Below are 245,005 nucleotides of genomic sequence, written 5' to 3'. Positions count from 1 at the left end.
GTTCGTGACAAAGTTTGCTACACAAACAAATTAGGTATCTTTGGAAAGAAGACACTCTATGCTTTACTATCCATCGTCCAGAGTTGATAATGCTCAAAAAGATCAAAAGTTATACACACTGACGTGCCTTGAAAAATATTTTTCCACACTGAATGTTTTTTTATTTCATATACAAACATAGGCGTAATTTACGGGTGGGACGGGTGGGACATGTCCCCACCACTTTTTACCAGGCTCGATATTGTCCCCACCACTTTTAAAAAGTAACTGAAAAATAGATTGCGTAAGGTATATATTAAAGGAAAAGCACCATCTACAAATCGTCACTCTTCATAATCTAATTCATTTAACACATTTTTCCGCCGGTCAGACGCTTTTCAACGTCCTCAAAGATGAATGTTAAGTCTCGTTGTGAAACTATCGCGAGATACGCGATATGCGTCATGGGATATGTAGTTTCCTTTCCCTATTAGTCTACAGATCCTGTACCTTTCTTTTTACGATGTTCGTATTGTTTGGATACTGTTTCAAGGTTGAAATATTTTATTTGAGATTTTTGAGAAGATTAATTGGACAATATATCTGGTCCACAAGTCAAATCATCACTCACTGTAGTCATCAAGTGATCAAGTGATGACTAGAAGGTGGACCACGGTTCTTCTTCAACCACGCAGCGAGGGGAGTTCACTTGAGGCATTGTTAAAAACTCACAAGTCACGGTTATTATTACATGTCATGATTAAGTGTTATAGGAAAAATTAAGTTATGTAAGAAGTAAATAATTCATTTTGGGATCTAAATGTTTACATTTGCAATCATAAGCAATATATTGGCATTTGTCCATCATTGAAGGCTGAATAATAGTAAAAGCACTTTTAGGCAACAGGACAATTCTATGTTATGACTGGGATTTTCACAATTAAAACAAAAAGTATACAACTACAAGTCTTTAGTTCATAGTCCTTTAATTCAGTTTTGTATTAAATCACAGCGCGCTCCAGTGGCCGCCAGAAAACCTGATTAGCGACAGTATGTCTATATTCACGTAAGTTAAATATAATATGTTTTCGTGTTAAGCAAAGTAACTTACTGTGCGTGGCTGCTTCACTAAAAAGCTTCTTATATCACTTCCGCACTTTCTTTTGGACATTTTGTTGATGTTTTAACATTTATGCTATAGGTAGCAACATTTACCGTTAACTAGCCTTTACATGTGATGTGGGGTGGGGGAGGAAAAAATAGAGCTTTTATAAAAACGTCATAAAAAAAAAGATTCGTTAAAACAATTTCATTTATTTAATTATTTAATTAATAAAGGTAGTTTAACCATTTTAAACACAAATAAACTTTCACTCATGTTTTAAACAAGGTTTTGCGTAGTTCAGGATTGGTTAAATTATTTGATTGGATGAGGAAAATTTTGTGGGCTTGTCTTGACTCTTGACGTAATGTTGATTAGAAAATATGCAAGTAATTCAAAGTAGAATGAATCGTAATACACACACACAATTGTGCAATTAATGAATACGCTGCAGTTGAGCTGACCATGAAATGGTAAGTTCACCATATTTATCTTGCGTATTTTGATTGATATTAGCTACCCTGGATGTGTTGTGATAAGCAAAACGTAACATTCACATTGTGAATGTTACGTTTTGCTTATTCGTATGTTTATAGACATATTTGTGAATGTGATGCATGTGTACATCAAAGTGAAAATTAAGTGCATTTCCAACTCTGAACTCAGTCCCCAAGTAAATTCGGTTATTAAATAAACAAATAGCAAAACGAGTTGTGCGGTGTCCCCACCACTTTTCAAACCAAAGTTACGCCGCTGTATACAAATACATGAAATAAGTCCTGGAGCAATCCAGAAAAGTAATGGGTTGAAAGCCATGTGTCTCATGAGTTTATATTTCAAATTTTAAGAAGATATCATGAAAAATGAGATTCCTGCAATATTTTTTCTGAAACTATTTATAGTCCCCCCACCCCCCTGTTTGAGGAAAAATAACCACCAAATGGATTGCAGAATTATACAAGCTATTTTAGTCAATATACATGTTCCTGCATAGTTTTTCAACTATAAAATAATAGACAGATTTATTTGAGCACTAAAAAATACAAAAATAATTATTTGAGTAATAAAAAAGGAAAAAAAAAATAGAAAAAGAATGCTTTGTATATAGTATGCATTCTGAAGTATTCTGATCGCCAGACATGAAGTGATATTGGCAGACATGGTCATAGAGTCAGTAATCACAAGCTGATGTGCTTCCATTCAGATGATAATCATACAGATGGGCCATATAATCAATAATAGCTGATGAATCACAATGATAGCCGTCATAGAGTCGCTAATAAACACGCTGATGTCCGTCCATACATATTATAATCATGCAGACACGGCCACATTCCCCACACAATACACACACACACACATATAAAAAATGTAGAAGAAGAAAAAAACTGTTTTTTATGGATAAAGCAGATCGCTAAGTTACGCCCCGCTCAGATGACAGCGTCATAGCCCGCGTCAGAGCTGGCAGGAGGGAGCGCCAAATTCAAATAATCTATATTCCGCTTTTCTGAGACTTTTTTTTCCGTGGACGGTCTCATTCTGTTTGTAAAACTGTATGCTACAACACCGTGTTGTTTTTTTTACTACCAAGACGCTGTTTTTGAGTGTAATTTACTCCATAACGGACGCGAATAGTAGCTCCCGAAGAAATTAAACGTAAACAAAGGAATATTCATCCTTATTACAACGTTATTGTTTCGCTGGACTAAAAGTGCTCGCTGGATGTTGTTCTGTGGACCCTTACCTCTCTAACTAAACTGGGATTTCAGCAGTGGACGCGTTTGTGACTCGTTATTACAATGATAAAGGTACGTACGGCTTTTTTACTCTGCGTGTTTGGATGTGTAGCTACTGCTTACAGGAATGTAGCAAATACATTCCTTATAAGCTTTCCATCGAAAAACAGCGATCTGTCGTCGATGCTTGAGGCTTAGACCCTCAGAATGATAGTTTGTCAAGATTAACTTTGTCCCGTTTCATTTATTCTATTAGAAAACAATGACACGTGCAAACAAAGAGCGTTCAGTGCGACGTCGCTCTGGTGAACGGTAACAGAAAATCACGGATAATTGGAAAAGTCATGACCAGCAGAGGGCGCTACTCGCTATTGCAGCTTCGAGTCCCTTGTTAAGCGTCTTCCTCTAATTTTAAACGTGCTCGCTCTAGTTTTGTCACCGAGAACGACCACAAGAGTGTCATCATCATGGCATCAGCTTCAAAGTAAGACACAAAATAACACAAAGTCCCAATGCACCTAAATTTACACAAACTGCGACACAGGCTGATTATCGTCGCTTTTCATGCAGGCGAACAATGAACACGCGCGCGGGTTTGTACGTCTCTGTGCGTAAGCATTTTACAAGCTCAAAATTGCAGCGATAACATAAGAATGTGTCTGTCAGTGTTCAAACCAAACCCCTTCTTTTTGTTCCCTGCCGTTTTTGATCCGTTATGAACGCCTTGATGTGAAATGAAGCCATGCGCGGTGTGAATAGTCAGCCTTTGTAACCTTCCTTCCGTGAAGTCGCTTAATAAATGGTTCATGGATTAATGTTTATGTATAGATAAACATGTCCTCGTGATAGTAAAACGTCTTTAATCACCAAGCTGCTTAAACATATTTCTTTTAATCTTTAAGCCTACTCAGTGAAAGTCAACAAACAATATTAATGAGAAAAGCCTTCACCCCACCCAAGACCTTTCATAAATTACAGTACAGTCCTGAGTCATAAGTATGAGGTGCCATAATACATGTTGTTTTTGGGGTTATTTTTAACAATGAGTTGCAATAGTCGTGTTATGAATATGTATAATGTAAATATGGAGGGGAATATTGTTAATAATTACAGATAATAACACTGGACATTGATGCACTAGCTATTTGTTGTCATTACGGTGATACATTTATGTCAAAATATGTAGACCATTTGGATTGATGGTTTGACATACACAACAAATTTAATGTCTGAGGGTCGACTAACCAACTGCCAGCCTGTGAGTGTGTGTATGAAGTGTTGTCACTAATGTAGTCAAACAAATGTGTGTGTGTGTGTGTGTGTGTGAGTGAAGCTGGGAAATGGTGGTCATGGGCATGATGTGAGTAAACATGTACAGATGATAGCAATCTGGTTATTAAGTCTTACGTCACGCATCTCCAGGTCCAAATGCTCCTTTAGATACCAAAAGCAAACAACAAAGTCACACTGTGCTGCAAGTACTGCCTAAAAACCATGATCCTAGCCTTTATCTTCATTACCAATATTTCAGTTGGCCAGATTGATTCATCTTTTTTAAAACTTAAAACATTGTTATCTTGGATACTGTGTGTGCCCAAAGACTGTAGTGTACACCGTGAGCTTTTAAAAGCTTAGCTTTGAAGTGTGCTAGACATGAATATAAACAGCTGTTTATGATAGTATTGCGATAGTATTCTCAACTGAAAAGGAGTGGAGGCTTGGACCCAGAAACAGTATTTGATCCATCACGACTGTGATCACTGCTCCGTTGGTCATTCCTCTTCAAATCAGTGGCAGTAGGACACTTCTTAGTACACTGATTGATACCTGCATGCGCAGAGAAAATGCCTTCATAAAGTAGTGAAATAAAAGTTAGCAGAGAACTGTGGGGAAGCTGTGTCACCACCTTCATGCATGGTTTCGGTCACTTTCACCATATACTCTATATTGCCAAAAGTATTGGGTCACCCCCTTCTAATGAACATGTTTGACTACTTTAGTAATTTCTATGAGTACAAATCTTAATGTTAAAGTATATAATGATATTCTAGGGAATTGCGTGCTTCTAATTTTATAGCAACAGTTTGGACAGGACCCTTTTCTATTTTAACATGACAGTGTCTCTGTGTATAAGGCATGGTTCAAAAAGACATGATTGATTCAGTCAGTGTGGAAGAACTTGACTGGTCTGCAGAAAGCCAAGTCCTGATCCCAGCTGAACTCCTCTGGTGTGACTTTATATGCAGACCTTGAGCCAAAAACTCATCACCAAACACCAATGACTTGTATAGACACTATAAGGGCAAAAGTGTTGGGACACCCCCTTCTTTAGAACAGAAAAAGGCACTAACAAAACTGTGGAAACAAAGATGGAAACATAATTCATGTATTATGAATTATGTACTCTGTTGCAACAGTTTTGGACGTGTCTAAAATGACAGTACCCTTATGTACACGTCATTGGTGTTTGGTGATGAGTTTTTGGCTCAAGGTCTGCATTTAAAGTCACACCAGAGGAGTTCAGCTGGGATCAGGACTTGGCTTTCTGCAGACCAGTCAAGTTCTTCCACACTGACTCAATCAATCATGTCTTTTTTAACCGTGCCTTATACACAGAGACACTGTCATGTTAAAATAGAAAAGGGTCCTGTCCAAACTGTTGCTATAAAATTAGAAGCACGCAATTCCCTAGAATATCATTATATACTTTAACATTAAGATTTGTACTCATAGAAATTACTAAAGTAGTCAAACGTTCATTAGAAGGGGGTGACCCAATACTTTTGGCAATATAGTGTGTGTGACCCTGGACCACAAAACCAGTCATAAGGGTCAATTTTTTGAAATTGAGATTTATGCATGGAATAAATAAGCTTTCCAATGATGTATGGTTTGTTAGGATAGGACAATATTGGACAGAGATACAACTATTAGAAAATCTGGAATGTAAGGGTGCAAAAAAATCTAAATATTGAAAAAAATTGCCTTTAAAGTTGTCAAATTAAGTTCTTAGTAATGCATATTTCTAATCAAAAATTAAGTTTTGATATATTTACGGTAGGAAATTTACAAAATATCTTCATGGAACACGATCTTTACTTAATTTACTTATGATTTTTGCCATAAAAGAAAAATCAATAATTTTGACCCATGCAATGTATTGTTGGCTATTGCTACAAATATATCTGTGCTACTTATGGCTGGTTTTGTGGTCCAGGGTCACATATGTAAAGGCCCATCGTATGTAGCTGCCTATGTTTGCGAGAAGCATAACAGAAATATGCGTTTTAATTTTTTCCCCTTATTTTTTCATAAGAAACATTTTATAGCAAATGTATCCTGTAGTATACATATAAATATCATTTTTGTTGTACATGCAGTGTAAATGTAAACATACTGTAGCTGTAGGGTAAAGTGTGCCAGTGATGCAAAATTGACAGGAAATGCTACTATAAATATGATTAGAAAAGTTTCTTTAGAATTAAACCATTTTCAATATAAACCAACAAGTGATTAATCTTAAGGAAGAGAAGTGCTAGCAATACAAAGTTTCATCATTGAGAATAGCATAACTGGAAGGGACACAAGTAATAGGCAAAGGATAGCAAAAGTGTTTTGTTGTTGTGGTGGTGCTTTTCCAGCAGGATACAGTTAAGTCAGATTAGTTTTCAGATGTTTCTTGACAATTGTCAGGGATTCAGCTGTCTGGATAGGGTTAGGATGATCATTCCAACAACAAAGAACAGTGAATGAAAATGTTCTGCAAAGTGAAAATGAAAAGGGAAATAAGGAATGGGATTATGCCTTGGTTTGGCTTCTCATCAGTGTAGTTTGTTTGTATCACTGTGCTGGTCTGTGTGTTCCAGACTGACTGTCAATCTGTGCTTTAGTGCTGGGGATTTTTCAGTGACTCTTTCTGCAGGTTACATCATAACCAAACGTATATGCTGTTATACAGTACGGGATGTGCAATATGACAATATTATATTAGGAACAATTAAAATGTCACCATGATCAGCCTTTAAAAAAAGTTTATTTTTAATAACAATAATAATATACAGTGCCCTTCAAAAGTATTGGAACAGTAAAGACAAAATTGCTCTGTTGGCTGTGGTGTCAAGACATTTACAAATATGACTAAAAGATGAATATGAGACAAAACTACAGAATGTCACGTTTTATTATTGGGTGATTCAACACATAGATGTTTTACCAGCTAAGAAGTTCAGCACTTTTAGAGTTTCATCCCTCTATCTGATGTGAGCATAAGTATTGGAACAGTTGCCTCACAGGTCTTTCAGCTGTGTCCTGTTGTATTAATTCTTCAGATATTAAAAGCAGGGAATGTGTCGTATCAGTTATATCCTTTACTTCTGCATTCTGAATCCTGCAATTGATGATGACACACAAACCAGGATGAAGATGAGGGAGCTGACTTTGAGAGAAAAGCAAGCAATTTGGATGCTAAAAGAAAAGAGGAAGTCAGTTAGAGCTATAGCAAAAACAAAGGTCATGGAGAAATCAAGAGTTTGGACACCACCAGCAAACCAACAACTACCTGATCTGCTGAGAAAACAACAGTAGTTGATGACGGACAAATCAAAAAAGCTGTGAAAATTAACCCTAAAAGACGTGTCTGTAAAATCACCAACAACTTCCAGAAAGCTGGGGTGATGCTCTGATAATCTACTGTCCTCAGGAGACTTTGACACAGAATTACAGATGCTACACAGCTAGATGCAAACCTCTGACCTGCACCAAAAATAGAAAGGCAAGATTAGAGTTTGCAAAAAAGCACAAAGGTGAGCCAGAAGAGTTTTGGAACTGTGTTTATGGACCGATGAGACAAAGATGAACCTTTATCTAAGTGATGGGAAAGCAAAAATGTGGAGGAAAAAAGGGAACTGCAAATGATCCCAAGCATACAGCCTCATCTGTAAAGCATGGTGGAGGTGGTGTCATGGCATGGGCATACATGGCTGTCTCTGGAACAGCTTTACTGATGACTTAATGTATGATGACAGTAGCAGAATGAATTTGGAAGGGTACAAAACCATCTTGCCTACCAATATTCAAGAACATACCACCAGATTCATTGGGAAGTGCTTCATATTGCATCAGGACAATGACCCAAAACACCCTGCCAGTTCAGTCAAGGAATTTATAAGGGCAAAGAAATGGAAAGTCTTAGATTGCCCAAGTCAATCTCCAGATTTAAATCTGATTGAACATGAATTTCACCAGCTGGAGAGGAGAGTAAAGGCAGAAACTCCCCAAAACAAGCAACAATTGGAATTGGCTGCATTAAAGTCTGGGAAAAGTATTTTAAAGGATGAGACCAAGAGTCTGGTGATGTCTATGGGTCACAGACTCATTGCTGTGATTGTGTGCAAGGGATCTGCAACTAGTGTTGTCACGATACTGGAATTTCTAACTTCGATACGATACCTTGAAAAATATCGATACTCGATACCATTTTCGATACCACGGTGAAAAAAACTGGCACAATATTAAGGGGGTAATTTTTTTAATTTAAAGATAAATGTAACAAGTCGAGAACATGCGGTATATTTTACATGAACAAAAAAATGTCTTGAGGTACTGCATTTGTTGATTTATTTATTAATCTTTTATTAATCTTAGTTAAATGTTAATTGAAACTAACGTTTACTAATACATGTACTAATTAAAATCCAAAGTTCTATTTGTTGATATTCTCATTTGCTTCATAACCAAAATATTTCCAGATATAGGGCCCTATGAAATCCGTTTTATTTTTCCCCAAATTCCGTTTTATTTTTTTCTACATTCAATTTTTTCCATTTTAATTTTTCTGGATTCCGTTTTTTTACGTTTGAATTTTTCTGGACTCTTTTTTTTTTAATGGTCAAATTAAATGCTATTAATCTAAAAACATGTCTAATTCATTAAAATCATGAAAATTATACAATTTAACATTTAATTCATTAAAAGTGTAACAAAAATGACACGTTTAGGGCCGTATGAAATGTTTTATTTTTTTCTCACCTTATGTTTTATTGTTACCAAATTCTGTGTTTTAGCATGTCTATTAGGCTATTTGAATGCATACAAACAATTTTTATTTATTCTTACAGTAGCCTTATGAAATGTGTTTTCCTCCTCAGAAATTCTGTGTTGTGTATTTAAATTTTACTGGATATCAGATGAAGGCATAAAACAATTTTAATTAATTTATATTTGAATTAATGAAAATTAAACATTTACATTTTTGGCAAATGAAGGGGATTTACTATTAAAATTAAAATCTTTTGTGATTATTTCTTTAAAAAAATTAACAGTAGTAGTAAGTAGTAGTATTATGTACATTCTACTAAATAATAGTAATATAGCCTATTTCTGGCACACGGTCTTTAATAGGCTAAGTTAAACCGAACTTTTATTTTGACGGGTTGCCGTGAATACTTTTAAAGTTCTGTGTGTGTGATATGACGCTAGTTTTACTCAAATTAAATGGTAAAATGCTCGTAAAGTGCCTTTCAGATCAGTTCTGGAGATATTGTTGATGTATTTATGTCCTCATTGAGACGGCAGACGCTGAAATCACCGCGAGCGCCACATTAGTAAACACAACCGCACGTGCAGCACATTCACACAGAGACGCGCAGAACATGCAGGATTCATATTTAAATCGACTTTTGCAGCTTAATATTTACAGATACTAGTCCATATCGCGATTTGATTTAAGTGTAATGACCTACTTTTGATTAATTCATCCAAACTTTGACAAATTCTGTGACATTCCGCGTTAAACTGTAAATTCCGTGTTTATGACTGGATTCCGTGCGCGTTCTCTGCATCGCGGAGATCATAGATCCCTACAGATAGCACTACTTCTGTGTTCTTTAACAACCAGAGCAGTCATCTTTCTATTCACTTCACTTTTGCTATTTAACCAGAGCGAAGGAGACGAGTGCGGTCACGTGTGGTGCTTGTCCACGCGCCTTTGGAGAGAAATGAAAGTGACAGCTCGGCTAGTATCGGTGTATCGATACTTCCGGAAATTAATATTGGTACCCTTCAGATATTTCAGTATCGATATTTATCGAAATATCGATATTTTTGACAACACTATCTGCAACTAAATAATAGCTTTTAATTGTTTATATCTGCCTTATGTTCAACTGTCACATGCTCACATGAATGAGTGGGATGAACTCTAAAAGTGCTGTTCTTTTTATTTGGTAAAACATGTATGCGTTGAAATCACCCAATAATAAAATGTGGCATTCTGTATTTTTGTCTCATATTCATCTTTTAATCATATTTGTAAATGTCTTAAGTCCACAGCCATCAGAGCAATTTTGTCTTTACTGTTCCAATACTTATGGAGGGCACTGTATATACAAGTGAAAAAAGTCATACGGCCCACCCTCCTCTTTAGCCGAAATGGCCTGTCTGTCATTTTTTTTCCTTACAGTATTTTGTTACCTTCTAGGTAGAGCTGCATGGTTATTTGTTAAAAGACTGCGATCTCGATTCAAACACTTACGCATTTCTAAATAACAACGATTCGCCAAAGATTTTTAAATCTTTGAAAAAATCATACTGGAACATTCAAAAGTGCGTTTGCGTTGCCGCTAACACAGACAGCAGATATGTTTAGGAAAACAGCTTCACAAACAGTCTTTCAACTTGCACAGCATTATTTCTGTCTTACAGTCATGATCACAGAAATACTGGAATAAAAGTGTATAGTTCAGAGATAAACATTGATATCCATGATAGCGATCAAAATAGAGCAAATTTAATGTTAAGTCTATTATTTGGTCTATTGTTATTATAATAATAATAATTATTATTATTTAATTAAAACAGTTTTTGTATCTTATGTATATGGGAAGATCTTGGGCTCTGTTGTAAATAGTTATAAATCTAAAATGTTAAATAAATAGAGCAAATTACCTTCTGAAAGTAACTAGCACTTCACATAACATTTGTGACGATTATGTTTGTGTCGATTACATCATGTCAAGTGACGGTTAATAAATGTATTTGTCATTGAATCATGCATTCAAGAGATTCATTCAAAAATGCTGATTCATCCAGTGATGAAACAAGTGAAGTATTTATGAGTGAGTCATTGAACCATTCATTTAAACCACTTTTTCCAAATATACATATAAAAGCACTATAAAAAATCAACACTTTTAAATAGACTGCAGCAATTAGTCTTCAGAATCATGGCAGAATCGTTATCTCTTTTATCCAGAATCATGCAGCTCTACTTCTAGGGCTGTATTTTGTAATTATGGAAATTAGTTTGGCTGTATTGCTCAGTAACTTCCAAAATAGTTTTAAAACCAACATAAAAATAATTGTGATAAGATTGTGGATTGTAATCCTGCTTGAAAAAAATTGTACTTTGATATTTTGCCATATCGCCAACCCCTAATTATATAGGACAGGACCCTTTTCTATTCTAACATGACAATGCCTCTGTGTATAAGACACGGTTCAAAAAGACATGATTGATTGAGTCAGTGTGGAAGAACTTGACTGGTCTGCAGAAAGCCAAGTCCTGATCCCAGCTGAACTCCTCTGGTGTGACTTTATATGCAGACCTTGAGCCAAAAACTCGTCACCAAACACCAATGACTTGTATAGACACTATAAGGACAAAAGTGTTTGGACACCCCCTTCTTTAGAACAGAAAAAGGCACTAACAAAACTGTGGCAACAAAGATGGAAACATCATGTATTTAAAAATTGTATTTCCATCTCTGTTGCAACAGTTTTGGACGTTTCTAAACTGACAGTACCCTTATGTACAAGTCATTGGTGTTTGGTGATGAGTTTTTGGCTCAAGGTCTGCATATAAAGTCAAAGTTTCTGCAGACCAGTCAAGTTCTTCCACACTGACTGAATCAATCATGTCTTTTTTAACCATGCCTTATACACAGAGACACTGTCATGTTAGAATAGAAAAGGGTCCTGTCCAAACTGTTGCTATAAAATTAGAAGCACGCAATTCCCTAGAATATCATTATATGCGTAAACATCATTAAGATTTGTACTCATAGAAATTACTAAAGTAGTAAAACATGTTCATTAGAAGGGGGTGACCCAATACTTTTGGCAATATAGTGTATGTGACCCTGGACCACAATTTTTTGAAATTGAGATTTATGCATGGAATAAATAAGCTTTCCAATGATGTATGGTTTGTTAGGATAGGACAATATTGGACAGAGATACAACTATTAGAAAATCTGGAATCTAAGGGTGCAAAAAAATCTAAATATTGAAAAGAATTGCCTTTAACCTCTGATGGTTTTAATTTCTGTCCCCTATTGTTTTTTGGGGGGTCTCCAGAGACCCCAGACAATAACATTTAATTTTGTAACAAAATAATAGGTTTTTTTTTTACGAATGTAATTTTAGTTTATGTTTTTACTCAACATTTGTGCAGTTTTTGGAGGATTTATGATATCTTTTACATTTCTATAAATAAATATTTATTTAAATTACAAATTTACAAAAAATTCACTTTATAAAAGGCCCAGATTTTTAACTTTCATTCATGGGGATAACATGGATCATTTTAAATTATTTAATGTAACATTTATACCCATTTTTTGGAAAATGCAGTTTTAAAATAAAAACAAATCACTTTAACCTTTAGATGGCCATAGAGCTCCACTATATGCTATTTGAGAGACCTGAAAGATGACTTTTGACAAGTTGGATTCAGTTGGATTCATATCTAAATATTATAAAATCACAATTATAACAAAAATAAAATATTTTTTTGTCAAAGTTTAGTATTTTTTGTACTGAAAAACCCCCAGTTTTTCAATAATGTTACATTATGATTAGAATCAAACCTGAACAAAATGTTACAAAGAGAAATGTTGGAGTCTTAAGATTTTATCGTTTATTTAAATTATCTATTTTTAATATAATTCTACAATTTTAATCAATATTTCAGTTACTAACTGTAACAGAACAAAAATGAACAGAAATGAACAGTTATATTACATATGAACACATGAACTGAACAGCAATAACAAGTGAGCAAATAAAGCAGTAAAAAGATCAAATTTAGTAAAAGAAATCAAACAACGAGGAACAATAAGTGTGTGTGTGTGTACACGTTGTCGGTGTCAGTGTCACCACTTTATATTTGTGTTGGTTCTGCATTTTGGATGATTTTATTTGACAAATTATAGCCTTACAAATGTGTGTGTGTGTGTGTGTGAGTGTGCACATTTTCAATGTGTCAGTGTCACCAATTTATTTTTGTGGTGGTACTGCATTTTGGATGATTTTATTTTACAAATGATAAGAGAACAGTTTTTATAGTCTCAAAAATGTGTTCCTCTATATGTGTGTGTGTGTGTGTGTGTGTGTGTGCATATTTCTAATCAAAAATTAAGTTTTGTTATATTTACGGTAGGAAATTTACAAAATATCTTCATGGAACACGATCTTTACTTAATTTACTTATGATTTTTGCCATAAAAGAAAAATCAATAATTTTGACCCATGCAATGTATTGTTGGCTATTGCTACAAATATATCTGTGCTACTTATGGCTGGTTTTGTGGTCCAGGGTCACATATGTAAAGGCCCATCGTATGTAGCTGCCTATGTTTGCGAGAAGCATAACAGAAATATGCGTTTTAATTTTTTCCCCTTATTTTTTCATAAGAAACATTTTATAGCAAATGTATCCTGTAGTATACATATAAATATCATTTTTGTTGTACATGCAGTGTAAATGTAAACATACTGTAGCTGTAGGGTAAAGTGTGCCAGTGATGCAAAATTGACAGGAAATGCTACTATAAATATGATTAGAAAAGTTTCTTTAGAATTAAACCATTTTCAATATAAACCAACAAGTGATTAATCTTAAGGAAGAGAAGTGCTAGCAATACAAAGTTTCATCATTGAGAATAGCATAACTGGAAGGGACACAAGTAATAGGCAAAGGATAGCAAAAGTGTTTTGTTGTTGTGGTGGTGCTTTTCCAGCAGGATACAGTTAAGTCAGATTAGTTTTCAGATGTTTCTTGACAATTGTCAGGGATTCAGCTGTCTGGATAGGGTTAGGATGATCATTCCAACAACAAAGAACAGTGAATGAAAATGTTCTGCAAAGTGAAAATGAAAAGGGAAATAAGGAATGGGATTATGCCTTGGTTTGGCTTCTCATCAGTGTAGTTTGTTTGTATCACTGTGCTGGTCTGTGTGTTCCAGACTGACTGTCAATCTGTGCTTTAGTGCTGGGGATTTTTCAGTGACTCTTTCTGCAGGTTACATCATAACCAAACGTATATGCTGTTATACAGTACGGGATGTGCAATATGACAATATTATATTAGGAACAATTAAAATGTCACCATGATCAGCCTTTAAAAAAGTTTATTTTTAATAACAATAATAATATACAGTGCCCTCCAAAAGTATTGGAACAGTAAAGACAAAATTGCTCTGTTGGCTGTGGTGTCAAGACATTTACAAATATGATTAAAAGATGAATATGAGACAAAAATACAGAATGTCACGTTTTATTATTAGCCGTTTCAACACATACATGTTTTACCAGCTAAGAAGTTCAGCACTTTTAGAGTTTCATCCCTCTATCTGATGTGAGCATAAGTATTGGAACAGTTGCCTCACAGGTCTTTCAGCTGTGTCCTGTTGTATTAATTCTTCAGATATTAAAAGCAGGGAATGTGTCGTATCAGTTATATCCTTTACTTCTGCATTCTGAATCCTGCAATTGATGATGACACACAAACCAGGATGAAGATGAGGGAGCTGATTTCAGAGAAAAGCAAGCAATTTGGATGCTAAAAGAAAAGAGGAAGTCAGTTAGAGCTATAGCAAAAACAAAGGTCATGGAGAAATCAAGAGTTTGGACACCACCAGCAACCAACAACTACCTGATAGGCTGAGAAAACAACAGTAGTTGATGACGGACAAATCATAAAAGCTGTGAAAATGAACCCTAAAAGACATGTCTGTAAAATCACCAACAACTTCCAGAAAGCTGGGGTGATGCTCTGACAATCTACTGTCCTCAGGAGACTTTGACACAGAATTACAGATGCTACACAGCTAGATAGGCCTACAAAATAATAAGAAAAAAATCTGTTGCATATTTAAATCTTGTACTGTTTTTAATTTGTCTCACGGGCTGTTCTCCTCTGGTTCCCAGTTTTTTTGGGGTTTTTTTTCAGATTTGTTATGTCTTAAGATAAAGATGAGAGAAGTGATGTTTGTCATATGGCATAGTTATGATTACAGAGTGAAGAGTGAATCCACAACTATTGTGTCAAACCTGAAGCATGAAGTGTCCTCAGAACGGTGAGATCTTGTCAGGTTTGTTCAATTAGCAGTTATTAGCGGACTCCATTAGCCAGCGTAGCTCTAATGAGTCAGTATGGGTTTTTTGTCAATTCTCTGCTGTTTGTCTCTGTATATCTTGTGCAATCGCTCCGTGACACTTCTTTATTGCTGTTGAAGATCATACTTTACTGTGAGCCAAAAGGAATAGCTAATAGCTCGGCGTTCAATACTTACTCCCGATACTAATAATCCTGGGTTCAAATCAGAATCAGAATCAGAATGAGCTTTATTGACCAAGTATGTTTACACATACGAGGAATTTGTTGTATTGACAGAAGCTCCACAGTGCAACAGAAAGACCGTAACAGGACAGGCCACAGATAATAAAGGAATAATATACAAATATCCAAATAGGCAATGAACAAAGCAGCAAAAATACAATATAATATAGACAACTATGTATGTACGGGTCAAGTATGTGCAAATTAGAAATGAGAAAATAAAAATAAAATTAGTGAGTGTGGTGAATGGATAATGTTTTATAGTTGTGTGTTCCACATTTATTGTTGAGTGTTCATGAGATGATTGCCTGAGGGAAGAAACTGTTTCTATGTCTGGTCGTTCTGGTTCTCAGAGCTCTGTAGCGTCGACCAGACGGTAACAGTTCAAAGAGGGAGTGTGCTGGATGTGAGGGGTCCAGAGTGATTTTACCAGCCCTTTTGCTCACTCTGGATAAGTACAGTTCTTGGAGAGTGGGGAGGGTTGTACCAATGATTCGCTCAGCAGTCCGGACTACCCTCCGTAGTCTTCTGAGGTCAGATTTGGTAGCTGAGCTGAACCAGACAGTTATAGATGTGTGTATGAATTATACACACTTCTATAAATACATTTGTAGAAATACATATAAATTTTCTGTTTCAGTATCTTGTACTTTGAGCTCAAAGCAACAGCGAATAACTTTTTTTGTGCCAACTTAGACCTAATCATACACCAACTACTGCATTACTTTTAATTGAATTGATTGAAACTTGAAGACCTCTTAAGGAGTGCCTAAGTGTCTCCAGTTAGTTTGAATGAATACATTTTTCCTAACATAGGGTCACGCTGCAAGGTTATCGTCTGAGCTTCCATCATTTTTGCACAGAAAGAGAAATGTGAGCGGGGTCAGTACAGTCAGGGAACGTCAGCATCCAGCACGGTTACTTAAGCAACAAATATTTTCAAATGTACAGGAATGTTAAAGTTCACTAATGGATGCGTTCGCATCTCCACTCTTCCCAGAAGAGTCTGCATGGCTCTTTCTCCATAAAAATGCTAATCCAAATGCACGTCTGTCCTGGTGCGGCGGAGAGGGGGAGACGAAGCAATTACTAAAGCATTAGCGTGATAGCAGGCGTTCCTCTCTCGGGGTGAGGGCTCTAATGACCACAGAGGCGTCGCTTTATTAATATGCAGGCGAGCCATAGTGGAGTCCCTGCATCCTCTAGATAGCAAAGCCTTCTATCCGCTAGCCTCTGATTGGTTTTATGAACGCCTCACGATTTCCTGCTGTGGCAATCTGGGTCCTGTTCTATTCACAGAGGACTTAAATCACACAGCGGGAAACACTGGGTAAATGCTGTAAAGAAGATGCCAGGATCAAAGTTCACCCCCAAGAAAAATTGTATTTTGCATAAAGTAGGTAAACACGACTTATTGTGCCTCAGATTGTGGTCATATATACTTTATAAGTTAAAGGGACAGTCCACCCAAAAATGAATTTACTGTCCCTCAGTAAAAGTCGACTCTCTAACCATTAGGCCATGTTGTTCCAGTTGTGACTAAGACCTACTTCTGTGGGACATAAAAGAAGATCATTTGGATTATAAATTGGATTATTTTCATTCAATTTATTATTATTATCTTATTTATTTTTTTGTCCGTGCAATGTGAAGTAAATGATGACAGAATTAATTTCCTAATTTCTAAATAAAAATAAAGTCTAAATGGATGATTCAAAAACAACAACAATCTTTATATAGGCCATTATTTCAATATTTTAATAATAATAATAATAATAAATAACACTTAATGTTTAACTCTTTCCCCACCAGCGTTTTTGCTGATTTTCACTAAAATTTCATGGCCCCCAGAATATTTTGTTGTATGATTATCTGAACAAAAAAATGTTTTATTCTAGCTTCAAATATTGTTATTTTATTTTATTTTAACACTTGAATGTAGGTAGGTTAAATAAAAAAGCAACATTTTGAGCAAAATGGCATTTTTTTATCAAATACTACAGCTGGATCATATTCAGAAATATCAAAGCAAAGGTGCAGTAGATGGATTCCATCTATTCCCAAAGCTTGCACAGGCCTTTACCACTTTCTGGATTGACATTTCACTCTGTAGCATTAGGCAATTTTCATTTATATGCGGTTTGTGTTGATGATCGCATTATTTTTCATATGTTTACGTATAAGATTGCATGTTTCTGCATCTTCCTGGGGGCTGTTCCATAAACCAAGATTAGAGTATAAGCCAGGCTTATTTTGGTTAGTCAGGCTTATTTTTGGTAGATTCGGTTTCATGAATCAAACTTAAAAAAGTTCAAACTCAGTTACCCCGGCAACTTATGCTGGCAAACTAACCTGGTCCGGAGCAGGCTAACTGTCAGGCTAAGCTGAGCTCCTCTAACTCTGACCAATAGGAACGCATCCATATTACCACTGACTCTCTCACATACAGTCAGTTTAATTTATTATCGGTCCAAAAATAAAAGTATACAGAAAATACACCTTAAATAATCAAATAAATAACAAATAGGCTACAACCAACTGTATTTAATGTATTGTGCCCAAAATGTAGGCGAATGACATTTTAACATAGTTGCTACTTGTGCAGTTGATCAGAAGTTTCTAGCCATGCAGCATTTCTCTCTGAATTTATGACAGCTGTACCTTTTATGGTTATTAGAACATTAAAACATTACAATCTAAAATGTCTCTTTAAAGCATAAAAACACAATCAAAAGTTAAAATCACTGAATTAAAAATGTAAATTTATAATAGAAATCAGAGTACATTTTAACTGATAAGAGGAACACACATTTAACTCTACAAATTGTATTAAACACATTTAATACAACATTTGAGCTAGTGATTAACAGTTGCTGCTATCATAAAAATACACTTATATGTAGGAAATTAAAATTCTATGTGTCACATTTAATGTCCAACAACAAATATTTTAGCAGAATGTATATTTTATTCAGAATTCTTGCGCTAGTATTCTATTCCGCTCTGTCTGTGTAGCGCGCATGCGCGCCGCAGCGCTCGTTCTCTCGCATAAGCCTCGCCCACTCCTGACAGCTAAATGGATATATTTGCATGGCTTTCTGACATTTACAGATGTAAAAAATATACCTGTGACGTATCAGTTATGCACTGAGGAAAACACAATGTTTCAAATGCGTTAAACAGCACAAATATTCGCTGTTTGCTATGGTGGATCGATTTGATCCATGATCGACATTAAGGGCTGCTTCAGAATAAGCGTGCACGTCACATTATCCTGACTCACTGAACCTGGATAGCATTAGTCAGATTGCGTGAACTTGAACTGTCGTTTATGGAACCGCTTTAGTCCCGATTGATTTGTTAGGTTATTTCAAGTCAGGTTTTGGACTTTAATCCCCGCTTTTCTTAGCGTCTTTTATGGAACAGCCCCTAGGTCTGTGTTTTTGAGCAGCACTTTCTAGACTCATTCAGGAGATGCATAATAGCACCCTCTAGTGTATAACAGTGAAAACATACTTGTTGGGGAAAGAGTTAACTGTTATGCAATAGAATTACAAGCATACATATAGTAAGTAATTATACATTTAAAAAACATACATTTTCTTTAGTTACTGAAGAAAAACAAATGTCATGAAATATTTTTATTGACTTTTATTCAATCGTCTGTACATGCATTATGTAAAGCGGTGGGATACAGATATCTCCCACCCCTATACACACACAAAAAAAGAAAAGATAACCCCTCAAATGACTTTACACAATACATTTCATTAGCATTGTAGATTAGCATCAATGTACATATTAACCCCTAAAGTGGTGACCTTGCAATAGCAATTTAACGTAAAGTAATAAATGTCATATCGCCGTCTTTATCGGCTACGAGAGACCATGTGAACGGGCTTAACGTCTCCAAATTGATTTGGTTATTTTGAAAACGCACAGCAGCGGCCTAGGATATACGTCGCGTTAACCGTACACGATGAATAGCTACATCTATTGATACCAAGAGTTTAAACAACTTGTAAACATTTGTACAGCGTGTAAAATGTAGAAATCAGACAATATTCATTACAGCATTTGCAAGCTCCAAGCCAGAGGCACGTTCATTGCGCGATGCTCTTGGAGGCCAAAACACGGAATCGGTCCTAGTACCGCCAACTGCCAGGGAGGATCGGTTACCCAGTTTAAAATGAGTCCACGGTCCAACAGGCACTTTTTAGACTCATGGGTAATGATGTGTGTTACAGAGCCAGATTTTAAATGTAAAAGCAATTGTGGCCACTTTTAACTGATAGAAGCTGAAATATCCTAAAGTGTGATTCGAACAATTTGAGATTTGAATGTAAAAAAAACCTCTGAACTAGTAAAATAAAAAGAAAGGAAAGAAAAAAAATTTGGTACCGCACCACGTACATTCAAAGGCATTTTCTCTTTTCGTTGTCCTGTGTAAGCCTTAAAAGAACAGTCAGCGCAGCCTATGAACACATTTACATTAAATAGAAGGCGAGTTCCTTTTGACAACCTCCGTAAAAGCGGGAGGCCTCGAGTAACACCGCATCGGGCGGCTCGGTTTGACAGCCAGAGGTCCGGGTTCTCGAAGCCTCCCCAAGGCGCGCATGCATCCTCTTCCAGAGAGCGACGACAAGACAGACAGACACGTAAGACCAGAGCAGAGCACGTAAAGAACAGAGGTTAGCGGCGGTGGCGTCGTTCAGCAAATCCCTCCGGCCGCCACAGCGAGACGCAGACTCCATTTTAGCCATCCTTGGGTTGCCGGGTTCTACCTGGTGAGTTGGCCGACCACTTTGAGCAAGGTCTTATTTTCCTGTTTGAGCTGCTCGTTCTCATCTTCAATATCATCCAGATCCTGAAAAACACATCAAATATACAGACAACGTGATTATCAACTGATTCCAATAGAGGTTGACATTAAAGCATAGCAAAGCTAATATAATATCTGTAGCACAAAAATGTATTAAACAGAAATGTGTGGGATTCCGTGTCAAATCAACCAAGTTTCAGAAACCTCCCTGGCTCAAATATTTGAATTTTTTGATGAAAGCCAAAATATGAAATGTCATTTGAGTAATCCACTATTCTGTAGAGGGGGGTCAAAATGACTTCAGAAAGATCACAGTATTATGTTATTTTTACATTGGTAGGTCTATAGGCAGTTTCAATGACAACAACATAAATGCTACTGCCCACTTTTGCGGCCCAAACTTTCGGTAGTCTTCCACAAAGAATCAGTAACAACAGCCCAAGAACCATAGAAGAGAGTTATGGAAGGCCATTTCTGCCACTTAATTTTTTTTAAGGTAATTGCAGCTTTTTATCTCACAATTCTGACTTTTTTTTTCTCACTACTTTTTGTCACTTTTTTTTACTAACCGACCAAGCAATCTCTGTGTCAAAAAGTCATTTTGACCCCCCTTGACAAAATAGTGGATTACTCCTATACATTGATGTCTGATTCAGTTGATAATGAATGACCCATATGTGTTGAAATAGCCAATTTTGAAGATTCTCCTATTCCTATACTACGTTCTTTAGTATTGTTTGGTTTTGGAGCTGGTGTTAGGATGCCAGTGCTAGTTGCGCAAGTCAGCGTGCTTAAAATAAGTGGTATACTGTAAATTGAGCGAGGTAAAAGCATCTGTTTGGCTTTTACCCCTTGTAGCGTACACTTTTAAAAGTGTACTTATTTGTCGGTGTTGTGCGCTTTGCTATCGTTGAAAGTTAAAACACAGCATCTCTGTCGGGTCTCCTGTTTTCTGGAGCAGGATTAATAATAACAAATGAAGCATTAGCAGGTTCAATTAGCGGCAAACCAGCTGTGGACTCATCAAAAGCTCTGGCAGTAAAGTGTCAAGTTTCATTTACAGTTTCCTCAGTCACTAACGATGACGGACAGTCGGTGGGATTACTCGCAGCATGTCGAAATGAGCTCCAAAACAAAGGTTGAGAAGTTGTTTAAATGGAGGCTGTGTGTACAACTATGAAAAGTAGCACTTGATTTTCCAGGAAAGGAAAAAATGTGATTATTATAGAATTCCGGTGCAGTTTTACGAGAAAAGAGCTTTGTATACTACACTTGCAAACAAACTAATTAATAATGTTGCACGAAGACGGCGATTGAAGTATTTTTTGTGTTGTTGTGTGCTGTTATTGCTACTAGATTTCATGATGCTGCGCTCTAAAGCAGAGTTCATCAGGCAAGTCAACGGTAGGCTGTGTAACAGCTGGAAAGAGGCTGCGTTTGCTGATAGCATACGGCAGTAGCACTGCGGGTCTAAACTCATGGCAGCATTCTTTGTACTAAGGTTGTGTTTATACAGTAGCATTTTCAACTAACAACAGAAAAGTTTAGATGCGTTATGGCGGGGTGGTTTGTCAAGTTTTTTCTTAATAGTTTTTGTATGAGCTCATCTGGAAAATAGCGGCGAGCAAAGAGCAAGCTGCTGCAGGGAAAGCGCGTAATCCAATTCGTCCCAAACATGAGACATGCTTTATAGGCTATTAAGGGCTTTAAGATAACCTGTAAGATCAAGTTAATACCAGTGTTGGGGTAAGATATTTTTAAAAGTAATCATATTGCATTACTCTATAAAAAGTAATGAATTGCATTACTTAGTTACTGTTTATGGAAAGTAATGCATTGTGTTGTTTTTGTCACCTGCTTATTTTTTAAAGGGGACATCAGATGCAAAATGCACTTTTACATGGTGTTTGCATATTACTGCAGGGCTTGACGCTTACCTATTCCCCAAGGAGCACATGTGCTCCTAAGTCAAAAACTTTAGGAGCGCATTAAAAAAATTTAGGGGCGCAATGCAAATTTTTCTAATTAGGTGTTTTAGCTTAATAAGGGGATACAAAGAGACATTTACAAGCACCATTATTTAATTTATCAGAATACAGAAAGTACACAAGGTTTTTAAATAATTTTACTTCAGACACTATTTAATAGGCTAATTATGTAACTAGTTATAATCCTATTAAACTGTGTCGGTATAAAATTTTCACAATAATCATTGAAGCTTGTGTCACGGTATATGTTTTTGTTTTTAAATCACAATATATAATTTCTAAGTGAAAAAAAGTGTCATCCTAACAGGTTAAATAACTTTATTAAAGATAATTTACTAAAAGACTTTTATAAAAAATACATAAAAATATAAAGTAAACAAGTGTTTCAAGATTAGAGTGCAAAAGATTGTTCAAATGAACGAAAGAACAATAGGTAAGTAAGGTCCCATTTGTTAACATTAGTTAAAGCAGGTTAACATTAACTAAAAATGTGCAATGTTGATTTAATAAAAAAATACAACTATGTTAGTTAATGTTAGCTCCATTGAATTATATTAAGACAACTTTTGATTTTATAATGTATTATTAAAAGTTGAAATTAAGATAGCGTTATTAATAAATGCAGTCATTGTTTTTTTCCATGTTAACTAATGGAACTTGTGTTACTGAACAATAATAACGAATCAGTCGTTGATATATAGATAGGCCCACTGTTCTCTATTATAGATCAGTGGATGGGCCATGTTTTAGCTTAGAAAAAATGTTTGAAAATAAATAGCTCATTAAGTCTTTAAGTAAGAATTATTTGAGGCTATTGTGAAGATTAAAGCGAATATAAATATCTAAATGACTGAGTGTGAAACATTTACACAGTTTTAGGAAAATAGCGCAGCTGATTTGTTTACTGGGTTACCGGGGTAACGGCAGCGCCCTCTAGTGGCGAATGTGCGTCATTCAGCGCGTCTTCACTTTAACTCGCTCCGCTTTTCTTCTCATCTGTGCTCATTTAAATTAAAACGTTGCCTTTTTAAAGTTCTAAAGTAATCATATGAGGCTGCATCGCAATTTTTCCATAAATAAACAGAATAAATTAATACGTTTGTTATAGGCTACTGTATAAGTTAGGCTGTTTTGTATTTTGTTTTGTATTCGCACTTGCGCTCCTAAATACATTTTCCAGTTCGCACACATCTATTTTTAGTCGCAAATGCGAGTGAAATGCTCTCACTGTCGAGCCCTGTTACTGTCTTAGCAGTGTGTAGACACAACCACTGTAAAATAATAAAAATGCACCCCCCCAATCCCCAAAAACGTTGATGTCATATACTGCTCAGGCCCCGTCCACGTCCACTGGCTGACGGTGCCGTATCAGAATTATTGGCAATTGTGAGGGTCCTTTCACACCAAAAGTGAAATGAATAGGCCGAAGGAAGTGCCTCTACCCTTACTCCTGATTTGGCTGAACATGGGGACAGGAGAGCGGTCAGTGAACAAAAGGGAAAACAAAGTAGCTTGCTTTTAGGGCTGCCACTAACGACTAATGTTTCGATTAATCTAAACAATTAATTTCCCACAAAAAAAACGGGGAAAGCCGATTAGTCACCAGAAGAGACGGACGGCAGCTCGCGTAAGTGTTTTGAATAACTTGGTCGCAGTTCTGTTGTTTAAATTATTTACTTGCTACTAGGAAGGAATAGTTTGTTTCCTACCTATTTGTCGTTGGGGTTTTTCTGTTTGATTGCACTCACTGGTAATTAGAATAATTTGCGCCTCAGCTGCAGTGTTAATTTCGTAGACGAAGACGAAAAATATTCGTCAACGAACCTTTTTTCTGTGACTAAGACGAGACGTTGACGAGCTAAAACTAATATCTGATGATAAAAACTATGACAAAATTTATGTCGCGTCTCATTAACAAGACGAGACTAAAATGTTATTTGAGGACTACCGGACATTCAAAATACATCCTATAGGCTAAGTTAACTGTCTTGTCTTTCAAAATGTGCGTCTCTGTCATTGGATAAGGTGCGTTTGCATATCTAGTCTCAGTATGGCAGCCGCAGTGGACCGATAGGCTACCAAAACGCGAACTAGCGATCTGAAACAATGGCCTCAGCAACCGAAGGGTTAGTGAGTGGGTGACCAGACGTCCCGTTTTTCCCGGGAGTCACAATTCATTGTCGATTAACTTAAAGTCAGTGAAGGTGCGATAGGCAGAAACGCGCTGATAGAAGTGCTCTCTCTCGCGCACGCTCCACTTCTTCAGTTCTCAGTGCTCCAATACACACACAGCAGTCCAAATGTCTATCATGTACAGTATCCTACGGAAATACAGTCTGTTATGGTTTAAGTGAGCTTAAACAGGTGGATGAAAACTGAATGTAGCTTATGTCTGTAGGCTATTAGCCTACTTGCATACCTTCCATATTAAATGGACAGCATTCCTAATTATCTGTCATAAATGTTAACCAACAAAAGATGTTAAATGTATACTTAAGTAAACCTACTGTATCTGAAAAATTAGTTTAATTTATATCTCTACCAAAACATGAAAATTTATTCCAGTTTTTCCAAATTCAATCCTTGATTCAAATTTCTCATAACCAAGCTTAATTGATTTGGTCTAAAGAGAGAAGTATTGGTGACTATTTTTGTTAGAATACTACATATAAAATAGCTACCAAAATAAATGTTGGTAACTGCAGTTGGTAACTAAAATTTGACAAAAATGCAATGTTTTTTCGTCAACTAAAACTATGAAAGACTCAAATGACTAAAATGTGACTAAGACTATTAAGTATTTTCGTCTCAAGATAAAGACTAAGACTAAATCAAAAATGCCTGCCAAAATTAACACTGCTCAGCTGAGAACGAGCCTGTGTGATTGTGCAAAGTGTTAGTTTCGTCTTGAGCTATTAGCAGTCCTACCTTATTGGCTGGGCTGATCAGAAGCTGGCCACAGCTGTTTTCACTCTAGTTTTTTAGACTGTTTTAATTTGATGTCAGAGCGCTGACGCGTCAGCGGAAGCGTTCAGCCTCCTCGTGTGAAGACCAACGAGTGTAAAGACAGACGACTTTTTCCTGCGCGACTTTGACCGAGCAACGACACAGAGCACACACTTCAGTATCGTTTTTATCTTCCCTCACACTTTCCTATCATCTATCTTTCCGCGTCTATCATGCGTTTCCAAATCATTCCGGTTCTCTCTCAACCTCGCTCTAAAAACACACGCAGAAGGTTACGTAACCCTGCTAACCTGCACCCTATCTCTACATCTTCCACTGCACCTCTTTCTTTCGCTGTAGATCTTTGGAATTGCCAGTCAGCTGTCAACAAAGCAGACTTCATTTCTGCATTTTCCTTACATTCCACACTCAGCATCCTGGGCTTGACTGAGACCTGGATTCGTCCAGAAGACTCGGCAACCCCAGCTGCCCTCTCTCACAATTTCTCTTTCTCTCACACCCCTAGGCAAGTTGGCCGGGGTGGGGGCACTGGTTTGCTCATTTCTAACAATTGGAAATACTCTACCCACTCTCCCCTAGGCAATCTCAACTCATTTGAATCTCATGCCGTTACTGTAACAGCTCCTATAAGACTCCAGATTGTGGTAATCTACCGTCCCCCTGGCCAAATTCTACCAACCTTCCTAGATGAGCTGGACGGACTGCTGTCCTCTTTCATGGAGGATGGCACTCCACTCTTAGTCTTCTGCGATTTCAACATTCACCTAGACAGGCCTTATGCTACAGACTTCCAGTCACTCCTAGCTTCATTTGATCTCAAACGCCTTACCACTACTAGCACACACAAATCGGGTAACCAACTCAACTTAATTTACACACGCAATTGTTCTACAGATAACATTCTGGTACAACCACTACATATCTCTGACCATTTCTTCATTACATTTACTTTACATTTTGCTACACAGGTGCCACCATCTCCCTTACCGGTTACTTTCAGACGCAACCTACGCTCCCTGTCCCCCTCCCTTCTTTCCTCTGTAGTATCCTCCTCTCTTCCCTCGCCTACCCATTTCTCTTCTCTGGATGTAAATGCAGCCACTGACACTTTATGCTCTACCTTAACCTCTTGTCTAGACGACATCTGTCCTCTCTCCTCCAGGCCAGCACGGGCTGCCCCTTCTAACCCCTGGTTATCCTTTGTTCTTCGTGAGAATCGGACCAAACTCAGAGTGGCAGAGATAAAATGATGCAAATCAAACGATCCGTCGGACCCGAGTAGGTATCAGTCTTTGCTTTCATCTTTCTCTACTGAAGTCCACACTGCCAAATCCTCACATTTCCACAACAAGATCAACAGCGCTCCAGACATGCGTAATCTCTTCAGAACATTTAATTCTCTCCTCTGTCCCCCTCCTCTACCTCCCACTACTTTGATAACCACTGACGACTTTGATAACCTCTTTTTTCACAGACAAAACTAGAACAATCAGTAACCAGTTCTCAACTCCACAGGACCTCCAATCAACCACATCCACTGCTCTAACTCCCATCTTCTCCTTCTGTCCCCTCACCGAGGCAGAAGTATCCAAACTTCTCCTCTCCAGCCATCCTACAACATGTCCTCTCGACCCAATCCCCTCACACCTTCTCCAAACAATCTCTCCCACACACTTACCGGCACTCACACACATTATCAACATCTCTCCTCACAGGCATCTTCCCCACAGCATTCAAGCAGGCTCAGGTAACCCCACTGATCAAAAAACCTACATTAAATACTTCTCTTTTAGATAACTACAGACCTGTCTCTTTCCTTCCATTCGTAGGGAAAACACTGAAACGAGTATTTACCAGAATTTATTTTGGTGAAAAATGTAAATGTGCAGTATTTCTGACAAAAAAAAAAGTTTTATATATATATATATATATATATATATATATATATATATATATATATATATATAAAAATAAAATCAATTAATTGGAGATGCTTTTTATTATTAAAATTTAATGGAACCATTAAAATGGAATCCAGAAAATAATGGACAACAGAATTTGGTACAGATAAAACTGTAAAACTCAATTAATTAGACAGGCATTTTGATTAATACAATTTTAAAAACTGAATTTGGAAATACAACGGATTTCATAGGGCCCTATAATTATATTATTTTATTTTTGTGGTAATAACAATAGCTTTTAAAATGACTTAAAATACATATATAATAGCAATGATGCAATAATAATTAGTTCAAATAAATTATCAAAAGCAAGAAATCATATGGATTACGCATAACAACAAAGGCCTGCAGGGGCGCCGACGGCGGGATGATTGTTTTTACACATTACTGTGTGATTTAATCCTTGTTTAATATTGACCATGCACCATTTAATTCACACGTACACTTAATCTTTATTAATTTGGCCATTCCTTTAGGACAGAAATGCTATAGCCGCTGTAATTAAATTAATATGAGGACATCAAAACGTGTAAACTCCGAGTGAGGGTTTGAGCTTTTATTTTGAAATCGTGATGTATTCTCCTGTGTTTGTATAGATTTATAAATGATTTACCTCACAAATCTGATTAAATGGCGCACGTTGCGTTCCCAGATGAAGGTTATAATAAACCCAAACTCACAACAACATGCAGAGATGGAGTTTGAGACGCTCCACATGTAAATAATTAAAGCGCATATAAATTAAATCATAGAGTTTGTGAATTCACAATTATGCTTAATTATGATTTTTAAATGGGTTTAATATATCATGCAGCCTTGGAAAATAGCCTAAAAATGTGTTTTATGGATTCTCGCCCTTGAAATGCGCCACATGCGGTATTTTGCCGGTTAGTCAACGCAAAAAAAATGAAGTCAACGATTTAAAAAAATCAACTAGGCGACTAAAATCGACGAATCGCGACAGCCCTACTTGCGTTACTTGAAAAAGTAACGCAGATAATTTCTTGTAAAAGTAGTTACTTGCCAAAAAAAGTAATCCGATTAAGTTATTTGCATTACTAATGTGCTACCACAAGCCACACGACGAAAAGGTTTGAGGGGTCCGTGTGAGTCTCTGAAGCTGTGCTTGTGTTGGAAGGAAGTGAGAGCATAGCCTGGAATCTCAGACAAAGACAACAGGCGACTCCAGCCAGCAGATGCCACTCCTGATTGTGCCCATCAGCTCGTTACTACACACTTCAAACCATCCAATAGGCTGTGGCAGATAACAGACGCATGCAACAGCCGCAACACAACTACAGTTAGGAACAATCAATTAAGCTAGTACTATAAACACTACATAAATAGCACACCTTACCATCAACCTTACACATCTAGGGCACAAGTATCAGGACATCAGGTCTTTCAAACATGCTTCAAGTCACTTACACATACTGACATATCAACACCTACCATATACCTAATTTATAACACAGCCACTCCAAAAGGCCATGGTGCCAAAGGCATGCTTGGAACACACTCTAAAAGGTACACTACCTCAGGACATTACATCATGTCTAATGCCTACAGATGGCATCTCGGCAAACCGCACGCATATAAGTACAAAAAAACCAAAGCATTATTACCAAGCTGCACAACAGTCATTACATAAAAAACAACTCCACACTGTAAACTCCACTACATAAATAGTAACCTCCTGTACTAAAACAGCACACAGACACTTCGCAGCTATGCTTGCTGGAACTGACCACACACCACAAAACTTCAACTTACACATTGAAAACCAATAAAGACTGTTCCACAAGCAAAGAATGGTGCTACTACTTTCTTCCGTGGGGACTCGATATTAATTTGACAAGGCAAAGCATCATTTACTTCAGCTGCTTTTAAGGAACTCTAGACTTTGCCTTCTAACAACTTTACAACACATTAACATGCCGTTATCTCACATTTCATTTTACGTATTACATAACACAACAAAAACACATTACGTGTATTACCAGTGTAAACCTACATGCAATGACTACCATATGGATCATCTGCAGTACAACCACACTTTACAACATCCTATCATTTCACAATCACTCACCCCATGTCTTAACTGACTAATTACAATGCTTTCCCAGTGTGGTGCTGTCAGCTTCATAAAGACACTGTCACTGACACCAAACTGTCAAAGCGTGAACAAGTTACTAGTACAGCTCCACATGACTACATGCAACAAACTACTGAGAAAAAAAAACAAACACATTTGCTTACAAGCAAGCTTCTACAGTTGGACTGCATCAACTTTTAAAGATCATAAGCATTACGCGCTTTGTCTATCCTTCGTACCCTGCATGGGCCAAGTGCATGTTCAAAGAGTCCAGCCTCTTTCGTGCTCCGCAATGACTGGCCTGCAGCTTCAAACACTCATACGTTCTAGCTCTGGTTCACAATAACACAAACACAAAAAACAAGGAGAGTCAGTCCCTTTGGATCTACACCTAAAGGACACAGTGTCTCTATAATGTTGATCAAAGTTCCAATCGGGCCCAATTGAGAAGCAGTCCTCTCACATAAACACTTACTGCTCGAAATGCACTGAGACCTGAAAACATTTGTTACCCTAAAGCAGAGGATAATTGTAATCTTCCACTAAGCTGCTGAGCGCCTTTACAATATGGAGCTGATTGCTGCGAGATGTGACGTGGTCGTTTGATAATCGTTTCTGTTTAGTTGCCGCCTACATGAGACGTGGCTGTTTGGGGAAGGCCAAAAGAAGGGGCAAAAAAGCTTTCCAGAAACCAAAACACCTGCAAACTCCACAGAAGACATAACCGCGGTCTGCGAGATGCCTTAGTAAATAGCGTGAGAGGTTAGAGGATGAGTAATGTCCATTAGCTGTGTAAACAAGTGTAAATATAACAGTGTGCTCACGTCCAACTCAGATGCTTTTAATTAAGACTCTGCTTAATGGGATGCTCTGTGTGACAAACATGCCAACACTGCTGAAATACGAGTACTAAAGCACCTCAGGTCTGTGAGGAGGATAAACTTTGGGAACGTGCAAGATCCGCATAATTTTTTAGGCTTTATTTTATTGCATTTTTATTGCTTTAGCCAGAACGTTTCGGTCATCACCAGCTCACTTCATTTAAAGCACTGTCTGCTAATTCAAGCCCCCCCAAAAAAAACATTTTACATAATGCTACGTTTTTGCCTCTTTGGATACTACGCTGTTTAGCACCTTCTGTCCCAATCTGCTGCTATAAAGGCCTACTTTTACCAGGTTTACTGGTTTCACTTAACTGCAGTATTTTAATAACTACTCCTTAACTGATACCCTTGTAAAGGTCATATACAGTCAGGTCCATATATATTTGGGCACAAGCACAATTTTGATTATTTTAGCTGCCAAAACATGTTACAGTTCAATGATGACAATGCACCATAAGATGGGCTTAAAGTGCACACTCTGAGCTTTCATTTGAAGGTATTATCATCAAAATTGGAGGAAAGGTTAAGGAATTGGACAATTTAGTCAAAGGCTGTTTCATGGACAGGTGTGGCCTATTCTTTCCTTATTTCTACATCAATTAAACAGGTAAAAGTTCTGGAGTTGATTCTAAGGGTGTCATTTGCATTTGGAAGCTGTTGCTGTGAACCCACATCGTGCGGTCAAACAAGCTCTCCGTACAAGTGAAACAGACAGTTGTTAGGCTTCAAAAACAAAACAAAACCATCAGAGAGGTAGCAGGAACATTAGAAGTGGCCAAATCAACAGTTTGGTACATTCAGAGAAAAAAAAGAACACGCTGGTGAGCTCACCAACATAAAAAGGCCTGGATATCCACTGAGGACAACAGTTGTGGATGATCAGAGAATCCTATCCATGGTAAAGAAAAACCCTTTCACAACATCCAGCCAAGTGAAAAACACTCTCCAGGAGGTCTGCGTGTCACTGTCAAAGTCTACAATCAAGCAAATACTTCACGAGAGCAAATACAGGGGGTTCACCACAAGGTGCAAACAAGGCCAGATTAGACTTTCCCAAAAAACATAAAAAAGCCAGACCACTTGTGGAAAAGCATTCTTTGGACGGCTGAAATTAAGATCAGCCTGTACCAGAATGACGGGAAGAAAAAGTATGAAGAAGCCTCGGCTCATGATCCAAAGCGCACAACATCCTCTGTGAAACATGGTGGAGCAGTGTGATGGCATGAGCGTGCATGGCTTTCAGTGGCACTGGATCACTGGTTTTTAGTGATGATGTGACAGAGGACAGAAGCGGACAGAAGCAGCCAGAAGTATTCTGAAGTGTATCACTTTCTGCCCAGATTCAGTCAAAACCCAAAACATGAGCCTCTTTCACACAGAAATTCCAGAAAATACATTAATAATGTATCCCGTGATCGTCTGATTGTGGTTCATTCACACTGCCAGTGATTTTTCCAGAATCTCTGTGTTCACACACATCCCACAAAGATCCCGTAAAGACACGTGACATTACGATGTGACGTATAATGTGACATTCAGTTTCACTAAGCTGGTGAACAATCTTAGCCTCAGCATGGATAGTGAGGAGCTCCCTGATCAGTTTGCACATATTTTTTCATTGTGAACGTTAATTTTCCTGGACCAACGTGCAGTGTGAAAGGGGTACAGTTTTTGTAGGTAAAAAAAAAAAAGGAATATTCTGCGATGGTCAAGTCAATCTCTTGATCTCGACCCGATTTAGCATGCATTCCATTTGCTGAAAACAAAACTAAAAAAGGTAGAAAGTCCTATAAACAAACGACAACTGAAGTCAGCTGCAGTAAAGGTCTGGCAAAGCATCACAAAGGAGGAAACCCAGTCTCTGGTGGTGTCCGCGAGTTCCAGACTTGAGGCAGTCATTGCCTGCAAAGGATTCTCAACAAAATATTACAAATGAACATTATGTATGATTATTTATTTGTCCAATTACATTTGAGCTTCTGATATTGGGGGGCTGTGTATGAAAATGGTTGTCATTCCTAAGCATTTTAGGCTATATTTTTGTTCAACCCCTTCAATTAAAGCTTAAAGTCTGCACATCAATTTCATCTTGATTGTTTTGTTTCTCATTCTGTTCTGGTGGCATACAGAACCAAAATTATGAAAATTGTGTCAGTGTCCAAATATATATCATGCAAGTGTACTGACTGTGACCGCTGGCCTATATTAAAACCATGTTAAATATTCACTGCTAAATATACAGCCAATTCTGGAATAATATGGAATTTGGAAAAGGAAAACATATAGAAACCCTGATTTGAGGTAAGCCCAAGTAAAATGCTCTAAGAGTGTGTGCGAGCTGCCTATAAATTGTAACTTCTAATTAATCGTCAAGTTAATAGCAGTTATATTGACATTTCCGTCTCCGTACGCAAATTAAGGTAGTTATCAAAGGGGAAAAATAAGTATGACAAATAATGCTTCTGGACACGTGGGCATGTAAAGTCGCTCGTTCAGGTGCTACGAGACCGCTGTCTGCTTCTCACCCGGTTTAGCAGGTCGATCTCCTCCTTCAGCTTAACGATCAGCTCGTCCTTGTCCTGGTGGGCTTTCAACAGGTGACTGTTCTCCTGCCTCTCTGCGGCCAGCTCCTGTGAAAGTGCAATTCCATCAGATACAAAGCCTTAAACGCAATTACAGTAGTACAAAGTGTGTGCTGCTTTGCCTACTTTCGTACTTCTGTATGCAAATAAGCACTGTTAGGATTAACTAAACTCTTAGCATGTCAGATTAATGCCATGCTTGGCAGGTTTCTGAATACTTGATAGACACTGATGGAAATGTGGGTGATTGTGAATATCATGGTCTTTTGCAAATGATTTTGCACCTTAGTTCACATTAACGCTCTAGAAATGAACAAATGACAGCACCTTGTAAGTTGCTTGGTTATGTTTCTGCAGCGCTGTGTATGATAGTGACATTTCTTTGCTCTAAAATACTGTTCCACATTATAGCATTCAACATACATTATCAAGTAGCAACCTCATTTTTGGTATGGGCAGAAAAATAGTTTATTACAAACTTGGCACGTCGAGTGTGGTTAGGATGTGCTGTTTGTTTTATTCAAAACAGGACATAAAAGTCTGCTGTCCGTGTTCCCCACGGCTTTTCCTTTCGCTTAGGAGGTAAATGCTCAATTCTCCCTCTTACAAATGTTTATCATCCATCACACCTACACGTGAGCATGTGAACATATGTTCCTACATCCTCAGAGACGCATTAATATTTATGACTATAATACAGGGCTATAAAGCAGCACCTCGATTGACCGTTGCTACAGACGTTACAATAATTATCGTGTCTTAATGCGTCATGTGCCTTTAAGATTGCTGTTCAGCTGATCTTGAGGTTTAAGAAATATTCATCTTGCTATAAAGCGTTCGCTGCTTGTCAGTTTGTTGCATGGAAAATCTTAAGCCAATTAAGTTGAAGGTTATTACAGTGCTGTCTGAGTCACGCTGAGATATATAAGTGAAACCTTACGAAACCACTGCAAGATAAGGTGCTAAAAAAAACTCTAGGCTTACTGGGTTTGGATATGGACCCCATGCTGAAATGAAATTTAATATCAGTATATGAAAATGAGTCCATGTGGGTTCCGGGTTTGAAAGTATGCTGACATTTGAGAGTAAGAGGCACGGGGTTTGGTCTTGTGGCGTTTCGTAAAAGTGCTGCGGACGGAGAGGTCTTCCAGAGAAAGGTCAGGATTCCGAAAGTCGGAAACGGCACCGGTCATTTGGTGTCGACCTAAAGATAGCAGAAAGCCATCAGAAACAGGATGAAATGTTGACATTTCTGCCTCGAGCGAAAGGCAATGCTGATCGAGTATGTGTACAGATTGAGGCAAAAATGGACTCGAAGGATACGAGGAAAGTCTACGAGATCAAAAAGTTCAGGTCAAATGTGTTGTTTGGGACAGGACCTGTGTGAAAAGCTGTAGGTAGGACAGGCTGTTCTATGTTGATGGTAAATGCACAGGAACGTACCCTTTCTAGCTCCTCTATCCTTTTCTCCGGGGCTGTGGGCGCATCGCCATGTCGATGGCGATATCTGTTTCCGTCTTCGTCGCTGCACACAGACAAAAAAAAAAAAACACCACATTTTGAGTGAAAATCCATTTCTAATGGCAAACAACTTATATATATTTTAGCTGGAGCATCTAAATGAATAGGCCTACATATTACCTTCCCTTTGAACATCTCAAATACAGCACACAACAAACCAAAAGTTGTCATGCTTATTAACATTTTCTAACAGTGTGCCTAGTTCGTGACTCACAGCTGGTGGTGCCACGCACCTCTAATGGAGACGTCTCCTTAAAAGCATAAATAAAAAAACAGGTGCATGCTTTTTCACTGTGTTCTGTTACAAAAGATGCCTTGCTAAAACATCTTTTCACACATTTTTCTCCCTTCAAATGAGACCTCAACCTTTTTCTAACATAATGGCTTGGAAAGTGCGTCTTTTATTTCGTAGGGGCAGAAATAAGAAAACAAGTAGTAAATTATCAGAGTATGAAAAGCCTTTTTATGGCACAGTAGAAGGCATTAGAGCAATGTGCTGTCATTAGCAAGGAGAACAAACCTGCTTCTTACAGAACTGTGCCTTGTGACACCGCTGTGCAGCTAGCCAAAAAAGGGGGGAGTAGGGTTGGGGAAGAATATCTGTCTTTTTCCATTTGTTTCACACTCTCCCCATCTTTCTCGCTCTTTGCTTAGGCCAGACGCTCCGGGAATATTCATGTGGAACTTATTTTAACCAGCTTCATTTCAGTAATTACATATGTGGAAGATTTGGAGAGGATTCCTTCATAATATTTCACTCATTCGGCTGATAAACCTTTCCCGGGAATCAAATTATTGGGCCTTCTTTTCACTTTAGAGTGTTGTTCTGAGCTAGGCCTGTCTGTACATTCCACAAAAGCGGGAAGAAAAGAACTGGCAACGAATTAGAGAAAGGCTTGTGTGTGTGGTCTTTTTTTTCACCTGCATGAGGATTTGCAGATTTATGAACTCCCTGCATTTTCCATGCTCCCTGAAATTGTATGTAATGTTAAAGATTTCATGTATCAAAAGTTAGATGCGATATTCCTTATATAGAATATCTAAAATTCTGTTTAAAAAAGTGAATATAGAAAGCTAGTCTCATCCAGAGAATCATCAGGATACATCTCTTAAACGAGACCATGTAATCAAATCAGAGTCTATTTATTTTCTTAATAAATGTTCCTGATCTTATAGTGACTTCACTTTCTTCAGGGAAATTCCTACAGTACTTGAGAGTTATTGAAGTCAAGTAAAGTCAGGTTTATTAGTATAGCGCTTTTCACATTACACATTGTTTCACAGCAGCTTTACAGACTGTTGTGACATATCAATTTCTTGTTTTAGGATATAATTCATTTCTTTAGTCAGAATTACGTGTGGAATAAATAGACAATGCGCATCATGCATAAGTAATGCTTCATATGTATGTAATGTTACACTGCCTCACCTCAAATCAACATGGTTAAAACCATATCTGTCCAACATTATTATGTCATATATATATATATATACACATACATACACACACACATATATATTCATTAAGTTGAAAAGACAAAACCGATGCTAAATGCTGTTTTGAAGCATGCGATCAGATCTGCAGAATGCATTTGTGGCCACTCTCAAATTAAAAGAGGACACAGCCCTAGTCAAAACAACTTGTTATTTTACATTTTAAACATTTACATTTCACAGCTACCAAAAAACAGAATTCAGAAATGTTCTTGAAATTGCTGTGAAATCAGCTGTGAAAGTGACAAACGCGACACTGGCACCGCAAAAATATCCTGCTCTGGCTGGAACTAGCTTCAAATCGCCTCTCTCTTCTAAAGGTTTTAACACTCTCTAACCACAGATGCACTGAAAGGAGCTCTAGCCAACATAACATTATCATCCACGGAGGTCTGGTTGGGCGACGATCGCTCGGGCGCTGAAAAACCATTTGCCAGCTCAAATGTTCTCCGCGGTTATTCCCAGAGTGTCTCTCTTTTGACAGACGGCCGTTCTAATCCTCCAGCTAATGAGGAGGTACGGTGAAGTGCTTCATCTAATGAGGAGATTCAGGTCAAACGTACAGAATGGAGCCGATGTGCAACCGACCGGCCTAATGCTCATGGACCCAAACTATTTAGTATTTCGCCATGGCTCTATCAGTATAGTGTAGTCTGAATCTGATCGATTTGGAGAATGGAGCAGATGTCCAATCTGAATGTTCATGTCCTGGGAATGTAACAAGCCACTCTGTTGCATTAGTCCCCTGTGGAGAGGAAACAGGAGGAGGCAGATGTAATGATCTGCTCCTGGAAACCCGGCAGGGGGCTTTGTGTGTATGAGAGAGAGAGGGCCGGAAGTCAACTCTAAATATGTTGGCCGTACTAGCTGGCCGCAGATTTAATTCATTGTGTGTTAATTCCTCAAGAATAAACTTTTGGTTAGGCCTCAAATAACCTCAGCAGACATATTTTACTTGTCTCCGAAACATTAATTGTCTGCAACAGAACGTCATTACTTCATGGCTAGCTCCTCTTTTTGTTCTGATGCATTGTGAGCATGTTCATTGCAGTTTCTACTGCCGGTTCTGTCATCCACCTGTCGTGCCAGCTGCGGCAGAGCCCTGGGTGTTGAAGTGCGAGTATCGGTGCAGAAAGATGGGCGACTAATCAAACGGCCAGACTGAGCTTTAGATGGGCTTTTGTCTGCATCACCCTGGATCCACAATGCACTGGCACTTTCTGTGCAAATTGAGTCCAAGCGATTGTAAACGGTGAGGTCTGATTCATTTTAGTGAACCGGTTTGTTCATTTAAATTAACTAGTTTAAATGTTTGGATGGATTTTTACACTTCTATGTGACATCCAGCTGCCAGGATGCTGAGGTGTTCTGAGTGGTTAGCATCTTGCTATGCCATTGCTAGCATGTTATGGGTGGGTGGTTGTTATGCCCACTATAATATTCTGGTCACTAGATGTGGTTAGGGTTCCCACATAAAAGAAATACCTGTCCTTTGATCATCTGCCATGCGAAAAATCAAACCTCCAGTTACTCTTCAATGAGATGCACCATTTGAGAAACCATTCATGTGTGTTGCACAAGCGCTGCAGGACGAAAAAATATTCTCGTAGCGTCATAAAATTAAGGTTGAACCACTGATGTCACATGGACTATTTTAACGAGGTCCTTACTACGTTTTTGGGCCTTGAACGTTATTTCCCTTGTGGTTTATGCAGGGTCAGAAAACTCTGAGATTTTATAAAAATGTCTTAATTTGTGTTCCGAAGATAAACGAAGGCCTTACGGTTTGGAACGACATGAGGGTGAGTAATTAATGACAGAATTTTCACTTTTGGGTGAACTATCCGTTTAAATACTGATAATACCACTATTTACCTCAGATTTACTTTGAAATTTCTCCTTTACAGTTGAATTAATTACTTGTGCATTTTAAGAATCAGGGTCATGCTGGATATTTCTTTGTCAAAGTCACTCAGTGTTTGGTTTTGGAGTGAGTTTTAAGTTTCAACTTCCTAGAACTTTTTTCTTAATTTTGTCTGCTCAGCTTGATACAAACAGTCCTCTTGTATCATTCAAGTGGAAACAAATTCAGGCTTGACTTTGCTGCCAACTGAGAGAATGAAAGCAACTGGCGTTCTTGCAGTGGCTCTGAAAATGAGTCCAGTTAAGCCATGCTGTCGTTTCACAGGCTTTGCATCCCTTTCTTCTGACAAGACGCTTCTTTTTCAGCAGTTTTGCTAAGGCAAATTTTCAAACCAGGAGAATACTTTTTACATCTGACAGAAGCCACCAGATGAGCGAATGATCCAGAGTTACGGTCAACAGCTAAAACGGTTTAATCCCTCCAATCTCACTCTACGCAGTGCAGAGAAGACAAAATTTACCCTTTGACAGATATTAGATTCAGTCAGACTCACCTCTTATGACTTCTGGATCTCGGAGTGTCCTGAAAAATAAAACAGAGGCATACAAATGAGAATAACCTCTTGGTTTAATGGACAAACAGACAGACCTATATACAGACACACGCAACAGCCTCCCAATAGTTTCTGTTGGCCTTTGAACGGTATGACTCACTCCATTCATACGCCCCTTTCTGAGGTACCAAAGCTAAACCAGACAAAAAAAATTAAAAAACAATAAATCCAGGCACTATAACTCAAACAGAACTGAACCTTACAGTTGTGTTTGCTTCAAAGAAACAAGTTCCATCACTGTGACGGCCTACAGGTTATGGTTATCATTCTCAAACTCTCACTAAAGGCTGATATCTATCCAACTGTCATACAAAACACGTTCAGACCCATATGTTCCAGGAACACAAAGTTTGGCTATTCATAATGTTTAGGTTCATGTTTTTCTTCTTTTTTTATTGCCTCAAAGCCTCTCAAAATATTGGCAATCTAATTCCACACCACCACCACAATATCATCATCTCTTTATACACAAAGCTCTAGGGGAGCGTATAAAGTTTCAACCATCATAAAAACATATTTCAGAGGCAAAATCCTTTTTTAATGTCCTTGCATTTATCTGGTAGTTCTTGGTCTGATTTTGAGAAATTAAATGTTCAAGCAAAATAACCTGTGCAGGTTTCAACATATCACATTACAAAAAATCTTTGAACAATGCTATACTGTACCCTGAGAATCTATCCAAAAATGTGTTCTTACAATCTGTTTCTGGTCTTATTGTGAAGGATTTATCACTGCATGTTAAACCTATACAAAATTGTGTTTGTCTTCATTATCTTTCATTAAATAAAAACTTCCCTGCCTTTGTTTCTATCCCCTGGTTTTAATAATCTGCAATATAATTAACATGTTTCATGAGCTAATCATCAATATCAAGTCCCATCCTACATCTTTCCTCATTATACTTTCACTCAGAAATTACAGAAGCAAAATGGCTTGTGAATGCTTGAATGCTTATGTGTCCTTATGAACATGCAGAACCCAATGGAAATTTGGTGATACAGAGTGCTAAATTACTCAGTATAACAATTGTTTGTATAGCTGGAACCCTTAACCTTAAAAAAATTAGGCATTTTTGTTATCACAGATGACAAGAGAGAGCAAAGAAACGGAGCAAAAAGTGTATGAGAGAAAGAGATATGAGGGAGGCAGGGAAACTGAAATGGAGAAAGCAAATATATTCATTGTATTCAGCCCAGTTCTCTCCTGATAAATTGCACATTGCTTAAAAAGGAATTCATAGCTGTTTGCAATGACGGGCTTTGTGATTTTGACAGCCAATTTAAAAAGGTAGGGTCTCAGGATCTCAGAAAGCCAGTCTAATAAAGTCCAGCACAGGCCTGCTCTGGCATTCTGAAGCTGTGCTCATGTGCCCTAAATCTTTCCTGCTTTATGCGATAAACATTCAAATCCTTCCAGAGACTAGCGACGCAGCCTGTGCCCGTACACAATTCATATTTACCCACATAGGCCTCGTAAGGTTAAACACGAACGCTGAAATCCTCGAGCTTACCCAGCAAAAAAACGTTCCACGGCGTTTTAAAGGAAACTGCATCTAATTGCACTATGCAAATTCTGCTTTGCTCCATAACATTTCTAACAGGCGCCTTTGTCAGGTGAAAATTACACTGCCACCATCTCATCGCTCTTATAGCGTGGTGACGCATGGGAAATCCCTCCCAGCGCATCTAACGTCTTCACACGAGAAGTGCTAATAAAAAAATGCAAATGAGCATGAACACTTTGGTTCAGAATTAACCCAATATTGTCACGCAAAGGCTGTCTCTCAAACCCTAGTGCAGATGTTCGGACCAAAATGTTATAAATAAATACACCCTACTGACAAGCAAGACCTATGTCTCAAACCTTACTGAGCTTCGCACCAAGACACCTTTTTGCAATTTCTTTTGCATGTTTAAATGCACCTACGATACCTAGGAAGCAGTGTCCATTGATTTCTGATGTCTAGTTAGGCAGCTCAATAGGTTTTTGAGGCACTGCACAGAGCACAGATGGAGTTGAATTTTCCAGGGATGCACTGCTGCATTGGCACCACACTGGAGCGAGATGATCCCATGGAATGTTCTGTATGGTTCTGTGAGTTCTTGCAGTTCTCCGGTATCAGAGTGTGTTTTCCTTGTATGGCAGAAGAGAAGAAAGGTAAAGCGCAGCTTAAGCAGAAGCAGATGGAGGCCTTGAGCTGATCAGGACTTCATTAAAGAGAGAAGCAGCAAAACAACACACACACACACACACAGCACCAGAAGGGAAATGCTTTTCCAAGCATAAAAATATCTAGGAATAATACTCATAAAGCTATGATCTTTTAATTTACTGCATCCCTAAATTACCAGCAGCCTTGAACAGACTTTATGGTGAATATCCTGAGACACATCATGTGCATCCAACCCTGTAATCAGTGAACCTGAGCGCTGTCAGGTATCATATTAATATTGTAGAAAGCTCGTAGATTATGACCACGTCTAGTGGGAGGTCAGAGAAATATGGCGTGGAATTCCACAAAAGCCATTCCAAGTAATTGATAAATGCAGTAGCAAATTTTTGAGGCACTCTACGCTCACGTGTCTGACAAGAATGCGTAAATCTGCCACCTGCTTCAAACGTGATATCTAGAAAAAATGGGGACATAATGTTACATTTGTGATTTGTCATCTCTTGTAATATGAGGGACCACTCTGAAACCAGTGTAATGTACTTGATTTTTGAATAAGATACATGCAAGAAACAGAAAGTGCAAGTTTTTGTATTAGGTTTTTATGTTCAGTTACTAAATATAATGGGAGATGACGACAAAATGAGGAAATTTACACAAAAGTTGTGAAGACTTGACAATTGACAGTCAAAAGGGTTTTTTGAATGGGTTTGAAATGCCGGAAATAAGGTCTGTGGTTAACATACCTTTTTTTGTCATTTTTTTTACTTCTCTTGAAAAAGTTAGTTGCTAACAAACAGCTAAATGGGACTACAGAGATTGTCTGGGACATTAATCATCATCATGCCAAACAGGTAAACTCGTCTATTCACTAATCCACTTTTACAGCCCCATTGTGTTCATAATCATGCTCTTGCAAAGGATTCTAACTCAAACTTTCAGGGAAAAGGTTTTTAAAAAAGGCTAAATATCGAAAGAGCTGTCAGAAGCTTAATGGTGGTGAAGTTCAAGTCATTTGACTGGTGTAGTTTGTTTAAAGCCTATGTTTAGCTTTAGGCCTACTTCTAGTTATTGCATTTAGGCTTCAAAATTCATAAAAGTTCTGTTCAGTTGTGAAAATTATCGTGATGAGCCAAACGTAACATTCATAACATTTTGTGGGTCACAGCTTTTTGTCAGAAAAAAACAAGGTGATGCTAACTTCTGGTTTGGCAAACAAAACTACATAATCACTGCAGCACAATATGTTGACATTAACGAAAAGGAATAATGTGTAATGGATGTTTTCTAGTATCTGAATCACATGTACCCTAACACCATGTTACCATATTGTAAAAAAATTGGTCAAAATAAAGGGAGAACAACGGTTTGCAGATCCTTTTTGCATGATTTGTTGTGTTCTTTGATCTTGCACCTGACTAAGAATCTTTGGATGTGCGTACTTTGACTTTTTATTTAAAAAAAATTTCTTTGCCATCAGTTTGATAAATAAATCAAGGCTTGTCAGTGCAGCGATTTGATTTGTGTTAGAGTCAGAGTATATATTGTATACAGAGCTGGGTAGATTACTTACAAATTGTAGTTCATTACTTGATACATGATGAAAACTGTAGTTTTAGGTAATGTATTCTGACTACTTTTTAGATTACTTGCATCTAACTTGTTTTAAACTTACCATATTGATGTATAAAAAAGCAAAAAGATAGAAAATATATTCCTTTTTCTTATAAGAAACCTTTATTCCTTTTCTTTTTCTTATTTTCTTGATATATCAATATCATAAAATGCATTAAACATTACATTAGAGCAGGGTTTCCCAAACTGGTCTTAATGTAAGAACCAACAGTTACTGAAGGTCACTGGATGTGATGAACACAGAGTTTTACAGCTATACATCAACAGTGTTTAGTAACTTGCATAAATATTTGTTTCACACATGGTCTAATCGCTTAAAAGGTTTTTTCCCCACACAAATTCAGAAGCATGTAGCTACATTACCATTCAATATTATAGTCAAAGCTAAATGTTAAGACACAAATTTAAATTAAATTAGAAGAGAAAGAGTAAAAAAAAAATGCATTATGAATTATTCATTATGAGTGATATCATGTAATCCATAAAAAGTAACTGTAATCTGATTATGAGAACTATAAAATTAATATACTCTAATTTTGAGCACATGATTTTTGGAATCTGATTACATGTAATCAGATACTACCCAGCTCTGATTATTGCATATACTGTACATCCCTCTTGGCCAATGAAAGGACCAGAACCAAACGTTGTGTAATATCCTACATACAATGTGAACAGAGTCCGATACAACAGAGGCCAACATCTGGAGTACTGTGGGTTGGCATAGACTGCTGAACATGACCAGGATCAACAGAAACACATGTAACCACTCACATTCTCAAGGCTCAGCCAGTAATAGGTTTCTCTATTTAAACATAATTATCAATCTTACTGAAGCACATTTCAATAGCTTTTCAGAGAAGCACTTTTCACCATGCCTTTAGTTGCAAACAATTGCTCACTAAAAGTCCTTTCATATTTTGCAATAATAGGTTTGAAATTCTCACAGAATAATACAGTAGCGATCCATTCCAGGGAAAAGTAATACAAGATGACATGCAGTCACACAATGTCAATGTGATTACACTGTCGGATATCGCATCCTTTATGCATTCGGCATCCTGAGGCTACATGGAATCAACCACCCAACAGGAGGAAATTAGATATAACAAAACGATGCATCATTCAAAAAAATACGTAATCATGTTCCCAGAGCTCTACTCATGGCACATTGACATTTAGCCATCCTCATCCTTCAGTGAGCCCCTAAAGATGACAAATGCAGGCAAGATTTTTAGTGAATAATTAAGTTTGGCCTGTTCCTCATTCAAAGCTATCATTCGACATCAGAAGATTTGGAAGTTCTACTTGCTTGACTTTGATCAGCCCCTTATCGCTATATAGATGCATTGTATAAAAAAAGAGAGGCGTGAACATTCTTCAAAACCTCTAATTTTGTGTTTAGCCATACAGATTTGGAACAATATGAGGGTGAGTATATGCCTGAAAAATAATAAACTATTCATAAAAAGCTGTCATACATTTTGTCTACAGAATCAAAATATAAGCACTACAGTTCTAAAGTAGTCTGGAGTTATCACTTATGCTCACCAATACAGCATTTATTTGATCAAAAATACATAAAACAGTAATGTGAAATATTATAATTTAAAAATTATTTCCTATTTTAATGTATTTTAAAACTAATAATTATTGTGGTGGCAAAGCTGAATTTTTCACATGATCATTCAGAAATCATTCTAAAATGCTGATTTGGTGCTCAATAAATAATTATTATCATCATCAATGCTGAAAACATTTGTGCTGCTTAATTTTGTTTTGGGGAAACCATGATACAATTTTTTTCAGGTTTCTTTGATTAATAGAAAGTCTTTCCTGACACTTAATTTATTGCAACCTTTCTGAATAAAAGTATTCTCTCTAAAAGTATTAACTTCTTTATTAAAAAAAAAAAAAAACTATTTCTGACCCCAATATATATATATATATATATATATATATATATATATATATATATATATATATATATATATATATATATATATATATATATATATATATATATCAAAATTTAAGAAAAAAAAAGTATATATATATATATATATATATATGTGTATGTATGTATGTATGTATACACTTTTTTCTTAAATTTTGATATTTATATATTGGGGTCAGAAATAGTTTTTTTTATATATATATATATATATATATATATATATATATATATATATATATATATATATATATATATATATATATATATATATATATATATATATAAATTTAACACTTGAAAAGCAATAAGGGAAGTATTTTACACAATTACTATGGTCTTTTATTTCTCTTTTCTTATTTCCTCTCTAGACAGGTGATAACACAAGGTAAATAAAAGACAAAACATCATGTCTAGTGTCAAGAGTTCTTATCGTAGTATGTTTTGTGGCTTGATGCAGTATGAACGTCGACTGCCCTGCTTTCTGTTTGTCACTTGATTGTGTTTGTTTCTTTGGTCAACACTGCCTCTGTAAGGCCGACCAGTGACTGCACTCTACACCCTCTAGAGGCAGGATTATCCTTGAAATGACTATAACAAACACTCTCTCACCTGTATCGAGTAGGCTGCTCCGGGGTCAGGGGTCATTGCCTCGTTCTGAACCGTGTTGTGCTGCGTAACACTTTCTTCCATCTTCTTCTCCTTCTCTTCTCCATCATCGTCATCAAGCTCATCCAAGCTCTGCAGAGAAATTTCAGGCTCGGTCAGTTTAGTTTGTTCAGATTGTTTGGGATTTGTGGATTATTTTCACATGACGAGAGAGTCTAATTGTGTTCTCTACACACACACACACACAGACACAAACAGACACAGGAAGTGTGCTACCGAACAACCTCTGTGGTATGAGTCTAGGGGATTTTTGGGAAGTGGAATGTCCCAGTACACACTGGGAACAGATCTTTTTACATGTCTTAAAACAGATAACATTAAACACAGTCCAATACACATGACAATTTGGAGAATACCAACAGTTTGAGTTAATTATGAATGATAACGCCCATCACCCTATCTGATGAAATTTCCAAAGAGAAACCGGTTTTCTGGCTGCACGTAAACCAGTCTTTCCTGTTCAGTGAAGGTGGAGTTCAGAACAGGGCTGGGAAGGTAAAAATAGCCTTACAAGGCTAAACTGGAATGTAATAATTTACACAAGCTTTCCAGCCAACCGGTTTTATCAACACTTCCTGGGGACGGGCCAAATTCTAAACCCTCTCATAGGCATCAGCATACCCAAATGAATGTATAAACTACGACTTAGACACACATACACACTTTCCCCCTCCCCAGGGATCAGTAAACATGCTTCATCAGCCCCCGCTGCAGCCTTAAAGAGGTCACTTCTGCACTCCGCTGCCCGTTAGCCAAAATCAGACATTCCCCTGCCTAATGACAATCATTTATGTCAATTAAGACAGCTTATAAACTTGAGGGCAAATTATTGTCACACCAGTAAATGACTATTAAGACACTTTCAAAGGAAGCCATTATTGTACAAATATATAGAGAGAGACATGCTCGCACTAAGTGACCTTTTAAAAAACAGTTAAAAACAGACCCATTAATATTGAATGTGGTTAAACATAATCTGCTTAGAGACTGGCTTGAAACTTCTATGCCAGTTTATGGAGTTTTATCATCACACAGGTGTGGAAAGACACATTTAAAGGGGTCATATCAGGAGAAATAAAACAACAAAAACCAATGTGTCTGATGATTACAAAAAGTCTATCTAGATATTTGCATACAGACATTGCAGCAAACAATTTACTTCTTAACTCTAAGGGTCAGAAAAAGGTAATTAAGATTAATACAAAAAAGTAAAAAAAAATCTAAATGAGGTAATTTAAAATGAAATTACATAAATATATTAAATATGGAAAAAATATATAAATTAAAACAAGAAACATCGGAAAAATAAAGAAAAGACAAGTTAGATGATCACACCTTTAACTTCTTTGTGTTTGCAGTGAGGGAAAGGGGCTTTATTTTAAAAAATAAAAAAATTCAGCTTTATTAGGAATGCATGTGCGGGTGGAAATTTTGTGTCCGGCCAGTGGAGAAATAAATATTCACGATATATCATGTTAATACCCCTTTCCTGGAAGAGGGAATGTGCAACATGTCTGCCTCAAAACTGCAGTCTATCCGACCGTCTTAACTTTTAACTCTGTTTTTGTTGTTGTTTTCCAACAGTCAAAGCTGAACTACCTGAAGCTTTATGCATATGGCATATTCCCTCAAATTTATCTTTTACATTCATAGTTTCTCAAGAGATGAAAGCATACGAGAATGTGCTTTACTTATAAAAATATTTCTTCACTTTTTTTATGTTTTATACTACAGATTTGCAGCCTATATTTATTAATTAATTAATAATTTTCTGAAATATTTATTAATTAAAAAAAATATGATTAAGCTTTGGAAACTATACATATGTAAAATGTACAATATCTTTCTACTGGGAAAACTATCTAAAAATAATGATGACTCAATCTTGTGTATTTTATCTTGGCTGGAACACAGTATTGGCTATCAGTATTCAGTATCCAGAAACAGAGCTATTTTTATAACTTGCCTATTTATTTATTATTATTTCATCCATTTTTAATAATTATTTCATTTTTGAATGCTAGTAAAAGTATGGGAACAAATTTCCAAAGCTCTTGGTGTTTTGACCGGTGTTGTACTCAGGCCAGTTATGCAGTAGATTAATGGAGACTTTGAGTTGAGGGGCTCTGGATGCTCTTCCCTCCTGATGTCCTCAGCAGACTGGATTTAATGACTGTGGATTAATCAAGTACTGCATGCCCTGGCTACACAGGTTCATTAGGATGATGCATTACACTCATGGAAGGTGAAAAGTGTGTGTGCGAGTGTGCGTGTGATGCAGTCAACTGTCCTTTAATCATCACAAACCCACAGTCTCCTGGAGTGACTTAATGACTTAACCCAGAATCCCAAGATTATTCTGGGCACAGCTAAAAGCCATTTTATTTCATAAGCGCACACATTAGAATCAAATTTGGAGGACTGTGGAGACACTTTTGGTTCATGTGTCAAACACGGTTCTGAGTATTAATATTTCCTTTTGCATTAATACAACGCAAACATGTGTGACATGATATTGGTATTTCCTTGAAAGCGCCATATGACTACATTCCAACCTGAGCTGCCGCACTATGAACTCTTCGTTTCGACTCACAGCTGATTGCAATACAGCTAAGCTAACAATGCAATAGTCTAATAAACAAAGATGCAATATTGTTAAATACTGTAACAATTTAAAAAGGCTGTTTTCTGTTTTAATATTTTTAAATGTAATTTATGCAAAGCTGAACTGTCATAAACCATTGGTCCAGTTTTCAGTGTCACATGATCCTTCAGAAATCATTCTAACATGATGATTTGGTGCTCAAGAAAATGTATGATGTTGCTTTTCAGGATTCTTTGAGGAATAAAAGTTGCATTTATTTGAAATAAATTAAATCTTTTGTAACATTCAAAATGTTTTTACTGTCACTTTTGATCAGTTTAATACTTGCTGAAAAAAATGATTAATTTGTTATAAAAGATTATAAAAATTTTAAGCATGCCCACAATGCCTTAAAACGCTGCCTATTGAGGCAGAAAGAAATGTTGTGCAAGTATTTGAATGAGATTTATGATGGCAGCCTTGCGTATCTCTATCCTACACTGGACAAGAGATTAACCTCACCTGGTGAACACATTTACAGCCACCTTGAGTGCTCAAAGTTTTGTACGCACACACAACCGGCTGGCAGGATCGGAGGAAGGCATTCTCTGGTTATTAAATTTAATCATAAACCATTTTCTGAAAGCCCAGCGGTCATGGTCAGCTCAGCTCTCCAAATTTTTACCCTTATACACACAAAAAACATGTCATTGCCCGTTTTCTGTTCCCCAAAGAAATTAGTCGTATTTTTTCATTTCATTTCAAAACAGAGAAAGGGGGTGAAGATTTAGACTGGGGACTTTTGCTACAGTTTGCAGTGCACTATATAGGTGAGACTTTAACATATTAATTCAGGATGCTCCCAAAAACTGAAAAATGCTGCCACTGGCAGGGAGGATATGGAGGTAGGAAGGCAACAATGCACATCTGAATCCAATGATCGTGTCACATCCTGTCTACCGAGATACCATCATAAGATTGTTTTTGAAGGCAGCACAGATGCATATTCCACTGCCTATGAATCCCACTTCCACAGGCAATTCTGTGAGAGTTGAGATGAAGGTCAATGGAGTCTGAAAGTTGCACCTGCCACTCAGTTTGTGTATAAATGTAGGGTTTTTTTTTGCTATTTTTCCCTTAATCTCAAGTAAGAAATTAATATGGTGAATAAATATTTGCTTGGTTATCAACAAAGTTCTCTCCCTTTTGTTGTACATTATTAGACTGTTATGCTGTTAGAGGAGTCCAAAATCAGTTTTGGAGCTGCCAGATAAGTCTGTTTATACAGCAACAAGGCAACTAAATGCAGATAAACATTTAAATTTAATTTAACTTTCCCCACCAATTTTCCGTCATTTATGAGACAATATTTTCCCGCCACTGACAGAAACTTCCAGCTTTCTGTGTTTTCACTGGTGTACGATCATCAAACATTAATCATTATATAAATCAAAACTGCCTAAGGTTACAGAATGAAATGACAATCCAGGAAGTGTTTTAGGACCGTGCAAGCTTTGGGAGTGTTGATGGAAGTGATCAACTCCATCTAGGTTTTGATCATCGATCTTACTCTGATATGGACATAGACTTTGACAAAAACGCAATTTTCGTTTTTTTTTTTGTTTTGTTTTTTAAATGAAACCTACCCATACTTAAGTGTTGATAAAAATAGAATGCATGAAGCTATAATAAAATATGTTTTGTTTGTTTGTTTAAAAGCAGAGGCTCTGCTCTTTCTTTTGGCTTATTCAGATATTCATACAACAAAATGTTTATTTTATGGGGGCCATGAAAATGATCAAAAATGCTGGCGGTCGCTAGCAACTTTAAAAAAAATAAAACACTGGCGAGCAAAGAAATACACTTTGGGACATACTTTCAAGAAAAAATATTTTTTTATACTATTTATACTCTGTAATTGCTAGTAAATTTAAACAAGTGTGGTCCATCCAATAATAAAGATTATGTCATCATTTGTTCTCCAATCCCTCTCTTTTTGGCCTGTTTCTCACACAAATGTATTTGAATGGCTTCAGAGAAGAAAAAACCTGATAAGCCATATGGACTTTTCTGGTAGCTTTATCATCCTTTTGAGAGATTTACAGTGTCCAATTGCCTTATCAATGAAACGAACAGAACAAATCGTACGCAAACACTTCACACATATTTTTGCATTACATTCACTTGGACAATTGATGTATGAACTGAATTATGAATTTATGCTTTACATAGAAATCGCTTGTTTCATGAATGAGTTTCAAAAAGAGCAGCGTAAACATACAAACTGAAGTCACACAGAGTCATATTGGCAGAACTATTCCTTTAAGGTTCTCAGAGTGAACAGTTTCTATTAGAGGTAGTTTGGTAAGAATATTTTAAAAGCTGCCAAAGTCCTCGTTCTCCATCAGTTTCTGCAAAGACATTTTGTTTAAAAAAGTCACCACAAAGACAAACCTTCACCTCATGACTTGCGTGTGGCCAAACCACAGTATAATCTCAGAGAGAGTAAACACTGTCAATCTACATATCCCCAACAGCGATTCAAGCATGCATAACCCAGACCCACATTTGATAACAGACACAGCAGGATCGACTCCATCAGTCAGACATAAAAATAATAAAAACAACAGGAGGAGGACAAAGTCAGGACATCAGACTTAATCCACTGCTTGGTCCGTGCCAGGTCTGAGAGAGCCGGCGGGCTGTTTTCAAACGTTCCAAGAGAGTTGCTTTTAGTGTAACCACGACGGTCCACAGGGTGTATTATGAGGTTTTGAAGGAATGTTTGTGAGAGCTTAGAAAGCATTCACAGCTTTGCACCGTCTCTCCTAAAATGGTAGCCTTCTTTCTGAAACAACATACTTCCAGCAAACCACTGAGGCCTTTCCTGGTTGTTCTATAAATCTTGCTTATGAGAGAATTGTGTGCAGATTTGCAGCCATAAAGTTATTTCCGAATTCAGCTCGGTCCAGCCACCTCTACGTTTACTATATGTCATTAAATCACACATTTCGTATACAGTTCCAGTACGTTAACTCTATGAACATTAATGAACCCATGAATTTGACCAAAAATGTTGTTTCAAACCTGTATGATTTTTTTATGCCCATACCATGAAAATCAAAAGGGGTTCAAATCAAGTGTTGTTTTTGATCCCATTAAATTCAAAACATTTATAAAATATCTTTTTATGTTCCAAAGAAGAAAGGAGTACATGAGGACAATTTAAATTCTTGGGTGAACTAACCCTTTAAACAATTAAGGAAAAATTAGTAGATACAGGTGGCATCTCATAATCAGGACTTCCAAATATTAAAATTTGAAGTCTGTTGACTATAGAAAGCTCTGACAGTAGTTGATATATAGGAATATTTTTGCCATAAAAGTAGTGGTGATTTATTTCAAAAGTATTGTTGTTATTAGTCTTGGCATTAGGCATTCATTGAGGTGATATTGGCTGCATAAAAACAACAACAAAAAAATCATTATCTCAAGGTTACATTTCTCTCTGCTGCCCGTGTGGTTGGTCAAAGAGTGGGCATTTTATTCAACAGCCATCCACAGACTGATGCAATTATTTGAAAGCCTGAATTGAATTTCAAGACTCTCTAGCTCCAGAACTTTGCATGGCTGTGGTAGGCTAAATTCTACTAAGTCCCTCAAAAGCAGACAATAAGTAATCTGATTTTATCACTACGGCTCAACTTTTTAATGAAAAACATCTAGCATGTTAAACTCACTGGAGAAACATCCCATCATTTGTACAATCTGATACAGAGCATGGTGTGACTCACACAAAAGCTTATTTTTAAGTTTCCTTTGATTTATAAACACAATATTCTTTTAAGAATTAGTTCATCCAAAAATGATCCTGCTATAGGAAAACAAAGCTGCTCTTTTGCACAAAATGAAAGCCAATGGTGACCACAATTGTCCCTGGTCTCTATCCACTTTTATTATACGGAAAACAGCAGCTTAAGTCAATGATGACTTTAGTTCTTGTCTTTAACATCTTTTTAACATCAGCACTTGACGTCTTATATTCTTTGTGACTCTACAGAGACGATTGACAAGTCAAAACTGCTTTGCAGCACTCAATAAAAATAGTGCAAAATATTATGAATGCATGAAATTTGCTGATCACAAGCTCCACTCTGTAATTTTCCAGTCATATGGAGAATTGGCTAATTACATGCCTCCAATTCCTCACGCCTAATGGCTGCTTGATGTTTTCCTATATTTGTCATGTAGAAGATGCACATTATATGGATGAAGAAACAACCAGGGCTCTGAAGTGAACTTGAGACAAGTAACAGAATATGCCACGGTGGGCTATGAACTGCTGTGACAGTGTTAACAACTACATATCACATTTGTTTACGATCAAGGATAAACAGCTGCTTGAACAAACACAGCCTAAATGCTTGGTATTATGAAGCAGGAGTCTTCACGACCACAGGAAGCCATAAATATCCTTGAAAATTCCCTACAGCATCCTTCTACAACAGGTTTAAGGGTTATAGTCAAGCAGAGTTCATTCTTAATCAGCCGGTTCTTCGTTCCTCCTCGAGGACTAAAAGGGGGCATTTGGTGTTAAATAACCCTTGAAGGGGCTACTGACCAGATGAGGCTGGTTATCTCTCAACATTCATCCAGACACAAGTTATTCTGATGCATTGGTAAACACAGTGAGACTGTTTCCCATTACCGACTTCACTGTTTATTCTCACCTATATTTGACTAGGGAGGTAAGTGTTCAGTCACTAAAAAAACAGAAAAATGGCGTCAACAGCGTCCAGTCTCCCAAATATGTGACTTAAAGCAGTATGAGAGGCCCCCTCAAAAGCTAGGACAAAAGGTAGAATGGTGCTAAAGACAACCCGATTTCATGAGAAAATGTAACAATTTTATGAGGTGGCGATTTTGTATGAGTTCAGATATTTTGATCTGTACAAGAATGTATTATTTTTAGAAAAAAAAAAAAAAAAGTAAACAAGAAGGTCCACCCCAAACACTACCACTAAACCTAACCATTCAGTGGGGATTGTATGAAAGCGTACTAATTCGTATGAATTTGAATTGGCGCCGATAGCCTCGTGGAAATTAATTTTGGGAATGCTACAGTTGTGCTTTGAGTGTCCCGAGTTGGACCTTTCCCGATCCCATCCCCCTGTCTCTCTACCACTCAATTTCTTCATATCTCCACTGTCCTTTCAAGAAAAATGCAAAAAAGACGCCATAAAATTTTTATGAATTAGCCACAAATTTGTCAATATGTAAAATAGTTAAAAACTGCAATGAGAGTGTTGATAGGGGTTTTACAATAGGGTTGTGCTGATGGACGACAGTATCATGTATCGACGATAGTCAGATATCGCCTGTGGCTGATGCCTCTGACGATAGCAAGACAATTGTTATTATAAGGGGTTCAAGCACGAAGTGCTGAAACCCTATTGTAACTTAGGATTTTTATTATTATTATTCTTCCCTAAAACTGATCGTGCAGAACAAACCTTAAGGCCTAGAGAGTCCCAATCGGCCTATGGGGGGCGCTACAGCGAACAAAAATGCGAAATCGCTCATAGCCCCTTGTCGTAGACTCAAAACATTTTTTGGAATCCTTGGGTCAAGGCGGTCAAAAGTCTAAAAAAAATCAGATTTGCGCTGCGAGGTACGGTTTTTGTGTCCAAAACCTACTTTTGAGAACTAGTCCTAGGTTTTTTGCCCAATCTGAACCAAACCAGTTCAGAAAAATTCTCTGGACAAGTGAATATCAATAATTATAAAAAAAAAAAAACCAAGTAAATAAATTATTAAATACATTTGCGAGATAATATTGTGTATCGGCGATCTCACAGGCTGGCAATAGGATGATATGACAATAAAGCATATTGCCCAATACTATTTTACTATAATCTTTTATTTTACCACTATCAGCATAATGACCTGTTCACTCCAAGAACAATAACTATAAAGATAAATATACGGGCGTCCTCACCAACACGCCGCAGTTTAGTCGCCTGCCGCTTCACATGCTCGCACTTTTTAAAGTTGGGTGGATTCTGATTGGCTGTCAATGTTTTATCCATCATCGACTGAAAACAATCATTCTGAAATAATTCCAAAGATATAGTAATAATTCTTAGTGTAGAATATGAACAAACGAACATGAATGCTAATCGTGGACAAGCTGTGCAGGGTTTATGCTAGCAGCAGGAAGCACAACTGCTGTTTAGTCAATCACCAAGATCTATCATCATCTTTTAACCACTTAGATGTCAAATACTGCTTTGTCACTGTGCTATGGTTTCAAGCTCTTCATTTGTGGTTCTTTAGTTCTGAACAGGCATGCTCTTCTGGTTTCAGTAGCTGCCAGAAGTTCTGCTTCACACTGAGCACAGCGGCATGTTCTTCCTCCATAAGCACACACTTCAGTCATGCTCAGAGACCAGACCACACTGCGGCGAGAGGGCAGAGCGCACACTAGCAGCGAGTCATCTACCCCCCTCTTGTCCTCCACATTCTTTCACTTATTTTCCCTCCCCTCCCTTTTTTGGAAATCTTTTCCTATTTCTTCACTTGGTTTGTTCTTTTCTTTTTTGTTGGAGTCTAATGAGCCTGACACTCAGCAGGTTTAGAGAACTGCTGACTCATTGTCCAACTGTGACCTGGTAAGTGGATGGGTGGGTGGATCGGATGGGTGAACATATAACACTAAGATTTAATGGGCTACTGAGAGCTAGAAGAGCTTCCTCTGTGAAGCAACTAGCACTTCTCTCTCTTTGCATTTATGTGGGTTTCATATGGTTTTGAAAAACATTGATACAATTTTAAATGTTTTTTTTGTATGTTTATTTCTTTTGTTTTTAAAGACCTTAAAAATGTCATGCGGTGTAACCAAATATATTGCCTATACATTTTGAATACATACAGTACACGAGTGTTTATAAATTATAACTATAAAGATAACTATATTAGCGTCCACACCAGCAAGCGATATCGTCCATTTATTCTCAGCGCACGCTCATCTGCCACTTTAAATTCTCGAGCTCGTTATAGCAGGATGGATTCTGATTGGGTGTCAATGTTTTTCTTGTTCATCAGCTGAAAAAATCGTTCTGAAAGGGGTTCCAACAAAATTGTTTCTCCGTGCCTTTATCATTATAGCTGTGGTGTGGACTCTGCTAAATTATTTAATACTGACAACGATTTTTAGAACTATATCTTTATTGTCCTTGGTGTGAACGGCTGATTTGTTGCTCAAGAAGCATTTTTTTTTACTATCATGATAAAGATAAAAATAAATAAAAACTTTTTTCTGATTCTTTGATTAAAGTTCATAAGAGCAGAAACGTTTTGTATCATCATATATGTACAGTCACATTTGATCAATTTAATGCATAACTGCAGAAAAAAGTATTTTTTGATTATTTAAAATGATTATGTGTTAATTATTTAAAACTTTTGAACAGTAGTGCCCAAAGCTCATTTAAACTTGTTTCAAATCAAAGTCCCTTACAAACCAAAGTCTAAAACCTCCTTAGCAGGTACCGTCATACATAAAACACTGCCCACTTAGTCACTGACTGACTGCCCAGCAAGGCAGCAAGTTTTCAGACACTTCCTAAATGGGATCTAATGTCAACCTGACCCACCCTGCTAAATGCACATCAAGCTACACAATAACACTGATGGCAAACACACGTGTGTCTCATTGAGCCTGCCGAGTTGCTTGCTGTGTTCTTAGTCTTGGCTTTACCGCTCTCCCGAAATCCAGAGAAAATCCCAACCCATCAAGCAGAACAGTAGGTCATTGTGGCAGTAGTGGCTCCCGATGACAAAGGCCCAACAATGAGGTAGAGATGTCTTGGCAGGGACACCCAAGCCAGTAATACCTTACGACGCTTAAGGAAGAGAACACCATCTGTTCACGCTTTCTTTGATTGGGTTTATCTCACCGAAAGAGCCATCCATTCCTGGAGCCAATCGCATTCAGGCCCGGTTCCTTTGTCAAGCGCTCGCAGGTTTCTTGGCCTCTGATGCTGGGTTTCTTGGCTCTGGAACGCGGGTGTATTCAGAGAAGCTCAGTGCTGGGACTATTCGGGTTTCATAGAGCTATCAAAAGAGTCACAGAAACCCTGCGATGCTGTGGTCGGTTACTCCGTGAGAATGAATGGATACCTCGCACTGAGAGCAGCCGTAATGTTGAGTTAGAGTGTCCGGCTTTCAGCCTTACAATGCCCATTTTACCACTACACAACTCACATCTGACACCAAAAAATGCTGCACATATACAACACTCTCACGCTTACAAAGGATTCATGGGATATTTGACAAATTCTATATAGATTGTCTCAAAAATGTTGTAGTGAGAGGTTTGAAAAGAAAAAAAAAGAAAAAAATTTTTTGTAGCGGCACCATTTTAAAGTAGATTAATTTTGATGCACCGAGAATTGGAGGCACCTCTTTGGTCACCCTTCCTTCTATGTCCTGGGGAGGGCTGTACAATTCAAAAGCATATTTCAGAGCATAAACCACCTTCTAACTGGGCAGACTAGGTGTTAAAGCAGCAGACACATTCCTCTGGCAACAAACTGAGACATCCTGCTCTGAAGTATGACGTTAATCTATTCCAGTACAGAGCATTTCATTACTCCTGATCAACAGAAGGCTGCAATCAAATTTTGTTATGTAACTCAAAACCCCAGGATAAATGATTTCCAGTGTTCTTGGTTTTTTCTTAAGATCAAAAACATTAAATTAAACTTTGATTTACCTCAAGTGCCTTTTACGTTTCTGAACTGAAAGACACAGATTCCACTTTTGATTTTCAAAAAAAACCTATTCAGAATGAGCCAATAAACAGAAACCTTATTCTTCTTTAATCAAGGTCATTGGAACAATTTCCTGTTCTATAGTCCTTATAATAAATCACAGATGACAAATTCTACTATTCTGAAATACTTGATTAGCATCTCAGGAGGAGCAAACATCTGCGACATATGGACCTGTCTGTGGAATCAAACGCAAGCAGTTAACGATGTGTGAGATAGACGAATGCTGGACGCAAGTAAAATGAAGTAAGCAAAAGTTATTTAAAAGTTATAGCTGGGTGGTATGATGATAAGTGTCAAATTGACAGAGATTTATATCTAGATATGTGGCCTATATCCACACAGCTTACTGTGGGCAGTAGTTTAAAGATATTAACATGTTAGAACGATTAACGATATTATCTATTAGATTAAGAAACATGGATTAATGACAAAATAAAATGCATGACATGCTTGATAGCAATAAAAAGAGTTATTAAACCACAAAAGACAACTCAATTCAGTCCCCTCTCCCCCAAACGGTTTGTTCACTTGTGCCAGTATTGAATCCATGCATCTACTGTAGTATCATCAATATTAATATAATCCATAGCAGCAGCAAAAATAAAAAGCACTGTTTGAATCTATATCTTTGTTGTAGTTATTTGTCCTATAGTCATTTGTTTCTTAACACGTCACTCACTTTTCAAAATAAACAAACTTAAGCATTTTGTTTGTTCTTTGTCATGTATGACTATTGTGCATCTAACATAATACATAATATTATTAAAAAATATATTAAAATTGTAAATTAAATAATTATTAATAATCAATATTATTACATTTTATTAAAAAAAAAAAAACTGCGCAAATTTCTGGAAATTATCACAAAATCAATCATTTTGATCGCAAAATCATGAAAAAAGAGGAAACCTGGATATTATCTATTAGTATTTATAAATACAGTCAAGTAATATCACAAAAGCATGAATATTATTCAACAGAGCAAAAACAGACAATGTTGACAACTGTCCATTAATATCAACTTCTTGTTTGTTAAACTGCTTTGAATATAAAATAATCCAAACAAATCCAGAGCCGTTTACTTGGGGTTCTAGTCTCATATTCAAAATATCACTTTTTTAATATTATGTTATTTTAAAAAACATTAATATGACCAACTGGCAAGCAAAATATTCTCTAATTATTGTTATAGACAATTTATTTATTTATTATTAGATATTGCTGAGCTGTACTGTTGTTAATATATTTTTCAAAAGTATTTATTTCTTTGAGTGCAATTATTTAGATGTGCTTTTGGTCATGTATCTTCAAAAAAGCTCAAAAATCTGTCTGTGCACAGTACTGCCATTGTTGAGACCCTGTCACTGTGATTGACAGTCCCTACAATAACAAAGCCCACTTACACATCCAGCTCACCATTTCTCCTTTCATTTCCTCTGTACTTCCAGAATCTGAAGAATAACAGAAGCTGAGAATCCAGGAACATAAAGCAGAGAGACAACAAAGACCTTTCAAACCAAAAGGCCAGATTAGCTTCTTAAACTCAAAGATGTGTTTATTTATTTAAGAAGTGACCCAAAGCCTCAAATTCCTTCCAGCTAGCTAATGAAAGGAGAATATCGCAGAACTCAGTCCCACTTTGGGATTTGATGGATTACAGGCCCAAGGGCAGCACGGTGACATAAAGCTCCTTCGGGAAGCAGAGGGTCACATGTAACATCACCAACACTGAGAGCTTCCCATTCTGAGGGAACCACTCTCTTTATGTGCTTGTTGTGGACTGGTTAGGAAAGAGAAGCAGCAGACGCTACAAAAATATATCACGTTTCCTCCCCTAGCCACCAGAAATTATAGTTTGCTGGAGAGATTACATGTGTGTGGTGAGGAGACAACCACTTTCTGGGACGACGATGGGCTGAGGAGAGCAGCCAAACTGCGTAGTCCACGACCGCTCTGCCGATGAGAACACAGTATCGCTGCAGACATCAGCCTATGGCGGTGGGGCTGGGGGAACGCCAATGTGAGCATTTGTGTTTTGGGGTTTTGAGGCCTGTTATTGCAGAACCGCTGGCAAGTCGCTCCGAAATGGTCCATGCGGCTATGAAACGTCACTGACCTCTCACAGAGCTCAAAACTGAAACGCAGAAATGAGAAATACAGCAAAAACCACCCTCAGACCTCACAGGAACACAATATCCAGACAATTTATCTCTGGGAAGCAAATTAGCGTTGCTGATTTCTACAAGACATTTGTGTAATGTGATGGAGAGATGATAATCAGAGGGTTTCCAAACTGAGCCAGAACCGCTGAGCAAAAAAAAACATTCTGCAGTAATAGCCAAACACCTACTGACAAAAGCAAAAAGCAGAGAGGATATTTTAGTTTTCTAGTACATTGTGAATGTGTCCTACTTTCTCAGTGCAATGAAACATTCATGAATCTAGCTCTCAGTAGGGTGACTAACTAACGATTTTGTAAACTGAAGATGTCAAATTGCAATTGACAGAAAAAGAAACTTTGTTTCAAGAGTTTGACATGCTTTTTCTGCATTAGATGCAGCTGTAACTTTGCCCAACTGTCCTGTTAACACTCAAATCAATCTTAATCTTGGACACATGGGAAATACGGTTGAGAAAACCACTGTGCGCTATAGATGTGTTGCTTCCAGACATGTAGCACAACAGAAGTATGGATCTGTGTAGGTAGAGATTACGTAACCTTCACGGGGCAACTGAAGAAAAAAAAAAACACAATCAGAGAAAGATGTTCAACCTGAGGTCCAAACACAACAAACATAAAAACAGATGCAACTAGAATCTTTAAACTGGCTGTGAACTTGTTTTGTCCGTTTACTAGTACTCCAGTACTTGTTACCTACTAAGTGGGCTTGGTATAATAGTTAAGTTGGAAATCAAAACAAACGAGAGGGGACTCAGAATGCTGTTCCAAGGCAGCTGGGTCCTCGGCGGACCTTACATGGTAGCCCCACTGAGAGACGTAATGAGCCAAAAGAGCTCTCCTTCAATCCACAGGCGCACAATATAACAGCCTCAAAGAGATGAAATGATAAGTGGCAAATCAAGAGGCAGAGAGTGCTTTGATTTACGCCATGCAGCCTCTCTTCATTGCCCGAATACATGTGTAAAACAGGGTTCAATACTGGAGGCAGACGAGCAGGTAGCTAAGAAACCGATTAGCGTTTAAAAGGGAAACAATGTTCAAAACTGGTTAATCTCTTCAGCTTGTTAGAGAATAACAGAGCCTAATTAAATTCACATTACTCTGCAGATATTAAAAACCATTTGATGGCTTTAAACCTATTTGCTTACAGCTAGAGAATTCAGTGCGGCAGAATCCTCTTGCAGTGACGCTTTAAAGCACAGATCAAAGCTTTAAACGGTCCCTTCACTCACTCTGTGAGGTTTGCACACATGTGCAGACATAAATAGTCGGAATGGGGCGAATAAATAGGCATAATTAATAACAGAATCCCAAATAATTTCAGTGACAAAGTAAATTGGATGCCCGTCTTTATTGAAATCACCAGTCTCTGGCGGGCTGATGAGTGCAACAGTTTTTCTCTTTCTGCAAAACTGTCTGTAAATCACAAGACATCCTAACCCTGTTTAAACTTGTACTGTGTCTTCAAAGTACAATATTAGAGAATGCAAATCCAATAAGTTGCATATCTGGTTATGAAAAACAAGAATTAAACTGTTAATTCCTGGGAAATACAATATTGAAAGCTTTTGAAACCAGGTGTGGGTTGTCTCGTGAAACATAAGCACGCTGTCAGCCGTGATACGGCTCTGAAAAAACACAGTCTGTGAGTCACCACCCATCGAGTGGGGCGGCAGAAGAAGAGGAGGATGATGGGTAAACACAGTGCGGGGTGAAGTGAGGAGACCGTGACCTCGCAGCAAGGCTGTCGCCACCACAAACGTTTATGAATATTGCGTAACTTTCTTTCACTGGTTTGGCTGCTCGACTTCTGCTGGGAGAGCGATGTGACTCTCTGAGCATATGTTTGGAATCAAAACAAAGACAATATTCCGACATGAGGTGCGGTGCATAAGTGAGGCATGAAAAATCCTTGATGTGCTCAATGGTGAATCTCTTTTAATTATACCAGTGGAGATTTCTAAAATGCTTCAATCTGGCGCCATGAGCGCGGTCTAAACACAAGAGCCAACAACAGATGAGTTTCTCTGTACCACCGAGATTCGTTGTTCCATTTGTCTTTTTGATAAAGCTTCTCTCTTTTGTCTATAAGAATCAACATTAGATTGAACGATTTTTCAAAGAGAGGACCAAAAACAAATTTATTTTCAGAGCAAAGCAAATCAATGAGCAGAATATAAGCCTTCAAATTCATTCAGCACGACTGCAATTCTGTCCTATTGTGTGATCCTTCTTTTTCATCCATTAAAAGAAAAGAAAAAAAATTCGAAATACTGTTTTGCGCAATTAAATGGCCACTTGTAGCCTCAGGTCAAACATATCCTCAAAAAAAGCAGTAAACAAACCTAGACAAACTGAAACAATTACTGAATTACACCATCCTCTTACTCACTGCAGTAAACAAACCAAAAAATGCAAGATGACTAAAGGATTATTTGTTCTATATGTCTGTGGTAATCACTTTGACCTTTTGTTCATTGTGAATTTTTAGAAAGATGTCATTTCAAAAACATACAAACTACATTGCCTAAATCATGTTTAACAGCAATTTGCTGCCGTTTGCTAGAATGTTTACTTATACTCATTCTTGGGGTTAGTGTTATGAACACTTCTAGTTCAACACTAATTCACTTTAAGCTTTTAACTTGTCTCACTCATCTGTGCTACAGATACGAATGACAAATCATTTGGTGTGTTGAGAAGAGTTGTGCCATTACTTTTTTTAAACAACTGGGCTTACAATTTTCATCTGTCAGATGAAAAACAAGAAAAAAAGAGAGGTTGAGAAGATAATAGAGATTTGGGGATTTGATTTTTTGGCTTGAATCAGAAACTAACCACCTAGCAAGTAGTGATGCACCAAATATAATTCTTTCAATTAAACACCAAAACCTTAAAGTTTCCTTTCAGCCAAAAAACTAAATTACCAAATTTAAGGTACTAGGTAACTGAACTCAGTATGTTTAGGGCTTATTAAACCAGTTGTACATGTTGTAGTTTGTGTACGTTGTGTGGACGAAATAGACACTGGCACATTCAAAACACGAGAAGCACTAATTAAATGTTTCACTCAATAATTTCAGCCCTCCAAAACTAAATTTGCTTAAACACATCTTGACAGTCCAAAAGCATTCACTGCATGATGAAGCCTATTATAATACCCCTATAATTAAAACTGAAAAAAAAAAATCTAAATAAAAAAAAGAAAATAACCCTGTATGAGTTATATATGGGTATAAAATATGATACTGTTGAGCATAGGGATGGGCGATATATCGCATGCGATATATTAGCGCTAAATCTCCATCACCTGTTTTCAAATGGAGCGGCATTTAATACACGGAGCCGTAGTTCACTGACAAGCTACGCAATTTGCGTTCATTGTCGAAGGCGATATATCTGCAATAATGAAAGCGATATTGCGTAGCTTGTCACTGAACTACGGCTCCGTGTATTAAATGCCGCTCCATTTGAAAACAGGTGATGGAGATTTAGTACTAATCAAGGAACCGGCTTTACTGACGAGATGCGCATGCAACCAGATGCGATATATCGGCCATCCCTAGTTGAGCAATATCAAACAAACAAGACTAATGATTTCCCAAATTTCAAGTACGAATGTGATACTGATTAACAAACAAGTAAATATTGAGTGGGTTACATTTTAGACACAATAGTGTGTTTTTTTTTTTTTGTTTCGTTGTCGTAAAAAAAAAAATCTGAACATTTGTGCATCTCAGAGCAACACTGCAGTGTTCAGTTGAACAAATCTTGAGTCAATGATTCAACAATCCATTCATAAAGACAGTCACTTGCTTCCTTTCTAAATGAATCAGCCGTTTTGAAAAAATAATTTGAGCGAATGATTAAATGAATCTCATTAAGACAGGTACATTTTGCCACCTACTGTTGGTTTTAGTGTCACATGATATGCTTTAACCACTACCCGAACAAAAACTCACTTGACAAAATGTTGTTTAACTGCCATTATCGAAAAATCCAAAAAAAAGAGTTAGATATAATTTTTTGTTAATGTCACACCCCTACCACATAGCAATGCCGCTAGAACAGCAGCAATGTGATGGCGAGTTTTTCACATGCAAGCAGCACCACCCACAATGTCTTCACAATGTCAAAATATAGTTATATTTTGCTGTTTGAACAGAAACTGTTCAAATCGTAACTTAATTGTCTTTTCAATCTCATCTATGTAATATACATCTAGGGGGGAAACCATTATTGCAGCTCAATCTTTGGAACAAGTACATGTCAAACCAGTCGTTCAAACAACAAATGTGTGTCTCCTTATACAAGGACATAAATAATTGAAATTGCTTCACTAGCAAACATATCACCAGAAACAACTGCCAAAAGAATTCAATGACAACTTTCAGAGCTTCCAATTCCAAGTGACAATCAAATATATATTAAGTATCATCAATATTCATTCAATTCTTCCAGCAAAAGACAAAGACTACCGAGAACGGTCTATGAAAGACAAACAAAAAAGACAAATTGAAGTGTCTTTTTTTGTTCTTAAACGGACAGCACAGAAAACAATGACTTTAATAAGCACTTGAGCATAAGGGTTTTGTCCAAATAAAGGCGAAAAATGTGTGTTTGAAAGATAAGTGACAAACCAACAGAAAAACAGAGTGTGTTTTCTCCTCTGTAGTCTGTATTATAATTAAGATGTCCGTAAACGCTTTTACAAAGGAAGCCTCTCCTATTTTGTATATACACAATGCATAATCTTTGTGACAGACAGACTCCTGGTATGAGGAAGGACATTTTTTATAAAATATTCTTTTGAAATAAGGGATGGTTTGGTTGATATTAAAATCAATAATTAATTAATTGAATAGAGCAAATTTAAAATACAGCAAAACGCAAGATTCAAATCATGTGGAGGTTGCATATTGTTAACAATAATTGAAGTATACGTATTTCGAAAAAGCAAGTACTTCTATTTCCTTTTAATAAATCCAGCCAACTGTATTTTAATGTATTTAGGCTGTTTAGTATCTTTACCAATGGTAAAAATACTACACATACCCTAAATCAGGGGTGCCCAACCCTGTTCCTGGAGATCGACGGTCCTGCAAAGTTTAGCTCCAACTCTAATCAAACACACCTGAAGCAACTAATTAAGGTCTTCAGAATCACGTGAAAATTAAAAGGCAGATGTGTTTGATTCGAGTTAGAGCTAAACTTTGCAGGACAGTCGATCGCCAGGAACAGGGTTTGTCACCCCTGCTCTAAATGAATTATTTGTACATTTTAACACTAGCGTTCTCTAGCGTTCCTTCTTTTGCTATTATTATTTTTTCTATTATTTTTATTTATTATAAAAAAACCTTGCTATGCTATGAGTACTGCATTCGACTAACTGAGACGCATCACAGCATTTCCACATTATTGCTCCTTTGTTCGTTTTTGATTGCTTCTATTGTCCTCATTTGTAAGTCGTTTGGATAAAAGCATGACTAAATGTAGTTATAACGGATACATGAAAATTAAAAAAAATATTATTTCTACTTTGAAATCAAATTACACCAAAAACAGTAGCAGGTAGTGTATACACTTACATTTAAAAGATTGGGGATGGGCAGGATTTTTTTAAATATTTTTAAAGAAGTCTCTTAAGGTTACTAGGGCTCCATTTATTAGTGTATTTGGGTCATTTACATTTGGGTCCCACTTTATATTAAGTGGCCTTAACTACTATGTACTTACATCATAAAATAAGTACAATGTACTTATTGTGGATATATTGTATTGCAAAACATTTTTGCTGCTATTGAAGTGGGATATGGGTAAGGTTAGGGTCAGGTTTGGTGGTATTTGTACCCTAAGGTGGTTAAGGGTGGGTAAAGGTGTAAGGGATGAGTCAACAGTGTAATTATAAATGTAATAACAGAAATTAATTACAGATGTAACTACATGCAGGTATTTTTTAGAATACAAGTACAATGTAAAAACATGTGTACACAATATGTACACAATAAGTGCACTGTACCAAATGATTAATTTAAATGTAAATACATAGTAGTTAAGGCCACTTAATATAAAGTGGGACCAACATTGGTAACAAATGTCTTCACTGTCAGTTTTAATAAATTTAATGTGCACTTACTGCACACACAGTCACAGAGAGAGGTCAGTGTACCTGCACGTTTCCCCGGCGAGCACAGACATGATTGCCGCCTGTGATGAGAAAGAGACTGACAGAAAAATCACAGTGCTTGCCATTTACTTTACCACACTAGCACTGTGTCTGCAGGCATGCAACTGTTAATTATAAAGAAATGCTCTAACACCTCAATATGCAAAGACAAAAAATGAAATTAAGGGTGTGCCTATGTTGCCACAGCTTGTGTGATTGTATAATATGAACAAGTGTGCTGATTCTTCTTAAACTGACAAGCTTTCACAATTAAAAACTGATTAATCATTAGCATCCCTATTTAAAATGACCAAAAATGGTCTTGTATAATTCAGATGCGATTTCCCCAAGTGTGTGTGTGTTAAAGAGTGGAACGCCCATCTTGATTAGAGTGTAATTCAATACAAATAACACCTATTGTTGGATCACAGAGTAAAAGATGTACCGGGATTAAAGAGTGTCACAATATTCCTCTCTTCTGTGTGTTTAACACCGCCACATTTTCCACACAAACCCTCACTCTCTACAGGCAGTCAAACAGCCTAAACAGTCCGGGTCAGGTTGGAGCACATTGCTTTAGACAGAGAGACAAAGAGAGGGAGAGAGAGAATTAGACGTCAGTGATTAATGCATTCCACAGCACTGCTCTCCCGCAGCATGAAAGAATGTTACAGACAGCAAAAAGGCTTAAGAAGACCTTACAATAATAACCGAAACATGCCCACAAACTTACAGATTCGTTCATCATAACTTTACCTTCTAAAACAACCATTCACACATTTATATATTTTTTTTTAAATCACACAAGAACATTCACAAAAGGCAGTGGGCTAATGACGTCAGTCCTCATTTGCGTATAAATGAGGGAGTGGAATGCTGATCCCTATCTGCAGCCTGGCAGTGGTCTGTTAGAGTGGACTGGAGAGATTTCCTCATAAACCCATCAGACTTGCTGACACACACACACACAGAGGGCTTGCTCTGTAAATTAGCAAAGCAGCTGTACTCACTCATCAGCATTACTGAGACCCTTAACCTCTCTGTGGCACCAGCACAAGTTTTAAAGTGGCAGGGTTGAGCTCCAATGGACTGTTTGTGATGTTATTACATGGAAATGTCTTATCTCATAAATATGAATTAGGGAAATGTGACAGATTCCTGAAACAATATATGAAATAATGTCCTTATTAGACATTTCATACTTACTTTACTAATAAAAGTCAATTATGCATAATTGCATGCAAAACAAAACCTAATCCTAACCCGAACCCTATAGTAAATTACATATTCTTAATTAAAATTACTCAGTACTTAAATGTATAATTACACTAACAAGGAGACCTTAAAAAAAAAAAAAAAAAGTGTAACCAAAATGTTATTTGTGATACCATTAATGAGATTTACTTTCTTCTACTGGTAAATGTTAGTATTTGATTTATTTGTTTATTTATTGTTTTTAATTAATGTATTAATTCATGTATTTATTTTTATATATTTTTTCATCATTAATTTATTTTTCTTGTTTGTGGATTTTTCCTTTGTGTAGAAGTTCTTTAATGTTCTCCTTAAAGTGTTTGCACAGAACCATTTCGGTTTCTTTAATAAAAATATTAAAAAGCCCATGATAAAATTGCCATTGTATTACCACCTTGACAATAAGATGCCTAAAGCTACAATAAAGAATCAATAAAGCATGAATGTGCAATAAAAATGGCAAAGTTACAAAAAGAGAGAGAAGAAAACAAAAATAGAGACAGAAAGAAAAATAGAGAAAAAGAGGCAGAATGCCTTTGGGCCAAGTAATGTTTGTTTTTCAAGAGAAAACCACCAATGTGGCTGGTCAATTCTCCCTTAGGCCACGGGAACCCAGCTTTCTGAAATAATAACCCTGGTGGAGTGACTGCAGGATGGCTGTTGGCATTCCCACGTCCACAGCCTGCCACCCAGATACACCTCATCCAGCATCATGGAATGAGAAGTTGCGACCTCTATTTAGAGGTTAGGGGAAATATTCTGACAGTTCTGAAGGAGATGTTCTGCTCCAGAGGACATGGATGAAAGCTATAAAATGTGGGATCTTGTGGGTTTAGCAGAGCCGCTTCTAGGTCAGCTCTGACTTAGCTACTAATAATAAGAATTTAACGTTGAATGGAGAAAACCAGTTGAAGACTAGGGCTGTGAGGTAACCAAAAACTAGGACACTGTACTTTTATAACCTGTTGCATCTTACATATGCTTAAAAGGACCACAACATCATTCAGCTTTTATCAAAGAATGTCTGTTTTTAAAGGAATAGTTCACCCAAAAACTAAAATTCTTTCATCATTTACTTACCCTTATGCCATTCCAAACCTATATGACTTTCATCAGTGGAACACAAACACATCCAGGGGCACACCTAATATACCTTTTAGCTTTTGTACCTTTGGGAAACGCCCCAGTGTCAGCTTTGTACCTTTTTTCTAAGAGTGGACAAAAAACACTAATAGATTTATCAAAATGTCGTCTTATGTGTTTCACAGATGGCAGAAAGTCATATAGATTTAAAGTGAAATGAGGGTGAGCAAATGATAGCAGCAGTTTCATTTATTGTCCGCAGGTTCATTTCCGAAAATAGCACTAATGAGCATTTGAGCATATGAACTGAAGCAATAAGAAACTCTGTTGCACAAAGCTCACTGTATCACGTTACGCCGCCACTCTACAAGTTACAGTTGAATGACAACAACATTAACATTTAATGGGAAATCAATCTGGGTATTTTTGTCATAGCTGCACTTGAGGAAATGAGAGCAGGAGAAAGTAGGCAAGCAAGACAGAGTTAAAGGTTTAGTGAGAGGGGCCACTCACCTGGACACCTGTATGTCAGATTATCATGACTAAGGCAATGTATGCAGACAGCCGGATTTAATTAAGATAAGACCAGAGTGTTAAGAGTTAAAACAATGCTAGCAAATGGAATGCAGGATATCGGCGTGCTCCTGAAATAAAAAGCATAAATATTTATACAACCATGACCTTGTCTATGTGGCCACCCACATATCAAACATCACTTTGATGTCTGATTAAATGCAGGAAATCAAATCTAAATAAAAAAAAAAGCTAAATTTGTAGCATTTAAATTGGTAAATGGTATTTAAAGAGTCTGTGGAAGGATGTAGAAGAGCCCACCTTAAATATACATTATATAATATATATAAATAACATTCTAATTCAGGCTAAATGATTTGGGTACCACGATAAATAAATCAATAAAAATAAATAAAATGTATATATATATTTTTTTAATTGCTTTTATTTTGTAGGGCTTGACAATTTGGTAAAAAGAAAATCCTATTATGAGATTATATATACACTACCGCTCAAAAGTTTGGGATCAGTAAGACTTGTGTTTTTAAAGAAGTCTCTTATGCTCATCAAGACTGCAGTTATTTGATCAAAAATACAGAAAAAACACTAATACCGCAAAATGTTATTACAATATAAAATAATGTTTTTTATTTTAATATACTTCAAAATATAATTTATTCCTGTGATGCAAAGCTGAATTTTCATTAGATATTACTCCAGTCTTAAGTGTCACATGATCCTTCAGAAATCATTCCTATATAACCAAATCTCAATAGGACTATAAAATAACAATAATAATAATAATAAAAGTTCAAATCTTAATACAAGGAATAGATTATATTGTAATAAATGTGATGCTATGCTATCATAACACTTTCACTGTAAAATAAACCAATCAAATATTTCATTTAAAAAAATTATATTTATTTTTACAGAACTGCAAAATATATATATTTTTACAGAACAACTGCAAATTTACAATACTATAATATTAACAACCTTTATTTTGACTGCTCTAACACTTTCATCATGAGTGTAACAGTGCAGTCACTCTGAAACATGCAGTGTATGTATTTTGTTTGATGATCACACTATATCACCATATAGATTTTATTTTGATAAATTGTCCAGGCCTAATTCTAGTCTCTAGATATGGCTGGAGTTCAATATAAGTGGGATTTTTTTTTTTCATTTCTCATTCAGTTCCATTGCACCACAGGTATAGGACAAACAATGCATAAGCCTAAGGTTAGGGGTTTGCTCAAATAACATTACGCATGACCAATAATAATAATCATATTTGCCTTGGCAAACACCACTAATTAAGAAAACACAATGCTTACAACCCATTTGGAAAGCATTTCTTTAAGCTCTCCGCAGGGAGCAGAGTCGTCTTTACCAGTACTACAAAATTAAATGTGATTCCAGAGTAACGTTAGCGCGCTTTGAGACATTCGTGTTTCCACTTCACCAACTCGTGCAGAACACATGCACAGACATGCTACGAAACAGAAAATTAAGGGCAACTCCCAACATGCAGGTCAATGCCTAAACCGTAATTACGAGAAAGAAAGTAGGAGGGAAAGAGAGGGGCGTCAACATAGATTGAAGAGAGAGAGTATGAGCAATAGAGAGAGACACTGGGAGTGGGGTGTGATGGGAACTGACCTTTGCTCGAGGCATAAAGCAGACTCATCATTATCCAAAGAATTTTTACTAGCTTTTCTTACTCTGTGCTAAAAACACAGACTGAGCTTGGATTTTTCACAGACAGAGGCTGCATTATGTGACAGCAAGTCACATTTAATTCGACAAAATAGAGTCGTGTGAAGGACAGACATTCAGTATGTCAATGTCCAAAATCTAAAAGGCCTGTTGAGATTTTCGTCAACTTGAATTTTTTGAAGAGAGGTATTTTTTCATTTTTTTCAATGGAATAATCTACATAAGTACACAGTTGTCTAGCATTTACAAAGTGTCATCATATGAAAAAAAAAAAACAAACAAAAAAAAAAAAAGTATAGCATGTCAAATGGAACACCACAGTACATTGTATTTTCAACATTTCATGAAATTAATTATTGACCCAGGTAGAAAATAGTTCAAATGTATTTTCAATTAACTGAAATCTTTCGAGAAAATTTCCGTCGGACTAAAGCATCTAAGTGATTTGATTTGTTCCAGCTGAAATCAGACTTTTAAAATGCAGTATCTGAACAGTTGTTCTTTTCAATCTTCTACTACAGTATTAAAAGCAGGGTAGGTGATTTGTTTTTTTTGTTTTTTTAAAAACACTTTTTGATATGCTGGTTGATAATCTCTTCACATCCCGATAAGTTATACAAACATAAACATACAACACTAGGCGTAAGAAACCATTTTTTAAACCTATACATAGCTAACTTACTATAGTTAGATTACCACTTTCAGTAAGTTAGCCATGTATAATTTTTAAAATTGTTTCTTACTTCTAGTGTTGTATGCATATATTTATATTCAACTATGTAGCACCGTGGTCCTGCAAAACATGGCATTTCGTTCCACTGTATGTCCACACTATTAGCGGAATGATAATAAAGCTCAACTTGACTTGACCTGACTTCAGTGATCCCATTGTATTTATATTGTCTGTGGAAGGCTTGGGACTATAAAATGTTCATCCAAGCATATCCCTTGGTCCAAGGGCTACAATAGGCTGTCCTACCTGCCTGTCAACATATTTACTTGCATACCTCATGATACGTCATCGGCGTGTTCCATTTTTATGCAATTGCAGACTGAGCGAGAATGGAAGGCGTTAGTACTGTATTATTATTATTTGCTTTGTACTATAATGTTTTTGTATGATGAATGAGACATGAGATAATCTGACAGCATTGCATTGAATCCTCCACCAACAGCATCTCTCAACGCGTCGCTGGTTAGCCTCTGGTCTGCCTGTGCGTGCTCATGCGTTTTGTAGGAGGCATGGCTTTGGAGAGTGATTTGCAGGGAGGGTGAGATCTTATACTTTCAAAGCTAGCTTGCTATTTCTAGCCTCTCTAAAATCCCCTACCCTTCCATTAAAGCAGACAGGGGTTAAAGTCCTCTGATCAACTGGTTAAACCTAGTTTAGGATCCTGATGCACCATGCATAAAGATAGAACTCCTTGAAAGTGCTTTTCCTCTAAGAAATCTAGCATGTGTCGAACAGGTTGCGCTACACTCAAAGCTCTCATTTCAAAGATTTATCTTGCTGAAAAGGACAATAATGCATTATTCAAACTGAGGACAATGTTGTACAAATCCTCTCCACGTCTGTCAGTAGAGCAAGAGGGACAATGCACCTGCATACCAGGCAAGCCAAAGAGCATTCCATGCGTTTTAAGACTCAGGCCGCTGTTAATCAGCGGTTTGGGCTGGGACCGTTGGAGCATGCTTGGCCCTCCCCATCGGGGGCCTCGGTGTATGGAGCCCATTGTGTTCCAACATTAACAGACACCGAAGCATGAGTCACCTTCAAATCGCGTCTGGGTATTACCTACCTCATCTAAACAGAATGCTGGGAGAGGTGAAGCCCAAGCACCTGTATGGTAATGTATGCAATGCAACTCCTCGTCAGCATGGTAATGCTTGAAGGGGCATAGCCTAACTGCAGTCTCATGGTTGGGATTTCTGACGTTTACCCAAAATAAATAAAAAAAACACTTCATAATCTGTATCTAACAAAAACGCAGCTGGTCTTTCTTTGGTTGGTGTGGGTAATTAACGCCCACTAGTTATATTAGTGTTAAGTACATACTCCCTAGCTATCAATTGCCAACAACTTCGTCGAGCTTACCAAACCCTAAAAAAGATGACAGAAAACAGTCAAAACATTTGATTATGAGTGAATCACATGCAAGGCACATAATTATCATCCAGTCAGATTGTTAGCAATAGCTAGAAGAATGCTAAAACAAAGGTATTAGTAAATCTCTGATACGACATTAGCCACTGCCATTATAATAAACAGAGACTGGTAATGTGAATAGGCTGAAGTCATTTCTCCACTAATAAAATATCTCGTTTTTCCATTAGCATATTTTCCATTAGAGGAAGTATATAAGGTCATCTGGCTAGCATCTGACACAGAGGTAAATGGGGAGAGTCAAATGTAATAATATTGCTGTTGTCTGTTGCATACCCCGAGTCTGGTGCTTTAATTGTCAATGGCTCTATCCTAATTGAGGGAATAAATGTTTAGATCTCTCAAACTCTGTCTTCCTCTCTCATTTAGACAAACCACATAGTCTGTGTTTACTAGACAGTGTCATTTATTTCTCTGTTCCATAACAGTGAATTGCCTTCTGCATACAGGCAGCTGCCTTCAAAGGTAGTACTCTAACCATCATGAAACCTTATAATTGACGAATTTGGAGCGTTTGACATTACAGACGACATGACTTAATTTATTTCAATAGAGTCTGGCTTAAAAGGGTGAAACTACACTGTCCTCAAATTTTGGAAACACCCCAACCTTCCTAAACCTTCCAACAAGACAATGACCCCAAGCACACTTCCAAGCTGTGCAAATCCTATTTGGAGAGGAAACAGTCAGCTGGCATCATGTCTGTCATGGAAAGGCCTCCCCAATCACCCGACCTCAACCCAATTGAGCTACTATGGGAGGAACTGGACTGTGATGTCCGTAAGAAGTATCCAACCAGTGTGAATCATCTTTGGGCAATCCTTCAGGAGGCTTGGAGTAATATACAGTATCAAGTCAATGTTTGAATAAACTGACAGCTCGGATGCCCAGATTATGCAGAGCTGTAATAGCTGCTAATGGTGGATATTTTGATGAATCGAAAAATTTAGTTTTTGCCATGTATAAATTTTTTCTATGTATAAACTGTTTATGTAATAAAATATGTTTTCGTAGTTTGTGTTGTCCCTTATCAGTGCAAAATTATTACAAATTAAAAAGGATTCATGCCAATATTGTCCAAAACTCCACTTTTCTAGGGAGTTTCCAAACTTTTGGAGGGCAGTGTACACAAAAAATAAAAAATTAGAACGTAAAAATCATCATTCATAGAGAGATCATTTGGATTTTAATAAAATTATGAATAGAGGTTACGATTTCAAATGTAACAGAAGTAGCAACAGATCTTTTTTGTCATATGGTAACATACATCTGAATAAAGCAGATTAACAAAAATGAAATCAAATGTATGGCCGATAGACTTGGGTCTATGAATCGGTTGTTGAATGGATGGAGGCAGATTTGAATGCGAGATTGCAGTCGAATGCAAGAAAGGGATTGGATTTAAGGACTATGATTATGGAAATCCAGCATAGGTTACCAAAGAGAACTGTTTCACCATGAAGATCGATTTCTGGTGAAATTTTTATTAAACATTACCAGGTCAAGAAAATAAAAAAAGGACCGATAACATGCATTTCAAATATATTAGTCACTAACTGGTCTGCAGATTACCAGATGAAGGTAAGTTTGTTTTTCATTGGGGGTGAAACAAGAACAGTGAAACAGACTTTGAAAAAATCAGAAAGATAAAATTGGACATTTAAGATGAGCAAGAGCAGACAAGAATAAACAGTTTGTCTGAAAGTCCAAAATCCAACCGCAGTATCAACAGAGAGAGGTCGAGGAGGGGAGGATGGGGAGAAAAAAATGAAAAGCTGAAAGGAGAATGCAGAAGGAAGCCTTTAGGATCAATACGTACATGATGAAAATCCAAGATGAATATCCAGGGCTGTGTGATGGTTATGCATAATTTAAGGCCTAACTCTCACTGAAGAAAGGACAGAAAGGGCCAGCTTACAAATACTTGACAAAAAAAAAAAAAAATGAGCTAGGAAAACTAATTAACTGTGAATAAAAGCTGGAAACTCTAAACAACTGAAGGTGTATTATCCAAGATGAAGTTCAGACAAAGATCAATAGGTTTAAAGAGAAGTTTAACGAGAGTTTTGAGTTACAGTAGGAAAGGAAAGTAAATGGGAGGAAAAAGGGGAATTCCTAAACTTTAATCTTAATGTCAATCCTTTACTTGAAGTAGGATACAACCCTTTCTCTCTCTCTCTCTCAGGGCAACAGCAACCGATCTGGAATATCAACCCTGTCAATCAACAGAGCAACATGCCAATCAAAGATAGATCACTCACTGCATGGCTGACCTTGTGATCCCAATCTTTGCTAGTTCATTTAAATAAAAGGAGCCAACCGGTCTTAAACGAAAAAAATATATAGTCATTATGGTTATTTAGTGAAACAATTTTTAATAAAATAATTCACAAAATAGCCTTGCCCTTAATCAAACAGACCAAACCTAGAGCCTGCAATAATTACTTTGAACAGACTGCTGAACAAAAAAAGTTGGCATTTTGTTGCCATGATTTTTCCGGCAATACCCCGAGTATCTCACAGGCTAGAGTTTGGGCGAGTTCAGTGGGTCCATAAAGAGCAGGATTAAGTTGTTCATACTGAATACCGCTCAATGGAGCAGGAAGTGCAAGTGAGCAGTTGCATCGTTAACAGACGATCACATGTCACTTTTAAATGGGTTTAGAAAGGAACAAGTTAGTGTCAACTTGATAAGGAATTAATATGACAAATTTCAGAGAGATAAAGGCCCCATCCACACGAAGCCAGAGCTTTCCCTTTACAATATTTTTTTTTCCTCGTCTCAGGAAATATCTGCATACACACGAAACCGTATGTGGCGCTGTAATTCTGACTTGGAGCATGCACATAAACCTTGCGCGCTGTATACAAAACCCAATACAACAACAGGAAAACTAACATTGAAACAATATATTTGTTAATGTTTGTTAATAAAAGGCAATCATTCAGTGTTTGTTCATGTTGTTCTTGCTGTTACGTGACGTAGCGGTGTCTGACTAGGGGAGAGACATGGGGTGATATCATCGTTTCACAAAATATACGTATTGGCTATACACACAAAAACACAAGGGTGTCGTTTTTAGATTCATCCACTCTGGGACCCGGTTTAAAAAAATAGCAGATTCACACACTCAAAACGCCGGAACCGTCTGGACAAAACGCCTATACGATACAAAATTTTTATATATACGGCTAAATGCGTCTCCGTGTGGACAGGGCCCAAGATGTAGGGCATTGGAAATTGATTAGAACATAAAAGTCATATATCAGAACTTCACAAGGTGGTTATAAATTAACTCTTATTTTTGATGATGCACTGTCATTTATGTATAGCGTAGAGTAGAACTCCATCGCACTGTCAACACGATCCTTTACGCACAAAGTTACCTGTCACTTATTCAGTGCTCAGCCCTGGGCGTGTGAACATTATCAACATTCCTGCACCTGACCATGATGCCACCTGATGTTTGGTTGATAACGTTGTTGCTAAAACATCTGCAGCATAATTGTAATGAGTGATATTCTAGGCAATGAGGTAGAGCTGCCACATCACCCTAAACGCATCCCCTGCTACAAAGTAAAAACACTGGTTGGGAACAATGACTCTACTCCTGTTTGCTATCTTTAGAGCCTCTTCTGACTCATGCTTCTGGAAGCCTGAAGATTAGCAGGTGTTGACTAGGGAGTTGACCCAATAACCTCTCGTGTCATTTGTGGTCTAGAGGTTAACAGGCATGGCCCGTACAAATGCACGAAAACAAGACCTTGTGCCCCATCAAGGTGAAAGGCATATTTAAGCATTTGCCAAAGACACAGCGAAGGCTGATAAAGGTGAATACCACCAGCACAGAAACTTGCACAACAACTGAAGGACAGTTCAAATGAATGGGTTGAGAAATAGCCAAGCAAGCAAAACTTTAAGACGACATTGATACTGTCCTTACTTCTTATTGTAAATGTTTGAATGATACTTTCCTAGTCGTACAGAAAAGCCCCTTAAGTCGTATTTACGAGTGGAAAACGTCGAGATAATTTTGAGTTCTGAGTTTTCATGTTGGCTGAAGAGACACGTTGGAGAAGAGAAACATTGCTGTAATGACTGTCAAGATTTATTTGTTTTTCCCACATCTACATTGCTTTCTCTTGTTGTTACAGTCGTGAATATTTCTGAATATAAATAACCATTTGAGGTATATTGTACATATCTTCCAAAGGAAAAAAAGCATTTATTTGCCCAAAATTTAGGAATCGCCAGCATGCTACCTGACTCTTTAGATAGCGAGGTGAATGTATAAATCATGCAAGTGATGTTTGTATGATTGCCATTGAATGGGATGCTTCATTTTATTCAAACTTCATTGGATACTGACTAAATAGCTTCCATGTGTTTTGTTTTTAAAAAGGTTTAGCCAAGAAATAGGCAAGAATGATCTTCCTGTCATACTCTGATTCCTATTACTTCCAACAGCAAAGCATCTGAATGCAACAAACTTATAATTCCAACATCAGAAGTGGGAAGCAGGACATTTCTGATAGCACATGAAGGCAACATGAGAACGGGGCAGTGATGCGAGAAGGTCAACCCAACAGATAGGACTACTTCCAAGGAAACTAGAAGTATATCCTGCAAAGGATAACCCTGTGGCAACATGTTGTTCTTTTAGATAATTTTTGATCAAGCTCTCATGTCCATGTTCTTTTCGTGGCACATTTTCACTAAATGCTCTGAGTTTGCCAGTCACATTCCAAAGCATCTCTGCTCTTCATTTGTCTTTTGATGTGTCCACAGATACTCTTCCTCAAAGCAGATCCCTGGGGATTGTATTTGGCTTCCTCAAACACTGAGGTATGTGGTATGGAAGAAGTTGTGGACCTTAGAAATGATTCACATTCTTTAAGGTCTTTGGTCAAACAAATCATAACAGTTAACAAGCAGAGTCAAGACACAAATGCGACTTTAATGAAGGAAAGTCAACTTAAATCCTTAAATCAAGCTAAGGAATGCATACAGTGATGAAAGGGCATGTGTCTTGATTGTTCTGCACATACATTCTTCAAGGCTGTTACTCAGTAATGTGACTCGAAACAGGGAGAAGAGGACAAATGGCGTGTTTTATTTCAATGCCCCACTGGCACTTGGTGTCATAGCTTGGCAACAACGCAAACATTTATTTGAGATCAAAGTCTGAGGTGTAACCATGGAGATGTGGCACGAGGCGGCATACCGGAGATGACAAAGCCTTGGATGTACTGACAAAAATATGAAAGCAACTTGGAGCTGTGCTTGTCTTTGTAAAACTTGCCACGTCAGTGCTACAAAGTTGTATTGGAGGAGACCACAATTGCTATGCAACTGCTAAGGTGTTGTGAGTGGATTTTAGTGTGCAGTTGCTAGTTTTTTGGGTGTTTCTAGGGCATTACTAGGTAGAGGCCAGGGTTTTGTGAGTGGTTGTTTAAAATAAAAGTGTCCACATCAAAATAGTCAACATCAAAGTCTCTAGTCTGCTCTCTAGATCTGGTTCAGGATCCTCCTTCAATGCAAGTACTTTCAATGTACCTCAATTTTTCACCCGTTTTATCATACAGCAAACAAAAGCCAGATTATTTAGAAAAATAATAGCACTTTTAATCGGTTTAATTTACGTTTCTTCTCTAAATATAGCACCAAACTAAATATTACCAATGTCCGTTCAACAGGAAACACTGGTATCTGCAGTGCAAATTATCTTAATTTTATTTACATTTTAAAAGCAATATTCACAAAATGTATTAACTTTTTTTTGTGTTGAAATAGTTGAAGCATATCATTGTACACTAAATTAACATTATAAAAATATTTTTGAAGCAGTTGTTGTTGTAGCCTAATAATTATTTTGTCATCACTTCATCACTGTGCCAGAAATACAACAACAATTCAAAATTGTCTCTGCGTGTGGTTAAAGGAAACTTAATATTATTGGTCATAAAAATTCTTCACTCTTAAAAGCACACCTTCCTCAACATTACCGATTGGACACAATACATGTCCAAATAAACAAACAGTGTGGGACGAGACAAGTTACATACATAAGTTTAACACTCATTGGGCCTCATTCATGAAACACGAGCAGAACGAATTCGTGTAAATCGTTCGTAAAGCCGCTCTGACGTAACCTTTCGAATTCATGAAAATGTTTGCATTTTCAAAACGTTAGTTGGTACGAAAGAAATTTACACCACTGCTCCCTACCACATATAAATGGTGCGTAAAACTTTATTTCTGTGTTCTTTTTGGCAAACTGATGACTGAATTTTGATGCACTGCCATTGTAATATTTTATAAATTTGTTTGCTTGTTTGTTTGTTTGTTTGTTGTAGCTGAGAGTTGATAAACTGTTTAGCTTTAAGTAGAATGCAGCGCTTGTCACTGTAACTTTTTAACCCAGCCATCCAATCAGTGGAGGAGGGGCGGGACAAATACCACACCGACCAATCATCCTACTTGTACAACAACCAAACAACAATATAGAAGTTAAGATTACTGGTTACTAGGGGTGGGCGATATGGGAAAAATATCATATCACGATTTTTTATAGAAATATCACGATTCACGATTTTTATCACGATTCTTTGTTAGTTTTACTATTTTGGTTTTACAAGTTGTCTGAGCATTACAGCCAAACTAGAAAGACAAAGATGCATGGCAGATATTTAGGCCAAAGTGGGCGAAGATAAAAAATCTTTGTCATTATTTTATTTTTCTTATTAAAAAATAAGAACAAAGATACACATTACAAATACACATAATATACAAATAAAACAAACAGTGCTTTATCTCCAGGTACAATAGGTGTATTTAGCAGAGCATTCAATGAAATTGAATGAACAAATATAAAAATAAAACACTAGATATACTGATTCCTAAAGCAACTGTATTAAAGTTTTTCAGTCAAGAATAGTGAGTGATTTTTCTCTTTTGCGTTTTGTTGTTTTGTTAACGTTAAATGAATAGTTCCCCCACAAATTAATATTCTGTCATCTGTCTGTCAACTCTGTCATAATGTTGTATTTTTATATCATCATTTACTCAAAAGTTGTTTTAAACCGGAATGAGTTTCTTTCTTCTGCTGAACATAAATGCTATTTTGAAGAAGGTGGAAAACCAAACAGTTGCTGGTCCTCAGTGACTTCCATAGGATTTTTCTTTCCTACTATCAAAGTCAATGTAGACCAGCAACTGTTTGGTTTTCCACTGAGTAAATAATGACAGAAATTAAATTTTAGGGTGAACTATCCCTTTAATGACAGTCGACAGCACGTTTAGTGTCCTGTCCCTTTAAGAGCTGCACGCATCTAATATACAGTACAGGCACGCATCCGTTTCTCTCTTAACTATTTACTTTCATTTTAGAGATAACCAACTCAGTCTGTATGTAAACATTGTGTGTTTTGACAGTATTAGCGCAAAATATAACTTAGTTGAGTAATCAGGCGCTGTTAGACAGGCGTTTTAGTGCGCGTGCTTCAGGTGTATGCGCTCAGAACAAGCGCACGTCAGACCAGCGCGCGAATTAAACATTTAACCAGCAAGGCTTGTATGCAAATAATGTACTTTTGCGATCGCGAATAAGTGCAGTGTCCTGTCTGAGTAACTCTACTGCTGTATGTCGTGTTGCACAGTATATAGAGACGGCGGCGCCAGAACTGTAATTGACAATGTGCGCGGTAGCGCGATACTACGATATTTCTTCAAAAGCAGATCGTGGAGACATTTTTATCGTCCACGATCAAAAATCGTCATATCGCACACCCCTACTGGTTACTGCATTTTTATATTCAGTAATATTCTTCAAAATGAGATACTAGTAAAATTAGATACTAGGGGATTATGCTGATTGTGTACGAGTGTGTACGAGCACCCTATTTACAAATGATTGGAATTTATTAACATACGCATGTTTAACTATCAAATGGGATGTTTAAAAAAGCGTTTGTGAATCCAGAGGAGAGCTTTTGGGAAGGTCCATTTTACGCGCAAATTACTCATAATTTACTTCTATATTTATGAATGTTTCAAGAATGAGGCCCACTAAGTTTATTGGTTCATTCACATTACATTGACATGAATACTGCATGAATACTAAAACCAACAGTAACAAAAACAACTGTAACAATGACTCAACTATACATAATTTTCTGTTTCTGCTCTTTGCTCCTATAATAAACAAGTATCTTGTATCAGGTGAAACGGATTTGAAATCCTGAAATACCAACCAATCAGCACGCTTTACACCACATGACAGAAAGAGAAAACAGACACAGTGAGAGATGACAGATGGAGGGGGAAAAGATCCAAGGATGATAGTAAGAAAAGAAAAATAGAAAGCAAAAAGCGAGCTGGTTTGTCTTGTTGTGCAGTGGTGAATGCAAGCAGACAAGCTAATGCCTAATCACGCAGAGTGGCCTGGTTTTACCACTGACTCATACCAAGCGCCCTGCTGAAAGGAATGTTCAAAAACAACTACTGGCCAAATCCACTCCGTTTTATAATCATTGTTTCTGCTCGCACACAATCAAAGCTAACAGGCAGCCATGTAAATAATCACTGTGAGACAAAGTGTTAGCCGATATCATTAAAAACATGCTGGCATCTCTCTCCAAGTGTTCTGCGCTTGCTTCAAGAATACACACTGAATACAATTTTTTCACACTGCCCACTGGCCAATGTGTTTGTGCTCCCTGTTGAATACGGATTGACAAAGTGAAAGTGTTGCAGTTACTATAACAGCTACACAAACCTAACTAGTTTTTTAGTAGCCTGACATTAGCTCAGCTTTTTCCAGAAACAGCTTTTTTCAAAGAATTTCAGTGTAATGTGCCAAATTGCTGTCACTGTTTTTGTTTTTGTTACATTGTAATCAAATGCACTCTCTGAAACCCTTTTATATTAATATTAATATTTTGTATTTTTGTCATTATATATTTATATATCTAACAACAAAAATACACTACCGATCCAAAATTTGAGCTTAATGTTTTTAAAGATGCCTTTTATGCACACCAAGGCTGCATTTATAAGATCAAAGACAGTAAAAACTGTAATATAAAATATTATTACAACTTAAAATATTCTGTGTGTGTGCACACTATATAGCACATCATAGATTCCAACTAGGTTCGAAATGAAAGGTTTGAACATGTAAATGCTGACACTTATCCACAAAACACAATCAAAAGAAACTTGTGTGGGCAATATACAGAACTCACATTGCACAATTAGTCTCTTCCATCTACAATGAGTCTCTATCTACAGCTGATGATTAATATGCATGAGGACCAGTACTTCAGTCCAATGACATTTCATGCAGAACAACCCAGTGCAATGCTGAAGAAAAAGAAATCAAGCAACCACCAAAATGCAGTGCCACTCATCTGCGGTTTATGACAAAAAAAAAAAATATATATATATTAAAATACCTTTTATTGCTAACCGGTTTATCATGTCATGTCTGGTTAAAACATATTTAAAGGCAAAAAAAATGCACTGTAGGCTAAGTTTAGTTTAATTATGAGTTGCTTGGGAAGCTACAATTTCACAGTAGCTTCCCCTACACATGGTTCAGCTTATACAACTTATTCGTTCCTCTTTTGAACTCTGCCCACTGATACTAAAGGCTTCAAAGATTGAACCAAGAAGCAACCACTTTTGAACACAGACAAATATACTTGAGCAACAGGTCATATAGTTCATTCTCTATGTGGTGTCTGGTGCACGTTAATAAGTGACAACTCAATCTGCAGCAATGCGTCACTGAGACGCTGACAAAGCACTGAGATATTTCTCAAGCAAACAAAAAAAGCGAGTCCAAACTCACAAGCCTGGAAAGGGGCTATTTATAGAGTTCATACCTACACACTGTCTACACCAATGAGAAAGAGTGATGAACGCACAACTGTCACAATCAACCAGCTAGCTAATTCATGTGCACACACCGTGACCATTGTGTTCCTTAGTGAGACCAATCCAAACGCAAAAGGCAGTGCTATCATCATATATGCATCATTATCGTGGCTCGCAGAGAAAATGGCAATGCCTGTCATGCATCATAAACAAGGAAGAGCATAAATTCTGAACTGAACGTGAGACAGTCTGCGTCACGCTTGAAAAGACCGGACAGCTAGGTAAGACGGAGCGAAATGTAATCTGAAGAGAAGGGTGACCACTCAGAGGGCCAGCACAGGGAGTCTTAGTCTCTTTGCATTCCAGCTCTTCGATTATGTGTGCTGATTTGGTCCAACAGTTAAATGGATGTAGTACATCATGCTTTGACTGTTGAGCGGTACATTAACAAGGCCAGACATCCAAGGGACCTTCCCAGAGCCTCGTAGCGGGACCCTGAGTATAAAGTGAGGCGCTACCTGTTTATCAAGCCCTCAGTTTTAAAACTTTCAAGTTGCTCATAATCTCCATTTAATGGCATTACACTTGTGGTGGAGAACATGAATGCAGTGTAGCCTCTAGTACAAATATCAGTGGTAACAAATAAATGCAGGAATTTCCCTTGTTGAAAAGATTACCAAAAATAGTCAACTATGCTTGGTACATAGCGTGGAATGTCCTAAAAACAAAAGGAGAAAGTGTTAATGGTTGGTTTCTTACCCATGACTGAATCTCAGGTATTTGTAGTGTTGATGTGACCTTCCATGCAGTAGACCGTTGCCAACAACGGCAAATGTACAATGTCATAAAATTTAAAAAACAAATTTTTATGTTTGACATTATACAACAGCAGTTAACCAAGGTGTCAATGTTTTGACATTTAACAACAGGCCACCGACCGCTAACAATAAGTTGATCAACAACTGCATGTTTAAAACACAGCAGTCCACAAGAAAATAGTGCTTCAACAGAAGCATTTCAACTTCCTCTAGTCGTGATTTTCTTGTACGAGGAGCTTGTTTGGTTAACCAGACCCTACAGGTCACCAGAAGCAGAAGATAAGGAATTGTTAAGGACTGTTCTTCATCCACATGACTGCTCCCAATGCCAAACATCTGCCAGTTAGTTCAAGATTCCTGTTCAAATGTCACAAATGTACAGCAAATTCCCAAGGGCTTCAAAACGTAAACCGTAACTTATGATCTCTTTCAGCGCTGCAGTATGTAGACCTACTCAAGCTTGGTGTGTGTTCACGGTGTGTGTGTGTGTTCACTGCTGTGTGTGTGCACATTGGATGGGTTAAATGCAGAGCACGAATTCCGAGTATGGGTCACCATACTTGGCAGTATGTCACTTCACTCATTTGCCAAACTTCCTCTCAGATAGTAAAAAAAAAAACACCTGGCTTTTTGCCACTAGCAACTCCTTCAGCAAGAAGCAATCATAAATATTTATTTCTCAGGGTTGTGAATTCCATCCAGATATGAAATGATCGCCCTGCTGATGGACAGACGTATCCAGGTTCATCTCCAGTTCTCCTGTGCAAACACCAGCTCAAGGTTTTCACACCACATAAAGTTGAGAATGTCGTTGTTTATGCTGGATTTGGAATTTGAAATGGAAAACCGCCAACCAGACAGGACATGGAGGCTTTTATCTCCAAACGGGTCGTGAGGAGTTTGAGACTCAGCCAGATGTCAAACAATAGCATTTGCGTTTATTAGAGCAGCGCTGGTCCAAACACTCAGAAATTAAAACAAACTTCTCAGTCACCCTAGCTAAACATACGTAGCAAGGGAACATTTATCAAACATTCTGGTTGGTGATATGAACTTTCAGATCTGTAATACTAAACAAACACGTTACGGATTAAAGTTACAGTGGGACATACACATATACAGAAGGTCCACTTAAGGTGTTTGCATGCTCATTTGCAAAGTCGGCAGCAATGAATTACTAACTAATTACTGTGAGCCAAACTTCGGGGCAGGCTTTATAGACGTTATCAGCACCCATCACAAAGACAGTGGGAAGCAAAGTTTAGGTTTTGGGCAGAGAGCTGGGAGGCTCTGCAAGAGTCCAATAACTCACAGTGAGCTGCTAAATGCACACTGAGGAACAATGAGCCCTATAAATTTGAAGCCACAGCAGGAAGTACAGGCAAACGACCTACGGAAAGTCCAAATGTCTGGTTTACTGCATATCTTTTCTCAAAGCAGTTCAGGGAAGGATAATAAGGGCCTTTTCACAAAACCAAGCAGACATTGGACCTGTTTGATATGTCCAAGAGGTGTGAGACATACGGTTGGACACCATATCAGGCATAAATGATAGTTTCAGGTGATGGGACCCTGGTTGAATGTGTTTAGACAGCATGTCATAGCCATTAACTGCCTTCACACTTACACTCTAGATAGAGCGCTCGAACTGCATGTCATGCTCCCTCGCTTCAACCCCAGACAGAATAAATTACCAAAACGATAAATTATTTAACCAGCCCCACATATGCATTCTCGCAGTTACAGCCCCAGAGAGACCATGGGGCAAGAGTGTGTATACTTGCACACTTATCTCTCAAAGACACCCTAACATTAAGTCTTGGTCTGCGCCAACTTCCCAAACTACTTTACCTTGGCACAGCACAAGAGGCTAATGACAGGATGTCTTCAGCCCAAGCAGACATACTGGTCAGCCTCCAACAGTAACTATCCACGGGGCAGCGGAGCGGGGTGGAATGCATGCATTCACAGCTCCAGTGTGTACTGCAATGGCAAACTACACTAACAAGCCTCCCTTTACTCATGCGGGGTTGAACATGACGGGTTGAAAGTGTGAGAGATAGCAGTGGTGAAACTTATGAGTCAGTTGGCATGTTTTGGAGGCCAACTGTTATGGTGAACTGATCAGCTGATAAAGTTTCTTAAACTAGAGGAACAGTCGTACCATGTTCTCCAACAGCTACATCACATGATATAGAATGTTATTCTGCTAACCACAGCCATTATAAACCATGAAATGGAGAAAATATGTATAATATTATCTCAATCTGTTAGTGATCAAACCCTGTACCTTGTTTGGAGGAGAACTTGCACTTAACAGATTTTTCACATACATTACATAAGGAAGGCATGCGAGTGAACTGATGGAGTGACATTTAATGATGGATTTTAGATTAAAGCTTTTTTCTTAAGTAACATAACTTGGCTGGAGTTGTGTCTAATGTAAGCAAATGTGGTTGTGCCAGTTTGGCACAAATGGACTAAAAGACCACTTACAAAAGAGGTGCTATGGTATTTCCATGTTTATGGAGAATGATAAAACCATGTTAATACCATGTTTTGTGGTCACATAGGGATAGGTTAAGATCTACATAGCAAATGTGGTTCCAAAAAAAAAAAAAAATGAACCAATTGACCACCTACAAAAAGGTACCATGGTATTGCCACCTTTTTTGAACGGCGGTACCATTGGCTACAATGGCAAACACATTCTGGTCTACTTTTGTTGCAAAACATATTTAGGATACTGTCTGTAAGTAGGCTTAAATATGGTTGCAACTCCAACTCAGTAGATATGGGCCGACAGATCATTTACACAAGTACCACAGTATTACTATGCTGTAAATATTGTTTGGAAACTAGCATGATGGTTAATATGAAAATATGCTTTGAAATACATGTAAATACACAGCATATTAATAATGAATCTTTCAGTGTAATGGTATACATCAAAGAATAATGGACAAAAAAACATTTCAATTGGTTTTATGACCATTATGGACCATGTTGCCCTCCAAACATACTATGTTTCTACACTTAATTTACAAAGTATGGTTGCAACTCAGTATATGGGCCATTTACACACAAGTAATACTTTCTAACTATGTTTGACATGGTGCCATTGGAATAATTGGGTTTTATGGTACACAAATTGCATATAAATATGTCAATCCTTCAGTAACATGATGTACATAAAAGCATCATGGCCATTATCCATTATCATGGCAAAATACTTGTATATTTTTACTAATACCATGTTTTTATACCTAATCTACAAAGTTTGGCAAACATTTGTCCACATAAAAATGTGGTTGCAATGAAGGCAACCCAGTAGAAATGGGAATTCTTATACAAGAAGTACCACAGTATTACCATGTGTTTGGAAGTACAATGGTAATACATTGGAAATGTATCGTCTATGGGTATTGTTATTACAAATATCACCTGACACCACAGTACTGCTGCTACCTGGATGAAATGGTTAACTTTAAAACAAGTGAACTCACCTCATTGGACGGTATGCTGACAACACCTGTTGACCTCCTCTTCTCTCTTAACTTCCTTTTCTCTATCTGTCCTTTGCCCTTTCTGGCGCTGGGCCCTGAGCTCTTCTTCTCTTTGCTTTTGCTGTGTGTGGGACTCTCCTTATCACTGTCATCCACACCAGCGGGGCTCGAGATCTCCGCCTGCGGGACACCACTCACTTTCTCCGGCGTCTTCAAGTTTTCCCCGGGCGGCTCGGGTTTCTTCGGTTCGTCCTTCAAAGCAGTCACAGAGGAAGGCCGGTTCACCGGATAGGAGGACGACGAGGAGACACAGTTAACCGAGCTGCCGTTGTTGTTTAACTCAGTGGCTCTCCCGGTAGAGGCAGCGATATCTCCAAGCATCTTTGCTCTCATCTTCTCACGCTTTGCTTTCCATTCCTCCAGAAAGTCCGTTGCGTTGTTAGATTTAAATCCTCCTGTTGCCATGGTTTCCTTTTCAAATTGTCTCGTGCCGCCCAAATCACTTTGTAAACACAAACAAAATATTGCGTTTTAGATCCACCGCATTCTTCAAAAGTGTTTGGAGAGTGTTTTAAAATAATCACAAAGTTGAAAGTTGACCGTAACTGTTATGAACTCACTTTAAAAGACTCAAAACCTGCCAAGTGCGTGCTGTCTCAAAAGATAATATCCGGTGAAGCTCACCTGCTCCGCGCATGAAGGCTCGTCAGGAGTCCAGGTGGAATGAACAGGATTAGTTACAGGCGCACTCCCTCGAGCGCCGAGTCCTGCCCCTCTTCGGAGGAGTTTCCGAGTTATTACGGAAATGAACGGAAATAGCCGAAAGGACGGCGATAGAGAGTTGTCGTTACCGTTGGCACATTAAGAACATCCCAAAGCATAATATTGTACTTTTTACTGCACTAGCGTACATTTCATATTAAATATAATATACTGCATTAGCCTACATTAGAAATCTAGTACTTTCTTACTTTTATTCAAGTAAAAGTCATTCAAAGTTTATTTGAGTGCAAGGAAGTTGCCTACATTTTTAATGTTAGTAGGCTATTAAAGATTAAAAAAAAAATGCCAACAACTTTTATTTAGGCTATGAAATGTAGTGCAGTAAAAAGTAGCCTACAACATTATGCTTTGGAATGTAGCGAAGTAAAAGTATTCCAAAGAAAAATACTACAAAATATAGATACTTCTCAAATTTACCTTGAGTAAAGTAAAAATACTTCACTAATATCCACCTCTGAATAATTAAATTAGAATAAATAACTAGTATTTACCATGCACTGTTAGTTTAGATAATTTCACCGTAGTTTAATTTTATTTTGCACTAATAATGATACAATATCTTTGTATATTATTTGCACTATTATTATTTTTATATTGTTTGTTATGCTGGAAATCCTTCAGCAATACAACTGTACAGTGATGGATGGATGGATGGATGGATGGATGGATGGATGGATGGATGGATGGATGGATGGATGGATGGATGGATGGATGGATGGATGGATGGATGGATGGATGGATGGATGGATGGATGGATGGATGGATGGATGGATGGATGGATATTTTTCTGAGATGAGTCACACTGGTTTGTGATGAATATGGACTGTTCTCCCACACAGGTCCCGGGAGAGCATGAGTCACTGTTGTGCAGAGCTGGAGTGTTTGTGACCTGAGGACTCTCAGATATGATGGAACTCGATGTCTTAGATAACGGAGGTTCAGAAACTGGCATTTTATCATTTTCGAGTGTCTAAAATGCCAGTGAGTGAATACTGATGTTCAAAATGTTGTGCCATATATCTGTAGGCTATTTTCTCATTTATTTTTGAGGGACCTTTTCTGGTCTTCACAGGTCCTTTCATTTTTATTTATTTACTTTAATAATATTTATTTATTTTTACAAAGGTGAAAGTAATTACTTCTACATTGTAAAAAAAAAAATATATATATTTCAAATAAATGTTTTGTTTGTTTGTTTGTCTTCAGTCTTCACCAACTATTCCTGAAAAAAAATCACGTTTTCCACCAAAATATTAAGCAGCACAACTGTTTTCAGCACTGATCATACGAAATTTCTCTTGAGCACCAAATCTGCGTATTAGACTTATTTCTGAAGGCTCGTGTGATACTGAAGACTGGAATAATGACTGCTGAAAAACTTTATATTCTATCCCTTAAACCTGTCCCTTACAGAAAACATTCAGCATTTTGATTTATAAGCTTGTTTTCCTCATGGGGACTGAAACTTTGTCTCCACAATGTCAAATATTTCAGCTTTTACCATTCTTGTGGGGATTTGGTCCCCTGGGAGATACATTGACCACACACACACATACAAACAAAAAAAAACCTTAGTATTTTGTGCCCAATATGCAAAGTCCTTTAGACATTCTTTTGATTCCTATTGATCTGATTAGATTCAAATTGTATTCCTCAGAATTTAGGCTCTCTCTTCAGGACATAAGAGAACTCAAGACTAAAGTAAGTAGGAATTTGTTGTTTAACGCCATGGCACTTATGTTGATTAACCCCCTTTGAATGACTGGAATTTTCTAGTAGTTTTTCAGAACATGGCTCGATGAGTCTGTGCTGTTGAGTCACCAAACCATTCAGCGTATACAATCCAAACCTATAACAGAGACCACAGAAGAAAGAGAGGGGGTTTGTCCTTGAATTTGCAAAGAATTCTTTAAAAAAAAGCAGCTGGTGAATGCTTCAGTTCTCTAAATGTTTAGAGATTTAATGGCTGAATTGCTTCTAAAGCCCACAGAGCCATAGAAAATAGCTTTTCATTTAAAGGCATGGCTCACCCAAAAAATAATTCTGAAATAAGTCATTGGATACCAGCAATTTAACCCAACATTCTTCAGAATACCTTCTTTAGTGTTCAGCAGAAACCAAGTTTGAAACAACATGAGGGTGAGTAAATGATGACAGGATTTTTAGTTTTGGTGAACTATCACTTTAAGATCTTTCTAGTTGGTTCTTCTCGGTACACACTGGCAGAGATAATTGGAAGAAATCTTTAGGGGAAACATTAAGGCGCCTGGTCTATAAATAGCCTGTGATGTACATACTGAGATCCCGCTAATGCATTTTTAGAATGTTTCAGTGGGCTTTGGGGAAACTTACTCACAGCACAAACACTCATCTGTCACTCACTGCTTTGGACCGTTCTTTACTTCCCTTTTAAGTAAATTCCACTTAGCATACCTATAATGCATTTTCCAAAGGAGCAGATAAGTGGAGAGTCACTCACACTTTGAGAATTAAATTTAGTTTGCTTTCTTATCAGTCAGGGTCTTTTCTAAAAAGCTGTGATATGTTTGCTTCACCAGAGCGATTCCCTCACTCTATCTGAAAAAGCTCTTTTAGGAGATATTGAAGTCACGCCTTCTGTGACGATACTGTCTTTCAACCGATTCATTCTTTTATGGATCCCTCAGATATTTGTAAAATAATCTACACCCCAAGAGAACAAGCATGTGGTATTTGGCTCAATTTTGATATATTTCTGAAACCTTCAAACCACCTATTCCATTATTTTAGACGAAGTATTGACTTAGTGGATCGTTAGAGTGACAGACATTTTCCTGCGTCATGGGATGAGTTTCAGATTTCATTCAAAACTGAAAACCAAACCATTGTTTGCTTGAAAAGTGTCCATGCACATTTATAATAAATGCCACTTGGCTTGATATTTTGTTAATAAATCCTGAGAGTGTCCAAATACATTTTGAAGCCACTGTGTGTCATTTTTAATATGAAATGATTAACAAGCATGAGATTAATAGCATCACTGCATACTGTTGGACATTGACCAATCACATGATAAATGCTGCTTATCCTACAGTGTCATACAGTGTTATACTTCATTAAAAACTCATTTAAACAGCATATCTGTGATTCTTTTATAATCACAGTCTAAATGATCTTAAACTATATTTATACCTTTAAATATTTGTACCTTCAAATAATAATTTTTGTGTCTTTAATAGATCGCAGGACCATTCAAGTAATGAAAAATGATGAAAAACCGTTTATTTTCATCAGAATGCAACAGTTAGCTTTTTATTATTCATTATCGTTAATGATCATCGCAACTTCTGGTCATTTTGACTCCCAAAACCATTGTAATCATTACAAAGCGCAGACTTGGCCATTACTTCCCCTGTCTGTCCTGTAACGGTGGACCATGACCATGCCATCTGTGTAGTGCCATCTGCTGAGATGGGTGAGGGGTGGCAAAATGGGTCATTTGGATTGTTCTGTGTGCCGCCCATATTTTAACCAGTCAGTTCATTTGAGCCGGTGGCACTGGGAGTAACTTTGTGTCCCCAAACATCTCAGATGCTCCTCAATTAGTATATTAAACTATTGTCAGCATGTTTCACGGTTGAACGGGGTCACGGGAAAGATTTCAAAATGACCACACGCTAAAAAGTATCAGCAGTACTCATTTATTCACCCAATGTCAAGCATGTATTATTAAGACACAAAAGCTGTAAAATGAAGAAAGTCTGTTGCAGAAACTTTTGATTCGTTTCTTGATGTTCCAATAAGCTATTATGCTCTTCTGGGGGTGACCATGTGATTTTATTCATGAACTGAAATGATTAAACCACCAAACGCTGTAGGCAACACAACAATAGTCATCTTGCACAATACATAACTTATCCAATCAGGTTTGAACTGTATAGTGGCATGTTTTCTTAGTCATCTTCTCATGCTTGTTTTTTGAAGAAAGACATTTGACGTCCCAATCTGAAGTTTGCAGCGCAGCTGAAGTAGATTAAATTAATGTTCTAGGTTTTGCACAAGTTAAGCTCAATCGACAGTTTATTACAAATAATAATTTATTACATTTGGGTCTTTACATAATGTTGATCACACTTTTTTTTTGTCATGGCAAAAGCTATAAAATTAGATATAACTTTTCACAGAAAATGTGAGTAATTTTGACACCAAGATCATATTAACAAAGCGTTTACAATGTAAGTCTATGGGAAAATATCACAGAGTTTCCAAAGTATGCCCAGTAGATAAAGCCATTCAGATTTTTAGCACTGATATTAATACTTCTGCACAAAACTTGTCTAAATAGTTTTTTAGTAGTACTGTCAAACGATTAATCATGATTAATCGCATCCAAAATAAAAGTTTTTGTTTACATAATATATGTACTGTGTATATTTATTATTTATATAAATACACACTCATACAGTATATATTTTGAAAACAATTACATGTATTTACATGTATATATTTATATAAACAAAAACATTCATTTTGGATGCGATTAATTGTTTAACAGCACTATTTTTTAGGCCAATGAACTTAGTTAGTATCTGGTTCTGGGTGGATGTTTTCTGTAAAGAGTTTTTTTTTGGTATCCTTACAAAGTTAAAAGGTTAAATGACATTGTATAGTCATGACAGGAGTTTAAAATTGGAAACAACATTGTACAGACATTAACAATGTTAAAGCATAGTGGTGATATTTTCAACTGAGTTTGCATTTTATGTTTGTCTTGTTGGGTGTCTTTCCCCATACACCTCCATTGTAAGCGCATTACTGTAGACACGATTCTGTTTGTTTTTACAAACTGAGGGACCAGACAAAATTATTTTCTATGGTAATTGACAGCGTGCCACGGATCCAGGAGAACAAGAGATGAGCCTCGACTCTGGAGGCTGATCTCTGGGTAGGTGCCAGATATTCAGCTGCAGCCCACCGGCCTGGAATTGGAGGTTCCTGATGTCGTTCAGGTCACCGCAGATAATTAAGTTTTAGTTAGATGAACAGAAATTACAGAAGGGGATGTGAATGAGGTCAACTGGGGAGTAAGTCCTCAGATATCCTAAAGATCTCTAATTTTGGTCTCATTACAGGGAAATATACCGGTACAACTCAGCTGGGGAATGTTGATTCAAGAGACTGTCCACATTTCATCACATAAAATCACTAGAAAGCCCCGAGTAAGTTTTGCTAATCTCTGAGAAATGTATAATTATCAGGTAAATTCTAAGCGTCACAAAGACAATAAGAGTCAAAAAGAGTTTTAGTCCAATATAATAACATTAACTGGCATTTTCAGGGGGAAAAAATCCTGCTCAAGAAAAAAACTGAAGCAAAAGAAATATGTCCACAAAAAAAGTCTTCTGTAGAACATCAAAAAAAAAAAAAAAAAAAAAAAAAGTAATAGTACTTTTGGCAGTCAAATCAAACAATGAATTAAGGCATTCTGTATTTTATGCATACAGCAAATACTGCAGAAATAGCACAAGTATGGCGTATGCATTTGACAGACAGCATTACTTCCCGTATTATTAGAACAAACACAGCACTGACTAATGGGTGAATTATGACGATTATCTTCATTATTATGATTATTCTTTATTTTACTAGCCTGAACTTCATTCATCAAGGTTTGATGACTCAGTTTTCCCTTGCAAAATCAACCAAGCAATAAACTGCTCACATTCATGTTTTCCACAGCCTTGTGTGTTTGTGTATGAATTATTCGATCGCATAACTCAAGTGTAAGCATGAACATACACTGCTGCAACTGATCCAGGTTGGCCTGCTGGTGCAAATCACCAAAAAATGAAAGTACGGAATCTATTTGTTTCTATAATTGCTTTGGATTCTTGTATTTTTCCTGCTTTTAAACCGGGAAACACTCCAACTGATCTTTTCCACATTAGTTTTTGTCACGGTACAAATCTGAAGGTGCTTTGAGGTACAACCAGAAGAATGAAGGGGTCTCTAGCAGACTTCTAAAATATTATTTTTTTTTTTAAATTAAAGACAAAAGTCCCACTGCATGACTATGTGCAATTACTACCCACACAGGCTCTTATACTCAAAGCATTATTGCATTATTTGAGCTCTTCATGCCACAATGAGAACATGCAGCATTTGATGCCAAGCACATTTATCAATGCAGTCCTACAAGAAGTCTGGAAACGACCACTATTGTGGTTCTGTGAGAAATGCAACAAGAAAATTCAAGCAACAATTCAAACAATGAAAACGGATGTCACCATTTAAACACCCTCGTATGGCTTCACGCAAACAAGTGCTATGATTTTTAATTGATGACAGATGTGTCGTTTTTGGGTGAAATATCCCTTTAATTTGAGATGTTTTATCTGTGGACAAATGCCTTCGCATGAGAACGCTTGGTAACTTCAAGCCCCTGAGGAAGCAAGCAAGCAAAACATACTCGGAGGGTTCACAGAGAGAAATGCAAGCCTTATGTAAGATTAGGGGGGAAAAATATAAACAAAAAGACCTCACGACACTCAAGCAACACTTTTCCTGCATTTCCTGTTAACAAAAGCATGGCAGGATGAGAGTTGATTGCAGCAGAGCATCTGGAGGGACTGTGCTGAGATCAGGCAGGCGCCATCTAGTGGTGGTGAAGGTGATGTCACTTCTTTCAGATTTAGTTTGAAAACAACAGCATCTCATTTGCAAAAAGTAGGCTTTTTCCCTGCAAATAGACTTTGACCAGATATACAAATGAGCTGACATTCAACAAGAGAAAAATAAAGTTTATAATTCAAAGAAATATGTTTAAGGTTAAGATCCATGAGGCATTAAGTTTGATAGTGTGTGTATATATATATATATATATATATATATATCTGTGTGTGTGTATATTAGTGCTGTCAAACACGTATATTATGTAAACAAAAACTTTTATTTTGGATACGATTAATGATTTGACAGCACTAGTGTCAAACATGCGCATATATATAATATATATATATATATATATATGCAAAAACTGATTTTTTTTTTTAAATATTTTTAATTTTCAAAAATCATGTTTTTAGTGTTTTGTGTTAGTTAGTTGTATCTTTTCTGTTGTTTTTTAACCTACTCAAAATAACCCAACTGCAGTTTGATTGAGATTAATTGGAATGCACAGTGAAAAGCATGTTTTGAAAAACGGAGTTATGTTTTTGCAAATTAACTCTTCAAATAAACAAACATTTTTAGTATATAACACTATTTTCCCCCAAGTTGTCTCTTTTTCTCCTTTTTTTTTTTACCTAATGACGGATCTATATATTCTTTTATTCTTCAAAGTCTTGAGTTTAAATGAATAGTTGCTATATTATTAGTTAATATAAAAAATTTTCACTATCATGAAAAATTATTTTATTTTATTAGAATGGACACTGGGTCTGAACAGGCTGAGTTTATTACATTTAACAGCATAATGATCTGACAACAGTCGACTGATTCTCACATCCAAAAAGTGCTCGATTCAAAAAGTGTCAAGAGAAAAAAAAAAAACAGAACAGGACACAAAAGCATAGAGATTTTTACAATGTACAAGTTTATTTTAATTAACTCTCAGTGGTTGGTAGTCACAGCACAGCTTGCACGGATGAAGCCACACATCTATTTTACAAGATGATGGGAAATTTAAAAAAGAAAAAAAATATATTAAAAACCTAAACCAAAGAGACAGCTGACAGTCCAACTACAGCGACATTTTTTTCCAACTACAGTATTTTAAGTAAAAGGCCACTGAAATGCATAAAACGTGTTTCTGATGCATGGACTTCATCTGATGCGGTGGCAAAAGTTCACTAAACCGGACAGCAAGACTCCTGACATGGCATTGACAGTGCATGTAGACATTGTAAAAAGGACTGGGTTAGCGATATCTAGGATCTTCTTTTTAGTGACAACACCTTGGCTAATACTACAGCTTAAAAAAAACAAAAACAAAAAAACCAGGAAGGACAAAAAAGAAAAAAAATGAACAGCACTCTTCCAAAGATACTGAATAAAATGTGAAATGTAGTGAAGCAATTATATTCTCACAATTACCGTGAACACATTTAAAACTGAGAAGAGAAGAAAAAAAAATGCACTGAAGACGTGCAGCCGTCCCTCCTTGAAGAGGGCGGCTCTATTGTTATCCAATGACATTTTCGACTATAAAAGGAAATAGTTAAAACACACTTTGTCCTCTGGAGTTGGTATATTTCAATAGTAACAGACAGGGAACCATAAACGCATGCCATGTGCTGGTCTCAAACAATACATACAGGTATATACAACTTCACTCAGTACCTGCTAAAACAATGTGAGGAGTACAAGATATAAACCAACGACTACACTACAAACTCAAAGAAACGAGAGAAAGAAGTCGGGGGAGAGGAAGGAAATTGGGGTGAGCCACAAAAGTGGTGAAAGAGTGAACATTCTTAAAGCATTTGTAGAGAAAAGAAATGCATATATTGCACATAAGTGAAAGCTTCGATTCCACGAGGTCCACCTAATCGGTAAAGCCAGGGGTCCGGCGTCTCTCTTGGGTTGTGAGAGAGAGGAGGAAGTGTGCGGAGCGTGCGCGTGCGCCAGCATTGTGGAATGCTGGGAAGTCTTCTGCTGAGAGACAGTGCCTCCGAGGACGAGGCGGGACTTCTAGCGCCGTTCGGGACGGGGGTGGAAGGAAATGGAAGGAGAGAGCTGCACATTGCATAACTCATCTATACAGAAAGAAAGATTGAAGAGCAGAGCAAAAAAAAAAAAAAAAAAAAAAAAAAAAAAAAAGGATCACCAAAAAAAAAAAAAAAGTGTGGCACAAATAAAATCAGGTGTTCTGTGACAGCCAAGAGAAATTTGATGCAAGTGACGTATGTACAACTAAGGCTTATTGGTTAAATAGTTTTTGGAGGCTTTCCCCGCCCGCAAAGTGTTCAATGCCATTCTCTCGTCTAACGCTTTTCCTTAGTTCTGTAAACGCAGTGGTTCTGTGTGAGTGGTGAGGTGGTGGAGCGGAGAAGCGGGGGAAAGCTGGGGACTGAGAAACGGAAGGGGAGACGAAGCCTTCTTGTTGCCGTTGTCTCGTATTAATATCTAGATGTGCAATACCGTTACTGCCGGAGGTCGTGGGGAGGCTCTGTTCTATTTGGAAAGCTTGCTTATGACTCGGATCAGCGCTCCGTTCTCGTCCTTTAGTCTCTGGTTGTCTGCTTTCAAATCTGGTAGCGTCTGGAAGAGAGAACAGGAGAGAGGCGGGTTAGATTAACAGACAAGGACGAGTGCTGTGTTGTTGGCGTGGCTCTGGATGCTGATGTTTGTTAAATGCTGCGCCCTTCCTTCCTTCCTTCCTTTGAAGAGCACTTCCTATTCAACACAACCCTCTTTTTCACCGAAATGGTGATGGTGCCTGATCTGGGATAGGGAAAAAATGGCTCGGGAATGGCTCCTGGATTAGAAGCAATAATAGCACGATAATGTCTAATTGCCGGGCAAACATTAATTCACTCAATATTTTATATTTGCTCTGAAATGACTTAAAATGGTCATATTTTTTTAGTTTCAGCCAAACAGCAACTTCAGCCTCAAAATGCAGAGTTTTTTTCAGTTTTACACTAATTACTCCAAATTAGTGTTACTTACATTGAATAGGAAAAAACTAAATTATATAATTTAGTAATGTTTTCTATGTAACTATTTTGAGATGTACATTTTCATTTAGTATGCACCCAATATGCATCAATACATAGCAAATAATAAATAATATATATAAAAAAATTTATATATCCTAAAACAATAACTACAATAATAATTTAATAGCAATTACGTTTTAATTCTATATAGATTTAAATCTACATTTGATGTTCATTTACATGCACCAATTATATGAATTTTTAATTTTTACATTTGATACTTGTTTGATGATGTTAATTTACATGCATATGTATAGTTAAATATAATTTTAAGCTTTAATACATTAAAAATACCATGCGTTAACATGAACCAATAGCTGAATCAGATATGTGTGTGTACATACATACATACACATATATACACACATACACATATATATATATATACACATATACACACACATACCTAAAATAATAATAAAAATACACACACATACATATACACACATATCTAAAATAATAATAAAAATACACACACACACACACATACATATATATACATATATATATCAAAATAAATACTAAAGATTCAGCTTTGAAAATAAAAAATAAAAAAATCACAGGAATAAATTACATTTTAAAATATATTCAAATAGAAAACAGTTATTTTAAATAGTAAAAATATTTCACAATGTTACTGTTTTAGCTGTACTTTGGATCAGAAGAGACTTTTAAAAAATAAACATTAATCTTACTGTTCAAAACCTTTTGTCTGATATTGTACACACACACACACATCAAAATGATTACAATTGCATCAGCCAGCCCTATCAAAGTTGTGGCATCATTTGGCTCTAAAATCAGTGGAAATGAGCCCCCGTTTCTAAGTTTGCTGATTCCTCATCGCCAGAACCAGCACCATTTCAGCAGAAAAGGAACCGTAGAGCCACACAAACCAGCAGGCACACTGCAGTTCATTGGGAAACCATAGCCATGCACTCTCAGATAGAGGGTAAAGATGAGGACAGCACTCAGGCCAGACGGTCCTCTCTCTCTCTGTGTACACACAGAGTCCCTTTGTGTGTCCTCGACTGGACGGAATAAATAAAGGGGCAGGAACACAAGAGTGGCTGTATAAACCACAACACTGAGTGCTACTCGATACCAATCTGCTTCAGTCTTCAGGTTACAGTGTTGAAGTGGAGATCTATAGCTGAGATTTCACCACTGACCGTACACTGCACAGACGGACAGAAGTCAGGAAAACTACTAATTGGGCTACCTGGAAACTGAGTTTTGTAAACACAATCAAACATGTTTACGAAAAAGCATCTACAAAAAACGATCAGTTGGGAGAAACGAGCTTAAATCATAAGTGAAAGTCATCTTAGCTTACGCCTCCGTTTCTTTCTATTTTTGCAAAAAAGCCATGATTTGACCTCACACGTCCTAAAACAGAGCAAGAGTCATTTGGACCACTTTTATGGTGCCTTTTTTGCCCATTATGGAGTTTTACAGTCCCAGTAAGCTTATTTTTGCTAGATAACTTCCACAAAAGAAAGTCATACAGGTTTATAACACTACAGGGGTGAGTAAATGATGACAGAACATTCATTTTTGGGTGAAATATTTCTAAGAATAAAGGCAAACAATTGTGTGCCGGTTTTGTGATATTAATAAAAGACATTTTGCAGGAATGCAAAGAAACAACTTCTTTGTGAAAAACTTGACAATTACATTTTAATGACGTAATGATACTTCCCAATAGTACAGTTTGAGTACTGCAGTTGTAGACTGGAAAATCTAATTAAAAACAGTCCATAATAACAGTGTTAAAGACACAAAACAGACCTGAGTAAAAGAAACAGAACTTAAAAACCTAGAAAAAAGTAATATTATACTGTGTTTGAGGCCTATCGGCAAACAGACTGCATCCAAAAAAAACGTTTCTCATTCTGTAGACAATCGGCTAGATTATGCTAGATAAACTCCAATGTAATTTAAGCGTTTGCCAGCGACAATCTGTGGATTAAAATGCATGAGTTTCCAGAAGCCATGCAATCCAGATTAGCCTCAGGCAGAGCATAAATAGCAGTTCAGCTCCAGAATAAAAAAAATCTGGGACTGGGGGGGGGAGGGTTGGTCTCCAAAATTAAAAAAAGCAGGAGAAACTATATTTGATTTCACAAAAAAAAAAAAAAAAAAAAAAAAACAGTCAAGCACCTCATGCAAGATGCCGTAGTCATCCAAAAGAAACTGCACTTCACTGCAACACATTCGAGGGGAGGGGCCAAAAAAGTTCAAACAAGCTCAAAGAACTGAAAAATACAGTACAATTTATTACTAAAAAAAGTGTTCTAAAAATAGCAGATTCATATGAGTGGTGTTTAATGAAAATATAAATCATAGTATTGACAATTTATAAAATGTCATTCATAAAAATCTGATCAGTCATTTCTAAAGCACATAATAAAATGTACAGTATTTTGTAAACATTTTTTAGCAATAACTGTACGGTGTTTTTTTTTTTTTTAAAGCCCCAAAAACCTCCCCAGGAAGCACAGAAGGAGGCAGAACATCAGCTCAGACACAGGCTAGCACCTGCCTTTATATGGGCGTGGGCGGAGCTGAATGGAGCATGAGGAGGGGTGTAAGGGGAGTTGGGGGCGGGTCTACAGGTCTGCGGCGGGCAGGTGGCTGCAGCCCTGCGAGATTTTGGAGAGCACGCGAGCCAGCGCCCTGTTCTCTGCCTGCAAACGCTCGTTATACTGACGCAGAGACTGCACCTGCTTTACCTGAGGAAGATTCTACGAGAGACAGAGAAACAGAAAGAACGATAGAGGAGAAGATGATAGACATCAGACAAAAATAAATGCAAAAAAGGAATAATGCATTAAAGTAAACTACTAAAGTGAACGACAGATCACTAAAGGAAAAAAATATGGGATCTTAAAAATAATTCAAAGAAACTGAACAGGAAAAAGATGCGCAGACATACATACATACATACATACACTTAGGGGACATTTAATAGACTTTAGGTAGTCGTGGCCAAATGTGGGCTTCAACACACTTCCAAGTGGACATTAAGGAGGTTTAAAATTGTATTAAATAAAACAAAAATTAAAAAGCTAAAACAAGACATTAGCTGGGTACTTTATGCAAAATTAAAAAATGTCATGGATTAAAAAAAAAATAATAAAAAAATAATAATAATAATATATATAATTAAAAAAAAAAATCTAGTTTTCTCAAACTCTAGCATTTTTATCAGGTAGAATTTGCTATGTGCAAGTACAAAATAACAATAAAAAACAACCACAAATAACTAGCAACTTCATTGGCAATTAAAAATATTTTTTAATCCTGAATAACATTAGTTATGGAAAAATTTTTATATATATTTTAATATATTTCAGCTTCTGTAGACTTTTTTTAACAAGCAGCTTTGTCATTATAACAAGTATCAGAAATATCTTGGGGGCCTTCAAATATTGTCTTTGACAATAGGGGGCCCTTGGAGTCAACAAGGTTGGGAACCACTGCTAGACTAACCCAAAAAATTCATAATATAAATAAATAAATCATATATAAATTATAAATGACTTATTTTGTATAATTTAAATAACAATTAGTGCTATCAAATGATTAATCACATCCAAAATAAAAGTTTATTTACATAATAAATGTATGTACTGTGTATATTTATTATGTATATATCAATACATAATAACATATATAAACATATACAAATACGTTTGTAAATACAGTACATATATAAATACAGTATATATTTTGAAAATGTTTACATGTCTATATTTATATTCACATAATTCATACTATATATAAATACATTTAATATATAAACAACATTTTTCTGAAATGTATACATGTGTGTATTTAATAAATATACACAGTACACACAAATATATTATGTAAACAAAAACTTTCATTTTGAATGCGAGTCATCGCGATGAATTGTTTGACAGCACTAATTTTTATCATTTAAATGATATATCCATTTTAGAAATGATTTTAGTATATATCCGTTTTAGAAATGAGGACATCCTCAGATGTCCCCAAATTTTTGCCAGATTTCCTGTGGACATGTTGTCCTCAATGTATAGTTTCACACACACACAGATACACACACATCTTAAGAAATGGGGTGAATTCAGTGGTGAATATAATACTGAAATACAGAAATCCATCATGTCGCAGAAAGATTAAAACACGCAAACCAAAGGCTAGAGAAAACGTCTTACATAACCTCAAAACATTAAATCATGCTACCCTTCCACGCATACACGTCTTTTAACATTCATTTCTTTGTAGTCACCACAAACATGCATTTACACAAGTTTATCACACATTAGAAAAAGAGGCAACTCGTCATAGGATATGCATGTTAGAAAAGAGATTTGAAAGAATGTACAATAACAGTATGGCTGAAACTGGGCCTTATCACACTCACTCTGAAGCAGATATAATAATATAACAAACAGAAAAGAAAAAACTTGTCACAGTCTCATACGACTAAGTTTTTGTAGCTTTTAGTCCACGTGCGTTATATTTGAGGTAATCTATATGCTAGCAAACTCATTAAATCTGAAATAAATTCTACAAAAATGGACTATAGTTCACATAAACATGCCAAGTTAGAATTAAGAATTATCTAGTTTTTATTGATATTGATGCACACAACACACACACTTCAAAAACACACACAAAAAGTACCTTCAGTTCCTCCTCCATCTCAGAGATCTTCCTTTCTAAAGCTCTTCTTTCCTGCAGACACACACACACACACCATTAAAACACACATAAACAACTGCATGATTTACCATCACTGCAAACAACAGAAAGATACAGAATCGCGGATGCATCAGTGAATGAATGTCAAAACAGAGAGAAGTGAACAAAGCGAAGGGAACCACACACTGCTTAGTGAAGCAGATCAAGAGCTAGAAATATAGTTCGGTTTATTCATGCTAACACCAGGTCTGAGCACAGTAAGTTACTTAATATCTGTATAGTTTAATTAAAATAATAATTATTATTTAAAAATGGTTAAATAATTACTACTGCGTGTTTATAATTTAATTTATGACTAAAAATATATATAAAATACAATATAAATCATACAAATAACAAATACTAAAAGTTAAAAAATAATAAATAATTATAATTAAAAAATACAATTAAAAAAAATTTATTTAAAATTAGTAATTAAAAAAAAAAGACTATTCAGTGTGTGTATATAGGCATGTGTACCACGTTTCAACAACAGACCAAATAAGTGCATAATTTAAGGAATTAATAAATATAAATTACACTATATACTGTAAATGGATGTAACGGGACCCATAAGCAAACGCAAGTTTTGGAATGATTTTCACACAAAGATGATGTTCCACACACATGCAGATACAATGTTTGAAAGAGAAAATCACACCATACTCTATATCTCGCATTATACATTATTCTTTTCAAGTCTGGAAAGGTGTCGCTTTCGTGATTTAAAGAAAAGAGTGAAAGAGGGATTGTGATTGGCTGATGGGTTTTGGTTCCAACCCTTCGGACTGTGAGAGGCACGTGATTCAGCCATTAGCAGAGCTGTAAACACTTTAAATTCAGGTTAAACGTTACCCAGAGCACCCAGCTGAGCCTGAGACCTGCCTGCAACCTTCAGACAAACCAGTGCGGAACAGTTACAAACCAGTTGGCTGATGGAGGCCAGAAGGCAGCATTTATTTGACTCAGTTTGTAAACATCTCCAAAATCTCAGCATTTGAGTTGAGATATGCCGATATGGGACTTTATCTATAGACGATCCTTTATGGATTCAATGCCTCATCACTGCATTAGAGTGAAGTACACATGCTCATCCACTGCCATGGCACATTAACTTGGATGTTAATGGATTCCATACATTAAAACTCAACAACAAATTCAAAGAACAGTTGTTTTTACCCTTTTCTCCATCTCTAGCTGTGATCGATCAGCAAAGCGCTCCTGCCTCTGCAACACAAACAACACAACGGATGAGTTCAAGACATTTCAAATCATGTGTAATTTTCAGCATGTTTTCCATTTATGATTATTATTCATTTTTAATCATTTTAAAGAAACTGCAATCACAAAAAGCTTCTAGCCTATTCTATTCTTTCTTTTTCTGGCCTGGAATCATATTGGTTGGATTTCTTTGGATACATGCAGATTAATTTATTTATATGATTGAATAACTCAATTTCTATTCTTTCTCTCCCCAGTCTGAATTTTAACTCCATTTTAAGATATTTCCAGGTTTTCCGATGCAACAAATCACTGTGATGGTATTAAAATGACAATATAAATTTGAACAATTTGTGGGGGGGGGGACTTTTTTCAGGACAGTGGCAACCCTGTCTGATGCAACAAAGCAGTGTTAGAGTATTATCATTATCATGATTAATTTTAACGTTAAAGAATGAGTTTTTGGTGTTTTTTCCCCCACAATCGATAAAAAAAAAAAAAATACTGGTGTCTCTTTGAGTGCAGATGACATATGGGCAATGTCTCTCAGAAAATGAATTCTGGAGAGGATCTCACCTGTGCGGCTTTCTCCAGCTGCAGTTTCAGATCTGCCAGCTCCAGTTCTGTATCACGTAACTGAGCTTTCAACTTCTCATTTTCAGCTAAAATCTGCTCATAAAGCTGCAAGCGGAAAGAGCATGTTGGGTAAACACTCAACCGGTAAGGAAGCCACTATTTTACGGGGCATAATCATACGGTGCAAAGTTTGTACCTTCTTATACTCAGTGGTGTCGTCTCTTTCGAAGCGAGAGTACGGCCGCCGGCTCTCGCCAATGCCACGGCTACTCAAAGACTCGTAACGGTCGAGGGAGGAAGTGCTAGTCGAGACAGGGTCATACCTGAGGGGGGGTAAATTATGTACACTCTATTATCCATTTGTGTTCTCATAATGAGCATGAATACAAGCATATTTAGCTGATCTTAAGTGACCTGGTGTGTTTTGGGATACATACCTGGATAGTCTGTCACTCTGTGGATGTGAACAGAGAGAGAGAGAGAGAGAGAGAGGGGAAGTTATTACAAAGTCTGTACCTGCTGTTAATCAATCACATGCTCATAATGCATTTAGTGTGTCTGTTTGTCTAGTGTCTAGACTACCAGAGCGTCTAGAATGCAGATTATCAATTAGTCTGGGATGGATTGTGATGCTCTCATTCCTGGCTCTGATGGCCTGCTTAATGCTGCTATTTAATGAGAGTCTGCGTGGATCGGCAATCTATCATTTACTGCTCTACAGTAAAGGATGTGCTTGAAGACATCTGGATGTAATCCATTTGATTTTGTCCTAATAAGAGTTATGCTTCAAAAGGTTTGACTTCAACACGAGTGTCACATTTATCAAGGTGGAAGTAAAAGGACTTTGGTCATCATTCCCTCCTCCTCCCGTTTCTTTTCTTTCTCTGAGCTCTGAGCACTCTCAGCCCTGCTGGGCTTTTCTTCATGAATTCCTGATCAGCAGCCAAGGCTTCTTGGTCTGATCTTATTCCCCAGCTGCTCAGAGAACATACAGAGTATTGGAATGAGTTTGGAATTGCATATTAACCACTATTTTTGGAAGTTAGTAGTATGCAGTATGCATACGGTGCACAATATAATATTCCATATGCATGGACTTATTACCACTTGACAAAATGTGCAGTATTCCACCACAGCACATGATGTGAATATATATATACACATATATATACATATATATATATACATATATATATATATATATATACATATATATATATATATATATATATATATATATATATATATATATATATATATATATATATATATATATATATATATATATATATATATATATATATATATATATATTAAAAATGTAAAAACCATGTTGCTTGACTAATTTTTCAATTGGACTTTGAAAAAAGGTATATTACAGCTATATTTTATATAAAATATAAAAATACATATTTGAATGTTATTATATTAAAACCGATTCATTTTATTAAAATTTTAGCATTCTTTATTTCAAATTATTCCATTCTAAACATGACCAGAATCTTTCCTCTTGCCTCAGTAGAATACGACTGGAGCTCAGAGCCTGGGCTGCGAGAAGCTCTCAGGCAATGACCCATGTGACAGCACAGCCCACTTCCTTTAGCTGATTGCCCTGGAAGCACATTGAAGCACTCGCTTTGTGTCAGAACTTCCTTTTCATTACAGAATAGCACACAAAGAGGAAATGTGTGCTATTAAGCTAACAGAAAAACAGCTGTCTCGTAAAGAACCCACAGACCCCATTAGATTTTCTTTCATATCATTTGGAACCATCCAACCAAAAACTGTTCTTTAGCTCTATTCGGCAATATTTGAGCTAAATTTAAACCTGGATGACATGCTGTAACAAACACACTTGAAAAAGTGTTGTAATAGGAGGATGATTTGAGGCGCCAGCTGGTTTTTCTTCCATTTGATACGCGCAAAATATTTCCTGTTCTTCTTCCACTGACCCATCAGCCAAAAACAAAGCGTTGTCCTACTCTTGGTTTCTTGACCTTCCTGACTTGAATTGTCACCTGAATTGAATTGTCACCACTTTTGAATCCCTCATTTCCAGTTTTCCGCCCAACTGTGTGTGATCTGTTTCCAGGATCATGTTGACACAGGACATGCAGGATATTTATCTTACCTTCACTGGACTCACAATATCACTCCAGTCACACCAATACTAACAGCTTAAGTACATGCTAAGCGCGTCATGTGACTAGCCACGTAGTTTCTTTTATCACTGGAAGCGGGATTTCTACAGTCAGGAACTGAACCCTTAACTACTCCTGTAATAGCTGACAATCGGCAGGCTGTGAATCAGGCCGACTTTCATTTTTAAGATGACTAATGCTGCTGGGACAATTCCAGGAAGTTGAAGAGGGAGGACAAGGTCAGTAGACACAGTAATGTGAGTGAATTGTTTGTCCTGCCTAACATGAAAGTCAATCTGTTCTTTGACTATACAAAGTGAAAGAAGCTCAAAGTCCTTCAAAAACAGTCCAACACAATAAGCAGCTGATTGTTTTTAAACTTTGCATTTGTCTGATACATTTGTGTTAGTAGATGCATTGTAAGTGACATGACGTTCACCTGAGGCTCTCCTTTAGTGCTGCCTTCTTCTGAGTCTGATGGCTGGTCTGGCTCGTTCTCGTCGCTCTGCAACATAGAAACGAATTTCAAATTCCACTATATTCCAACTATAAAAGGGTCTAAAATTAAGTCTCCAATCACTAAATGCACATAAATGCTTTGGCATGAACATAAAATTGAGTTAATGACCAGCTGGTAGGTAACTTTTCTTCCTGGCTAGATGCAATTGCCCAATCAGAAGTCATCTGGAGAGGCATGCAATAATCGGAAGTATTTATAACCATCATGGCTGGGGACAAATTGGAGCTCGATTATAAAGCTCCCATGATGTCTTTTTTACCAGTGTCCATATAGAGGAAGTTTGCGTGAGCTTGCAAATGTTTCTTACATCCTGGGTCCAGAAGGACACTCCAGTCGAGCGTCGTTTCTCTCGAGGTCGTCTGCGGTCGCGTATAGAGCGTGGCTGAGACTTGTCTTCAGCATCCTTGTCGTCCTCTTTTTCTTTTCTATCAGACTCTGGGTCAGAAAACAGACATATGGTTCTTTGTGAGTACAGCTGAATATTATGAATGTACATAAACCACTAATAGAAATCCCCGTTTTATTTATGGGAAGGATATAGCTCCGGGAGCTAATGGAATAAGAATAAATCTTAGAAAATGAATGAACACTAAACAATAAAATAAATCTAATACCAGTGTTCTGCAATAAAGTCTGTTTTGTTATGAAGGTAAGGGGGTTTAAATGTAAATAATATAAGGCATTTCAATTACACCACCGTTCAAAAGTGACAGCATTTCAAATCAAACACACTAATGTTCAAATGTTTGGTGTCAGTAAGAATTTACAATGAAGTAAATTTGCACTGGGAGGAACAATACATATATTTACTGCTATACATTGTCTTAAATAGTCAAGTTTTATAAAGTCACAAGAAATACTTGATTTTCCAAAAACAGGCAAGTTTATGGTTTTTCTGCATAAAATATGTTCTTTTGTTTGGATGAAACAGGACCTGGACATTACTTCATGAGATCGTTTGTGTGCTGTACCTCTCTCAGTGTCACGTGTGGTGCGGCTGTAGGTGGAAGTGAGACCGCTCAGGCTGTTGGGCCGGTTCAGAGAGGAGGTGCTGTACAGAGAAGAGGAGCTGCTAGACGAGGAGGAAGGCAGAGTGGAGGAGGCCGTGGTGGTCGAGGCCAAGGAGCTCCGGTACTTCTGGAGGACAAGAGAAGAAAAAAAAAAAAAAAAGAAAAAAAAAAAACTCACGTGACAAATTGTTTTAATGCTAGCTAGAATTTCACAAACTGCACTGTTCTCTGTGACTGGGAACAGGTAGGAGTTTCCCCTCACCTCTTCAAAGCTGCGGTAGCGTGACCTGTAGTCATCCTCCTTGGTCTCTGTCTCTTTCTTCTCTTCTTGTTTCTCCTTGTCCTGTTTCTCCTTCTCTTCTTTCTCCTCTTCTCGAGGCCGTGTGGGACGACTGCGACCGATGGTCTTCTCTGCCTCCTGGAGATCAGTCAAGGTCACACCCTGAAAAAAATAAATAAGGTCAAAGGGTGAAAATCATGCCATTCATTTCTGTGTCCGCTAAAAAAATAAAAAATAAAAATTGCATAGAAAAGAATTGAATTATTTTAAAATATATTTAATATTTACTAAAATATTTTATATAAAATTTATTTGAATAATAATAAAAGTCTCAAGTAGAAAACTTTACATGTACACTGTAAACTGTCACAGAAAGGCATTTTCAACTACACCCAATTGAAGACATTTTTCACTCTTTACACTCCGGAATTACCACGTGATTATGTAATATATAATTTAAGTAAATATTCGATTATGGTGTTTTAAGTTGAGTCCTTAGTCACAACCAATAAGGCCTTGCTTTTGAATAGAGACAGACTCTCTGCTGTAAAGTTATTTCTCCCATAAATCCCTGCCACATCGCAGAGCTCAGGATGCAATAAATGCCAGGAAGCATATACCAAAACCGAAGTAACAAGGAAGAAAATCTCAGAAAAAAAAAAAAAAAAAAATTTCACAGCACTGTGTGGATCGGTCTATTATTAGAGAGACTTCCTGCAGAGGCGTTTAGATGATTGTCTAGACTTGCCTGTGTGGACCTCCTGGACTGCCGTGCCTGTCTGGATCTGGCTTTCCTCTGAGACTCGGATTCTTCGTCACGCACAGGGGTGAGGTATGATCTACAGACACAACACAAAGAAACAAAATCCTCTCAGTTAAATGTCGTCACTCTGACAGCTGAAGCAACATGCACTTTTGTTGAGGCTCTTCAAGGCAGCTTTAATGAGAGTAAAAATAGGCTTTGGAGAATAAATAAGACAGTTCTTCCTTTATTAGGAGCTGCAACATAATACATTGTTTAAACTGAATTTAAATGTTGGCACCTAGAATCTAAATAAGACAAAAAACTGTCTACTGAAGAAAACATCTATTGCGTCTTCTGCTGCTCTTCTTTAAATTACCAAACCAGATGTCCTACCACATTGAGTTTAAGCATGTTTTATGATTTCCCGCAAAGCAAATCAAGTATGTGCAAAATCACTCTCAGTGATAAATGTGTGTCTGTACCTGCGTCTCTCTCGTCCGTCAGAGCCCAGTACAGTTCCAGTAGTGGAGGTGGTAGTGGTGGTGGCTGCAGTGTTGATTGTGGGGATGACCGTGGCCGACTCTTTCTCCTTCTCCTTTTCCGCACTCTCTTCTGCCCAATACCTGTCACACATCGACACAATTTACTAACAGATCCCACTCTGTTTAGTTGTTTTGCTGTTGATCCCACTCAGTGTTTAGTTCAGATGTTCAATTTGCTGTGTGTTGGTACCTGGACAGCAGGCTGCGATATCCGATGGGTGAGGTAACAGAGGAGGTGGAGGTCGTTGTTGTGGAGGTGGAGCAAGAAGTGGAACTTAAAGCATCATCCTGCCTCTTTCCAAATGATCCACTACAGCAACACAGACAACAATCAAGAGACAAAACCAATGATAAGAGGAGAGAAAGAACTGTCTCAAAAGAAGTACCACAGGAGAAAACAGGAAAGAGTTCCCTCATTCTGAAAACTGGGGCAAGGTCCATAATGGGGGGCAGTTGTGGCCTAATGGATAGACAGTTGGACTTGTAACCCGAAGGTCGTGCGTTCGAGTCTCAGGTCCGGCAGGGATTGTAGGTGGGGGGACTCTCTCCACCCTCAATTCCACGACTGAGGTGAGACCCTTGAGCAAGGCACTGAACCCCCAAAAGTGCTACCTGGGCGCAGCAGCATTGGCTGCCCACTGCTCCGGGTGTATATTCACTACTGTGTGTACACTTGGATGGGTTAAATGCAGAACACAAATTCCGAGTATGGGTCACCATACTTGGCCACACACCACTTCCCTTTAATGAACAAAACAAAGCAAAGCAAAGCAAAAACAAAACTACCCCCCCCCCCCTTAAACTAACTAAAATATATCTTTCACTGAAGGTAAATTTTGCTGTGTTATCAAAATTGATATTAAATTGTCATTTTTAAATTTAACAGGTACTGTTTACATCTCGTTAACCTTGCCAAAAACATTTCAATATAATTTCAATATATCGCCCAGAACTATATTCAGTCCATTCTAATGTATAGTAAAACCATACACCCCCATAAATAAATCCCCAGGCAGCAAGAAGCTACGTGTGGGGAACACAAAGACACATGGAGGACATGGAGTGAGTGTGTGTGTGTGTGTTTGCTGGGCGGTGCTTGGGCAGGTACCTGCGGTGAATGCTGTAAGACTGGTAGTAGGAGGAAGGCTGCTGCCAGGCTTTAGAGTTGTTAGGTTCCAGGCTGGAGGCAGAGGAGGATTTGGCAGGCAGGTCGCGAGAGCTAGACGTGCGGCCTAACGCTAGCGTGTGAGACGTACTGCCGTGTGGGTGTGGTGGGGTGAAAGAGGTGAGTTAGCAGGGGCGGACAAACATGAACACAGACAAAACGTTACATATATGTCTGAAGCACTGACTGGATTGTGGGGGGGATCGGTTTCATATAAAGTCATATTTTTAGACCTAAATTAATCAAAAAACCATCAATAATGTCACTAGACATAAAAATAGAAGCCTACTTATTATCTAGAAACCATAAGCATGCGTTATAAAATAAAGACCCAACACTCCAGCACTTTGGTGTCATCACAAGTGCAGCCATGCAAATTCATCGTTACATAATGACACAAGCGATCAGGTCATTTTGGATGCTATGGGGTTTTTTCATCTTTCAGACCAGGGTTTTCAAATAAAGGAAAATTTGAGGAAATTTTACTAAATGTCTATCAAAGTTAGCATGTGAAATCTAAATATTAATTAAATATATTTAATAATTTAAAACATTTAATTATAGTACGGTCACAATTTGCTTTCTATGGACTGATCGAAGCTCATGATATTCATTATTTACGATTATTTTTTGTTCTACTGACAGCTCGAGTGTGAAACTGTAATAAATCTGCATATAGTTTTGACTTAATGATTTAAACTATCATTCAAAAGTTTGGGTCGGTCAGATTTTTCTCAGTCTCTTATGCTCACCAAGACTACATGTATTTGAGCAAAAAAACAATAAAATAGTAACAAATATTCTTACATTTTAAAATAACTGATTCATATTTTTTATATATCTATTTTTAAAATATAATGTATTCCTGTGATGCAAAGCTGAATTTTCAGCATCATTACTCCAGTATTCAGTGTCACATGATCCTTCACAAATCATTCCAATATGCAGATTTGGTGCTCAAGAAACATTTCTGATTATCAGCACTGAAAACAATTGTTACAATATTTTTGTCAAAATCGTAATTTGTTTTTCAGGGTTCTTTGATGAATAGAACATTCAAAAGAACAGCATTTATTTGAAATAGAAATCTTCTGTAAGAATGTAAATGTCTTTACTGCACTTTTAATCCATTTAATGCATATTTAATTTCATATTTAATACATCTCTTACTGACCCCAAATTATATTGTAAATTAAGTCATAACATATCTAATATCATAAACGTTTTGTAATAATAATATTTTATAATATCACAATTGAATATAAACGCATGCATGAAAATACAGCTGCCTCTGTATTTTAGGAATTTATATACATTTTTAAATTCCTTGAAAGGGAATCATCATGTTTATGCATTAAAACATTTCAAAACCTCTGGTTTAGACAGGCACGTGCATTTGGAAGATGACTAGCATGCTCAAAAGACCGTACAACGGAGCTGAGATTAACACGCTTCTACAGTTCTACTCAAGTTAGCTGTTAGTTAGTAATGTATCTAACCTAAAATCGTTACAATGGTTATGGGATGGTAATATTAAAACGGTTAGAATTACAATCAAAGCGTCTCACGCAAACTCAAGCCGACTGAAGCAGCTATAAACGGTTGACAGCAAGATAAGTGCTAGAAGCATCTCAGAGAGCAACAGGAAACAGCGACCGGCTTTCGCCCATCTCTTTGAAAGTCCTAGTCAGTAATTCCAATTTTGATACTAGAATAAAAGCTAACCTGCGCTGATAGCTGGAGGTTCTGTTTTGTGAGGCGGTTCCGTCGCTGTTCTTCAGGTCTTCTTCACAGCGTCTCCTGGTGTACGAGCCGCTACGTACCAGACTAGCAGCCGAATCCCTGAGAACCACATGCTACAAATAGTACCTCCGATTCCAGAGAACGATCTTTTACACTACTAAACTAACTTACTTCTACTGAAATATCCTTCATAGCAGTAGGAGAAATACTAATAAAAGACATCTGAGTATGCGGGACACTACCTAACCATCTTTAGTAATACTCTTCTCACGTACAACATGGATGTGGTGCATAAGCCACAAAAACATGCTACACTTCAGCTTGTGATTCTCATACAGCAACACACAACAAGGAGGTGCTCTCACATATGCACAAATAAGCATGTGTCTGTTCTTTACCTGTTTTCCTTCTCGTCGATGTCTGATGTGCTAACGTGTCTCCTAGGGATGGATGGTGCAACATACGCCAGGCGTGTCTTCTCCTTCTCCTGTCAAGAGGACATGTTGTTGTGGCTCAATTTGGAAACAAGAGTGTAAAATGAACTCAAGAATTGAAATCAAACTACTCCTTCCAATTAAAAGGTTCACAGGAATATTTCACCCCACATTAAACAACTACATTCTAGTAGACCTTTTCCTTGTCCTTATTGTCCAGTGAGGATGAGAGGCGAGGAGAAGAGGCCGAGCGCATCACCCCAGCTGTGTCCTTCTCTTTCTGTGCCTCTTTAGTTGTGCTAATTTCTGCCAGTGCTCCGTAACTGCCGGTTTTCCGCAGGCCTAGTCGCCATGATGCAGGAGACTCATCCTTCCTCTCCTCCTCTTTAGGAGACACCTTTCCTGCAGGTGTGCTCACCTGAGGAGGACAAACAACAGATAAAGAAAGGGATGGGGGTGGAAAACAAAAGTTAGTTCATTTTGGAAGTACATCAAGACTGTTCTATGCAGTACGGAATGTCAACATCTGAGAAGCCCATATTCCAACTGTATAATATTTTGATCACAGGAATATCTAGAGCACACACTTGTGCAGTGATGGTATTTACTAGACCACAGAAAGCACACATTGTAAATCAACATTTAGGGTTGTTCATGTGTGCAGGTGTGAGAACGGGGAATTCGGATCAGCCTGACAGGTCAAAGCAGGGCATAAATATAGCAGCACTGGTATGTAGGGTTGGGCAACCTTTTGATATTTTCAGAATTAAAAAAAATATTTATGTCACTACTCTGAAATGGTTTAAACTAATCACAAAATCCACTAGCCTGTTTTTTAGGAAATATAATTGTCAAAACACACACACAAACAAACAAAAAACATATTTTAAACTACCAACAAATTATTATATAGTATGTTGTAAATATTCTTAAACAACAAAAATATTTTAATATAAAAGAAAATTTGCAATAAATATAAATATTAAAAAAGTAGTATTTTATAAATAAACAAAAATGTAAAAAAAGGAAAAAGAAAATAGACAGGAATACTAAATAGTGGTAATAAAGTAAACCAATAACATAAAATAAAAAATATTTTAATACATTTAAAAATTATACCAATTTTAGGTTTTAGGTACACTTTAGAGAGCAATTCTTACTATTAACTTGATGCTTATTAGCATGAATATTACTAGCATATTGGCCGCTTCTTAGTACTCAAAGCGCATAATACTAACGGTTAATAAGCAGCAAATTAGAAGTTTGAGGCAAAAGTCATAGTTAATAGTAAGTGAAATGATTCACAAACTAAACTGTGACCATATCTTGTAAATAAAGTTAACAAATAAAATGCTTTAAAAATAAAAATCTATTTTTAAAAATCAGTAAATAAAGAAATAATTTTAGAATAAATAAATACCTATTTTAATCAATCAAATCAACGGTCAAGCCTAATGCTGCTAAAACTAAAAAAATTTAATAAAATAAAAACTTCAGAGGGAAACATGGAGGTCATTTTGAACCGTTTAGTGGTTTTCGTTGATTCAGAAAAGCTTGCATTACAATTGTTTACTTAAAAGAAAACTAGGCTTAAGGCGACTATACTGAATAACAACACAGATGACAAAACCAAACATGCCCAATTTCAATCAAGTTGTTAGTTTTTGCCAACTCATCAGCATCCTGGTAACCTGTTAGGGTTTAGAGTCAATAGTCAATGAATTCATCTTTATCAAAGTACACACAACTTTGAAGTCACCCTGTCATATTTAGTCCACCACATTCATGTATAAACTATAACACAAATGATTTTCAACAGAAAACAGCACGTCATCACAGGCACAGCCGTGACTAACAGCGACAACACCATGCAGTGAGCCAGTGACAGGAAGAGGAAATGGTCTTAGATTAGGCAGTTATCTGATTGGTTAGGGACGTGGTCATGTGGGGGAAACATATAGGGCGGGCAGGAAGAAGGGACAGGAATCACAATGCTGAACACACCGAGGCCTCACCATCGCTTTTTTGGGCACAAGTGAAATGCCAGTTTTGCGCAAGCCTTGACGCCACAACGCAGGACAGCCTGGCTCCCACCCAGGCACAAGGGCAGTAATGTTATCAGACTAAAGCCATCCAAGACAACAGCAAAGATGAGTAGAGAGAGAAAACAGATGATTGTGAAAAAAAAAAAAGAAGAAAAAGAAAAAGAACCCCTGGATGAAATAAATCAAAAAGCAGCAGCAGCAAAAGAAACAGATACTTGATGCACGAGTGACCGAGAGAAAGTGACAGCAAAGAATATGATCAAATAGATGAAAGCCCGGTCACAGCATACAATGCTTTGAGAGCCATTAAAAAACAGACTTTTATAGCACCGTTTGTCTTTGAGAACAATAAACAAAATAAACATTAATAAAGAATAATGATTTATATTTCACACCGATCTATAACGTTTGACATATAGCAATCAATGTGCATTTAAAACAATGTATTACTGTAAATATCTGGGCCAAAAATGTATCGTGTTGCACAGCAGCTGCAGCCACTTTATTTAATTATTTGTCTAAATTTAAAAAAGAATAATAATTCATTTGATTTTCATATATAAATTAGTTAATTAGTATTTTAATTAGTTATTACATTACTCGCTATTCATTTTTATTGATATTAATTTATGCTTCAGATAAAGATTAGTTCTTCCTGAATCTTAAAATGGAAAATACCTTCTCAACACTCATAAACCGATTATGACACGGCATTGTTTGTTTGTGGGTAGGTTATGTAGAAAGAATCAGTTATAACTGATATAACCATGTTCTACCAGCGGAGCTACAGGAAGACCTAAACTACAGAAAGGACATCTCCTTGGAAATTCAATTCTTTGAATACATTATATATATACCTTGAAGTGCAAATTAGAGATGCACCGATCGACCGGCCAGGGACCGGAATTAGCCAATTTTCCGCATGATCGACCCGGACCGGTGACCGGCCAGTCAGTCTGCTGACTCCGAGCCGGTCCGTTTAGACGTCACAGCTATGCTTACATCAGCATGTAAACACGTAGTCGGCGTGGAAGTTCTTCACTGTGAGTGAAGAAGACACAAAGTTCGCAATTTGTAATTCTTATAAGGCAAAAGCAAACTGTGGGAGAACCACAGGGCTCGATTACTGCTTCTCTTAGGCAAGTGAGAGAAAATTTTACTTGCCTGACCGGACAAGAAGCCTTATTAAAATGCCAATAACAAAAAACGAAGGAAGCACTAAAACCTGGCCACCAAAAATTTGCACACGCGAGTGGTTTTATTGCATTCAGTGTAAACGGCGACTGATAATGTACTGATGAAGACAGTAGCCACTTGCCTCGTTTGTGAATGGATCAGCCGTTTGAAACTAATCGCTTGAATGACTAAAGGTCCTTGCACACAGAGTAATTTTTGTATGCGTTTTTCATATTCGTCATCCTTTCCTATCAAAATGCTTGCTACGGATGCGAAAACACAGAAAATCGAACCTGGTCCGAACATTTTTTATGATGGACGAAAGTTTCGGACGCAGTGTGTAAATGTGACTGACACAACGTGAAGTCGTATTTATTTTTTAACGTGTGAAAATTTCGGACTCATGCAAATTCATTAAAACAGTCATATGCCGCCACCTACTGGTGGTTTGGTTTCATTTTTAAAAGTATCACTGTATTTTACCCAACATTTCTTATTCATGCGTTTAAAAAATATTTAAAACAATCTTATAAAATGATTTGTGCATTTTAAATTTTGTGGTGTAAATGCATCAAACAGTATATGTAAATGCATATAATGCCACTTCAGATGCAGCCTGTGTTTCTCCTGCAGTGGAAAGGTGTGAAGAGTTTATTTGAGTGGTACCAACTCTACAGTTTCTATTTATTCTAACTGAATTAATTGAAACAATGTAAGAATTTGTTGTGAGGAAAACGGATGTATCTCTTTTTTGTTATATACAGCAACTTTTCAGTTAATTGCTATTTCTACCCCTTTCCAGTCACAGAGCACTTTATTCTGTAAGTTTGTTTAGATTGGGGTAATTGTAACGTTTAATCATTTCTTTAATTACGTAAAGAATTTTTGCAATGAAAAAAGTATTAATTTTTGTGCATATATGCTGTCAATAATAGATCTTAGACAGAAGACCGGAATCGGCAAAAATCGGTATCGCCATGTCACACTTACAAATAAAAGAAAGAATTCGGAAAATGGCCAAGAAAATTGCAATCGGTGCATCTCTATTGCAAATAGTTGAACTCTAATGTTTATGATCAAGTCAAACTATATTTATAATCCAAATTGCATTAAATGAAGCCAAGTTCAAATTATTAACAAAAAATATTAAACAAAAATATTTAAAACCTCAACAGTAACCCAATTTGATTACATTAATTTACAATAAATTTGGTTTATGGTGAAATCAAATTTGTTCTGCTCAACTGCATTTTCTCTACAAATGATGTCATTGCCTGACATTGATGAAATTTCCATACTGTCCAGCAGAGGGCAGCAGTTACATGGTAAAGAGGTGTGGAGGGCATTTTCTCTCCTCTCAAGTGCAGTGCACAGTCCCAGAATTCACTGCACACGGACAATCCTGAATATGACGTAGATCAGCTGACTTTTTAGTAATTGCAACCGTGAAGCCACGTTACATTATGAGTGTTACTCCTTCACTGTGTTATGAAACCAACAGTCACCTTGAAACTAAGATAATAACATTCATTCTGAAAAGCTGCAGATGCACCTTTCTTGCTTACGGACTCATGCTATAATGAATGAATGAATGAATGATATTGCCAAGGAGAAGTCTGGGTGGAGGGAAAGTTGGACAGCGGGTTCAAGGGGAGGAATATGTACCTTTTTGGTAGGTGAGGTTGGGGTGGTCACCTGGTTGCTTGGGGTAGTTGGGGACGTGACGGTGATACTAGCAGGTGCAGGTGTACTGTTAGAAATGGTCGACGGAACAGAAGACTTGGTCTTGTCTGAAATAAAAGAAACAGTAAGTAAATGACCTTACTGATTACCACAAAGCTAGCTGGGAAAGTGTATGTGGTGGTCAATGTTTCAAACGGGTACCTGCTTCGTTCTCAGACTCTGAGTCTTCCTCCTCCTCTTCCTCACTAGAGCAGCTAGACTCATCCTTCTTCCCCTCCCCCTCTTCTTCATCCACCTTCTCTGGCTCCAGAGTCTCAATTCGTGGGGCAGTCTTCTCTGGCTCCAGTAGAAGTGTTTCTTTACTAAAGCAGAGATGAACAACTCTGTTAGGTCTCCAATAGAAGTTCGGTTTTGCCATTTATAATGGATTAAAGGGATAGTTCAAAATTGTGTCATTAACTATTCACCCTCATGTCATTCCAAACCTGTTAAGACCTTCGCTCATCTTAGGAACACAAATTAGGATATTTTGGATGAAATCCGAGAGCTTTCAACAATGCAACTACCATATTCAAGGCCCAGAGATGTAGTAAGGACATAGTTAAAATAGTTCATGTGACATCATTGGTTCAATTGTAATGTTATGAAGCTACAAGAATACTTTGTGTAGCAAGAAAAAAAATAATTTTATTCAATGATTTCTTCTCTTCCGGCTCAGTCTTTGCCACCATTCACAAGAGGATCTAAGCAGGGTCAGGAAGCTCTCGGATTTCATCAGAAATATCTTAATTTGTGCTCCGAAGATGAATGAAGGTCTTACGAGTTTGGAAAAGACAAGAGGGTGAGTAATTAATGACAGAATTTTCTTTTTTGGGTGAACTATCCCTTTAAGTACCACAGCTGAACCCCAGATGACTTTTTCAAGCAGACTCAGGTGGATTTGCTGTTGCGCACCTGAGTTTGGAAAAAACATTTAGATCAACCAAACTCTGATGGCAAACATCAAAACCAGAAGTTCTAGTGTGAAATCACCCCTAGTCAACCCTAGTGCAAGTGGCCTTGACATTTATGGTTAAGTCAAGACATTGAGTAAACAGTATATCAATCCCATCATGGTGGTGGCAGGAGCCATTTACCTCTTCAGTGGTTTCACAGATTCATTATTGTCCCCAGTAGTCGTAGTATCTATTAAAGGAGACTTCTTAACATCCTTCTTTTCACTCAGAAGCTGAAACAAACAGACCACGTCAAGAAAAGTCTCAGAATTACATTTACAATTGAAGATCTGATGCCAGAAGTGAGAAATTACCAGATTCTGTTTCTTTTGCAGCTCCTCTAAATATCCCAAGACATCTTCATCAGCTACGTCAAATGCCGTCTGACCCTGAGAACCAAAACGCAACATTGTAAGGGTTCAATTCAAAGACTACACAGAACCTAGCAGCACACAGACAGAACCATAAAACCCATACCACTTTATTGACCATGTCCATTTCACACAAATGCTCTACTAGTATCCGGCAGGCCTCTTCTTTGCCCCAGTGTGCAGAAGCGTGGAGCGGAGTCCAGCCATCGTTGTCTTTAATATTTACATCATACCCTGCTTGGATTAAAAGCCTGCAAACAGTCAGAGCGACAGAAATAGCATGATGAGATTAGACAAATCTGGGTTTCTTGGATTTTGGTGCCGCAATCTAAGCTTGGCCTCATTTGACAAAGGCCTGGGATATTATGTGGACCAACGGGTTCATTTTTCCATTACCTAGAAGGCAGGTTGTACATGCCAACAGCTAGTCGTCACACATAAAAATACACATTAGTTGTGAAGTTTTCTGAGATCCAACACACACACAAAAAAAAAAAAAAAAAAAAGTCTATCCGGTTACAATCCTCGTTTTGGTGCAGCAGCAGATGGAGCATTTGTCACAGTCATTCAACTCTGACATCCAAAGACCAAAAGCACCATAAACGCCTAACTCACGTCCTGAGCTGTGTTTGTTCAACAGCTCATGATAATCTACTGTAATTGAGACAGATAAACAGGTTACAAACTGTCTCGCCCTGTGTACAAGACCCTTGGGATACTGAAAGAGTTGAAAGGTGACGTATGGGATCAACTAAATTAAGCAATAAAGCCTCTACACCTGCAGTACCACGGTTTCATCTGTTTCTACCTTCACTAGCTGCTAAATCTCAACTGTTGGCAAAAGAATAAAAACAAATATTAAATCACAGGTGTCCGTTGAATCCTTTCTGGATGGAAAATGGCAAAATCTTTCTTTTGAAGGCAAGCAAACTTACTTTAAAACCTCAGTGTATCCCTTGGCTGCAGCGACGTGCAGTGCGGTCCCCCCAGACTTGGTGTGCCGGACGTCGTTGATCTGGCCGCTGTTAAGCCACTGTCGCGCATCCCTTAGCATGATCCGCTCCTCCTCTTTCCTGGCCGCTTCAATATCCACGCCTGGAGCAAGATGGAGGGAGGGACAGACGCTTTGGATTAGTACATATACTTAACCTGCTCAAACTGTAGGATATCCAAGATGACAAACTATGCGCAAAGCAAAATATATGGCACTTTGGTGTGATAGTTTAAGAATGTTGAACAGCTCATGCCATTATGTTTAATTCCAGCTGACAACCATGGAGGTCACCAATTTGACTTCAGTGTAACAAGGTAAACATTTCAGGAATGACTAGTGTGTCTAAATAGTGTCAAAGGTTAAGTTAAGTTTGTGAGAAAACTATTATGACTTAAAAACTGTAAATGACTGATCAATAATGTTAAACTACAAAAATCAAATATTAAATAAAATAAATAGCTTTTATTGCCTACTATCTGATAGGCAGTGCCTTCCTGGAAACTACCAGGAAGTTCACATTCTAGGGTTTACTTTGATATTATCACTTAACATTCAACTGTGCATAAAAATATTCTATGCATATTGAATTCATTTGATTGCTCAGAAAACACAACATGCAAACTAGTCCACAATGGAGGACTGCCAAATGGGTCACTGTGCCTCTAGCCTATATAACCTGACATTTACTTAGGCATGTAGAGACCTGACAGCATTAAACTAAAACAGGAAACAATAGAAACTTTGAAGTACGCGACCATTTACCATGTGTCTAAATGCTTAGCAACATCTCCAGTGCTAAACCAAAACAAGATCAATGCATATATATATATATATGCATATATATAAAATATATATAAAAATATATATATATATATATAAAAATAACAGAGCTTCTTGACCTTTCATTTTTGTCAGAATAATGAACGTAAATGGAGCCATCTCAGATTACAAATGAGCAGCATGAGGATCATGCCAAATCCCTTATATGGCTACAAGCCTGACTGAATGGCCGGCAGGTGCAGCTGCTGGGGGAAGTGAAGTGCGATGTGATTAAAGTGACAGATTTTGATCAGTTTAGTTGAAGAGATGGGGCCCATATTTGACGAAAGAGCTGGAAGTAAGCCAGAAAAAGATGGTGCCACGGGACAGAAATCTGTAGGAATTCCTGTGCAAATTCCATGACAGGGCTGTTGTGTGTTACAAGAAAATTCCTATTGTGGCAAGAAATAGAATAGGTAAGAACATGCTTCAAGTGAAGCCTGAATATCATAGTCTTTTCTGGTCTAAATGGGTGATGTCTAGACAGTAATTCTCAAATTCTTGAGAGATTTGTATTTGCTGCCAAGGTAAGAGGTAAGGAATAGGGTTGCAGCTGGTCTCCATATATAAATCTAGTTTCCTTAGAATCAAACGCTCTAAATGCACTGATATTAAAACTCTGGTTGATACAGATAAGTTGATAATTGTATTCATGCTATGGTCGACAACCACTAAATCACTGATATTATAGATAAAGCAATACATAAAACTGCTCAATCTAAAACTGAATTGAATTTAGGCATTACAACATGGTACAGTATGAAAGATGCATAGGCCTATTCAGATTAAGATCTGCTAAGAATTACATTTAATAACCAATATGAACCAACAAAATAAAACAACAAACCAGGGGGCTGTTTCATAAAACAAGTTTACCAAATAAGCCAGGTTTGTTTCAGTTAGTCTGACTTATTGTCAGTTGATTTGGTTCAAAATAAATCAGACTAACTGAAATAAGCCTGGCTTACTTGGTAAACTTGTTTTATGAAACAGGCCCCTGCAAAGCAAATAAATAAAAACAAAAAAATGAAACAAAATAAAAAACACCACAACACAAAAACAACAAAAAAAAGAAAATACATGAAAGCAAATAAATGAACAAAAATAAAACCATATTGGACGAAAATGCATCCTTAGGTTAGTTTTGACATTTAGATCTAAACAGCGCTGTCTCTCAGCTGGCAAGCTGTTTTTAATCAATGACAGGAGCCTTAAAGTTTGTTAACAAGCACAGTGATTTGCAAAAGCCATTCACTTCTTTCAAAGAGAGTTGTTGAATTTTAAGGGCATGTCAGTGGCCAGCGTAAATGCAAGAGTCTCGCAGCACATTCGGTCACAACGCCACACCCGAACTACACAGGCTGCCATTCGTGTGACTTCTCTGCTTACGAACATTAGTCCTTTATTTGCCGGTGCAAACCAGAGCACCAGCACTTCTCAACAATCCAGGACAAAGGGCAGAGGACTGTCGACAGGCTCTCGGGATGCAGATTGCTCAAAATGGTGAACACGTAGTGATGTCACCAGTGGCTCTGCTGATTCAACACGGCCAACAGAGGAGGAAAAAAACAGCTTTGCTTTGTCTTTCCTTCTTAATAGGTTTGAGTGCATTGTATAACAGACAGCTGATGAGCATAATGGCTCTTTTCTCTTGTCTGAAAGACCGAGGCTGCACGTAATGAGTAAAAACAGGTAGAACAAAAGTGCACTGAGTGCCAGGAGAATATGCAACCTCTATAAAAAGCAAGAGACAAACTGACCTCCACAAGAGCACTAAACAATAGCAGTGGATAGGAACTTGGAACTTAATTCACTTTAAGTCAATTCTGTAAAGCCCTGATATATTTGAAGCGAAATCACGGAACAAGCTGGTGTGACGTCATTTCAAACTAAATAAGACCAAAACAATTTTTTTTTGCCGTTTGTTTCGGGAGTTTGAAACAGTTAGTCAAAGTAAACTTTATGGAATAGTTTGCTAAGGCTGGTAAACTAAAATTGGTCTGTGGCACTGTCATTCTAATTGAAAGCACTGATACGTTGCTCAGGTAGTGCTGCGATTAAGACCTTCCCTGTGAGTATACTGGGGCCTTTTGGGTTCTTTTACATAAAGGTACATTAATCCTCTTTATCGGAAAAGTCAGTTTTTGTCAGACAGATTATGTCACCACCCATGATGGACTTAGTGCCTCCAACGTCTGATTTTCCAAGCAACAAGAGCTGGAAAAATCTGTTGCTTTGGCTAGGAGAGGCTCCCCATCACCTGATTTCAGTGGAAATGAACAACTCCTAATCGGTCTGAGGGATGACCCTGTGGAGGGGGCGGGGGGGTGGGGCTGGTGGTCTCTTCTTAAGTTTAACCTCATGACTGGGGTCTCATTCAAAGGGAGACAGGGAGTGGGAAAAAAGATAATCACATTAGAAGAGGCTGAAGGCATTATATGTAACTCACTGTTACATAATGCCATCTCTGAGCTGAGAATAGCGCTGCGTCTTATAATACAATAAATGGAATAAAGCGTGGGCTCCTGTTCTAGCCTGACCACCAAACGACGGGCATCGAGACGTTCCATTTGAGCCGTTCAAACATTAGGGCTCACCAGCAACGTGATTTCTGATGTCTGCAGGGGTCTGTCACGCATGCTGACACTTCTTCTTCAAAGCTGAAGAGTGTCCTTCAACCCTCAAATGAAAGCTGACAGCTGGCATTGGCTAGGCCACACTGGATGGCCATTATCAACATATTCATATTTGCATGTAGAGCTGTTTGGAGCGATAAAGGACAAGCACAAGCTCAGTTTTTGCTCTATGAAAATTGTCTTACCGCATAACCGATTTGACGCTCATGTTTCAGGAGCTATTGTGGACTTGCTGCTGGCCAAAGACACAAAAGCTGAGGAAGGCATATTGATTCTTCACAAAATAAAGAGAGAAAACTAAATATTCGTATGCCATGGCCAGCCAAAATGAATTTTTCAATAGCCAATACTAATATCTAGTCAAAACTGACTTAAGGCTCTTTGTAGATTCTGGAACCGATGAAAGTAAGAAAAGCCAGTTGTATTCACTGGTCAAACTGCTCATTTACTGGCTGATGTGACAGTCCTGAAATGGACCGGTATCAACTTATTAATCACTCCTGATTAAACTAAATTTTCTGTTTTTCTTCCCTCCCTGTTTCTGCATGTAAGGTTGCACCACATGACTGGGGGACAAAACCAGCTTCACTGTTTGTTAAATGGTCATGAAATGAAGAATCATAATGTTCCTGATATTTACACACATGAGAGGTTACTCAACAAAAACATGCTGCAACTCAAAACTAACTCCCAAGCATAAAGTATGAATTATTCCTTTTTACACTTCTGAAATGCCCGGATTTGAAATCTGGACAATCGTGACGATTCACGATTCTTCTCAGCACACTCCTTAAATGTGCACTAAGTGATTTTTGAAAAAAACGCTTGACCACAGCATCGGACTTAGTCCCAAAACACACTTGTAAATATCCTCTTAAAAAGAAGGGTTACAATCAGGCAAGAGGTAGGACCCGCGTAAATATCAGAGCAGCTTTCCAGCGATGGAGAGAACTCCAGGAGCGGGAAGGCCTGGAATCAGATGACGAGGTTGCATTTTTTCTTCTTGATAGGTGAGTAACATTGATTTTGCTTCGTTTCACACAACTTATCCACGTTGGCTTTTGTTTGAATATGCTTGTGTGTCATCTTTACTGTTTTCATGATTGTCGTTGCCATGGATGTGAACGTACGTGTAGGGCAGAGATTTCAAAATAGGGGTGAGGTCCTGTCGGGGTATGGACGTGTTTGTTAAGTAATATACATGTACATGTCAAGTAATATGAAGCACTTCCCAATGAATCTAGTGGCATTTTCTTGAATATTGGTAGGCCAGATGGTTTTGTACCCTTCCAAATTCATTCTGCTACTGTCATCATACATTAAGTCATCAGTAAAGTTTAGAGGGCCTGTTCCAGAGACAGCCATGCATGCCCATGCCATGACACCACCTCCACCATGCTTTACAGATGAGGCTGTATGCTTGGGATCATTTGCAGTTCCCTTTTTTTCTCCACATTTTTGCTTTCCCATCACTTAGATAAAGGTTCATCTTTGTCTCATCGGTCCATAAACACAGTTCCAAAACTCTTCTGGCTCACCTTTGTGCTTTTTTGCAAACTCTAATCTTGCCTTTCTATTTCTGGTGCAGGTCAGAGGTTTGCATCTTGCTGTGTAGCATCTGTAATTCTGTCTCAAAGTCTCCTGAGGACAGTAGATGTCAGAGCATCACCCCAGCTTTCTGGAAGTTGTTGGTGATTTTACAGACACGTCTTTTAGGATTAATTTTCACAGCTTTTATGATTTGTCCGTCATCAACTACTGTTGTTTTCTCAGCCGATCAGGTAGTTGTTGGTTGCTGGTGTCGCTGGTGGTTTCCAAACTCTTGATTTCTCCATGACCTTTGTTTTTGCTATAGCTCTAATTGACTTCCTCTTTTCTTTTAGCATCCAAATTGCTTGCTTTTCTCTCAAAGTCAGCTTCCTCATCTTCATCCTGGTTTGTGTGTGTCGTCATCGAATGCAAGATACAGAATGCAGAAGTAATGGATATAACTGATACGACACATTCCCTGCTTTTAATATCTGAAGAATTAATGCAACAGGACACAGCTGAAAGACCTGTGAGGCAACTGTTCCAATATTTAGGCTCACATGAGATAGAGGGATGAAACTCTAAAAGTGCTGAACTTCTTAGCTGGTAAAACATCTATGTGTTGAATCACCCAATAATAAAACGTGACATTCTGTAGTTTTGTCTCATATTCATCTTTTAATCATATTTGTAAATGTCGACTCCACAGCCAACAGAGCAATTTTCACTTTACTGTTCCAATACTTTTGGAGGGCACTGTAAATACACAGATATCTGGTTATGTTTATGTTGATTTACTTTGCAATTGATTGCGGTTTTTTTCTTCAGTTTCCTCTCCCTTGGGATCCGACTTGAGCTCAAATATATATTTGTGTGTATCTATCACAGTGCTTGCCATCTCAAGACATGCTGTAAAAGACGGCTTGGATACAGTGCAATGAAGTCAGCCAATCACAGAAGGCCATTTACTTAAGTTTCTGCAAGAGGCAACAGTGTTTCACAGAGAATGTCTAATGGTTCTTTCCAGTCCAGCCCCTCTCTCACCTACTTCACTTCCTATCAACTTTGTCCTGTCCAAAAAGACAAAAACACCAAACATCATTCTTAAAAAAAAAAAAAAAAAAAAAAAAAAAAAAAAAAAAAAACTATAATAAGTACATTTAATCCTTTTATTTAGGCTTTTTCTTCAGTATGCTCATGACAGTTGCACCACCCTGACACATCAACCAGCAAGAACCTTTGTCTTGGATTGTGTGGCTAGATCCTGTTCACAGATTTCTATAGAAGAGAGTGGAAATGCTACGCCTCCATCAGCAGCCATTCTCGCCTCCTCTCCTCAGCCAGTGCAGAGACTGTACTATCTGCCGCTGATACATCCTGGTGAGCAAGGAGCCGCACACCACCTCAGGCGGTTAACGCATGTCTGAACAGGGCCTCTCAGTCGCAGCTGGGCTCCGTTACATCATAATGAATGACAAAGGCCAAAAATAGAAAAACCATTCCATCTAGTTTGGGATCGTTACAATGGGCATCGGGTTAAATGGAATGTTTCTCCATTATGTAAGGGACCTCAATACTGCCGGTTGCACCGACCTCCCTAAATCCTTTATGACTTCGCACACGCATGATATACCTCGGACATCAAGTATCCAGCCAGGTCAACAGGCAAGTTAAGAGTGGACACAGGAGAAAGGGTGTTGTGTGTTACACTACTGGTTGAGCTCGGCTCTAATATTAATTCGGAGTCAGTGCACCCGCTGGAGTCCTGCCAAGACTTGCAGCCTCGACTCGAGCACACAGCAGCTGGGAAAGTTTAGCATGATGCACATATCACCCTTGGCCATCCGTGCAAAGCAATTAATTTGAAGAACTCTGACTCAAAATCGTCAGAAAGCAATGATCTAAACAGCAGCATGACGTGGACAGGACACTAAGCCATGTAAACCCTTGCCAAATCATTGTCACGAGAGATGAAGTTTGGAGTGCCTGTGCAATGTGTGTCAAGGAGAGGCAGCAGTACCTTGACGGTTGATCTCGTTTTGCAGAAGCTCCTCCATGGCCTCCTCCTCTGCGATATCCAACGGCGTTTCTCCCTCGCTGTTTACTACGCCGACGTTTGCACCTTGACTGATAAGATACCTGCAAAGACATGACAAGACATTTTTAAAAGGCAACATCCGAACTGAACTGACAACTGCTTCTTTGGAATATTTGGAAGAAAGAAAATGAGAAATAATGAAGAAATGGAATGGGGCCTCATTTTACTGGACTCCCTTCACAGAAACCTCAAGAGTTCAAGTGGTGATTTGCATCTTAAATCAAAATTCAGTGAAGTGGTCCTCCACTTCTGTTACTGGTTAACAGCATGGATTCATGTCACTGAGTACATAGGCTTGTGAATTATGAAGGAGTGGCCATCTCCTGCCTGAAAGACCATTTCAGCGTTGACCTTGGCGTGATCAACACATCGCCCTCAATAACCTCATGTTCATATGTCAGATTCAAGAACTGCAGCACTAGGGAAACAAGGTTGCACAGACCTGCCCTTACTACAGTCTGAAGCTGCTCCACTAGTCATTTCTCACTAAAAAACAAAAACTCTTGCAAAACTCCACTTAGCAGCAAGTACAGAATTTGGGTGTCTTTTTTTTTTTTTTACTAAAACAGCCCTCGACTTAAAGATGTTTGACAAAATTTGGGGCCCCTTTCTCAGGTCTATATTTTAAAGATGTCCTTGCTATGCTGCTAATGTGCTACGTGTCATTAGATTTAGTTTTTCCTCTGTTTTTGTTTTTCCTTTTCCTTGGTCCGGCTGAGGCTCTTCTTATGGTGATGTGTGATTGCCTTCATGAATATTTGGTGCATGCTTGGGTTTTGGGGGGAGGGAAGAAGGGTGGTATAGGGTAACCATTTTGTTTATATTGTATTAGTATACATATATAATATGTTATGGAGTGTTACGTTTTTGAAAAAAAAATTTTACAAATAAAAAGAAAACAGCCCTCGACTATTGTACTTCAAAAACTTTCAGCGTTTTGTTGGAAACTGATCATCGGCAATGCTTTGCTAAGACTATTTAAGAGGCAAAACTGATGTATTTACTGTCGACCACAATCAAACATACAGGGTGGTCAGTATTATACTGAAAACATGCTTAGTTTTACCAGACAGGTGCAAAACTACAAATGTTTAAAACTGACTTGTTGGTTATTGAATGACTACTCAACTCTACTCACACTGACCCGTACTTAATTTATATATCTTAAAGTGTGGACACATTTTTCAATGTTCTGCAAATTTTTGCAGGCGATAACCAGTTTAGAAGAATACATGAAAGGAAATTCCCTCAGATTTGGTCAGAAAGATTAGGCACAGAAGCAATGTTTCCATCTTCCTGTTTTTATGCACATTCTGAAATATATCATCAGAAACGAGTGAGGAGTCGGCACCGACATTTGCACTACTACAGATGCACTACTGGCATCGAGTTCGAACCCCGACTCGAGGACCTTTCCCGCTCCCGCTCCCTATCTCTCTCCCATTTCGCTTCCTGTCAGTTCGGATCGGTCCTGTAATAAAGGCAAAATTGGCAAAAATAAAATCAACAAAAAAAAAGAAGAGAGATGGAAATGCCAAATATATAAAATTAAAAAAATCCCTTAATTCGCAAAAACGTTTTTACGTTCATTTGAGGTGGTTTTTGACTTGTGCAGAAAAGGGTTAATGTGAATAATGGGAGATGGAAATGCATTTGCCAAATAAATTCCTCCATGCACATTAAAAAAAAAATAATAAAAAAAGTGACTTTGCACTATGGGACGGGATAACTTGACTTAGGGGTGTGCGATATGACGATTTTTGATCGTGGACGATAAAAATGTCTCCACGATCTGCTTTTTAAGAAATATCGTAGTATCGCGCTACAGCACACATTGTCAAATACAGTTCTGGCGCCTCCGTCTCTATAAACTGTTCAACACGACATACAGCAGTAGAGTTACTCAGACAGGACACTGCACTTATTCGCGATCGCAAAAGTACATTATTTGCATACAAGCCTTGCTGGTTAAATGTTTAATTCACGCGCTGGTCTGACGTGCGCTTGTTCTGAGCGCATACACCTGAAGCACGCGCACTAAAACGCCTGTCTAACAGCTCCTGATTACTCAACTAAGTTATATTTTGCGCTAATACTGTCAAAACACACAAAGTTTACATACAGACTGAGTTGGTTATCTCTAAAATGAAAGTAAATAGTTAAGAGAGAAACGGATGCGTGCCTGTATATTAGATGCGTGCAGCTCTTAAAGGGACAGGACACTAAACATGCTGTCGACTGTCATTAAAGGGATAGTTCACCCTAAAATTTAATTTCTGTCATTATTTACTCAGTGGAAAACCAAACAGTTGCTGGTCCACATTGACTTTGATAGTAGGAAAGAAAAATCCTATGGAAGTCACTGAGGACCAGCAACTGATTGGTTTTCCACCTTCTTCAAAATAGCATTTATAAATGTTCAGCAGAAGAAAGAAACGCATTCCGGTTTAAAACAACTTTTGAGTAAATGATGATATAAAAATACAACATTATGACAGAATTGACAGACAGATGACAGAATATTAATTTGTGGGGGAACTATTCATTTAACGTTAACAAAACAACAAAACGCAAAAGAGAAAAATCACTCACTATTCTTGACTGAAACACTTTAATACAGTTGCTTTAGGAATCAGTCTATCTAGTGTTTTATTTTTATATTTGTTCATTCAATTTCATTGAATGCTCTGCTAAATACACCTATTGTACCTGGAAATAAAGCACTGTTTGTTTTATTTGTATATTATGTGTATTTGTAATGTGTATCTTTGTTCTTATTTTTTAATAAGAAAAATAAAATAATGACAAAGATTTTTTATCTTCGCCCACTTTGGCCTAAATATCTGCCATGCATCTTTGTCTTTCAAGTTTGGCTGTAATGCTCAGACAACTTGTAAAACCAAAATAGTAAAACTAACAAAGAATCGTGATAAAAATCGTGAATCGTGATATTTCTATAAAAAATCGTGATATGATATTTTTCCCATATCGCCCACCCCTAACTTGACTAACCAGCGGACCAATCTAATTGCATAACATCTGAAATGATGTTATGGTCATTCTAAAATCTGCCGTTAAAGTATTTCTGTATAATTGACTCCAAGAACTGTATTACACTGCTGTGTTCCCAAACAGCAGGCATCCACCTCCGAAAGCTATGACCGTATTTATTGTTTTGTCTGCTCGCTCTGAGGTGCAACTAATTTATTCTATATGAAATTATTTTCAGTGTCTTCTACTTTTCTTTTAGTGATATTTAGTGACAGTTTATCAGGAAGTTATCAGGAAGTTATCATTTTGTTCTCCTCGACTCATTTTATGGAAACTGTGCTTATTCGCAAATGTTTTCTGCAATATTCCAATTTTGCGCATAAGCTAAATTCGAAAATTTGGATGGAAACCTGGCTACTGACCAACAGAAAGCTGCTTGGTTTGAAAGTGACTTCAGTGTGAGCTGTGCTTCATACTAGGGCTGAGCGATTAATTGCATTTGTGATAATATCGCAATATGAAAAACCGCGATTTTTCAACCGCAGAGGCTGTGATTACACACGGTCACGTGACACACGAGAGCAAAGAGGTGTGTTCGATTTGAAGATCGATCGGTGTATGACATCAAAGTACGGCGAGAGAAAGCATAAGGAGACGTCCGCTCATAGCTCTCGCAGTATTTGATGACACACAGCGATCGGTCTAGCTGCGCTGCTTCAAGTCGAACACATCTAAGCATTCTTCAGAGGAAGCATCAAGTTGGCACGCTATGTTGCCAAGTCCGCAATTTGCGGTCTTGGATATCATGCAGAATTGACGCGCTACATGTAAAGGATATCCTTTGTTGTATTTTCCTGTCAAAATAACAGTTCCTTTGGAATTCTGCAGCTTTTAAGAACTGCTGGGTTTTCCGGTAGCGGGTGGGACTAATTCGCAAACGGCAATCTCATTGGCTGGCGCTCACTTATTTTCCTCCCTGTTTTGATTTCAGCGAATCAGTTCGAGCGAACGCATACAACCTGATTAATATTCATGAACCCAGCAGCTCAATAATCCTTAGTGCATTTTATATTGTTCTTATTAGTTGTAGAATTCGTAGTAGTTTTATCTCATCAGTATTATTTGTAGTTTTGTTTTTTTAATAGAAACACTAAATGACAAACAATAACCAGACCTAAGTTCAGTCAACATGACAAATATGCATTCATACATGGTTATTCTAATTAATAAAGTTCTATCATCATTTAATGCTAAATTATCATAATATCATATAATGTTTGACTGACTGATGCTAAGTGAGATACTTATAAATTACAAGCCAATGGAGATTCTATTGCCAAGGTGTCTATAGAGGGTTGATAATATTTACAATAATCAATTGAATTTGATAGATGTCTCTCCCACTGTCCCACAGAAACATTAAAATAGGGTAGATTAGTGTACAATGTTTTATAATAATAATTTATTCTATTTAGTGACCATTTCATTCATTTAACATTTAATATTGGGGGCATCCAAGTTATTGAGATATTTGAATATTTTTTTAAAAAGTAACAATAGTTACTTTCCCTGGTAATTAGTTTCTTTTATAACGATGTAACTCAGTTACTGTTTGTGAGAAGTAACTAGTAATATAACCAATTACTTTTTTAAAGTAACGTGCCCAAAACTGCATACTATACAATTATTATTGTCTTTATTGAATAATACAGAATATAAAAAGCTTTAAAAAAAAAAAAAAAAAAAAAAAAAAATTCGCATATTAAAAATCACAATAGCAATATTGGTAAAAAAAAAAAAAACGCAATTAGATTTTCCAAAATTGTTCAGCCCTACTTCATACCATGCTACATTACTGACAATAGACAAAGTTCCTTTATTGCCTGTGAAATTTCACGATTATGAAATTGTGAATGCACCCTAGGCCTAGGAGGGTAAATAAGCTATTTTCAGATGGTTTTCGAGAATAAAATTTGGAGAGTCATTCTGACTTGCTTTGTTTTAACATTTTGTACACAATTCCTATTTCGGATTCTGGAAATGTTATTCCTATCAACAGACACAAAACAGGTCAGCGTACTCACAATATTCAGGACAAAAGCAAGCTTGTTCCGTTTTACTGTTTGCCCTATTTAAAAGTCAGCTGATAGTTTCTCTAGAGTGCTGCGTTCCCTATACAGGCCTCAAGCCTCCAATATAGCTCAAACATGAAATTCAATATTAAAAACGCCCACTGCATATAGAAGAGTGACACTGACAACAAAGCAACAAAGACAAAGTCTGAACTCCAATTAAGAATTGTCCATGACAACAATTATCATGACTGACATGACATTATAAATCATGTTGCAAACCCAGAATGCACAGCAACAAGCTAAGTGAAAAAAATCTCCACAGATTCAAAACGGCAAACTATTAATTATAAATAGAAATTCATCCAATGCTGAAACGCACAGACAAAATGTTAGAACATTGTGTATTAGCTGAGCAATATTTGGTCGCACTTTATATTAGGTGGCCTTAACTACTATGTACTTACGTCAAAAATAAGTACAGTGTACTTATTGTGTTCATATTGTATTGCAAAACACTTCTGCTGCTATTGAGGTGGGATATGGGTAAGGTTAGGGACTGGTTTGGTGTTATGGGTAGGTTTAAGGGTGGGTTAAGGTGTAAGGGATGGGTCAACAGTGTAATTATAAATGTAATTACAGAAATTAACTACAGATTTAACTACATATAGGTATTTTTCTAAATATAAGTACAATGTAAAAACATGCATGTACACAATAAGTGTGTTGTATCAAATGATTAATTTAAATGTAAGTACATAGTAGTTAAGGCCACCTAATATAAAGTGGGACCCAATATTTTAACATCAACATCAATTCTAAGTCAATTCTCTCATGTGCAGCATTATTTGAGGACTACAGAGGTGCTGTCTATGTAGTGTTCCAAGTCTGTTACTTTTAAGATTCCATGACGGTCAGGACACTACCTTGGAAGGCTGCTGCGCATGTAGGTAGTGGGCAGTGACACAGCTCACTAGGTTATGAAACACAGCTTTAAACAGCCAAATTCATCATCAATTCACAGAATAGAAGATGTGTTTATCAATTCTTAGTACAGAAAGAATGACTCATTAATGAATGGAACCTGATTCCCTTCAAGCGAAGTGTCAGAGTGTTAAATCATATACACCACAGCTATGATTTCAGCACAGGTTAGGTGTTAATCCATCACTATGGTGTAGCGTGAGAACAGAGGTCACTTGGGGCTTGGAACCTGGGCTGACCTCTTAACCAGGTTACACATAGCTGGCAAAATACTCTATCAACAGATGAACTGTGAGGGAAAGAGGAAATTAAACATGCAACCAAGCATTCAAATTCTGATCACACTTTATTTTAAGGTCCAATTCTCTCTATAAACAAACCATTAACTATGACCTTTGCCTCAAACTCCTAATTTGCTGGTTATTAGTAGTTAAGTTTAGTTATTGGGTAGAATTAGGGATATAGAATATGGTCATGCAGAATATGTGCTTTATAAATGCTAATAAACAGCCAATATATGTTAACAATAGGCATGCTAATTATCAACTAGTTAATAGTAAGAATTGGTGCCTATACTAAAGTGTTATCCAAATGTTTTATATTACAGGCTTTGGCCGAAACCCTCACAAGTCATAGGTGTTCCTTCAACTACAAAGGTACGAGGTCAGTTAGATTTTTTTTAAGTGTTTTTGAAAGAAAGTCTATTCTGTAGACCAAGGCTGTAATATAAAAAAAAAAAAAAAAAAAAAAAAAAAAATGTATTTAGTATAAGTATATAGTATTTTTAATATATTTAAAAATGTAATTTATTCCTTTGATGGCAACGCTGAATTTGTAACAGCCATTACTCCAGATTTCAGTGTCACATGATCCTTCAGAAATCATTCTAATGTGATGATTTGGTGCTGAAGAAACATTTCTTATTTCATTCAATGTTGAAAACAGCTGTGCTGCTAGTATTTCTGTGAAAACCACAACACTTTTTTTTCAGGATTCTTTAATGAATAGAAAGTTCAAAAGAAAGCAATTATTAGACATTCAAATCTTTAAAGGTGCCATAGAATGAAAAACTGTCTTTACCCTGGCATATTTAAATAATAACAGTTCTGTACATGGAAATGACATACAGTGAGCCTCAAACACCATAGTTTCCTCCTTCATATGTAAATCTCGTGATTAAAAAAGACCACTGAAAAACAGGCGAATCAGAACATAACACCGACTGTGACGCAACAGTCGGGATCACTACGCCCCCAACATTTGCATAAACCCGCCCTTGTTCTAAGCCGGCCGAACCATCAGAAGCTCTGCAGGTATTGTAAATAAACAAGCGCGGACAACAGCGAAAATAACACAATAAATGTTATGTTCCAGGCCGTGCAGGGGGTGTGAAGTGCAGGGATGGGTTGGTGTCTGTATTCAGAAAGGCACAGAAAGCAAATAACGCGAGCCACTAAAGGGACATGGTTAGCTCCTTGCTAGCGGTAGCCTGTGACAGTACATAAGATTTCACTCTCAGTAAGGAGAGATGAGGATGATGGCGAATGACTTACAGATCCTGAGCACCACTGACAAGCATCTGATCTTGTGAAATGTGTGGTAAGTACTGTTGCTCCATAATGTAAACATAGTTTGTGTGATCGCGTCTCTTGAAAGTGAAACTATAACACGATCGATGGATCGTTCAAAAGCAGTTTCAATGCATCGCATATTAATAACGGCTCCCTGATGCCCGCGGTTTATATACAGTATAATTACCCGACGATATAACTGCGAGAGAAAGTATTTAAATATATATTTTCCTCCCTGTGCTTCCTTCTTGCTGATGAGCCGTACTGTGAAACAGCCAATCAGAGCAGAGCTCATTATTATTCATGACCCTGCCAAATAAGCCAATAACAGACCGTTTCATTCTAGGGAGAAATCCTAGGGTTGTAAATGGACATGTAAAATCGTTTCTGGAGATTTTTTGCCCTTACCTAAGCCACATACCTTCTGTGTAGATATCAGAGAACAATTTAAAATACTGTATCAATGCATTCTATGGCACCTTTAACATTACAAATGCATTTACTGTCACTTTAGATCAATTTAATGCATCCTTGCAGAATAAAATTATGAATTTCCTTTTTATTTACACATTTCTTTAAAAAAATAATACTAGTTTGAACAGTAGTGTATGAATGCACCACAGGACGATTGAGTGTTATTTAAACTGAATCCTTTGTTTTGCTAAGGCTATTGCAGCTAGCACATTACGTATCCTAACATAGACAATTCATCAATATCACCTTGTTTTTTTTTATTTTGACAATTACAGCAATAATTCGTATTTAGGCTTCATGTTTTAATATTTAGTGTCTAAAAAAAAAAAGTCGTGATAACATGACAATGTAGTTACAATTTATTTGGTTTTAATAATAAGCATCAAACCCTGGGACAAAAAGAAGAAACAACAACGCTTAATTTTTCTGTGGTAGGGAAGTGGGACTTACTCAGCGATGTCGAGGTATCCGCAGGAAGCAGCAGCGTGAAGGGGAATCCAGCCTTCATTGTCGGGCTGGTTGATGCAGGCACCATGCTCCACCAGGAAGGTCACCATGTCCACATTATCATCTATGCAGGCCTGGAACAGAGAAGAAAGGGGTTAACATCCAAGGAAGAGTACTTATCTAGACATTTAGCATCTCAAAACCTATTCCAATTGACCCGTTCAAAATAATATTCCTGCAGCATATAGCATTTCAGTTACCTAAGATCTGGATTAAGAACCTTAGCAAAACAGTTTCATAAGTGTGAGCTACAGGGCCAAACATTAATCTTCAGTGGGAACCTATTCCTCTAAACAAAGACTCGTTATATCATCAGGTATGGAGGTGTGTAATTAAAGCATGTCACCACTCGATGAGACAAAAGAGCTTGATAGAGACTAGTGTTGTCACTACAGTTTAAACGTTTGGGGTCAGTAAAATTAAGAAATGCATGCCTTTATTCAGCAAGGACATGTTATATTATTCAATAGTGAAAGTAATACTACATAATATTGTCTTTACTGTATTTTTGGATCAAATAAACGCAGCCTCAATGACCTTGTTAAAAAAAAAAAAAACAACAACATTGACAAAAACACTAACTTCAGTCTTCATTTATATCTTGAAATTATATTTTCTTCATTTGTACAGTTGGCAAAGACCGTTTTTGGTCATGGCGATGCCTAATTATCTTATATTTTGAGAGGGGCTTACAGTGGCCATTGTCAGACTCAAACACCTCACAGTCTAAACTCCACAACCTTGACTAGCATCCAACCTCGGTTCTCCATGTGCTCCCCTCTTGAACGGCTGCCCATAAAATCTCCTGGTCTTACGGCTGGTTGCCATGACAATACCATAGACAAGGAACACACAAACCAGCCTCACATTCAGGGCACACGACTATCTGGTTGAAATCCTTGCCCAAATTTGGGCTGTGTACAGTACCGCAGTAGAAACGTGTGGGCCTCTTTGCTCTTATCAGGGCCTTGTCAAGCAAGAGGTAGAGGAAACCAAGACTGTCCAAACAACTAGCTTAAAAGATTCTGAACACCTTTTACAGGTTCAGTATATCATCATGAACAATTCAGTTTGCCTGTTGAATCCATGGAGGACTACGTTGAAGCAATTTCATCGGCTAAATTAATTTCTACAACTATTCTGTGCCGATTTGAAAAAATAAAAAACTGATGTCCTTTCAGTTGTTATTATGACCATTAATGTATTTAGTTTACATAACGCTATATATAACCAAAGCTATAAATCACAAAATTAAAGATTTTACTTCGTACCTAACAGCTTATTCAAGCTCAGCTATGATACTGCTACCCGATTAGCTTTAGACTATACTAGGGTTGGGCTGATAGACAATGCCATCGTCCATCGCCGATGGCTGACAGACATCACGATGTTGAGCCGGCATCGTGATTCCTCCCCTCCTCTTCCGCAATCCGGCGCATCCCAATTCCATGTTAGGAAAGTATACTACGGAACCCATAATGGGAATAAATAGCCTACTAAATGGGAGGCTAAAAAAATTTTTTATACTTTCTCTCGCAATTATATTGTTGGGAAATTATAATTAAATTGCGTCAAGGAACCACTAATAATATGCAGGCAGGGCACTGAAACCGCTTTCGAATGCGCACTCTTATTTTACTTTCACTTTAAGATTCGCAAATCACATGGACTCTATACTACAGAGCAGCAGTATCATAAATTTTACGAGATTAGATGTTTGTCAGTATCTGCAAATCATTCGCCATAGTCCTATCAGTCATCTCTCCTTACTCTGTATGTGGTAAGTGAACTTTCATGTACTGTAATGTAACAGGCTGCTACTGTAGCAAGCGGCTAACCATGTCCCTTTAGTGGCTCCGTAGAACGCGTTATTTGTTTTCCGTGCGTTTCTTCATACGGATTCACGCTTCGGGTACACCCCTAACCCCGCCCCCCGATGTCATCATCCATCATGATGTTTCACTGTAGACATCGTCCGATGCCAATTTGGTAGACGTCGCCCAACCCTAGACTATACCCTACAAATGCTAATTTAAATGTTTTACACATTTTATTTGATTGGGCTTTAGAAATGACTACTTAATCTAATCTTAGGCTCAACAGAAAGAGCATAATGAACAGTCAGCCAGTAATCACAAATAGGTCTCATAAGCCTTCAACAGACATGAAAAAAATTGACAAAAATAATAACATGGTTAAGTACAATTTGTGAGTCTTTTTAAACGATTAATTAAAAACAACCAGCAAAACAACCACAAAAGAAATACATCATTGTAATTTGATTGCCATTATAGGTATTTAACTTAGAAGAGTGATACAAAACGTGTTTAACCTGGAGAATTATTTAGGGGCACCTAAATATGGCCCACTGCCTCAAGTCATTCGCTCGGCTTTGGGATAATGCCCCACTAAAGGCAAGCAAGCATTCCATCTGCCCTCAAAACACACCATGTTTATTATAAGTCTAACCCAGCAGTTCCCACAGCTCAACAATGGCAATCCCTTAATGGCTGTAATTGTTCAGGCCTGACAGGTGCGAGAGGCTGTGACCACATCAGGGAATGCAGAGCTGGGCTTTGAGCTATAAGACAAGGGAAATTACTCTCCAAAGAAAAGAATGACTCTAAACTAATTCCATAAAGTGCTTCTGAGAGCCATGTTGGAGTCTCTGAGCACTTGTGTGTGGTGTAGGAAAAAAGCAGCACTGTAAATTCCTTTCCGAACATGCACAGAGTAGCTATAAGAATGTCATCTGTGTGTAATGAAGACAGATTTGGTATGTGGGCGTCAAACTGATCCAGACAGACGTGAGGTCTGTTTTTTATTTGATGGTGCAGCTACACATTTAGAAGACATTTGGGAGCTAATCTGACTATTAATGTTAGCAATAACAGCAAGGATTACATCCAAATCCCACATCACTGATGGTCGCGGACAGGCACGTACAGAGACGTGTACGGACTCAATAGCGAACAAGTTGTCACATCTCCATTCAAACCTGTTTGACAGAGTTGAGAGATGCATTGATTAGTACCAGACATGGAGATACAGCAGATATATATGCACGTTCATACATAATGACCAACAGAAATATGGATATTTTTCTTAAACCACAATCTCTAGCTTCCACTAACTATTGTACACGCATTCATGAAAATTAGAAGTACAAAACGAGGATTTGTAAAGAAAAATATTGGAGGATTTCGATATAATCCAAGAAAAGACTTGTTTTCCTTCGCTGTAAACAAAACTTGGCTCTTGTGAGACTACGTCATCCGCTGGATCACCACTCTCTCATGAACGTGCGTACAGCATTATGCTTTAAGTTTTAAACATGGATATTTTTCTTAAACAAATCACTTCGCTTCAGAAGGCCTTTGTTAACCCAAAGACTATAGAATTCCCAAGACATGCCACTTTGAAAGGGGAAAACTGCAACACTCAATATGGCCGCTCTATCAAAGGATGCCCTGCCTCTGAATAAAAGAGCCAATTGGTAATCGGTAATCTGTCAGCGCATCTCTGCAGTTGCCGTTAGAAGTCCTGGTTGCTATAGAAACAGTCAGTTTTCTGAGACGCGCGTTTAGGACTATTGTCGGTTTTCATTGGTGATTTCAAATATAAGTTGAATTGTACGCTTGGTGAACAGTTTTGGAGAATTTTATGTTTCCCCATTGAAAAGATATGAGCAGCAATTGCATGCATGAGTGGTGTTTCAAAGATGGCCATCGAGTGAAATTTCTGGCCTTAAAGGGACTTCGCCGTGTGCAGTACTTACGATGGATTGATGCACTTTTTTGAGCTTCAAAATCTCGACCACCATTCACTGCCATTGTAAAACTTGGAAGACCCAGGACATTTTTACTACAACGCCTCTTGAATTCATCTGAAAGAAGAAAGTCATATACATATAGGATGGCTTGAGGGTGAGAAGGGGTCATTTTCATTTTTGGGGTGAACCAACACTTTAAGTCGTACTAATAGCCAATAGGTTTACAAAGTTGAATTCCGCAGTGTTGCCAAAAGCAAACAAGGAATATGCAGAACTACCAAGACGTTCAAGTGACGTTCAACTGAACCCAAAAGGATTCCGGTCTAAAATGTCACCAATAGACCACTTAAGCTGCTCTTAAGGAACAAGTGGTGAACTTCAATACACAAAAGAACCACAAATACATTCAAACAGCTGCTGATCTGCATTGTAACCAAAAATGTCAGCACCATGCTGTGTAGGATCTGGACTGTGACGCACTGCTAAAAATAGAGGGTTTCAGACTACACAAGCCCAGTCTCGGTTTTACTCTTACAGCCGATGCCATGATGATAGATATGAGTAATTCTGTTTTGATGCTACCGCATCTCGTTTCTCACAGACAGACCTAAGCACGCAGAATTCAATCCGCAGTTAAGTGAAAACCGTCTCAGCTGCCAACAGATCATTTATATACTGCTGAGCAGATTTTTAATTAGAGGCAGGATAACTATACAAAATGCTACCTTTAGTGGACTTTCAAAGCTTGATCGGATATCTCAGAGACAACTAAAGAAACCCAAGAGAGGACACTAAAGGCCATTTTGTTCACAGACACGCTTTAGTTTTTGAACGACTGCAGATGCTTGATTCTGCAACAAGGTTGCAGGCTTATAGATATTATCAAAGCAGACACATTTATCCTCTTAACTTCACTCAGCAAAGAATATAATGGACACTTATCTGAGCTGGGCCATAGAGCTTGAGACAAAAGTCAATATTTGGAACATCTTGACAGTGTTTGATATCTTAAGATTTAAATATTTGCTCTAAAATACTTTAAAAGAGTAACTGTTTTTTCTAATCAGTGAAACCATCATTCAACCAAAGAGCCATTGTTGCAAAGTAGATTCGGTTTCATTTAGTAACTCTTAAATAATCACAATGTCACAATTACATAATGTTATTCCCTAAAATGAATAAGATTTCGATTAAACCATTTATACAGGCCTAAATCAATAGTAATATCAACCAGCAAATCATTTTAAAGCAAATAATCATTGTTGAGTGAGCAAAAATGAATCAATATCCCTAAATGACAACGCCATTTATCATTTAATTCGTCATTTAATTACAAATCAACAAAGATCAACAGTCCTAGTTTGCGGACCTGAGCGCTTCCTCTTCATTGCATAATGACTATAATAATAAAAGTGGATGTGGACAATAATGTGGATATGTGGACAATATAATCTAGTCTAAAGGTCTTCAAAAGCCATACTGTTTTTCAGAAAATGCAGTTAGCAAATCTGACCCAGGACATAAGGGAACTTCCCATCACTAAGAGAAGAGATACTATGCCCTCATTTCCCACAAGGCCCTCTTCACGTGGATTCATAAACGTCGCAGACACATTAGAAGGTTTTCAACCAAATCAAGAAAGTGCACTTAAAACAGGCACAAAGAGTTTTAAACCCCTATATAAATCACATGCTGGGATGCGAAAATCAGCGAGACATGAGCCTTTGATTGCAAGACAGACTGCTAAAGTGCCAAATTACTAAAACAGCCCAAAGGAGGAAGTGATGCTTCAGAGTAGCACTGTACCCTAATGAAACCTGATCCTACACAGACCGCCAACTTCTACAAGACCGACCACATCGAATGACAGAATGTTAAAAGTGAAGTGTGTAATATGCAGAGACAGCTACAAGTACACCATTAGCAGGATGACTTCCCAGAAGAGTTTAAACACCGTGACGCTATCAAAACATCGCTCTCTTTGTTTGAGCATCATGACAAGCCTGACGCAGTCACACTGACTCGTTCAATAGCTTAAGTTCAGGGTAGGACCAGGTTCCAGTTCTTGGAACACGTCTGAAAAGCAATAATAAATATGAAATCAATTATATTTGTGATTCTTTTTGCCGAAACAAGATTTAAAAAAAAAATAAATAAATAAAAATAATTGTTAAATCATTAAAATAAATACTGGATAATAAACGCAATACTCTTTGGCAATAGAAACAATAGAAAAAGTTGAATAAATTTCTAAAATGAAACAATAATAAACTGTTGTAATCCCGTTTGGTTCCTTAAGAAACAAGATTGATAAATTAGAAAAACGAATAAAACGAATGAATAAAAAAAAAAAAGAGTGTATAAATTATTTTTGCAATTCTGTCTGAAAGTAGAAGCATCAATAAATAAAAGCATAGCCTAAATAAATAATTAATTAATGAAATGGAAAACCCTGGAGAATAATTTTTGCAATTCTGTTTCACGACAGATAGATGAAATTTTAGGAAAAAATAAATAAATGTTTTGTATCCAACAGGAAGATCGTTCACTAGACCTGATATACCACACTAGGGTGCCAACTACAGCAGATTAGAGAGAAGCACACAACACTCAAGTTTTAAATGGTGGACAGTGGACATGGGATGATGACAGAGCCCTGACAAACCCCCAACAAATGTGCCACACGAGAAAAGCCTCGCTGACACGGAGAAACAGAAGATGGGTCATGACCCCCACATCTCCTCAAGCACGCCATTCAATTTGGACAAGACAAACAGCACTGATTACAGAGCGTTATCCGTAGATTAACTTAATAAAGGCACAATAAAGGTTAAATATGGCTTAGATTACAGCTGAAACAATACGGTGCCCATCGTATGCGCCAACCTAATCCTAAAACAACACAGCAAGAGCTCCGGCTGCATTGGGAGAGAGGAGACAAATCCGCAGATCTGAAAAATGCGACTGATGAGGAGGTGAAACCCTGCTCGTCTCCATGGAAATAGGGCTCAAACGAAAAAAAAAAAAGACAAGAGTTTGGTCAGGTTGGCCCTTTGTAACGAACATAAATAAATAAAAGACGGGAATTCATTTAAAACACACCAGGGTTGTTCCAGCAGCCCCTGGAGACGGACTTTGCCGAGGGGGAGATGAAAAGAAAGTCTTACAGCTGAGGGCCGGAGGGGGTCCGGTTTCTTTTGGAACTGCGGCGGCTGTGTTTTTGAGCTCTTCAGTTTGGCTTAACCAGCACGATTCTCATGGCCCTTCATGGTCAAACTCTGAACACATGATTACAGACCCCTGAACACGGGGTAAAAGTCTATGGACCAGCTGATGATGTCTCTCCATAATAGGTTAAGACTCTACCACTGTCAAGCAATAATGGCCAAATAGTAAAGCACAATATATAGGGTCACTAATGTATTCTTGGGTGAACCTCACAAAACCAGTCAGGGGTCCGGCTCATATTTCAACCCTACATAAAAAGTAATAATATTTTACCATTATTTTAACATTTAAATACATAAAAAAAAAAAAAAGAAATTAGTTTCATTGCAGTAAAGCACCCAACCCTAATTCAAGCCATAAATAAATATGCATTATGTATTATTATTACACATAATTGTGTTTTTATACATAATGCATGTAACTCTTATAAGTAAATGTATAAAACATTTTATAATTGGGGTATCATCATTTAAAAAATAAAAAGATTTCTAAAATAAAAAAAAACTAAATATACACAGTTGGTCTAAATTATGTATTATTACAGCACATAACTGCGTGTAATTGTAATGCATAATAATATCTATAATATTAGAACATAAATTTGTTGACATTTCTGGAAAGGTTAACTGTACTAGCATGTCAAATTGACCAAATGAAGTCATAAGAAGGTAACAAAATGCTATAAACAGACAGCGTGAGAATGCTGTCAATTAACTAACTATATCAACCATTACAAGACAAACCAAATGCATGTCCATTGCTTGCAGTTCAGAAAAAGGACATTGGGCTTTTTCCATACTTTAAAAGGAACTGTGACTTCAAACCACCACAGCAGACTCCCCCGTGTGTGTGTGTGTGTGTGTGTGTGTGTGTGTAGCTGCAAGCCCATGAGTGATTATCTCCCAAGTCATCACGTGAAGCGTTTGGATCTAACTATAGCAGCACTTCACTTCAAGGGGAGAAGACACTTGAAGCCCCCTCCCATCTCACTTCGTCTAGCAGCCCCTGTAGACTCTCAGCTGAGAAAAATCAGGAAGCTTTCCCAATCCTGCAATTCTCTTTCACCATTCCTCCTTGGGCAAACAACCACCAAAGTAAATACATATTAAAAGGTCATGTATGATGGAAAACAAAGACCTGATGTAACATGTAAACATATTTACGCTTTGACAACATAAGTCTCTCTCCAGTCTACCCAGACAATTTATAGAAACCCAGTTGTTAAAAAAGAAATTGAATTCACAACCATCAAGTACATTAAGTGTAGTTCACCCAACAATGGAAATTCGGTCTACATTTATTCAGCCTCCACTGGTTTCAAACCTGAGTTTTTTCCTCTGCTTAACACAAAACAAGATATTGTGAAGAATGTTAGTAACCAAAGTGTTGATGGTAGCCATTCACTTAAATATTTCTTTCCATACCATGGAAGTCATTGGTTACCAGCAACTGTTTGGCTTCCAACATTCTTCAAAATATAATCTTTTGTAATCTACTAACTCGTACAGTTCTGGATGAACAAATGAATGGTGAGTAAATGATTACAGATTTTTTTAGCATGTTCACATATCAACATCTTAATTGAGCATGTTTATGCCTATTACAATTTTTTTTTTAATTGAGCACACAGAACATCAGTCAGTGACAACTTTTTTTGCACGTTTATTTGTTTTACTAAAATACAAAATACAACTCCTCAATTTAATAAAGCATGTGTGCAATTTATATTAAAGGCTTCAAAGAAGGCTGAGCCTTACAGTTGCCACGTCAAAGTGCTCAAGCAGTTTGCTCTCGAGAGGTGTTTTCCACACTTCATAACTTGCATTGTACTATTCTTATCAGTAAATGTTATAAACAATTCAAAGTCAGGAGGACCTGTATAATAGCTACTATTCACAAGACCTATTATGCCTCTTTTTACAATATGTAATATAAGAGGTGTCCCCTGAATGTGTCTATGAAGCTTCAGCTCAAAATACCCCACAGTTAATTATATCATTTTTAAATGGCCTATTTTGATTAGAAGCAGAAACACTCTTTAAATGCAATCTCTAAATGTCTCTTTAAATGCAAATGAGCTGCTGCTCCCCTCCCGCTTTTCCAGAATAGGGCTGTGCCTATACAGCTCGTTCCTCAGATACTCGGCTAAAAAACATGTTTGGTTTTGATTACCATGTCTATTGTGCTGAAATCCTGGGTGTTAAACCATATTAGTCTGATATACGGTTTTCTGCGCACACTCATCCGAAGCACACACACAGAAAGCGGCTGTCCCATGGCATGGGAGTACATAACTGAAAGTTCTCTTTCATGTCTTATTGCACTTAAACTGTCAAATATACAAAAGTTTGTTAAAAACACACGAGTTACAAAAAATAATCGGCTATGTCTGTGAAGGTAAACAGCTGGGAAAGAAATGGCATGTTTATATTAGATCTGTGTGGCAGCAGAGTAATATACAGTAAATAACTATAAATCCACTGCTCTCTAGTCTCCTCTGAGGCTGGGACTCAGTGCAGAGCAGTTAGAATGCTTTGCTCAAACTTTAGCCATGGAGTTAGAACTGTAACACATTTGTCACTTGCAAACACACAGTGGAGACGGGTAGGTTTCGATATGTAAGATGGGAGGAGTTGGATCTAGATTCAACCACACCCCCTGGATCTTGTGCTCTGCAGTGAGGACCATCTAAGAGAAAAGGTCGGATTTTCATGATATGGCTCTAAACTTTTACATTTAGAGCATGCCTGCATGTGTCAACCAAATAAAGCAGAACCGAGAAAACTGCCACATTTTCCATTGTTTATGAATATAGATGTATGAGTTACTGTTGCAAGGTATTATTTTTTTATAAAATACTACAATAAATGTTAAAATTCATTATAGAGTTTACAATTGTTAACGGCACGTGAACTGAAAAGGTGTGTGCTGCACCTGGCAAAGTGATGAAGCCCAGAAGCGGTGTATGAGCCAACTGCCCTTGGCATTCCCCTGTTTAAGTCAAAGTCAGATCAAGTGTGCACAAACTAACTCCCGGTCCTTTGATACTTGGTTAGAACAGCTGCTAACGAGTAAGGAATTTCTCAGATGACTAATGGAATAAACCAGATTTTGCAACAGGATAAGTCACCTATATAGAACTTTGGGGATTGTTAACCTACACAGGAAAATCCTGTGGTCATATCATAAAAAAACACGTTTATGATATTTTTGTTGGTTGGCAGTCTCTGGTCATTAAATGCTTTAGTCATATGGAAAAGAGCAACTTGGAGACTGTTCAAAACATTTTATTTTGTGCTTGATGGGAAAAGAAAGATGATTTTTTACTATTAGCCTCAAAAAGAAAAGCAAAACCACAACAGCACAAGCCAAAATAAATGGTCTGACTTGATGACAGCCAGCCAACCAATATTGTATAATTGAAAACAATCGCTTTGTCCATAAACTTTGGACATCTAGGCTAGTCAGGCAAGACAATAATATCTCATTATATAATGATAATCAAGAGATATGATAATTCAGGCTAAGGCTCATTTGAAACTCTGGTCCTTAAGCAGAGCGTGACAATTTGCTTTGCAAGTTTCTTTACAAACAGCAAAAAAGCCTCAGCTGGTTTTAGACTTTAAAACAAACATTTCTGCAAACCATATGCAAACTTTCTTTTCATAGGTTGTCATATCTTAAAGCATGATGCTCTGGCAATTGCCATCACAAAACTCATTATCTAGTACTAAATGTTTATTACCACATGATGACCTCTGAGTACCTGTCACGAAAACCCAAACACAGTCCATCAACGGGCTGGTTCAAAATGCAAAATTTCACATGCGACCAAATAAAAACCATAAAGCTGCCTTTTTTTTATGAGCTTGCACTAGCTCACGCAATAACAAAAGATAGGGAATAAAGTCTGAGGTCTGATAACGCACATGTTTTCTTTAAAAGGAAATCCAATTCACTCCCATATAAAGCAACTCTAGCAATGATACTAAGCTCCCGGACGTTACAACCGACCCGCTCCCGTCTCGCTTTCTCCCGCAGCAGAGGCCACCTAGCGAGGCTGCAGTCGGGCCCGGCTCTATCACACCACTGGAGAAATTCCCAGATAAGTAACACACCACAGCTCTGAGCCCAGAGCCAGCAAGAGCCCCGCCTCCTCTCTCTACATCATCAACGCACCAGCACACAGCCACTTCCACAAAAGGAATTCCTTCTTGTGGTGTGTGTGTGTGTGTGTGTCTGTGTAGAAAGAGAGAGAAGCACACAGAGAGAGAAAAAGTGTGCATGTGCAACAAAAAGAAAGAAATTTAAACAGGTGAAAGTGAAATGGCCATATTTTACTCTAAATTCAAAAGAAATTAGTTTTATTTATTAGTATCTATATTTGATATTTAATTGTTATTTTATTATACTTGCATTCATCTAACATCAATTTAAAGGGATATAGTACCATCTATATAGCTATAATTTATCTCTGTGTTAACGTGCAAATAAATATAACAGCTAGGGATGTAACGATTACCGGTTTGACGATAAATCATGATAAAATTCCCCACGGTTAGTATTACCGTTTCATATTTTAATTATCATTAAAACCGTATTCGATTACCGCGATCTGAACAACTCACGATAAATAAATACTGTCCAGCATAAAGCAGAGTTTTCAGTAACAGTGTCACGAGCGCACAGCAGTAGAGTAGTTTCATTCTGAGTGAAAATAGGGCGGAAAAGCTGGGAGGTTTTAAAAGAGTGCTGAGGGAATTATACAAATTAATATATCAGTGAATTAATTATATGAATGTAAAGTAAAGTAAAAGTAAAGTCGTGACGTATTGTCAAGTATGGTGACCCATACTCGAAATTGGTGCTCTGCGTTTAACCCATCCAAGTGCACACACACAGCAGTGAGTAGTGAACAAATGCACACACACACACACACACACACACACCGTGAACACACACCCGGAGCAGTGGGCAGCCATGCTGCAGCGCCCGGGGAGCAATTGGGGGTTCGGTGCCTTGCTCAAGGGCACCTCAGTCGTGGTATTGAGGGTGGAGAGAGCGCTGGACATTCCCTCCCCCCACCTACAATCCCTGCCGGCCGGGGGCTCGAACTCGCAACCTTTCGATTACGAGTCCGACTCTCTAACCATTAGGCCACGACTTCCCCCTAATAATTCTAATAATAATGTACCTCTGAAGGATCTGACTGTCTTCAGAAACGATTCGATGGCATTTTGTTTTCATCTTAGCTCCATGTAATACCTAAAGGAAGTGTTCTTAAACAATACTGCTTTGTTCGCGGAGTTCACGGGAATCAGCTGTAATTCAGCTTTTCCATATAAAGCGCCACCTGCTGTCCGAGAGAGGATTTACAGACACTTATTTACATTCAGCTTGTGTGCGGTTTCTATCTGGCCAAAAAACGGACTAAATTTGCATGCCCTGCTGTAAATTTTGACCGGTTGATGAAAAACAAGCTTATGTGGATTCTACACATTTAAACAATTCAGATAAGCTATATAGAATTATTTATGGAGCAGATAAGTGGATAGAGAGTTGGACTTGTAACCTGAATAACCAACACTCTCTCCACCCTCAATACCACGACTGAGGTGAGACCCTTGAGCTAGGCACCGAACTTGGCTGCCCACTGCTCCGGGTGTGTGTTCACTACTGTGTGTACACTTAGATGGGTTAAATGCAGAACACAAATTCTGAGTATGGGTCACCATACTTGGCCACACACCACTCCCCCCCCCCCCCCCCCCCTCCCCCTCCCTTCCCTTATTAATCAATTATCATTTTGACTTAACTCTTTTCTTTAGAGGCTGAAATGTGAGGTTTAACCTTTATATGACACGGAATGGTCATTACCTACAGGTTTACACAAACTACTTGATTCTGAACTACTAACGTTGAACGTCGTGATACTCTCAATAATGGCAGAGGACTGTCCCGGGAGAGAAGAAATCATTTTTGCTTTCTTTGTGCACAAAAATTATTCTCGTAGCTTCATAACATTATGGTTGAACCACTGATGTCACATGGACAATTTTAACAGTGTCCTTTCTAGCTTTCTGGGCCTTGATCATGGTAGTACCATTGCTGTCTATTGGAGGGTCAGAGAGCTCTCGAATTTTATAAAATAAAAAAAAAAAAACACTTTAATTTGTGTTCCAAAGATGAACGAAGGTCTTACAGGTTTAGAACGTCATTTTTGGGTGAACTTTTCTTTTAAACAGTAGATTATAACACCATGTCCAAACTAAAGATAATAAAAATAGTTTATCAGTCTCTGAAATTACTCTTATTATTGGTGCATTTCTAGACTTCACAGCAAAAAAACAAATTATATAAATGGATACATAAAACTTTTTACTATACTATTTATTAAATATTATAAAACAATGCTTAATTACAGTACAACTATTATAGTATAGATTAACACATTATAATAAAGAGAATTGGGGGGGAAATATGACGCATGCATACTCTTGACACACTTCACCCAGAAATGTGTGAGCCAGCGAAAAAAAAAAAATATGCTACTGCAGGAGGCCATAGAGAGGGTTACAGCTGGACTTGAAAGAAGGGAGAAAAGAGGGAGAAAAGAGAGAGAGAGAGACAGAGAGACTTACTTTGCCTCGCCAGCCACTGACGACCATATATGGCCCTGGGATTCCCATGGAAAAAGAGACGGCAGGGTAGAGGGGAAATAAGGAAGAGATTGTAAGTATACGTTGCACTTCGGCTTAACCCGGCAGCCAAAACAATACCGGCCGGCGAGAGCTTCTATGAGCTGTGGCCATAGAGGGGGTTGCTGGCTGGTATTAAGTCTAAACCGCCAGGGTAAACAGTACACTTGTATAATGCTGTAGCCTCTTGATGCCCCTGTCCTGGCATTTAGACTATGGCAAAACAAAAAAGCAGACTATCTGCAACAATGCCATTTCTCAAGAAGTGTCAAGGGCCAGTCACACAGACAGCAGTTAAGAGTGCTTCCACACAAGAGAAAGTTCAAACAAAGCCTTTGACGCAGAGTAAAGGGTACAATCCATTTGGGTATGGATGGGACAGCGTTTCAGGACAGTGTCCTCCTATTTCTTTCCCATGCTGAAGTTCCAATCCTTTTTTAGGAAACCAGATCCAAAAACAAATAGGTTCTCATTTCCAAACTCTATTTTTGAAGGTGGGCAAATTGGCAAGTTCCCTCAATTGCTGAAGGTCACCAAGTCACCACATGTCTTTCTGTGAGCAGTGATTCCTACATAAACTCTAAACCCAAATCTATCAGGTGGTAGATCACGTGATGAACTCAAATAACTAACTCTCTACATTTGTATGTGTAAGAACTGTATCTTAGGAGTACAACAGCTTGTCAATAGGGCAGCACCATCAAAGGTACACCATTGGTAACCCCTAAAAGTAAATTTTAAAGGAAAAGTAACGCAAGGGTACTAAAGATAGTTTCTGCAATCATTTCTTAGGGAATTGGTTAACTTTTGCCTATAATTGCGCTGAAGCACTCCATTAATCTATATCTATTATCACAGGAAACACAGATCAGCAATGGTGGCTTCCAGGGTGGCCTCAACATATATACATACATATATAAGGGTCCGGTTCGGTTTGAGGGCTTGCAGAGGGCTTGCCTATGTCAGAGTTCTTTGCAGCCCTAGTAAAAATGTCTTTTACTTTCCAGAAAAAGAGTCACCAACTCTTTCATTTTCCTCTATGTTGGGGGTGTTGGAGTTCTTTAAGGCAGGGGTTCTCAACTCTGGCCCTCAAGGTCCACTTTCCTGCAGAGTTTAGCTTCAACCCTAATCAAACAGGAACGTGGACCTCCAGGGCCAAAGTTGAGAACCCCTGCTGTAGCTCTAACCCTTGGTGAACACATCTGAATCAAAGTCTTCAAAACTACTAGAGCAAGCAAACATGTTTTAAAAGTTTGGAACTAAACTAAGTATTAAAAGTGGCCACCCTTGGACACCCTTACTCCACATCCTAGCAAAACACTCTTCCCAATTGAATCAAGTGTCTAGCTGCCAAGATGATGCAAGTTTGGTACAAGAGTATAGACGCACGCAAAGAGTGGTAATTAACAGCCAGCTCTAGGGGTGGATGAAGATCACTTTTAACTCCTTGGTGAGGAAATAAAAAAATAAACACTTCCTGTTGCACTCTAAAAAAGGGTTTTTTCAACACCCTTTCCCACTCTCGCAACTGACCGCCCCCTCCGCCCGTTACTGTCTGATAAGCCCACACTCAAACAAATGACAAAAGAACACACCTAATAAACGCACACAAACAAGAAACAAAAGCTTGGGAGAAGGTCAGAAGCACCCGACCTTCGCCCCAAATGACTGCTGCTGAACTGTATAAATTTGATTACATGTTTTTCCTCATCCACTTGTATTTCTCATCTCCAATCTGTGAAAAACCCAAACAAGCATTCCGACATCTGGTGACTGCAAACTACAAGCTCTAAACATTTGATTGGCTCCATCTGGACAAGAGTGCAATTCACGATCACGATGACGTTCCACGCCCACACACGCTGACAGTCATTTGTAAATTTATAAGACGTTGACTGACGTTCCTCCGTTGTGACTCAACTACTGCATGCCTACCTTCACAAGTGTGATCCTGATTCATAATAAGCATGAAGTAAGGGTGACTAAAGAGAGGATCTATCATCTAACAGGGTTTGAGAAGGTACAACAGCATGGTTAACAGGATCACTGTTTTTGTGTTGGTCATTTCAGCTTCTAACTCTTGTTTTTGGCAGTGTAATGCAAATTAAACCTAAAACCTACACAAGTCACCACAACATGTCTTGACTTGGGAATGTGCCAGAATGATCAACTAACCACCTAGGGAACGAGTGAATTCAGTGAATGCAACTTCTCAGAAAAAGGCTCTAGCATGCTAATACTGTGATAGTAGTCTAAGAAAAAAATTGTCACAACAACGGTCATTTGCTTTGAGCAACATTACTATTATTACTACTATTCATACTAAAGAGAAAATATTTGCTTTGAATCCTCTACTGGACCTCTAATCTTACACCATCTCTTACTGCAAATACATTGCTGCAGTAAAGCAAATGATATCTATATTGTAAAATTGGTTCAATCTTGCACTGAAGCACGGAAGTGAGAATTACATGAGAATTCTGTGAGCTTTTAGGTGGCTTCAATGTGATCTATATAAGGATGCGTCTCAGTGATGCAACAAGTCCATTTCGGTCTTGAGTGGGGCGTAAACAGCACATCTAAAGCGGTTGGTTTCTCACTGTTTGAAGAGACGTGTGGCACATCGTTACAGTCTTCTGCAAACAGTTAATCCCATTCTTGTAAATAAGCCACTCCGATTCGGCTCTTTGAAAGTGGTCCCTCACTTCCCAAAACAGTTTGTTTGAGCTATTCCATAAACACATTAGAGAAGTAAACTTCAGGTAGTACATTCTTTTTCTCAGAAGCGCTCATTTTAATGTGCTTCTTTGGAGTTTAAGAGAGGTTTTTTAAGGCCTTCACAACAATATCAAAACAAACACTGAATAATTTAGGTTAATTTCAACTGACGGCTTTAAGTACATTCCTGAAACACATTGCAAAGGATGGGCTGAGCAAAGCAAACACATTGAATGTACTAGCCATGTGCAAACCTAATCACTTTCAAAAATGACTAGTGGGTTGCCTGTTCACCTGACCCCAGTCGGACACATTTCTTAAGTTGGACGTTAACACGAGATGCATTCTTTCAAAATCATGCTGTTTTGAATGCAAATTAAAGCACTACTGTTAGACACATCAAAACATAAAAAAAACACTAAATCACCGGATGACTAGTCAAACACTGACCGATTCATAGTTAGCCTCAAAAACATATTAGCAGCAGCTTTTTACTGTGCTTAACAGTTATTTCCAGAGGCATTCAACGTTGGCCACTTTCAAACACATAGCGGGACCACAGACTTGAGCTACAAGCAGTTAAGAATTCATGCATGCTATTTATCACCATCCTGCAGACCTCTCTCCAGCCAGAGCAAGAGAGCCCTGCCCTCACACCCTTGTGAGGGAAAGAAAAAAAGAGAGACAGGCATGCGAAGGAAAACCTACGCTGATGTCATTCCACTTGGACCCAGAGCAGAGGACATGCCTCACATCTGACAGCTAAGTTAAGAGGTTCCTCTGCTTTTTCTGAGAACTTCCCTGGAATTCTGTAGAGTGAACACTTGGGTCCAAAATTCAACCATTATATCCTTATATAGTTCTGAAGGGACAGCCATTCCGCAGCACTTCCGACTCACTCAGTCTGAATTTGCTCACTTGTTTTCATTCACTCCTTTCCTATGTAGTGAATAGTGAATGATGGTATGGGGGGTGATTTTAGAAAATGTGGCCAAGAAAAGGATTTTTCCCAATCAAATCTACAGAAAGTGCCAGCATTCACTAAAAGCATGACAGCCAGAGAATCAGTATGAATGTGACAATGACCCACATGGAAAGCCACTGTGCTTACAGGAAAGACACTTCATTTCTTCTTTCACAACTAAAGCTCACAACTAAGCATCCTCAACATTCAAAAAAATAGGCTCTTATCAACCAATTAGAAAGCCAATCACAGAAGAGCACATTCTTGTTGCTGATTGGCGAACGCTGGCAATCAAGTGTATGAAAGGTTAAGACAGCAATAAGTGTGGACTACAAGGTGGGCTTCAGGCTCTAAAACATTCCTTAAGAATTCTTGCACATCAGCAATCCTCAAGTAAACCAGTTTGAACCTGCAGTGACGCTTTTCTGAAATTGTTCACCTGCTCCGCCATATAGTCATCCAAACTGATGGAGGACATTCCAGAGTTTGGTGGCAGCGCTTATGAATTAATTACAATTAACATGCCTATAAATCAATCAAATTAAAATCACAGAAGAATATTTGCCTCTAAAGATCATTCAAAACATTTTATAACTCTGCAAGTCCTACAGTCAAACCATTTTGGAATCAAAGAAAGAAACGTATAGCCATTCACACAGAATATGCTCCTGTGGTATTTATATTTTTGGTTTATATACACTGCCACATTTCACTGTTTTATTAGCGGTCACTTGTGCACCACGTTCGTAAGACGCGGGAATTGACATCACCAGCACTGGAAACTGGAAATAACTTAGAATCCAAAATTACAAAACCAAGGCTCAGCTTCTTAGGTTTTTTTTGACCCCACTGCGAAACCCAAATGGCACGGAAAACAAGTCAACGTGTTCCGAGACAACAGATGACAACGCTGTAGCTCTATGCCTTCAACAGACTTCCTGCCCTTGATTATGGGTTCCTTTCAAACATACAACACCGCCTGCCTGACAGGGCCAAACCTGCTTATTACAAACTGTAAAACATGAACTGTTGGCGTTCTGGTCTCTAATATTAGCGTGTCAATCAAGCAGTACACAGACTTTGATGACTACACAACTCCACAGTGACGGCCAAGTATCATTTTATTTCCTGCTAAGCATAATATTTCATAGGAAAAAGGACAACACAATAAAAACCTCAACTGCTAACCTTTGATTAAAACCTGTACCATGCTGATCCATCTTGACAACCTCCTCCCACTTCCCACAAACAATGAATAATTGACTGACATGCAAGTCACATGACCATTACATATGCATGAGAAACCTGGTGATGGGATGGACACCATCAAAAACCAATTTAAAAACAATTAACATTAATTATTTAAGACTAAATGGCATCATAACACTTTGCACTTACTGGACCAGAAAACACCAAAATGAATGGCATTACAATTCAATAAACCACCCACTGCGTTAAATTAAATCCACAAATTATTTCATACCTTTAACACAAAACCACTGACCTGTCTTCAGCTTTTACAGTGTCTCGTTATAACCGTAATTCCTTAGTTATGGTTCCGTCAAAGCCAAAACACATGCGCTGACGCCAGTTTTTGGCTCATGGTAAAGCGTGCTCTTGCACCAACCAAGAGGAAATAAGGGCTCACACACCTAATTTATGTCAGGACTAATTTCCTTTAGGCTGGAGCTTATACACTGACAAAAAGAAAACATGACTCCATCACCCTTTTACTTAACGTTACTATGACCGTAACGTGACTATGACATTATGATTTAACCCAAATGGCAATGGAAATGGAAATAAAGAAAAATCTGAAAGCAGTCAAATAATGTCTACTATGTTTTGCAAGACAGAACAAGAATTGAATGGCTCTGTATTAAAAAAAAAAATAAAAATAAAAAATTTTAAAAAGATCAGGTTGATTATAATTAGGAATATTTTAAGGTCCAATTCTCACTATTAACTAGTTGCTAATTAGCATGCATATTAGCCATTTATTAGTACTTATTATATTCTGCATGATCATATTAGATCCCTTAATCCTACCCAATACCTTACCCAAACTTAACAACTAGGCTACCTTACTACTAAGGAGCAAATTTAGCAGTTTGAGGCAAAAGTTGTAGTTAATAGTTAACAGAACCGGTCCCTAAACTAAAGTGTGACCAAACATTGCTTGAGTGCAAACCATCCTCTTTGGCTGAAATCAGCACACATTTATTCAATCTTTTTCAAAAAAAAAAAAAAAAAAAAAAAAAAAGTTTACAATTTGATAATCACTTTAAGACATAAAGAAAAAATGATATCACATTATTGCGCTGCTCTAGTGTTAGAAATTGGGGTTGAAATGTTTCATAAGGGATGAGCCCTTTACGCCTTTTAGAGAACGAGTAATGGACACAGAATCACATCTCCATGTTTCCCAGGAACGCAGGCTAATTTAAGGCCAATTTAAGTTCAAATTACCTTGACCTGGTTTTAGATTTCAGGCACTGATACAAAGCATCTCCTGCTTAGATCAGGAGATATGTAGTATCTCACAACATCCTCTGTTAACTCTTTCTTTTACAATATGGTTTCCAGGGATTTAAACGTATTTTTGAGAAGTATATATCCTGTGAAACTTACGGCCAGGGTCCAAAATAATCCTTTTTGAGGCTTCATGTGAAAATATTCCACATGTGTCACCTCATGGAGTTCTGGAGAAAGCAAACAAGCAGGCTTATCTAAATAAACTTGGCAAAAACTGGAACATTTTCTCGATGGCAATTCTCCAATAAAATTCAAATGTGATTAAATAAACACCACAAGTTCGATTTAGTTTGATCATTTTGAATCACTCGTCTATTCCAGCTACACAAGAATGACTGGGCTGTCCATGCTGACTCACAACATAAAGAATAAAAGAAGACCTTATGAACAACAGTTCACAAACAGAAGAATCCTGAGGAGTGTTTTTTGAGCATCTACACTAGATATCAGCTCTGACATGCCAAATGGGCGGCTTAAGACACAGCTGGGAATCTCAGGATTCACAATGCATGCGGAGATAATCATGTTGCAGTACTATGACTATGAGCGATGACAGTGACGTTAAAAGAATAGTTCACCTGAACATGACAATTCTGTCATTACTTACACCCACTCACGTTGTTACAAACCCATACGCCTTTCTTTCTACCACAAAAAAAGAACTTTCAAATAACAACGCTAAAGTCTACAGAGGAATCAAAGTAGTCCAAACAACACTTGCACTTATTACAAAGTATGCATCTGAAACTGCATACCAAGTAGCTTCTACGTTCTTCATCAAACAAACTTCAACAACATATGATGTTCTATAGATCTCAACTCAATTCCTCTGGCATCAGAGGTAGTAAAGTCTCCAAAGGATGTACACCTCGGAAAGCAATTTGAATACTACTCATTTCACAATGTTTTTCGCCTGCTATATAGAGAAGTAGGTATATTCAGATGCAAGGCATTTCTTCTAAACTAATATGATGGATTTGTTTGAGGAACATTGTTATTTACTGATAATCCACATTGAGTGAGCTGAACATATCAATCTGATTCATGAACAAATCATTTAAACCTGTTTTGTTAATCAGATCCATTAATTAAAATCAGATCGATTCGCTCACAAATTAAACACTGGCTACGTTTACATGCAACCAAATAATTTGTTGTGTAATCTGATTATCCAGACATGGACAAATATTAATTCTGCTGTTTAAAACAAATAAAGAAACTATGTGCAAACAGTGGGAAACTCTATATTTGTGCAGTGTGTGCATGTAAAAACAAAATAATAATAATAAATTCCGATTTGAAGCTTGTGACATATAAATGCCCCGATGACTTTATTTAGTGTTCATGTAAACACTAGGGCTGGGAAAATAAATTGAAGCATTGCGATTCAAGAAACGATTCAGTATCGATTCTGAGATTTTCCGAATACAGTGTTTCCCCATTCACGGATTTATTTGTGGAGGCCCGCCACGATATCAAAACTGACTGCCACAAATAGATTTTTTTCAAAAAGCTTTGACTTCGTTGAATTAACATGAGCACTGCACGTTTCAAAATCGAAACACGGTGCGGGTGTTTTTATATCACTGTATTTCTGAAGGAAACCAACTGTCTTCAGAAATTTTTGGATGTTATTTTCATTTCATCTTGCATGTAATGTCTGATAAAGCAGCGTTTGTGAGCGGAGCACTGCAATAAATAGAGTCCAAGTCTATGGGAAACATTGGAATATGCAGCAATTCCCTCGAGTCGATTCGGAAATTAGTTTTGAACATTAGATGGCACTGCATGCTTTAGAAACAGCCGTACTCTGCTTGTTTCCAAATCCTTACACACACTTGAACCTAAAATAATTATTCATAAAATTCGAAAAGTTTGAAGTGAATTAAAAGGGGGTTCTCAGTGGGCTGGGTTTACATTAATCTCGCGTTATAAAAGCATTGTGAGCCGAGGTGAAATTACATGACTCGGCCGAACGCACAAACGCTCTTCTTCATGAGCATTTGAGTGTGAGAATAAAAACTAGATTAGAGCGCCATCTGCTCAGAATTTAATCCAGAAAGAATCGCAATGCATTTGGAAAATCTCAGAATCGATCCACGAATCGATTCTGCATTGATTTATCGTCACAGCCCTAGTAAACACTACATTAGGATTCATAAATCGGAATGATTTAAGTCCGAATGAAACATAAATTGTGCATGTAGACATAGCCACTGATACTTTTCTCATGAAGACTTATTGTTATACACTGCTTACTGTGTACAAAAATTCTAAGTTTGAGTTTTGTCAGTAGAACAAAAGTCGTACGGGGTGGGAAAGACATGAGGTCAGTAAATGACAGAATTTTTTTTTTTGGGGTGAACACGACGACAGAAATTGAATCAATCACACAGTCTAAGACATGCAATTCCATCTGAAGTGGCACCATTTCCTTGAGCTGCTGCTTCGCTTCCTGAACGCTGTCAGATCAACTCAAGTTATCATGCCATCTCTATGCATCACCTCTTGGTAACACTGCTGAAACTATTGTTCAAGAGAAAAAAAAAACAGACTCATGCAATAATATGCAGTCTGGCCCATCTATCACAGAATGACACATTAAAAAACAAATGTATGAGAGAAAATGTATTGTTTGCCTAATGATCTGCTTAATTATACCTCATCATGTGCCTCTGTTTGCGAGTAAAACGGTGTGACTGCGGAGGTGGAGGCTGTTTTGGCCGGGGGCGTAAGTGACAGCTGAGGAATTCTGGGTCTGCCATGGTTTCCAAAGAGAGACACGACAGGAATGCAGGCACAGGGCGACACAGCCACAACCTTCCCACCCGACACACAACCACATATCTTCACCTAGCTTCTTACTGAAACCTACCTAAACTCTGACCTCACCGATGACAGCACTGCAGAAGCTTCCACCTGTGCCATAAATGGCACGTCTCAGACTACAAGGCTGTCGTCGGGCTGTGCCTACACACCAGGTCAAACTGATTATGTGAATGTAAATCTTAAATTTGAAAGATACTGCCGTTTTGAAACACTCGTCCTTGGAAAACATTAAGGAACAGTCTTGCAGACACCAACGCTTCAGGCCTCGAGTGTAATCTGCTGTTTCTTGCCTCTATTTGCATAACACCTCCACAAAGTTGAGGCACTAGATAAATCCAACCATTTTCTGGTTAAGTGGAATGATTATATGCACATGAAAGATGCACCATATTGCTGTAATCACTCCTATACAGGAACATTTCATGAGAACATGTCAAACTGGGACACAGTTCACCCCAAAATATATATTTTTTTATTAAACAACATGATTATAAGCATAAATACTAATTTACTTTATTCTAAATAAATAGTTGAATAGCGCTCTAAATAGCTTGCTATAAATCACTTTTTTTTTTAAATGTATCAGAGAAAGCATGTCAATACAAAGGTTGTAAAAATAAAAAAAATATATTTTTTATGCAAAATATGTTTGAATATAGTTATAGATAATAAGCTTGTTTTTTATTAAATGTATTTATTTTAAGGACCTTTTTAACATCTATTAAATCACAGCATTGATGCAGAAAAACTTATTTGTAAATAATTTTATAAGCTACATTTTAAAATTATATTATGGAAATAATGTCATAAATCAAAGGTTGTAAAAATAGCCTTAAATCATAGGGCTGGGTATCCAGTTCGATACTTTTTAGGCACCAACCGAATTGCCTCGATACCACTGAGTATCGAAAAACGTCTTGTCTTCGTCGGTACCAAATTTCGATACCTAAGGGGTTAATCTCATTAACGTCAGTGAGGCACTGACTGATCCATGTTTGACATCCGCGAGAGCAATTCGAAAGCATATGGAGCAGTCTGCTCTCTACATCGGGCTGTTTCGTTTACTACACACACAGACTGAAGCGAGCGTGACGCTCGCGGTGATTTCGGCGTCTGCCGTCTCACTAAATACACGGAGCCGTAGTTCACTGACAAGCTACACAATATCGCTTTCACTATTGCTGATATATCACCTTCGATAATGAAAGCGATATTGCGTAGCTTGTCAGTGAACTACGGCTCCGTGTATTAAATGCCGCTCTATTTGAAAACAGGTGATGGAGCTTTAGTACTAATCAAGGACCTGGCTTTACTGACGAGTTGCGCATGCATATCGCATGCGATATATTGCCCAGCCCTACTGTATATAATACTATCATTCTGTAATATGAAACCACGTCTGGTTATTAAAAAAATATTTCAAACACTCAACTATGTTATTAAATTAATTTGGAGAAAAAGCACATCGATAAATTATATCTTTGTTGGACAATGTTTGTAAACAGGCTCATACACATGCAAAACTGTATCACACACGTGCTACTGTACTATATTTATTTGTGCACCGTACAGCCCTAACCAAACAGTTACAGATTGTAAAAGGAGTTCAAGCTCCTCATTTAGCGATATACTCCTCCTCAATTTCACGTTCGCCTGTCGCTCCGCACTGTCGCACACAGAAATATTTCAACAACTAGACTTTATCGTTATTATCGTGGGAAGACTCATTTTTATCGTGGGGAGAATTTTTACCGGTATGTCGCAAACTATAAGATATCGCCCATCCCTATTAACTGTGAGATTAAGCAGCGCAGAATGTGGGTTGACTGGGTGCTAAAGTTAGCTTTCTTGCACTTGCCTGCAGGCCAGTCTGCACGTGATATTTATAACCCTAGCCATACTGCTACTACAGTCACTGGAACCAGCACACCATGTCCCTCCCTGAATAAACACAGCAGTGAGCTGAAAGTGAGGTCACTACCTGTTGCAGCACAGATGCGGTGAAATTGTCCCGAATGGGGACGAATCGCATGATCTCAATCAGGTCCCTGTGCTACCTTCAAGTATGAGTCACATGCTTTTAATCTTCAACAATTAATATGAAAATGAGCAGTAAATACATCATTTGCATGAGTAAAAACAATAAAACCTAATTGTAGCTCAGTCAAAACATTGCGGTGAGTAAACTACACTACATAGGGGATGCAGCTGTCTATTTCCTCCTCCTAGAGCCCACGTGTGAAATTAGGGTTATGCTGGGAGAGACCAGGCTGACCAAAACACTGCCTGAACCAACTTTTGCTGACATATTGACGCCTAAATAAACGCATAGACCATGTGACTCCAATCTTATATATCTCTGAAGTGAAGCTGAGGATTGGCAAGTCTAAAGTTACAAAAATAAAAGGGAATTGTTCAATTCAAAGGCCTGCAGTGCAATACTCTCGTGCATTTAAAGAGGCGAATGCAATAAAATTGTAATTAATCATTCTATACAAGCAAAATTGAGCAACAACCAGCCAAGCAGCTTGTTAAATCTTCAGATTTCACTAGTAAATGTAAATGGTACATCCACAACAACTAAAAAATACACTTCAGTTTTCATAATAAAAAAAATAAATGGAAAAGCAAACAAGTCGCATATGAGATCATCAAATTGTCTGATGACAGCTCATCACTGAGATATGTAATGACAAACTCTGCCTAACACATTTTTACACAACGCTTTTATTCACGAATAAAGTTGTTAAAACTTTAAGTTATCAAATATTTGACTTATTTCTATAAGTCAAACAAGTCCTTTAGTATATCTTTCAGACTTGTAAATATATAAATGTATACCTCAAAGATAAATATTTTTTTTTAAATGTTGCATAAATACATCATATTATTATGTCTTTTGATAAATGCCTCCACTCACATTGATGTATTGAAAATGCACAGATGTAGGCTACAGGTTCAGGTCAATTTAGAACCAGCTTGTGGAACAGTGTCATCATAAACCTATTTCCTTATAATCTGAAACTGAATGTTGTAAAAATATGTAATAATATAGCATTATTAACATGACATAGGCAAAATGAAAGAATTGACAATTTTGTAAACGCTAAACTAACCATGAAAAATGCAATTAACTAGCTGAACATGAAAAAAAACCTAAATAAATATAATATCACCAAGTGAATTTGCTCCGGAAGAGACTGAATCGATGCATAAATTTGACACCGGCAACAAAATGCAGAATGCATCTTCTCTTCTACTTGAAACGTTAGATAATTTTATAAGCCCTCCAACAAACTAAATACAATTATACTGATGGATGCAACCAATTTCCCTTGTTAGAACAGACCTGTGACCCATTTTATGTGAAAACGTAAAGTCATTTCTTGATGCAATCGTCAAACCAAGCGCAATTTCAAGAGCTAGTAGATGTACATAATTTATATACAAAATGCCCTCAGCACAACTCAACCTGTGCGTCTTTTATATGCGAGCTCAGCATGTTTAAAAGCAAATACCATTTGCTATGAACTCACTGCCTGCTGGTCACATGCTAAAACTCTCCATTCCCTCACACGTCCACATACATAAACACACACAGCAGACCCAATAGAGAAAGGAGCCTCTCCAGTCATGGTTAGGTCTCAAGAGCTGCATACAAATTCTTTCCTCCCCCTGTCTGAACACCGGCCCAAAAAAAGGCAAGTGCTTTTAGACGCATGAGCCTGTACAGACAACCTCCTGCAGTCACTTACAGCCACATCAAACCCAGAAGACTCATTGCAGGACTTTAGATATTACACTTTTCAATATCAAATGCCGCTTATTTCAGCTCAAAATCCATGATACTTATAAAGTAGACTTTTGTGACATCCAGAACAGTTAATGCTCTTTGACTTTGAATCACTCAATAAGCAATGTTTTACCCTTAACATCTCAGTAAACATGTTTATTGTGTCTATGACGGCCAAAAATGTTGCTCAAGTAGAAATCTCACTAAATTTTAAGACAATATAGGTACATTAGCAGGTAAATATGAAGCACAAAATGTAGTGTTATACTATTTCCCTAGACAAACTGATAAATTGACAGAATTTGCCTCTGCTTACAACCACACTTCTAGCTTTGCCACACATACTTTTAAGCAAAAACCATTAGCGCGTTAAAGGGTTATTAATGCAAAAACTAAAGTAAAGTGAAGCATCTTTCACGGATGTTTACAGTCAAGCCAAGGGAACTACGTCTTAAAGCGACAGCTCACTAAAGATTAATGGAAAATTGTGTCGGGGTTTACTTGAATTCATTAGAAACGTACTGACATACTTTCTCTTGTGGATCGCCATGTAGGTGACAAAAATAATGTTGAGAAAAACTGACAGCGCAAAGTCGCCATTGTATGAAAAAGGCGCTTTGAAAGTGACTGGAGCTGTCATTCTGCCAAATATCATCTTTGAGGTTTCACACATGTAAATAAGTCACACGGGTTTGTTATAACATGAAAAAATATACAATGCCAGCATTTTAGTTTTTTTAACGGATTAATCGTTATGAACTGCGCTCGCTCGTGGTCTCGTTTTATATAATTCACCCTGCCACACTGAAACCATATTACACGGAGTCTTTCCTCATAAATGACAAATTTTCAGTCAATAATCTCAATCGCAACATACGTGTCAACTGGGTAGCCTCTTTCCAAATACACAGCCGTGCTAACTGGTTGCTATGCACTTTCGCAACGTAATTTCAATGGTGATCAGCGGATCAAAACACATTTACGAGTGGGCTCCGTGAATCTATACATAATAAAACCCATGCACATTCAACCGATGAGTTTAGAAACAGATCCAACTGTTATTGTGCTGTATATGTACTTACACTTAGCGGCTAACAGGCTAGCCAGCGGCTAACACATACACACACAATCAGTCAGACAGTCCTCTTCCTGCCTTCACAAACTCATTTACACACAAATACGATTATTCCGGCTTCATCGATCCAGCACAGCGCGCATAAAAAGCTAATATCCGTTTCAATCAGAGCCCGATTAGCTTCAGCGGCTACGTGGTTCCGCAAAACGGCCCGAGGAAGATGATGATGATGACGGTGGTGGTGTCTGTCTGAGTAAACACAGCCAGCCAGCAAACCGTCCTCAGACACGGATCTGTGCACACCAGCTGCCGCTGAGCCGCTCTTAACTCACCTGGTGCAGGGCGGTGAGTCCGTCCACATTGGCGTAGTTGATGTCCGCGCCGCGGTCGAGCATTCGCAGAACCTCCTCCGTGTCGCCGCTGGAGCAGGCGGCCAGAAACACGGCGCCATCGTCGAACTTCACCTTCGTCTTCTTCTTCTTCAGGATGGGCGGCTCGAGATCCGTCTCCGAGCCTATCCAGCGCTTCAACTGTTCGTTCCTTTTCTGCTTGGCGTCCGCCATCTTCATCCCCTCTAGCCTGGCGCTTCTTATCTGTCTCGGATGGAAGATATACTTTATACTGCCACTATCCCGACACAGCGCGCTGGGGCGTGGGAGGGGGCGGCGAGGGAGGGAGGGTTAGGCTCAAAACCTGCTTGACGCCGAAATATCGCGAGAGCGAGCGACGTCAGCCCCGGAGCTGCAGCATTACGTCATCTTTATGAGGCAACAGAGAGAAAATGCACAGCAGTTGTATACAAAGGTGTTTAGGGTTGAGATAGAACATGGGACAGTAAAAGCTTGTAGTAGTAAATATGACATTAAAGAAAACAAACAAACAAATAAATAAATAAAAGATGTGTTTTTGCTGAGCTGTATTACTGCATGCCAAAAAAAAAAAAAAAGGATTTGTATATGAAAAAGTAATTGCAGGGGTGGGAAATGCACCAAAATATGTTTGTTCATCAACCTTTAAAACGTCTTTACGACTGAAACGGAAACCCCTGCAGTTAATAAGAGTGAGCTCTTCCATTGATGTCAGCTGTGATTTATGCAATATTTTAATAGACTCATATAGGACAGAAATATTACATAGCAATGGCAAATGAAGTGAACCGTATGCCCACCATGTGTTAATTTTCTTGCTTGTTAATAATGTCTACATGTGCAGACAAACACAATATGTTCCTCAGACTCAGTGCTTATTCAGAAGAACCAATTACATCCTGATTTTTTATTTTTTTGTAAAACATGTAATGTGGTGGTACCATGGTACAGTGGCATTAGATGGCAATACCATGGCACTATGGAACTGCATTATTATTATATTAATGCAATACATGTGAGCAAAAGTTTAAAAAAGCCTAATATATATATTCGGGTCTTTTCTATTGCATTTTATGGTTTCATTAATTTCATTAATCTTGTTTATAAATTAAATATTAAATGTATGTTACGCACTGAAGAAAATCATAATACAAACTGAAATTATTATTATACTAGTACATCCATAACAAATAAGCAGTTTAATCTATCAATTATTTGGACACTTAAATTTATTTTTGATCCTTTTTGAGTATATGTTCAGAAAGTAAAAAGATGATTTTCATATTAAATATTCATGGTGTATTGTGAAGGTACAGATTGCAATATCAAAATTGCTTACTATTGTATTCTACTTCTTTCATATTTAATGTCCCCACAGATTCAAATTATCACCTTTTTTACTTCCTTTTATGTTTTTTTTTATTATTTTTTTGTAATTTGTTTTTATATATCATGGGGAGAACGTTGGTTTTGGGGGAAAAGTCTGTTAGATTGTGCTTAAAAAGCAGATGATTAGCAGAAACAGGAAAAAAACTGACTACAAAGCTATTTTTACCCTTAAGACTTCTAAAAGTATCCTCATTTGGGTAACTGAGTTGACAGGAACCTTTTGACTGGGATGGTCCCGCTCTACCGAGCTGGTAAAGAGTGTTATTTTTCTTTTGGCACAGTGGTGGCAAAAGAAATTATTGTTATTGTTATTGTTGGCACAGGCCCATGTATGTGTGGTTTGTGCAGGTTGCGGGTAGCTGGCAGGCTACACTGTAAAAAGTGATAAGTTGACTTAACTTAAAAAAATTGAGGAAACCCCGTTGCCTTAAAATGATCAAGTAAATAATAATTTAAAAAAATAAGTTAAGTCAACCTGACAATTCACTTAACTTATTTTTTTTATTATTTACTTTGGAGTGATTAAGTTAAGTCAACTTATCACTTTTTACAGTGTAGTTCAGATGTTTGCCATCTTTCTTACTAACTATAATCACCATGATGAGCTTTATAACTTGAAGTGCAAGAAGTGTCAATGTAATTTAAATAACTAATAAGTAACTAATTTAAGTGGGAGACGATCCAGGTGTATATGTCATCACGGATTTGTGCAACGATTGAGAATAGCGTAAAACTTGTGTCTTGGTTTATTACGGCACATGCTGACTATAGACATGTTGTCTAATTAGAGGATTAGAGGAAAATTGTGTAAAAATACAGTCCCCTCCATAAGTATTGGAACAGTAAAGACAAAATTCCTCTGCTGGCTGTGGAGTCAAGACATTTGCAAATATGATTAAAAGATGAATATGAGACAAAACTACAGAATGTCACATTTTATTATTAGCCGTTTCAACACATATATGTTTTACCAAATAAAAAGAACAGCACTTTTAGAGTTCATCCCACTCATTGATGTGAGCATAAGTATTGGGACAGTTGAACATAAGGCAGATATAAAAGATTAAAAGCTATTATATCACACAATCACAGGAGTGAGTCTGTGACCCATAGACATCACCAGACTCTTGGTCTCATCCTTTGAAATACTTTTCCCATCCTTTAATGCAGCCAATCCCAATTGTTGCTTGTTTTGGGGAGTTTCTGCCTTTACTCTCCTCTTCAGCTGGTGAAATTCATGTTCAATCAGATTTAAATCTGGAGATTGACTTGGGCAATCTAAGACTCTCCATTTCTTTGCCCTTATAAATTCCTTGACTGAACTGGCAGGGTGTTTTTGGGTCATTGTCCTGATGCAATATGAATCACTTCCCAATAAATCTGGTGGCATTTTCTTGAATATTGGTAGGCCAGATGGTTTTGTACCCTTCCAAATTCATTCTGTTTCTGTCATCATACATTAAGTCATCAGTAAAGTTGAGAGGGTCTGTTCCAGAGGCAGCCATGCATGCCCATGCCATGACACCACCTCCACCATGCTTTACAGATGAGGCTGTATGCTTGGGATCATTTGCAGTTCCCTTTTTTTCTCCACATTTTTGCTTTCCCATCACTTAGATAAAGGTTCATCTTTGTCTCATCGGTCCATAAACACAGTCCCAAAACTCTTCTGGCTCACCTTTGTGCTTTTTTGCAAACTCTAATCTTGCCTTTCTATTTTTGGTGCTGGTCAGAGGTTTGCATCTAGCTGTGTAACATCTGTAATTCTGTGTCAAAGTCTCCTGAGGACAGTAGATTATCAGAGCATCACCCCAGCTTTCTGGAAGTTGTTGGTGATTTTACAGACATGTCTTTTAGGGTTCATTTTCACAGCTTTTATGATTTGTCTGTCATCAACTACTGTTGTTTTCTCAGCAGATCAGGTAGTTGTTGGTTGCTGGTGTCGCTGGTGGTGTCCAAACTCTTGATTTCTCCATGCCCTTTGTTTTTGCTATAGCTCTAATTGACTTCCTCTTTTCTTTTAGCATCCAAATTGCTTGCTTTTCTCTCAAAGTCAGCTCCCTCATCTTCATCCTGGTTTGTGTGTGTTATCATCGAATGCAAGATACAGAATGCAGAAGTAATGGATATAACCGATACAACACATTCCCTGCTTTTAATATCTGAAGAATTGATGCAACAGGACACAGCTGATCACTTAGAAAGACCCGTGAGGCAACTGTTCCAATATTTAGGCTCACATGAGATAGAGGGATGAAACTCTAAAAGTGCTGAACTTCTTAGCTGGTAAAACATCTATGTGTTGAATCACCCAATAATAAAACGTGACATTCTGTAGTTTTGTCTCATATTCATCTTTTAATCATATTTGTAAATGTCTTGACTCCACAGCCAACAGAGCAATTTTGTCTTTACTGTTCCAATACTTTTGGAGGGCACTGTATGTAAATATGTTTTTAAATATTCTAGATCCCTTAAACCAAACATAACTACTATGACTAACTTACTTACTATCAATAAGCAGCAAATTAGGAGATTATTGAGGGAAAATAATGATAAAGAATATCTGTTCCGTAATCTAAAGCGGTACCAGAGATTTTCTTGCTCCTGTGTTTTTATTTGGACTTTTCAAGACAGGAGTCTTTCTTTAATGGATTTCAACGCAATCAGTGTATGAATCAGCTGTTGGCAAGTCTCTGTGTGTGTGTGTGTGTGTGTGTGTGTGTGTGTGTGTTGATCTTTATAGTTGATTAGAAAATCATCGCTGGGCCAGAAACGCATGCCAAGATACATTCTCACTGGGCGCTGGATACGTACGTCAGGTCTATTAAATTTACTGGTACACCAAAATCAACTGGCTATTTGAGAACCATGAGGAATCATGCCTGTGATGTCAGTCATTTGAATTTAATATAAATTATCCATAATGCAATATCCGTATATGAAATTTGAACAAACTCAGACAAACAGGTTCAAGTCAAAGATTGTTACTCATTAAAAAGGCTCACATTTTTTATTCATTAGATCATTCCTACAGCTTAACAGTATAAAGCCAAAGCAATGTTTTCATTATACAACAAACTGTCTCATTGTTTTCAATAAACCGTCAATCAAAAGAACAATCCAGCAAATTTTAACCACACAATGAGGGGAATTGGCCTCTGCTGTTGAGCAGGTGGAGAACTCAACTGTGATATCCATCTGTGTACATGCTCTGCCAGTCTTCTCCATCCTCCATTCTGATCCATGAGTCCAGATCTAAGGGAACATTCAGGTTTAAATACAAACTCAATTTGTGGTATAATGTTCATTACTACAAACATTTCAACCCATCCTTTTATTTGTTTATCTATTTACCACTGATGTCACATGGATTATTTTAATGATGTCCTTACTACCTTTCTGGGTCTTGAACGTGTCAGTTGCATTGCTGTCTATGCAGGATCAGAAAGCTCTCAGATTTCATCAAAAATGTCTTAATTTGTGTTCTGAAGATGAACGAAGGTCTTACGGGTTTGGAATAACATGAGGGTGAGTAATTAATGACAGAATTGTTATTTTTGGGTGAACTATTCCTTTAAGACATCTGTGGTGAGTTCATCCTTTGACGTTTCATATCATTTTGAACCTGAGGTTTCTCCAAGACTATGCAAACAACTGTATAACATTGGTCATACTGACTGTCATGTGACTGTCATGTGACACAACTACATCTCCCCATTCTTCTCCTGATGCAGTTTGCGAATATGTGATCTGTATTTACGTAACTGGCCTATTAATCAGCAGTATCTGGGAGTAGGCCTGATGTGTAAGTAGAACAGTACAAACACTGTCTATGCATAGGACTTGATTGTTTACTGGTGTGTTGACTCACAAAATGAGTCAAACTGACAACACAGACCAGCAAAGTAAGCCGCTATAATGCACATCTCCCTGGGTTTTCACTAGTTTTGATCAATGAACTTCTATAAGAGATAAAACCACATTTGACCAACATTGACGCTTTCATTCTGAAAATGGCATTGCTGTGGTTTTGTCAAATGTGTGATCATGTGATTTCATTGTTTGATAGGAACAAGCAATCAAAAAAGTGTGATGAAAACATTTAAATACAATCCACACAAACGAATTTCAAAGTTCAAGGGATGGAAATTAACTGACAATCTGAGAATTCTGAGAATTAGATTAGAACAGTATTAATGTAATTATATTACTTGAAAACAAGCTTAGCCTGAAAATGTGAATCCTAAAATAGGCAGGGATTAGCGGCACCTCATTGTCTCTAACTGATCAAGCAAGATACTGTAAATTACATATTTTTATTCTCACCTTTTTTTTCTTCAGTGCAATGTAACAAACATATTAAATATTATTGGACAGAGCATAATAAATATAAATTCAGAAACTATGAAAAAAAAATCACATGCAGGATTTTATTAATTTCTTTAATTTTATAATTTTTTCAGGTCTGGAAATCATCATTTTAAAATTCCCGGATATTTCCAGGTTTCTCCACATTGGTGTATAAAAAGAGTTGTTTGCAAAACAAGTTTTGTTGCTAAATATGATACATGATACAGTTTTTTGTTTCAGGATTATTTTAAGGTTCAAAAGAACAACATTTATTTGAAAGAGAAGTCCTTTGTACTTTATAAATGTCATCACTGCCACTTTTGAAAAATTTTACGCACCCTTACTAATTTCTTAAAAGACAAAAACCGGACACCAAACTTTTGAACAGTAGTGTACAAACAGTATATATGCATGTATTGCCTAGTTTTAGTACTAGAGTCATCAATTTATGTTTGGCTGACTGGAAAACTCTCTTTCTAATTCTTACTCTGTATTCCCATTGTTGTGTTGAGCTTTCTTGTAACACAGCTTTAAAAACCTGACCGCATCGGAAAGACCGTCTCATCGCTCTTTGTTTAGCAGGCAGCTGTGTTTTCCACTCACCTCTCTGTCACTTAGATAAGACTCTGTAACTGTTTCTGTCGAGGGTAAACATTGTTTGATTGTGCATTTGGAGTGTAATGGAGTTTTCTCAAAAACCTTCCCCTACTGATTGACTGTAAAGCGTAATAAAATGTATTTGAGTGTGGCAGAAGTTTCCTGCTGTTGTGGGATCCACATGGCCATGTACCAAGGCTTTTACAAGTGATGATGGCTAAAGCAAATACCACTATTATTATTGTAACTTCTAGTAACTTCAACTAGTTACACTTCAACCTCCAACTCACCACACATCGTTTCTGTAACAGACTCAAATGCTACATCAAATCATGATGGTACAATTGACCCTTCGCAGGGAGTTTGACTGACAGGGGATCTGACCAATCATAACGCAGAATCTGCCATTTTTGTCCGACAAAAAAAACAGACAGGAGAGTAGCTTAATGTAGGTGGACTTGAACTTTAAAAATGGTGTGTAGTGACGTCTTTCCACAGTTGAAATAAAATATCTTCTGATGTTCATTCATGTTTATTTCATGCTATAACTAGTATAGTGAAACTGAATGCCAAAATTTGAAAGCTGATACTTTGTTTCATACCAGAAGTAACCTGCTCTGTCTTGTCTGTCGGTGCATTGTCATTTTTCTCTTTGCTCCGAGAACATGATGTGTGGCATGAGAGTGGCATGGCTTGCCAGACATAGCACCGGTAAAGAAGGGGGCAGGTCTTTACGAAGGGTCAGTTGAATTTAGAATTTTCATCTGGCAGATGATAAAACAAATTAAAACGTCAGCTTCCACCAAAGAGAGGACCGTAGGGACCAGAATATCAAAGAAACCTGAGCTCTTTTGTAATCACTCCATACTCAGAATACTCTTAAACAAACAAAATGTATTAGCAACCTAACAACCTAGCAATGCCCTAGCAACCACTACAGCCAGATCACTTTAGGAAACATATACAGTAGAAACATATTAACAACACCCAGAACGATCTAGCAGCCACCCAACGATGCCTTAGTAAAACACATAACAACATGCTAAAAACCACTCTATCAACCACCAGCAATGACTTAGCAACCATCCAAGACCCCTAGAAATCCCATAGCAACGTCCTACAAACCACAACACCCGGAACACCCTAGGATGTTATAGCAACATGCTAACACAAGACCCAGAAAACTTTAGCAATCCCCAAGCAATGTTTTAGCAACCACCTAGCAATGTCATAGCAAGCACTACACCCAGACTACCTGAAACATACAGCAACACATTAACACCAACCCAGAGCACTTTAGCAATCACACACCAATACCTTAGTAACCACCAAACCACCTATCAGCTCCTAGGAATCATGTAGCAAATTGCTAACAACAACATGCTAGGAAGACACTAGCAACCACCTATCAATGTCCTCCCTGCTGGAGAAAATAAAACAGCTAAAAATGCTTGTTGAACCTAAGAAACCTAAGACCAGGCTAGAAGACCAGTTAAGACCAGCCAACCAGATTAGGCTGGCTTTAGCTGATTTTGTTCGTAGGACTAGCCATCACTAAGAAAATCCAAGTAAATATATAGCAACATGCTAACAACAACCCAAAACACACAAGCAACCACATAGCAATGCCCTAGGAATTACTTAGTCATGTCCTAACAACCAACCAAAACGTAGATGCCAGCGGCTCATTTTAACCTTCCAGTCCAATATCAGTGTGATGCCCATGATGTCATTTGGTTTCTTAAAGGGGACCTCAGATGCAAAATTCACTTCTACATGGTGTTTGCAAGTAATGACGCTTTTCCATTGCATGGTACGGCAGGGTACGGTTCGGTACGGTTCACTTCTGGGGGGGTTTCCACTGGGTACAGTACCTGATACCTGGTACTTTTTTCAGTACCACCTCGGCTGGGGTTCCAAGCGAACCGTACCGTTACCAAAACATGACGTGTAAACTCTGCTGATCATTGATTGGCCGGAGAGAATCGTCACTGCCTGTGTCATTGAACTTGCAGCACGAGATACAACAGACCCGCTAGATTTAAATCAGCACAGTCAGCGAAGGATCGAACGCAACTGTTCTGAATGAGCGCACCTTTTTTTAACAACAAACAAATTACTGTTTCGTGGTCTGTTGAGGAAGTATAGACGTTCCTCTCGTTAATAGCCAAGGAGCGGATCCAGCGAGAGCTTGATGGAGTGACACGGAAAGAAAAAGTTTTTCAGGAGTCACGGCAGAGGCCGTGCAACTATAGCGACATGTGAATAATCACACCCACTCTTAAACGGTACTAAACTGCAGTGGAAAAGCAAACCGAGCCGAGCCATGCCGTGCCGTACTGAGCCATGCCGAGCTGAGTCGTACAATGCATTTTTTACTCCCCCAAAAACCTAAACAGTCTCAATTATCAAGCCATTTTGATTTTCTGAGCAGTATGATGTCATAATGCTCAGGCCACACCAACGAATGCTGAAGGACTGTCCCGTATTAGCATATTTCCACCCTCAGCCAATTGTATGCTGTTCGAGCTGTTTTTGACCAGGTAAAAAGGTGTTTTTTACATGACTACTGAGGAATTTTAATCAAAGTATGTTGCAGATATTTCATGAAGACGCTAAAGAATCATACTAACTTGTGGAAAATGGGAGTCCGATGTTGCATTTACTAATCCATTTCCAATCAACCCAAACATTAGTAGCTCTTCTAAAAGAAGAAGCTGCCACATAATGTGCAAAGTTCACTTCTGATGTGATATTGACTTGTGGTTGCATACAATTCATACAGTTTTTTCCACTAAAGCGGTTTCATATACTGTTGAAGTTTCTTGGGCAAGTGTGTTAGTCATGCACAGTCACATGTATAGACATGGAAATAAGCATAAATCAGCTGATCACTGTATCTATATATATGTGTAGGTTCTGTTCAGTAACTGAAAGTTCTGCTTCTCACTAATATTAGCATCCTGATCTGGAAATGTCATGACATTGCAGCTGTGAGTTCAGCTGTCCATTTGTTTATGTGCGTTTTTGGCTCAAGTTCCTCAAGTCACTTCGATTCAGTCTGGGTTGTCTTCTCATATTTGAAACATCTCACTTTTAGACTGGGATATTTTTCTGAGTGAAATACATCCTAATGTTGCCATGTTATGAGAACCTTGCGACTTAAGATATGGTGACATTAGCTAAATTTAGTTTCCATTTTCTATTGTCTTCATTGTTGTCACATGTTTGAGTTCCTTATTTGGTTTTGTTCCTGTCCTCATTATCAGTTAGTCACCTGTTCTTTGTTAATTTACTCGTTAGTCCCTCGTTTGGTTAGTATTTATAGCCCTGTCTTTCCCCTGTTTTTTTGTCCTGTATTATCTTGAGTGAATGAGTTTGTGGTTGTATGTTCTCCGTTCTCCTAGTGATTCTCCTGTCCTTTGAGTTTAAGTTGGAATTAAAGACTGTTTATTGGAATTCTCCAGCATCTTGCACTTTTTGAAAATTTAATCTAATTTTAAGCATGTGATTTGTCTGTTCAGACCAATCCATAGAAAATGGCAGATAGGCTGAATGAAACTGAAAATTCACTCTCTGACAGTAGGTGGCGCTTATGGAAAAGCAGAAATACAGAGGTTACCCTGGTTAGTATGGTACACAAAGTAGCACTGCATAACTTTTGTTTCTAACTTGCTTATTATGGAGAAGTCAGACAATATTTACATGTTTTCAAACAACCGTTCAGATTTTCATTATGGTGTTTTTTCAAAAACAACAACTATAAGAGTACAGAGGCAAGAGAGCCAGTTGCTGAGGGAAGCCTACTAAAATCTAATCTAAAGTAATATTTCCAAATTGACAAAATGATGGGAAGCACATATTGCAGAGGGTAACTCTACATCTTGCTTGTAGTTGAAGTGCTGCTGAAGATCACCAGCCAGATGTACCATATATGCTGTTCAGCTAATCTGTATGGAGCCATCAGTGCTAACTGCTATCTCACTGGCTAGGCCTTTGCCAAAATGACCTCAGAGGCCAAGGGAACGCTAGAACACGAGTGAATGAGTGATCAAACGTTGATCCCCACTCAGACAACAGCTGAGTCTTAACCAAGGCCAGAAATAGGGTCCCTTTCTTCACTTAACAGCATTTAAAGCTACAGTACAATTAATGACAGTCTCTAGAGACTAAATAAACCCTGCCACCCAAATAGTCTTTAATTGCCTTGCAACGCTCCATGTGTACTTTGAATGAAGCTGCGATATAGTCATCATTCTGAACAAGCCTCTGAACTGTTAAGTATACTGTTTTTTTTTTTACACATGGCCTTTCAGAGTATACTCCATTTGATGTCTACAATACACAGGCGGTTGACGCATGCGCATTACGACAACTTGTGGGATATACATATCTGTTTACTCGTACTTATCTGGGTATTCATACATATAGCCTACATATCAAAGATTTCTAACCTCTTCACACAATCTCTCATCTATGTAGGCATCAGTTGCTGCTGAAACTTGCACACATTTCGGTCTCTTCTGTTTGTGCAGTTTTTCTCCGACCACCTTGTGAATCCACGCCCCTGAGGCTTTGCCATCTTGTGGACAAACTAATTACTGCAAAAAATAAAAATAAATGAGCATGTGCGACTTGCGCGTACAAAGTTTGTGAAGTATTCTTTGGTTTTTATGTGGACGTGAGAGTCTACGTACAGTGCACATGAAACAAATCTCGACACCAGTACAATTAATAGAATATATAATAGAATATAGAATATAATGATTATTCAGTTTACATCACCTTCATAATTTAAATAAAAACAGAAAAAAGAAAAAACACTGATGCACATTCTTCATTCAATATTTTGTAGTTGTAGAGTTTTAAAAAATCGTTGAATTTTATGTAGAAAAGTTAAATCGCCATCTTTTTCTGACCAAAGTGACTTGAACGTACCCGACGTTGTGACAACTCGTAAGTACGAACGTCCCAGGAGGACTTGAACGCAGCGTAACACACTAACAATAAATCATTTGTGTGAGGGGATTATGAGATAGCTGCAACATTAGCATTGAAGAGTACAAAGACATTTTTCAGCTATAACGTTTAGAGAAAAATAGCACAGTCACTGGACAAAGATGATCTTTCTAGAATCGACTGTCTGCATTCACGCACACTGTCAAATGGAGTATAATTTTGAACGGCAATGTGTTTGATCGTATGCATATGCTAGCCTACTCTTAAAAAACAAAGTATAGCCTACTTAGGCTTTACAAATATCGGGAGGTGTGTATAGAGAATGTGTGTACCATTCTGGTGACAGAATTTGAGTACGTGGACCCTATGTATGCTTAAAAAGCGAAGTATACTTTGTAACACAAAAGAATGTTAGCAAAGCCTGCTCATGCTAAGATCAGAAAAATACTCTATGCAAGTATGTAAATACAAATTATGGGCTATTGCAAATTTGTACTCCCAAGAAACACACTTAGCATGTGTTCTTGGGATAAGGCTTGTACACACTAAGAACAAAGGCCATACAGGCAACTTACTATAACAATAAATATATTATTGCAGCAGGGATACTCAAATCTGGCTGGCGAGATCCAGTTTCCTGCAGAGTTAAACACACCTGAGCATGCTAATCAATGTCTTCAGGATCATTAGAAAATCACAGGTAGGTGAGTTTGATCAGGGTTGGAGCTAAACTCTGCAGGAAAGTGGATCTCACGAGCCAGATTTGAGGATCACTGGTGTACACCAACGTACAATAATATTCAGTTTATCTGTTTTCACATGCAAGATTAAGCCATCTGCCACTTTATAAAAGCTCTTTACAGTTACAGTTACAATGCTGATTGGCTGTGAATATTTTCATCATTCATCAGCTGGAAAAAACATTCTGAATGTGATTCCAAAAATATTGTTCTGTAATGTGTCATAATCATTCTTGGTGTGAACATCCCTTTAGCATTAGCTGTAACAGTAACAAACCTCAGTACTCAAGAGAGCTATAGAGTTACCCTCAAGTGTCTAGTTAGCAAGCTATAAACATTTTGTCAGTTTAACTAACTTTAAAGGGATAGTTTACCTAAAAATGAAAATTCTGTCATCATTTACTCACCCTCATGCTGTTCTAACGCTATAGCCTATAACCATGGTTTTACTACAAATAAAACCAAAAGACCATGGTTTCTATAGTTAAACCATGGTATAACCACAAGTTAACCATGGTTTTGCTAGACTAACCATAGTTTAACCATGGTATTTGTAGTAAAACTGTGGTTATGCAAATGGTAATCAATACGCCAAAAAAACATGGTTACTACACTTTTATTCAAATAAAACCATGGTTAATTTTCGTAAGGGAAAATACATGAGGTTTGAGTAATTAAAATTTTTGGGTGAACTAACTGGGGCCAACTGAGTTTATGGTAATGATAACTTGAATTACATAATGTAGCCTATGCTGACTCATTTCTGAACGTATGGTGTGTGAAATCAAACCTGCGTAGCTAGAAGTGTTTCCATTCATGTATCTGTATAAAGTTAGCTTCATACCGAACTCAGCAGGCACACATTTTTCTCAAGGTGGCAGAAATAGAAGTGACAGACTAATGCGGACATGGATAGAATAACCTTATTTCAATGAGATGTGTGCTAATTATAGTGTATATCCAGAGGAGAGCGGACAGCAGTAATAGGCTCGCACTGCAAAGCCAAACGAGTCTCTTTTAAGCTATAGAATTGAGTTTTTTGCTAAGCTTCTCTTTAGTGAGGCTGTTTTTGTCAGTGAATAAGGGTGCTATGCTAACAGAACTGACATGTAGTTCTGCTCATTTCTGATGAGGAAGCACTTATGCCCACTCATTACCATGGTTACCGTGGCTTGCGCAAACACTTCGAGGGTGCAGTGGGCAAAATGTGAACCAGCTACATCTATCATCCATTCTATTAGCAATCACTGGTGTATTCACTCGTACGGTGCAGGCAAAGACAGCAGCAATTTGTGAAGTCTAATGAGCTTCTGCTTAAGAGTGCCTCAGACATCAACAATTGCATTTTGCACATTAGTGTATTCCTGTGTTATCGGCTTGGGATGATAAGTGGCACCAGTGCAGTATGTTTTGAGTCTCTCTCTTGCTGAAGAGCTCTTGAGCTCCTCTGATTGCAGCTACTTATTTCAAGGGAAAAGATGCGGCCATTTCGATGAATGTTTGGTAAAAAAGCTCTTTCCAGCTTCAATCAGTGTTGTCTCAAGTGTCAGTCTGTATTTAAGTACAACCTGTTGCAAACAAAAAGCTCACATGTTGCTAATCAGAAAATATACAATGCAACAATGAAATTGTCCTTCTGTAGTCAAATGTAAGGTTGACATTAAGGTCCCTCTGAGAGGTCAGGAGGTCACTGCACAAGAAACTGATGCATTCTCCTTCCTTAAACCAAGTGTCACAGATCAACCCGATCTCATGAAAGAGCGTATAAATAGTACGCCAAACAAAAACGAAAACTCGTGATATTTATACGCAAAAATGTGCTTTGGTGTGTATGGGAAGGATTAGGGTTGTGGGGTAGATGCGTATCATATGCACGTCAACAAATTTCGTATCATATGCATGCAAAAACTGCGTATTATATGCATGCCAAAGTCCATTTTTGAGTATCAATACCACAAGTTTTTGTTTTTATTTGGTGTACTATTTATATGCATTTTCATGAGACCGGGCTCCTCAGATCACTGGTGACAGTAGTTAAACAGCTCACAGTTACCTGGTTTATAACCTGGCAACCTTATGGCTTATTACTACAAAATAGAATAACATAAAATAAATAAATATAAACATACATACATACACACACACCTTGTACCACAGGTATACAAGAAATACAAGAAAAAGTTTTTAATCTAGAATTTGTTTTTACTTTCTAAAAATCCTTGAAACAAGCTAAATGTACAGTAGAAGTAGTTCTGCAAAAGACATTAAGTTCTTTAAGTTTGAATGTATTATATCTTGAATATAAGTGTATTTTGTCTTACTGCAGTGCAAGTGTTTATAACAAAAAGTCTGGTCCAGTTTCTCAAGAACCAGCAACATAGACTGTCTGACTGACATATAAATAGATCAAAAACACTTTTGTTTTATTTACTGTGCTGTTTATCTTAAATTAATTAGTATCACAATAACAGACCTGTATTATAAACAAACATATTAATTAATATAATATGTTAATAAAAATATTCATGAAATGAATACAATATATTTAATTTCTCTCTCCATATTAGGATAATAATAATAATTATTAAAAATATACAATATTACTACTAGTAGTAGTAATTATTATTGTCATCATCATCATTATTACATTATTTTTTATTGTTATCAGCATTCTTTGCACACTTATGATTACAAATGTAATTATTATTTACAATTTATTGTATAATAATTTATTCATAATAAATTATTGTACAGAAATAAAACTGTATAAAATGTGTATCAACTTTCTGTCCATTCTAAAGTTATAAGAACTGATTATTTTACAGATAGAACTCACAGCAGAATGAATGATTGCACTTTGGGATATAGTTACCTTGATACTGAGGCTCCCAAACAAAAGATTTGATGACACTAACCTGACATGACACAGACGATCACTGAGCAGACTGTGGGCAGTCTGTATGCATGCCGTCTGTGCCTGAGATTCTCTGTGGTTAGGTTAGTAGGTTAGTTATTTTACTCACTACCACATGATTTGATTACAGTAACAAGTTTCCAGTTTTAAAACAGGAAACGTGCGTGACTCTGTTGCATATCTCGGTAACAGCACTACCCTCCTGCACTAACTGCAGATATAAATAGACTCTTCCCTTATTTTACACCAGAGTTCCTGTAGTTTTTATTCTAGAGCTGACTTTCACTCACACAATTGGACCGAGCTTACCTGTAAAATCAATACTGGCCATTCAAACGATAATGCGGTAAAGTAAAGAGGAACAGTAAGACAGTTACTACTAGCACTTGACAGCACACTATCAAGTGGATTACACTTTGAAAGGCTATGCATTCGACAGTGTGCATAAGCATTTGTGTCTAAACTGAAGTATACTTTGAGTTTCAGAGTTAGGGAATTTTCTAAACCCAGGAAGTACACAGTTTTGACACGACACATCCCATACCATGTGCTCTTAACATGAATATTACCAGAAGACTGGTAGGTGATAAAGCAGATGAAAAATATCTCATTAAATTACAGTGCAGAAGCCATATCTAGAAACCACATATAGACTTCTTTCACTTGGGCCAATAAGTAAGCAACCGTTTAGCATCAAACTAGAAACCAAATTACTCTGTCCTCTGATAACCATTTGTTATTTTTTTTATAACGTGACTCTCCTTTGTTACTTTGGGTAGTGTACTAAAGGCTGCTCACACCAAGGATGATTATGGTAGTGATAAAGATAGCTTTAAAAAAAAAAATTAAACTCATATAAGAATAGCAGAGTCCACACCACAACTATACTGATAACAACAAAGAGAGACGATTTGGTTGGAATCACATTATTTTTTCCAGCTGATGAATCATAAAAACAATCAGAATCCATCCTATTTGAAAGAGCAAATGACAAAACTACAGCAAACAGTAATAAAAAAATGAATCATGCATTGCTGTAGAAGTTAATATAGTTATAGTTAAATTTATAACAGGTCTAAACACTCCCAATACCACTGGTCTACTGTTAGAACAAAGCTAGTTCTGGACTCTGACCAAATGATTTTAGCAGTCGAGATCAAACCGAGAAGCATATGTCACAGTAAGTGTGCGTAAAGAAGTTTTAGGACAGAGTTTAAATATAGAGTCACTTGGATAAAGTAGGTCAAGGTTGGCTGTGGTGAACTGAATCACAACTCGAAAAGGTGAAGCAAAATTAAATAAAAATATGCCATTTATAAAAGTATATATGCTTAAGTTGCTATATTTGTAAGCTGTATCTGTGCAATGGCAAATTAAATCAAGTCAATCAACCAATCAGTTCTCTGATCTGTGATTGTATCTCGTCGCACTGCATTTTTGCTTTCAGCATGAATAGTATGCCAAAATGTTGCTGGAAGCGTGTCACGTCGTGCCTGGTCAGGTCACAGAGTAAGGTCATCCAGGCCATTAACAGTGGGCAGAGAGTTCACGGCTTGGGTATCTGCTGCAGACTGACGCCTCTCAATCTGCAGTGGAATCTATCAGTGGCCTGTGACAAGTTCTGATCTGCTCCTGACTGCAGTATTGTGTGTATGTGTGTGTGACATGGCACTCGTAGAACCAGTCATTGTGCTACTCCTCGAACTCCCTCGGGCACTTCCACTGTCAGCACATCGTAAATCAATATCAATATATATATTGTATAACAATATACAAACACATACATCACCGTATACCACACCAAATAAATCGAAGTATACAAGGCAACCATATAATTATACATACTATATACTATACACATAAATACCACAAATAACTCACTTAATGAAAAGAAATTTAAACAAGCTTCGCCTTGAAGAGGTTTTAACAAGTCTCTTTTGTATTACAAACAATACCATTTTTCAGCATGAAGAGAGTTGAATTCAGTTTGTGTATGAGTATGTAAACCAGCATTTTTGCAGTTTTTAGGTCAAATTAATGATATTATTATTTTTCACTGGATAGCGACCTATTCGTTTGACAATGGTATTTTATGTATAGTAAGGAAGTTTTTAAAGTTATTGGGAGATTTGTGGGCACAGTAACACATTCAGATTTGTAAAGTAATTTTATCATTTAATTAATAATTATTATAATTGTGAGTAATGAATAATTTCATGAATTAGATGTACATTACAAAAATATTTTGTAACATCACAATTACAAATAACTTATTACAGTTTTGTCCAGTTTATTGCATCCTTCCTGAATAAAATAATTAATAAATTAATACAAATACATTTAAAATAATACATAACAATCTTTCTGACCCCCAACATTTGAATGGTATCTCTTTGTTTTTATTTGTTAAATTATTATTATTGTGAAAATGCATATACTGACATATTTGTAAATGTATTATTTAGTATTTTACATTAATGACAGCATAATAAATAAAAACAAATACAAATTATGACAGATGTATTTTTATGGGAGTTGGGATAGCAGTTTGCTTTTTTCTGAAGAGGACTAGATGAGCTTATGTCTCTTTGAACTTTATGTTCTGATCCCAACAGTCAAATCTTACAACATAAAGCACCATAAATAATAATCCCGTTCTTACAAAATGTATATGTTTATCGCAAACTAATACGTTTTTCGACAGTATGTCTCCGTGTCCATGCTAAAGCTGGAAGAAAAGAGCAAACTGTACTTGTGAGGAACCACATAATGGTGGAAAAAATGAGAAAATCACTAATAAACACAAACAAACATGACATGAGAAGCTAGCCCAAAGAGCAGCCCAAGATAAACATTCAGATATATTTTGAGAGGTGCTATGACATCATCACGACAACCTCCAGCGGCGGGCAGCGGCTAAAAATAGCAGAAACATCAACGCGCTGGTACATATATGTCCATGAGCAAAGTCCGGCATTCCAGAGATAACAGCAGATGGCTAGCAGATTCTGCACTCTTCACAGGAAACAATAACAGCCCGCACACACACTCTTTTAGACAAGAGCATCGTAAGGCCCGAGGTGCAGTTGCTCCCAGACACACAAAAGCACACATAATATGTCCTCCAGACTGAAAGTGGGGGGACGTTTATGCTTTTATTGTGTACATGAAGCACTATCTGACATTCATCTTAAACGTCCTGGTGGAAAAAGTGTGTCAGAATCTTTGAAAGCGCTAGCTTAGCAGCTGTAGTCTGAAGAAGCGCATGTTCCCTTTGTCTGCAGCCGTATTATGGACAGACCCTTTTATGGTGGCTAAAAGTGTTGGTCACAGTTGAACTACAGTTAAAGACTCCATTTTCCTCTGTTGACATATAGACGTTGGGGACATTGAAGGACTTTTCTTTTTCTCTGTTTAAAGGAATTCTCATTTTACAGACAATTTAATTGGACAAAACAATTGTTAATAAAGTGCCACAGAAATGAGTCCTTAAAACCTGGAAATGAGTTAGCAGTTTTGAATTTTCTGAATGGGTTTTTGGTTAAATGTCTGAAATAAGATCTGTAGTTAACATAGTCTCGAGATATTTTCATGTTTTATTTTTTGATAAATTTCAACCTGGCTATAGATCAGGCCATAACACAGAATAAGCTCTTCTTAGGGTAGCTAATGACCTTTTATTAAAAACTGACTCTGGTTGCAATGTTGCTTTAGTTCTGCTGGATCTTAGCTCAGCATTTGATACAATTGACCATACTGTCCTAATGGAAAGTTTAAAGTGTCATGTGGGCATCCAAAGAACTACCCAACTAAGTTGGTTTGCCTCTTATCTTCAAAATAGAACATATTCTGTTAAAATTGGAAGCTTTTCATCATCAAAAGCTTCTATTACCTATGGGGTCCCTCAAGGTTCCATTTTGGGACCAGTGCTATTTACATTATACGTGTTTCCTCTTTTACTGTATATTTTATTTTGTAAATGCTGTATTTTAAATATCTTTTTATTTGTATTTTATTGTGTTTTATGTAATTGTACAGCACTTTAGTACTTTTTAATTTTTTGTTTTTTTTATTTGAACTTCAGGAATATCCACTTTGTGATTTTACCTTTTGCTGTATGTTCCTCAAAAAGGCAGTTGCTAACAAGTGGCTACATGAGTCATGGGAGTACAGAGGTTGACGAGGACATTAAACAGGAAAAATCTAACAGGAAAGCTCATTTACTGACTAGTCGGCCTGTACAGCTTTGTTATGTTTATACGTGTGGTCTTGCTAATTATTTGTAAATATTCCAAATACGACACATTACATAAGTAAAATGGGGTGGGTCTAGCCAGAAATATTAATATAGAACTTCTCAAACTTGGTCGCTGACAGGCTAACTATTCTATATCCAAGATTCATGCCAGAATATCCTGACAAATTATCACGCAAGCCACAGTCAAGGAAGAGGAACAGGCTGAAACACTCGGATGCTGTGTATTTGATTTATTTATTATTTGACTCTCATAGCTGCAGCCACATGTAAGTGTGAATTCTGTGTTTTCGTTGAGAGTCTTGTTTTCTCGTCGTTTACCTTTCAGAGCTGTGATATATCTGTTCTATGGAGATTTCCTGACTGTGCTGGTCTGTTCTTTTGCAATGAGGGGGGAAGTCATTTCACTTCCCTAATATAAAAGTGCACCTGCTGACCCTGGTCCAGTGGTGCTGCGATATGCTTGAGCTGCAATCACTAATGGTTTTATTAATGGCATGCTCTTCCTGAGCTCAATCCAAAGCTGCAAATGAGCCAGAACCACTGTGTGAGTCACTCTGAGAAATATGGACTATTGACCACAAAATTTAAAGGAATAGTTCACCTCAAAATTAAAATCCTAAATTCAAACCCTATATGACCTTCTTTTGTAGAACACAAAAGAAGAAATTTGCTATGCAAGCTTTAAAGTACAGAGCACTTAGGGGAAATGGTCATAAAAAAAGATGTGATTAAAAAATAAATTATAGACTATGTTTTTTTTTACACAACGTTTTGTGTTCTCCCATTCGAAAAGCACAAATTTCACAAATGCAGAGCTATTGAAAATGCAGAGCTATTTTATCTTATACCTTGGCTCCATATTAAAGTGACTTTTAGTTGTTATTCACTGAAATCTTGACATCACAAATTCAGTATAAATAATGGACCAATTTTATGATGCTTTGCTACAATGGATCAGCATTGCTCAAGTAGATATATCTGTTTTGTCTTTCTCCCACATCAGCTAATGGACCACTACGGTTCTTTTCGGCCAGGGCCATCTGTGTATGCATGTGTGGCAACGCACCTCCTCTCCCGTAATTCATCATATCATGAGATTCTCTGATGTGCATGATGAGATTCCCTAAACTTACTGGGCCTCTCCTCAGACAAAAAAAAAGAGGGAGAGAGAGCGAGAAAGAGGAAGGGCAAAAAGACAGTCAACATCATCCATCCTGGCCTTTTAAGGAGAGCTCCTGCGGAGTCTATGAGGAGCTGGCCCAGTTTTACACAAGCTCGCTATAATTACTTAAAAAGGGATATGCTGCATAAAACAAACAGCTGAAAAGCGAATTTTAAATGAATATATTTTCACACAACAAATTCACATATTACATTTTTCACGTTTCTGACAGTTGCAGTTTTAGAGCAATAGTTTATATAAAAATACAAATTGTGCCATAATTTGTTCAAAATTTTCTTCCATGTAATAAAGTAATACAGGTTTGAATGAACATAATTTATGTAAATAATGACAGCAATTTCCTTAACATTTAAAATAAAATAAAAAATGTTTTATTTTATTTGCACTTTTCTCTGAGACATTAAAATCATATTTTTAATTAATTTTGTATTTATGTATACAGCTAAAACAATTTTATTGTACAGTAATTCACAGCTGTATAAACATTTTGAAAATAAATTACTGTAAATGTCTATAAAATGTAAATGGCGAGCATTTCTATTCTATTCTACTCTGTTTCTGTCTCACATTCAGTCCTTGCACATGTAAACCTGCCGTCACATGACATGTTTCCTCATAAGCTGTAACAGTGGGTTGGTTTTGTGCATTTGAAGAGGGTCATATGAATCATAAGGTTTCCACAGGACACACTGCACTGCTGCCCATCAGATAAACAGCACAGAAATGACTCAGCTGAGAACCAGGTAACATTACGACCAATTTTCTCATCATGATTTTGAAGGCCATGTACTGAATTTGAAACGACTCTCAGTTTTAAACAGCAATAATAAATAGCTAGTCAATAAATCACATGAATATACATCCCACTGGAATACTTGATTCTGGTTTTGTCAAAAATGATATCTATTTACAGTAAATAATCCAAATGTCTGTCATGAAACTCTAGATGGTGCAGTCTGGTGCAATCTGGCATAATTATTCAGATGGCGCAGCTGATATGTTTCTTTTCCTATCAGCAGCCAATGAGCTGCTGCTCAGCATTCAAATACTTGGCTAATGCTTGCTGTAGCAGTTGCAGCACTTATCAGAAACCCTCCACCTTGCCCAGCTCCACCTGTATAGATCTGTTGCAGGGTAATTTCATGTATATGAATGTTATACATGGGGGTTATTTTATACATGTTATATGTACAGCAGCAGTATTTCTTACATGCTCACAGCAGCATGTTGTGGATGTATTAGCAGTAGCAAGTCTTAGTACTTGCTCTGCCGCAGCAGCAGCAGCAGCAGCTTTGCAGATCTATTCCACCAAGACCAAGCACATTAACATTGTCATGTACATTACCATGCTAAACTCTCTTAGTTGTCATGACAGAACTAAGGGTGCGTTCACACTTGGTACAAACCCAAACAAATTAATGTGTGCACCAAAAGTGCTAGAGTGAAAACACCCTAAATGGGATGTTAAGCACTTTAATTTTTGAATATGTTTTAATGAAAACTTTTCTTCATGCCACTGCACAGCTGCCACATGATTTTTGGTCAAGCAAGATGAACTTAATAACCTGGGGTAGAGGACAGCTGCTTTGACTAGCAGCGACGTGTCAAGTGCAAACATAAAATAACCAAATTAACAAAGGGGCTAAATCTGGCTCATTCTGAGATCCCCGTCTGAGACTCGACAGAAGTAGAGAGCAATATTTACTGCTGTTCCATGCTGGACGAGGATTATTTTGTGCTAACTCTGATCCCTATTTGAAAAATCCTAAATCAAAGGAGCTTTTAGATTGTTTGTTTTACATTTAGTTCTTACAAAACTACAGTGCATTACATTAGATTACAAGCAATGCATGTCACATGTCCCATTGAGCTGAATTACAAAGTGAACAAGCAACAGCTGTTCATTCACTCACTTGTTGTGTATAAAGCAAAACTATTGTGCTCATACCTAAATGTTAGGGATTTGAACAAACCACCAACCATATAAACATCAGCATGAAATGAAATTCACACTCTCTGTTTTCTAAATGCATGTTATTGGTTGTTGATTGCTATTGTGAAGGTTTAAAAAACTGACCTTGTAATGTTTAATCAACCTGTCATAACTCAGTCTGTCCTTGCACACAGTCAGACATTTCTGTATGTGTTTTATTTTTTATTCGTCATCCTAAAAATTTGTCATGCACAGAAACCTTGCACACTGAGTCCATTGCATATTAATTCATCCTTTGCAAAAAAATCGTTGATTTTACAAAAGGATGATTTTGTAGTCTTCTCTCTTCTTAAAAAGAGAAAAAGAAAGAGGAAATATTGAGTATATCCAATCCTGAGAGTTCCACCTCCTTATCAAGGAGCTGTGGGATTATAAGGAGTGATTCAAAGTTTACTTCAGGATGTCAGAGGTTCAGTTTGATGCTTTGGTAGCGATACTGGAGCTACATATTAAAAAGAAGACCACCAATTTCCATGAACTCAGTATGCAAGGACCTATACAGTGCTTTGTGCTGTGAAAGGAAGTGGATCAACTTGTCTGGCGCCATTCTGGATTTTGGTGTTTGCTTTTACGGTGGCTCTGAATTGTTGAAACACCTCTTAAAATGCTTGCTACAGATGCGTAAAATGCAGAAAATCAGAATTTTTAATGTCACAGTTGTCTAGGTGAAACATTAAAGAACGCGACACACACATCTCCCGGAAATCTTGTAGAATTCAACCAATGCGATGAGGCCTTCGAAACTCCTGAAGTGTTTCCAGTTTTGTGTGCCAAATGCATCAAACGTTCATCCAATGGTCTGTGGGCATGACATCTGAGGCTGAGAATAAGTAAGCAACCACCAACTAGAAACCACGTAAAAGACCCTAATTAACTCCATAATAACACACTTAAACCATGTACAACACTTTAGCAAACTAATCACAGTGCACTGGAAACCACACACAACACATTTTTCTGAAAATGTAAAAAGGTGGAACTATTGATGTGTTTATCAGTGAGCACTATAAACAGAAACGTCTTTGACATTCCTGTTTAATTAAACATAGATTACTGTCTATTAGAAGTTCATGTTTTTGAACTTTGTACAGAGTCAGACGGGGTGACAGTCACTGGGAGACATATCGAGGCAGGACCTGTTGCTATACCCATTACTTCTGTTGGCAGGCAATCAGCAATTCACAATTATTCACACCGTCTCTCTATTTTCTCTCTGAGATGTTGCTTTTCTGCTAAATAAGCGATGCCCAAACAGTGCTTCCTTGTTGCCATGCCAACAGCAGCACTGCATCCCTCACTAAAGTAAGCCCCCCACCTCCGCACTTGGCAAACCTTCGAACGCAGAGAGAAACTTCAATGACTTTTCCTCCCGCTGCAGTACCTATTACGGTCAAACGAGACGACATGGCAGGCCTAGAAAAGCGCCTGGGCGAGTGTAAATCTGCACCCATCGTCTAGTGCAGTGACAGCGAGGGGTCATCGGGTTGGCCCTTCAGGTGATGTGTTTCCATAGCGCTGTGCACACAGAGGAAAAGACCATATATGGTTAGTTCTTTATTTATGACATTCTCCTGCCTTTTACTAGGTGACCGCGTTAACTGGTTAACTGCGGAGCCTGAAACGCGAACTGCGCAAGCTCACTTCAGTAGGTGGCGAGCAAAAGACTTCACTGTTTATGCTTCTGCAAATGTCCCCTTTTGTCCATGTATGAACTGGGTCAGATATATGATGACTGTGCAGAACCTAGGAGATTGACGTAGCCTCAGGAATAATGAGACACATCTAAGGTCTGGAGATTATTTGGAGAGGCTGACAGGGAATTGGTGGTTAATTCTTATTCATTTCTATACGATTTCATACTTCTTTGCACAGTCTGCTGCCAGGTTTATGGGTGGATGTTTACTTTTTCCCTGAAATCATACTATTAACATTACTGACACTAATTAATAACAGTACAAAACCCACCTCAACCCAATCTCATAGAAAACTATTTTACAGTATCAACCAGTCACCAAATCTTGCATCATGAAGGTAATGTGTGAAAAGAAACTGTAATCATGCCAGTATGGCCACTGATTTGTAATGATAACCATTTTGATGGTGGAAAGTGGTTTTCTGACAGCACAGATCTGCTGTGGGTAAATTACTGAAGTAACCAGGAGGCAGCATGATTGTGTAATAGTGGTTTTAAACAGCGTTTTTGAAAGAATTGGTTGAATGAATGATTCACTGACTCACTCATAAAGGTAGTGGCTGAATTCAGAATAGCATGCTACCATATACTACCCCTACTACCATATCTTAGTATTTAAGAAATAGTAAGAGTATTATAGGCTATTCACACCATGGATGACAACTGTAACTATAAACTTTAATCACTCTAATTCTATAGAATGATAGAATAGAATGGAAGTCCATAAAGAGAAATAAAATCATTGTAATTACTTTCAGAATTTTTTTTTCATGCATCAGATGAACATTACAAACATTGCAGTCGATCAGAATAATTTTGGTTTTAAAAACCTTTTGCATTTACATTTACCGCAGTGCACATTTATAAAACGTTATTGTTCGTTGATGTGGCTCAAATTCAAATTTCAAATTCAAATTCAAATTTTATTTGTCACATACATATACATACATAGGCTGCTAATATAGTTATCATTATAGCTATTCCGATTTCATCAAGTCCGTTTCTTTTCTTTGAATGAATCAACAATGAATCAGTTGAATGAACGATTTAATTACTTATTTGGTAGCACTTTATTTTATTGTTCTGTGAGTAGTACGTACTTGTTACGGCAATTACAATAACCAGGTAATAACTAGGTACTAGGTACCCTGAATCTACCCTTTAACAAATCCTTAACTCATGTAGGATAAACCTTTTATTTTAAAATAAATAACACTTTATTTTAGGGCCTCTTAACTAGTTGCTTATTAACATACATATTACTAGAATTTTAGCCATTTATTAGTAGTAATTAAGCACATATTAATGCCTTATTCTACATGACCTTATTCTACATCTCTAATCCTACCCAATACCTAAATTTAACAACTACCTTACTAACTATTAATAAGCAGCAAATTAGGAATTTATTGAGGGAAAAGTCATAGTTAATAGTGAATAAGTGTTCCCTGTTCTAAAGTGTTAGCCTTTATTTTAAGGTGTCCTTGTTGCACATGTTATATGTACTTACTATTATAATAGCAATACATTCTGCATAATTACATGCAAGTAACCCTAAACCAAACCCTAATCCTAACCCTACCCATATAAGGTGATGTAGTTAATTAATATTACTCAATACGTAAATGTATAATTGCACTGTAACAAAGACACCTTAAAATAAAGTGCAACCCTATGTAGTTATCATATACTACCCGGTATTTTCTTGGGTAAGTACACTGTAAATACATACACTGTAAAATAATGTATAACCACTTATTTAATGAATGCAGTCATTTGTTGCCAGCTTCTGGCATAACTATGTACCCTGCAGAAAGAGTGACAATATCTATATAATATAGATCTTTGCTTTGGCAACCCAATCCAATAATGAGTCAAGGCTGTTGATATCACTTCTTTCACACTGCAAAATGACGGTTACGTGCAATGCATTGTGGGATACAGTATTCCTCACAGTAAGCTCTGTACAGCATATTTTGTCAGATGTATTAAGTCAGCCAGTCTGGCCATTATCAGCCACAAATCTTGTGTCCCTTGAAGTTGTACTGTAGTAAGCAAGTGATGCAAATGAAGCCCAGAGCTGACTAAACCAGACACACACCTCTCAAGTACTCAAATGAAAGCTCTGTAATGTAAATGGTTTGAAATCAATGCTTAAGCCTAGTGCTTGCTTAATCTCTCAATAAACACACAGGGGCTGCATTAGTAAACACAAGTGTGTGTATTCGTCCAACAAGATGGCTGTTACAATGATCGCCAACAAAACTGAGATACAGCAGCCTTGATAAGAGCCAGAGAGATATTAGATACAGATAAAACACAGAGAGAAAGCAGAGCGGTGGTGGGAGGCGATGGAGCGCTGGAGGAGGACAATTCTCAGAACAGATATTGATGAAAAGCAGATACAAAGACACAGAGAAAGCTGCAAGGATATATTTTATACTAACCTCAGTAGACCAGTTTAAGTATTCAAATAACTGCATGTGTGTGTGATTTTGTGTGTTATGTTGACTTAAGAGTTAATACTAAGAGGAAATTGATAAAAAATAATGGTATGGTAATAGATGACACTGATGTAATACTAGATGACATAGATGACACTGCAAAACGGAAAGAAGCAAGACCTAGAACATAGCTCGAGGTCTCGCTTTCCCAGCGCATGCACACCTCTCTCTCTCTCTCTCTCTCTCTTTATATTATGTGTAGCCTTATTTGATTTTATCAGATGACGGCCCGATTATAAATCAGGATTTTTGTGCAGATTAACATCTTGGAAGGGAGATCTGGTTATGTAGTCTTAATGGTTCGTGTTTCAGTCACTGTTTCATATTCATTCCGTTGTCTGACAACAGAAACAGAAAAATATACCAATGAAAACAAGTTTTATTGAGAATTTAGCTGCATCAAAATACAGTATGTGGCACAGAGAGGCAAACAAATGTAATAATAAATAATGAATGTACATTTTGCATTTTCAGAAGAAGTGAGCTGAGCTGTCCTGTCCTGCGGAAATGTTGCTCAGTGCAAAGAAAGATAAGAGGAACCTAGTATTTCTATGTTATATTTTCATGTGTCTAATAGACATGAACAAGTTCTTTGAAAAACATCTATGACCTATGAAACATGTCTACTCTTCATGCTCTATTTTAACTATGGTTTCACTAATAATACACATATTTTGCATAAAGCATTCATATTTGTCCATGCCCATGTTGATTAGAGTATTAAAAACTTGAAAATAATTAATTTAAGGTACATTTAGAACAGATAAAATTTTCATTTTCATTTTACCTGATAAAGTATCAAACAGCTATATTTCCGACTTTCCAAAATCCCCAAAATTTCCAAAATTGCGAAAATCCACCCACACAAATCCATTTTAAATAATATAATAATTTATACTTCTGATGCATCCCTTTTCTTAAAAATAAAATGGTTTAAAGGTTCAATTGTGAAGTTTATCATTTTATAATTTATTTATTTATTTATTTTTATTTATTTATTTTTTTTGTTAAAACTTGTATCTCAGTGGTAAATCAATTGTTGTTTTGTGGTCTACAACATGAGAGAATAAAAGTGTCTGCTAAATTAATAAATAAATGTAAATGTAAATGAAATAATTCCTTTATAACATGTACATGAAAAATGTAGAAACATTGGACACAACTATGGGGCACCATTGTGCAGCAGCAAGCATCACGACAAAAAAGAAACCTCAAGGTTGATCTGGGTAAATGTGTGCAAATGAATAGGGCCCCATTCCTATATTTGCCTGGGGCCCCCAATTCACTAAATCCGCCCCTGTGTATAATTATGCTATTTGCTACCATATATTTTGCAAATACTGCAAACACCTGACAATTATGCCAGTACTTTATGATTGTAGGCTATTTATGCCAGTGCGTGATGATAAATGAGTGTGTTGTGTTTTCATTTACAAATTAAACTATGTGAATGATTAATTCCTCTACGAAACACTAGGCAGTAGGCTATAATATTAATAGTTATTAATTCGCAGAAAAAAAAGAAATATATGTTAAATTCATCATGTGTTGTCAATTTTACAGTAGGCTTATTTACAAAACTGGTCAGAAGGTTATGTAAAGAGATCGAAATGAAGGGAAAAAAACGAATATAAAAATATAATAATAGGCTAATAATGTTACGCGTTGCTGAAGTAGGACGGCGAGGGATGCAGAATAATCAGGTACTTTAATTGAGTAAACGTATTAACAACTGGATAAATAGCATAAACATAACATTACTTTGGTTTGAGACTCGACCAAGACTAGAACAAAACTGAATGCTTATAAAGGAACAGGAACAAAGGAGTAAACGAGATAATTAACACAAGACAGGTGAATAGGATGAATCATTAACTAAACAAGGACAGGAACTACCAAATAAGGGCAAAACAGAACTGAAAGGAATCCGACACGTGACAGATATCCCCCCCCCCCCCCCCCAGAAGGTGCATCCCGCACCGTAACATACACATGGGGGGGGGCGCCCTGGGAAGCCTCCAGGGTGAATCAGGGGATTCCAGAAGCCATGGTGGGACAGGAGACTCGGGGAGCCATGGTGGGTCAGGAGACTCGAGAGACCATGGCGGAACTGGAGACTCGGGAGGCCATGGCGGATCTGGGAGCTTGGACTGCTATGGCGGATCTGGGAGATTTTTTCGGGCGGCCAAGGTGGCTCAAGGGGTTCTGTGGCCTTGGCTCTAGGCCCGGCCACACATGAAGAGGTTATATGCCCCTCCCCCCACCCCCCCCCCCCCCCAGTTCGTCTCTGGCCATTGAGGAGGAGCGGGCTCTGTGGGGCGCTCTGGAGGAGCGGGCACTAGAGGGTGCTCTGACGGCGCGGTCAATTGGGGGCGCTCTGGAAGCGCGGACACTTGGGGGCGCTTGGGCAGCGCGGAGGTGGACGGGACCAGCGGAGACATAGGAGGGCGCTCTGGAAGCGCAGACACTTGAGGGCGCTCTGGAGGCGTGGAGCTGGACCAGCAGGAGGGCTGGACGGGACCAGCGGAGACTCAGGAGAGCACTTGCGAGAAGCGGGCATTGGAGGGCACTTGCGTGGAGCAGGCACTGGAGGGCATTTGCGAGGAGCACGCACTGGAGGGCACTTGCGAGGAGTCGGCACTGGAGGGCACTTGCGAGGCACAGACTCTTGGGGGCGCTCAGGCAGCGCTAATTCCTGGGAGCGCTCGGGAAGCACTAATTCCTAGGGGGGCGCTCTGTCAGCATAGGTACAGGAGGGACTGGCCCTGGAGAATCGGGCACTGGAGAGACTGGCCCTGGAGAAGTGGGCACTGGAGAGACTGGTCCTGGAGTAGCGGGCACTGGAGGGACTGGCTGTGGAGAAGCGAGCACTGGGGAATGCTGCGGGCACTGGAAAGAGCTGGCGCGGAGCGGGCACAGGAGGTCGCTGTTGAGGAGCGGATTCTGGGAAGAGGACAGGAGCCAGGAAATCAGGGGGTATAGCCGTATCTAGAAGCTCCAAGTTAGGAACAGGCGGGTTTGGGAGAGCCACGGGCAGTGGTAATAGATGACTGATGTAATATTAGAATGTATGTAGACACGTTTAAGTAGATCAGGGCACATTCCCTTCAGAAACAAATATAATCTACTGCGTCTTCAGCGGCTCAGATGTCAGGAGTAAATGATCATTATTACATCCAACAACAAAACACCTCAATCGCTTAAGAGACATTCTTGTCTACATCTGCTCCAGCGGTGAAACAATAGGCTTGTTTCAGCCGATTTTAAGCAACTGCAGTGCCTGACCTAGGCAGCTGGTCTCGTTTTACTCTCGCCGTACTTTGATGGCACATGTGATCGCAAGGCGGCTGCAGCACCTATCAAAGTCGGACAACTTTTCTAACCAGAATGCATTGCTTTTGTAAGGTGGCAGCCGATATTTGTGGTGCAGCATGAAGTCGACCAAGCCTATTGGCGGACTGATGACAGCTCACTCAGGGCGGGTCTAAGGTAAGACACCAGTCCAGTCTGTGCAGAAATGCTACTGTCAATCAAACAATCGTGGGAGGGGCCTGTCAGTGTGATTTGTCTCACCAATTTCCTTTCTCCAGGTAAATAGAAAGGAGTGGACCTTCTCTGCTCCTCCTTGAAGTGGGTAAAAATGCCCAAACTCAGGAATTTGCCTTCTCCTGTATTAGTGCAAATATCTCTGAAAGACATCTCATTATAACTCTCCAACAATGTTCTTGATCTAAAACCTTCTCAACAACTTGAAAATATCTTTTTGTGATGCTCACTTCAGTCTAAAGGCCTGCTTATAGTCTTTTTGGTGTGGTTTGACCAACATGTTTTTCCTTGTAGGAATACCAGCATAGCATCCCAACCCCAACATATCAGGCTCTCTCTGTCTGTTTAAATAAGAGATACTACCATGGAATCTTTCCCCGAGTTTGGCTCAGTCTGTTTTGGTCCATGCACTTCCTCTGTCCCATGCGAACAGCAGCAGAGTTCTCATGCCTTTGTACAGGAAGCTCAGCAGAAGTGGTCAATAGTTTGCACTCTGTGGTTAAGTCTGACCTCAGGTCAGGACTGCCTCCATCTGAAACTCATCAGCAACATGAGGAGTTTATATTGCATGCAGCTACCAACATAAACTAGTTCTTGCATCCATATTAAGCTATCCGCTATGTCTGTGCAATATTTCAATATCTATGTTTCCATCCACTATTTTATCCATGCAATTTTTTGGATATCACATAAAAAAAAAAACTCTGGATGGAAATGCAGTGATGTTCATAAATTATTAAAAAATTTTATTCGATAGAATATGTGCTAAACAACAATGGAAACACATTTACCAAATAAATTCCTCCTGCGCATCAAAAAAGTCTTGCTTAACAGATCATGTGGTCATGCAACCACCATGTCAAATATTAATTAATTTATTTCGAAATGTCTGAGCAAAAGTCGATTATCAAAATGATTTGGTATTATCACCTCCCATAACTGCCTCACACGATTTAATTCTGAAACATCAGACATTCGAATGCAAAATAACATGACAATATTTTTTATTGCGTTTCGTCTGTTGCAAGTCATTTATTACGTAGGAAAAAGGGCCACAGGCTATTAGCAACTTTTGGTTGGTTGCAGGAACTTTAATTTTTATTGTTGATACTTGTGCCAGTTTCCCAGAAATGGGTGATTTTGTTCTTTTGAACACATGGAATGGAAACTTTATTTGCAAATGTTTTGTGTGATATTCTAATTTTGTGCACAAGTTAAATTCAGGAAACATAGCTAATGACTATGTATAGTTTATGTATGCAGAAAAGTTAACAAGTGAAATTTCTGGCACAGAGGCCAATTTCAGTGAGATTTCACATGCAAAAAAAGTCCATTGCCAATAGAGCAGATATGTCTCACATATAAGACATTTTCTGTCCAAGCAACTCTCTGTTGGCCAACATGTGAATTCAGGTGATCTTAAACAAGCAAAATCTGACTGGGGAACTTTTTTACCTTCACATGAAACTGATCACACGGATTCCCACTGAAATGACTGGATTTCTGCTGTTCCAATTTCGACTGGATTTTAACCGTAACATTGGCACAATTTTACAGTTGTCTATTGTCAATAAATATTCATGGGGAAAACTTTAGCTGTCATGCAGAATTCCATATCACGTTGATTCCCATTAAAATGGCTGTATTTTGAAAGTGAAAATGTGCCGAACAAAAGTAAATGTGACCCAGTCTGCCCTTTACCCTAATATCTTTTTTTGAATGTTGAACAAATTATGATTATTCTATGCGGATTCACTCACATGCTCTCTCTAAAGCATTCACTACAGATATCTTCAAGTAAAGCCATTTTCAAAACCAGTTTTAACACTTTTATTTAGTCCTATATTTGTTACTCAGAAGCAAAAAACCTGTGTAGAATCACGTAGTTAGTCTGTTTCTAATAATGTGCCATTACACATTAGACTGTTGAAGCTGCAATCTTTAATTATGATTAATCATGATTTTTTTTCCCCCTTGAAAATGTCTGTACAAATATTTCACACACAAATACATGCCCATGCACAGTTAGTGAATGAAACCCAGTATTTGCTCATTTCTTTGTGAACTCAAGCCCTACCCTAAGCATAGGTGAACAGGTCACATATTTTAAGATAGCATCATTGGATCAAACTCATACATTTTCTCACTCCATGTTTAGTATCCCATTAATATCTTCCTAACAACATTTCATCTACATGACTCATGTCTGTAATGGAATGCAAACAGCATCTTCAGGCAAAGTAGCAGGATGCAAATGTTAGCTGAGAGCTGCTGTCTTCGCCATCTGCGTCCACTTGGTGATCCAACTGCCAGCAATGGATCAATACTAGCCATTTACCCTAAGTGAAGCAGATCAGACTGAGCAGTGCACAGCAAGCCAGCTCTTATTTCATTAGCTCTTGCTGTCTTACCTCACCCAGAATCTGTGACTGCGAAAGCCACACAACAGACCAACTGCTGAATCACACTGAGGATGAATTGTAAGGATTAAAACCTACAAAACAAGTATGCATGCTTCTTTAATGTGTATTTAATGTGCGTATTTAGTGTTCCTCCCTTGTGATCACACTAACGCTTTGCCTGTCTTTCAGGAAATTTCAGACATCAGTCATCATCAGTAGCCTACTGACTAGGTGACTTTGTTTGACCTGAGCTATCTACATTTCAAAAGCTTCAATACAGGCCTATTCAGGTTTGGCTCCCTCTAGTGAATTCAAAATACACATTGCTTTAAATTGCATTAAAGGTAATTCAATAAATCTCACTGGATTACACACAACATTTTCAAAACTAAACAGAACTGAAACTTTGGTTTCATTACAATATTATTCACAGAATAATAATACCCCATAGTCCGTATATTTCTGAATTAAACATGTCCACGTTACTCTTTAAAAACCACTTCCACTCATTAAATTCCAAATTACATTATACTACATTATTCAAATGGTACGTCTCTGCCCTGTGTTAGACACTAAAACAATATTTTAATGTAGCATCCTTCACTAGTAGGCGCTGCCTTTGAAACCTCTATAAGAGCATATTTAAAGTTACTGTCCATTAAGTGCTCTACCAAACATTTGTTGAATTCAGAAACACCTTCTGTAATATTTACCATTCTCTCTTTCAATCACTCTATGACAGTAATATTATGCTGTGGTTCAGTATTAATCATGTGTGGAGCTGTTATGCTGCATATATATCTCACATCCGTGCCTTTCACAGCACACAAGCATGACATTTCTTCCATTGAGTTTTACTATCATAATTTCACTATAATTAATCCACGAAAACTACCAACCTGTAACACTACTGTAAACTAGCATTCAATTACAGTCAAACACTTGACAATTATATTTCTTGCAGGTTTTACCTCTCATTTCAAATAAGTGTAAGTTATTATAAGATAAGATAACTAGACTGAGTCAAGCAGGTATGTCCACAACAAACAATGGTTTATACATTATACAACACCTTGTGGACCCGTTTGAAATCATGCTGAAATTAAAACCAATAAGGCAGTGAACAGAGAACACTTCGCAACTCTTTACGAACAAAACTCAAGACCACAGAATGTTTTCCCCCTTAGTTTTATTATATGGAAATGTACAGAGATTTTAACGGTAGGACTTCTGGTAGCGGGCGCGAGCTCCAGGTCCACCAAACTTCTTGGACTCGCAGCGGCGGGGATCAGCGACCAGCAGGGTCCTATCGTACTGAATCAAGATATCCTTGATCTCTTTCTTGGAGGCCTCATCCACGTCTGGGAAAAGAGAAAAACAAGAACGTTATCACAGTTGCTTACACGTATGTTTTTAACACAATGATCACAATGATCCACACTTACATTTCTGATAATAGGCAACCAGGGCTTTAGAGATAGCCTGGCGGATGGCTGCAAGAAGAATAAAACATGTTAATGTCAGAACAGAAGTATTTATACGCTGTGGTCTTGAGGAGGAATCTAACCATGTATCATTTACTAATTATTACATACAATGACTTTTATGATAGCAAACAATCAAAAGCAAATGGCTTATACATCTATGTTACTAACCGTAAATCTGTGCGACGTGTCCACCACCCTTCACGCGAACTCTGATGTCAACGCCAGCAAAGCGCTCCTTGCCCAACAGCAGAAGAGGCTCCAGCAGCTAAAGGAAACAAAACCATATTCTTTTAATAGACGTATAAACAAAATCTCCTCGCATGCAGCTAAAGGACTCCATCCTGATGAATGGAGCAAGTCGGGTACACACACACTCGGCTTGCAACGGAAACTGTGATTGTCACTGCTGTGTGGCCTACATCCGAGTGGAAGAACTTCAAAAAAAAAATTGGGTAACACTATTTTAAGGTGTTCTTGTTACATGTTCTTACTATTATAAAAACAATAAATTCTGCATAATTACACACCAGAAACCCTAACTATATAGTAAGTACATGTAGTATTACTCAGTACTTAAATGTATACTTACACTGTAACAAGGACACCTTAAAACAGTGTGTTTTAGTGTAAGTGAAATCAAAAATCCTCATCCTTATGCCTGTAATATGACTTTCTTCTGCAGAAAACACAAGTATAATTTTATTAAATGTCATTCTCTAATTGTTCCAAAAAGGACACAAAACCTCCGTAAAATATTTCAGAGGTCCATGCAACCTGTGCGCTATATTCAAAGTCTTTTGACATCTGACAAACCGGACAAATTATATTCAGATTACATTTTATGAATGTTATTCACTTATAAATTTCCCCTCCAGTGAGTTAAATCAGAGTTTGAGAATTAGACTGGTTTGATTCATAAATAAAACTAGACAACTTCTAACTGAATCAAGACATTAAAATGCGGCAAATGACTATTCCTGTAATAAACAAGTGCTGCGGAGGATGTTAAGCATCTTATAAGCTTAAACTGTTGTGTGTTTCTGACAAAAAGCTACCATAATGGTTTCAAAACGAAAACTGACAGCACCAATCCTCATTCATTTTATTACACTGAAAGCAATTTGAATATTCTTTAAAATCCCAAATGTTAATGTGTGAACTCCATTTAAAAATCATAGTGTTTATTCAACTAGAGATCTGAATGAATATGCATTTTCTATAACAAATGTACCTTGTACTGCAGAGTGGCAGGCTCAATCATCTCAAGAGGTCTTCCATTGACTTTAATAAGTCCATTTCCCCTCTTGCAGTGGGCAACAGCAGTGGCTGTTTTCTGTTGATAGTGAAGAAAAACAGACCAGTCAATGCATCTCCAGAAATCAGAAACAATATTTCATATTTGTGCTGTTACACGATTTAAACTACATAGGCCACTATTAAGAGGTTTCTTTACAGGCCACTGACAACATGAACTTCCTCACTAACTATATAACGGTAGTCTTCAATCTTGGTAGCTACTGGAAAACATTATTCAAGAGAGACCCAAAATGTGCAGTACTGAGGTACCCATGACCAGGATTGGGAACCATTGCTATAACGTTACTAGACACAAGTACAGGCTAACTGTTAGCATTACAGGCAACAGGACTAACGTTATCTCCGATATATTTATAAATATCAACCATTTTGCAATAGAAAAGCTACCGTTTTGTATTAATTAAAGCTGTACATATAAGCATTGTACGGTCCCACGTGTCAGCAAACAGCCATTACCAACACATTATTCACCACTCACACTTAATCTAAACGGAACACCGGCTTACTTGACATTTTGTGTAGTTTAAAAGCACATATAGTTGCTTATGACATCTAAATGTTACGTTTATTACATAAAACTTTGGCATCACTGTAATTTTACAAGTGCATTCATCTGTTAGCATAGCCGGCTATCACTTCCGTGCGAGAGCCTTCAAATACTCACTTTACGTCCAAAGACCTGGACGGACTGTAGGGGACCTTTAGGTGGCATGCTTCTGGAATAAAAACGGAACAATAATCGTTTAATTTAAGCATAAATTATACTTAAATGAGTTTATTGGGGAGAAGCGCTTGAGGGACGAACCTTTCAGTGAGCGAGCGGTGTTCGGAGAGGCCGCACAAGGGTTTCCCGAACACAAACGCAGGGACGCTGTCGTAAAAAGCTGTCGTGTTTACGACAGTTGAAGCTGCTAAAGATGTGTTTTTTTAATAAATTCGTAACACTTCAGTTCTATTACAAACAAGAACTATACACGTAAGTATATAAATCAACTAGGATTTATAGATTTTATTTGCAACACAATTATGATACTTCCCGTTTTGCTTGAACATAGCCTGTAAATAGATGTCAAAAAGAGGTCTAATTATTCGCATTACTATATTTATTATTTATTACATGGATGTTATAAAAAAACAAATGCTCTATGCTTTGACCTCTAGCACGTTTACAGAAGCGAATGCTCTTTAAATTCAATAATTATCCAACTAAAACCTGAAATCAGTGTTTAAAAGAAAAAACAGTTTTAAAAAGCCTTATTTTTTATTCCACGTGCAAAATGATAAATCACAAGATGGCGCTGTGTTACAAGAATCATTCAGCTTTATTTGAGTAGAAGCAGGTCTGTCAGATTCAGGTCATGCTTTTGATGATAACTGAAGTTAAGAAACAATTTAAAAGCATTATGAAAGTACTCTTGACCCCTTTATTCTGTTTGATTAATAGCGTCTCTTATTTAATGTACACAGTAGTGTTAAGATGCCCTTCAGTAAGTTGCCCTTACACAGTAGCAGCATGGATGCACCCTTTGTGAAAAACAAGTGCACTTAACTGTATTGATTGTGTGTTATTTAAATACTAAAAGTACATTTATAAAACACTGCACTTGCAGATAATGTCATATTAAATAAACGGCCACAAAAGTAACACACTTTAGTAGCCTACACTTTAAAAAAGCAATAACATCAAATTAATATGTTAATTTACAGTACAATCATTGTTTTAATAATTGTTTACCATGCTTTTGATGTGCTGAAAGACATAATAAAGCACAAAAGTACTTTGGGATGTTATTAAAAATAAGTGCTGTCAAATGCGATTAATGGCATCCAAAATAAAAGTTTTTGTTTACATAATATATGAGTGTTTACTGTGTATATTTATATACAAACACATGCATGCACAGTATATATTTAATAAAAATATGTTGTTTATATATTAAATATATTTACATATAATATAATGGTATAAATATGATCAAAATATATACTGTATGTGTGTGTATTTATACATAATAAATCAACACAGTACACATACATATGTAAACAAAAACGTTTATTTTGGATGCGATTAATCGCGATTGACAGCACTTGTTTTTAATAACATCGCGATTAATCGTTTGACAGCACTGTTAATAATACTAATAATAGTTATTAATAACTAATAAGTGCAAATGAAATAGGCTTTATTGAGGTAATGTATTTTAATTGCAACATCATTCGTACAAATGGGGATTGTGTTCATCGTTATTAATATGATTAAATACATGATATGCAAATGTCAATTAAAAATGACATTAAAGTATATTTTAGTTTACCATAAATGCTTGTCAGTACATCTGGCAGTACATTTTAACCATATTTCAAAGACAATAGAAGTACTTTTAAATTACATATGAAGATGTACATAATTAATAAAAAAAAAATTATACTATACTAGTATATATATATATATATATATATATATATACTTAAGTTGCATTTTTGAAAAGTGTATGTTAACTTTTTGTGTAAACCAGATGGGTACAGGTTCAGTATGCCTACTGGGTTTTGGTAAGAGCATTTGAAAGAATTTGAAATAACGAAGAGGTTAATCTCAAATGTACACTGATTATTTTTTTCATATATCATATATCACTGGGGTGTCTAGAACCCCATATATATGGTAATTCTTACTAAAATATGCCTTTTAAGTATCCTTAAGTTGATACTATGTCTTTATATGTGTGTACATGAAAGTTTTATGGATTTACTTATAAATTTTGTCCTTATCTGTGAAGGCAAATCATTGTAAGCAGTCATTAGTCTAGCACCAGCAAAGTACTATTTTATTTTAGTGTGCTAATATACAAGAGAAACTTGATTAGCTCATACTTATAAACCACTTTCTCTAGTAATTCATCAATCTATTGTTCTTTTCAGATATGAAAGCTGTTCCGTGTGTGCGCGAGTGTGCACTACTGTCTTGACAGATTAAAGCAAAGTGGATCTAACTAACAGTCAGGGAGAACTGGAAGGCCCAGAAGCACAACAACAAGACAAGAAGACATCAGAGTCTTCAGACTGAGAAACTGATGGCTTTCAGGTACTCAACCGGCAGCTTCATTGATCAGTACACACCAAACACCAGTTTCATCTGTGAACTGACTTTGAGACGCTGACCAATTAGTCAGACTTTCAAAGGGATATGAAAGTTTGAAGAATTGAGCTGTTGTATGAACTGCCCAAGAGTACTGTATCTATCTATCTATCTATCTATCTATCTATCTATCTATCTATCTATCTATCTATCTATCTATCTATCTATCTATCTATCTATCTATCTATCTATCTATCTATCTATCTATCTATCTATCTATCTATTTTCGCACCTTTCTTTAGCTCTCCAGCCACTAATTACACAAACACCAAAGGTGCAGAGTCAGGATGCATTTTGTCATCCCATCTTTCTCCCTCCACCTTAACGCCCTCTGTTAGCAACGGTGCTTTGAAGAGGGTTGTGAGATTTGCATTTCTCACTTACTCATGGTACCTTTTGCCCTGTTTATCCTGAGGTGTGTTTGTGAGATGTGTAACAATACGCAAAGGGTGTTAATTAGTGGAGAAGGAAGTGTGTGTGAGAGGGCTAGCTGAACAGTAGCAGTAGCTAGGCAGATGTTGGGTCTATTGTGGGGGAAATGGAGCTCACTTGTGCGACACGCTGCTGTTTGTTTTGCGATGAGATAATGAGGACTCCTGCCAAAGCACTTTTATACCAGCCTGTCACTATCCAGCACACTCACCCAGGGTCTGCCTTTCACTCCCTCTTTGGCTATAACACAGTCAACAGATGTGCCATCGCAGCTTTGGCACTTCAAGTGTGAATATGGTTTCAAAGCTCATGTGTAAAATCTTTCTTGGTCAGAGTATGATATATGCTTTAGGGTGGACCTCAACTTGCAGCGTGGATCATATTTAGCTTGTTCATATGATACATACATTGCTATAAAATGCATGTCTGGTTTGCTCATTATGGTGCTTGTTAATAACACCTCTTTTGATCACTGAAGTGTACCATTGTAAAGTCTGGTTTGATCGTTCCTCTTGATGGTGATTGCTTTAGTAGTTAGTTAGTTCCTCTCAGAGATCTATGAAGCTCATTCAAAACAGCCACCATTTGTATTCAAAACCCTTTTGTTTTGGTAATTCACTCTGCAGTATCTAAACCAGAAGGTCAAAACACTCTTTCACAACTTCACATTTTATATTATAGGAATGTTATAGGAAATGGATAGTAGTAGACAAACTCAAGTACTAGACATGATTTGGCCTCTAAGTTTCATCCCTGGAATACATGAATGGAAGTTAATTAGATAGAAATCTGAGAAATGGAGGAGGAGTTGGGTTGGTGGTGGAATGCTGGAAGAATTGCCACATGTAGATGTCCTTGTGTTGGTTTTGATAAAATTACATGAACTACTAAAGGAATGTTAATGGATGCTAATGGAATCCCTGCTGGAAAAGGTGATTTGCTGGTCTTATCTGGTTTAGGATGGTCTTGCTGGTCTTCCAGATTTTCCCAAGATTTTTAACTGTTCAGCTAGATTTTGGCTGGAGTGCCCAAAAACTTTATAAAACCTACAAAACAGACACATCTTAACTAGCTTGGCTAGTCTGGGAGACCATCTAATATGGTTTAAGCCAGGCTCTCCTAATTTGGAATCAGTCCTAAATTGATAAAATAAGAATATTATTTGGGGATTGATTATTTGGACATTTTTTTAAAAGCAAATATTGGTAAGTTTAAGTGTATCCAATTGTATGTTATTTTGATTCTCAGCATTTTCTGGTACAATTTTATATTTGGTGCCATCAAGATTAGTTCCACATTTTTGAATCAAGGATTCTGTTGAGAGCTCAGGTTTGTTCCACATAGGGCATTGTCTCACAGAGTTGCCTTTGTTTTTGGTAGAAAGAGACAACACTGGAAAAAGAGAGCATTACTATGAAAGAAACAGTGCCAAAACTCACAGATTTGTCTTTATTTATATGTAGTCAGACAGTGAGTTCAAGTTATTGACCAAGTGTGAGTTAGTCATGCTCGCTGTGGCCAGCATTGACTCATTCTCTATGCATTTAGCCCAGACTTGAACTAAAAGGGAATTAGTCCCACTAAAAAACCCTGCTAGACCTTTAGTCTTTAAAAACAGCACACTGTTTCTCATACGTTCTGTAAAATCTCTTTCCTCTCATTAAATTTGGCTGAGGTTGAAACGGCTGCACGGCACCTCACTATCAACGCTTATCAGGATATATACAGTTACTTGGAGTAGAATTTTTGACCAATCAGATTTCAAAGTGCATAGGGCTACCCAGTACAATGGTACAGACATAGAAATGAGGAGACTGGCAGAAACTTTTGCACTGCAAAACACTTTTGCATTTCCTACATAAAGTGTAGAAGTCAGATTTACTTTTATTCTCATTCGTTCACCTTTCAGGCTTTCAGAGGGTCAGAGTTAGTATTAGTACATGAGTGAACGTGGCCTTGGAAGGTGTTTGAAGCAGGTCAGGGCAGGTGAGATGTCACGAGTTGAAAGGTGAGGGTCAGCTCCTCCACAAAACCCACAACTGACACCTGATCTTCAGCGTGAGTTCACAGAGCGTATGATTCTGTTCCCTTGGGATGGGAGGCTGAGTGATCTAAACACACACATCTCAGTGAGGTCAACTGGATTATAATACAACGTCTAAACAGACATATAATGCCACACTCAACAAAAGAAAAAAAACATAACCGAGACCCAAAATCTAGCAACCTTTGCCCACTATGGTCAGATATGGGATAGGCATCAGCTCAAGTTTTGAAGTGGGGACAGGGAGCTTACAAAAATCCTAAGATTTGAAGTACACTAAAAGTATATATTCAATACATACAATTAAGCTCACATCTTTTCCCATCAGAACCTATAAACATGATTTGCTACTTGCTAATGCTAGTCAATGTCTGGAGGTGTTAGGGAGATGGACATTCTCATTTTTGAGATCATGACATTGGACTAAAGTATGGATATGCTAATGTCGTCTTTATTATTGAACCATTTTCTTTCTCTGTTTTGCCAGCTTTTGGGTATACAGTAGCACATCTCTTTACATTGTGATCATCCGATCACAAGTGGTCAGCCGAGACACATCATTGTTTACACCTGGTAGTAACATGCATCTCAAATATGTCTCCTGTGAATACTTGGGATCGGATTTCGCCAAGTGTAGGGTTTCATGGTTCCATACATTACACACCTCATCACTCTATCTTTGCATACAGCATAGTTGTGTACATTAGAGGCCAACATTAAATATTTTTGGAAAGCTGACGTAGGCCTGATTTTCTGTAATCCATGTAAATCTATTTTAAAAAGCATTTTGGTAAATCTTTTATGATTAATATGCTTGCGGCATTTATGCTGCTTTTATCTCATACTATTAGGAAACAACATTTTTTTTAATGAAATAGCAAGGGAAATAAAATGGTAATTAAAAATGGGGAGATCGTTTTGAAATTTTGTCCTGTAGGGTTGTTAAACTCATTGTGTGTCCTAAATTATGTACTAGGTGAGTAGGTACTACATTTGAATTTAAACTCAATTTGCAATTGTTAAAACAAGTATTTTCAAACAAATATAGTATGAATATGGGTAGTATGAATGAAATTCTGGCATACTGTGTCAATCAATGCTGTTAATATCACGTGACTTACCAGCATCAGTTATGATGCTTCACTGCCATTTATAAATCCTTTCCCATGGCCTTGTGGGATGCGCATTTCAGAAGTAGATCATCCTAGTACTTTTCACCTACTGTTTTTTGAATACTACGAATTTGGACAGATTACTCTTTTGGCATACTGTTTTTTGCATACTATATAACGGGGAAGTTTTCGATTTCGGATACACTGTCAGTTTCTGGAGGGCCACAGCTTCAACCTTAATTAAATTCATCTGATCCAGCTAATCAAGTCCTTCAGACTTACTAGAAAACTACAGGTATGTGTGTTAGATCAGAACGCATTTTCTTTTAAATCTATAGCTATATGGATGGGCACTATCGATTTTACTCTACAATATAATGTGGTCAAATGTGTTTTTGACAACATTTGAATATATGGTTTGAATAATCCAATGACACAACATTTTGCACCAAAATGTTACTGTAAAAACAGGATCATAGATTGCTTAAAAAATAAAATTGGGGGAAAAAAATGGTTCTTCTAGAACCTATTTACTGAAAGGTTCTTTGGGAAACTAAAAATGGTTCTTCAATAACATCACTGCAAAATCCATTATTATGGAAGCATTATTTTTAAGAGTGTATGAGATGAGGATGAGGTAGGCAGATCGATGTAGGCAGATTGATGAGGTGGCTGCAGAAACAACACCTATTCATGACTGAAGCTATAACATACTCTTCTGTCTGTGCCATGTTATAGGACGATGCATAGATGGAAGGAAAGTGTGTGGCTGGGGGGTTTTGAGGAGGTGTTAAAAATAATGACATATCCAGATCTGTTGGCAACACTCTACCCTGTAATTTTAATGGTTCTGTGCTGGTCATGTCAAGAGGAATACACGAACCAATCCCTTGCTCTCCAGGGAGTAATTACACCAGAAACCCCCTCACACACAGAACAATGCAAAGAGTCATCACACACTCACACAGCCAAGGTCAAAAACAAAACCTCGCACACATACACACGCTTGCATTCCTTCAGCAAGGGATGGGAGCGTGACAATCGGGAAACAACGGCTGTTAGTTACAGAAAATGAATTAGGACTTGGGCTGGGGAGCGGAGAGCAGAAGAGAGGCGTAGAGGAAGTGCTGGGATTACTAGCTGGATTGCAGAGGGAGTAGAGGGCCACTTTCACCCAGTAAACTGCCCAAATTTATAAGACCTCTGGGGCTGTGCTGATACCCCATCCCTGCCCTGCACCTCCAGAACTGCTGATTTAAAAATAATCTTAAATCAACGACTGACAGGCATCAGAAATACCACAGCCAGGTCAGGGAACTCACTAACTCCAGCTCTGCATTCCTCCTGTGTGCCCTTTTGTTTTTAAATATTTTATATAAAATATAATCATGTCATATTCAATAATGCTGATCTATAACTTACAAAACACAATAGTAACTAGATGTATTTGTTTTCTGAAGAAAACAACACAGTTTGTAACAATAAATTTACATTTTGGCTAAATGTATATAATATCTTCAAACATTTTCGTGCCATCTCCTTATGCTTATTTTGCTTAATACAAATTGTACTTTTCCATACAAATTACATTGTACAATTACAGTTACATTCTCATGAGATCAGGATAAAAGAAAATAAGAGAGGTGCTTCTCCATGCAAAAGTTGCCATCACAATGCTTCTGAGGTATTGATTTTTTTTTGTGTGTTTCTATGCGGTTGCTAGGTGGATGCTTATTGCCCCAAGTTCTAAAAATGTCCATCCCCATCTCATACTTTTGTCAAAAAAATACTGACAAAAGGGTCCGTTAACATTTTTTTTTCTTGCAGATACAATAAATTAAATTTTTATGCTTTTGCCAAAGCAACTTAGAAGCAAATTCATTAACACTTTAGTATAAGGGACCAATTCCCACAATTAACTAGTTGCTTATTATTATGCCTATTATTACCATATTAGCTGTTTAGTAGTATATAAAGTACATATTCTGCATGACCGTATTCTACATGCCTAATCCTTTCTAATACCTAAACTTAATAACTACCTTACTAACTATTAATAAGCAACAAATTAGGAGTTTATTGAAGCAAAAGTCTCAGAAGTTAATAATTAGTTAATAGCAAAAATCAGACTTTAAACATAAAGTGTGTCCGCAAATTCAATTCAGGATGACATTTTATTTACCTTTATCAATATCATTCCTTGGAAAAAAAAAAACAGGAGCATTTTATTTACCTTTATCAATATCATTCCTTGGAAAAAAAAAACATGAGCTTGGTGTTGCAAGCAAAATGCCCTACTGCTTGAGATATACATAATTAAGTTAAACTATTTATTGTGCTTGACAAAACTATGCAAGGAAAAAAATAAGCACTCCCTATTTTCAATAAGATAAATCTACAAAGAATGTTTTAAACAATCCAATCATAGTCAAACGGATTGACCCACTTGAGCTGAACTAGTTGAAGCCGAACAGCGAATGAATACTGGTAAACGGAAGCACTTTTGCATGTGGGTTAATTAACTTGACTAACTACATATCATATGCATGTAAACATACAACTTGAATCTATATAAAATTACACAAATGCACAAGTCGTGTGCTAGTCAGAATGTGTAATTCATGTTGTGAATACATTCTTTCTGTAACAACACAAAAACATGTTTAAACGCATAATGAAAAACTATCATTAAGACTTTCCAACATTGTATTACAATGATTATACCGATGTATTCTTCTCAAATTAAGGAACTTTTTTTAAAACAAGTTTTTGTTAACAATATATAAAGTGTTTGAATATTTGGTAGGAATTTGCACTTTCTGGTCAACTAAAATGTTATTTTCATTGACTGAAATTAGAATGTAATTTCAGTCAGTGTAAAATAGTAACATTTTTAAATACAATCTTTTATTGAATGATGTCCCATACGCACTATAAATTTAGTCATACTTGATTATGTATTCTGTATTCCATTGTGCCAGAAAAACTTCCCATTCTCTTTTTTCCACCCGCATTCGCTACTGTTGGGCTGATGTATTGGTTTGGACGGCTGCAGCCCATCCAGTTCCGGATGTGCTGCTGGGCCCACTCTGATCTCTACTGCTCCCGCTAGGCCTCTTTTACAGCAACAGGAAATGCTGCCTGCCATGGGGTCACGACCCACTCATTTTGACATATGCGTCAAGTGCAGCCCACCCTACCGGCATAGAAGGTTTCCGGTCCGTGCAAGGTGTGGAATGATAGTTAGGGAAGGAAACGGCGGGCAGACGAAGCTAAGACAGCAGAGAGAGGCCGAATATGAAGTGAGCGAACACATCTGTCAGACATCAGCTATGCAACATCACCGCACACACTGCACTGACTCACCTAGCAGAGCCTCAGCTGGCTTTAATACAGACGGTCCATAGAGACACTACTGTAAGATGCTCCACAGGCCAGACCCACATTCGGAAACTCAATGCTTAAATGGGCTCTACATTATGGGGGACAGAAGCAAAAATATGACTTTTAATATACTATAATATACTTTTATGGGTAATTATCTTGAACAAGATCAAGCAATTGTAAACCAATTGTAAACTACTAAACATATGAATACACTGAAAATAAATATGTTTAATAAACAAACTAACCAATATATAAATGGATGGATAGACTTTATTATGTAAGATATAAGTGTACTGAGTGATATTACTTTACTTTTACTTACTTTAGTCATTTAGCAGACGCTTTTGTCCAAAGCGACTTACAAATAAGAAAAAGTAACTAAAAAAAACTAAAAGTTACAACTCTATAAATACTATATACCCACATATTTAAGAAAATAAAGAAATTAAATAAAATTGACACATGCATATAACAACATTTCAATAATAAATATATAAATGAATAAACTAAAATAAAAAGCGATACTTTGCTCCCTTGCCAGTGTCCCTGCCCGGTGGAGTCGCACGGTAGAGTTGATGGTCTTTACACTCTTTACTTTTTACTTTTGTCATTTAGCAGATATGATATTAGTGAATGAACCTAGCACACTTATTTGGAAAATCATGATAATGTCATTATACTACAATTTTTGAGTATACTTTTTGACCAGTTGGAAGCAAGTATTCCTGAGAGCAATGTAAATCTCCTTAAAGTGATATTTTTCCTAAAAATGAACATTTTGTCATCATTTACTTAGCTTCATGTCATTTGAATTCTATAAGACTTTGGATAATCTTAACACAAATGATTTTTAATGAAACCTCAGAGGTTTGTGTTCATTTTACAATGCTTTTAGGGCTTTTTTTGCTTATCTTTTAATGGAGAGACAGAAACTTCTTAGGTTTCATTAACCAAAAGTCTTATTGGTTTGGAACAACATGAGAGAGAGTAAATGATGACATAATTTTGGGTGAGCTATCCCTTTAAGCAGCATTCAGACTTCCAGACTACTTTAACAAAAGAATATTTAATTTGAAGAAATCCAGATTGAAAAATTATAGAGGATACATTTTTGAGAGTCTCTGATGTATAATTGTAGTGATGTGTATGTAGTGCCATTTGAGCCCGTGTAAGTGAGAAAATAAGCAGTGTTGCTGAAAGCTTAGCTTTTTAACAAACGAGCCAGGGTTTCTCCAACTGCATTTATGCCTTTCCAGCACTGGTATTTGTCCCTCTGCCAGCTGTTTTCTCTTTCTGAGGTAAATCCCAATAAATCAAAGAGAGCTAATCTGCTGAGAAAAATGCGCCCTTGCCTGTCAGAGGGCTAACTTTTCCTCGATTGGTTACAGGACATGCATCACATGAAAGATCAACAAAGTTCACCCACTGATCTGATATTATTAGACAGTCCTTTTCCTTAGTCAAACATTTGACATATCAACAATAACTATACATCAGATGTGACTCTTCTTTGGTCGCTATCTCAGCTCACTTAGGGGTCATCCTGCTCATCTGTGAGTGGTAAAGTGATCTGATCGTTATGTCATTTGTCATGTAACCCAAGTCCTTCAACCGTAATAATAAGGTTCATTTAGACATTAGACAGACTGACCTGCAAAATGCAGATTATAATTTATACCTAATAAACTGTCAGATTTGACCATATATCTCTAAAAATAAGACATTCCCAGAGCTAACATTTATGGGTGCATGACCTGTGTATTCATAGGATTAGCATTTGGTATCATGTGACGTCTTTTTAGGGTTTATTTCTTCAGCATGTTCTTCTATATTTTAATTAATTGTAGATAAATTTAAATTATTCAAGAATTAAAATTAACCACCTTTTCCTTCTTAAAGAATTGTTTTTTTTATTGAGAAAAAAAAAAAAATATATTATGTATATATATATATATAAAAAAAAAGCTTTTAAGATTGTGATATCCACAATCTTTCAAGTGTATCCAGACTTTCTGACTGTTAGTGTGCCTTTAAGAATTCGACCATATTTTTAGGTCATATCACATTATTGAAATGTTACTATGGATTTGACCTTGTGAGACTCACTGAGACCATTTGATAGCCTATGAAGGGCCGGCACAGGGGTTTGTGTGAGGAGGAGTTGACCCTAGAAGAGGGTCGGGGTTCCCGAGACTGACCTCACCATAACCTCTGTTTGTTTTTACAGGTTTCTGTGCTCCCCTTTGAAACCTAGCCTAAGAAACCAGCCCCCTCCATTAGGTCCTCTACCTAAACATGGCACTGTCCGAACATGGGCTTGACAATGTAGCAAACACTCCTGAGGCGAATAAAATCATACGCCTTTAGTTGCTTTAGCACCTGATTCTTGAAAGGAATTATGCAAACGAGTTAATGACGCAACTGCGCCCACAAAATCTGAAATGGCACAGTTTTGCAGGCCTGTTTGGAAATAGATAGCTATGCTTAATCTCTTCTCCACCTATCTAGGCTGCTCTTTGCCCATTATTTAAGGACTTTGGTATATTGAGTAAGATGTGGGTGAGTTACACCGTCCTCTTGCCCTTTTGAGTCATCTCTGAAGCCTCAGTGCTCCTGACTCCCTCAGGAGACAGATACTGAGGTACAAAGGTTCAGAGAAACCTACCTAACAACAACCACTTTACCCTTTCATCATCTTTATTTATGCATGATGTATGAAGTGTGAAATGACCTATGTTAGTGATTATATTTAAGATGGTGAGTCTCTGGGAAAATCCTTTTTTCCCTCACTCAGTTCTCTGGCAGTTGATGCAACATGCCTGAAACTCTTCTTACACAGCTGAAATAAAAACAAAGAGAACTTTATCCAGCTTTTATGTCTTTATGTTTCAGATCATGAAATCTTTCGGCAACATCGTAACTCAATGTATTTCAGATGCAGCCAGTGAACTCCTCTCTCTGAAAATCTCCAGAACACTCAGAAGTCTAAATATATATAAGCACAGTAAATATACATAGTGGGTTTTATATTTGGTAATATTTTATGAATATGTTAGGCCTATGTATACAGTATATTTCATGATTAACCACCAAACACTGTATTAAAAAAATAGCTAATTTTTGTAACAAAATAAAAATAAAAATGGCAGTGATCACAAGAATTTTTTAGTACTTCAGCTTCATCTTATTTCATTTAGTTGCCAATGCAAAATGTCTGATTTTATTTGATTGTTTTACAGTTTAAGGTTTTCATCTAATATTCATATTTCATTTTTATTTCAGCTTTATTTTATTTAGGCCTACCGAAAACCAGTTTTAGTAATTTAAGTTAACAATAACAAAACTGATGTAACAATAACAAAACTGGAAAATAACAATAAAGAAATAACAATAACAAAACTGGATGCAATAGCGAGAAGTATAATAGGTACTGATGCTAAAATGCTAATGCATTACTTACTTTGTGTTATTGTTTAAAGGGATAGTTCAATGGAAAAAAAAAGAAAATGCTGTCATTAATTACTCACCCTCTTGTTGTTTTAAACCCTAAGACCTTCATTCATCTTCAGAACGCAAATTTTTGATGAAATCCGAGAGCTTTCTGATCTTACATAGACAGCAATGCAACTGACACGTTCAAGGCCCAGAAAGGTAGTAAGGACATCATTAAAATAGTCCGTTACATCAGTGGTTCAACCATAATTTTATGAGGCTACGAGAATACTTTTTGTGTGCAAAACAAAAAAGTACGACTTCATTAACCATGGTCGTGGTACTCTTATGAACACGTGTCAAAGACTGACACGGAAGACAATTGTTGAATAAAGTCATTATTTATAGCTTCGTATTATACTTCAGTGCATAACTGATGAATGGTAGCCCAAATCATGCAACTTTTTGAGGTGCACTAACACTTTTCAAAGATACCTTACTTGCACATTTTACATTGAAGGAAGTACATGTGCCAGTCTATAGACCAAAATATATACACTTGGACCCGATTACACCATTCAGAACACTCTTGCTAGCACATAGCATCATACTGATAACCACTCAGAACACCTCAACATTGCAGTTGTAATGTTTATTCTTGTACTCTTTGCACAATCCCTCATTGCATATTTTATATCCACCGCCCACTCTGCAGCATCTGGGCATCTGAAGACCAATCAGGGCATCTCGCCAAACTCTGTGAGGAGCATGACCAGATGAGCAAATCCATAGGAATGCTCCTCAGAACAAGCCGTGCATGGTGCTCAGTACAATTTGTCTCTTTAAACTATCTACTGGGATGTGCACATATCCGTATCCTTTGCTCAGAGATCTCAGATAGAATGTTCACATTCGCAAAGCATTCTGCATTGTAATGAATGTCGTTGGAAATGTTATTGCTTAGTTGGATGTCTCCTTCATGACATAATCAGCAACTTCCTCTCAGCTTATGCTTACGGAGAGCACAGTGGGTCTCAGCACAAACTGTTCGGCAGCAAAACAATGGCAAATGCTAGTTTTGCAGGCTCTCAGTGCTGGTGGGCATGATGGAGATTGGGAAGCGGCATCCGCAGCGGCTCTGAAACACTAAAGTTACAGCGCCCCACTGTGTCACACGGTGGGTGGCATAGAGATAAAACAAAGTGGAATCTGCAGCTTTGTTTTCGCTAGCTATTTGTGACCTGTTTTCAGACACACACTGGGGTGTGCTAAGGGTTAATGACCCAAGTTTTTTGTTACCTAGAAAGCCAATCTCACAAACCAAAATATGTAATGATGATGGGAGGATTTGAAGTATCTTTGCATACTTTTTATGTTTGATTTTTGGTGTTTTTGAGAAGCATTTATGAAACTTACACATTTTCATGTGTAAATGCATGAGGTGTGAATATATCCACTGGAGGTCTCACAAATCAAGCGTTGACTTCGTGTGTGGTGTTTTGTCCCCCATCTGTCCCCCATGCCCTGCGTGGAGAGGGTCAGTGGTGATCCAAGATGAGGGCTCTCCTGTCTTCACCCAGACTGTCTTCACCTCCATTACACAGTGTGAAACAACAAATTAACCACCAGAACTCCAAATGACACCCAAAACCAGCACAAGTTTGAAAAAAAAAAAACATTTTGCCCTCCTGTGTGGTCTGATTTTTTTTTAGCACAGTAGCTTTCATTTTGTGTGGAACTGTGTGTGTGTGTTTTTTGTTGTCCTTTTTCATGGGAACCATGTAAGCTGTGCATGTCCAAATATGTACAGAGGCCCTAACAAGTATGTTAATAAATTAGTCACTGTGAAATTCACGAATGCCATGGCATTAGTTAACAAAATATCAAACCAAATGGTTTGATTCATTTGTTGGCACAAGCACACTTTTCAAGCAAAATGTTTCACAATAAAGATACAATATTGTGCAACATATCAGTAAAAGTGTAGTAACCATGTTTTTTTGGTGAATTGATTACCATTTGTTTAACCACAGTTTCCATGGTTAAACTATGGTTAGTGTAGCAAAACCCAGATTGATTTGTGGTTACCATGGTTCAACTATAGTAACTATGTTTTTTTTGGTTTTTATTAGCAGTAAAACCATGGTTAATTTTCATAAGGGTTGTTAAAATAATGAAGTACATATGTGGTTATCTGTTTGCATATGCTACTTTGTTTCATGTGGTCCAGCTATTGCAATGTCATTTATATAAGTGTGTCTGATGATGTGAACAAATACTCTTTTGCAATGCACAACTAAAGTTTAGCTTAAACAGTGAATTATGGCACTAACAATGCTGCGTTCATGGCTTCAATTTCCAAGGAATGCCTAAATGTAGTTATTTAGGCAACCATTCTTTATTCTTAAAACACATAGTAAAAACCAATAATTAATAGATCAATATTCTGTCTTATTCTGGTCAGTTTATAGATGTTTGTAGATTATCAATGGATCATTTTACATATTTTTATATTTATGTAACAATATTTGAAATTATATGTTGTTAAAGAATACACACAGCAACCATTTGGAAAGGGTCTTTGAACCCCTACTGAGCACCTAGGAGATGAAACAGCAAGATAGACCCCATCACCAGGTTGATTTTGAAATGAAATTGTTATATATTGCTACTACTGCTATATATTTTCAGTTCCACTAGGGAAAATGGGCTTATATGTGTGTTCCCATATATTCTGTGAAAAGACATAAATAAAAATATGGTATTGTGCGGCAGTGGTATAAGAATGTGTGCGTAAAATGAAGGTGAGGTGACTGTAAGAATGGTGGGGGGGGGTGAGTATGTGCTCAGATTCCGGGGCCTCGCTACCATTACACACATAAATCAGCAGAGTGTGACTAAATCCCTGGTAACAGGAGCTGGAGCTGTGGTCCCCCCGGACCCCGCAGTGCACATCAGTGTGTGAGCACGCTAAACCCTTAGCGCACACCGCTAACCCAAACACTGAGGTCAGACGTGGACCTCGCTCGCAGAGCACAAACATGCACTGACACCGGGACCTAGACTCCGATAAAGCCATTAAAGCCATTAGAGACAGACATCACCTGAAATCTGCACTGGGGACCCACTGTGAGATCCAATGACGGATGGGAGGTTAAGAACCAAAGACACTCTAAAAAGAAAAGCAAACATCACTGTTCATTGCCTCCGTGTTTGGTTGTATTTTACCGATGCATCATCAAATGTCATGAACAATATATTATTAGGTATTAAAATTTTGGTAACACTTTAGTGTAGGGACCAATTGATTCTATTAACCAGTTGCTTATTAGCATGTTTATTATTAACATATTTGCTGTTTATTAGTACTTTTAAAGCGCATATTCTTCATGACCATATTCTACATCCCTAATCTTACCTTACTATTAATAAGCAGTAATTAGGAGTTTATTGAGGGAAAAGTCGCAGTTAGTAGTAGAGAACTGGACCATAAAATAAAGCATGACCAAAATTTTGTACATAACTTATCCTACACAGTTTATGCAGTTATACCTTAATTTGTGTAGCTTGTTAAGAAGTTGTTTTTAATTTTATTACCGAGCATACATTTTCTCCTGTCAGATGATGAAATGAAAACACCTGTTAAACTTACACTGGAAACACCTTAGATTAGGGAATACATATTCACTATTAACTATTAAGACTTTTCTCTCAATAAAGTCCTAATTTGCTGCCTATTGATAGTAAGTAGTACTTATGTTTAAGTTTGGGGTAGAAACTAGTTAATATGGTGGGACACAAGAAACCTGTAGTAGGGGTGAGTAATCTTTCAGTACATCTTAGCAACCACATAGTAAGACATTAAAAACACCCAGAACATCTTAGCAACCACACAGCAACACTTCGGCATGAACCCAGAAAACCTTAGTATCATGGCAACAACTTCTGCATTTGCAATCGCTTTTCCTCTGTAGGGTCACAGGTGTAATATTAAAACTGATCTCTTCATACTGTTTTGGTAGTAATGTGATTTGTTAATTTTCCTCCCCATCTTCCCACACTATGACTCACCTATGTCATATAATACCTCCTAACACTTAACCTCACAGTATCACTACAATCTTTACTGTGTCTGAGCAGGTGGGCTTGACCACCAAGAGACTAGGAGTTAAAGTGTGATGTGTTCATGTGAGGGTAAACAGCTGATCTCTCTTGTCCAAGTCCTCAACATGTTTGTTGTTTGTTTTCAGTCTTGTTTACAAGAACCACCTTGGCAGTACATGGACGAGGTCTGACCACCACGCTGTCGTCTAGTAGGAATTCATAGAATGCGGGCTGCAGTTGGCACTGACAGATAATTGTTGCTCTCACACCCCTTAATTTACACTCGTCCCCAGCATACACACACCACCCAATCCATAATCTAGGTTTACACAGTAAATTTAGACTCGAGTAAACCTGTTGAGAATAATTCACATATTGTCAAAATTAAGAACCACGGGATACTCTTACAATTGTAAATTCCCTCACCTGAATGGTTGGACATAAAGAAGATCCTGTTTGTCACCATTAAGGAGACTGGTTGGAACTCAGATTTCATTTATGGCCAAGACTAGACACATACATTGCTGAACAGACAGGCACTGCAGCTTGATGGCCAGCTCACAGCACTTTATCAACACAGCGCTTGCAGCACCGTGCAACTGATATATCTGCACCATCCCAACAAGCATTCTTGTAGCTGAAACTGCAGTGCATAGTAGTACTAATACCATGATCTTAAATTCCCAGAGAATGGGAGAACGTATGCTGACGTATGCTTAGTATGCAGCCCAAAGTACTAAACTCTGTGGACATAAATGATACCTCAAACTGAGCAGGCTGTTGGATGAGTGTTTTGAGGTGGGCATACACCCAGAACCCCTCAGCAACAACCCATCAAAGCAATGCATGGCCTGTCGGAGTGAGTCATTTTAAGTAGGCATACATCCAGGACTTTGCAACAACAACCTAACACAGCAATCTGAGCTGCAGTACAGTGGACTGTGCATGAAACGTAAGAGCTGTTGGCTCATGGGGACCCCTGGTAAATCTGAGCTTGGGATATGTCCCACTCTCTTATAAAATAAAAGCCCAAAATCCCTAGCAATCACCTGGCCATGTACCTCAGAATCACATCTAAAGAGTGAAGAACACCACCAGGAATAAAATATGAAAGTATGATTCCAATTGTGGAAAATGCTGATTTCAGACACGTTTAGTAAAGTGCAGTACTTTTGGAGGTCAGTAGGGGTTTTCTCACCATTTTAGGAACTAGCCAGCAGAGTCGTTCCTAGAGAACCAATTTCTCCCTCGGGGCGTTTTCCTGGTTGCATTCACACTGGCAGCAGAAACTCTGAAGCGTCTGACAGCAACGTCTTTATTTGCGCCATTTACAAACATCAACAGCTGTGCTCAGAGCTGTTTTTGTTGTGTGTCGTGGGTTTCACGATAATGGAGATGGAATGTAAATGCACAATTTACACGATTGAAAGAGCAAGGAAATCTGACTAAATCTCCTATAACAACTTGCAATGTTATCATCGAGGCTGAGAAAAGAACACAACGCTGCAGACAACAGGTAAATGCTGTTATCGCTGTTTTCCATGTTTGTGGAGAAAATATTTGCTAACACTTTAGTATAGGGACCAATTCTCACTATTAAGTAGTTCTTTATTAGCATGTCTATTATTAACATATTGGCTGTTTATTAGTACTTATAAAGCACATATTCTGCATGACCATATTCTACATCCATAATCCAACAAATACATAAACGTAACAACTACCTTACTAACTAATAATAAGCAGCAAATTAGTAGTTTATTGAGGCAGATGTCATAGTTAATGGTTTGTTAATAGCGAGAATTGAACCTTAAAATAAAGTGTGACCAAATATTTGTTACATGGTAGTTGCTGTGTCATATCTGTTTGGCCAATCAGCGGACACTTACATCACTGGTAGTTACTATAGAACTGTTTTAGACCCTACTCTGAAGTAGGAGCTAATTTAGGTTTCCCCAAACGGAGTTCCTAGAACTAAAACCGTTCCTAGTTCCTGCGGTGCAAACACGCCAAAAAGCAGGAACTTCCACCAATAGTTCTAGGAACTATGAAAAGGTTCCTCCGGTGCCAAAGCACTCGGTCTTTCAAGAGTTGGGTCACGGGTCCATCAATGCAACTGCCAAGTTGACTATTTTGATAGTGTCTAGGAGTTAAATCCATCTTTAAGTGGCATGAATTTCCTCAGCAAAAAGGTGCAACACAGTGTACCTTAGTAAATGTATAGCAACACCCTTGCATCACAGCTGTGATACAGTGGGCTGTGCACATGCTCAGAAGTGGTCCCCCTGGTGTGAATCTGAACTGGGTCATCCCACTCACACACCCACTTTCCTGTGTCCTCTCTGCTCTCTGCTAACTCCCAACAATAACAACAAAAACACCCTAGAAATAAGTTACAATCCTCTGTACCTAACAACACATCTCAAGAGCATCGCCAAGAAGAAAACATGCAATTACAATTCCAAATGTGGAAAAAGGTCATTTGAGACAAGGTTAGTAAGTGCATTATTTTTTAGAGTTGGCAAGTTGGCTGTTCTGATGTAGCTTAGTAGTTAATTTCCACCTTTAAGGGGAAAACAAGGAATTCATTTATTGACTTGCTGAATAGGTCCCCTGTGCCATGGTGGAGCAAGAGAAGTTCTAGTGTTTTGTTTAATGTCCACACTGCATTATGGGACATGACTGTATATTTTACCCACTGGGGTTTAGCGGGGATAACTTTCAACAAGCCATTAGGCCAAAGCTGCTTTATGTTATTTCAATGGCATAAAGCAGACAGACCTAATAACCCATGCCAGCAGTGGCTGGTCTCTTTATAATCTCACTATAGAACACTGTCATTCATCAATATCCTTTTAGTTTCTTTTGGAAGCAGCAAATGTGTCCGTCAGATGTCTGTTGTTGTTTCTGTTCCGTTACTTAATTCTGGTAATCTTTGTTATAACACAGATTTGGTATACTCAGTTACCATATTTCCACACTGCTCATATTAGGAGACTGTTCCCTGCATTGCTGTTATGGGAATGGTCACACTCTGGTGGCTAATTGGTTTTATGGTGCCTTATCGTCAGTTGAATCATACGCTCCCTGAGGCGCGAAGGATTCTAATGATCTTTTACAGGGTATTACATCAAAGAACAAGAATAGAAGAAAGGCCAAATGATTTGGTTGCATGAATTGTTTTGTTGGAAGTTATTGAGGGGTTCCCCTTGAGATATGGGGAATATTAGAAAGAACAAAACAAGAGTCAGTTTTTCCAAAGATGTAAGGCTGATGATACACTAGGCAACTTTTTGAGCAATTTTGCCAGGCAACTTTTTTTAACCAATGTTGCTTGAGAATGGGTAACAAATCTTATATGGATACTTTAAATAAGTCGTGGGCCCTGTGTCTCACCTGGTTGCCCATTGACACCAACATTAACCAAAGTTGTCCAGCAACATTGCTCAAAAAGTTGCCCCGTGTATCATCAGCCTAAGGGAACACAGTAGACAGATGCAGACTGGATAAGGGTCATTGGTCAGGGGGTTGTTGACGCTAGTGGAAGGAAGGTCAAGGAAAGAACTGACTATACTATCAACACACTTAATGAAGGTGGAAAGGTAGGTAGAAACTATTCCCCATTAATAGTTATACTCCATAATTTCAGAGTTTCCCAATTACTAATTGGGAACCATGCTTATGTTACTCCAGCAAGGACTCTAGCGCTATCCGTCCCTCACTGATGGTTTCTTTTGGCCTCTAATCTGATGTGAGGTCAACGTAAGTTAGGTGGCCATTGAGACGCTAACCTCGCTCCAGCGCTAACTGATGCACTTCAGCCGTTGTGACTTTGAACCAACCCCCTTCAAAGCCCTATCCCATCAGGAAAATGCAGATGCCATCATTATTTTCCTGGCAAGCTTTGAAACTCAAACCCCCTCATCTCTGACCTACACAGCCTGGTGATGATGACAGTGAGAGATGGCGTCTGTTTGCTTTGCTTTAGTGTAGTGGAGCTTCTCTCTGGGCTTTTGAGCCAGACTGGGGGCTAGTTTCAGCCACTGGAGGCCAAAGTGTAAAGGAGGAGATACTATCACACCAAGGAATGGAGCCAGAATGGTCATCAGGGACTTGAGTCCTGGATGGGTACGAGAAGGCCAGGGGGACCATGTTTGTGCAGGCTTAAGTCCGAAGGGTAGAGAAAAGGGTCAGGCTTTGCACTGTGACTAGAGATAGCCTCTGAAGAAATACTATATCAGGAACTGATTGAGCTCCTAATGCCTCTTGAAGGACAAAGGGTTTGACAATGCTGAAATGTAGCCAAGGCCTTTGTGGATGGATAAAAGATGGTAGCACTCAAGCAGGTTCTGACTGAAATTCTAGCCTGTGTTCAGTTCTTGCCACTTTCATTTACAGCGGGGGTATCAAACTCAGTTCCTGGAGGGACGCAGCCCTGCAGTTTTGTTCCAACCCTGCTCCAACACACAAACTATGTAGTTTTCAAATAAGCCTGAAGGACTTGATTAGCTGGATCAGGTGTGTTTAATAGGGTTGCATCTAAACTCTGTAAGGCTCTGGCCCTCCAGGAACTGTCCAGGAGTTTGGCACCCCCGATTTACAGCAAATACAGTAGCAAGGAGAGAAAACGTTGTGAGGAAAATGGAATGTGAATCAAACATAGTCATGATGCTAAACTGGCTTCATCCTAAAAAAGTAACAATAATTATATCTCATAGTCCACTAAACCATTTAGTGTCTATGTTCTGAAGGCATCTACAGGATGACTATGATGTAGATGTCCTAGAGCGTTGAAGGGTTTGGATTAGCTACGGTAGCTGTTAATATCTTGTCTGTTTCCTGATTGTACATATGCTGAATGACCTTGTTTCCACTTCATCATGGCAAATTGGGGCAAAGCTATATTTTACTCATAGGGGGACTTGACCTTTGATCTTGCGGGTGAATGAGGTCACAACCCAGGTGGGGCAGTGTCATCACTGCCGTGGCGTGGCAACTTAACCTCCAATTGGCCGGTTGGATTTCCAAGCGTGAACAGAGCTAATATACGAGTTGTCCGTCATGCCGAATGAACTTTTCTCTGAAATCGGCCCATCAAGTTGTAGCTTGGAGCTTCCACATGATGAGTTCGACCTGAAAGCTGACTGTGAGTTGGAGTTCAGAGTTCGGCTTCACTCACTGTCCCTTTATAGCTGTGTGTGTCATCAGTGATGCAGTCTGACAACATCCGTGACTCATTATTAACCAAGTACTGCAAAGTTACAACACTGAATCACATCGAAAAAGAGACAAATATTATGATTAATGAACAGAGACTTGAAAAGTGAAACGGTCCTAGTGTAGTAACAATATTACAGTTTGATGGAAAATATTTTGGAAACACTTTAATATACTTGTTGCTTATTAGCATGCCTATTTTTTAACATATTGGCTGTTTATTAGTATTTATGAAGCACATAATCTGCAAGTTCATATTCTACATCCCTAATCCTACTCAATACCTAAATTTAACAACTGCCTTACTAACTATTAAATAAGCAGCAAATTAGGAGATTATTGAGGCAAAATTTGTAGTTAATTATTAGGTAATAGCGAGAATTGGACCATAAAATAAAATGTGACCAATATTTTTATAAACATGTTGTGTTCACAAGTGATAATTAACTTACTTTTGCTTAAACTTTATTAGGAGCAAAAGTGTTGGTTAACATGGAAATTTATTTTTGAAAAATATATATAATGTGTTTATTTTTGTTTAGGAATTCAACGCCTAGAAGATAAACGTACCCTAACTTAGGAAAGATTACTAAATTTCCACATTAGTATGACCCTGACTGGGAGTATTGTCATGAGTATTTATATCTCGAATGCAATGCAGAAAAGGACACTAGCCCTGAGCATATTACAAGTGTTACATAATGGAAAGTTGCCATAAAACACAATGGTGCCATAAACAAATGTTAATGCCAGATCCTAACTCAAATAGAGATTTATTGGTTCATTTTTTATCATTTTAAAAACACTCATCTATTAATCATCTATTTTACATTTATTTGGACTGTATTAAAGATTAACTTTCTATGTGCTGTAATTATTACAATTTAGAACTAATTTTGCACTTTATGCTCCTCCAATTGTAATTTTTTAATTACAAAATAAATGTAGCATATTTTCAATATTTCTTATGAGCAGATGAGCATTTCAAAACACGAGGTACCCTAAACCTGGGATGCAGGTCAGATCAACTCTCATCTCCGACCACAAATGTAGATGAGCTCTCTAACAGCACGTCCCTAGAGCTGTATGCCCCTTGACAGGATATCCCATGATTCTCTCTGACAGCTGAAGCACCAGCTCCTTGACTCGTGGAGATATTTATCAGCAGAGGCGTGACACTCTGGAGTCCTCTGGAGAGACATGAGAATGAAGGAACAAACAGCATTCTCTATTCACTGCTAATAAAACGTAACCTTTAAGTCTATGCTAATCACTTCAATGAATGGCTATACTTCTTCCTGAACAAATTGATCCCAGTGCTCTGTAAAGTTGAATGGTGGGATTTGGATGTTAAAATGCTTTAATGTACAGAGATGACTATTAATTGGAGCATTTGCATTTATGAGATGAGCGCACATGAATGTTGTATTTATTCTCTGGTATTTGTCTGAGCCCTGAATTTCCAAGTTGAAATGAGGAAACTATGAAAGCTATTCAATGTACAGTTGATGATCCAACAAGCAGTTATTTCAGGTTTCGTGAAAGTACAGATTAGCCTAATATTTATGATGATTTAATTATATTTTTGCAATGACAAATGACAAGTGCCTCAGCAACTGATTAAGTGCAGTTTGATCAGCAAAAGCGGGTAGCTTTGGGAAAAACCTTAAGGGGTTCATCCAAAAATGGACATTTTCATAATTTACTCACTCTCATGTTACAAAACTAACATTGAAGAAAACATGACATTGATTTCCCAGTGGGTGTGCAAATTAAGAGACCCAAGGCCTCTTCAAGGATCTTCAAATGCTACAGCCAACTATACTGGTTTCTGGTTGCTACAATAAAAAAAGAGTGTTATTCAGCACAATGACAGCAGGAAGCAGCCCAGAGATGCCATGAGAAAATGAAGAAACAGATGATTGCATTGAGGCATCCTTTGGGAACCTACTAAGTACATTTCTGGAAGGCAGTTGAGAGTTTTCATATATTTGTCCTGTGACATTGTGCCCTAAATAGGACCTGATTTCCATTTCATATTCAGCAGTTCTATATTAGTCTGTGGTTTTGTTTCTATATTTAATTATAATCATATGTTTCAAGACACATACAGTGTCCCAGACATTGGACATGTGTTTTTTTTAAGGTGAATTTGTGGCAGCAACAACATTTAACAATTTAACAATTGTTTTAGATAGCTAGATATAAGTGCACTTGGATAGAAAAGAATAAAACAAAAGCACTATCCAGCAGTCAAATACATAGATATCCCTCAGAATAGGTACAGTGGTGTGAAAAAGTGTTGGCCCCCTTCCTGATTTTTTTGCATCTTTTTCACACCACTGTAGTTCTAAAAAATATGTGGAAAGCTGCCAGTGTGGGATTATATGTTCTCATCCATCAGTCGTGGGCACACGTGGGAAAAATAGAATAGAATATATTATTTTACATGAAAATATTTTTATATGAAAATGTTATTAAATGTGAATTTAAAAGGAGATAATATGTGCCTTGGTATATCCTTGGGATATGGCGTAATACTCTATATTCAGTTTCCATTGGTCATATTAATTAATGGTCCCACTTTATATTATGTGGCCTTAATTACTATGTGCTTACATATAATGTAATCATTTGATACAATGCACTTATTGTGTACATACATGTTTTACATTGTACTTATATTTTAAAAATACAACCTGAATTCCTGAAATGTTGGGACGTTTTTTAAATTTGAATAAAATTAAAACTAAAAGAATTTCAAATCACATGAGCCAATATTTTATTCACAATAGAACATAGATTGTCAGGCTTCTGTCACTTCAGTGTAGTTTATTCATGGTTTTGTGACAGAGCCCTGACACTCCCTTCTTGTCTTGTTTTCTGGTGAGTGTGCACGAGCTGCGCGCTCTCTTGTCTGCGTGCTCTGTTTCATGTTGGGGTGTAGTGTTCGGATCCCGGCACTCCTGTTTTGTTCAGACTCTGTTCTGGTTTCGTGTCGGGGTTCGGACACTCACGCTCCAGGTTTGTTCTTGCTGGGGAGCGTGCGATTTCGAGTTCGCTCGGACCGTGCGCTCCTCTGTCTGTGTGTGTGTGTGTTTTGTTCGGCACGCGGTTCGGTTTTGGCCGCGTGCTTTTTCTCGTTTTGTTTTGCTCCATGTTGCACGCAGCTGGTGTTTTTTCACTGGCTGTGTGCTTTCATGTTTGTTTTTTGTGAACACGTGGCTTATGAGTCTTCTTATTAGCTGCGTGTTCGTGTCCTGTTTTGCACATGGCTAGTGATTTGTTTTGCTGGCCATGTGCTTGTGTTTTTGTTTTGTTTGAGCACATGGCTGGTCTTGTTTAGTTCTATGTGCCATGTGCTCTCATGTCAATTGTCTTGACCCCACCCACCTTGTTTCCTGATTATTGGTTAATTTGCCCCACCTGTTACCTCATTACCCTCCTCATTTGCTCCCCTTATAATCTCCTTGTGTCCTGTGCCGGTTCGTCGTCGACCTCACCCTTGTGAAGTCCTGCCTTGCCTTGCCTTGCCCTGCCCTGCAAGTGTGTTTTTGTTTGTTTATTTTATTTTATAATTAATAAAGCCCTATTTTTCTCCAGCAATTGAGTCCTCGCCCTATCCCTTCCCCCCACACCTGACTATAGATAACATAACAAATGTTTAAACTGAGAAATTTTACAATTTTATGCACAAAAGGAGCTCATTTCAAATTTGATGCCTAAAAACTTTATATAACTTTCAGCATTCATAGTGCCTTCCAAAACATGCAGGCTGCCCATATTGTATGCACTTATGCAACCCCATACCACCAGAGATGCTGGCTTTTGAACTGAACGCTGATGACACACTGGAAGGTCTCACACTTCTGTAGCCTGAAGGACACGGCATCCATGATTTCCAACAAGAATGTCAAATTTGGACTTGTCTAACCATAGAACACTTTTCCACTTTGAAACAGTCAATTTTCAATGAGCCTTGGCCCACAGGACACAACGGCGCTTCTGGACCATGTTCACATATGGCTTCTTTTTGCATGATAGAGCTTTAGTTGGCATCTGCAGATGGCATGGCGGATTGTCTTTACTGACAATGGTTTCAGGAAGTATTCCTGGGCCCATTTAAGATTCAAGATTTTTTTTTATTTGTCACATACGCAATTATACAGGGTATAACCAGCAGTGAAATGTAGGTCACGTCAACAACAGAATCATGCAGATGAATGATGCTATGTTGTTGGATGCCCGTGGCCCAAAGACCATGGGCATCCAAGAAAAAGGTCTTCGGCCTTGTCCTTTATGCACAGAGATTTCTCTGAATCTTTTGATGATGTTATGCACTGTAGATGATGAGATTTGCAAAGCCTTTGCAATTTGACATTGAGGAACGTTGTTTTTAAAGTATTCCACAATCGTTTTATGCACTCTTTCACAGATTGGAGAGCCTCTGCCCATTTTTACTTCTGAGAGACTCTGCCTCTCTAAGACATCCCTTTTATAGCTAATCATGTTACAGACCTGATGTTAATTAATTTAATTAGTTGCTAGATGTTCTCCCAGCTGAATCTTTAAAAAATGTCTTGCTTTTTCAGGCCTTTGGTGCCCCCGTGCCAACTTTTTTGAGACCTGTAGCAGGCATCAAATTTGAAATGAGCTCATGTAGTGGATAAAAGCGTAAAATTTCTCAGTTTAAGCATTTGTTATGTTCTCTGTGTTCTATTGTGAATAAAATATTGGCTCATGTGATTTGAAAGTCTTTTAGTTTTCATTTTATTCAAATTTAAAAAATGTCCCAACGTTTCCGGAATTCAGGTTGTACCTGCATGTAATTACATCTGTAATTAATTACTGTAATTACATTTATAATTGCACTGTTGACCCATCTTTACCCGTATCCCACCTCAAGAGCAGCAAAAGTGTTTTGCAATACAATATGAACACACATTGTACTTATACATTGTACTTATTTTTTATGTAAATACATAGTAGTTAAGGTCACCTGATATTAAGTGGGACCTTATTAACTAAATAGAGATGAAAAATAAAAATTCTGACTGTGTCGAAAGCAAAGTATAACACGAGGACAGACCCATACAAGGACATGTCACCAAAAACTGGGACATCTGGTCTCCTCAAATGGCACAAATCCTTTGTAATAGCTCAAAGGGCCTGGTAACATTTTTAACTTCATTCAAAATAAATTTCATTCAACACTTTCTCACAGTTTCATTTGTACCTGTTTGTTCAAATAATACTGTTAAAAGTGGAAAAGCAATGAAAAGCATTCATCACTCTCGGGCACATGGTCTCTATGGTTAATCCCTTGAGATCAAATGAACATGTGTGGCCTGCTCTTCCTATGAAAAGCCTTGTAAAAGAAAACTATGTTCCTTCCCTGAGCGCTGAATGACCAGCTGATGGACTTTTGGACACTGGCAGTGAAGTTGTGCTGATTAGATATGCACTGTAAAGTTTGATTGAAGACAGCAGTCGTGATGTTGGAAATGGTAGTGATATAACAATTCTTATACTGATTTGTTTGCACAAATATACATGTTTGGGAATAAAAGTAACACTCTAGTGTTTATATAAGAAGTATTTGTGTATCTTTAAGTGGTACGCAGTAGAGAATGAACATAAGTGACATTGCAGAAGATCATCGCCTCTGTCACAAACTGTGAGATTTATGACACAGTATTCAGCCTATAGGCCATAACCTTTCTCAATCACAACAAGGTAACAGGAGATGTATCCACTACGGGAGACGACACCTGAATGATTTAACACTTGCATTGCACAAGAGCATGAAACGAGTTGACATATAGACATTTTCTGCACTTACTTAGAGGTAAACAAGTACACTTATCCATTGTAGGCTATTTATCTTATTCCTTTGATGTGAATACAATATGATCGATTCAAGGAGATCAAGTGGATCAAAATCAAGTATAAAGCATAAGGGGTGTTTATTTTTCCCTTATCATCCCATTTGCTCTGTTTCTACTAAGAACTATATACCCTACATCTACACTGAAATTATCTGCCTGAGAGCAATATGAGCTGTCAACAACTCGCACACTTCAATAAAGCATCTCACACTGATCTTGTACAAAAATGTCAGAGGACACATAACACTTCGGAAAGGCCTTTCATGTGTTTATGGATTTAAGATAAATGGTTCTTATATCTATTTTTACTTCACATGTGTGAGCTTTTCAATAGCCATTTTGTCCGCACACATTCCAGGCTATTTTTATGGGGCATGAAAATAAGACTCTCTTTTTCAGTGTCCAGCATTTCTCTGTGTTTCAGAAACTAAGACCATTTTGACGAACTCAGCCCACAATTTAGTTTGCAGTATAAATGCTCACTGGCAATGTTCTGTCATGTATTTTTCTTGGTAAATAACTTGTATATCAAATCACTTTATTGTCACTGGATTTATTGTCACATATACAAGAGTGAGCCAGTCGTGTATTGACAGTAAAACAGTAGTATTCCTGGAGCTCAAACAGTACTGCATGTCATTAGCAACACCAAGTGTGTGTGTGTGTGTGTGTGTGTATAATGCTAATATCTTAAGTTGCTTTGGATGAAAACATCTTCTAAATGTATAAAAAAAGTACAGAATACACTATGCATTTTAGATATGCAATAAATACACACATTAATATATAGTATACAAATAATGTATATGTGGAGTAATTTACAATATAAAAAGTTGTAAATATAACAGAGGCTAGTTCTTGTTCTTTTTACACTGAATATTTCTCAATGTGGGTTTATTTTGAAAGTCAATAGACAAATACTTTGAATAAAGAAAAAAGCATATTGACAATAGTGGGGCATGTTGTCACATAATATGAAGTAAGTTGTCACAATAGGAAATTAATTTAAAAAGACCTAATTTATAATACTTTTCAAAAACTTACATTTTTCAGAATATCTTTTTGGCTCAACAGGAGAAAGAAACTCATACAGGTTTAGACAGAATTGTATTTAATATACAGATAATGTGTAAAATGTAAAAGTGTATGTACTGAGTGCTTTACAATACACTGTCAAAACCTGCTATTGTTTCCTTAAAGAGCTATTTTTAACTGACTTAACCTATAAAACTTAGCTTTGTTGGCATAAATTAATGGTTAAATTAATTTAGGCTGTTTTAGTATATAGCAAATGGGAAAGAAATATCCAAAATAAATAATTAAATAATTTAACTTTTCAACTAAGTAGAACATAGAACATAGAAAAACCACTTCAAATGAAAACCCAGCATTTTTGTCATTGGACTTTTGACTCAAAACCTTTGTATTTGCATGCATATAGACTGTTGTCCCCTATGACAACTAGCACCAGTGTCCCCTTGCCATTTGTAGAACTACCTGTATGTACAGGCTACTTGTAGGTATTATAAGTAGTTATAGTAACATTTACGTTGTGTAACATGCACTCGCTAATGTAAAATGTCCCCTTTATTTTTCACTCGGACTCCTGTGGTCCTGAAGGCCTATTGAAATGAGTCTGAAGCCCGGCAACAGCTAAGCGCTGGATAGAATTTCACATTCTATATTTAAGTCCCCTGACTTGTGTCACAGGGCTATTTAAATGCCAACAGTCTTACTGTCAAAACAGCCTACAACAACATGATGGACCTGTTTGAGACCAACACTTATTTTTTCAACGATTTACATTATCTCGAGGCGGGCCATGGGACTTTGGATATGCCTGGAGTGTCCCCACTCTACGAGGAGAATGACAGCCCTCTGTCTCCAGGACAGGATCCGGTCCCGTCCGAGACAGGGTGCGAGAGCAGCGGGGAGGAACACGTCCTCGCGCCGCCGGGGCTGCAGCCTCACTGCGAGGGTCAGTGTCTCATGTGGGCTTGTAAGACCTGTAAAAGAAAATCTGCGCCGACCGACCGGCGAAAGGCTGCCACTCTGAGAGAAAGGAGGCGGCTTAAAAAGATCAACGAAGCGTTTGACGCGTTAAAGAAAAAAACGGTGCCCAATCCGAACCAGAGGCTGCCCAAAGTGGAGATTTTACGCAGCGCGATAAACTACATCGAGAAACTTCAGGACCTGTTGCATTCGCTGGATGAGCAAGAACAGAACTCTGACAGTGACCCTTACACATACAACGTGAAAGAAAACCATGTAAGAACATAATAGTACGACCGATCCATACGCTCTGGCAGCAGCTGCATCCACGTGGTGCCATATTTGCAACTAATGATTATCAATATTTATTATGTGCTAAAATTAAATTAAGAGCAGTATTAATGCTTTCCATCACGATTGCCTGTTCAGGTGGCTCCCAATGAGTATCACTGGAAAAAGACCTGCCAAAACTGGCAGGGGATTCCAGATCATTCCAACTCCCAGATGGCCGATCACCGAGAAGGTTGGTACAGAGAAACAACGTTTTAAGTTTTAACATGGAGGTGTTTAATCATTAAGGAGTATAGCTGCTGTCTGTTAATGTTTCATGCGTTGGTGATGTGCGTAATGGTCTGCGCGTAGTTGCATGATTGTGCCTTATAAAGACAAAAACGCAGCTATAGCCTACACTATGATCTGCCCCGTGACAACCTCGTGTTGGCTTAACCTTGAAAACTGCTAGTAAATAATTCCATTTGAATTTAGAAACTACAGTGTCTATGATTTCCAGAAAATAGTTTCTGGAAATCATAGACACTGTAGTTTCTATGAAACTATAGTGCCCTATACATTTCTCATTTGAAATTTATAGGGCAGAATTGTCTGTGCATAGTTATATTTGTGTATTTCTTTTTGTGTAATTGACTTTTCATAAGTGTCTGCGCGTAATTCATTGTGTGTAAGTGTCATTTGTTTATTCCGTACACATAGCTGCGTAATTCGTGTTGCATAAGTGTCTGTGCACATTCGCTGTAATATACCCCACACGTGTTTCTCGATGCAAACTGATCCATGCGAACTTCTCTGTGCGTAATGTGTGTTCCAGAAGACGCCGTGGAGTCTTCAACGTCCAGCAGCCTTCGTTGCCTCTCCTCGATCGTTGACAGCATTTCCACTGAAGAGACGAAAGCTCTCTGTCCCGACCAGATCACAGAAAAGTGAAGCTCAAGCATCCACCTCACATTTCCTACATATATTTATTTCCATGAGATAGTGTGAATGTTCTAAATGTAATAGGCAACACTTTGCAATAACTTTTTAACAATCGTGCTTAATGCATAACAGATCATGTTTAATTCAACAAATTAAAATATATGAACATATATGTTCATAAGCATATTTCTATGTAACATGGCTTTCTGAATATAACTGTGTGATCTGTTAAGCATTGTATTATTAAATAATGTATTTGTTACATTGCAAAATATTAATAATGAAGCGTTCCAATGTAATATATATATATTTTTTTTTTTCATAAATGACCATTCAGTGTAGTTGCAGCCGCTAATTCCAGGTTTATTTCAGGGTCATTAATATCAGCAAAATTATTCCTGTCAATTTATGTAGTCTTTCTAAAGTGTACATATTTTGTAATATATTGCTTTTACTTAAATTATTTTATAAATTAACCAGAACAATAGAGCACTTGATCACTACCGGATATCTTTCCAACATTAAAAATATCAAAGATGTCCTCTGCATTTTTATTTGATTTATTTAAAAATTTTAATTGTCAATTATTTGTTTTAAAATTTGAAGGATTTTACTGGTGATTTTGAGGTTTTGATATGCCTGCATCTTATAATGTGAAAACATACCAGCCTATTGTCTTATAAAATTGAATCATGGCATTAAACAATGAAGACGTTCAATCTTGTTAAAGTTTAAATTAATTTAGCACCTATGTAAGATCGTCATACTCGTTCGGTTGAATCTATTTTGAGTTGTAACATTAACTTAAAGGTCCCAAGCTGAAGGTAACAGGCATCTATGGCTTGCGAGGATGGCCAGCCACCAAATGTCCTCATTAAACCCATTGAATTAAGAGCCCTCTGTACTCCACCACCAGCCTTGACCAGTCAAGCCAGCAGCTCTCCCAGATTTACAAGTATTAACGGAGTGTAAAGTATGACTGGCCCTGAAATAGCCCTGGCCTTGCCTGTTAGTTCCAACTGGCAGGGCAGGACTCAGGATTGGCTGCAATGAAACCCACCGTATCTGTCTCATGATCTGAAGTAGAAAGTTGGTCAGGGGAAAATATTGCAAAGCTGTAAGCAGAAATAGCTATCATAATGTTACAGGCTGTGAGGGTTTTCCCCTCAATTGAAGCGTTTGGTTGCATCGCATTTAGTGGTCTGGTTTAATTTGCGAGTGTGAATGCGTGTGAGCTTGGCGATTATCTATCGGTAGAGCTGATTTGAAGTTCCTCAGCAGCGATTCCGTCTCGCACAGCATGCTGTCTGTCAGGAGCGGCTCTCTGATCTTTCAATTTAACACACTGCCCCCTTTGACCTCATCACAGACACAAGTTAACTTATGTACTCAAACTCTCAAATGACTCTGAATAACCAGTGACCTGCACAGCACACATCTGGGAAACAATGCTTCAAGGGGGAAATTCATGTTTCATTAAAACCTCCAGAAATCAGAAAAAATATGCAAACTTATTATGTTAGAATTACATGTATAACTTATATATTGTATATATAATATATATACAATATATTTCACAATGTCTTTGGAATCCGATGTTGATTAAAAGCTCATAAAAATAGAGCCTGCTGCTGGTTGTCACGGATCTGTCTGTTCTGCTCACTTGCCAATCACGACGCACACCCGGATCTGTCTGTTCTGCTCACACTCGCCAATCACAACGCACACCCGCACCTGGAATCATCTGAGCCTTGATTAAGCACACCTGCACGTCATCTTCACCCCATCAACAGTCACTATAAAACCACACACCTCACCACAGTCAGACGTCTGGTCTCGTTCGTTCATCCATACGAAGTGGACTCCCGCAAGTATAAGCCATTATCTACCTGCTACTTACCTGCCTTGAACTTTCCTCTTGTCTTCTCTCCAAGTGTTGTCATCCGTGTCCTAGTTCCCCGTTTGTCGTTCCTGGAAACTCAAGACGCAACATTGAGGTGTGTGGTTCCCCGTTCGTCCACGAGCTCCTGCTGACAGACATCACAGTTCAGCGAAGTCACGATCATCTCCGGCCATCATACGTCACAGTTCAACGAAGTCTCGTTATCCACCATCAACCTCCTTGCATCAAGATACCCACCGTGGTTACTCTCTGCTCCTCTCATTCTGTGCAATAAACCTTACCTTTCTTATTACCCTGTGCGTCCATTCCACTTCTGTAATAGAAGACCGGACCTCCACCGACAGCACAGATGAGGGTCGAGTTAGCCTCAATAAACGTGTGGCCCAGAAGAGGACGATATTTTAGAAGGCTACTCGAAGTTCCTCTTCCAAAATGGCCGGGATGTGGAGGAATACGTGGTGGAGTTTATGGAGATCAGTCACCAAGCCCTTTGCAGCGATCTCACCCTAATGGAGGGTTTTAGAGTCGGGCTGGATGAGGTGATTTAACTATTGATTCCGTTCGGCAACCCCAGCTGGTGTTTGACTCAATATTTGAACTTCGCCCTGTGGCTAGCTGGATCCACTTTCTATTTGGGGGAAAAGGGAGGACCCTCCAATTGTTGATCCCAGCCCATCTCACCCAAGCCCTCCACCTTCCGTGATTCTCTCAAGCCCGCCATCCGTAGTGAAGTCTGTGTTCCCACGGGCCCAGAAGTGGGTCTCTAATAGCGCTGACCTGAAAGCGAAAGTACTGGACCCAGCCATAACATCTGTCAGGCCAGCGCTAAGAGCTAGCCCCCGTCTCCCTAGCCAGCCACCACCCGCGGCGAAGTCTGGGCCCGTCCTGCCACCCGTGATTCTTCCTCGTCGATGTGCCGATCCCGAACCCAGAGAATCCAGCTCTCAAGCCACGGCCAGGAGTGCTGATCCCGAACTCAGAGAATCCAGCTCTCAAGCCACGGCCAGGAGTGCCGATCCCGAACCCCGAGAATCCAGTTCTCAAGCCACGACCAGGAGTGCCGATCCCGAACCCCGGGAATCCAGTTCTCAGACCACGGCCAGGAGTGCCGATCCCGAACCCCGAGAATCCAGTTCTCAAGCCACGGCCAGGAGTGCCGATCCCGATCCCGAACCCCGAGAATCCAGTTCTCAGACCACGGCCAGGAGTGCCGTTCCCGATCCCCAGGAATCCGCGCTTCAAGAACACCCCCAGGTGTCCACGCTTCAAGAGCGCCCCCAGGTGTCCGTGCTTCAAGAGCGCCCCCAAGGGTCCGCGCTGTCCGAGCGCCCCAAGAGTCCGCGCTTCAAGAGCGCCCCCAAGTGTCCGTGCTTCAAGAGCGCCCCCAAATGTCCGCGCTTCAAGAGTGCCCCCAAGTGTCCACGCTTCAAGAGCGCCCCCAAATGTCCGTGCTTCAAGAGCGCCCCCAAGTGTCCGTGCTTCCAGAGCGCCCTCCTGTGTCACCGCTGGTCCCGTCCAGCTTCGCGCCTCCCGAGCGCCCTCAGGTGTCCGCGCTTCCAGAGCGCCCTCTTATGTCTCCACTGGACCTGTCCAGCTTCGAGCCTCCTGATACACTACGGCCCCCCCGAGCCTCCTGATCCGCCACGGCTCCCCGAGCCTCCTGATCCGCCACGGGTCCCCGAATCTCCTGATCCGCCAGAGTTCCCCGAGCCTCCTGGTCCACCGTGGCTCCCCGAGCCTCCTGATCCGCCTTGGTCTCCCGAGTCCCTGGATCCAGCCTGGAGGCTTCCCCTGTGTCCCTACCCTGCACCGGCCTTCAGGGCGTCCCCCCCCCCCGCCCCCCCGATGTAGTTATTACACTACGGGACGCACCTTCCGGGAGGGGGAGCTAATGTCACGGATCTGTGTGTTCTACTCACTCGCCAATCACGACGCACACCCGGATCTGTCTGTTCTGCTCACTCGCCAATCACAACGCACACCCGCACCTGGAATCACCTGAGCCTTGATTAAGCACACCTGCACGTCATCTTCACCCCATCAACAGTCACTATAAAACCACACACCTCACCACAGTCAGACGTCCGGTCTCGTTCGTTATAAGCCATTATCTACCTGCTACTTACCTGCCTTGAACTTTCCTCTTGTCTTCTCTCCAAGTGTTGTCAGCCGTGTCCTAGTTCCCCGTTTGTCGTTCCTGGAAACTCAAGACGCAACGTCGAGGTGTGTGGTTCCCCGTTCGTCCACGAGCTCCTGCTGACAGACATCACAGTTCAGCGAAGTCACGATCATCTCCGGCCATCATACGTCACAGTTCAACGAAGTCTCGTTATCCACCATCAACCTCCTTGCATCAAGATACCCACCGTGGTTACTCACGTTTGCACTCATTCTGTGCAATAAACCTTACCTTTCTTATTACCCTGTGCGTCCAGTCCGCTTCTGTAACACTGGTCTGATACATGATTGTTTATTTGATGTGATTGGTGGATTGGTGGATATTAGTTAAATTTGAATCTGTCTTTGTATTTAAATGAGTCTTTTTGCACTTGCAATATTTTAGCCCTGATGAAGGCATGTGTGCCAAAAAGCATTAACAAAATAAATATGATTTTTATTCCGTTCCACTTTTGGATTATTTTGGCTTCTCTGTTTCACAACTGCTGCTGTTATAGTTTTTTTTTTTTTTTACATAACTCAAACAGAAATGAAAATGAAATATAAAACTGGGGTCAGTAAGATTTGTTTTATGTTTGTTTGATCAAAGGTACAGTACTACAGAATGCAGTTGTATTGTGAAATATGATTGCAATTTGAAATAAATGTTTTCTATGTGAATATATTTTAAATGTATTTTATTCCTGTCATGCAAAGCTGAATTTTCAGCATCGTTATTCAGGTCTTCAGTGTCACGTGATCCTTCAGAAATCATTCTAATATGCCGATTTGCTGCTCAAGAAACATTTCCCATTTGTGTCATTGTTAAAAACAGTTGTACTGCTTAATATGTTTGTCAAAACTGTGATACATTTTCTTTTTCAGAATTCTTTGAATTAAAAGTTCAAAATAATCATCCTCATCATTTTTATAGGAATATGTCAGTATGTTTCTGATAACAGTAATAATACTTCTTGTAAAAACAAAGCTAAACCCTCTGTGTTGGCAACTACACACTTGGAGTAATTGTCTGATAAGTTATATGGTATTAAGAGCAGGGCACTTCAAAGAGATTCATTGCTCTCCACTGAGTGAGCCAGACTGTAACCAGATAGCTCTGTCTACAGTGTTGTTTTAATAGGATCTCAGATGTGGAGATGGTGCAGTTTTATTGTGGTTTTTATTAGTCATGATGCCTGACGCCTTTAGCAGAGAGAAACAGATTCATTGCAATATTTGCATATGAACATACTCGGAAGTACATAACAACTACAAATGTGTCATTAGTTTCCATCAAAGGGAGGCACAGTGAATGTGATTATAGCATCTTGCCATCTGGGAATCATCCCAGAGATTCTATCTATCTATCTATCTATCTATCTATCTATCTATCTATCTATCTATCTATCTATCTATCTATCTATCTATCTATCTATCTATCTATCTATCTATCTATCTATCTATCTATCTATCTATCTATCTATCTATCTATCTGTCCTTCTATCTATCTATCCATCTATCCCCGCCTGTCCGTCTGTCTGTCTGTCTGTCTATCTATCTATCTATCTATCTATGCATCCTACAAAGCAAAGTCTTTATGATTATTTTAAAATATTCAGGTTTAAATGATGATACACAGTTAAAGCTAAACTATAGGATTAAAGACGAAGAAAACACATTCCTTTGAATCTCTGGTTATGGAGCCATTCTGATGTCCCACATCACTGGAGCTGAGGAAACACTTCCTCTAGCTGCCAGACAAATGCTCTTGCCAATCACACCATCTGACCATGTGATCAAATATGATACTGTTATTGCTGATGGAAAAAGTGCAGCCAATGGCGGTCTTGGCAAGCAAAAGAAGGATAGAGAAAAACAAGTGGGTGGACGAAAAGCATGTCTTTTCATTGTTTTTCTTTAGATTCTTTTTAAAAGATTTCATATATGTTCAATATCGATGAAAAAGGTGCGAAATACGAAGGGGAATTTGAATCGCATGTTTACTCCTAACAAAAGATGTTTTATTAACAAAGTTCGGGAGGAGCATGTCTGATACTTAGACTAATTAACACAGGAGGTTTGCACTCAAGTTAATTGATGCACGGATATAAATACAGCTGACATAGCTGGGGGGGGGATACTACTCTGGGTTCGGGCCATACCTGAGCCCGGAGCCCTTCCCCAGGACAGCACGCCAAATACGCATTACCTTACTCGTGCTAAATATATGTAAGTGTGAACTCGTGAAACTTGTAAGAGAACATAAAACTGAGAGCCTGCACAGTGAAGGAAACATTAACGCTCACCCTCTGCCCTACACTTAACACAGTCCCTGACCCTTGACAACATCCCTCAGAAAAGCCCCGGAGTTCCCCTGAGACACCGCACTGTTCCCAAACCTCAGAGCAGGTTTGTACGCTCACTCATCACAGCCGTCTCGAGACCCTTGCGCGTTCACCATATGCTTACGCAATCTGAGTTGGACTCCGTTATCGACTGTTGTCAGGTTTTCTCGTTGTCCATGTTGTTAACAGTCAATTGTCTTTGATCTGTACTAGGACAGCTAAGCAGGATTATCCTTGGGCAATGTCTTCTTCAGCTGTGCGCAATACAAACTACACCGGCTATTCGTGTTTTCTTAGGCGCGGTTCCCAGACAATGGAGAGGCCAAACGTTTTAGCACGTTGTGAGAAATATCCGCATTGTATCTTTATTAGCCGTCAACACTGATGGCTCGAGTAATGACCTCTATACAGCAATAGACGGTGATTTCAAGGCACTTCATCAGTGTTACGGTTATAAAAAAGCCAGTGTGTTTGTTTATTGTGAAACAGCCTCTAATATGCACCACTTGTAAGCGCTAATAAATTTGAGTGTTTAATTTGAAAATGTTATCCAGCAGGATGCTATGAAAATATATGCTACTTAAATTTCAAATATCCTCAAAAATAAGATATTTAGCTGCTAGCAGGCATGTGATCATGGCCTTGAACAGCCTCTAAAATAATTTGTAAAAATTCAATGGTGTAGATTTCTGATTGTGTGTGATAAATGACATTCAGAGAAAAAGTTATGTCAATTATTAGCATTATTATTTTGTTATTATTGTTAATTTTACACACACACACACACACACACATACACTGGTCAGCTATCCTTGTAGGCGTAACGGTTTTTATACTGTACAAACTGTATTTTCTATCACCTTGCACCAACACCTAAACCTACCCCGTCACAGAAAACCTTATGCATTTTTACTTTCTCAAAAAAACTCATTCTGTATGATTTATAAGCTTTTGTACCCATGGGGATCTCAATTTAGGTCCCCACCATGCCATGAGTCCCTAAGAGTCTGTGTGTATTCAGATTTAAGTCTCCACCAGGATATATAAACCTGTACACACACACACACACACACACACACACACTTAAATACCAAAAGAAATGATGATAATTATTTAAATATTATTTCAGGTCTTTGGGAAAAATTACAAATTTGAATGCTTGCTACAATTTCTTTTAATTGCTTTTTACATTTTCTTTCAAGATTCAGGATTTGTATTTGTCACATACACAATTATACAGAGTATAACCAGCAGTGAAATGTAGGTTCTTTCTAATTCAAATTCATTCTGTTGTCAAAATTATTTTTACAAAACATTTATTACAGAGGTAAAGTTCAAAAGTGTTGACAGGGGACAAGCCCAAAATAGAGAAAGTCCTAAAAATAAAGTAAAAATAATTATAGAAACTACAATCGTTTATTCAATTTATACCCTTCAAAAACAGAATGATTGTTCTTTTAAATATGTTCCTACAGAAAATTTACCATAATTGAAGAACAACACATATACGTACATATATTAAAACATACATATAAATGTTACAAAAATAATGTGGCAGAGATCTTGCCACACAGTTGCTAATGAGCTACTTAGAAATTTAATGAGCTTTAACTTAACTAACGCAGACATGCTACTTCTGACACCTTCATCCACAGTCCGGATCTTGAGTTGTGTATCTGTGTGAGTGTGTGCCTCTGAAATGCTACACCAGCCCTTACAGCTGGGCCGCATCTGCAACGCTGCTCTTTCCTCAAGCGTAAAATTATCCAGCAAACTCTTAAACATGGAGTCATTCTTGACCGCTTCGTTTTAAGATAATAGAAGTTACTTTTATTTGTTTGGTTCTGCATTTTAATGCATCTTTATTAAAATGAAAGTCATCTCTTCAACTTTCAGGGGGCCCATGCATATGTATATCTTGGGGACTTAACTATATATGCAATGAGTAAAGACTTAATAATCAATACAAATTCTTGGACACAGCTGAAGAAAAAATATGAATGGCTACAGCTAAAAATCTCGACGTTTTACAATTAAAGTACAAAAACCCCGAAGTAAGTAAAGTAAGATCTAAAGTAGACATCTAAAACAAGAGTTTCTTTGCATGAATGTTTATTGATGATAATTCCCTCTTGTAATGACCGTCACACTGTTGAACTGAATGAGAAACCACCCCTCCACACAGATGTGGGAAACTCAGTAGGGGTGTTGGGTTTGGGTGGGGATCTGGGTGGTGAAGAAGGGGGGTCAGTGAGCCCTGCATTGGCCAATGGGGCATGGTCATTAGGGCTGACCAGTGTGGGCCCCGGCATATAAGAAGGGCCGTATGGCACCAGAGAAACCACATCACTCAGAGGTCGCCCCCTCACAGATCTCCTAAAACCACAAAAATCCAACCAATCATGGACGTATTCTCTACATCCCAGATCTTCTACGATAGCACTTGCGCCTCGTCGCCAGAAGCTTTGGAGTTCGGCCCCGGAGGGGAACTGGCCGGGTCTGAAGAGGACGAACACGTCCGGGCCCCCGGGGCCCCACACCAACCAGGTCACTGTCTGCAATGGGCCTGCAAAGCTTGTAAGCGCAAAGCCAGCACGGTGGACCGCCGGAGAGCCGCCACTATGAGGGAGCGCCGCAGGCTGAAGAAGGTGAACCATGCGTTTGAGGCACTTCGGCGCTGCACCTCTGAGAACCCCAGTCAGCGTCTTCCCAAGGTGGAGATCCTGAGGAACGCCATCCAGTATATCGAAAGCCTTCAGGAGCTCCTCAGGGAACAGGTGGAGAACTACTACAGCTTGCCTATTGAAAGCAGCTCTGAGCCGGCCAGCCCCTCCTCAAGCTGTTCTGAAAGCATGGTAAATATTACTTTCTTACTCTTCAAGTCGAACTGTGGGGTTTAGATTGACTGACATCATACTGAAGATCTGTCAAAACTGAAACGCTCCTAGAGGGAGATTTCTAAAGGTCAGGGCCCAAATGCATGGAAAAATCCATTTGAATTGTAAGGTCCTTGTCCTTGTCTGTCTATGTTTTTGTCTTCATGTTTTATCTCAATAGCACACATAGCATTCTATCCATCAAATGGAGTCAGGCATGCCTCAGTCTCAGCATGACAACAAATACTTGCTGCCCACATCTGGCTCTTTTTATACGCTAAGATATAAGGTTACTGCTGTTTGTCAGGGAACTTCTACAGTACATGTGGCACATTGTAACATACAAGGTTGATTTTGGGCTACAAATTTAACAGTTTATTAAATAAACTTAGTTTCAATGCTCAGTCGACCTGCAATATGCTATATATGTATTGAACACACCCAAATTGTCACTGTTTACTTTGAGTTTGCTTCTCAAAACATGTTCGCTAATGACACTAAGATGCATTTATATGTTTATATGATCATAATTTACGTAAATATGGGCATATTCTTTGATTTGGATTTTACTGGACCTTATTGTTTAGAAAAATCTGCATAGTTTTGCTAATTCAGCTTAGTGCTAATCATTTGTTGGCTAGGAAGTTCTCCTAGACTCAGTTGTTCTGAATTAGCTATGATACAAATAGTAATTGAGATGTTACCACATCAAGCACATTTTTAGGTTAATTGATTTTTGTTAATTATCTTTTATGTAACCAGGAAAAAGACTCACTGGGATTAAAATCTCTATTGCAAGAGTGACACTGCCATTTATACTAGAGACTTTGAACCATTTGTTGACAAGGACAAGACTTTTTAGCTGTAATTGTTCTGAGTGAGTTAGTTTGTAAACTTTTAATCAGATAGAAGCTTCATTGCGATTAAAATGTCTTTTACAAGTGTGACCTGGCTGAGAAGGCTACAGAAGACAAACAGCAATACTACAAACAATGTGAGATGATAGTTCCTACAAAATGTCAGTACAGGGTTTAAGAATGGAGGATATAGTAATGGCTTTCCCACTGGACTCTTTATAGCCTTATAAAGCCTCAGTAAATCCAGCCAAAAGAGACTGGCAGGAAAGTGACGGCAGTGCCGCATTCCTGACTGACTGCATGAGCTACGCTGCTGCCAGGATTTTCTGCAGATTTACTCAGGGAAAGTGTCATCTTGCACAAACTGGTGTGGCTTCCACTGACTCAATCAATTCGCCACGCCTGAAGCAGCCCAGCATAGCGTGGGAGTCCCTCGCGAAGTAACCAGCTTGTGAAAGAAAGAGATACAGTCAAGTGCACAGACTATGCAGTGCTGCACAAGTTGTTGTAGAGGATATTGCATGTTGATATTGATGTTGCATATATTTATGTATGCTGATGGAACGTTTTATATTTTTCACTTTAGATTGACTGCAATAGTCCTGTATGGCTTCAGATGAATCCCAACTTTGGGAACAACTACAACTTTGAAGCACAAAATGGTAAGAAAGAAGCTCATTTTCATGTTTTTAAATTTCTTTGTGTCACATATTGTTTGTCACTAATCATGCCATTTCTTCGTGAATCCAGCTAGCGCAGTGGACAGAGCTCCAGGAGCGTCCAGTTTGCAGTGTCTGTCCAGCATTGTAGACAGGCTGTCCTCTGTAGATACAGGAGTTGCAATGGGAATGAGGAACATGGTTGCTCTCTCTCCAACTGGAAGTGATTCCCAGTGCAGTTCTCCAGACAGTCTCAGCAACAGACCAGTCTACCACGTCCTGTGAGAGGGAGCTAGACACTCCAGTCTGGATATCTGCTTCCACAGAATGCTCTGCAGAATCTGAATGCCTGCCATTCACATTGCACGTTCATTTATGAAGTATTTTGGATGATTTGATAATGATTTCAGATACCAATAAGAATGTAGTAATTGCAAACCTCCATACAGCACAATGGCAAAGATTTGCCCTCAAAATCACGGCTAATAATAATAATAATAATAATAATTTGTTACATTTATATAGCGCTTTTCTGGGTACTCAGAGCGCTTTACATAGAGGGGGGGGGGGGGGGGGGGGGGGGGGGGGGGGTATTGGTTATGCTTTTAAAAAAATGTCATTGTATAGACAGTGGATCTTTTTACCATGTTGACTGACTGTACAGCTGAACTACACTGAAATTGGTTTTATTTATCAATAATAATCGTTGAGGTACTTAGTAAATGCTGTTTTGTAATATTAGCCAACTTAATGTTATCCACGACCTACCATTCACTGTGTTGTAAGATAAGATTGTACATAATTTAAATGTCTGTTATTGTATTCATGTAATGTTGTTTCTGTCATATTTAATGAACATTCTTGCATAAAATGACTTTTTTCTCAATAATAAATTTCAAAAAGTTGTATTTAATGATACCATTTGTCACTATTTGACTTGAAATGAGGAATTAAATCTTCGGGTGCTTTTTGAAATGCATCTCTCTGTAAATATTGACTGCAGCTCGGTCCCAATCATACGCCATTTGTCAGCTGCTAGAAAATCATGGGTGTTGGAGGAGGACAGTTGAGAGCGTGATGAGTTGGATGTTGAAAAAAGAGAGAAAGAGAGGAAATGAGCTCGGTGTGCCTGTTTGCTTAATGTAACAAATGTTACACACCATTCACACCTTCTTAATACCATTGTCATGAACAAATGGCCACATGCTGACACTTCAAGGTGCTGCTTGTGTGTGTGTGTGTGTGTGTGTGTGTATAAAAGAGAGAGCAAGAGAACATTTGTGCATTAGTTTAGTTTCATTTAAAGTTCACAATATTGAGTGGGATAAGATGTTTCAGTGGTTCATCTATGCAAACTTTGCAATATTTTTGTCATGTCAATATATATTAATGGGCCCATACAGTATGATTAAATGTAAAACGTAATGTAATTTGATGCAATTAAACTAAAAGTACTCAGAGGCTGAAATACATTACACTTAAACAATTAATTAAAAAACAAATCAAATATTTTTGCATTTTATCTGTACATGCTATTGCTATTCAGTTTAAAATAAATAAAAAAATCACGAAAACACTACAAAATTCTCTGACTTCAATAGTGACATAAGATTATATGTAAATGAACTGTAAAATAGAGGAAATACATCTTTAACTTTAAATTCCAGAGAGATGATTTTTAAATCTGTGAAAAGTAAATGAAATTGAATTGAATTAAAACTAGTAAAATACAACAGTAGATTAAATCTCATCCTCATTTATATGAAATGTGTTATATGGCTATATATAAGTGTAATACGCATTAAGCTATTAGCAATAACATTTTTGGTCATTTCAATCATTCCTGCTCGCTTCTACTTTTATTTATGTTCTTGTTAGTAAATCAAATAGAGAAACACTAAACCTTGAAGAATCCTAGAAAAAAAAATCCTAGAACCCTAATTAAAGTCGTTACTTTCACATTTGAAAAGGTGACTTTTCAGACGTGGAGCCAATTTTGCTCTTGTAAAGAGATTCAGTAATGCATTAGAGAATCTTTCAAACGCTTTAAGTACAGTAGATTCAATTTCTGTAAGCAATCCTGTCGCCCACCTGGCTATAACTCTGAATGCAATGCAGGAAATATCCATGGCTAAAGCTCTACTATAATCCATTAAATGACCCATATATTGGATTTATTATTAACCCTTTAAAAGGTTTGAACCTCCGTGGACTGAATAGCATAGTATGCTCTGACTGCACAGGTTCAAAAGCTTTTCACTGTAGGCCATAAAAGGAGACTTTTTTATTTCCTTTAGTGTGCATTTCATTGTAAAGTCATTTAATGTATTGGCACATATCTTAATCTTCTGACAAAAAGTATATATTGAACATTACACCGTTTTCCTAGGAAAAAGATATTGTTCATTGAACCCACGTTGACCTTTTTTGACAACAATGTGCTAGTAACCTTTGGCCACCAGAGTGCAGTACTTTCTCAGATGCTTTTACAAAGCTCCCTGGTTGCCAAAGACCTCCTATGTGCTGTCAGCTTTCAATATCTCATGCTTTAGAAATCAAAACACTGTATTAATTATAGTTTGTATGGAAGAAAACTTTTTAAATGAAGATTTCCTTTTATCAATATATTAGTGTGGCATCTGTTAACTAGTGATAAGCAGATATCAACAGGTTACGTGAAGCAGTGATTCTTCACCTGTAGTAAGCCAAGCCTATATAATCACTGATTTAGAATCAGTGCTCGGAGAGTCAACGCTTGATTTTACCTTTGGCTTAGTCTGGATCTGTCTTCGTTGGCGCAGCAAACTTGTGACAATACTGTTTCTCTATATGAATTTATTACATATTGAACTGTGAGAAAAGCATTATCATTTGCACATTCATAACCCAATGGCCGTTGAAATCCAATTGTCATGTAATGTACTCAAAAATAAGCTGTTAAACGATTGTTGTAGGAAAAAAGTGTCAATTTGAATTTGTTTGTAAAAAAGAAAGGAATCGTGTTCGGTTCTGTTGCTTGAGTCTAGAATGGAACGAAATGAACCTACAGCTGCTGATTTTCAGAAAGACAGCACTGTACTGTTGCTTGTGAAGTATTGCTTAAATGCATACTATGTACATGTGATTTAACGGACAATTAATATTCTGATCCCTTCTGCCTTGAGGAAGACCATTTTGTTTTCAGTAGTAAATCTATATTACTAATATAGAAGGCGTGGCAAATTTTAGGCTAGAAATTTAGGCTAATGTAATATTAGATAAATTTGCCACTCCTTGGACTGACTCTGTCTTGCTGGCTGGATTGTAAACTAGGTTTGACTCTAAAAACACCCTTGCCAAAAGCTGTATCTACCTAATGAAATTTCCTTGATTTATCCACCTTTTTTAACGCGGAAGTAAGCCTCGCCTATGGGTGAGCCTTACCATTCATTAGGAGAATAACAACGTGCAGTAAACGGTGAAACTGTTTGCACTACAAACCAGTGTGTTCATAGTTAAGACAATACATTAAAATAATCTGATAAAACACTCATTTTCAATATCAAGCAAGCAGCAAAACAAACTGTTTTGTACAGCTAAAAATAACTGGATGCGGATGAGCCCGGAAGCTAGACCCATAGAATTTACAAATGGATTTAATTTCCATGGATATTTCCTGAATTTATGCCCATTTGTACGGGAAAAAAAGGTGGGTAGGCCTATAAATTATTATTTTTTTCTAATTTACTGAATTTTCCAGATTATGAGACAGTTCAGAAGGACTTTATGGTTTTAAGTATTTATGTTTTATCTAATTCAACACTGAGATAAAAACAAGTGTTCTGTGATCTGCTGAAATTGAGTTGCCTGTTTTAGATATACAGGTACATCTAAAAAAATTGAATATCATGAAAAAGTTCAATATTTTTTGCCATTCATTACACATAGAGTGAAATATTTCAAGCCTTTATTTCTTCAAAATTTGATGATTATGGCTTACAGATAATGAAAACCCCAAATTTAGTGTCTCAGAAAATTACATATATTATATTATTATTAGAATATTACATAAGATCAATAAAAAAAGGATATTTGAAACAGAAATGTCAGGCTTCTGAAAAGTATGTTCATTTCTATGCACTCAATACTTGGTTGGGCCTCCTTTTGCATGAATCACTGCATCAATGCGGCGTGGCATGAAGGCAATCAGCCTGTGGCACTGCTCAGGTGTAATGGAAGCCCAGGTTGCTTTGATAGCAGCCTTCAGGTCATCTGTATTGTTGGGTCTGGTGTAGCTCATCTTCCTCTTGACAATACCCCATAAATTCTCTATGGGGTTCAGGTCAGGCGAGTTTGCTGGCCAATCAAACACAGTAACACCATGGTCATTGAACCAGCTTTTGATACCTTTGGCAGTGTGGGCAGGTGCCAAGCCCAAATCATCACTGACTGTGGAAACTTCACACTGGACTTCAAGCAACATGGATTCTGTGCCTCTCCACTCTTCCTCCAGACTCTGGGACCTTGATTTCCAAATGAAATGCAAAATGTACTTTCATCTGAAAAGAGGACTTTGGACCACTGAGCAACAGTCCAGTTCTTTTTCTCCACAGCCCAGGTAAGACTCTTCTGACGTTGTCTCTGGTTCAGAAATGGCTTGGTAGCCCTTTTCCTGAAGACGTCTGAGCGTGGTGACTCTTGATGCACTGACTCCAGCTTCAGTCCACTCCTTGTGAAGCTCTCCCAAGTGTTTGAATCTGCTTTGCTTGACAGTATTCTCAAGCTTGTGGTCATCCCTGTTGCTTGTGCACCTTTTCCTACCTAAATTCTTCCTTCCAGTCAATTTTGTATTTAATATGCTTTGATACAGCACTCTGTAAACAGCCACATCTTTCAGTAATGACCCTTTGTGACTTACCCTCTTTGTGGAGGGCGTCAATGTTCATCTTCTGGATCATTGCCAAGTCAGCAGTCTTCTCCATTATTGTGGTTTCAAAGAACAAGAGATACCCAGAATCAATAATATAGGGTTGGTCATTAATTAAAA

General features: G+C 37.8%; 5 protein-coding genes across 12 annotated transcripts; 2 read left to right on the top strand and 3 right to left on the bottom strand.

The window, feature by feature from the left end:
* Nucleotides 1–17,771: 17,771 nt before the first annotated feature.
* On the bottom strand, nt 17,772–86,149 carry LOC306859084 (PRKC apoptosis WT1 regulator protein-like). 2 transcript variants are annotated; one of them, XM_079399903.1, is made up of 7 exons: nt 86,055–86,149; nt 85,371–85,872; nt 44,602–44,730; nt 38,171–38,199; nt 34,182–34,263; nt 32,682–32,786; nt 17,772–20,303 (listed from the first exon to the last, which is right to left on the bottom strand). In XM_079399903.1, the coding sequence occupies exons 2-7, from the start codon at nt 85,833–85,835 to the stop codon at nt 20,217–20,219; spliced, it is 897 nt and encodes a 298-aa protein (XP_079256029.1). In that variant the 5' UTR covers nt 85,836–85,872; nt 86,055–86,149; the 3' UTR covers nt 17,772–20,216. The 2 variants fall into 2 exon arrangements, with proteins under 2 accessions (XP_079256029.1, XP_079256028.1); XM_079399902.1 differs by having other exon boundaries at nt 85,991–86,129.
* A 7,108-nt stretch (nt 86,150–93,257) lies between these two features.
* On the bottom strand, nt 93,258–162,171 carry LOC306858700 (protein phosphatase 1 regulatory subunit 12A-like). Of its 7 annotated transcripts, XM_079399351.1 has the most exons (27): nt 161,856–162,169; nt 133,855–133,985; nt 125,235–125,353; nt 118,171–118,330; nt 117,342–117,486; nt 117,179–117,253; nt 117,006–117,097; nt 116,071–116,231; nt 115,852–115,976; nt 112,981–113,088; nt 111,162–111,383; nt 110,930–111,018; nt 110,514–110,630; nt 108,732–108,878; nt 107,814–107,933; nt 107,564–107,704; nt 107,085–107,175; nt 106,319–106,498; nt 106,018–106,183; nt 105,354–105,481; nt 104,966–105,031; nt 102,823–102,839; nt 102,582–102,708; nt 102,386–102,490; nt 101,768–101,815; nt 100,532–100,582; nt 98,400–98,601 (listed from the first exon to the last, which is right to left on the bottom strand). In XM_079399351.1, exons 1-27 carry the CDS (start codon nt 162,090–162,092, stop codon nt 98,467–98,469), a joined length of 3,303 nt encoding a protein of 1,100 aa, XP_079255477.1. In that variant the 5' UTR covers nt 162,093–162,169; the 3' UTR covers nt 98,400–98,466. The 7 variants fall into 7 exon arrangements, with proteins under 7 accessions (XP_079255479.1, XP_079255480.1, XP_079255481.1 ...); XM_079399353.1 differs by lacking the exons at nt 98,400–98,601; nt 112,981–113,088 and adding an exon at nt 93,258–95,393; XM_079399352.1 differs by lacking the exon at nt 112,981–113,088.
* Nucleotides 162,172–195,594: 33,423 nt separating this feature from the next.
* Nucleotides 195,595–198,084, bottom strand: LOC306858538 (small ribosomal subunit protein uS9). Its single transcript, XM_079399106.1, has 6 exons — nt 198,032–198,084; nt 197,891–197,942; nt 197,141–197,242; nt 196,078–196,174; nt 195,868–195,915; nt 195,595–195,783 (listed from the first exon to the last, which is right to left on the bottom strand). Exons 2-6 carry the CDS (start codon nt 197,936–197,938, stop codon nt 195,638–195,640), a joined length of 441 nt encoding a protein of 146 aa, XP_079255232.1. The 5' UTR covers nt 197,939–197,942; nt 198,032–198,084; the 3' UTR covers nt 195,595–195,637.
* A 29,645-nt stretch (nt 198,085–227,729) lies between these two features.
* Nucleotides 227,730–229,721, top strand: LOC306858702 (myogenic factor 6-like). The gene is made up of 3 exons (XM_079399362.1): nt 227,730–228,246; nt 228,400–228,493; nt 229,076–229,721. Exons 1-3 carry the CDS (start codon nt 227,737–227,739, stop codon nt 229,189–229,191), a joined length of 720 nt encoding a protein of 239 aa, XP_079255488.1. The 5' UTR covers nt 227,730–227,736; the 3' UTR covers nt 229,192–229,721.
* An 8,268-nt stretch (nt 229,722–237,989) lies between these two features.
* On the top strand, nt 237,990–240,889 carry LOC306858703 (myogenic factor 5-like; the record flags this gene model as incomplete). Its single annotated transcript, XM_079399363.1, has 3 exons — nt 237,990–238,442; nt 239,907–239,982; nt 240,071–240,889. 3 exons carry the CDS (start codon nt 237,990–237,992, stop codon nt 240,262–240,264), a joined length of 723 nt encoding a protein of 240 aa, XP_079255489.1. The 3' UTR covers nt 240,265–240,889.
* Nucleotides 240,890–245,005: the final 4,116 nt, after the last annotated feature.

The sequence above is a fragment of the Barbus barbus genome (genome assembly GCF_936440315.1).
Source record: "Barbus barbus genome assembly, chromosome: 39".
Taxonomy (NCBI): domain Eukaryota; kingdom Metazoa; phylum Chordata; class Actinopteri; order Cypriniformes; family Cyprinidae; genus Barbus; species Barbus barbus.
Note: the sequence above shows the minus strand (reverse complement) of the source record. Positions and strands in the feature narration are given on the sequence as shown.

Bases quoted from the DNA above. Each gene is read 5' to 3' on its own strand.
- LOC306859084 (XM_079399902.1), bottom strand. From the start codon at position 86,067: ATGCGCGGAGCAGGTGAGCTTCACCGGATATTATCTTTTGAGACAGCA. The intron at 38,200-44,601 runs GTGAGAGAGTGT...TTTATTTTTCAG, and splicing joins GAGCAGCCTACTCGATACAG to GACACTCCGAGATCCAGAAG. The intron at 34,264-38,170 runs GTGAGTCTGACT...GTCTGTGTGCAG, and splicing joins AGATCCAGAAGTCATAAGAG to CGACGAAGACGGAAACAGAT.
- LOC306858700 (XM_079399351.1), bottom strand. From the start codon at position 162,092: ATGAAGATGGCGGACGCCAAGCAGAAAAGGAACGAACAGTTGAAGCGC. The intron at 105,482-106,017 runs GTACAGCACACA...TTTCTGACCCAG, and splicing joins CACACGTGACACTGAGAGAG to AGTCTGATAGAAAAGAAAAA. The intron at 98,602-100,531 runs GTACTTTTTGTG...TGTCTCTCGTAG, and splicing joins AGATGGAGGAGGAACTGAAG to AATCTTCCTCAGGTAAAGCA.
- LOC306858538 (XM_079399106.1), bottom strand. From the start codon at position 197,938: ATGCCACCTAAAGGTCCCCTACAGTCCGTCCAGGTCTTTGGACGTAAA. The intron at 197,243-197,890 runs GTGAGTATTTGA...CACTATCAACAG, and splicing joins TCCAGGTCTTTGGACGTAAA to AAAACAGCCACTGCTGTTGC. The intron at 195,784-195,867 runs GTAAGTGTGGAT...CTCTTTTCCCAG, and splicing joins GGTTGCCTATTATCAGAAAT to ACGTGGATGAGGCCTCCAAG.
- LOC306858702 (XM_079399362.1), top strand. From the start codon at position 227,737: ATGATGGACCTGTTTGAGACCAACACTTATTTTTTCAACGATTTACAT. The intron at 228,247-228,399 runs GTAAGAACATAA...TTGCCTGTTCAG, and splicing joins ACAACGTGAAAGAAAACCAT to GTGGCTCCCAATGAGTATCA. The intron at 228,494-229,075 runs GTTGGTACAGAG...TGTGTGTTCCAG, and splicing joins GATGGCCGATCACCGAGAAG to AAGACGCCGTGGAGTCTTCA.